Source organism: Aythya marila (assembly GCF_965140915.1).
Source record: "Aythya marila genome assembly, chromosome: 4".
NCBI lineage: Eukaryota > Metazoa > Chordata > Aves > Anseriformes > Anatidae > Aythya > Aythya marila.
Window position 1 is genome coordinate 63,242,974 of NC_139045.1, and position 269,573 is coordinate 63,512,546.

General features: G+C 37.8%; 3 protein-coding genes across 5 annotated transcripts; 2 read left to right on the forward strand and 1 right to left on the reverse strand.

Moving 5' to 3' along the window:
• Positions 1 to 48,568: 48,568 nt before the first annotated feature.
• On the forward strand, positions 48,569 to 67,921 carry WDR1 (WD repeat domain 1). The gene is made up of 15 exons (XM_082759277.1): positions 48,569 to 48,752; positions 48,905 to 49,026; positions 52,604 to 52,694; positions 55,621 to 55,768; positions 57,261 to 57,441; positions 59,298 to 59,375; positions 59,723 to 59,803; positions 59,922 to 60,155; positions 60,999 to 61,086; positions 62,360 to 62,516; positions 63,188 to 63,275; positions 64,730 to 64,840; positions 65,304 to 65,477; positions 66,604 to 66,748; positions 67,060 to 67,921. The coding sequence occupies exons 1-15, from the start codon at positions 48,737 to 48,739 to the stop codon at positions 67,167 to 67,169; spliced, it is 1,824 nt and encodes a 607-aa protein (XP_082615403.1). The 5' UTR covers positions 48,569 to 48,736; the 3' UTR covers positions 67,170 to 67,921.
• A 24,773-nt stretch (positions 67,922 to 92,694) lies between these two features.
• Positions 92,695 to 220,612, forward strand: SLC2A9 (solute carrier family 2 member 9). 3 transcript variants are annotated; one of them, XM_082759073.1, is made up of 15 exons: positions 92,695 to 92,761; positions 94,651 to 94,687; positions 110,492 to 110,581; positions 115,321 to 115,403; positions 120,581 to 120,679; positions 127,452 to 127,612; positions 134,474 to 134,598; positions 135,854 to 135,999; positions 154,364 to 154,496; positions 162,702 to 162,889; positions 168,581 to 168,691; positions 178,856 to 178,957; positions 180,575 to 180,650; positions 200,263 to 200,390; positions 217,183 to 220,612. In XM_082759073.1, exons 4-15 carry the CDS (start codon positions 115,344 to 115,346, stop codon positions 217,438 to 217,440), a joined length of 1,587 nt encoding a protein of 528 aa, XP_082615199.1. In that variant the 5' UTR covers positions 92,695 to 92,761; positions 94,651 to 94,687; positions 110,492 to 110,581; positions 115,321 to 115,343; the 3' UTR covers positions 217,441 to 220,612. The 3 variants fall into 3 exon arrangements, 2 of the variants coding, with proteins under 2 accessions (XP_082615199.1, XP_082615198.1); XR_014317385.1 differs by lacking the exons at positions 92,695 to 92,761; positions 94,651 to 94,687; positions 110,492 to 110,581; positions 115,321 to 115,403 and adding an exon at positions 117,025 to 117,236 and having other exon boundaries at positions 217,183 to 218,053; positions 218,694 to 220,612; XM_082759072.1 differs by lacking the exons at positions 92,695 to 92,761; positions 94,651 to 94,687; positions 110,492 to 110,581; positions 115,321 to 115,403 and adding an exon at positions 117,025 to 117,236.
• A 33,992-nt stretch (positions 220,613 to 254,604) lies between these two features.
• On the reverse strand, positions 254,605 to 256,068 carry DRD5 (dopamine receptor D5; the record flags this gene model as incomplete). Its single annotated transcript, XM_082760069.1, has 1 exon — positions 254,605 to 256,068. One exon carries the CDS (start codon positions 256,066 to 256,068, stop codon positions 254,605 to 254,607), a length of 1,464 nt encoding a protein of 487 aa, XP_082616195.1.
• Between the last annotated feature and the right edge of the window lie 13,505 nt (positions 256,069 to 269,573).

Here is a 269,573-nt window from a genome sequence, read left to right on the forward strand (position 1 = left end):
CAATCCCATCAGACTTAATCGTCTATTTCAAGTTCTGTTGGGGAGTGAGCATAGAAAGTAAAATATACCCGTGTGGGAGAAACAGGAAAGGCTTACCACATAGTAGTGAGCAAACAGGTGGTAAAATCAGTGTGGGTATTATCTTACCTGTGTTAGAGATAGCTGTTCTGTGATAACAGAATTAAATATGTATATATATATTTTCCCCTTAGGAATAGAGTTTTCTATACCTTTGCTACAGCAAAAATACTTTCACCCCATTGAGCTAGGGACCTCATTCCCCTGACTCAACAAATGCACTTTAGACCTCTCCTTAAGTACCATAACTGCTCTAAGAGCTTTTTCAGGTAATTAGCTATTCTGTGAAGCTTCTGTTTTCTCATTATTGTCTTGCTGTCTATGAGAAAATTAAAGACAAGTAGAAGATCATCCCTGTTAAATCTACATGTAAAAATTATACAGACCTTAGATGGGATTCCTTTATTTAAAATTATTTTTCTTCATTACTTTTTATAAAGGATCCTAGTTTCACATTAAAGAAAATATTCAAGGGTATATATAAGACTGTTCAGCGTGTGCTTTTTTCACTAGAACAAATGAAAACTGACAAAAGAGTCTGGGGTCTTTCCCACCCTCCCCCCTTAATAGCTGTGATCACCTATGTCCAATTGTGATCATCCATACTGCTTCTGTTTTACTTCTGTATTGATGTGTGTTTAATTTCTAAAGTGGAAAAGGTGATGAATTAATAGAAGGAAATATTTTATGGTATTCCCAAGGCTCTAGAATGAGTAAATACTTGGTTCAGTATTTACTGAACCAAGCCTGAGAACTTCCACCTGCTCAACACCCTAAACCCCTAGAGCTGCTCTGTCTGCACAGAGCTCTGAGCATGGCAGGAGACTGGGCTGTGCTTCATTATGTACAAGCCTTTGAATACAGCCCTGAGATGTAATGTGATATCAGAACTGACTTATCCTGGTTATCCTCTCAAAAACACATTTACGGGGCATCTTTTAATTTCTTATCTCAGAAAGGGCTGAGGAGATTAAAATTTTATGCAGCTTCTGGCTTAACAGTGTTATGAACCTGTAGATTTCTGGAAAGCCTCTCAGATTTCTGACAGCTGAGGTGCACCCCTGTGACATAAGACCAGAAAAGAGTGTATTTTTTTTGGACAGTTTTCCAGCAAGTCTACTATTGTAGAATTTATTTCACATATATTGTTTGATTCAAAAGAGCTTGAATTTTAAAAAACACTACACAATCACAGATTTTCCATACTCGAGGTCCATTGGGGTTTAAAAGTTTTCTGCTGCTATGGCAACTTTAGCAATAAATGCTTCTTAAATGCCCCCTCAATGAGTCACAAGTATCTATTAAACTTTCTTTGTGGTGAGTTACTATTTCCATTCAAAGAATCTCATTGATTTTTTATAGTAATCATTCACTCTCTACAATCTAATATGAAGGAGGAAAAAATAACATTTCAGATTTATACAGTCAGAAAATAAATTCTATGAAATTCCTGGATCTTCAGACATAGTCCCAAACATAATGTGAGGAAACATTGAATCATGTTACCAAACAGCTCCAAGACAGAGCCTTAAAAACTCTTAGACAATGACAAATATGAAAAACAATTTGTAAAGCACCAAATGCAACACACTAAATGCTATACAAATGGGGTTATCATCTCAACTGTTTATCAAAAGTTAGATCTGAGAAATCCTATCACACTTGCTCCCTACACACTGCAATTATTGATATTTTTATTTTAAATTCACCCAGCAGAGAAAAGTAATAAATAATAAATTACTTTATACAAGGCTAAAAAATAAACTTTTTTTTTTTTAGTACAACCACTTTTCAGCCCCTTATATTTACACTCACTCTCCTTCCACACCTCCCCCTGCCTCTTTGGAGCTTTAAACCCCCTACATGACAAAGACAAGCTCATAAGGCCATATATAACTAGTCCTGTGCAAAAGTTGAGGTCAATAATTTGGAAGAATCCTGGGCTTCAAAATTTAGCTGCCTAAGTCTAGTTTGATGGCATCAGTCTGGACAGTTCAGATAGCAACTCAAAGTGGGTGGAAAACTGTATTAGCAGAATATTAGATACCCAGAGACTTCTGCAGCTTGAGGACCAATATAACTCCTTGTTTTTGCATCCTTTACCATTTGTAGTGGAAGAAAATAGATCTGAGCAGGTTTTGATGGGGAGAGACCTGGATATAAATGTATTCTAAAGTAAAATTACTTTTTTTTACATGTGTTTAATCTTGTAATCATCACTGGAAAAAAAAAAAAAAGTGCAATGTTGTAGAAAGGATTTTTGTTTTAAATAAAAGTCAGTTAATTGACTTTGAACAGATAATGGATGCAGCTAGTCTTTTGCATACACCTAATGAGTTTATTTAGCTTTTTGAAGTCAACTTGATGTCTCAACAGGCATCCTTAGTGATATTTTTAGCTGCAGTAAACAATTTCACAAAATAATGAGGTTTGCAACAGGGAAATCTTTAGTCAAATTAGAATTCCAAGATTAGACTGCATTTCCTAGCAGCTACAAATTGGTATTTTTTTCAAGAAAATAATATAGTCTTCCACCTCCATTCCAGGAAACCATTCCACATAAAGGGAACCAACAACAATCAGATTTCAATAGACATTCTTTGTGTTGTTTTTTTACTGTATTTCATTTTATTCTGCACTGTTGTTGCTAACACATGGCCCTGAGTTCAAAACAATTTATTTCACTAAGTCCTTAAAGTGAACAATTCTGCAAGATCTTGAACAAGATCTTGAGTTAGACATAGAACATTAAACAGCAGTTTTAATCTAGAAGCAAAGCACTGGTCTAGTTTTGTGCTATTACTGACAGTTTCTGGGATTCTTGCGTTCCCCCAGAAAAATAAAAAAACAAAGCCATAGAGCCATATTCGTCAACCATTGATTCATATAAATTATAACCACATTTTAAGAGGAAAAAAAAAAAAAGTTTATTTAACGTCTGTCAGTGCTTATATATCTGCTTGGCTCCAAGAACGTATCTACCTCTTTAAGCACCAACAGAAATTTAAAGCCTTACTCAGCACAAACCACTGATTTATTTAATAACACAAAATGTTATATAGTTTGCTATTACTTTTAACTATATTTCTTCAGATTTATCTTTAAGAAGTGAAGAATACCAATATTAAATTTAAGTTTACATGCCTAATTTCTTTATAGAAGATGTCTATCAAGACACTTCTTGACAATTAGAAACATCATGAGATCCCTATACAATACTCTATTTAAAATTCAGAGATTAACTGATGAAAACAAAATATGGAAGTATGACTCTTTTTATGCTCCAAAGTGGATTCATTCCTCTCTATCATCTTTATTCCAAGCTCTAAAGGCACAATTCAAAACCCTCTGAAGCTGACGGAAGTCTTTTCATTGATTTTCACAGGCCTTTGGTCAAACTCCAGATGACCTAGATAACTGTGCCAATGAACAAGCTGTAACTCCCTGTATGCGCTTGTTTACAAAAGAGATGGAGCAGGTCAAAATTCTCATTTAGTCTCACTGTACTGGATAGATCAGTTACAAAACAGCACAATAGTAAAGGAGACTTTAAAGAGACAGACCTGAAACAACCTGCTGTGCAAGTGTCATTTTATTACTTTAGTTCTCTGAGCTTTATTTTTCTTGATACAACCTGCCAGAAACTGAACATTTCAAAATTAACTTAAGAATGTTATTTCTGTTATCCTTGCTTGTTTTCAGCTATTATTGGTTTTTGTATAGTGAATGTATCAATACAATAAGCTTGAAGGGAGTTTTACCCTATTGGTAAGTCACAATGAAATCCCATCCAGCTCAGCATATCTCAGATCATCTAGGGAAATCCTTGTCTCTGACTGACTTCTCTCTGTGCTACAGCCCAATGTTTTTGCACCACACTTTTGTCCCATGTCTAGGTCTGAAGTTGACAGGAACCGAACTATTTCAGACTTTTCTTACTGCTCCATCAAAAAAAAAAATCTTTCTAAATGGTGAACTAATTGAATTATATGCATACTAATTCAACAGAATTATTGCATTAATATGTAAAACAAAGTTTTTATGAAGACATCACCAGGGTTCCTTATGCTACCAGCTGCATCAGCTTTAATGAATCTTTTTACAAGACAAGCCTAAGCCTTCCTATGCAGAGGAAGAGACACTAAATTGTAGGATAAGTACAGTGAACAGCCAGCATGTGAGCAAAACAAAGCTGAATATAAAGCAGTCATTACATGTGAGCACTGGTTCTGAAACATAAAATAATGAAGTATAAAAAGAAAAGACAGGTTATTATAGTCGTACATTTCTAAAAGAATGCATTCTCATGCATTTATAAACCTAGGTGAGACTTCAGGTGAGAGCCCCATGATAAAGAATCACAGTTTCACTGTCTCAAGAGGAGTGGTCAGTTAGATCAACTGTTATTCCAGAAAGGTAATGGAAAAGTCATGATGGTATATTCCTCTGAGGGTTAATACAGAAGCCTCATGTGATTCCATGTTTTTCTCTATGAAGGTCATTTTCAACATTTGCAACTAATAGGTATGGTTGGTGTTCTATTTGTCATCGATATCATCAGCATCATCTTCAGTTCACAGTATACCTCATGAAAATAACCAAAAATTATTAAGGACTCCAGTCACTCCTAGTAGCACACATACAAAAGATCTTCTAATGCAGGTGTCATATCAGTCAACACAGAAGGAGATATTAATTATTTTGGTAATCAAATATTAAATATGTTTGTGTGTTTAGAATTCATGATATTTTATTCTAATAATTTTTATAAGAATCTATATGAATCACTTGAAATTTCTGTTACCTCTTGTATCAGCTATTATATGGATAATAAGACATGCAAGAGAGAATCTAGACATTCTGCTGATTTTAGCAACCAAGTGCTTGGATGCAAAATGAACAGATTCACTGAACAGGAGAATAAACCAAAACACCCACACATTACAATATTTTTCTCCATACTACTGCAAAAACAGGAAAACCAAAACCAAAGTCAATGAAATGAATAAATAAATAAAATAATTAATTAAATGGATAAATCTCCTGGGATTGTTTGAATCAATAATCATGGTGGCCTTAAAGCCTGAAAGCTGTTATATGGAAAAATATACTGGATTGATACTAATATACACCTCCACTGGAGTACTGCAAGTGGAGAAATTATATTCATAAAGAAATTTACTTCTATTCAAAAGTCTTTTTCTTTAGAGAACAATTGCACATACAAACTGAATCAGCTATAATGTTCTTCCAGTGCACTGACTGTTATCTGCTGCCACCAGGACAAGAAATATTCCCTTTTTTCCTCTCTTCTCCCTATCCAAACATCACATGATGTGGCTTCAAAATTGCTGATAACCTCTTTCTTCGAAGAAATTTTTGTAATAAATGTTTAGTATGATCAGAAAAGAGCTAATGAAGAGTTTTGGTCAGAACAGAATGTGTTTGTCCTGACAGAAGATGTGAGAAACAGGAGAAATAAAAAAAAAAAAAAAAAAAAACTTTTTCTACAGTTTCCAGCTCCATGGTACTGACACAATAGAGTCTTTTGCACAACAAAAGAAAAAGAGTGTCCCTGCTTTAAGGGACACTCTTTTAAAGTGTCTTTTAACACTGTTTTAAAGGGTTAAAGTGTAAATGTACAAGATAGGTAATGACAGAATTTGTGACAGCATATAATATTGTAGAATGTCTGAGAAGTCTTAATGGCTTTGTAGGAAGTCACTTGAATCTCAAAAAATAACATAACAAGACCAAGTATAGTTTGTCAGATGACAACGTAAGTTTTATACAAAACAAGAATCCAGAAATTCAAGGCATTTCATGTAATGCATTCTACATTAGAATTTGCTATGCTACATTAGAATGTTATGCTACGTTCTACATGTAGCATAGCATTCTACATGCATGCTACAGGAAAAAAAAAAAAAAAAAAAAAAAAAGATAGTTATTGAAGTAATTTCCAGGAATGAGAAAAAGCAAAGTGGGAACAAAGTAAATGATTATAGATCTGATTAGGACTAATTTAAAGATATATATATATGTATGTATATATATATATGTTTCTTTGTAAGAACAAGTACAATGACACTTTTTTTTTTTCATATACATATCATCTAAGGTAGAAAACTTAGGACTGTGTTCTATGATAAAAACTATGTTGAATTAAAATATATTTCTGAATACAAAGAGGGGATATTAACCTTTTCTTTTCAAATTAGGCATGGCTTTGAAGCAGAATTTAAATTGAGTAGTAGCCTGGAAGCTTTGATTTACATCAAATAATTGGATATGAGCTTCCAACACGCAAAGCAGGCAGCTGCTGAAAATGATCTGAAGAAAAACAAGATTTTCAAAATCATCACTGAATTACCAGTAACAAAGGCCAGGAGTATTGGGAACAAAACCAAGACTGAGGAAAATATTATAGATCAGATGATTCACCCAGGAAAGCTTCGCATATAAAATAATGGTCTCTATGAATGCCGCTACTATTCAGGGAAAAGATCTATTTGTTATAAATGAGAATTTTAGGAAAATGTTAACTTAGTGTTCAGATGCTCGGGTCAGAAAAACAAATCAAATGCTAGAAATGACAAAGAAAGGAATACAGAACAGACCAGTTACTTTTTCTCTATATGGAAGCAGCATACATACACGCTGGGTATTCTGAGATGTTATGATTTTCCCATCCCAGCCAGTAGAATGGATTCACAGAAGGGCAGTGGAGGTTATCAGGGGCTGGACTAGCTCTGTGAGAAACAAGCGCCAGCATGAGAAAGAAACCACTGAGGAGGGAATACAATAGGGGCCTCTGCAGCCATTGGCAACACAGAAAATAAATAGAGGACAATTGTTTTTTATAGTCCAAGAGATAAGGGCATTACTCTCAAATAAAAGAAACATGCAGCAGATGCAGAACAAAGGAAAGGAGGTGATCTTCCCAATAAGCAGATATACTGCAAAAATTGCAGTGATAGAGTGTAGTTCACAGTAGAAGTGCACATGGATTTAGTGAGAGTTTGAACAAATTCAAGCAGAAGTGTCTGCTGGGGGCTAAGCAGAGGGACATCACTCTCAGAGAACACTGCACGGTTGCTGGTTTTGTACAGTTCACTAGGCCTCTGCTGCTGGTTACTGCTTGGTGCTAGGTTGGAAGGACCTTCGGCCTAACATGTCTCTTGTGCACTCTCAGGCAGCTGCAGGTGTGCCCTTGTATCTTAAACATGTCAGCTTCATTCACAGTACAAATGATCTTCCACATTGTCAAAAAGAAAGGACAGAAGCAATGGAGACCTGTCAGGGATCAGTAAATTAAAATTACATAACAAGCTACTGATGGTGATTTTCCCATCAAAGGCAGCACCAGGCATTTGTTACAGAAAAGCAGGTTTATTATGACACAAGCATAAAGAATAAGTTAAAATGTGATGTAACAAGATTGTAACGTAAAACTCCAAAAGGCATCCGGGGATCTTCAGCATGCAGGAATATGTTTCCCATTGACATTTGGCTCAAATGTTCATCAAATAGCATAAACACTGTACATTTTATATAATATGAATATCTGCCATATTTTTTTCACAGTATTACTCCATTTATATATAAACATATACATATGCATATATATATATAAACACACACACACACATATATATATATAATCACAAGAACTCATCCAAAGCTTGATAAATATTAGTAGTAGTTTTAAGATGTTAAAAAATAAAAAATAAAAATTAAACTAAAAAAGAAAGGAAGCCTAGAGTCAGAAACAATAAGTTCCTTAATTAAACACAGGAATAAACACCAGTGGTATAAATACCCTTTAAGAAAGTAAGGTATGGGTGAAGTGAGAAGAGCTCAATAAGAAGGTCTGTCCAAAAAAAATCTTTTCACATGCAGGAGCAAAAGATTGAACAATGAAGACAAACCTCTTTCCTTTACAGGTTCCTATAAATACTGCAGTGATACAGAATCTTTAGTAGATAAGAAAAAAACACTCCTTTGATTTTACTGGGATTCAAGTGTATTCTTCAAATGTTATTGTTCCTCTCCTTATTTTCAATAACTCAATTCAATTCCTTTGTTGAGTGAGCTTATGGAAGGATTTATTTTTAGTATTTTTTGTCACTGCATCACAGCATTCCCACACTGATTACTCCTCAAGACAATTGTGCTTCCATAACAAGGCTGTGGAGGCAATGGGTGGGGGATGATGGATAGCAGGCAATATATTCAAAGGCTGCTGTAACCTAGTGAGACTGAACATCTTGGGCTCCTTCTAGTGTCGAAAGTTGGAGGTGGGGTTCTCCAGAAAGCAGTTCAGAAGGAAGTGAAATTCTAACTTTCCCACCTTTAATTTCTCTCTGGAGAGCTTATCTCTCTACACTGATTGTGAAGGGAGCTTGGGAGATCAGGCTTATTATGTTAATATTGAGCTTTGGGATGCTACTCCCCTTTGAAGATCTGGCACAGAGTGCCACAAGCCTATTGGATTTCACAGTAGCATAGCAAAGGCCCCCCGAGACCACAAGTGCAAGATTTAAGGCTTTAAGAATACACACAGGCTTTAAGAATAGAGGCTCAAGCCCCAGGGGCATAAACACAAATCACAGAAGGTCAGTGACTCGCCAGTGCGGGAATGCAACCTTGGGAGCCAAGCTGATCTGATTTTAAGGAATCACAAAGACAACAGAGAAAATGTATCTAACATATGTAAAACATCCTATAGACAGTGAAAATACAAAGATGACAGGAAAGTGCAAATAACTGTCAGAATCCCTGCTAGGAAACAAAGGAAGAACAGAAATAAAGGAATTTCTTCAGCACCCTCTCTTCCAGTTGCAGAAGCTGTGTCTGAGTCACATTGGTACTTAGCCACAGCTCTTCCCTCCCTCACCTTTAGCAGAGAAAGAGCAATTTCTGTTTTGCCATCCCTCACATTTTGCTACTGTGACTCAGCAGTTATATGAAAAGAGTTGTCATAAGTTAAGTAAATAAGAATTTTGAAGAAAATTTGTATTTCCTGCTCCAGCTTTCCCACGGGATAGTGTGATTTATTACCACAGCATCAAACCAATGTAAACTAGAGTGCAACAATCACGACAGTGTGCATGCAGTGGAAATTTTTTAACAGCTTGATAGAAAACATCCCAGGAACAAGCCACTTCACACAGAAAGTGAAATGAAAATGAAAATGATGAGATGGTAAAATGAACTGTGCAAATACCTCTTAGAGGACAGAGGCAATGGTGAACAAATGATTTAATAAATCTCACACTTTTTTTTTTTTTTTTTTTTTTTTTTTTTTGAAAGCATTTAAAACATTGACACTTGGACTGAAAAAAAAATCCATGGAATATAACTGGATTTTACCAATCTAATGTACAATACTCACCAGCGAATTACTGTGCTGAACTACGAAATTATCACTGTATTCCTTTACAGATGTAATATACCATAGCCCCAAAAGCATGTTTTGTGGCCTGCCTAAAAGTCTTCATATATACCATAGAAAAGTCTTTAAATGAAATAAATTGAACCTTATTTCTTGCTCTATGATTATTTTGACATTAGAACAAAATATTCAGCTACTTGTTTGAACCATGACTCTCTCCAAGAGCTTTAGTAGCTAAACTCCCTGTAATTTCTTGCACATCCTCCTCTGCAGCACTCAGCATTATTTTCCTAATTATTTTCTTAATGTTAAGAAAACAGTTCCTCCAAGTTAAGGAATGCTTACTCCTTCTTTACCAAATAACATCATAGGTCAGTCAAGGATATGGTGATGTCTGCCAAAATGACCTGTTTGTTGAAAGAGATCCTATAGTCCTTAGTTTAGGGGCAGAGTGTCAGAGCAGTCTCCAAGTATGTTAGAGAGGACCAAGAACTTCAAGAAAGGAAACTATACAAAAAATTTGTTCTGATAAATGTAACCCATGGAATGAATTAAGAGAGAATTTCCTGACTGTGTGGGCCAGAAAAGAGTCTACAATATGCTGGCTTAATGCAGGTTGACTTTAGATTTTATATATATATTTTTATATATATACTATAATATATAATATATATATACTATAATATATATAATATATATAAAATATATTATGTATATATAATATATATACTATATTTTTATATAATATATATATAAAAAAAGATAAAAGCATAGTTTGTTTTCTTTTTTCTTTTTTTTTTTTTTTTCCACTGGTGCCTCTTATAAACTCTTATTATTGTGCAGCTGTCCTGTCTGTTTCTGATGCTGTAAATAAGTACTTTCCATTCCACTTAATCTAAATCAAGTGAAATGTAGTGCCAGCCTTTGGATAATATTACAAAACTTTAATTTACAAAACTGCAGTGGTTATATTCCTCACAAGTAGGGAACTGGAATTTTGAATGAGAGCTTTGTTTCCTTACAGACTGCTTCAGGATATTCAAGTGATAATAGGATGTAGGGTTTTTTGTTTGTTTGTTTGTTTTTAATGTTTGTTGTTGTTTTGTTTTGTTTTGTTTTCACATAAACAGCTAAGGCCAGTTTGAGATCTAGGATCACATGGGTCAAGAAATACATTCCTTCTAATGATTAGCTGCAATTTTCTGGCCTAATGCAAGATCATAGAATCATAGATTTATTAAGTTTGGAAAAGACTTCCAAGGTACCAAGAACTGTGTCTGACACCCAGTAGTCCTGGGGGTATATTTAGCAATTGTTGGTTCTTCATACATCTTAGCACACTTTATTAACTAATTGTGAGAAAGCACTAAGAATTCTTTTTTTCAGCCTGCTTTCTATATAATAATAATTAACTCATTACTGAGTTAATTGCAGTGAGCATGATTTTAACTTACCATGCCACCTCTTTAAAAGAAGTTCATATAAACATAATGTAGCTACTTAGTAACAGCATTTTAAATGGAATTCAGATATTTAATGAAATTATGTTATTCTCTAAGCTCACAATGTTAAAATGCATTACAAAGCAGAATATGTAATTGTAATGTAGGCAAAAACTTGATACATTTGAAATTAAGGGACAGCTCTTATAGCTCAAGTTAGGCTAAACCTATACCAAAAACAACCAACCAACCAAACAAAAACACCTAACTAAAACTTCCCTTTTCTTCTTATCTTGGGAGGAACTACAACCTGAACTTATAATATAAACAAAAGAATAGAGCACATGACTCAGCCAGGGTACATAACAGAGAGTGTCTACAGAGACAAAAAGAGACAGCTATTTAAATGACAGTAGTCACATATTTCTAGTGGTGAATGAACCAACTCAGAATGAAACAGCTTCCAAGAAACATCACTGATCAGTTACCTCATGTTTAGCCCCCCCCCCTTTTTTTTTTTTTTTAATCTGGACAAAAGAAAAGTTTTTTTTTAGAAAAGAGCTAGTAAACTAAGATAAGAACCCTTCATGTATTTCATAGTTAAGAAGGGAGATCCAATAGCTTACAGGAAGAATAAGCTTCCTCAGCATCATGAAAGAGTTTCCAGCAAGTTTCCAGCAGCATAGGACCTAGTAGACCCATGATTTGAGTTACAGTGTGCTAAGTATTAACAGAATCACTAAACTGTTTTGTGATGACTCCAACCAGAATATTTGCTAAAAGCTTCCTGCCAGTGAAAGAGTACAATAGAGAAGGCTTCAAATGTATTACAACTGTTAGCCATCTGTAAATAACAAGCATTCAGTGAGTCAGACCAGTGCTAAAATAGAACTTGAGGAACCTAGTTTTGTTTGGAATAGAACCAAACCTTAACCATATTTCTGTTCAAATTATTAAACTGAAACTGCAGTGGATTTGAAAAAGAAAATAGGATTGCTGCTAAATAAAGATTGATTATTTAAAATCTTGATGAAAACAAAATGTCAAATTGAAGTAGATCTGCAATCAGGAAGTAGCTGAGGAAATTTTCCATGATGTTAGTCACTGATAGAGGTCTGGGAAGTGAATGGGAGAATTCAATTACTTCCCCAAAGAGACCTCCAGATGTCCCTTCCAACCTTAACCATTCCATGATTCTGAGATTTTGTCATTAAAATGCCAACTGGAAACGTTAACTATCTCCTCTATTGCCAAATCCTTACCAGTTTCAGTGAAAAGAGCAAGTAAAAAAATTATCTTGAATAGGCTTTTTTGAGTCATGTGTATACCCAAAGCAGAATTCCCCTGTGAATGTGTCTACATTTAAGATTTTTTTTTTTATTGAATAAATGTTGAAATCCTTACTAATATAAGCAGGACTGAACTTTGGTGGCATGGAGTTTTTGTCTAGAAGAAAGACAATCCCTTAGCATATGTACAGTTTAAACTTTAGTGGAAAACAAAAAGTTAAAAGCAACCTTTTTTTTTTCTTTTTTTTCCTGAATTTTGACAACAGAGTTAAAAAATATTGCTTTCCTTTCTTTAAAAGCTTGTTTGGACAAATGCCATCAGAACAAATCAGTCTATATTATTATTTACTGATAAATAAACATTTTGAACATTTAATGAAATTAAAAAACAGTAACTTGTGGTGACAGTACTAGTTCCTCCATAATTCAAGATGTTTTTTCTCAGACTTCCTACCCTCAGCCCATCTGGAACACATTCTGGCCCCATGTTCTGGAACATATAATAGAACCATTGATAAGCCATTTCTTAAAACAACACCGTTTGCAAGACAGTAAGTGTCTCTTTGATATAAGGTTAGATACTTGCATGAGCTGATTTTTCACAATTATGCAGGATGGATTTGTCATTATTGTCTCAGTCTTGGCTGTCAGATTTTTTTTTTTTTCTCTAACACCCCAATTCTTTTGTAATCAGCAACACTCAGAGGGTTCGGTACACTACAACACTCAGCTGAAATGTAACACTATCCAAGATTTCAAATGACTTAAGGACAGTATTTTAGTTCATAATTTTATCTTTGAATATGACATTGGCAATACAACAACTGGTGAGATTTACACCAGTTGTTAATACAGAAAGATAATGTGTGCCTTACTTAAACCATTTCAGAGTAGTAGAAGCCATTATTATGATTTGTCTTTCATTTTACATGACTTACAACCTGTTTTCAAGCCCAGACTAGACAGAGTTTCTCCATAGCCTTTGATATGTACTCCCTTCCTTCTCATGGGACTGTGGGTGGATTTGGCCAGAAAACGCCCTGATGATAGATATTGTAGTGTAATCTCATTCTGAAAACACACCATAATTTTCTGCCTAGTACTCTTCCTATTGTGGATCCTAGTTTGACAGCCAGGACTTCCAAACTAATATTAGAATTGCCAATAATGCATTTTATTGAAATATTTCATCAGATAAAGGAATTTTATTCAGATAATGTGAGCTATGTGAAAGCTATATCCCTTTTAAGAGTCCTTTTTAAGCAACTTCCTTGCAAATCCCAAGGCAATGAATCAATGTCTCCTGGATGTCACTTCTCTCTTTATTTCCATCACAGCTATTAAACACAGAATTGCACTTATTGCTACCAGTAAGAATCACAAATCCTGAAGTTGTGAGAAACTAAAATATCAAATTTGAGATCCAACAGCTGTTTTCTCCTCTGAAGAAAATGCAATCTAATTCAGAGCTATTTTCTAAAAGCTCATCATGCCATTCCTACAAATGAAAATAACTTACATGCTTCACTTGTAACAGATTTCTTGTAAATGGCCTTAATAATAATCACTCTTGGGACAATATCTCTGGTTCAATTATCCTCATGTACCATGAGATGATTTCTCAGCATCACAGTTCTCATATTTGTGTGGTTGTTTACTTGTTTTCCCTTTAGCAGAAAGGGAATGAACATAAGCCATGGCCTCAATATGACACTTGCACAGCATGTTTCTAAAACCACATGCATCATCTTTGTGAAGAACTCATATGTCCTGCTATGAGGCACAGAAAGATGTTTCTTGCTAAATGTCTTATACTGTCCTACAGAGCAAAAATAGGGAGGCATGAGAAGGGAAGAGAACTGGGAGCAGCTGAAGCCTTCTCCGGCACCCTTCTTTGTTATTTTGCAATGCCAGAAGCAGGCAGATGACCCGCCTTGGGCAGGTGACACAAGCAATTAGCAATACGATTTTCAGAGACCTTGACTATGCAGATGGTATTTTAAGCTTGAATAACATCTGAAATACCTGTTTGCAGACTGTCCTGGTGAGACCATATCTCCTGAGATTAAACAAATTCAAACATGCATACTAGATTCAACATTGTTCCTCCAAGGCCTGTGATCCTGTCCTCCCACTTGGTATTAACACTCCTCAGCTACAACTACCTCTGCATAAAGACTGAGCTTCAATACATGTCTCATGGCCTTGTCATATATAGGTGTGGCTTGGGTGATAAACTCATCAAGGGATATTTATGCTTTCTGAGGGCAATTAGCCATGGCTGAAGAACCATCTTACTATATCTTGCGCCTATACCCAAAATGATAATTGTTTTAGGGTCAGCACTGCGTGAAGGATGTGGTTCAGAACAGAATTCAAAGCTTCCCTAAAGCGTGCAGTGAAAAAGCACGAGAAAGAGCAATGCACTGTTAAGTTACTCAAGATTTATGACAGAATAATTACAATTTTCATTGAACCTCTGTCCTTGTGAGACTCCTGAATGTTAACTACAATTTCTTAAACTTATATGCCTGTCTTATCACACGCAGCATTTTGAAATTTCACAAGTGTCTGTGAGTCCTCCTCAGAACATCAAGAATCACCATTTAAGAAGCACTGCCAAGCAAATTCCCCTTTCAGTTATGAGCCAGAAAAATGCAGAGGAATTTTTCTCCCAGATATACATACTGTAACACCAGCAATAAGCAGCTCAGAGTAGTGCTGTGGTACAACTAAGAATGACAATCCAGACAGCAAATAGGTAGCTTACACATATTGATGGCAACACTGTGCAAGTAATATCTGAAAAATGGTCTGAGCTCCCCTCCCTGTAACAGGGCTCTTCTAGCTCAGCCAAGCCTAGCTGGGGTTGAGCACAGTAGTTGCTGTTGGTTATAGTCATGACAAGTCATGAAACAGGGATCATGTATGTATGGGGTTCTTATTCACTTTCTCTCCTGGGAAACGTAGGGCTAATACAGTGCCTGAAATAAGATAAATTTTAATATGCACAGCTGTGAGGCTGCATTTTAGTGTGTTTTTCAAAACTATAACATTCAAGAGTTATCCATTACCAGTACACTGGCAACCCTTCGATTACATGGGGTGAACTACCTCAGCATCTTGAATGTGGGAGTTGTTAATTTTACAGAAGAATCCTTAACTTGCAGGAACTCAAGTATAATGATATTGGATCTACAAAAGCCACCTCAAAATCTATGTTAACATCCATGGAATTATTCTTGAAAATAAAATTGGCTTGACTGAGCCTTTAAAATAGTACTAGCAAGGCATAGAAATTTAAAAGCAGGTTGTGCAGCCTAGTCATTGGGATTCTATATACAGGAATCCTTGGGACTATTTTCCTCTATCTTATGGGCTTGTTAGTTAACTTGAGCAAATCACCTCATTTCTGGTCCTATATGACCTGTAAGAATGTCTGAAATGTTAAGTCAGATGTCGAGAGAACAAGGAATGTTGTTGAGAGAACAATGTATGACAAATTTACAGGTATCTTAGTGAAGAAGACATTTCAATGGGAATGCATACATGCACCTAGAAATTACAAATTTATCTGGTTAGAGCTCCTTAGCACTTCAAAGAGACAGCTAAATCTGTATGTTAATGAATCTCGAGATGAATGTTTCAAAAATAACTATTGCAGGTAATAATTATTCTGCATATGATGGAGATTTGATGAACAAAAACAATACCATGGACAAAATCCCATTAAAACAAAGAAAAAGCTCTGTACTAAAGCTTCCCTTGTAGTGTTTCTATTCTCTGTGTGACAGAAACACATTTTGCTACCAAATGAAGATAGAAAGTCTGAAGTCTCCCAAATTTCTTTAGGGTATCTTTTGAAAATTAAACAGGCATGGAGTTTTGCAGTTTCTGACCACCAATACAGAGGCAAGTATAGACATGAATGAAGAACTTCCCAATCTACCCATGAAATTCAATAACATCTTTACATGATAAAATGTAAAAAAATATGAGTAATATGAGTAATAAAATGTGAGTAATGGAAAGATCACCTAATTCCAATCCCCCTCCTGTGGGCAGGGACACCTCCCACTGTGTCAGGTTGCTCAAAGCCCCACAGCCTGACCTTGAACACCTCCAGGGATGGGGCAGCCAGAGCTTCACTGGGTAACCTGTTCCTGTGCTTCATTGCCCTCATAATAGAGAATTTCTTCCTTATATCTCATCTAAACCTATCCTTTTTTAGTTTAAAGTGAATAAGGAGTCTTGGACTGCACCAAGGTTCTACATCTCCAAGGCAGACAGCAGAGTATTCAGGTATGCCATCTGTAATTTTCCTGAATGCAACCAATGACTAAAGTCTTCTACTAGCAATTATGACTGGGAATAATGACTGTGGTGATTATGACAACATTCCTCTTGTAGCTAATGGTGTACATGACAGGAAATATGGGCTATTTGCATATTATAATGGTTTATGTGAAGGATGCTTTGGAGTCCATATATACATATACAGGCATCTTTGAAGCAGAGGCAATTAGTTAAAATATATCCTGCTCCACACTGTTCCTGGATAATAGGATGAGTTAGGATTCCTGACTACTCATTAGGACAAAGACAGACTAAATCTAAACAAAAACAGACTCAAAGACTACAAGCTACAGACACACTGCAATATTTATGAGATGTCTTGTTCCAACAAAATGTGCATGTACAGGGTGTGACTAGACTGGTCTTCAATATTTCTCATTATGTGTTGTGAAAGTTTATTAGCTTCTATTGGGAAGGAAAAGTCCTGTAGGCAACCCCAGTGAATATGCTGACTGGATGAGTTCCCTTCTACTTTTTGCATGGGAGATAGCTGGCAACTGAGACACTGAGGTCTGCATCTCATACACGAATAGTTTTCTGCTGGGACAATCTAGTGCAGCACATTGAAACCTGTGTTGCTGAATCGCAGGTCATACAGACTTTTATGTGATAGCGACATAGTACTGTGTTCTAAAACCTCTTGATGTTAAGTTTGAAAATCTAGAAATACCTAATTTAAATGTTCAAATCAAGCACAACTAAGAAATTGTGAATCTAAACATTTTTATCTATTTATCATCTACACAAAACATTTATGTTCAACAAAAAATCTATTTTTAGTAGTGTAGTGATTTTTTTCTGAGCCCCAAAGCGGAAAAGGATGCAGCTCTGGACCTTTTTAAAGAACAGATTAGTCTTCACTATTAATGCCTTGCCTTTCCAAAGTTTCATTTGAAGAATGGAACATGACTTATGTTGTCATGAACCATGACAATAGATCTCCCAGGAACAATTATACATCTTCATCATACGTACCTCACTTATTTTCACAACTAGACTTGTGTAAAAGCAAGGGGTGACTGAAATAAAAGGTTTTGGCTTGTCAGAAGGGTGCTGCTGCTTTGCATAGGGCATAAGCACCCTCAGGAGCTATGGTTGACTTTATGAGTTACCTAGAAATTTTTCCTGTAATCCATTGGCTTTTGGCTGCAAGACTGCTTGCAGGATTTCAGGCTTTCCTGGCTAGTTTGCTACAGCAATGGTTTCTGTGTAACAGCTTGTATGATTAATGGCACTCAATCAACCCCAGCTGGGGAGTAGCAAGCAGACTGGTATTTTGTGAAACTTGGAAGCAAACTAATAGACACTGCTGAATGATAGCAAAGTGAACTCTCTGCTGGTCCACAGAAGGTCAATGCATTGCTGTTGGGAGGAAGCATCTCCAGGAACATGGAGGGTTCGACGTTGTAGAATCAGCGGAAAACCTTTTTCAACAAAGAACTTGAAAGCATCTATAAGCTTGTAGAGATCTACAAGAAGAATGGAATGGTGGGAATGTGAGGTATATTATTATTATTATTGTTATTATTAATAATAATAATAATTGTTTTTTCTAGGTGTATTTCTTGCAAACTATTTTGTTTCCTTTGTTAATTTCAAGAAATTTGTGTAACAAAGAAAGAATCTAATGAAGCTTGTGAACATTACTGGGCCTATCATTCTTTATTTTATTTTAATATTTTAGAATTTTCTAAATCCCAAAAGGGTGGGAACGCACATAGAATTGATGCTAGAGGTTAACAGTCAGCAGAAAAGTGTATAAAAATTTCCAGCGACTTGCATTCAAAATGTTTTTTTTTCGTTTGTTTGGTTTTATTTTACTTTTTTTTTTTCCCAAATAATAAGGGGCTTCAGAAACTAATTATTGTGTAACAAAAGACAGGTTTCAATTGTCTACAAAGTATAGACATCTGCCAGAAACATTATACCAAGTGAAGTCAGTATGCTATTGTTTTGCTATAAACCCATCTGAAAACACTATGACTAATGAACTAGGGCAATTGCAATTATGTTTGAGGAAAGCTCTATTATCTGACAATGTTGGGGACCATTTTTTCCATCCTTCCACTATTTATCCCCACCCATAAGTAAAACACAAATTATACTTTTAAAACCACAAAGATAGACTAGTTTTAATTTCACAAAATGTACCAATTTGTATAGTCTGGCAAATCTTCAATGTCAATAAAGCTAAATGCTCAGAAATGATAGGAAAAGACTAAGACTTTTTTGCCTTGCTCAGTTCTGGGAGTGTTTGGCACTGACAGCGTATTTGTTTGTCCTTTTTGCAAAACATATCATTTTTCTTCTTCCAAGTAGTCAATGACAGTTTACATGGTTTGGAGAACTTGTAATTTAACTGAAAAAGACAATAATCTTCTGTGAGTACAAGAGTGTGACTGAGGGCTGTATTAACTTAAGATTCAGGCATTTCATTCAGCTCATTTTTTGTAACAAGCCAAACAACTATTCTTTTAATGCTATTATATTGTTTTAAGGAGAAAAATGCAGCTTTACGTCCAGTGATCAAAATCAGCAGTCATATCTCTTTAAATGTATATTTATGTTTTTGTGACTGGAAAACTACATTCAATACATGTAACTTATTTTCCTTTTTATCCAGCCATGTCTCCACTGTTAGTAGTACTAAAAAATAATAATAATAATAAAATCAAGCAATATTAAGATATTGCAAAATCCTAATGGATTCTTATCCCCCCTAACCAATTAATGCCAGTTAAAGAGGCTGAGGTGATAAAAATGTTCCTCCAAAATCCATTGTTTGCTTTGAGCAGATTTCCCTGACCCAAGCAGCCTAGCAGATATCTGAGAACTTGCTTTCTTGCAATCTCCTTCCCTACAGTGCAGAGAGGGACCCAGCAATAAAGCAAGAGATAAGCTTGCTTAAGCTTCTTCAAGACAAAGGTATATATCTTCACTTTTGTGCCAACTTTCTTCAGACCTTAAATACCTCCTTTCCTCACCATATTTTCCTGTGAAGTTACTAAAATATGCACTTACAGACAGAAAATATATTTTTTTAAGCCTTCCCTTCCCCAGCTATCTTAACAGTCTCTCTTTTTTCTAGCCATTTTGAAACACCAGGTACCCTGCCTGTACAGCTTTCCAAGAGTCTCAGTGCTATTCACACCAGCACTACTGGAAATGTTTTTCCTCATGCATTCTGGGATCACATTGGCCCACATAAAATGAATGACTGATATTTATCCCATGATCAGCTCAGGTTTCCAACTCTTTCTTCTCAGGTCCTTTTTGTCTTTTCTCTATAATGGAGTACTGAGCTTCTAGGAGCTTTATCTGTCAGATCCTGAATACAAGACCTTGCAATTTCATTTTTTGATTTCAATTTCATGCCAATTTTAACTGTACAGTTACAAAGGTTGCTTGGTTCTCCCTCTATGAAATTCTGACCCTATTTTCTCTCAACAATGCATCCAAGCCTGGTATAATCAGAAATGTTCATTTTTAACCATCTATTGAGTCATAGTCATCAAAGATGATTTCAAACAAGACCCATACTAGGACTGATAGTTATCTTGGAGACTGCTCTGTGACCCTATACATTACTTTGCAACACAGCATACTGTTGCCTCCTTTTTCACCAGCTCCTCATTCATCCTTGTACTAATTCCCATCTTCTATACTGCAGCTGGTAATTTCCCACATAATGCCTTTGGGCTACGGGAAGGCCACTAGGAGAGCTCTTGATTAATAATCCCTGACAGTATCCTTCCATCTTAAACTTAACAACTTGAATGGAAACATCAAGCACACTTCACAAAAGGAATGAATTGACAATACAGTGTTTACAGAAAGCCTTAAGAGATCCATATGATTTCCCTTCTTTAGAAAACTAGAAAGAGCTATCATGACAATCTAACTGCTGTAATTCCTGTGTTCTGTCAGGCTTCAAATTCAGGATAGTTTTCTGAATTTGGAGACTTGTGTTCCAAGAAAAAGCCCTTTAACTCTAACAGAGCAAGCAAAAAAAAAAAAAAACCTTAGCAGCTATGTTTTGTTTTATTTGTGTTTTACCATACTTTGGGTGAATTAAACACAAAAACTGATTTGGCTTGAAAGAATTTCCCTTGATTCACATAAAACACAGCTAGCATTAAACTATTGTAAACAAACTGTTAAGGTATTGTCTGATTGAGATAGAGTTAATTTTCTTCAAAGCAGCCTGTATGGTACTGTGTTTTGGATTTGTGACCAAACCAGTGTTGGTAACACCCCAGTGTTTTAGCTATTGCTGAATACTCTCTGTTTCTCACCTCCACACCCCACACCCATCTTCTTCAGTGAGTAGGCATCCAGGGTGAGCCCCCACAGGTACCAGTTTTCCTGCTTCTGGGACAAGGTTGGAGGTAACGAAAGCAAGGGCTCTGATGGAGGGGATCCAGGGACATAGCTCCATCCTGGAGGAGAAGTCAACTTGTGGAGACCCTGAGCTTTCAGAGAGCTTCTGCTGCCTCCTCCAGGCATTGACACCTGTGGTAAAGAAAGCAAGAGAAGGCACCAGGTAACTGCTTGCTTTCAGGTGCTTTGAAAGCTTTATGGTAATACGAGGAAATAGATCTACTAGTCTGGCACTCAGTTCTTCCCCAAAATCTCATTGCCTTCCCACATTACAGCTCTACCACTAAGCAGTACTCATACTCACACTCCTCCATATGCACACTTCTGTAAGAACAGAAATCCAAAAGCAGACAAAAGAAGAAAGGTTATTACATATACTATAAACCTACTTTTCATATTTTCTAAAATAGGATCAACCTGATCACTCCATCTGCCTAAAATGAAGGCCACAGCACAACCTCTCCATCAGGAAAATCCATCTGGACCAGAGATGCTTGTTTGTATAATAAATTAGTTCACATTGATTATATGATTCTGTCCTTCTTTCCCTCACAAGCCAGCACTATAATCCCACATGTAACACAGCCTGTGATCAGGTGAGCATAAAGGGTGTAAAGACAAGCAGACCTGGTATGATGAGCACAATGCAGATATTCTCTCTCACACATGAAGTTTAACTTTGACTTTTCAGACTGATTTTTCACAGAAGTAACAGCATACACCTAGTATTTTATCCTTCCTGCATTTTTATATTGGGAAATACAAGGGTTAAAGAACAACTCCATAACTGAAGAAAAGTGCAGATAGGAAATACATCCAGATTCTTAAGATTGTTTATAACTGAAACTGTGCACTTAAATGAAAGTGAGCTCCAGATTTTATGCACAGCAAAGTAAGGAGCTATTGTTCACAGTTAATGACTAGCCTCTAACAGCACATACTGCTCTGGAAGTGCAAATCACCAGGAAGAGAAAGCCAGGATTTCATAATTATATTACAACAGCTAGTACAGGATATATTTCATTGATTACTTACATCTTTAAAAGGCATGATACACATAAGATTAGAAATCTGTATATTATCAGTATGTTAAATATATATAACACACACATATATATAAAACATACACATGTATATATACTGGATTTGAATTATTGTCCATAGCTGCATATAATGTTGTCTTTTGTGGCCATTGCTAAAATTCTTGTTTCTCAATATATACATATATATAAATAAAATAATTTTCATACAGTTTAATTTTCATCAAATCAAATGCTAGTTTGTTAGGCACATTGCAGGTACAAGCATAGTGACAGGGGAATGCTGCAGCCAAGTCAGTGTGTATTATTTCAATTTGTGATGGTGAAATAAGAACCACATGCAAGTCTGTTTGAGCATGATAAGAACAGGAACAAACATTTAGTCCATGTTTTGCTTGAGATTGTCAGCATTTTAATATTATGTGGCAGGCAAAATGCTACAATCAGAGTGAGAACAGATGGTAAAAATACTAATGCTTTCCTAGATTGCAGAATACAACTGGATATTGTACTTCAGTTGTCACCAGGATCTACATATCATCCCACATCCAGCTGATAGGGAAAGAGATGAAGGGTAATATTTTAATAAGTTAAAATTACACCATTCATGATATTAGCTGCAAATGAGACCAGTATATCTTCCTTAATGAATGGATGTTGTCAGCTGTGAGATAAATGTATAACAGAATCAATGGGGAAGAACTATCAGAGGACTTCACCCAAATGTAAAGGTATTTTAAATACAGAGGAGAGAGAGATCTCTCAGCTCCTTTTCTAGAACATTTAGAGAGAGAAAAAAAAAAAAAAAAAAAAAAAAAAAAAAAAAAAAAGCCCTGTGATTAAATGATATTGCCAAAGCAACAGCTGGGCAGTAAGACATTGATTCTGAAATGTTCACAATGTCCATATTTGCACTCCAAATTGCTATCACAGCACAGCAAGATAAGCCACCTAATATTACGGAAAAGGTTGCTGAGATATTTGACATAATCAAAAATATAACTTGTATCTTAAAGTTTATAGCAATATGTTACCAGATTTCTCACACTTACTTGTGAGGTGTGGCAGTTAGGCACCTAAAAGACAACACTCAAAGCCAGTCCTCGTCTGAAAAGCTTGCAGTCCACAAACAGACATATGTTAAGACAGGGAGAGACCAGTTGCAGAATCTAGCCTCTTTTCTAGCACCTTCTTCAGAACTGGTACAATGTGGAAGAAGTCCTGAAAAAAAAGGAGAAGATTGGAGCCATTACTGGAGCATGGGGAGTGAGGGCAGACAAAGTAAGAGATAAGACTGGACTGCTGAATGAGATGGAGTTACAATGGTCTTCAAGATAAAGATGACACATTAAGCCATCTGGTGGAGAAGAGCAAGACAGGAAACAGCAGCAGGTGTGGCGAGGTGTTGTATTTCAGAGATAGGGAGTGGAGTGAGACAGTTCCCAGTGAATCTGCAAGGAGAGAAGTTATAGCAAGGGAGGAAAGATATTTGAATGTATGCTAACTTTTCAATAAAGGAATTGTATTTAATTGTACGGAGGAAAGGAGCAGAGATATTCACAGCCAAGTCAGAATGTGGAGGAGTCCTTACTTCACAATATCAGCCTCACTGGCAGAATGGAGCTGCTGTCAGCAGCAACAGAGAAAGGTAGGAACAAAAGGATTAAGGATGAGAAATAAGAAGCTCAGTTTTACAGTGCTAAGCTTGAGCTGCCAGGACATCATGCACTGACATGCCAGGGACAATCTGGAGCACGCAGCTGGATACACCATGCAAGTACAGAGGTGCATTCACGATTCACCAGTGGAAAACTAACCACCAAAAAAGTACAGGAAGTTGTTCAGGAGCACAGTACTATGAATTACTGTCTTCTCCACAGAGCATTGTCAGCAGCCTGGAAGGTACTTCAAAGGGAAAACAGCAGTGGAGAGGAAATGTATAAAAATGCAATTAAATATGTCAGTCTTTTGAATGGTATAAAATGTAGAAAAATAGTTGATTGTGTTTTGGTTCCTCTTCTTGGGTACTTTCTCTGCTGCCTCTTGCAAGCATCTCTTTCTACAGAGTAAAATGGCTTCTGCAGTTTGGATTTAAAGCATGCACGTCTGTAAGTTCTTCACTAAAGAACAGGGAGATGGTGCTTAGTTCATGGTGACTCTGGTACATCAGCTTTTTGAGTCTTGTGACTTCATAGAGCTTTGGTATCTTTGATATACGATTTTCTTCTCTTACATTTGTGTATTTTGCAAAAATTACTGGTAATGTTTTCACCCCATGCTTTTACTTTTCTGACTTGAGTTTCTGTATTCCTAGAATTTCAGTCTAAAAGATGTTAAAACTTTTCTTCAAAAATACACCTAGGATAATTCTGCTGTGATCCAGCTACATTTTTTTCTGGTTTATTTTCATTTTGGTTGTGTGATATAAACAAGATTGATTTTCTTTCCTAAGAGGATTATTTTATTTTGGCTTAAAAATAAAAATGAGTAAGACTCTCAACAGACACATAGGAAAACAAATTACCTGTACCAAGTCTTAAATAAGAAATAATAAGAAAGTGTCAGTTACAAGAAAAATCATGAGCACATTAAAAAAATTAGAATGTATATATGTTTAGAAGGAAAGTGTAATTATGCTATTCCACTAAGGCGGGGTTTATTAATTAATAATTACTGCCTTACTTTTTAAGATAAAAATAATTTATAAAAAAAAATAATAAAAAACAGAAGCAAATATTCAGAAAGAGAATAAAGCAAACATGTCTCATTCAGTGAAATACAATTAGTTGCATTTCTATGTCTTAATCTGCCTTTGGAGGGGTGCTTCATATGCAGCATATAAATAGACATTAGTGAATGTAATCCTGACAGTTGCCTCTACAATAAAATTTAAAAGATATGACTGTCCCATTCTTTCCAGAGTAACTTGGAAGACTGAATTAATTTAGAATTAACAACTAATATTACTTAGGAGAATACATTTGACAAAGCTGTTGTTAATCTCTTCCCTATGGACAAAGGCTAAACAGACACTTCTCCCCTTCAGCTATCCAAATGTCAACGACCCAGAAGTTCATGGTTGGCAGCAATAGTTGTAGCACAGTTTAAGGGAGAAAACTCATGCTTAGCTGTAAATATTAGCCAACACAGGAGTTCTCATCACAGTGGGAACCAACAAGTTTATGTTAGAAGATTATATCAAGATACAGAAGATTTGAATTCCTGTACCAGGAAGAGAGACAGGATGAAAATGAGGATAATGCCAGGCAAGGAGAATAGGGTCAGAAGAATACCTGTATCTTTTCTGTCCCATTAGAAAGAGTGGAATACAAACTACGGGGCAGTGTCCCCTACTCAACATGGAGCAGGAAGTCTCATGCTTTGCATTTAGATTGGCAGCTGCAACAAAAAGCCCTCCAAGCAAACCTGAATCTGCCTTTTGCAAAGTGTGTGGGACACTGCAGGAAGTCCACTAACCAGTAACAGTATAATGTCATTCTAATAATAGAACTTCAAAGGTACAGTCAACTTCAAGGCTAATTACTTACTGACACAGAAAAAATATCTGTATTTTTTGTACAGTCTCCTGGGAATAAGTTAACAGGAGTGATTGAGCAATTGTTTTAGAGAGGCAATCTCTGCTACCTCTTACCTTCAGGAAGCTCATATTGGTTGTACTTGGAATACCTCTGGAAAAAGCATCACAGAACATACAAACTCATCAGTTTGGTCCAGTAAGAAGAGCAAAAATTCCTGAAATTCAGCCTAAGATCCCAGGAAACAAACAAACAAACAAACAGCAACAACAAAAATAGCAAGGATTAAAAATAGCAAGTGAAGGTGGACCAGTTCAAAATTATCAAGTTTATTGGAATATCTATATGTCTCAGTAAAAAGAGATTCAGATAGAGGTTATAAATATTTTATACATTTAAAAGTGATTGCAGCTAGGAAGAGTAAATTCTGTCTCTTCTCATACTGTACAAATAATCTCTCTGCAGACACCCACAGATTAATGATAACATTCTCTGAAATCCGAGCCACATAGTCCTTCAGACTTTGAGAACATTTTAAACAGAATTTGTGTGTCCTTACAAGCTCATTGAACTTACTGTTTTGTTGTGTCACGTTTACTTGGAGAAGACTAGTCTGTTACTGTGTGTTACTATAACTGTCTGTTATTTTTTATGTTTGCTCATTGAACATTGACTTACATTTTGAAAAGTGAAAATTCCAAGCAGGAAATTTTATAAAGAGGCAGTGGCCACTCTGACCATAAATAAAGAAAAATCTATGCACAGTGTAGAACTACATGTCTTCGTTATTGCTGTTTACACATATAAGCTATTCGCAGTTCACATTTTTTACTTGATCTTATGATCTATGTGTCACAGTGGTACTCTACTCTTGAGACTAAAATGTATTCTCCTCAAAAGGATAAACCAGCATCTGATTTCATTTAGAGAGAGAATTTCACTGCTGGAACATCTTTGTTGTCCAGGAACATTTATAAGTGGCTGAATAATTTCTTCCACATCCTCCTTTATTTAACCAGCTCACATGACAGCAGTCCTAGAATTCTGATCACTGTAAAAAGCCTTTGAGGTCACTTCAGGGAACTGGAAATGCTGGTGCACTGAAAATTCAGGTCTCCCACAAAAAGGACCAGATAATGTTTGAGCTGCTATCCAAGCAGGAGAATAATAACCCCAACTGTCTAACTGCTGACTTTACTCTTAAAATTAAGGTTTTCTTTTTAACTTCTTTTAGGTATAATCCTTAAAAAGCAAAACTCATAGGAAATGATACTTCTATATCAACAGATCAGGTCAATATCTCTTGATTGTCTGTCCAGCTCCATGACAGGAGGAGGAAGTGGTGTGATACTGGAAGCGGAAAACCTTGTGTCCACCAGGAGACATTACGTTGCTGGACATGCCAGGGATATAGTTGGAGAGACCCCAAAGAAAATACTAAGTTTCTGTTGAGCACACAGAATAAGAAAGAGAGTGAGAGACAGAGAGAGGGAAGGAAGGAAGGAAGGAAGGAAGGAAGGAAGGAAGGAAGGAAGGAAGGAAGGAAGGAAGGAAGGAAGGAAGGAAGGAAGGAAGGAAGGAAGGAAGGAAGGAAGGAAGGAAGGAAGGAAGGAAGGAAGGAAGATTTTTAGTCATTATAAGGTAGATATATCATGGAATCATAGAATGATTTGGGTTGGAGGGGACCTTAAAGATCACCCAGTTCCAACCTCCCTGCCTGGGCACAGGCACCTTCCATGAGATCAAGTTACCCAAAGCCCCATCCAACCTGGCCTTAAACAATTCCAGGGATGGGGCATCCACAAATTCTATGGGCAACCTGTTCCAGTGCCTCAACACCCTCACAGAAAAAAAAATAAAAAAAATCCAAATATCTAATCTAAACCTATCCTCTTTTAGTTTAAAGCCATTACACCTTGTGCTATCACTACACTCATTGACAGAGTCCCTCCTCAGCTTTCCTGTAGGCATTCTTTAGGTACTGGAAAGTGACTATAAGGTCTCTTTTCCAGGCTGAACAACCTCAACTTCCTCATCCTGTCTTTGTAGGAGAAGTGCTCCACACCCTTGATCATCTTCGTGGCCCTCCTCTGGACTTCTTCTAATGCATCCATGTCCATGGACATGATTTCATTTGGTTCTAGTTTGAAACCTCCTATTTGAGTTCTTAACACTAGATGTCGTTGCCACCACGTCTCCAGGAGGACAGCTGACTCCTGCTGCAGGGCTTTTAGTGCCTTTCTGGCAGAGGCCTGTCCTTTGCAGTATTTACCAACATAAACCTTTTGCTCTTGATGCTGTAAAAACATTTGCCATTTTCTTCAGCCTGTTTTTTGTACTATCATTTCAGCCAAGGACTGATGCCTCAGCAGAGAGGATCAGGCAGGGAAGAAAACTTCCTCAGCTAGGAGGAAACATCAGTTCCTTAGGAAAATCCCCAACACCCACAATGAATGTCATATCCCTACACCCTGTCCCTGTGTTATGTTATATTTAACAATATACATTAGTGGATATCCTCATCTATGCACGTTGCTGACAGGAAGGCTGGAAGGGCCTCCCGTTGTTAGTTTCACATGCACTGTTTGTGGGGAACCACAGGGCACCATCCTCTTTACCCTTGGCATGCCTAGCATTTTTCCATTAGAGTGATGAAGGGCCTTATTCAGTCATGTCAGAATTGGTGCCTGTCTTCTTCATGTACAGGGTGAAGGATTTTTCAGCCTTCAAAGGAAACTCCCTTGTTCTATCTCATACTGATCCAGGGAAAAAAAAAAAAAAAAGAATAAAAGTAAATAATAATAAAAAATAATAAAAATAAAAAAGGTTTCTCTGTAAAATACACTAATGAAAGATAAGTAGGAAGCAGTCTTCTGCAGTTGGAAGATGGAGCATCATGATGAGGAGAGGTAAAAATGACGTATTGAATCAGTGGAGCATACAGTTAGCCCAGCATCTGGTCACTCATCACTAACAAAGTTTTGCTAAAAATGTGGAAAAAATTGTGATATTTATGGTTAGGGAATTCCTCATCTCTAGGAAATATTTCCCTCAATACAGTGAATTTATATCTTTAGAAACTCTGATCGTATGAACAATAAAACTTTCTCATGGTCATAGAATCATGGAATATCTGGTGTTGGAAGGAATCTGGAAGGATAGAATTGTAAAATGATTTGGGTTGGAAGGGTCATCCAGTTTCAACCCCTGACTCCACACAGAGCCACCCCAAAATCAGACCATGCGTCTGAGTGTGTTGTCCAAAGGCTTCCTGAATGCTTCTTGTGGCTGTCTCAGTGCCTTGATCACTGACCTGGGAAGCCTGTCCCAGTGCCCGATCACCCTCTGGGTGCAGAACCTTTCCCTAACCCCCAGCCTCACCCTCCCCTGTCCCAGCTCTATGCCTTTCCCTCAGGTCCTGTCGCTGTCCCCAGAGAGCATAGCTCAGCGCCTGCCCCTCTGCTCCCCTCATGCAGGCCGCCACGAGGCCTCCCCTCAGCCTGCTCTGCTCAAAGGCTGAAATACCCCTAACCTGTAGTATTTAATAGTTCTTTAAAATAAGTAACTCCAGAATCTGACTAGTCAGATTTTCATAACCTGTAAAACACTGAAGCTCAGAGTTTCCTACTTAGTTATCAACCACATTTTGCAGAACACATCAGTAGAAGGATTATTATTTTTTTTTTTAATGAAAATGGTGCATTTCTGAATCCATTTTATTGTGTCCACTTTTGGTCCACATACTACAAGAAAAGTAGACGAAGCAGCCCAGAGGAGGGACACCAAGATGGTCTGTGGCTGGAGCACCTCCCTAAGAAGAGGTGCTGGGGAAGCTGGGCTTGTTCAGCCTAGAGAAGAGATGGCTTCAGGGGAGACTAGTATCAAGTTTCCTGTTCATAAGAGACAACTGAGAAGACAGAACAAGGCATTTTATTACAGTACACATTAGGAGAACAAAAGATGACAGTCACAGATTAATGCATGGGCAGTTCAGACTTGATCTAAAGAAAAAGAAATGTCTGTGAGGAAAATTAAATACTGGAACAGGCTGCCTAGAGTGACTGTAGAGGGAATCTCCATCCCTTTAGAGCTGACTGGATAGAGCTGTGAACAGCCTGGCCTAAATTCATCTTTGACACTTTGAGCAGGATATTGCACTACAGACTTTCTGAGGTCCCTTCCAGCCTGAATCCCAGAGGCTGTCTCCAAACTAGAAGTCATGCTGTAACCACAAGCAGCACAGTATTGAACTAAATTAGCAAACTCTGATGAGATTAAGCAGATGCTTAGCTTCTGGATAACTTGGCACACAAGGAGCAAGGTCGCTTCATTTGGCACAGAAGCAGAGTGCTATGACTCCTACTTTCCCTGTGCTTTTATCCCTCTCTCTGTAAAAAGGAATGCTACAGCTCCTGTGTTCACCTTTGCCTCTGTCTATCTAGGCTGCAAATTCTTTGCTTCTGACTAAGAATGTGTGCAGTATCTAAAACAGCTGATCTCAGTAAGGGCTTGTTGTCACAATGCTACCACAGACAGATAGCCAAAACCATTGGAGTGCTCAGTTAAAACTCCAGAAGTGTTTTCAGAAACTTCAGGCTGCCATCCACAGATTTTAACAATGTTTTCAAGGATTAGGATTTTCATAAATCAGATGCCATTGTTCTATCAGATGCCATTGTTCTAAAGAAGCTATTGTTCTCAGATGCTGCACCGCTTGTAAGAAAAATTCCAAAGTATTTATTATCAGACCTCCATTTTAAACAAAGAGTACTGAAATATAAAGCTGGCACTCTTCAGTTGTAACAGTGGATCTCTTAATTTCCCCTTTTGATACTTTTTTCTTTAAACTGTGACAATCCCATTATGTACTTTTTAATTTTTCAGAAGGACTTCTTTCATCAGTTTATTAACACTCCTTGATCTGAAGACAGCACTAGCAAAACAGTATTTTGGCAGCACCTCAAACTGTATCTTTACTTTCATTATGTTTACTTTTATTCTCAAAATGATCTGTATGCCACAGTGTACAATCCTGTGTAACATTAAATGGCTCCTTGGAAGGAATTTTCTCCTTTTGGTTCTATGATCCCACTGGATTTGGTGTTACCCGTAATAGGGTAACATTAACTTTGCCAGATCCAAAGCACTGGCAGTATCCTTCCCTTATTATTTCAGCTAAGGGAAGGGATTTAGTAAAACACCCCACTCCACACATGCACCCCCAGAACTCTTAACTGTTCCCAGAATTATACAAGAGAAATAATCACAGGAACTTTGATGGAATGAATCAGTTTAACCAACAGGATGTGTTTTGGTAAACTCCACATAATTTGCTTTGGAGATTCTGGTTTGCCAAAACAAATATCATGTTAACAGAGTTAAACAAAGACTTGTATTTCCCCTACCTCTAAACAAGAACTGGGGTCTGCTATGACAAAGTTTTATTTTGCTTTATTCAGAGAGGCCAAGGAATGCATCTTTGGTAACCCCAAAGGGTGTATTTTCATGTGTGGTGCCTGACAGTGCAACACATCAGCTGATGTGATGCTGCAGTATGACTGCAGGGAACATGTCTGACCATGCTTTACCACAGGGAAGAAGTTCTGTGTTTTGGGCCTCCTATACCTTGCTGCCAAAGTACGTCAGCAGAATAGTTAAACACATAGTCAGGGGTGCCTACACAAGCCATGGTTCCTGCGGAAAAGTCCTAGTCCAGTACCCAGAGGGGAAAGCAATTCCCTCAGATTTACTCTGACCTTCTGGCAAAGACATGGCTTCCCAAGCACACTCACTTGATTTTGCATTCTTGGCATCTACCTAGGCTCAATAATGCTTCAAATTATTGCATTATCTGCATTTCTCAGTCTCCTTACTCACACACAGACAGTTCTGCTGGGCTGAAGTTAATATTGCATGACTGCTTACTGAAAAGAGACCAAAAAAAAAGGGGGTGGGAGGGGGACAGAAAGAAAGAAACTCCTTTTATTTTTAGACTATGGCACAGTTTCAGATGATCTTGGACTCATTTATTTGTCTACTGACACTTTCCATTAATTTCACAAATATGTAAAGAATCAGTTCTTAAAAATTCAAGAAATCCTGTATCTCTGGTAGAAAGGCCCTTGGCACAAGCTGAAGCCCAAGTCAGAAGCAAGAGCTGTATCTCCCTGCTATATGCTTGCCTGTCAGCATCTTCTCTGCCCACTCCCCCAGACAAGCTAGGCTTTCTGGAATGTGGGAGGCATATCAGATGTTGTCTGTCTATATCAAAGACCAAATAATGCTGCTACATTGCATGTAGAGGTGTTGTATTTTGATTTTTTTCCAATAATTCTTCCTACAAGATGTGTAGTCACAGTCAGAATATACCTTTTATAAATGTTCCTCTGTGGCTAGCCTTTCTTTGGGAAGCCAGCCATAAGCACCCTGCAGTTTTCCTTCACTTTTATTAATGATGCATTGGAGCAGCCTTCAATAGGTGTTAAGTTTTCTATTCCTTAAATGTAAACCAACAATAAGTAAAACATTTCTCTATTCTTAGGTATCTGAAGAGACAAGCCATTCTGCATTTTGAGATTTTGAACATTTGTCTGAAGCAAGCCATCACTGCATGCCAGCTTCCTCAAAAATTGGGCTTTTGTGACTGTAGCATGCATTCATCAGTCCTTCTCATACTTTGTAAGCAGTTATCTAATTTCAACAAGGTTTGAAAAGAGAAGTGTAGTCTCAAAGATAATTACATTCCCAATAAGTTTCACCAGTTGTTACAAAAACTGCAGGAACATAGTCTTTGAGGGAGAGGAAATTAGTGTCCCTCAGGGAAAGGCTCCAGTACAATCTCAACAGTCATTTCTTCTGTTTGCCTTGTCAAAAACCACAGATCCGCACTGGAAACAGCTGTACTTTGATAATATTTAAGAAAGACTTTGTGTAGAAATGATGATTAGCTGATAAGTGAGGTTTATTGGAGATATTACAGGTGCAAAGAATGTCACACGGAACGTGGAAGGAGAATCACAATGTAATGTAGTGAGACAAGTGTAAAAAGAGTACACAAAGCCAAGAAAAACAGCATTATTAGTTCTATTATTAGGCATTAGTTCTATTATTAATGTAATCGGCTGTTCTTCTCAGACTTTATTGTAGGAAGTTTCTTCTTTTCCTTAGAGACCAGGACCGCAATCTTGCTATTTGAGAAAACATCTAATGTCAGAATTCCCACTTAAATATGCAAAAAGTTTTATACTTGTGCTGTCCTAGTGGGGATGCATCATGTATAAGCAGGAAAATAAAGAGCACTTTGGATGAACAGGCTTGCCTAAAGTGTGCCTTTCTTCTTTGCTTGTAGTCTTCAAATACTGAATTCATCCTGAGTTACTAACACACACAGGCATGCTGATGTGGAACTTGAGACAAAAAAATGTTAACACAAATTTAAAATTGGTACACATCAGAAACTGCATGGTTTACTGTGAGTTTATCTACAGTGTATATGTTATATATGCAGAGAAAGCATCCTTAACTAAAAGCATTGTGTGCTGTTTCATTAGTGCTTACAATTTACTGCTTCTGCAACAGCTGTGTATAAACAGAGGCAATCCTTTGCACAGAGATTTGCTAGAAACCATTAGGAACTCTTTAAACTTACAGAGATGTCACTTATGAAATGACATTTATGCAGAAAAAAAAGAAAAAAAAAAAAAAAAGAAAGAAAACAAGGAGACTTGCAAAGCTCAGGAAGATGGGCTTATTAGTCAGTGCTTATTCATGCACTGACTAATGTGAGATGTCACTTGTACAGAACTGAATGTCTCTCCACAGCCTGCAGCACAGGAAGCCCACAGGTGGTTTCTTGGCAGTTACAGTCCTCTCCTTAGATCAGAAAATATTCTCCCTAAATTATGTTGATATTTTTTTTTTTTGCAAACACTTCAAAACATTTCATAGCTTAGCATTCCCTAGGGTGTTGTGTCGTTTTCCTGAACTCATCACTCTTTGAGAATTTGCTGTCTACTCTTCACTTTCTTTGTTCTCCCATTTTTTGTTGGTGTAAAAGAAAAAAATGAGTACACAACAGGTACACAGTGGACGATTGTGTCCTGGAGCCTTACAACACAAACTGCTGTTATAAGCTAGAATCTCATGTTTTTGAGGTAAGTGGACCTAAATATACTAAGTAATGAGATACTTCAGACTGCCTGTGAAGGGCAACTCTGAAAAAGGCAAAGTCAATTTTTGGATGTGTTAATTGCTGTATTTCAAACAGATATAGGAAAATATTGATGTTGTGTGAAGTGTGTCTGCTGTGTTCTCAGGGGTAATGTGTATGATTCTAGTCATTCATGCCCTAGAGAGGGAGAGGGACACAAACTAAAAGATGGTCAGGATGACCCTGAATTTGGAGATGCTGTCACATAAGGGTGGTTTGGCTGACTTAATGCTGCAAATCAGCACTGAGAATTGATTTGATCATTGAAACATCACTGCATTGTTACAAAAGAAAAATTCTACCTAAATGAGAGAAAAAATTGTTAATAATAATTATAGGTTGATAATAAATAGGTTTATGATAGAAAATTTGAAGAAAGTTCTGCATAAAAAGTAAACTGAACTTGTGAAACAGACTTCCAGCTGCAATAGAAGATACAAAAAAAGATGGCCAGGCCAAGCCAGGATGTCAATCCAAGGGCAGACTTGGCTCGGTGGATTCTGTGGCCAGGACACCTGTGGGGAGACAGATCAGGATCCTACAGCATTGCAGGGTAATGTGAAGGTCCTCACCTGGCATGATTATTTCAGTCCATATTGTTTAGGTAAATGACATCTATGAAAAAGGGGACAAAAAAACCACACTACTTCTGGCTAGTGAAATCCCACAAAAATGCTCATGAGCAATGAATGAGATGAATGTTCCTAAGGGGACACATGGTGGCTCATACTGCTGTTTTCTCAAAAGCCACATGTACAGCTCTGCTCTTAGCAAATTATAACAAGGGATTCAAAAATCTTGACCACCGTAACTCTAGAGGTTCACAAAATATATGTAAAAAATATGACTAGCAAAAAGCTTTCTGGTTAGCCCACTTCTACTCTCTTATGAAGGTACCTGATTCTCTATATACTCAATACTGCAGTGTACTTTTCCTAGTGCTGAGTCCTGCAAAGCCTGATGTCCTAAATAATAAGTTTTAGGCAATGAAGTTCATGGCTGAGAATGTCTCATACCTATTAACTCACGGTTCTTTACAGAGGAAGGAGATCAGCAACTGAAAGATTTAACAATTCCATCTGCCAGAAATCTTTGTAGACCATAAAAGAATGGTGTTCCTGGAATAGCAACAGACGGGGAAAAAAAAAAAAAGTCACTAAAAAAGAATAAAAGCAAAGCTTTTAGCACATAATTTACTGATGTATATTAGGACTTATAAACTGGGTGATTTAGAAAGTTGTTTAAAATCAATACTGAGTGCCCTAGATTATGTCTATTCTATTAAATTTGAATGTGGTGCCTGTGTAATTTGGAAGGAAGGGGTGTGGTGGCAGCAGGGGAGAGCATATGGTCATAATTGCTTTCCTACAGCATAATGATGCAAGAAAGAACGTTTCCAGGCAAAACATGAGTGAATTTACCCTAAGTTCCTTAAATTCTTGTGGTATTACTGTCCTCAGAACCCTGTCGCTAGGCTCTAAGGTAGGTACCCTCTGGGCTTCCTCTTTTTAGATGAGTTCACACACACACACACACAAAATAAAATAAAGGCTTTGGCTGTTTGTAGTATGAAAATGTAGGCTAGAACTATAAACTTCTTAAAAGAGATTTAATCTGGTGAAGCAGAATAAAGCGTCTGTAAACATTTTTCTCTCTGAGGCCTTTCAGGCTGGAAGGAAGGTTTCTTCCAGCGCAACAGCTTCTGGTGACTTGCTGAGCTACCATCATCTCCCCAACATCCCTCTGGATGGTTTGGGACAGATTTTTATCTTCTTGTCCCCTCCTAAGACTTGACTGTTGCTATTCTCAACTCTCCTGGTCTCCAAATGTGCTGCCAGTGCCTGTTCCACATGCATCCCCCTCTGCTAGCTCCACCACAGGCCCACAGGGAGCTGTATTATTCCCCTGCCCATGTTTCATTCAGTCTGGCCCAGGATGCAATTACCAGAACAAAGTGAATAAGCAGACTTTTACAGAAGTATGACAACCCAAAATCAGGCATTCGGGACTCTTGCAAACTTCCTTAAATACTGGAATCCTTTCAGGCTGATACATACAGATGTCTGGAAACTCAGTATGGGAACAAAAACTTTTCAATAAAGAACAGTAGGCCATTATTTAGGTAGTCGCTAACACTTATAAGGACTAGCAGCAATCATATCACTGCATGACATAGATTTCTCTCTATATATATGTTTGCAACAATGATGGAATATAGAATGTAATTTTCTTTGTATTAGCAGTATTAAAAAAAACAGTCTTTCTTTTGAGGAGTCTATGAAGATTTAAAATATATATTGGCAACTTTCTTCCTTTCATACAGGTTAATTTGAAATCGGTCTTTCTCCCTGGTCTATAAATACAATGAAACACTTCCTATTACTACTACAAATCTTATCAAAACACACAAAATTTACATGTAGTGTGTGATACACAGTCCAAGACACAGCAAATTAAAGCCAAAATAATAAAAAAAAAATCCCATCAACCTTCCCTCAGTAACTGTTCACCAAGCCACTTATGTAATTCCAAAATTCATTGTAGTCAATGAGTTTTGACTCTCAAGTCAAATGCTCTCAAAGGAGTGCATTTCTTCTCCTTTCCTATCATGTCTATGTGGGAAAGCTGGCTGATGTGTTTTTCAGTCTACCCCACTGGTATATTCTTATTGTTTGTTCTGTGATACCTAAAATTTTCAACATAGATACCATCTTTTTAAGGTGTATTGTTAAGTAGGCATTAACAAACCCTTCTTTATAACTCAGATAGGGTCATCAACTTCATAATATGATTTAATTTATAATACTTTTATGAATCAAATAGCCAGGTGTACGTAAATGCACCATCATTGTTTCTCCACATGCAGTTAATATATGGCTTGCTAGAGGATAAATATTATTTTCCTAGAATTTGATACTTATCATGCATTAACCAGAGTTATGCATGCTTACCCCACACTGACCAGGGAGGATTGGACTAGATGCTTTCCAGAGGTCCTTTCCACCTTTCCAGAGTTAACTGTTCTGTGATTCTGTGATATATTTTTTTTTTCTGTGATATATTTTATTAAAGTGTTGTGTCCAGGGTGAAACACGCTTGCTATCAGACATTTGATATTTTAAATATCATTAATCCCATCTTGAAATTGGGATACAATGTGAATATACATGAATAAAGTGGCTATAGATATATTTCAAAGTACACTGTATGTTTGTTCATCTTCTTCCACTTGCATCTCATCTCTTCATCTGTGTATCCTCAGTAGCACCATCCTTTGTCTTTTTAAATCTCTGTGCACATCCACAACTACATGCTGCTCTTTACATTCTGGTTCATGAGCAATTCACAATGGGGAATATGATAATACTGTTGCCTTGTAATGAATGTGGCCCCATGTTGAGATGTAGGATTTTTCTTGTTTGTGGAGAGAGCTTCTCCCACTGTACTTCAGTAACCTGAGACAGTTGTGTAAGCAGGTATCCAAAACAAGGGCAGATGAGGGAGCATAGCCAGTCATATCATTGACTTCCTGACTAATGAACAACACTCACAGTCTCATTAAATCCATTTAAGTGAGAACCAGTGAGAACCAAGAGCTATTTCTATGCTGCCTGGAGGTTTCTAGCCTGAAACACTATCCCTGGATGTAAAGCCATATAGCTTTGTCTCCACTGTGCTCAACCCTAGAGTGGACTTTCAGCAACAACTCGAATCAGCTAGAGAATCAACCTGAAAATTTGCCAGATACCAGAAGACAGTTGGGCCAGATCCAAGATTTGAAAGGTTTATTGTCAGAAAACTTGACTGCAGGTAGACCAATCCCAGAGCCTATAAGAATGCCAGCATATTGATTTAGCTTTTCTCAGCACCATGGGCTTTTAAATTATTCTCTCATATCCTGTGCTAAAAATACTGTTCAACTTCCACACTCCTTTTTTTTTTTTTTTTTCTATAAATATATGAACACAGGAACGCAGTGTAACCTTGCCATTCTGATATCCTTCCAGGCAACAGAGCATATAGTTCAAAAGGATTTTTCCTTTATCATATAGCTTCTTTCTAATATTTTCTCATTTCCACAATAGCATATCCTCTGTCTAATAGCACAGACTCTAGTTGTTTTAGTTTTTTTTGTTTGTTTGTTTGGTTGGTTTGTTTTGTTTTTCCAAAGGGATCATTAATGCCAGTCATTAGCAGCATGCCCCAGGGGTCATAACTGAGATGGATACTACATACATCTTCATTAGTGACCTGGATGATGAGGAAAATATTTGCTGCAAGTTTGCTGATGATGCCAAAATGATGTGGACTGGCTGATGCACGTGTGAGTTGTCCTGCCATCCAGAGGGACATGGACAGGCTGGAGAAATGGGCAGAGAGGAACCTCATGACTTTCCATAAGTGGAAGTGCAAAGTCCTGCACCAGTGGAGGAGCAATCCCAGGCAACAGGACAAGCTGGGGGCCACCCAGCTGGAGAGCAGTTCGGATGAAAAAGAGCTGGGGATCCTGGTAGTCAACAAGTCAAACATGAGCCAGCAACGTGACATTGCTGCTAAGAAGGACAACAGCATCCTGGACTACATTAGGCACAGCTTTCTCAGCAGGTCAAGGGAAATGATTCTCCTTCTACTCAGCATTGGAAAGGAAACACCTGGAATGCTGTGTCCAGTTCTGGGCTCAGTTCTGGGCAGTACAAGAGAGACATAGAGGTACTGGAGAGAGTCCAGCAAAGGGCCACTAAAGTGACTGATGGCTTGGAGCATTTCTCTTATAAAAAAAAGGCTGAGAGAGCTGAGTCTGCTCAGCCTACAAAAGAGAAGGCTCTGGGGACTCTCATCAGTGTGTATAAATACCTAGTGGGTGGAGTAAAGAAGAGGGAGCCAGGCTCTTCTGCATGGTATCCAGTGACAGGACAAGATGAAATAGAGGAAATTACATTTAAACATTTTTATTTTATTTATTTTATTTTATTTTATTTTATTTTATTTTATTTTATTTTATTTTATTTTATTTTATTTATTTGATTGTATTTTATTTTTACTCTGGTTGTGCTTGAACAAAGATACAGGTTACTCAAAGAGGTTGAAAAGTCTCCATCCTTGGAGATACTCAAAACCTGGTCTGAGCAACTTGCTCTAGCTAAGCCTGGTAGATCATCTCCAGAGGTCCCTTCTAACTTTAACCATGCTGGGATTCTGTGAGACACTACATACAAAAGAGAAAGATGATCATATACACAATTCTAGCCCAAAAATCTAGATTCTTAGTCAGTTCTCAGCACTGCCACAGATTCCTGTATAAACTGGTGAAACTAATTTTTAACTATGTGCTACAGCTACCCTGTCCTTAAAGAAAAATAATAATTTATTATTATTTATCCTGCTGTTGTATCATCCCATCGAAACTCAATGTTTTACTAATGTTACTGAACAATTAACAGGACAGCTTGTTTTCAGGGCTTCTATTACTTAGAACGTAGTCAGCCATAAACAACTTTTATAGTTTTCAAACTATAAAATCTTTTTAATGTCTGAAGAGCCAGTCTTTCTAGCCAAGCAATCTTTCATGTCAGATAAGCATATTCTTTGGCACTACCTTTTATACTGTTGGCATGTTCTAGTCTAGAACATTATCTGTATTTCTCTTCACTTCCTTCATAAACCCACATTATGGTTTTAATAAGGACGATATTTCTGAACTGCAACTTAACTTTAGTTATTAGGGGTGAATGCAACCCAGGAATATATATATATATATTTTGTATATTTTATTCCATTTTCTAGGAGATGGTAAGGACATTCAAAATATATATATATATATATTTTTTTTTTTTTTTTCCAAACATCCTACAGCTGTTAAAAAGTCTGCAATAAGCAACAAGAAAAAAAATCTGAAATGTCAGCCCTAACACATTAACATTCTTAAAAATGGAAGATGCCCATGTTTCCTTTTGCTGTTTTAGCACATTAACAGGTTTTGTGAAGTCATTCATTTTAGCTGTGTGGATCTACAACATATTTTTCATAGCTAAAAATACAAAGAAACAACTGATTGAAACAAAGATGATTTTCAAGCTGGTTGTTAACATTGAGAAACTTCTACAAAAAATCTAAGTAATGAAGCCTATAGAGATTTTTGGCATTTAGGTGTGTAAATATAAGGTCAATGAGGAAAAAAATTAACTGTGTTAAATTGGTATGGAAAGATAATTGCTGTAGTATAGCCTTGTTCTGGTGTGTCTAACAGGGGAAGCCATGTCAATCCAAATGACAGTTCTCCAGCAGAAATAGTCATGAAATCATCTTCCTAATATTATCATGGCAGACAGGGATAAAAATAACCAGCTTCAATAGCAACAGCAATTATGTGTTATTTTCCAATAACACCTACTTTTTCATTATCAAATAACCAACATGTTAGAGAAACATTCATGTCAGGCCCTCACTCAATAGCATGGAGAACATGGATGCAGTTGTGCCTTATGGACCATCACAAAATCCCACTCCCTTGTAGGCTCTGCCCTTCTAGCAAGAGCCACATCAGTATTCTGAAGGTTTCTAAGTGACTTGACATACTTTTTTTCTGTCATGGGATGCCTGTGATCTCTACAGCATGACAATTTTTCTTGACAGTTTACTTCATGTTATAATTTTCCACATTTATGAAATGTCTTTCATCAGAGGATCTCACGGAGCCTTACAAGAGCTGGATTATTTTTTACAGTGAGTTTGTATAAAACCAGATTTCGTGTCCTGACTCCTCTGCTCTATTCACTAGTCAAAGATATTTTCCTTGAATATTTAACTGACTCTCATAACCAGGGTTGCCTGAATTTCCATCCACTCTTTCTCTGTTCTTTAAAGGAAGTTGTCAGGAGCACAGAATATAGTGAATCAAGTTCATATTTGTTGAATAAGAGCACAGGACTGTTCACCACCTAAACTTGCTAAAGCAGGGATCAAGTGAGACCAATTTTTAAGAGTCAAAAGTAAACTGTTCTGAAAGCTGTTTTCCTGCATTTCCAATTATTATGTAGCCCAAAGTAATTTGAAGGAGTTAATCCATTTCTTAAGATGTCTATGGATTGCAGAACAATCAGTAGATGCTTTGATAAAACAAATTGCTTATTAGCTCCTTATGGTGTTTCCTCTGTAATATTCAGATATTGCATGTGATCACTTTAATGCAACACCATAGAGATATATAGGTTTTAACTTCTATTTAAAGACCTAATTCTCAGTGGTTTCAGTGGAAAGAAGGTAATTTAAACAGGATTTAGATGTTTAATTCCCTTAAGGATGTAAGCCTTTGTCTTTCCATGGTAGATAGTTCATCACTGCTTTCCAGACAGTTAAGTGTTGACTGTTTTAGCTTTTGGCTCTTTATGCTCTGTGAAAGTTAGTCACTAATTATAATCCAAAAGTTCTAAGAGAAATTTGGATCATTATCAACTATATTTAGTGATCTGCTTTTACAGTGATAATAATGCCACCATTAAAAAGAAAAAAAAAAAAAGCAAAACAAAAATATCATAATGTCTGAACGCTGGTGAATAGAGCTAAGAAACCCATATGAAACTTCATTGTGTTTCATTTGTATGCTGCCACTTAGCACATCTTTTGAACATTCATGAAAGCTATCTGAAATATATATATATATAGAGAGAGAGAGCTTTGGACTTTATAGACGTAAAATAATTAAGAAGACTCTTACTGAACATATTGGGTTTTGAATTAGGACCATGCTAGAACTACTTCCTATGCAACAGGAAAAGTTTCCTGATATTTAACATGGTTGAATCCCCTGAGTGTAGTCATTTAAGAAATTGGTTACCAGTGGAGTTACTCTAATCCCACTTAAGGAGCTTCTCACTTAAGCAGCTCTGATTCTTCTTTACAGTGGGGTCATCTTGGTAGATTCTACTTAAAAACAAGCTTAGAGAAACAGGGAAGACAAAGGTCTCTGAAGGCTACTTAAATAGTTCAGAATCAGATTTTCACCTCAAGGAAAATGATACCAGCCTGGCTGCAGTTCATTTCAAGTACGTCCTCATAAATGCTGTACAATTAACAGTTCCCTTTGCTAGACTGAGCAATCTCCCACGTGAACAAACATTTTGCTGTTTACATACTGGAGCTGAGACAGCCTCTGTTTCAGGGCTCTCAGTAAGGTTTTCTGTATTGCACCTTTTCTGGTTTCACCACCACATCTTCTGATGTGAATCCTTCCTCACCAAATGCAGTCAGATTAATTATTCTGTGATACTACTGCATTTTTGAAGTGGTTTTCCCCTTTTTATTCCTTTTAACTACCAGGTTTCTTTCTCATTTGCATATGTCAGTCTTTGCCTCATTTGCTTAATTAAGAGTAAAGTTCTGCTCTACTAATGAGAACAAAGCCTAATTCCTACATAGCCTGTTAATGTAGAATGGAGAAACTGTGTTATGCTTCTAATTCTTGGAAAATAATCTAACTTCCAGTACAGGATTAATATTAATGTTAGAACGAAAAACCTTTTCATGCCTCAAGATACAAGTATTTCTTACATTATTAACTATGCTATAGGAACCTTAATTACATACAAGCTACCACCAGAAAGCCGAAGATCAACACTTTCAATCTTGGGTGCCTCAAGGCAATTACTTTAAGCTGTTCCTATTATAGGTCTGATTTTTATGGTGCTACACACATACCCCCCCCCCCCCCCCCCATGAATGGAGGTGAAGGAACATGAATGCATTCAGTACACTTGAAAATGAGGTCACCTTATTTAGAAGCCTAACTGCATTCACATTCAGCTTTGACAATTTTAGTTTGGATTCATGTTGCTAAAAATGAGAGCACACCAAATCTAGACAAGTACACTGAATGGCATGGGAGAGCTACTACATCTTGGAGAGCTATATCTTACAGTGTGCAGTGTCACACTGCAGAATTATTTTGGCTTTTACCAGTGGTATTAGTGGTATGCTACAGGGAGCAGAGACTAGGCCACCAGCAAAATGTGACAACTATAAATGGAGTGGGTGGCCAGTAATCAGAGCCAACATGTAGGAAGAGTACCATGAATCAAAATAAAATACTGATGTCAAATTTGAATGCCACATATGGCATCAAGAGCATCAGCAAATGAAGCACTATAAAGGACACCGTCTAACTATTAAGGGTGTCCCGGGTACATGAGTGTCATCTGGATGCCAATGCAGTTCAAAAAAAAAAAAAAATCCTTATTTGGCCATAATACACATTTCTTTTTGGAAATAGCTACTCTTCCTATGATCAGAAATTTCAAGGATTTACGTCTCCAATGTCCTTCCACATTTCTAGCCATGTTGATAACAGCACTGCAACTAAATATTTCAACTTTTCTTGTCACACCAGATCAACGATGAACACTCAGGAAGGAATAGCTTTTGTTTGCAGCTGTGTATAACTACAGACAGCATGTAATACATATCTGGGAGAAACAAAAGCTTGCCTCTTTCAGAAGCTATGTGTTTCTTTTGTTGTTAGGAGTAATACAGGTACAGCTTCTCTTATGTGGCAGTAGGCATGGAAACATTGCTGACACTGGAATACCTACATCATAGCAGTCATCGTAACAAATGTACAATGTGCTCCATTGCACGGTAACTCTGTCCCATGATCCCAGATGTAGTAAAGATCCTTTTTTAAACCACTTAAGCTGGTTAGGAAGAGAGGAGCTTTAACTGCTCGACAATTTTGGCCGTTGTAAATTGCCTCATTTCATTTGGTTTAAGGCAGTTGTGAAATACAGAGATATAAATACATATGGTTTCCCAAGTCTTCATTACAAAAGATTGTTATCTCATCTGTTTCAGTCTGTATAAATGTAAATAGACTAAAATAAAGTAGCCCATAACCTATATCATGTTCCAGGAAGTAGTCAAATCTATATGCTCAAAGACATAAAACTTCTGCAATACAGTCAACTGATGTTTTTTATGTTAGAATTTACACCTGCTTCCAGCTGGTGTATACTTTAGGCCCCAAATCAGGAAAGCAATTGGTTTTCTTCTTCTTTGAGGCAATTACAATACTATTTTGATGTATATATAATCTGTTATATATACCTGTTATCTTTTTAAATCACTGCATTCAGCTAAGCCCTTTGACTCAGCCTGTGGCTGAGAATTCCATGGGTTAATTCTACAATACTCCTTCTATCATTTCTAAATCAATTGCCTTTTAATTTCAATGACTGCCCTCTTAAGAGGGTGAAAAGGATCTAATTGCCTCCCTATGGACCACTTGTAACTGCACAGCCCTCTGAAATTCACTTTTTCACTCCTGTGCTGGATTTCTGTGTAATTTAACTTGATCACGTATCAAAATGCCTTCCTTCTCCCCAGCTGAAAATTATTTTGTCATCTCTTCAGGTTCTCTCTGATAAATTTTCTGACAGGATGTCCAAAACAGAATGCTGTGTTACTGGTGAAAACACAGACTATATCGATAAAACTTTTTTTTTTTTTTTTCCTAAGAATTTTAATTTTCCATACCCTTTTCTCATTCCTTTATGCAGCTGGGGGTATTAGAAACACATCTTTATACATTATTGTCAACGTTACTGAGATCTTCCTCAAAATAAATAAATAAATAAATAAATAAATTCTGTTATTGAGCATATTCACCAGAACTTTGTGTAACAAGATAGTGTCTTTGTATTACTAACAGCTCCAGCTAAATCTGTATTGATTCAAACACAAAGAGGGTTGTGTCTTCAGAAGGGGGACCAACAGCAATATTTTAACAGACAAACCTGCATTTTGGAGCATCTGAGATGCTCTGAACACTAAACTCTGAACACGTTGGAGAAGACTGCAGCACTTTGGCCATTCCAGAAAGGTCCACATATGACCATTTTACTTTTCATCACCTTTGTAGAGCTCCTGCAGTTCTTTTCAACTCACAGATCCCAGGGAGACAGATTTTGCAAGCCCTTCGCTAATTGCTACAAATGCCAGCTGGAGCACATGAGGTGCTCAAGTCGTTACTTTCCAAATTGTTTCATTAGAGTTAAACTTTCAGGTTTGCTCGGCTCCGGACAATTTTAAGAACCAGTAAAATAGAGAAATAACCAAGGTTTAGTTCAGTAGCAGTCAAAGCTAACCTAAGTCTGTATTGCTCGTTTCACAACCTTCCCGTCATACATTCCAAATCCCTTGCAGCAGCCCCTGAGCTCATTTAACAGGACTATGAAACAGGCCAGCATTCATTTAACTGAAAACTAACCTGCCAAAAATTTGATATGGTTTAGCTCAGTTCAGGTCTCCAATCTAGGAATGGAAACACACAAGTATCAGAACAATGGACTGGGGAATAAGCTGAGGCCCAACAGGGAAACAACAGTTTAAATTTTTATATATTGCATGATCAAGTGGCTACATACATATATATATAAATAACAACTGAAACTATTGTAGTTTTTAGCTTTCAGTGTATTTCAGGGTATCACGGTCAGATAATACTCATCGCAGTCTGTCTTTTTTCATTGACTCTACAACCAGAGTTCTGATATTGATCCCAGAGGAGTCTGTCTGGAATAAAAAATCAGTATTTCTTAGGGAAAAAAAACAGACTATTAGACTATTTTTCTGATATTTGCAACAAATATTGTATTAACTAATACATAAAGCACTGACATCTGGCATTTTAAATTTTTGTTATAATAGCAGCAGGTATGATGCGTAATGCTAATTCTCATTTCAACCTCTGGGTTTCTTTTCTGTGACGGGGAGCAGTGTTTCCACCATTTATACCTCAGGAAATGGCGATAAACCAGCTGCAGCCTGGGGAAAAAAAAAAAAAAAAAACACAGCACAAAGAACTATTTCATTTAACATTCTTTTTCGAAAAGCTGATGGCCACTCAGCATCACACAAAACTTGTGTATAAATGCAATGCTATGCTAAGTGATGTGGAAATACCAAAGGACTGTGAAATACTTTCTAAAGAGCTATTAACATGTGCCTGAGGCTATACTGCTGAGCTGCAAATTTAAGGGGCGTGTTTGCATCAGTATTCAAGTCATATTTGTTAGTGAGTAAACGAGAAAGGTAAATAGTGCCAAAAACATCTGAAAAGTTCCTTTGCATTTTAGAAATTCCCTGCATTGAGCCATACAGCAGCACTATCACTGACTTTTTATTACTTTCTTAGCTAACAGCCTGAAGTCCAGCCTTAGATCCACATATCTTCCTCACACAATGTTGTCATTTATGCATATTGTTACCCTAATGCTGGCCCACAGCCTCCAGCATAACATTAGTATTCAACCATAAATACGTGAATAACATCTCTGATATCACATGCCTAATGGCAAACACCTACATGCCTGGAGAAGTGAGGCAGTAGGTTACAAGCCTTCCGGAACATAAATTTATCATTACATATTTTACAACCCACTGTATGTATCTGTGACCAACTAAATAATAATATTCAACTATTCTCTAAAGCAACCTAATATGATGTCCCCATCATCACTATGTGATGAATGCTATGTGGATGAAGCACAGTATAGTAGGTGACACATTTACGCTCTTGAAAAAGACATAGCAAAACCTTGCTTTCCAAAACACTCAGAGAGATACTAACACGTGCCAAGCTTAAGCCCAGGGGCGGCAGACTTTTCTGGCACATTTAGTTTGGTTGACTGAAGCACTAGCTGCCCACCCTTCTGCCAAAGACCACCATCTCCACAGCTATACTGATGTAAACTGACAGTGGCAGATTCCCACATTTAATGGAAGAGCCAAAGGACAGCTGGAACAGTAACATCTTCAACTATTCCAAATAAACCTGTAACCAAACTTGTATCAACCGTAGTTCTCCAAGAGGCTGAGGCACTTGCATCTCCAGATAAATAGAAATCTCCTTTATAAAAATCCCGAGACTCTGCCAAAGTATAAGGATGGCTGTGAAAATGCAAAAAAAAAAATTTGCTAAGGCCAGGTAAAAGTTATTAATGTGTCAACCAAGTTACCAAAAATAAGTCTTTACAGTGAAAAAAGTAACCTCTTCTCCAATGCCATCCCATACGACAAGCTGAAAAAATGGAAGCTCCAGACTTGCCGTGCTGAGCCTCACTAGTCTACTTCAGATTTTAATTTCTAGCCCCTTAAATAATATACTAATCTTAAAAAAAAAAATAAAAATAAATCAGTTCTGAAAATCTGACCCTACACTTTTCACAAGTCCCCACAGGCATACTTGCTGCTTTCAGACCTAGACCATTATTTATGAGGTCATTGATTTAAGAAATTACAAATGCAATTCCTGCAGGGAGAGGTAATTTTTTTTTTTTTTTTTTTTTTTTTTTTGTGAATGAATGTAGTTTAAAAAAATGTAAACATAGAAATATTAGGGTTGGAAAAGACCTCCAGGATCATCCCGTCCAACCATCCCCCTACCACCAATGTCACCACTAAACCCAAGCACCACGTCATCGTTTTGGGCATGTAAGGTTTTACTCATGTACACAAGATATAACACAGCTTTGATGCACAAAAACACTTTATTGCAAATGCAGAATTTTTATCTTGTATTCATTGTCTAATATTGGCATAATAAAAAAGGTATAGATTCATTTACTTATTTATTAACAACAACAAAAATGAACACATCAAAAAAAAAATGTCGTCATATGGATAATTTGATTTTTACTAGGCATTCATTTAAAGGAAAAGTAATGTAAGGAAACGAGACACAACAAGGGAAAAACCCTGTGCTAGGTCACTTTATGAATGACGCAAGTTAGTGACAAAAGCACAAAACAGCACCCATTTCAGGAGCTTCTGCCAATTAGCTATAAATTCTTCACCTCGCTGTATAACGAAGAACTGATGGTATGCTCAGGATGTATACTTATAATATTGGAAGGAGAGAAAAATATTTTTTTCCTAATTTATAAAGGAGCGGTGAAGGTGGCACATGTTTCTCCTTACTACTTGTTTTTAAGCGGATACCTGGTACTACCTCATGGTAAGATGTGAGATAAACTATCAGTTTACTAAGCACCTGAGCAATATCTGGACTTGAATGTCATAAAATAGCATGAAACTACAAGAAAATACCCTGGCTATTAACAATTACAGCGTAACTATAAGCTTCAGAGGGATGAGACAGGACTGATCTTTGACAAAATACTGACTGCAGGCAGGACGCGGCTTCTTAACGCCACCGCAAAAGGAAACCAAGGGCCAGACACCTTCACAGCCCGTGTGGCAGGAGGTAACCGCAGCCGGCTTCATCCCTACGCACCACCATGGCTGTTTGCAAACCCAAAGGAAGGCTCTGTGCTCTGCATAACTTCTGACCAACACCCGGTGTGCCCTCAGTCGCTGTTACTGGGACAAATACTCCCTAGGTGCCATGTTTAACCACACATCACGAAGCAGAGGCCCATGTGGCATGGCGAGGGGAGCCGCTGACAAGAAGATGGGAGAGGGGTAAAAGCCCTGGTGACAGGAGCTCCTCCACCTCCCTCTCCTCACAGCTCCACTTCCCGCCACCCACCCGCCGTCCCCATGGCAACGCCAGCAACCGCCCTTCACAGGTCCCCCTGCATGGCTTCACCACCGCTTCTGCGCATGCGCCATCCAGAAACATTGGGTGGTGCGGCGCGGCTCGCGCATGCGCAGCGCGCCGGGTGACGCCCAAACCCGAAAGCGGGCACCGCCGCCGCGTGGCGCCCTGCAGCTCCCAAGCGCCGGGGCGGGCCCGTGCCCGGGCGAGCCGACGGCATTTCCGGGGGAGGGCGGGAGGGAGCGGCGCGAGCAGAGTTGACTATATATGGTCATAGGCAGCGGCGGGCGGCGCGCGGCGCGGCCGCTTCCTGGTTCGGGCCGCGGCGCTGAGGCGGCGGCGGGCGGGTGAGAAGCAGAGCGGGAGCCGAGCGACCGCCGGTCTGCCCGCCTGCGCTTCCCTCCCTTCAGTGCCCTCCCGCTCCCTTCCTTCACAGCGCCACCGGCCGCGAGCGGGCGAAGATGCCGTACGAGATCAGTAAGCCCCCGGCGAGGCGGAGGAGGGAGGGTGGGGGGCTCCGGGGGACCGCCGGCAGCAACAAGTGACCGCGCCTTCTCTCTCTCCCCCACCCGCCTTCTCTCTCTGTCTCCCTTCCCCCTTTTTTTTTTTTTTTTTTTTTTTCTCCTCAGAAAAAGTGTTCGCCAGCCTCCCGCAGGTCGAACGAGGCGTTTCCAAAATCCTCGGAGGTGATCCTAAGGGCAATAATTTTCTCTATACCAACGGAAAATGTGTCGTCATCAGGAACGCCGATGTAACGTATCCCGCTTTATTTCGCTCCCTGCTCCGGCCCCGCTCGCTAACTTTGCTTTGCCTTCCCAGCCCCTCTCCCGCAGCAGCCCGGGCTTTCTTCACGCTTAATTATCGCAATTTGAGGTCGCGGCTCCGTGATCGGCAGCAGGGGGATAGGAAGGGTGCATGACTCATGCGTGCAGCCATGGGCAGCGGCTACAAAAATCTGTAAAAAAAAAAAAAAAAAAAAAAAATCTGCAAAAAAATCATTTTTTCCTTCCTTTCTCTGCATAGGATTTACACAGCAGAGACCGGTATATTCTGGTTGGCCCTGTTTATCTCCTCCTATGCCACTGTTAGGAAGTTGAGAGTTCTGTTTGCCTAATATATGAAGTCTTCCTTATTTCCTCTATTGGGCCTTTTGCTAGTAAAAGAAGCATGCAAATACTTGCAAACAACTGTCTTAAAGTCCATTATTCTGTAGCTTCCCCCCCACCCTGTGAGCACTCCAGGAATCAAACCAGTTGTCAGGTACTTGACTGTGGCAGGCTGTACCTTGAGCCTTCACCCTGCTCATAGGGAATTTTTCTCGTCATTTGAATATTAAAATGCCCCCAGTTAACATTTTCACTGGTGTTGTGTTTTTTTGCTTTGGTGATAACTAGGGAAATGTTAGATGAGTTATTTAAATGATTTCAAAGATGGCATCCCTTAGAGAAGCGTGGAGGAAGTGTTACATGTCTTGGCTATTGTCTTGCTATTGGTTTTCAAAAATCATTCTTTACATCAAAGTAAATGCTTGCTCTTCAGAAAAATCAAATTCTCCCCTAGATTTAATTATCTCTCTTACTCCAAGCTTGGCTTGCAGCGGGGAGAGCTGCAACGGGACAGATCCTACCTCTGGAATTTCTGGGTCTCCACGACAATGTATTTGTTGATGTCTGCTTCTGCTTTTTGTAAGCTGGATGTAAACCCTGATATCTCATCACTCCCACTGTATTCAAATGTTTCTTCACAATCATGTCATAACACAGAAATGCTAGTAAACATTTAATTCTTTGTAAGCTTCTTGTGTGATAACCGTTTAAGTTCAGTCACTGAAAAACAAAACCATGCTTGTAATCTGGTTTTAATGCCTCAGTACTTATCCTATAGTAATAGTCTTTCACTCTTGGTGTCAAGAAAAGTTCAGTTTTCTGAAACCATAACCCCCAGTTAAACACTGTAATGGCATACAGTGCAATGAGAGAAGAGAGAAAAGCCACTCTGCTTACATTACAGTTCTTGCCCAAGATACGGATTGTGACCTCCTCCCTTGCACTGTCACTAGTGCTTCTCTGACCCTATTTTGGGGAGTTGAATTGGAAGAAAACAACTTGCTTTTAGCTTTTTGAATCAGCTCACTGAAGGTTTGACTGGTGCCAGTGTTAGTCCCAGCATGAGACAGAATGTAGAGCACATTGCAAAGTCTGAGTGCAAAAGCAAGGTGGGACTCTGGGAGTTCCAATTTAGACTGTTTAAACTCTCAAGGGATGTTGAGAATGGAAGTTATAAACCCTTCAGTTTTATGTTATTTAAGCTGGCATGCAAATTTACCTGAACTGGCAAGCAGGGGAAGAACACCCACCTCTAAGAGCTAATCAGTGGTGATGAATATAGCCTTCAGGGTTAATATGTGAGCATGAGCTAGAGACATTCTTTAACAAGGAAATGTCCTGGAGTGGTGATGAAGAAGCTCTCAGAGACAGAAGGACTAGTGATATTTGTAAGGTTTCATACTTCATAAATAATTTATACTGTCTTCATGGGTCCAAGTCTACTTTGAAGCTTGGAACTTTAACTGCTTGTTTTCATACGTGGCTCTGGTTTCAGTGTTCAAAATAAGCCACATAAGCTCTCTCTTCTAGTTGAATCCGGTATTAGGTTCTGTATTTGTCCTAGCTAACAAACTTATCCTAAAACCTCTTTAGAATTGATTTTTTTCTTCCTGGTATGAAAAACACATGAAATTTAAAAATAAATCAAAAAAAAATCAAATAAACAGGATTTAAAATGGTAATTCTGACTTTCTACCTCATATCCTGAATTTTACTGTATTTTAAATTTGGGAATTTGATCTTAATGGTACATTTCACCCTCTTAAGTCAGTCTGTACGTTCAGTCTCATCCCCTTAGGTCTGTGAACTCTCAGAGTGTTGCTATAAAACAGCAGCCACTTATGTATGCCATTACTAACCAAATGTGGGGTTGGTTTGAGCTCCTTAAACTTGGAGATGGTGCAGCTATTGCTCAGGGAAAACATTATCGTGTATTGCTTAGCTAAAATCCTAGTTGCACACAAAATGGAGAATGACATGAGGATGCTGCAAATGCAGACAATTGTGACTTAAGTAAGGCTATAATGCACTCAAGCAATGTAAAAGCAGGAATGAAAAAGCTGCTGCTTGCATGAGTAAGCTATATTTTGTCTCCTGAGATGTAGCAGTACTGCAACAGCAAGAACTCGTGCAAGCAAGAGACTCTCTTTCTAGCATAGAGCAGGTGCTTTAGTTTTTCCTGATTGGACAGCTGAATCATGCCACAACATCAGGTGGTTCTCTGGTTTGGTTGGATAATTCAGTACTTATTGCAGCAGCTAAAATGGACTTTTGTTTTGACCATAGGATAATGTTTCTGGAGCTGGAAGATGCCTGTTAACTGCCAGTAAAAGTCTGCTCTAAGGAGTAGTGCATTACATTGTAGCTTAAGCAGTGTGTTCGGGAGATACACAGAATGGCTTTTTTTTGTTTATGCAGTTAATTTGAGAGCAGGCATTGGGAGAATTTTTTCTAGATGTTATCCTTTGGTGTGGCACCTCAGTATTGTAACACCATTGGTCTTCTGAGGCACAGTCAGTTTTATTATCCAGCCTGAAGCCTCTGAAAGCACGTAAAACCGAAGAGATAAAACTACGATGGCATGGCAGCAAATTTCTTTAAGAACTCCTGTACAGCTGTTGCTACTAGGGAAGACTTCCTGTGCTAGTCTAGCAGCTTTTTAACCAGATTTCAGTTGGCAAGAATGAGTAAGCCTTGCACAGCTCATTGGTTACTGAGTAATCCGGAGTGTGTGTACTGATGAGTAACGGCCATGCAGTATGGTTAACCATCTGCTGAACCTTCATACTCCACTATAGTACAACTTCTGGGTGTGTGTTCTGAAGCACAGCTCGTGTTTAGTGGTCTACATAGAGAGCTGTCTTACCTGGCTAGCCTCATAAAAAGGACATCTGATGCTTGGCATGCTACTTCTGGAGAGGGTTTTTCTACTTTTCAGCAGATACTGAAAGGAGGAGAGGGTCACAGCTAGTTTGTAAGAGGAAATACTTTAACTGTGCCAGTTATTAGAAATTAGCATATGATGTTTCAATCATAACTGGACAGCAATTTTCTGCGATGTGCCCTGCAGTTTTCTTCTCAGTTGTAGACTATATCTTGATTTAAAGGAAAGAGTGAGAGAAATGCAGGAAGAAATTATGAATTTTATCATGGAATGTCTGATTTTACTCCTATGAAAACCAGAAAATATTACCTAGTAACATTTTTTTTCCTTTAAATTAGAATCCTGCAATTGCTGACATCTATACCGAGCATGCCCACCAGGTTGTAGTTGCCAAGTACGCTCCTAGTGGATTCTACATAGCGTCTGGAGGTAAGGTATTGATGCGCATGCTGGATGGGCTATGGGGGCAGAGCTGTTAAAAGTGCTTGGCACAAAACTTATTGGCACAACAGAGGAGAGTTAACCTTTAAATGTATGTCCAAACTATATGCATCCAATGTGACGTGCTGCAATGGCAGTTTGTGAGGGAGGAAGGAAGGACTCGTGCAGTTGTTCCTCTAACCTCTTTCTAAAGCATTGAGTTCTGTTTCCTGCTTGGTCTTTTTAAAATTGATGCTTAAATCAGAAGGAACCTGGAAATCAGCTTTACAAAGTAGAAAGTTAAAGAGAAGAAAGCTTGGTGTAATAAATGACGTCTGTACATGCAGCAGAATAAGCTGTTTCTGAAATATGGGGCTACTGTTTCTTCCCATTAATATACTTAGATACTTCAGGGGTGAGGGAAGAGTATACTCATTTTGTTTCTATAGCCCCTTTTTTCCTGACAGAACTTGGCAAGATTTAGCATCATTTTTCTTACAGCTGTAACACAAACTAAAAAAGGCTTTCCCTGGTAAGTTAACAGGGAGAGTGGCAGATTCTAAACTTCTGTGAAATGTATATATGTGAATGAATATCTGAGAATGGACAACGTGAATTTCCTTCTGCATGAATTTTCTGGATTATTAGCAAAAATGGCTGCAGTTTTTGATGACTTACAAAGAACTAAAACCCATGTTAACAGCAGCTTGGTTCAAATAATTCATTCTTTTCAGGAGGACTTGGTGTACAGTTGAAGAATATTAACGTGCAACCTCCATTTCTTAGAATTGCAATCAATTTGTATATTAAAAAAAATATAAAAATGCCATTGTCAATTAGAAACACTTGAGAAGCAACTAGTGGGCCCAAATAGAGCAAAACTTCCTGGTTTGAAGTAACAGATCAGTTACTATTGCTGAAAATAAATGTTCTGAATATGTACCCCTTAGTGAGTCTAGACTCCTTCACACAGGCCTTAGTAGTTCATGAATTTCTCACCAATTTTATGGGTACAACACTTCTGAATTTGTAAAATACCTATCCTTTCCTGCATATCCAAAAGCTGTATTAGAATATGTATCTTCTGAATACTGGAGAGCTTTAAGAACACTGATAACACAGCCTTAGGTTTTTATATTTTTTGTTGTTCCTTTTTTCCCCTCCTTGTCTGAAGGGAACGAAAGCCAGGATTTTCTTGGCTCAGTCTTGTGTGTGGACCATATGTCAAACCGAGTACCTTCTTAAAATCGAGCTTGTATTCTTTATTCTACCAACTTTGTGCTGTAGGTTTTTGCTGTACTTAACCCTCAGGATAACCATCTATTTTGTTCTTGTGACAATGTAGATTCAGTCTTCTGTAAAATAGGTTATATATGCCTAGCTTGATCCGAAAAGATGTCTTTCATTCGTGATCAGTGTAAGGAAGCGCCTTGCTTCTAGGGGAATTACTCATTTGTGTTTTTTTGTTTTTTTTTTTTTACTTTAGAAGTTGTTTGTCCTACACCGGTAAACAACCTTAGGCTGTAATATTTCCTTTAAAAACTGTCTTCTGTATGTCACTTATAGTTTCATGATACTGCTGAGCATTGGGTCTGAAGACAGTATCAAGACTCTTTAAGCTTGTTGAAGTATAACATGTAAGACTCACTTCTCTATAAGTTTGCATTACGTATGCAGCCTGCATTAATGCTTCATGAGACAGATCTTTGGCAATATGTTTTGTGGGTTTTAAGGTAACTTCTTCCCTATTGGTGTCATAAGAGACATAGTAATGTGAGATAAGACAAAGCTGCGTGTCCTATCTGTTAATAGACGAAACAAACAGATTTTGAAGTCTGAACTTAAATTCAACTACAAAAGCATTCTCTGTAAAATGAAGGGTTCTAAATCTCTCCTTTTAGCAGAAGTAAAGGAGGTGAGTCAATGGGCAGGTCCCAAAGATAAAGGGATGCTGTATGTCCATGCTATAAAGATGCACTGATACTCAAAAGAGCTCTGCTGTGCTGGAAGATAGGCCTTTAACATATAGTTTATTCTAAAAAGTGTTTTTTATGAAGGGTTCAATACACACGATCCACTGTGTGGGCTTTGTTACAGATATGTAAACCTGTCTGTGCATAGAACAATTCTGCTGGTTGCAGTGTTGCACCACGGTAATTGCTTCTAAATGGAAGAAAGCTCTAGTTTTGTGTAATACTTAAAGGAAATAATGACCAAGGCAGCTGGGATTATGTTGCCCTAGATTGTTAGGATTTGTTGCATCTGCTGCTTGTGTCATTAGCATTTCTGATACTGTTAGATTTCTTTGTAATAATCTAGAAGCTGCATGTGGATACCTGCACAAATAAGCACGTACATGCTTTTGTATAGAAAAAGCACGCTGATGTGTGCATGAGTAGAGCTTTATGGGTAGAGGTCTCTTCATACCTCTCTCTATATATCTTTATATTTACATGCAAAATGGGTTTGCTACAAAGGTGCAAAAAAGTTGAAATGTGAATTTTAGTACAACAGCCACTGTCCACCAGTTTCCTTTCTTATTGTAGGGTAGGGTGGCTTACTTTCCAAAGTAGCATGTGTGAGCCATCTTGTAGTTGGTGGGGGATTTTCATTTTTTTGGTAACACAGACATGTAATATGCAAATGCCTACCTGCTCTTTACTATGTGATTTTAATCATGTTCTCAAAAGTTCTTTACATGTATTATATTTATTGCAGCATGTCTTGAGCCTTAAATAATCTGGTTAAAAACATACATCAGTGAAACAGATGTAGTCTTCAGCATTCTTAAATCAAGTGATTTGTGGTTGTTGAGATAAGATTGGTCCCTAGTACCAATGTTCAGTGTAGCTGAAAATTTGTATCCTGGCAGATTGTTGAGTCATGTGACCGAGTCATGCTGGAACAATAGTTATATTCTGCTTTATTATGGCAGATGTCTCTGGAAAGCTAAGAATCTGGGATACTACACAGAAGGAACACTTACTGAAGTATGAGTATCAGCCATTTGCTGGAAAAATCAAGGATCTTGCCTGGACTGAAGACAGCAAGAGAATTGCTGTGGTTGGAGAAGGAAGGGAAAAGTAAGTAATTCTTTTGTATTTTGTATAAGTTGTACATATGTCTGTGTATTTATGCATATGTATTTGTGTGTGTATAAATATTCACACTGTAAACCTCTGTAATCTAGCAAAGCAGGTTCTTTGCAGAAAGCTTTTCCTTCTTCAGAGGCAGGAAATCGTGGTTTGTTCCCTCTTTAGACTTCAAAATGTCCTGTTCTGCAGCAGAATACTTTATGAAGTATTTGACAGCTGTAGAGGTACTCAGAAAATACAGTAGCTTAGTTTAAAGCAGTTACAATAGCTTAGTTTAAATTGTGTGGGTTTGCTTATTTTTTAGGGGTGATATTGTATTAAATATCTGTTCAGTGTGACTCTTTGGGGATTTCTTTGTCTGATTCTGACAGAGTAGGAAAGAAAAGCCACAAGTAGATTCTCTTCCTCTTCTTTAACCCCTCTCAAATTGAGGATACAATTGAATAAGACTACAAATAAAGAAAACCTTGTATCTGAATTCTCTCACCCAGCAACACTCCCATACTTTTAGGTATTACTGTGTTGATTAAAATTGCAACCAGTTGTCCTTGTCTGACTAAATAAGGTGTCTGTTTCACTTAGGTTTGTCCTTCATGTTTAAAGACTGGCAGATCTCTAAAGCAGAGTCCATACCAAGTAGTCTCATATCCAAATGTCTGAAAAACATAGCATGGTCCTGTTCCCCACCTCCTGTACCATTTCTTAAAAACCTTGTCCTGATATTGCAGAGATGTTCTTTGTCCCTGTCTGTCCCTTCACCCCTACCTGCCCCTTGATAGGTACTGTAGAAATTTTGTTCTTCTGCATTAAGAAACTGGACTCTTTCATATTTGGTGTGTGTACTTCAAAACTGGAATTGAATGCAGAAGTCATTCTGTTGAATGCAGAAGTCATCCTACAGAGCCTATTTTAAATAGTGATTTTCTGATAGTTTAATGCCATGTACTGACTATACTGATTTAAATGCCATTGTACTGACTATACTGATTTAAGGTGTTTTTTTTTTTTTTTTAAAAAAGGCAAAAATGATTCCTTATATCTTTAAGTAATTGTTGTAAAAGTGATGGCACCCAACCTGGACTAAATTGTCAGATAATTGATCTGATGCTATTGTTATCCTAGCTCTCTGAGTTCTGTGTAGTGACTAGGTAGTTGGCATAACTTAGTGCTTTCTCTTATAAACCAGTAGACTTGCTGAAGAATATCTTCGGGATCTCTGATTTGTAAAAGCTCCGTACATTTAAAAAAAAAAAAAAAAAAGTTAGTCTGACCTTTTCAGCAAATGTCTGCTATTAAAGTCTAGGTTCTATCTCCAGCAAGATCTTAAATATCCTTCAGGGAACTGTGATGTGGTTGCATGAGATTAATGAGATGACCTAATTTCTTTGAGTGCACTCGAATCTGCTGTTTGCAGATGATCAAGGAATTGATCTAAATGTAACTTTTATGAATTATACTTAATGTGTACTTCTCTAACTAGATTTGGAGCAGTGTTCCTGTGGGATAGTGGTTCGTCTGTTGGTGAGATCACTGGACACAACAAAGTGATCAACAGTGTGGACATAAAACAAACAAGACCTTATCGTCTAGCAACTGGCAGTGATGACAACTGTGCTGCTTTCTTTGAGGGACCTCCATTCAAATTCAAGTTTACACTAAGTGTGAGTTTTAAGCTTAGTTACGGTTATATTAAACTGTGTACCAAATTAACTAAAAGCTTTACAAAAAGCTTGTGGTTTTTGTCACAACTAGTTTTAATAAGTTCTTAATTCCCTCTTTTGAGCCATAGTTGGTGTCACGTGTCTGTCTTAAACCCATGTTTGTATATAACTGAAGGCTTGGCTCAAGCCTACAAAACCAAAAAAGATAATTTCTTAAGAAGAAAACCTGAAGCATTTTAAATTTTGGCCTTACATCCTCTTTCATAGCATAAGCAGTAGGAATTCTCATCTGCCCTTGTGGTGCTCCATGAGCTCTTCTTCCTGACAGAGAAATGCGTAGTGTTTCTTAAGACTTCAAGGTGCTTGATTCAAGAAAAGTGGTTGTGTGAGTGGAATTTCCCAATCTGCTTAAGAATGCTTAAATCTTAAATCCCAAGGCAGCTTTGAAAGGGTGAGAGGAGGTGTTTTGAAATGTAACTAGCCACAGAAAATATATACGCAATACTCGTAGAACTCAATTTTCTGTTTTTACATTTTCTTACTTTTTTATTGTACTAATTGAAATCTCATAACTGAAATGAAGCCTGGAAATACCACATTTAAGACAGTCATTGTTACTTGAGGCAAAAAAAAAAAAAAAGCCAAGAACTTGTGTAGCTTTTTCTGATGCCATAAAACGTGTCTTAAAAAAAAAAAAAAAAAAAAAAAAACAGTATTGCAGAGATACTGGATTTTATTGGAATAGTAAATTCCAAATACTTATTGGCTCTTTTTTAAAAACGACAGTAGTAGGACTTATTTTCATAAGTATGTGCTTTGAGTAAGCTTCATACATTGACTTTAGTAAGGATTCCATTCCAGTTCTAGAAAAGGAATTGTTTTGAGCTCTGCAATCCAATGAAATGATGTAGTTGCCTAATATATTTCTGAACTTAAGTTGATACTTACATTTTGCTAAGCTGGTTCTTCTGGAGCTGTGAGGTCTGAATTGCTTACCAGTGCTGCTCAGACTGGTATGCGCTGGAGCCTTCCTTTTAAAGTGATATTTGAGTTGCTGTATGGGATTCAAGTACAGGCTGTTAAATGGCTTAGATTGAAGCTTGAGGTATTGTGGGGGTGAAAAATGTATTTAATCAAAGAAAGTAGGTTAGAACCTGCCTTTTATAATACTAAAAATAGTCTTCCAAATCTCTTTGCATGGGAGCTTTGGCCTCATTGCGGTGCTTTCCTATTTAATGTGTGCTTTCTAGTTAACATCGTTCGAATAGTCTCCTATTTGTAAATGGCCTATTTGCGGAGCATACATCAGTCTTACCTGGTTATTTCAGAGCTAGTATGACTGCAGTCTCCCAGAATTGGAATTCCAGTGAACAATTTATTCTTCACTGCTCTGTTTTTTTTTTTTTTGTTTTGTTTTTTTTTACAATAATAAGCATAAAATACTTTTCTGTGTGCAAGATTCCATTGGACAATGAAGTAAGTCAAACTTTAGAGAATGCTGCAGAAGAATTGACTTGAGGACAGGAATCCTATGATTGCATATAGGCTGCACCTGAGTTTTTCCCCCCCCCCCACATATCCCTGATACAGAGGTTACTCATTCACCTGGTATTGTGCAAGCGGTGTGAACTACATCAATATCCAATGGTTTCTTCCCTGGGCTGTTGTTGATTCGCATGGTCTTCAGATAGAGGCTTGGTTTGTTCTTGAGAAACTGAATAGCAGTATTCTCTACAGCAGGCATCTCCTACATAACTAATTTATGGCTTGAATATAAAAGAACTTCATTGTTACTGGATTATCTCCTATGTAAACTAGTCTCTTATCTTGTATACTGGTTGTTCTCTTTTCTACAGGACCATACGCGGTTTGTGAACTGTGTGAGATTTTCTCCTGATGGGAACAGATTTGCTACAGCTAGTGCAGATGGCCAGGTAAAACACAAGTAACTTTCTGTAGTGATTTTTACCCCTGACAACAGTGCTAAGCAGCTGCCATCACAGAGGGAGTTAAAAATGTTACATGTCCCACAATTTCAAATGTCAGGATCCAACGTACAGGGTGGCTTACTGTGCTTATTTAGAATTGTCATCTTATTGATTCAGGCTTAAATATCCAATGCAGGAATACTTGAGCCTCTTCAAAAATCTGCTACTTAATAAGCCAGGAAGTGTGCTTTGTAACAAAAGAACATGAGCAATGCAAGTACCAATGTTCTAGTTCTTCGGTGTTTTTTCTCCTGTTACTGATTTTCTATTTGTGATATGTGTGCTCTTTTAAGATTTTCATCTATGATGGGAAGACAGGAGAGAAAGTGTGTGCTCTTGGTGGAGGCAAAGCTCATGATGGAGGTATTTATGCTGTAAGTATCACTTCATTTGTGCAAATGATCCGTGCTGTTTCATTCCAAAGTTCATGGACTGTGAAGTCTTGCAATAATAAATGCATTTACTATCTTATGGTGGCATTTGCTTTTACAGATTAGTTGGAGCCCTGACAGTAGCCAGTTGCTTTCTGCTTCTGGAGATAAAACTGCTAAAATCTGGGATGTTGGTGCTAATTCTGTTGTCAATACTTTCAACATGGGATCAAACGTGCTGGATCAGCAGCTGGGTTGCTTGTGGCAGAAAGACCACTTACTGACTATCTCCCTCTCTGGCTATATTAATTATCTGGACAAGAACAATCCAAATAAACCTTTACGTGTCATAAAGGTAGGTGAAACTTACATTGTCACACCAGAGTCTCTCTGATAAGTGGTTTGGTGATTGAAGTTGTCTAGATGGAATAGTTGAGCGCTGACAGATGGCTTTGTTAAATGAGCATTGCCAAACAAGCTATATGTGACTGACTATCCCAAGTCATGTAAATCAAAAAGCTACAATGTTATGTGCAGTGATATTGTGCAAATATATACAGACTGATTTGATTTCGATTAAGGTTATCAAATTTTTCTTTTGTAGTAGCTTTAAGCATTCTTCAGATGAGAGAAGAATACAGCATAGATAGAAAACTGCCAGTGATGTCTCAGTCAACCAGAGCCACTGTGTTGTGAACAAGGTGACTAGGGTTACTATACAAGTGAGCTTTAATTTTAGGAATTATAGAGTTCGCTGACACAGCACTCTCACGGGAACTTACATTTTTACATGAACTAGAAACAGATGTCCCAGATTCTTGCTACTGCTACTATAATTCTGGCAGCTGGTGTGGGTGCACAACCACATTTAATCTTCATCTGAATTGTAAAGTGCTTGAAAAGTAAACTTTGCCTATGAAAAGGCTGTGAAAGTATTTTGGCCTAGCTAGCAGTCTTTAAGTAATAGGGGTATTCACAGTGCTTATTTTTTTCTCCTTAATGAGTAGTACATGTAAATAGCGATACTGCAGTAGTAAAGTGGCTTCACTAATTAGTGGTTTGTATTCTGGGCGACCTTTAATGCTTATAAATGTTACTTTCTGAATAACCTCTAATTCTTCTCAAATAGATTTGAACTTATATATGGATGTTAAAATGAAAAATTGCCCATCAATAATTATTTGTCTCCTATTCACAGGGTCATAGTAAATCAATTCAGTGTCTTACAGTGCATAAAAATGGTGGAAAGTCCTATATTTACTCTGGCAGTAATGATGGTCATATTAATATCCTTTGAATAATAACGTGATACTTGTTTTAACCTAATAGTCCAAGAAAGCTTGTTAGGAAAAAAATGCTTCACCAAAGACAAAAATTATCTTTATTGAACACAATTTATATCTGCTGAAGAAACTTACTTTGTCTACTTTGTCTTCCCCATCTTATTTTACTGTTTGCCTTTAAATTTGCCTGCTAAATACATGCCAATTCCTAATTGCCAATTCTCACTACTTTGTGGTAGGTAGATTGTTAGAATGGAGAAGTAAATAAATATACAAATTAGCCTCTTGTAACTTTCTGTATATACTTGATTACACATGCTAAATATGTATTGCTGCTGCTTGCTGTTACATGCAGTAAATAAGTTCCAGCGTGAGCTGGAAGTCATCTGTTTTGTTTTTTTAGGTGTTCAGGCCAAGGAAGATGATAAACTCTTGTTCGATCTCCCTCTGACCTAGTAATAAGCACTTCTTACAGTAGTTCTTCCCACCTGTATTCAGGTGACATATTCTGTGACATACCAATCCTGTTCTTTGATATCCCAAATGTCACTAGGCTTTCTCAGTACTTGAGAACTTGTACTTCTCTTAAGATTCGATTCCAGTCCTGCTTTTTTTCTGAAGCAAAATGTTGGGAATGCAGAGTGATCCCTAAAGGGTAAAGGGTGAGGCTGTGGTGTATTTAGCTAAGACTGTTGGCTTTTCTTCAACATTCTGAAGATTATAAATAAAACTGCAGTCCAGCTTGCCATGATGCATTAAAATGGCATTACACTGGCAGAAACCATCACAAAATAAAGGACTTAGCTCTCAGCAAATCTCTAGTACAAAATAATAGTTCAAACTGATGTTAATACTTCTTATGAGGAAAAGCCAATGTTGCAGGACTTCTAACTGTAATTCTTTTCAAAAGTACTTTGAGTTCTCAGACCTAATGCTAATTGTTCCAGTATTTACTATCAATTGTAAGAACTTGTTTAGCTTATTATAGAACATCAGAATTTCATTTAATAAATAGTGTGAGGGATATTGAACACTGACATCGGTTTCCTGGAGAAAGTGTAGAGACTCCATTATTGGAGATGCTCAAAACCCAATTGAATGTACAATCTGCTTTAGCTGAACCTGACTTGAGCAAAAGTTTGGACTAAACAGTCTCTAGGGGCTACTTCTGACCTCAGTTTTTCTTATTATATAAGCTATTTAACTTTTTAATTGGGATGTTGTTCTATATCTGACTGCATTGGCATCTTCAAATATTCCTTAATTCTGTGTGTACATTATTGGGATTCAGACACTGGAGAGAATGATGGCTTTTCTGGGAAGGGCCATACAAACCAGGTTTCTAGAATGGCAGTGGATGAAATGGATCAGCTGGTCACCTGCAGTATGGATGATACTGTGCGCTATACTAACCTTAGCAAGAGGGACTACAGGTTAGTTAAACTTATCTTTTATTGTAATATTGAAGTCTTTTTTATTTTACAGCAACCGTTTTATTGACTTATGGGGTATATAATTTTATGCTGCAATTTATTCAGGTTTAAAGTTACCATGGAAACTGTAGAAATGATTGCTGCACCAACCTTGCTTTTTTCTGTGACAAAGGGAAATGCATCCCAGACTTTTTGCTTAGTCTTATCCCTTCCTCAGGTTAGATAGGTATCTGCCTGTATCAGGTGGCTTAGGGGATGGTGGGAAGGGTGTCAGTTACTCTGATTCATTAATACACAGGAATACTGTTAATAAGCAGCTTTTTAGGAGGGCTGGGATACAGCTGTTTCTTCATCAAAACTGCAACTGAAGGAAAAAAAAAACCTTTACAGAATTGTATTAAGATCACCTAGTTACATCCAAAATTCATACTCTAGTGTAGTAATGTAGTAACACTGACTTTCACTTAGAAAGTATACTACATGATTAAGATATGTTTACTCTTTAGAATGTCAGTAAGGCAACTTTGCAGATTTTAAAACTTTTCATGCATATCAGTGAAGATCATTATTAGGTGATTATTTTAAAACTGATTATTCAATAATATTAAGTTTGGAATATTTTTTTCTGTTTTGCCCTTCCTGCTTCTCTACCCTACTACACCTTCCTCCAGTGGCCAGGATGCTGTGAAAATGGATGTTCAGCCAAAATGTTTAGCTGTGGGTCCTGGTGGTTATACTGTAGTTTTATGCATTGGACAAGTAAGTATTCACTTCTGGACTTGCAACACAACTGCTCTGTTAATAATGCAGTGTATGGTAACAAGATGGCTTCTAACTTGTTTAGTGTGGGATTGTTAGCAAGAACTTCAGAGAACATAATTAAATGAGCCCTTATGATAGCCTTGCCTTTTCTTCTTCTACTAATTCAATGGTCTTATGTATGGATTTAAACTTAATGTAGTCTCTTGTGTGCATACATCTGAATTCATTATCAGTACAGTTTTGTGCTGGAAGGCTGCACCAAGTCTAAATTGAAACAGGGAGAAAAGAGCCCTGTTTACCTGCTGAATTGGAAGCTAAATAGGCACGTCTTGACTGTTGGATATAAGTCTGTCTGAAATAAATCCTCTCAGGTACTGATTAAAGAGAGATTCTGATTTGCTGTCTCATTCAAGTTCATTATTCTCGATTCCATTCTCCATACTCATTATCTTTTTGGAGAGAGAAGGGGAGTTCTGGGGAAGAGGATAAAGAAGAGAGGGAGGGCAGAAAAGGGCAAGGCAATAAAATTAACTTGATCATGTAACTGCTGGAGTAAGCACACTTACCTCTATGTACTATGCTGGCCTTAAGAACATCTTTGGTAGTATTTAAGACTTCTCTGGTGTATGTTTTTTTTTTTTTTTTTGAGTGATTTTCTTAGTTGATTCTTTTCTAAAGATTATATGGATTAAGCACTATGTTTATGCAAGAATATTAACTTCCAAGTAATGCTCTTGTGTGTGCTGTTCAGTGAGGCAGTTCTGGAGGAAAAATTGCATCTTGCTGCTGCATTTTTTTTGGCAACTAATCAATTGAAAAAATGCTGTTCAGCGTGGATAGCTCTAATTTGCTTGTCAGCAGTATTCAGATCACAATACTCCAGAAGGATTTGTATCATCAAGGCAATCTTGTATCAAAGCCTGCTGAAGTTCTGATATTTTTTTTCCTTATTTGGATACTTGTTCTATGCTTAGGCTTTTCATTAATATTGTCCAAACCTGTTTCCAATGTGAGTTATAATTCTAGTTGTCTGTTACATAAATCTAGATAGGAGATAGCCCTCAAAATGTAATACTGCAGTATTAATGTGCAGCTAATTTGGTCTTGCATCCCTTCCTTTAATAGTGAACTGGGCAGGGAGTGAGCACTGCTAAAAATACTACTTTATCCATGTTTCTTTTCTGTTCTGACCAAGTGAGGTAAAGCTGAATGCAGTAGAGCATGCACTGTGCTACCTAATGTAGAATGCTTAATCTGCTGTACTAGAGTACTTAGTCACCACACAGGCCTTCTTTAATTTTTAAAGGAGTGAATCAGTTCCCTTAGGATCAGAATATAGTAAACTTCTGAGTGGTCAGAGTGGATTTGTGACTAAGCAGTGTGGGTTAGTCATAGTTGTGTATTGGGCGCTTGGAAGAATGATCTTAATAGTAACTGATTTTTATTTACAGATTGTCTTGATGAAAGATAAGAAAAAATGTTTTGCAATTGATGACCTTGGCTATGAGCCTGAAGCTGTAGCTGTTCACCCTGGAGGAGGTACAGTAGCAGTGGGAGGAACGGTAAGGTTGCACTTCTTAAAATTGTACTTCTGTGAATACTTGCACCAGTAACAGAAGCCTTTAACAATAGTAGGTCTGTTGTGTTGAGTAGTAGATAGCAGGTTGTAACAACAGCAGTATTGTAATAAGTAACCTATGTATAATTGGTATTCCTGGGGAATGAAAGCCTAGGTTCTTCTACCACTGTGACCAACATTTTATTTCATTTCTCCCATCTCGTCTTCAGTGTCTATAAAATGTTTTTACTCAGTTGCAAGCTTAAAGTAGGCAAATTCTTCAGTACTGTATTCTAGACTTGTTGGACTGCAGCCAGTATAAATGACAGTTCTTTAAACTGTTTCTCAATATAAGCAGTACCAGATGGAATTGATGAAAACAGCCCAGAAGCTCGGTGAGCCTTCCTGTTTCTACTGTACAGTGATTATTTCTGTACCTTCCACTCTTCTCCACTTTTAACTTGCAGGATGGGAATGTCCGTTTGTATTCAATCCAAGGAACCTCTTTAAAAAGTGATGATAAGTCTTTGGAAGCTAAAGGTCCTGTTACTGACCTGGCATATTCTCACGATGGTGCCTTTCTTGCAGTCTGTGATGCAAACAAAGTTGTCACTGTCTTTAGTGTCACTGATGGCTATGCGGTAAGAAATGCTGCATTTTTTTTTGTTTAAAAACAAACGCTGGCATCTTGTAGCTAAATCTGTTGTGGAATGTGTAGCTAGTGGACATAATTGTTAAATTGCAAATGTGTATTTGGTGTTCCTGTGACTTTAGTTGATGTCTTGGGATAGTGTTTCTTTTCACAGCAGCTTATGTGAAGCCATCAGATTGTTAGAGTAGGTGAGGAAATGTACAGCATAAGTTGGTTACTATGAAAATGCTCAAGTTCAGTCTAATAACAAATAGGGTGGAGTAGGGAAAAGGGTGAGGTTTCCACAGCCTAGGGGTAATTAAATACAAAAGATTACAAAGTATGCAGGTTCCATATTTGGGTCAGCTGAATCAGTAGCATGGAGTTCTCTTGCCTTTTTTCAAAAGTCAATGGATTGCATGCATATCAAGTAGAGAAATTGTGTGCATTTCTGTACAATAGATAAGAATGCAGGCCCAATTTGATGAGAATTCTGCAGTGCAATAAATTTTAATGAAGTGAATAAAGCAGACTTAGCGATGTAACTTTGCTGGCCGTGGCATACAACTTTGTGGTAAGAACTAAACACCAAAAGGGATATATAGTAGGGCAGGGAATCTTGTTCTGTCCTTAAATCTGTCCTTTCACCAAGAGCCAAGTAACAGGCAATTGCTGCTTCTCAGCTGAGTAGCCAATATGTGAATCGGCATTCTAAAGTCGTTTTTACTGAAACCACACTGAAATAGAAAATTCAGTATGACATTCCAAAAAAAACCACTTTAGTTTCTAAGTAAAAAATTAAAAGCGTTTTTCTTTCTGGAAACATCTGAAGGGTTATTTTAAAGGCCTCTAAATAAAAAGTAACTTGCTGTATGTGCCCTTTACAGATCCATGTTTCGTAGAAAGTCTTCAAATTGTTTACAGAAGGTCTGGATTTTTATATACATTTTATGCCATTTATTTAAAGTTTGATCAAAAGAAGTCAGCACTTGGCTTAGGGCATCCATCTGCACCTTTAGATACACATTAAAATTATAATTGTTTATTTCTGTGATGCTATACATTGAAAGCCAGTGATTTCTTGCAGTAGCTGGAACTAATGAAATGATGCTGTATCCCTGTTATCTTTCAAATAGGAACATAATGTCTTCTATGGACACCATGCAAAAATTGTTTGTATTGCCTGGTCACCAGATAATGAACACTTTGCTTCTGGAGGCATGGATATGATGGTATATGTTTGGACTGTAGGTGATCCAGAGACCAGAGTCAAAATACCAGGTATGTTTGCTTCAAAATCTTACTTCTAAAAGTTGCTAGTCTTAAAATCCTGCATGGTGCTTGTTTTCTAAAACTGTACAGTAAGCAGATAAATTGCTGTGTATGTTCCCAAGCTAATTTAGCCTTCATGTTAATCTCCTCCATATAGCTTAGCTGGCTGTTTTAGATATGTTCTGTTATGTTCTTTTATTATGTAGTAACAAAATACAGTACTAGTATTTAATGCAGCTGAAAATCACTTTTGGAATATGTGCTGAAGTTTTGTCAGCCTGGCCTTCCTAATTATTTTCTTATTTCTCGCTGCCATACAGATGCTCACAGACTACATCATGTAAGTGGCTTGGCATGGTTGGATGAACATACTCTGGTAACAACATCCCATGATGCTTCTGTCAAAGCGTGGTCTATCTCCTACAATTGAAATAAGCCGTCTCTTTGGAAGGACCTAATCAGGGACTAGAACTACTGCAGCGGAACATAGCATTTCTCTTAAAGAATCTGTATTGGCCTCTGGGTCTGCTATCATATCCTCATATCTTTACAGGGTGTTCATATCTGTAATTAAATGTACTTTGAAAGCTTTAGCCAGTAACAGTTTGCACATGAAAAGCACTTAAATTATGTCTGGAGCTTAACCTTTGTGCTGAACATTCCAGAGGCAACAGCCTAGCAAGTTGGCGTGAAAGATTCAGGCGTGAAAGATTCAAACTCAATCACTCGTTCTTTTCTAACCAAGAAACATGAGACTGTACAGCATGAGAGTAATACTTCTCATTTTTTCTAATTACAGAACATTTCTGTACTAACGGTCATAGTAAGAATATTTAGTTGTGATCTGAAACCAATCAAGCTGTGTGCAGCTACTGTATATTGCTTTGCTTCTCTGTACTGCACCAAACTGTTGCCTCAGATTTTCTCCTCCAGATAACAAAATGGGGTACATACATAATAAACTTTTTATGTATTTCATGTCAAAGCTTTGTGGTTTATTTTAGGATGGAAGTGTGGGGTTTTGATGTACTTACTGTTGTGGGTATAATGTTTACAAATAATTGTTGTGGCAACTTCTTGCTTCGAAAACACATTTGTTACTTTCATGGAATAAGAATGTCTAGTCATTTCAGTGTCAGAAAAATCTGTTTCAAAGATTAAAGATATTTTCTGTTTGAAGGAGGAGAAGCATGTTATTGTTCACAAAAAATGCAGTACTTCTACCACCCTTTTTTGAAAGTACAGGAATTAAACTAAGTGAAGCATTGTTACGACTCGAAGTGCTTTTTGAGGAGATAATGTTTGCTAAGTAACTTCTATGGATCCGCATGTACAGAACAGTTGCATGTAAGCTGTTATCTAATGCAAACAGATCATGCTCTTGTGTGTAGTTCCCTTCTCGCACTCTACAGCACATGTAAGTGATTTGATGCTAACAGTCCAGCCAGGCTGGAGGAGGGCACTGGTGCAATGTAGTAGGATTTGTTACCATCTCTATTGGCCAAAAGTTGTTGGTGGTGTCCACAACCTTGGAATACTTTTTTTTTTTTTCCAAACTTTCCTCTAAGTCTTTATCACTGTCACCCCTCCACTATTGGTTTGGTTTTTACTAAGCTTTCCTTTCTGTGTGGATTTGTATGTTGTTTTTCTTATTAGTTATATTTCTATTGATTAATTGTACAGCAAATAAAAATTCTTCCACTGGGCCTTTCACTGATAACTTACAATGTCAGATGTATCATGTTATGTGTTTTTTTTTTAAAGGGGGAACAAATAGTGGATGTGTATTTGGCTACATAAGCAAAGCACCTTTTCCAAAGAAACTGCTGACCTTTCTAGAGCTATCTATGTGGAAATAGGGTTCTAGGTGAAAACAGAGCCTTTGCTGTTAGGTTGACTATAAAACGTATGTGTGGTAACAGAAGCCACTGGCTTGGCTGGACAAATAGCGATTATTTCAGCTATCATACATCCATTTTTTTTGTTCCCTTTCTCCTACACCCCTGTTCTGTCTGTGACAGCTCATGACAAAATGCTCTACAGGCAAGTTCTCAACCCCTTGACCTCTTCTAAAAAAAAAAAAAAAAAACAAAAAAAAAACCAAACAATAGACTGGGTGTGGACTGATTTCCATGAACTGACAATTAGTTTCTTCAGTAGTAGTGTATGGGTGGTAGTGACTGTGAAAGGAAATAGGTGAGATACTTTATGAAGGAATGCGATGACAAGAAAAAAAAAAAAAAACACTTGCTCTATTAGAAGGCTAATTGTTTGTTTTTTTTTTTATGCTAGTTGAAGCCCTGACCAAACCTGGCTTCTCAAGCCCATTGAAGAGTAAAGGTTTCTGTTTCAAGCATGCATGTGCTTTAATTTCTAGCTGACAGTTACTTGAAAGCAGGTTTCACTTCACCACGACTGGCAGCTTGCCTGCTTTACAGTGAAAACGTGGCTTAATTAGGCCAGGGTTAGATTTAGAAAACTAACGTGACCAGCAGTTCCTCATGAGGCTGTAGTGCATGGATTCTCCCCTCCCCCTTCAACATTGCCATTTAATCCTGTTTGCTTCTTCCATTTCTGCTGTGTTTGTACAGAACATTGGCCTTCCAAGAAGTTGGTCTATGCTCTCAGCCAGAAACTAGCAGCAGCTGTTCTGTGGAATCCAAATGACATCTTTAATTGGCAATGGGTAAACAGAAAGGTAAAGGACATCATAAATCATTTGGGCTTGGAAGTGTTTATAGAAAGTTAGACACATGATGGTGAAAATTATGCATAGACTTGCAATGTGTTGTGGCACGGCTGATCTACTAAATGTGTTTTTTTGTTTGCTTTTAAGCATTAGGGCATCTTTTTGGAGTGAGGATAACTGCCTGAAAATCTTGTTCATGCTATTATTCTTAAGCAAAGAGCCAAAGCCATGGGATCCTGGAACTGAATATTTGAAGCTACGTTTCTAAGCAGAGAATCCAAGAATTTCTCCTGCTGCCCATGTTAATACGCACTGCAGATACTGTTTCAGGGTTGTGGCACAAGAAAGGATTTGCTGCTCAAATCATTTCCCAGTGATAAATTTAGCTATGGCTATCTCTTTGAATGTGTACTGAGGAGAAAAAGGTCCCTTCCCTGTGTCCCCAGGAGTGGGATGACAGTTCAACTGGCTGAACTGAGAACAAGTGGCAGGTTCTCAGGCATACAGGCATTGTGTGGGCTAAGAGAGCAAAGTTCCTTGGAGGGACTTGGGCATGAAGCTAATTAGTGAAATGCATGTCTTCTGCATACTACAAAAAGTTCATTTGAATTTTTTACTGAGATGAATTAAATCAGTTACACCTATTCATAGCACAGAGGTATTGGTGACAGGGACACTGAAGATCCCCTTCATCTGGTCTAATTTCCTAGAGGAAGTGAGGCTATGAGCAATAATACCTTAGGTCAGTTGTGTGTTTTGTTTTGTTCTCCTAGCCAAGGCATAGAAAACATGACTTGATCACACAACCTCTTTGAGTTATCTGTTCCAGTGAAGTTTTTCCCAATGCGCAACCTGAAATTCCCAAATTACAACATGGTCACTGTCCCTTGTTACATGTTCTGTAATCAGGCATAGGCTGAACAATATGGCCTTATTGCCCCCCAGACTAATTTATTGTTCCTTCCTGGCCACCAGATGGATGTTCAGTTGTTAACTGCTGGTCAGAGCCCAGAGTCCATTCTCCCAGCCCACATACCTCAGTTTTTAAGTAAAACTGCTGGGGGAGGAGGTATATGAATAAAGAAGTACTGTATTTGCGTCCTGATGGTGAAACACCTAGTTGTCAAGTGTTATTTCCCTATGGCAAGTCAGGGTAGACTAATTCTTTGTCCTGTAAGTATTTAAGATTGAACTTCAAGGGGATGTGCTCCTTCAGCTGCCCAGGGACTGTAGTGAAAGCTAAGGAGCCACTAGTGCTCTGGCTCTTTCTTTTATTCAAGGTTGCAGCTGGGTACATCATCCAGTCATCAGGTCCCTCCCATAGTAAACATGATTTTTTCAGTGATGATAGATAGCTAGCTGGTGTGATTATAAGATAGTTATCTCAACAGCTTTGGGTGAGTCCCATCACAATGCTATGGACTTGAATGCATCCAATTTGTAGGTGTTCCCTAACGTTGCTTTCTCCAAATGTTTGTCCCTCTCCTCTTCAAATCACATTGGTATGAGAGCAGGGCTGTCTGAATAACAAAGGCAAAAAAGCTCATGAATACCTGAACCTTTCATACATCATCTAGTGCTGGGTTACGTTACCCATTTAAAAACAGCCTCCTAGATTTCCTTGAAATACTTAAACCATAAAATTGGCATGTGTGTTTATATACATATCTGAAGCATTCCCATATTTCTCTTAAAACAAAGACAGAAGAAGCTTTGTTAGTTTTTGTGGCGTAGTTTTCTGAGGCTTGCAGGAAATGCATCAAGTTTGAGGAGTATGCCTCATTTTCAAACTCACTGTGAACTTACAGTCTTTACTTCTGAAATATTTAATTGTGTAGCTGCTGTAATAATTACAGCTTGATGATGGGAGGTTTGCAGGTGGCTGTAGGATCTTGCATCAAGCTGTCTAGGTCACAGTTCACACTAGCTCTATATAAACTAGGCTGAGAGATAGTTACAAAAGAAAAGCCAAGAATAGCTGTTCTCTTCTGTAGGTTAACTGGCTACTAAGTGTATGTCCTATGTAATCATGAACATCTACAGTAGGGTTATTTGCTGTGGGTTCAAACCAGCCAGCATGCACTGTGGGCAGTTAGTCCTGAAATGTCCGTGAGTCAGACTGGTTAGTTCCAATTTCCCCTAGAGAAAGATAAAAGTTGTGAAGTGCGGCTTATCTCTGATGCCAAGAGGAATTTCTTCTTGGATACCCAGAAATGCTTGTTAGTCCAGATTGCCTGGTCTGCATGATTTACGGTGAGTCTGTTCCACATGAACAAATGAGTCATCCATATTTAGCAACCCCTGAAAACATGGCTTATCAACCTCAGTCAGGCTGAGATGTCAGGGGCTCAGACTACCTGAGAGCTCCTCAATGTGCCAGCCAGGTCCCAGTGCTTGACAGTGGATTTGCTTTGCTCCATAACACTTGCATAACATTAAAATGGGAAGGGAGGGGTTTCCTGGGAGTAACAGTACCCTGAAGCACTCATAGCCAGGGGTGAATAACAGACATTTGTGCTGTGATTCACAGGCTCTGATCATAGGCCAGAAGTGATTTTTGGGTTGGCATATACAACCTGTGTTTTCTGTAGCTTTTTGTTTTTATGCAGTCTGCAGCCTGTGCATGGCCCATGCAGCAACTTGCTACCTGCTGTACCATGCTTCCTCTGGAGGTCTAGCACACAGCACGCTGACCTGCCAGGGCAATGCTGGGTTGCTGCTGCTCTGTAAAGTTCTCAGCATCACTATCAGTGCAGAAACTGTGGTTGTGGTAACTGTACCTGGCCACAACCCCACGAGGCAGGAGTAGTGGTGTGGGATGGGGAGGTAGCGTGGAGAAGTTGCTACAGCCAAATAAGGTGGTGAGAGGTACTTAGAGACATTCCTGCAGATTTCTTGACAGCATCTATACGGAAATGGAAAGAGACCCTTCCTGCTGAGTTTTGCTAATAACCTTAATGGAGAATCCCATCCCAAGCTGTTTAAAAATAAATAAAAAAAAAGGAAAAAAATATATATTTGATGTGCACAGCAGATTATGTGATACCTCAGTTTACAGCAACACCTGCATCATAGAAAAATGTAAAATGGAAACATCAGGGTAAGGAAAGGGTTAAGGCCCCTCATCAGATCATTCATGTATTTGATGGTTTTTAGATTTAGACATTAAGAATGACAATGATCTTAAGTGCCAAATAAAAAGGACTAGTTAGTAGTTACATCTTTGCAAGTAATAATTCCTATGTTATAGGGTGTTATTTAGTCCCCAGAGCTGCTCTACACAAAGGAGAATGATAATTGCTTGTATTAGAAGTCATAAAAGGTCAAATAACTTCTTGACAGTTATCTTTGGTAATGGGGTGCATACATTTCCTAAATTACTAGATTTAATCCTGGCAGCACTGCGAGGAGAGGCACTTGCTCTGTGCCAGCCCTAGCCCAGGAAGGAGCGAACTGCCAGGAGGGCAGATGCTGTGACCTGCCAGGACACGGCTCTAGCACCAGGTGGCAGAGTAGCACTGGCAATTGCATCTCCCACTTCTGCTTTTCCACCTATTTCCAGCAGATTGCCATATCCCCACTGACACTTCGAAATTATTTCTGTTTCAGAAATTACTTACCTACCTGTTCCCGTGTGTGATTTCAATCTGCAGCATGCACAGTAACAGGGATAGTTCACAGCTCTGGCCAAACAGCCTACATCTCAGTTATGTTTGTGTGCCTTCTACCCAGCTTTCTGCTGCTGCAGCACATTCACATTTGCACAGCACTATCAATGAGCAAAGTACCATATAGCAGGGCAGTGATCTAATGGGGAAGAAGTCTATTTGATAAGGAGCTGAGAGTCAGTGCTTTGTATCAGATCAGCAAATTACCATCTCAGGAAAGAAGTCTCTTTCAGTCACATACTACATAGAAAAGTACAAGGATTACTAAAGAGGCTGTAACTTAGGCAAAAAAAAAAAAAAAAAAAAAAAAAGAGCTAAAAAGGTAAATAATATCAGAAATATGTACTTATAATTTTGACTATATGTAGTATTTATTTGTTTAATGATAAGTCTGTAACAGTCATTTCTTATGAGGGCAGAGAAAGTGATGCCTGACCAAATTTGAATCCAAGAGAAGATGAGTTTTCCTTTTGTAATGCAGGCGAGAGGGAGCAGCAAACAGGGAAGATGGTGGGAGAAGGTGGATGCACTGGAGCTTTGGCACTGGTTACTGGAAGGGCTGAGCAGTGCTAAGAGAGTCAGTGAGGTGGCTGATCAGTTAGGAGAAACTCAAAGCTGAAAACAGTGGTGCTTTGTATAGTCACTTTGATGCTGAAACAAAATATGAACCAATAAGTCTATTTATTAGGGGACCATATCATTTATGACTTACCAAAACAATGAGTTAAATCAATTCCTTAAGTATTGTGGTCAGCATAACTTGATTTATTAATATCTAGGTTAAAAGAGAATCAGTGAGAGTAGAGGTAAAATCTGAAGTATATAACAAGGTAGCAAAATCAATTGTACAAACAGCTGGAGCCAGAGAGAGTTGCTGACCCTGCCCTGATAACCGTGAATGCCCAGAGAACATCACAGCTGGACTGCGCAAGAGTTGGCCAGCTGAGCCAACAAAGGACTGATATGAAGGAAAGGTCTTTCAAGGTGGCCGTATTACACTCCATGGTGCTGCCAGACAGGTGCCATTCACATCTGTGGGAGTCTACTGCAGCTGACTGGCTCAGTTGTGCTGCAGAAGTGAACCTTTCTTTATCTGAAATTCCATAGTCCTAATTTGTATTGTAGCCATGTCAAAGCCCATTCCACATACCAGTGGTGTACACTTGAAGGGAGAATCCCGTTTACAGTTTTGAGTCACGTTCCTGTCACTGCAACTGGGACAGGAGTACAGATTTTATATGATCTGAGTTTTGCACTTCTTACCTAACATTTCTGCTTTTCCAGAAAAAAAAAAGTCATTGGGAACTTGTGAGGCCTGTATCACCAACAAGCATCAGTTCCCACTACCTCAGCTCTTGGCATCTTCAAGGTTTTTTCACCAAATTCTTCCCAGCAGTGGTCCTGCAGAGAACAGACATGTCAAACTCATGTTGGATTAGTGGATGAAAGGTAGCAATCATTAATAGCAAGTAACAGTAAACCCACAGCTCAGCTGGACTTGGGAAATGAGCCTAGTCCTGTCCCAGATTCTGAAATTCACAATGGCATTTTCAGTTCCTTCTAGGCTATGTTCTGGCTTCTCCAAGATGTTCTTGGATTCTGTTTTGATTGTGTTTCTGATGCCAGCAATGATTAGAATCTACTACCTTCTGCTAGGCCCCAACCTCATCGTGACTTTTGATTGTAGTATTTTTCTTCAAAGATAGATGGCCTCCTTGAGATCAGTTTTCCAGACTGAGAAATCAGGCCCCTATTTCTGAAGTATTCATACTATATGCCTGTTTTATCCCTTATTTCTATCAGGGTATGTCTGGGTGTATGTGTGGTTGTTTTCCCATTCTGTGTACTCCACCAGGAGGACAAGACCTCATCAGCCAGTTCTCATTTGCTTTAGTGTGTTTATTTTGGTTTCCTGAGGGCTTTAGCCTGTTATCACAAGGTTCTGCTAGAGCTTTGGAAATGCTATCCTGAGGAAGAAGTTACTTAACTTAAACTGTTCAATCCATGATATCTCTTCTTGATCCCTTGGAATAGTGCCTGAATGGCCTCACCAAAATATTCTCTTCCATAAGGTATCAGATGGACAGATCGGATGATTTCTGTTCCAAAGCTAAAGAACTACTGCTGTGTTCATGAATGAGCAGCTTGAGATAAAGCATGCTGTGTGCTCACCCAGCTGTGTGCGCCTGAGATCCATGGAGAGTCCAGTGGAACACAGCACCCAGATGACATTGCTGTACCATTTTTACAGATATATTTATGTTAACCCTTTTTTCAACCTCTTTTCCTTATGCCCCACAATGTTCAGAATGATAAGACTGGTTTTTGATTGATTATTTACAGAATGGCAAGTTTGCTTTCCCAGGAAACATTCTGTTCAAGCCACTGTATTGCCTTAACATTAAACTAATATAAATATTAACCTCTGGGACACCTGCATTATACATTAAGCAATAATGCTGCAATACTGGGTTTTAGGCTATAACATTCCAATCATTTACCAAAATGAATTAAATTTTCCCAGGTATTTTTAACTTTCAATATTTTTAAGGAAAATAAAAGCAAATTTGGACAATGGGATCCTGAGTGTCAAAAATAACATTTCCTAGGAGTGTTTTTTTAAATGGTGCCAGATTCTGATAAATATAAGTGACATTCTTCTTGAATATGAGTATGCCTGTTTGCTTTGGCAGCGGGTTGTAAAGTTCTCATTAAATCATTATACTTTAGATTATTAGATTATGATGGCAGCACAAAAAATGGCATGTGAATACTTCTATGAGAAATTAATATATAAATCACAATTGTCCTAATTCAACTCACAGTGATTTGATTTCTCCATAGAAACTAGGCTCTTAAAGGGATAAACTAAGTTGTATTTTGACTACTCTTTTAGGGGGAAGTCAATAGGATGAAATTATTTGATTGTAAAATCTTTCTTCTTTACCATGACCTAGGCAAGCCCTGTATTAACAACAGTGCACTTACTGGTATGCCTACTGTAACAGAACTTGATGTTAATTCTAAATTCCATACCAAAAAATCCCCTTCCTCTATTTCTATATGGGTTTGCCCATTATTGGCTGACACATGACTTAAAAAATACCCAGGTGACGTCTTTCCATCACCAGCAGGATGCTGGTACAACATATATTTCTGAAAGAAAGTAGAACTGGTTTGCACTATTTATTCATCTGTTTAACTCCTTGTTTTGCTCTACTGTCTATCTCATTCATTGTGAATACTTGTCATTTTGTTAAGGAAAAAGGTACACTAGCAATCATGTTATGAGTATTTCTGGAGGTTGCCTTCCAGAGATGCACTGATGGTGTGCCCACCTCCCCTCCACAGTGCAAGAGGTCTGATTTCAAAAGCTTGCAGTACAAGAAAAGCCTAGAGTTATTCTACACCAATGTACTTTGCTGTTGAATCACATAAGCCTGTCTCATGAGCATGCAGGACTGGTACTCTGCCAGTACTATGCTTTGCCAAAACTGTGTTCTGTGTAGTACAAGTAGCTATTCATCAAGTACAACTGATGATATCCTGGTGATTTAGTCAGGTTTATCATATTATGAAAGAGAGGTTTTTTCTTAGAGTGCTGTAAGTGGAACAATTTCCTGTTTGCTACTCAACATGATCACTCCATTCCCATGTCTCTTCTTCAATCTGTAGCACCACCATGATACACCTAACACCTACATTAAAAGCCTTGCTCCATGGCAGTAGATGTTATGGGAGAATCATACTTGATTTTATACTAATGTTACCATATTTGTCACAGCAATGTCTTTGTACTTCTTTTATCATTAATTATATGATTTCTTCTCTTAGGAAAGAAAAGGCTCTCTCTGTCATTTATTACTTGAGAAGACGGTAATGTGTCATGCTAAAAAAATTGTTACAGGAAACAATTCAGACCACAATTCTGTGGGCTGTCGTTTGCTTCCCAGTAACCCCTGATGAGACAGCTCTCTGGGTGGCATATCTCACTGAAATTAGGGTCAGAAGGAACAACTAGATCATTAAATTTAGCCTGATGTATATCAAAGGCATTTAAATGTCACCCGGCAAAGTCTTGCTTGTTACATATTAAGTTTTCAGGTGATGAATCTACACTATTGTCTGGTGCTTAAAAAAGACTGACCCCTCCCTTTACCCCCAGCAGAAACACTACTTCTTGCTCTCACCAAGCCCAGCAAGCCTAGAGGGAAAATATCCTATGGCTGTATACATACAGCAAAGTAAAGGAGGCCCAATTCCATACTGCAAGACAAAACAGGGCCACATGGAACAGGTTGGTCAGGGGCAATGTGGTGCTTGGATTTGCACCTCTCCTGAGCATTAGTTTCAGGGCTCCTAAAACAAGAGTTTGAGTTCACAGTGTCTGAAATAATACGAGTGCTGTGTTGCAACCCATCAGGGGCATAGTTTGATTGCGTGACATGACCTGGGTGTGTTGTGTGCCTTCAGGAGTCACCCGAGGGTGCAAAGTCTGCTTGGATAATGTTGAAGGACTGTGCAGAGTGGAGAAGACAGACCTGGCACTTTTTTGTACGTAATGCCTATTGGGAATGCTCCTTCCAGTCTGCTGTCTGCCTGACAGAGAGGCCCTGCGGCCATGCCACGTACTGACAATGACTGCAGTGCCTTAGGTTGCAGCCTACCCCTGTGATATTTAGCAGCATTCCCACAGCTTGTAACTGTGCCAAGCAGAAGTTCTGATTTACGGAGAATGTTATTCCAACTCAGATTAAGGACCAACATGTAAATGGGACCAAGAGTCCCAAACCCAGTAAGATCAGCATGTTGTTTTTTTTTTTTAACTCTGGACTCACAAAACCATGAAGAGATAAAAGAACTGGACTGGCTGTAATCCCAGGAGAATCCCCAGTTCCTTGAAACACAGAGAACTGTCTTTTGGGACTGTTAGCAATACAGTCTACCATACTGCTTGGTCTTTCTTTTTTGATAATTTTTAAAGACCTGCTGAGCCAATATTCCCCAATTCATACTTAGCTCTATTTTGATTCAAGTCAACCACTCAACAAAAAACGTGTGACCAAATCAAAGCTACGAACATGCAGCAAGTCAATAGAATGTAATCTTTACATAACTAACTGCAGTGCTGCCTCTGGCCATAGTTATTCATTAAAAGGTGAGGGATATTTCCCTTTGAAAAACATGCTGCTACGTATTTCCACCTTCCTAGCTTTTTTATGTTCTCAAGGGTTTTCCAGCAGCTTTGCATCCAGTTTGCCATGTATTAGGTTATGAAATATTTCTCAGCATGAACCTTGAATTCTGAACAGAAGAAGAGTTAATATAGGAATTCTTTTTCATCATTATCGTAGAGTCATCTCCCCTTTGTAGCTTGGTAACCAGCCAGGGCAGTTCACTGGTACCTGGTTCTCTATTCATTACAGAAGCAATGAGCCTGTCCTCATGGTGAGTCCAGGTATCTTGTAGATTAACACATTTCTAAATAGCTGTTCAAGGTCCCACTGTTGGTATTAAGACCACAGCTTGTACAGCACTTGATATAAATAATTACCTAGATATAGCAAGAAACAATACCTCTGTAGGGAAAACTAGGTTACTTGTCTGTGCGTTTTTTTCCCACCTGTGTCAAATATATACAGTTGGAAAACAACTGTGAGGTCTTCCTTATCAATAAGGAGCAACAGAAATTCAAAGCAAGGGAAAGCTATGGCATCTTTGAGCGACCACAGTGTATCAAGATTAAGACAAGTATTAAGATGAAAGGTTTGGTGGCAATGCTAAACCAGGTTACAGGTTGAAAAGGCTCATTAATTTCGCAATAAAATATGCCCTTTGCATGTAGGTCAGGAGAGTACTTCCTACCCTTAACCAATCCCAATTCCAGTATCATGACCCTCAACTGCAAGGTTTTTATAACAATAACGAAAGTTATATGAAAAGACATGAGGGTGAGTGCTACAATTTTAAAAACTTGGACTTCTTTATCAGTAGACAAGAATTATGACTCTTGTCTCATGACTTTTTTAGTACATCAAAATGTTATAGCATTTGTCCTTGTTGCCATGATCAGCCCAAGACTGTCCCAAGTAAGTTATATGACAAGATGAAAACAGACTACTTTATTACTTGTGCGATTAAATCACACCTGTTATTGCATTATTGCATTTTGGTTCAACAATTAAGCTTTTTCTAAATACTGCTGAGGCCTTATTCTAGATACGAGTGAGGAACACCTCTTCCACTTTCTGTTTTCCCTTTTAAAGAAAAATCAGCACAAATCAGAACAAATTTTAAGTTTTTTTGAGACAAAAGTGAAAACCCTGTCAGGGATTTTGAAGTTACGTGCCAAATCTTAAACAAGGAATCCTACTGATATTAGATATTGCATATATGCAGCTGCAGCTGGCCTTTGTAAATACTTTTACAATGTGCTATTATTCCTAAAATCCTAGAGGAGAGAGTGAGACCACATAATATTATACTTTGTTATCATATAAACTTTATACTATGTAATGGATTGGATGCATCTCTGTATGTCACTCATTGCTAATGTATGGGATAATATTGGAAAATTAGTGAGTTGCAGGTTCTCTCCTACTTGTCAACATAGGCGCTGAGCTTCCCCAGCAACACATCTGGAATCAGATGGCATCCTTCCTTTGACATTGAAATGGCCAGAAGCTCTTCAAAGGGGCTCTGAACCCAAAGAAATATCTGGAGAAGAGGCCAAAATATATTTGGAGGGATCTTTTGTGAAAGCACTACACCTGACACATTCTTTCCTCCAAGCAAACAACCATTCCTATAAGAGTGAACAAGGAACATTCTGAAACCAATCCTCTTTCTCTGCATCTGAGATGGTGAGGGAGACAAGATACTTCTGACAGCCTGTGAAGAGAGCCAGGTGTATGCACAAATATACTTTGTAATATTTTAAAATGTATATCTGCTTCTATGATAGCTAGACAGCTGTAAATCTCAATGAAAATTTGATTCATATCAGATTAAATGTCCAGCAGGTTCATAACTTTATTATGTTTTCATCCTTGTTAACAGCAATCTGAATTTTAAGCTGTCTAATGAACTAAGTATAACAAAGACAAAGAAGCAGGTAAAGAAAGCTCCAAACTTGCCATTTATTAAGGGAGCTCCTATCTCACTGCTTTTCAAATTGAGCTGAAAGACTGCTTTTTAACTGAAATGTAAGAAAAGACACAGAAGTCATTGTGTAATTTATGCCAGTAACAAAATCTCCATTTATTCAATGGACCAAGGATTCATATAAAGTAGTCTCATTTTCATTAACTTGTATTTCATCATCCATTGCAAATAATGGAATCATAAACCTCAGGTCCTGTTGCTTTAGATGCTGTATTACTGTGAAAGATCTAATCTCTGTCTTTCTCTCTCCAGAAACACACTTAATAATTACATGTGAAACACAAATCTACTTAAAAGAACTCAATGTAGAATGACTCACAGGCATGACAGTTGGGCCCACATAAATTCTTTACTGTTAGGAATCTCTGATTATATTTAACAAGTTCCACAAGTGCATTCGAGGTAAAACCTAGGGTTATGAAAGTCGCAGTTATTTTGGAATCTGTGTGTAACAGGAGAAGAATGCTGCACTCCTCGCATCTTACATCAGTTCTGCACAGAGTGCTGTGGTGCCAAACACAGATGACTGACCTTGTGAAAATGAGGTTCAGTGCTCCCCTAAGGTGCAGGAAGCTGGCAAATATGCTACCTGGTGTGCTTTGGGGTATAGTGAAGAACCCAGAGGGACATCAGTATGATACAGAGCAGGAAAACTTTTGGTCCAGCCATCTTCTCTCATATATGGCTCCATCAAGATACTCCACAGGAAGACGGTTCTGAAGGGTAAATTTGAAACATAAGAATGGAAAAGGCCTTAATTTTCTGGAAAAATTGTTCATATTAAATAAAAATAGAAAGCCAAGCTTGACTTTTGAACTTGCAAAAGATGTGAAGACATTATTTCCTTGAGAAGCTCAGTTTTAGGGTATTTCACAAAGAAAACAGTAAGGATGCCCTGTCACATAGTATTTGATGTGAGGGTAGATTTAATCTTTACTAATGAATCAACAGGGGTTTCACTAGAAGACTGTACATATATGATACATTGAATTAATTTTTTCCAGGCTTCACTATCCATGCTTCCTAGCTCTCAATTTTGAGGTCTTATGACTGAATCTAGCCTGCCAATAGTGTGGAAATTGCCAATTTGTATTATTGCACATCTGCTTGAGTGGGCAATGATCACCATTGACAGAAAGTGATGCTCTTCATTTGGTGCAATTGGGAAGAAAATATTGCACATCTCCTTGATGTAGGATAAGGACAGCTCCATACTGACATGTCAATATGCTAGTTTTTGTCTTCTTTTACCATTTCTTTTAATATTTAAAGTGCAATTTTCATTTAATATGAATTAGAACCCAGTGAACTTCAACTGTAAGTGAACTCATGAAAATTTCTCCTTGTTGAGCAGCAAGACTGGAACTTTACAGAAGGTTTGTATTTCATGTTCACACACACAACATAATCTAATTTTATGCTTTATCCTAGTCTTTTTATTTGAAGTCTGTTTTTTTCTCTTTTAACAAAAATATTTTTCTTTAAAGGATGTAGATGTTGACACATCCCAATTAGGTGGCAGGAAAAGTCTGAATCAGACCAGGTTAAAAGAACATCTCTATCTTATTTTATTTCTAAATGTTTTCTGACATTTTCTAGATTATTTTTTTTTAGATATTCTGAAGTTAGAAAAAAGAAGGGAGTCCATACTGAAAGTTCAGGACATTGCAAATTTCATCAGGTTGATAAGAGATGTATCAGATCCCTAAGGAACATGAGTATATCACATATATCTGAGCCAGTAAGCAGACAAAAAATTAATTTAGGCAGGAAGCCACCTGCCACTTCTGCCTCTGGAAAGCCTGTGAAATGTACGTTTGGCTGTCATAGCCAGTTCGGCATCAGCAAATTTCTCCTACTCAGTGCTGCCCTTTTATATATTAGAGAGATCAATCACTACAGAGATGAATCAATATAGTGGTGATGCTGATCTTCTTGCTTTACAGATTCTGTGTTTGTTCATTGCCTCTGGCTTTTACAGAAAACTTTTGAGCATATTCTTTATTTTCTCTGCTTTGGGAAAAGAAAAAAAAAAAGTAAAAAAGTTCATTACAGTCTGTCCTGATTCTTCTGGGCCGTTTACAAAGGAGTTCTTTGAGCATGGTTGTTCCTTCACAGTTGGGTGTGTCCCACAAGGGGAAGATGACATTACAGAGTGCTGAGACCTTCAAGTTAAAAAATTTAATAATTAACAAAAAAAATATATATATATGTATATATATAATCACAAGTAACAAAATACATTTAAACATTCCTGATTTTATCAGATAATTTTCATATCTGCTATTGCATTCAGGAGCTAATGACAAAGATAACATGTTAGATTACCTTTTATAGAATGCAAAAGACCTTATTTACACTGAAGTATCACTTTAAGTGCTGTAGAAACCCATCTCATTTGCAAAAACTTAGGTCAATACATGGAAAGACGTTACTGCTTTCTGCCTGTCAAAGATCACGATGGAATTGTCCAAGAAAGAAGGTCAGTATATGTTTGACCTTCTTCAGCCCTCAACACATAGCATTGAAGCTCCTTTGCTTCCCTGAAGACTCATTTCAAAAGCATTTAGAACATTTTTTGTCAAAGGAACATTCAAACTTCAAAAGACATGAAACAAAGAGAAAAGAGGAAAGAGAAAGGAAAAAGAGAAAAAAAAAGAAAAAAAAAAGAAAAAGAAAAAGAAAAAGAAAAAGAAAAAGAAAAAGAAAAAGAAAAAGAAAAAGAAAAAGAAAAAAGAAAACCTAAACTAAACTAAGTTAACATTAACTAAAACAATAACTATTTTGGTGTTTTAAAAAGGACAATTAATGAACCAGGAAAGAAGGCAGTTAAAAACAGTTCCAGTCACTAATGAACATTGTATAAACTGGGCTGTATCTTCTTGTTCTTTTTATTTCTTATTGTTTTCCACACTTCCTTTATCAGAAGGACTTTGCATTTCCTGCTCACAGTTTATCTTTTGAAATATGTGTATAAAGAGAGATAAATACATATTGCTAACAATTCTGAAAGCATTTACTAATTAACAATATCCTGGAAGAAAAGGAAAAGAAATGAAACAGAACAGACCTGCAGACTGGTAGGATTAGGATTTCTAGGTCAAAGCCAGTCACAGGTCAAGGCCAGTCATAAGGTTTTGCCGTCATCAGGATATGCAACTGCAGGAGACTCAGGGATGTTCAAGGTAGAAAAAAAAGATTTTCCCCAGGCAGTTGTTTCCTGAAACTAATATGTAGTCTGTATATTAATCCTGTAAAAAAAAAAAAAAAGGGTGGTTATTTATTTCTTTGACGTTTGTATTTGCTCTTTATGTCATTTACTCTGTGTAAGAGGAAAGAAATTCAAGATGTGGTGGTGGAAATGCCCTTGGGAAAATAGCATAGATGGGGATAGAGTTGAGTCATGCTCTACCTGTTCACCTTAGGTCTGTTACTCTTTTATTTAGATTCAAAAACCAATGTCATAGTCATCTTAAAATATGACATACTTTAACTTTATGAATTATTTTATCTGCTAGTAGGATTCATCAGAATACTCTCATAGTTTACCTTTAAAGTAAAAATGAGACCATTTCTGAAAGTAAGTTGCTTTGGACTAAATTTTCATTGAGAATCTGTAGAGAAGGATGATGACAACACTCTCCACTGGAAGACAGACTACAGCACTGTGACTGGAGCATGCTTTAGGATGGAGGAAGGCTCTAGAGTGGTTTCTTGGTAGTATAAGAAAGGCAGGAGACAAGAAGGTATATTAACATAGTTTTCAAGGAGAAGTACTATGGTTAAGGCTTGTATAATGCTTTAATCTCTTAACCGGGGATTTCTTCCAGCAGTTTTGCAGTAAAACATTTCTGATGTTATTATTTTGAGTAATAGACTCAGCAGCTGAAATGGAGGATGAAAAATTTTGTTATTTCTGCAGATAGACATTTTCACATCTTGATCCTACTCTGGCCTGCCAAGTATGCACCTATGGGCCTTTTGTTGGCTGCAGTGTTTCTGAAAGTGCTTTTTAAATGCAGATGGAGACAAAGCGCAAGGAAGCATTCTTCTTCCTAAATCATTCATTAGGTAGCTTATTGTCACCTGTGTTCAGGAGTACACTCTTCTCATTTGAACATTGAAACCTATTTAAAGCTCACCAAGCAGCAATGTGAATAGTTCTCTCACTATTTACAGTGTAGCTTCTGCCCTAGAAACAGTGGCCAAGTCCTGTCATTTACAAGGAGTTATTCTACAACTAAGAAGCACCTGATTTTACACATGATTTTTTAAGGTGGAGTGGGAGAGCCTAGACCTAACTATATTCTCTGCACAGTGCTGAAGTATCACATTTCTGAATCTGATTTTAAAAGACTGTGATCTGAGATGATGACAGATCTTATCTAAGAATTCATGGGGCTGAATCTGGTAAAAGGTGAGTGAAACGGCTGCTGCAGTTTATGCTAGCTCTTGACAACTCTCACAATCCCACTCTGCAGCTGAAAACTGACTGATCCAAGTATTTTTCCATTCCCATGCCCAAAAGCCAGAGTATGGCGAAAAGAACAGGGGCTCTTGGGAAAGAAGATTCCTAAAATCTTCCTAAAACCAAGAATACGAAGCGAGGCAAAGACTGCCACAGATTACCTCCAAGTTGTTCCTTAAGCAGCCTGAGGATGCCACTTGATTTATAGCAATGCCTGTTTACTTTTCTCCATTTGTATTCCCCCACCCTGTGAGGTCTCCATCGGACACAACTCCTGTACCAGCCACATTCAGGGGTGCTTCCTCAGCCACCGTGGGACAGTGCTCCTGTTACAAAAAATAAAGATTTATTAACAATTACTGTGACTAGTGAAGCACTTGAATTGTCAGGAGTTGGCATAAATCAGAAAATACATTATTTTAACCCTCAGAAGATGTCTTCGAACATTTCGAGGATCTGAACAAAGAGACTAGGTGTTAGAAGAGAGAAGAGTACAACGTGCACAGAAAGATCTTGGCAGAAGAGATTAAAAATATAAATAAATAACAAAGAGGGTTTGGTCCTGAGCCAGACAAAAGTTTAGCAAAGGAACCATCTACACTTACAGCAGCCAGATAAAAGAGAGGGTACCTGGCTTTGCTGGGCCTCAAGAAAGGAATCAGAAGTGAAAATGGGATGGTTTCTACATGACCTTTAGTGTCTAGTTCCTGTCTTGACAACAAAAAAAAAAGAATATTAAAATTAAAAAATAAATAAACAAAAATATGAAGATTGTCTCTGTGCATCCATTTCTTTGCATCTGTCATCTATAAACCATCAATCATTGGTAAATCAGAAGGTTCAGACTTCAAAGGGGTCTGTGACAGGTTGAGGGATTAATATTAGAGTCAGTGCTAGGTAACTGGATTAAGAAGTCTTGTCTCTCAGGTAGCAGCTGGAGTCAAGAGAGCTGTTCAATAAGACAGGCATTCATGGCTTCACGGGCTTGAAACTCTCTGAGGAGTTCATGGTGGTGGTTTATAACCTGTCAGGCAGTGTTCAGAAGGAGATCTCACTGAGATTATGGAGATCTGACCTAACAGTATGTCCTTGGATTATTTTCAATGACTTGGACAAATGCTTCTCTGTACCATAATACTGCAAAGTTAGTTAACTTTGCTCCTAAATCCTTTTAATTTTTGTCTTGATCTTCTTGAAAGAGAATGAACATGAGGTAACAGGCAGGAAATCATAAACCTTAGTAAACAGCTTGAGCCTGCAGATGAAAACTTGAATAATGTCGTATATAAAAATGCATTATGTATTGTAATATACTGAATTATGTATTTTAATATTGAATTTACTTGTAATACACAATTGCAACTATATATTAAAATGCCTAATACATATTAATTATCGTTATATACAAAATGTGCTGATGTAGAAAGCCATAGATTATCCAGCTAAAGACCCTGACATGTGAAATCCCATAACACATACCCATAAACTGCAAACTACTCCACAAAGTGATCTTTTGATCTTTTCAGAACTTGATAAAAGCTCAGTGATAACTGACAACTCCTCAGTGATAACTGTGGCCTAAAACCAGCACGAGTAGGGCTTGAAACTGCTCATATTTCATCACTGTAGTTTGAAAATAGCAGCACTGAAATGTTCCCACACAAGAAGCCAAGGTGTGAGTCCTTGGAGCTTCTGTCCTTACAGGCAGATCCTCTCTGCATCATTGATGAGCCCTAGGCCCAAAAAACTCTCAGCAATAGTCCCCATGTCTTCCACTGAAGCTGAAAGAAAGTATTTGTTTTTAGCCTATAAGTAAAAGATGTAGGTGAGATGCAATCTACATCTGTCATTCTCATAAGATAAGTATAAATGAGAAATCACTTTTTATAAAGTAAAAGCTCAAGTGTAATTCACGTGTGTGGTTATTGATGTCAAAGGGAAGAACTGCATATAAAAGAAAGTCATGGCACTGAGTGCAAAGCTTATCATTTTATTGCCTATAAACTGTGGCCTAGCTATTTAAAAAAAACCTTTTTGTTTGTGTTTCATTGTATAAATGTTGTCCCTTTTTGTTTTTCTCTCTGTGAGATCTGTTACATGAATTTTTTATTGGAAAATATCTAATATAAAGTATTTTTGATATTTGTTATTATTTTTTATTATTATTATTTTTGGCAAAATCTGTTGATCTCCCATCAAGAAAAAAATTAACCATATACCTACTATTCGAGCCTGCAATCTGGAATTTTCCATGTGTTTGGAAAGCCATTACCAGCATGCCAGAAAAACAATGGGTAGAATAAAAGTCAATCTTTATACAAAATGGGCATGTCTTTTGCTTATTATAAGAAAACAGCAAGCAAGACTTGGCTCCAAGTAGTTAGTGTTTCACTTGTATGATTACTTTAATTCCAAAGTCATACATTCCCAACAATGACCTTTTAAAAAAAAAAAAGATCAAGAAAAAACTGATGTTCATTTTGAAATCTGTTTGAAAGTTCCTGACCAATATGATTGGTATATTGTATTGGTACTTCTATTATTTTTATTTTTATTTATTATTTTTTTATTTACAAGTACTTTTATTGTTCAAATTTGTCATTCACCAAATGTGGTATGCTATAAAGAATAGGGATTTATAAGGCATTATGATCCAGTATATGTTAGGACAACTAGGACAAGGACAAGGCTAGTGGGAGACTGAGCCTCTGTGTTGTAGAATTATAAAAAGGTGTATGATTTTATAGTTGAAGACTATACCATAAAATATATATATATATAAAATGATGACTGCAAGTGGTACATTCAACATTAACTTCTGTCTTTAAGTAGTCAAGTATTTCACTGTGCAAGCCTGTTACAAGTGAGTCGAGGGAGAGGGTGGTCATTCTTTAATCCCACATTAGTGGGTGTTCAGTGTGGGCAATTTCTTTCAAATCCTCACATTTATCTTCCAATGAAGGAAAAAGAGGCAGAGTGGGTTTCCTTGGGTCCTTGTACTTCCACATATTTTGGCCATTTGGGCAAGTGAGTACACCATTAATACTGCCGGCTTCAAGTTCAGTAAAGCAAATAGTCTAAGCAAAGCCCATTGCAATAACATATGGGCTTTAGAAAGCTGTAGGTATTCCCAGCCTACTAACCACATTAACTTGTGTTTATATTTTCTCAGCCAAATCTGAGAATGATATGCAATTGCGTAATAAAATCACCAGCAATTAAGAACAGTTGCATTTCCAGTAAACATGTTTCCTTATGTCTTTACAAATGCCAAGTCTGACTAACTAGTCCAAGTTCCAGTCGGAAGTGAATACCAAGATGGATGTGCTTACAGAGTGCCCTAATTTTCAATGAATCATGTATACAGATAAAGTAAAAACAGACATCACCTCTCCACTGTGGCTAATAAGTAAGTGCAAAAAATAGGCTACCCTAATGAGAAGTGCATTTAAACAATTAAGAAAATCCACCTATAAACAGAAAGATGAAGTTAAAAAAAAAAAAAAAAAAAAAAAGGACAGCCACAATTTACTCAGATATGTAGCCTGCATCACCTCAAAACAGAACTGAAGGTGTTGGAGTCTAGCAGATGTGTTCTGGCACCATCTTCTTCAGATTTCATACTCCTCTTCTTAAGGGAAAAACAAACATCTTGAATTGTTCTGCATGCTCTGTGAGAAGGGACAGTATACTGGGAGATCTCTCCCTGGAGCAGAAAACAGACCTGTTGTCTGGACATGGTGCTGGTCAAGCTGCTCTGGGTGGCTCTGCCTGAGCATGGGTTGGACCAGGTGACCTCCAGAGGTCCCTGCCAGCCTCAGCCATTCTGTGACTGGGATGAACAGCTGAAGGACAGCAAGCTGGCTGGGGGTCGAACAACTACCAAAGGCAGAAGTAAAGCAGTAAAGAAGTAAAGGCAGGTAATTAAGAACCAAGAAAGAATGAGTAAAGAGCCAGGACTCTTCTCGTCAGAAGAGGGCATTGGGTGGCCAGGAGGGCTGTCATCCCAGCTTCTTGCCTGTTGTGCCAGGATAAAGGACAGCTGGGTGACACTGTGTAAGAAAGGTGAGGACTTCAGTGGACTAGGGCTCTTCCTGAGCATGTGTGATATGTGGGTGCCTAACTATAGGGAATGAAGAAGAGGATATGACACCAATGCTGAATGTAGTTGGACTAAAAAGAGAGAAAACTAAAAACACAAATAGAAGGAAAAAAGAGATAAAGATAAATAACAATCTAATTGAGTAACCTATATAATTGCAATGGAGTAAACCAGAATTAGGTTAATGCTAGGGTGGGAACAGGTCTTGACTTTCTTTCTGTGAACTGCTCTAGTTTATCAGCTGCATAGTCAAAATAATCTCTAATAGGAAAACAATTCTTAATTATTATTCAACTCTAAATTTCAGACCATCATCTAAACAGTTATCACAAGCCGTGTTTAGACTGTAGCAATAACTGGCTTTATCTGCAGTGCAGCCAGGGTACAAAATGAAGCAGAAGTAAAATACTACTTAAGGTCATGGAGTCCACACTACATTTATTATTTCACACAGAGTTCTCAAATATGTCCTGATCTTTCAACATCCTACACTTTAATGGGCTTGCTAATTTAGATCTATCAATAAATCAATTGATTACAGAATGATTTTGTTAGTTTCCTGGAATAAACTTATAAACTTCCCAAACTACTATCTTTCCTATGGCTCTGGAATTGCTAAAATAAAATAAAATTAAATTAAAAATATATATATATGACTTCCAGATCACTTGTAGGCATATCAGATATCACAGAAATAAAAAAATACTACTAATAAAATGTGTTGGGGAAATATTTTGGTGAAGAATGAAATACAGGGAGGGACAGATGACAAATTAGCTGTTCCTTGTAAATGTAGGAAGGGTCTGTTACAATGAGGCCTTCCTTTAGATTAGTTAAAAGCCCAACAATTCAAAGTCCAGTGGAAAATTATGAACAGCCTGCCATATTTTGTGGGTATTAATGTGTTTTTCTCAAGACTTGATTTCATTCCTAGAACTAATCAGAAATATTTATGCCTATTATATAATAGGCATAATATTATATATATATATATATATAATTATGCCTATTAAAAAATGCTTACCATACAATCACAAAATAATTTTGTTTGGAACGGACCTCTGGAGCCCACATAGGCCAGACTCCTGGACTAGCGATGTGAAGCAAAAGTCATACTTAAATTAGGTTGTTCAGAGGCCAGCACTTCTCCAGATACCTCTTCTAAAGCTTCACCAATCATTGTAAACCATTTTTTTTTTTTTTAATGTATATACAACTAAGACTTTCCCTTCTGCACTTGGTCATTGATCATTGCCTCCAAGAAGAATTTAGCTATGTCATCTCTAGGTCTGTCCCCTGCTAGGAAGTGGAAGACAGAAATTAAATTCACCCCTAAGCTTCCTCTTTTCCAGACTGAGCAAGCCTGGAACTCCCTCAGCTTCTGTTTTCATGCCAGATGTTCCAACCTTTGGAGCACCTTTGCAATCCTCAGATGAGCTCCCATCCATTTGCACATCACTCTGATGTGCCAGGGAACCCAGAGCTTAATATGGCACTACAGAGGCATAATCACAAAAAATATCATCATCCGTTATCACTTCTCTTAACCTTACAGCCCAGTTTACCACTAGTCTTTCTTCTGTAATCACATTTTAAGACATATGGAGATCACTGAGAATACTAAAGAATTAACTAACCAATTAATGACAAGATATTCAAGCCATAAGTTTTCTTTTTGAATCTATTTTGGGAATTGTGTGTTTACAGATCTGTTTCCTTACCTCAGAGTAGCTAAATCCCTTCCATGGACCAGAGCTTAAATGTAAAAGATAGGTACTTCTGAAAGAATTTAGGGTTAGCTCATCTACTGAAATCACTTTTGTTGTTGTTGTTGTTTTTTTGTTTTGTTTTTGTTTTTTTTTTTTTTAATGTTTATTTTGGCCTAATTTTACTGCATTTGAAATCAAGAGGTTTTAAAAATACTAAATAAACAACAATTATTTTCTTTGGTTAGCTTTGATATAAATTGAATGTGTTTTGTATTCTATTTTAAATTATTTTCAACAGCTGTGTCGACAGAAAAATGCTTGAGGAAACAGGTCCATTTGCCCCAAGAGCCACCAAGAGTGAAACTTCCTCTCAGACTGAGGTCAAGTCCCTCCCCCTCCAGGAACACTTCAGCAGAGGGAATGCAGTTAAACTGCTTTGCTTAATTAGTCAGTTTATCTGAATTTAGGATGGAGTAGTACTATAAAAGAGAGTTAGCATTGCTTAAGAGGAAGGGCTGATTATTTAGTGGAAGAGTGTGTAAGAGAAAGGATGGCAGCCTGAATTAAAACTATAGTAAGTAGAAGACTGTATCTAATATAGTTGGTAGTTCTCTCCTGCCTTATTATATATTTACTTATAAGCTGAGATATTGAATTGGGGCATACTGAGCTAGTATGTTAAGCATGTATGTATGGACAGGGGAGATGGATGGTTATTTTGTGCTGTTTTTAACTTTATTTACATTTAGCATGATGGCACAGGCTGCAATCTACATGTATGTAAAAGTCATGACCATGCTCCTTACATGCTGACTGATACTATCAAAACATTTGTCTTTTATTTTAGATAAGGGTTTAACTTACAGGAATTTTTAAAACATTGCTAATGCATTGATTTGCATCAGATTCCAGGTTGTTCTTCTGCTTATATGTTCATCTGCACACATCCTATCATCCTTTATTCTGTGAAAATTACTCAGAATATATTTTCTAGATTGAATAAGAAATATAGCTAAGAAATGATAAATGCTTTTAAATATATATATATAATATACCTTGAAACTCTAAAATATATATGTTCCTTGACCAGCCAACAGTACTTGCATAGATTCCAGGATGGGTCTTTTTTTTTGGATAACATTCTCAGTGCTACTGTTGATTAATAGCTGATATTGTGGTTGTTTGCATTAGCAATAAGAACCCCAGAAGCCCCATCCTTTGAGACAGATAATTAACCACAATTTATTCTTCAATAAAATTTATCGTTTACCATAAAATCCCAAAGGCGTATTTTTATTCAACAAAATCTTAATTCATCACATTATGCATAATGGAGCATATTTATTAGTATAATCTGGTCTAGTTTAAAAAATCCTCACATTAGCATGTATTTATTAGGGTCAGAAAGGGGTGTTAGAGCAAGAAATTCTTATGTAAGCCTAAACTGTGTTTTACATGCAGATAATTTTCTTAAGAAGTAGAATAAAGAAACAAACAATGCAAACAGTAATAGAAAAGAGCAGAAGTATCTGTTACATATGTCACATTATGAAATACTAAATATGGCTCATGCTTTTTACAATTTAAATTAAGTCTTTGTGCATAGTTCACATAGTTCTTAAGAAAGAAACTGAGCTGATTTTAATAGCCAGGTTTTTAACTGTTCAACATATAAATATTACACACTAGAGCTAGGTTTGGATTTTTACTTCTCTTCTAGGGTTTCACTTATCTGAATGTAGAGTGGCTTTATATATATGTACAAGGCTGCTGTTGTTTTGGGCAAGGGGATATGGCGTAGAGTTGGTACTGTGCTCTTATAAAGCCTTGTTAACTCTCCAACAATTCCACAGAGAAGGCAATCTGATACAGGAGACATCAGTGAACACCAGCATGCTCTCTCTTGTGGTCAGAGGTAAATCACTGGGCCAAATATTTATATGCTGTCTTCAGCTGTGTCTTGCCAGTCTTTATTTCAGCTCAATTTGATCCATTCAAAGCGGGTTTTACAGCCCTTTATTCTTACCCTGCTATCTCAACATTTTCAGTGTGTTATCTTGTTAATGTTCATAGGAAAAATCTCCCTAAGTCTTATTGTTGTGCAGTCTATGCATGGCCTATATTTTCCTATCTACACCTTCCTCTACAGGGTCCATAGGAGCACAGTGCTGAGACTCCCACACCAGTGCTGTGAGTTGGCACAACCCCCAGCCGAGTGGAAGGTAAGGTCTCAAGCTCTGGCTCTGTGCTGTGCCAGCTCTGTCCACACCTGCAGCTCTGTGGCCACTGGACTGATGTGGACTGGTGTGCCTAACACTGTCTCTTGTCTCTGAGCCAGTTTGGAGAGCTCTCTGTCCTGATCTCCTGTAAATCCGGCTCCGGGCTGGCAAAATGGTCAGTTGGTGACTGTGAATTAACAGGATTATATGGGGTTTTAATTGGCATATTAGGTTTAATTCACTGCAGGATTTAGATGGAATTTGAACATTCAAAATTGATCTTATGAAAGCTCAGCCAATTTTGATTTTTAAACTCTCTTGTGTGAACCTGATAGCCCTAAGCACAATAGTTAATTTTCTCTAGATGGCTGCTGGTTCTGCAATAGCCACAGTGCTCTCAGTCTCAACCAGCAATCACCTCTGAACACGCTGGGAGGCTCTAAGGCAGGTATACTTATCATATGCCTTAATACAGCAGATAAGTCCTGAAGTGACAAAAAGAGGCAGCTGTAGACATGTAACTGGAGGAACAACTGCCCATACCATGTAAATAGGCCAAAAGAGGACTCAAAGTGGAGGAACAGTTTCAATGCCCTCTTTACTCCCGTGATTTTCAAAGGCTTGCTCACCCCAACTACCTCTCATTGAAAGTCACAGGCTACAGGTGTCTCTTGGAGGGCTGAAGACTGTGTTGCTCTGCAAAAGATTACATCAACAACAGCATTTCTTGTGATCATTTGAAAAGGGGGTATCCTAGGCTCTGTACCAGAATGCTGTAACTACTTCTGCCACAGCCCCAAGCTTTCCCTTAGCTATGATTAGTAAACCTCCTCTTCCTTGTTGCACACTAGGTAGCATCATCAGGACAGGATGGAGCAGTATCTTCTCTGGCCTCCTATCTACATGTATCTCACCTAGTTTGAGCCTGATCTATGCAAGAACTGGAGGAAAGGGAATGATTTTCCAGTAGTGCTATACTGTTGAAGAAAGACATGAAGAATGGCTGTTGCCACTGTGCTCAGAGAAAGTTTTTGAGCTTCAAAAGCTCAAAAGCCATACAAATTACTTGATTACAAGAGGCAAATTGAGTGCCATGCTCTGTGACTCACTGTCCATGTTATACACTTTTCTCTAAAAAAACTGCAGTAACTTGAGACAAAATCTCTGGCAAATTGCTCATGGCTCAGACACGGTCCTGAAAACTTATCATAATAGTTCAGTGCTTACTGAAAAAATTGTCTATATTTTAGAATAATCCTTCAGCATGCCGATCAGGAACTTCCAGCAGGATGAGCTCTAAATGTATCTCCTGAATATCTGTGACTTGTCCTTTCTCTTGTTTGTTGTTCTCACCTTATGTTCTTCACTCAAAGTACCTTAAACTCCCTGCTAAGGAACTATTTATCTCCTGGATAGTGAAATAGAATGCTAATCCTGGGGCTTGTAGTCACTACTATGTAAATATTTAATGTCAGTGATAATGGCTCTTTGGGAAAAAGGTTGTATCGCCCATAAGTGTTACTGGCACTGCTATTACAGTTCCCTGGACTGAAGCCAGAAGGTCTGGCAGATGTTAGAGGAAGCACACTTAAACTCTTAAGTGAGGCACTTAAGGTAAATACAACAGTGTTCTCTATCAGCACCTCTTCAAGCAGTGTGTGGTCATTTTGGCTGGATATCACCGAGCCAGTGGAAATTGTTAATCTCTGACAGTTGTGAGTCCAAGGCTGAGTTCCAGTAAAGTTCAGGCAGGGAATGACAAAGTGATTTGAAAAGAACTCTGAAAGAAAAAACTGGATTCTGAAGTACATTCCAAATGTAAATAACTTATTAGCATACATGTGACTGAAGGTATAAAATGCAGGATTTCTTAGGTGTGTTTATTTTTTTAGGTACTCAGCTTGTTTCTTCGTCAGAACTGTCTGTAAGGTAAGACCTAATTAAAAAATAATAATAATAAAATAAAATAAAGCAAGTACAGAACTGGATGTTTCAATGAGTTTCAATGAATACCAATTCTGTATCAAAGTTTTAACGTCTAATATAAGAAACTGTTTTCTTTTTATTAGCCCTAAGATCTTCAGAGTGCTCTTGTCTTTACAAGGCTTTCAATGCAGTAAAACTGACCTATTGACAGGAAAACTAATGAAACAACAACAAAAAAAGTATGCTTTCTTTGAGGTCTTACTACGCTGATCTTTGTTCTCTCATATTTGTTCTAGTACACTTAATTGCTTAATATTAAGCCAACAGATCAGCTTAGATGCTATAAGTTTCTCTTCATCTGCTGGCTAACTTTATTTCTTAGTTACCATTCAGCTCCTACCTCCTTTTCAGAAACTTATAGCTACGTACCTATCAGCCCCATGGGGGAGTGAATGCGTTGGACAGAGGAAGACTTGGTGAACTGAGAGGTGTGATTTATGTATTTGGCTGCTATACTTGTAAGGCCTTAGCAACTTCTAGACAGTGGAGATGGCAGGCACGCCTACCCCACCTCCATCAGCAGTGCAGTGATTGAAATCCAACTTGCAAACACAGGGGTTGGCTGTCTTCCTAATACTGTTTGTATCCTGTCTGCTGACTGGGAGGAGAAGAAGCTCTTCACTTTCTCATTGCTTCTCTTGCATGCCAGCACAGCAGAGGATGCCCACCGCTCACTCGTCTGTTTAGATTCACCAAAGGTTTGTTTTTAAGGGAAATCTTCTGATTCTGAGAGAAGGCTATGCATGTAATACCACAATTTTATCTTCTGAAGGCATTGCTCTGTAACCACTGAGCTCCTCAGAGGTACTCTAATGCTTTTTTAATTGATGAAAGCGTAGATTAATCATATGCTAACTTGGCAAGTAGCTTTATTGCAAATTGCTTCTGTCTTCAAGTAGAGTAAAATACTCATTATATTTAAAAAAAAAATAAATCATAGGTAATTTCAGGTCCTTGGCACAAATTCTGAGTTATAAACTTGGGGTTTGGCATAAACATTCTAACCATTACACAAGAAATAATTTTTACAATAGTAAGATCTAAAGAAAAAAAGGGGCTGATATGGTGGTTCTTAGCGTATGTAGTAACGTATGTAGAAATGTGCAATAGATAGTTGCAGCTCTTGAATCCTTCTTTGTAAGAAAAATGATCAAATATTTGTGCAAGTTAATGGGAATCTCTACACTGGGTCTTATGGGGTATAGTTTATATCTACATACATTTTAAAAACTGAATTTTTTTTTTCCTTAACTGGAAGGCAGGACAGCAGGGTTGAGAAATCTCTGCAGCATATATCCTTCTAAAAACAATAAAGACATTCCTTTCTCAGTCAAGGGGCTTAATTCTGTATTATATATACTACACGTGTTGAGGCAATTCGTGGAGAAAAGATTTTCTTATGAAGATTTATGCTGTTCTCCTAAAAAACACAGAATACTACTGAAGGCTTAAGTTGAGGCTCTGATTTCTGTATCTCTTCTCTTCTTATTCATTATCTTTTGAGTCATAAGACAGAAGAAAGAGCTGCTTTCTGCAATTTGCTTTGTCTTTGCCTAGGCACGTAGTGTGAAAAGCAAGCAATGATCAAACTGTATGAAGTACGTCAAGGAAATCAGAAAAATAAACCCATTATAACTTTTTTGTCAAGTAATTTGGAGTAAATTTTCGATTCATGATGTTTCATTGAGATGAACAATACCCCAAGGCCTATACAATCCCTTTCTCAAATGCCCTTTTGGCACTTCAGACCAATCTTTAGGAGGCAGTAACTGGTGATACAAGAAGTGCAGGTGGTAGGCTTGCTTACTGACTGACTTCAAACTTTTTGTATATTTGTTTCTGTATGTTTGTTCAAAAATACTCATCTGCTGTCTCCAGTGTTTTCAAGTGCTGGACAACATCTCAGTAACCAAAATGTTTGACTTGGAATATCTAGAAAAGTCCAGTTGCGCTGTGTACAAAAAAGTACAAAACTTGTTAAGACTGCAAAACTAGAAGCTAGGCTGGCAGAGACCCTTAATTTGGCAGTAAGTAATTCACTCATGTTTTTAGACTGCTCACAGTGAATGTATTTAATAGTAATACAAGAGGATGAGTAGAAATGTGCATAAAATCCAAATGTTTCCATTAGTATCAGATGTGAGATGATAAGCCTGCCTCTGCACCACTAGTAGGGACCAGGAGGTAGGGACCTGGGGAGCCAGATGTTGTGAGCTTATACATGCAGCCCTGCTTGCTCCTCAAGCAACTTCCCAGGGGTCTTGTCCAGCCAGTATTAGCTCTCTTTGTAAGCACCGTCTCTGGTATTGCCTATTTGTCCCCTCCATTTTCTCCCTATACTGAGGAATAATTTTGGTCCTCATCCTATGGATGAAATTTGCTCCATGTTGCTTGGGAGTATAGTAGCAAGGGGAAAAGAGGAGGAAAAGGTGGCTCTAAGGAGAAAACTGAAGAACAAAAAAATCTACTGCTTAGTTCTGTTTTTTGTTGTTTTTCTTTTTTTTTGTTTGTTTGTTTTGTTTGTTTGTTTTGTTTTGTTTTGTTTTTTTCAAAAACAAAATCTCACAAGTAGTACCGTGCAAAGGCATGGGGTGGTCAGCCCCTTCCTATGTCAGATCTTAGCCACCTGGTTATCTCACTGTACCTCAGGGGTATATGTTTCCCAGTAATAAAACATTACCTTATCAGTTTTTTAAAGTGTAAATCTAATTGCTGAAGATAAATATTCCATCCTTCTCTGTAATAAAGACAATGAAAGATGAAAAGTAGAAATTAACTCCTTATTCCTAGTGCTAGTCTGCTTGAAAGGAGTACATCTTTACTGTTGGCTTTCAACTCAAACTAAACTAGTCCATGAACAAGAGAGGGGAAAGTGGACAAGTAATGGATCAAGGGGGGGTATGTTTCTTCCTTATTGCACTGAGGTAGACAAATCCTACTAAGGAATGCGGGGTCTTTCTCATGGCTTTGTGTTAGCAGCCAGAAGGTTGTTCCTCATTCCTAGCCCTGATTTTAAAGGGGATGTGGCCATGAAGGTTTTGACTAATCCTAGACTTTTACTGAGAAGAAACTTTATGAACAAACATCACAGACAATGGGAAGAAGGCAAAGCAGTAAAGATTTGTTTAACTAGGGAGTTGTCAAATTACCTAGCTATAATTGCAGAAGGATTTTTTGTTGCGCCATGGAGTGTGAGGAAAAAACATTTATTACTTTATTACTGCTTCTTAGCTTACAACTTGTCAAGTGTTTTTTTTTTTTTTTTTTTTTTTTTTTTTTTTTTTTTGTGTGTGTGTTAGCAGTTTACTCCTAAAGGAAGAAAGGAAGAATAAATAGGTAATATTAGAAGATATCTGTATTTTCAGATGAAAAAGAACTTGAGGTTCGATAATAGGAAGCTGTTCCACTACAAATATCTTTGGAGAGCAAGCTGGTTTTCAAAAGGATTAAGAAATAACTTACTGGAGCTCTTGAGCAAGTGAAGCAGATAGAATAAGATCATAACACAACTAGAGCGTGTATCACCAGAATGCTTTGAAAAGACTGGTATCAACTATTGCAGTCAGACAAAGTGTTTGGAGTCTTCCTGTACTTTTACAGAAACTGAGTGGTTAAATTTCATGCAAAAACACCTAAGGATAACCTTGAGGAGGCTCAACTGCAGTTAAAAATGTTTTGTCTGCTGATTTGTCAGTGTTTCAAGGTAATTCTTACAAACATGAGAGCATGCAGAGAAGAGGCCAGCTTAAAAGGAAGCCACAGCCAGATTCCTCCCTCCCTGGGTTTTGGAAAAAAATTAAGCAGCATGTGATTAAAAGCTGTGAGGTCTTTTCTCAGATTCTGTAGTTATTTGAAGCTGTCACATCATCCCTTTTCCTACCCAGATCTGCAAAGTCCCTCACTCTAATCTCCAAGCATTTTCTTAGCAACCTAGATAGGAAAAACAACTTGTATCGGTAGTTAAGAAAATATCAGCTTAGATGTGAGGGTGAATTAGGATAAGTTGGGATGTTTAGTGTCTAAATGCAGTTGGAGTTGTCCAAAATTTTACATACACACTGCAACAGAGGTTTAGATCAGAGGAATAATATATATGATCTGCTGTTTCTAAAACACATGATCAGAGACTTGCGTAACACAGACAAGTCTTGCATTGGGCTGTGGCTCATGCGGAACCGTGTGCACAAGTGAGTCACAGCAAAGATGTTCATGTAAATTTGCAGCAATCTAACCTCAGGTTCGAGAGATTATCTTGTCCTTGGTATCTCCTACCTGACAAAGGATGCTAGGCTTTAATCAATCAATGTAGGTCAGGACAGAGGTCACTTAATGAGTTTTGAATGCCATAGGGTTTGGTGTGGTAAACAGTCTTTAGCATTAGTATTTCCTGTTCCGCATTTTGGGGTGAAGTGTGAGGACAAAGTAATGTCCCTAGAAAGAGATGAACAACAGTACACGGTGTTCTTTACTACATTTAGGTCTAAATTACTTATGCACAGAGAAAGAAGTTGAAGAGGTAAAGCTAGGGTTTCAAGCAAAACTGAGTCTGGGGCAGTTGCAGACAGCAGGATGATGTAGTGTAGTACTTTGCATGTGAAGGGAAACAAGCATTAATCAAAATGATTAAATGACAAACCAAGTCAGAAGGATGTGGAAGCCAATAGGGTAAAACTGAGCCTCAGATAGCATCATGCCCCAGTCCTGCACAGATGTGAGGAAAGATGAGACAGGGTCAGCAGCCTGTGGAACTCCAGAAATGAGTTCTGTGGCTTGAGATCAAGTGCTCTGGGTAGGGAAGGGTAGTAGCAGAAGAACAGTGGCAGGAGACTGAATGGAGGAAATCAACACTTTCCAAATTGCTGTTTTGAGAGAAGTGAGAAGTCTTTTGAATCTGCAGGATTTAACATTTATGTTACCTTGCTGTTTTGAGGATTGTTGAGAGTGTATCCAACTAAAGTGGACACCAGCAATGAACTATTTCAGGGAGTTACACATATATGCCATTTGTATGGAATACTCTACATATGTGGCTTTAGCACAACATATGTACCAACCTAATGCATCAACATTTATGATGGCAGGTGTTGTAATAAGAGAGGTTATGACAGTAAGGTATGGAAGGTTTGTTTTGAGACAGTAAAAAGCAAACAACAACAATAACAACAACAAAAACACAGGTGTAACAATGGCCACACTAAAGGTTTGCCCACCTTATTCTGTCACATTAGATAGCTGTTTCTTACAGGCTGACTAGAAGCTGCATACGTCTTTTGCAACAGTAATTATTGCACAACTTAGTTTTTGTTGTTACTGTTCAGGCTTCCCTGGGTTATGCTTTTGCAGTCTAATGAAACAACCAGGCAAGTTTCCAGCTGTTATTAACTGTCTGAGAATTGATACAGGTTAGAGTAAAATGGAGGGATAGCAAGTAGAGTCCATATTAGCTGAAACTCACAATGTTTCACTAGTTTAAACAAATTTGCAGTGTTTCACTTCTCCGTGGTGGCTATTCACTCTACATCCATTAAGATCTTGAGTACAAAGGTGTAACACCTCAAATGGAGTGGCATTAACATGTTTGCTTGTAGATTATCATCTTGTTCTGGTGAACCTGATAAAACAGTCTTTGGTTCTGTTTAAATATCATACCATTTTTTGGTAATCAGTAATTAAACTATGGGGAGGATATTTGCTCTTGGTGTTTCTTTGAAACACTGTTATGCCTTACACTGTTTGGTCTGAAGTCTAAGTGCCATGCAGATGACTCTTTTGGTAACAGGATATTAATATGATACTTTGTCTTCATCTCACCAGTTGACACATGACATGTTATGGAAGATCAAAGAGCAGTTTTACACTAAACCATCTATTGAGGCGACCTCTTAATGCTGCATATCAAATTTGCTGGTTTTGTGTTCAGAATTTAACTGGCGGTGGGGTGGGAGAGGAGAAGGAGAAAATGTGCATTAGACCAGAGAAGTGTTTTACTGTTACTAGAAGATCTTATATGATGTCTATTTCTGCTGCTTACAGTTATATGCCTGGATGAGCCCTTCTTTTTAGACCAGACCTGTTCTCATAAACTGAGAATCTACTCTATTTTATAATATATGTATGATAACTTTATGAAAATAAGTGAAAGGAAAAAGGTTGAGTTTGCCAGTAAGCCTCTGTTCCTTGTGCCCCTCTATTCTTTGTAGTGAGACTTTAGAGTAAAGGGATGGCAGCAGTTTGTGGGGCTCAGGAGCATACACTAGACACCTTATGTGCCCAAACCTTTGTTGACCAACATCAGTGAACAACAACAACAACAATAAAAAAATGCTCTAAAAACCTACTGTGTATGCATTTCTTGCAAAGAGGGTTTGAGCAGCCAAGACAGACACATGATATTTAACACTCTGATGTGTGGTATTCCTCTACCACAAAAAGAAAAGAATATGTAGAGACTTTTGCATGTTTACAATAGTACTTGTTCCTGGTCTTTAGATATAAATAGCCAGGACCTGCCAAACCCCACCTATAGCCAGTAATGATCTGCTGTATCCCATCTGAAGTAGGAACAGTATGAGCAATTATCAAATACAATGGGAGTGAGAAGGTGAGAACTTTAATTAAATCCCTTCTGAAAAGGAAATAACTAAATAAGGATCTTGATTCTGGTAATTTTTTGAGGATGGAGAAAAAGTGAGGAGAAATAAATGCCGTAAATATTGCATTTAAGGCAAACTAAGAACTTGGAACAGTCTCATAGAAGTCCAGTTCTTCTCACAATGAGTTTGACTTACTCTGCTCTTTGCATCCCACTCTCAGCTTCTTGCTTTAACAGAGGGTATTTAACTTGTAGGGCTGTATTTCCAATAAGCTGCTTCTGCAGGCTGCAGTGCACCATTGTGTTGATTGTTGCCTTTTACTGGCTTCCCTAGCAAGCAGTGAGGGCTGTGGTGTTCTACTTCTCTGTGACCTGAGGGGTCTGGCTCCAGACTAGTTTTACCACTGTGCTAAGTTCTCTCTTGCAACAGTTCCTGGCAGCGCTGCTGCACCTCAGGAAAACTGGAGAATCTTTACCAAAACAGATACTTCCTGTGTCTGAAGTGATTCTTTAAAATAAAGGCCCCAAACCTGTGTTGGGAGGGGAGAAGCCTAAGGGTGAGGCTGTTACACTTCTAGATGAGGGGCAATTATTTGGGCATATGGGGAAGATTATGGTGCAACCAAAGTACTATTATTGTTTGGATTTTGGTTAGCCGAGACATGCTCTAGCTTGTGAGGCAGAGATGTCTTGAAACATGTGAACTTGTTTCCTTTCAGATGAAGTTAAACCAAAAGATATATTCCAGGAGGTCATCAAATTGCTGATAATAATTCAGCCCATAGGATCAGCTACCACTAATCCAAAATAAATATTTATTCTTTCCCTATTCTCCTCTATCCCCCAGCCACCACCAAGCTCTGCATTGTGCAGATGCCAGGTCTTCAGTGTCAACTCTGTTTCCTGGTCACACTCCTGTTACACCATATAAAGTAGTTTGGCTTCATAAGCTACATATAAATGACATAAAATTGGTTTTCACTTTTCTAACTTCACAAGACATCCTATTTGTGCACAAATGTGCTTGTAATCCAGCTCTGTTTACCAGCCCTTTCTCTTGAGTTCTTTTGCTTGGAGAACCTTTGCAAGGGACAGTTAACTAAGCAGACAGTCTCAGTGTAATGAAACTAACCATTGTTTTGTTTGGTTCAGCCTTGTAGTAGCATCTCACAATGGCTAGTAAAACACGTCTAAGGAAACAATAAGAAACCAAACAAATAAAGGAAAAGCCTTCCCCAACTCAGCTGTCTTGTTTCTGGTTATAGGTTTCTTAGGAATATCCTAATTTACAGTATGCATTTGGACCTACTTTCCAATTTACTTCTTCCAATTACTTATATTTGTCATTCCAACATGCTATGGAATTGAGTTACACAGTACCATGTGTAACCACAATTATACATGAGGTTGTTAATTTTAACTTATTTTTTAATGACATCTGTGGAAGCTCCCTAACTCTTATGTTGTAAGACATATCAGCCAAGATATGTAAGACATATCTTCCTAAGCTAAAGAGTTCTTAGTATACATAGTCTCACATAGTAGTATTCATCATTTCTGCACTTTTCTGCATCTTGTCTAGCTCCTTAGTACTTCTGTAAGAGCAAATATCCATAGCAGAATACTATTAGTAACAATTTGGACCTGTAGCAACACAAGGACTGTCCTGAGTACTGTTTTGCAAAAGCTCTTCTAACATCTGCCCTGCTTTTCAAAATAACTCAATGATTGAGTAATACAAGTCCCAGATATTGGTGGTATTGTGCATTGCTTTACTATTTGATGGAAATAACTTTATGCAGAAGTAGCTAAAGTCAGCAGTGACCAATATCCAATTTAGCATGGAGTTTTAGCACTTGTATAACTTGAATGCATGCATGTTCTTGCATTCTGTTATTGGTCTGGAACATCAAATTACCCTTCACAGATCTGGTCACGCAAAGTACTCAGAACCTTGATTTTCATTACAGTCATAAACAGGAGGTGTGGAGATCTATACCTCAAATTATGCTATACAATTAAGTTATTTCAATACTTACTTGGGAAATAAGCCCATGTCTGCATACATTCTTCTCTATTGACTATTGTCTATTATCTGTAAATTCCTGCTTCTGTTTGCAGGTTTGTTTTATCAATTAACAATGTAAGTCTTATCATGAAAGTAATGCCCCTTGAACCAACAGCAAAGCAAAATGCAGTATGTTAGTATTCTTCTGGGATTTTCAAAATATATTGCATTAGTCATGCATTCAGTTATAATTTAGTCATGATCACATTGTGTTGGTGTACTTGGCAATAAAACTTGAGTCTTGTGAAATGACCTAGGTTCTTCCAACAATCTAGTGACAATCTTACAGTTAATGACTTGCCATATTTCAATGTTCTTCCTTTCATATTAGATTGCATCATAAAATTATTGTAGCTTGTTCAAATTACAAATCTTCAGTAGCAAGAGTGGGCAGAGATCAACTCTAACTGAATTTAAGAGCCAGTCCTCAACATCAACAGACCAAAAGGTTGCTATGAGAGAAAACGGTTGAGCATGGGTGAAGCAGAACAGATAAGAGAAAGTTTATATAGTAGCTGTCAGCATCAAGCCAAAAGGAAGATATGAAGCTATCACAGGGTGTTCTGCAAATGTATAACTTGATGCTTTTATGTTACCTGAAAGTTGTACATACATGTGTCTGGAGGTTTGTGTGGTTAAAGGGCAGGCAATCCTTTTTCTGGAAAAGATCTCTTGCTAAGAGCTATTCACCAAATGCATGATTACTTCCTGTGCGTTTTTGATATATTTTTTGAAGGCTTGGGGTACTTTTTTTCAGCATCAATAATTAGTGCTTGCAACAGTGCAGTGTGGAACACTGCAATGGTGCTTGGGTAGGTCTTTTTTCTTTCTCCCCATAACAACAAATTTGTGATCTATCCACTACAGTACAATCAGAACCACAGAAAACAAAAGAAATAATATTTATGGGACTATTTCACAGTATAATGTTGAGAATTAGAACTGATGAGCAGTTTTTCATGAAAAGTCATCCTCAGACTTCAGTCCCATGCTAGAGATATGCTCAGCTCCTTGTAGAAATGGGTTTTAAGTATACTAAACCTTGTGCAAAGACCTATTCACAAATTATACGTCCTCTATGAAAGAAAAGTTTGGATTCAAAATAATGGTCTTTTGTTAATGAATAAAAATATGTCTTATTTACTTGAAAACACAGTGAAATTAATTTCATTTCAAATGTCTTCCTGGAATATGGTGTCCTGTTCAAATATTTATTTGTATAAAATAAATTGTTGAGAAGTATTACCATTTTGATTAAAGACTGACATTTCAGTTTAATGTAGAAGAAATGTTTTACAACTTGCTTGCAATTGGAACAGTCTTTTTATGGAGCATGCCTTCTGCTGATATTAAAGTTAACCAGTCAATAGAGTCCCGCTACTGACAAATAAATATACTATATTAAACTTCCACAGTGTCATCCACTTCCTTTTCTAGTTTTCTAGAGATTTCAGTTAAAAAGATCACAGTTAAAGTGACTCTGGTTTCCAGAACAGAAAAAACATGCACTGGAAACACTGTTATGCTCAAGATACTGCTTATGGGCAAAGAAAAGGCACACCTTAGATATAACAGGAATTTATTACTGAAAGATTTATGATTAATTGTGGGCTTACTGTAAGTATAATTGGAGTTTTAAGAGTCTCATCATTATCAGTCTGTATCTATTCCAGAAACAGAGAGACTAACAATACAGTGAAAAGTATTATAGGCACCCTCCCCAGCTTCTGCCCCAACCCCTGGCATTATGTCCACCTTTTCCCTTCTCTAAGTCCCAAGGTTGGTCGTTCCCCCCTAGAGGGTGGTAGTGGTGGTGACAAGTCATCTGCACATCCAGTCCATTGTTCTTTCTTCATTAGTCTGCAGCTGCACATGACATCTGAATTTACTATATATGGTGTCTTTGATGTACGTTGCATACTATATCTCTGTTCTCATTTTTATCCCTAAAACCAATTTTGTGTTCTTGCAGCTTATGTTCACAGTTAGCAGATGCTAACTGAGACAGGGAGATGTTATAGCAGCCTCCCAGTACCTGAAGAGGGCTTGCAAGAAAGCTGGAGAGGAACTCTATCAGTAAGTGTAGTGATAGGACAAGGGGGAATGGTTTTAAACAAAGATTGTAGACTTAGATTAGATATTAGGAAGAAATTCTTTAATATGAGGACAATGAGGCACTGGAATAGGTTGCTCAGAGAAGCTGTGGATACCCCATTCCTGGAGGTGCTCAAGGCCAGGTTGGATGGGGCTTTGAGCAACCTGATTTAGTGGGAGGTGTTCCTGCCTATGTCAGGGGGGTTGGAACCAGGTGATCTTTAAGGTCCCTTCCAACCCAAACTCTTCTATGATCTATGACAGATCTGTTGTCAGTTGGGTCTGCTGGAAATGAGGAAGGAACTATGGAGGCAGGCATCAGTCAGGGTGGTAGAGAGGGGCAGAAGGGAAGTCAGGAGGTCCCATATATCAGGGCACAGCAACCACAACTTGCAGCTGGAAGGGGAGCCAGGAGCACAGAGAGCAGAAGTCATCTGGTGGCAGTGGCCAGGTTCAGCCAACAGCCCTGAGCCACAGATGCCCCTGAGTGATGAGGCAGGTCTGAGGTTAAGATGGGAACTGATGTCAGCAACAAGCCCCTGACCCCAGCACTGAGGGTCAAGCACAGCCCAGTGGCCTACAGATGAGTCCATGGTGAGGAGGCAGGCCTGAATTTCATCTGCAAAGTCAGGCCTGCTGGTGAGGGTAAAGGTCTGGGTCAGCTCATGCTGGACTAAGGACAACATCTGAGAATATCACCATGCCATCCAGAATGAAGGTGGAGGGAGAGTCCCCGCTGTGGCTTCACCACAAATCATCTCAAAGCAGCTCCTCATGGCCAGGTGCCTGCACCTATCAACTATGTTGGCCCTGAGCCCAGGGTCATGACATCAAGAATGGCTGGAAATGGTAATAACTAAGAGACTTTGACCTCAATAGCTTTTGAAATGCAAAGCAGGCACTTCTCCCCTCAGTCTTTCTAGTATTTCATAACCTATGGAAATATAAGGGAGTTTCACATTCTTACGTTCATGTAATTGAAACCTACTAAGTATGACAAAAGATTTTTTTGTAATATTATTTAAAGTTACATCAAAAGACATTTAAATGTCCCTGGAAATCATAGTCAAAGGTGTGTGTGGGTCCACCTCACTAGTTCTTCCACTCTCGCATTGCTCACAATGGGATGAAAACACATATGTTTATAACATACTGAAGTATATCATATTTACATATGAAGCTTTGCTTACACAGAAGAAGGTAATGACTCTTTGAAGCCAATTCCTATAACACATTATCTTACCCTACTTTTAGAAGGCAATATTTTGGTAATTTCACATGAGAATAAATGTTGAGCTGCTGCTTGCCAGGCTTCATGAATCTGCAGAGACACTAATATGTTACACAAATATCCCTGTGTTATTTTTAGTCTTTAGATTAGGAAAAACTAGATATCAGACCTAAACTACAGCTAGACAAGCTAAAAGGGTCTGGCAACTTGAAGTGAAGCTGGGATTTGTGACTTTAAAATAACTGGGTGGGTTGGACAGGGTGAAGTCTGGCAAAGCTTACTTTCGTAGCCTGATTTCCAGGACTGACTTTCACACAAAGGCAACATGAGTAGATATTTCTACTCTGAGCTTGCTCTGCCTCCTTTTTAGGCACATTCAACAGTGCAAGGAATGCTTGGACTCTGGGCTTCAACAACTGCCTGTGGCTCCCAGAGGGCTGAAGTTCAAGCACTGCAACTCAAGTTTTGAGAAAGCTGGAGACTGGCGGAGGATGCAATGCATGCAAAGATTTTGTTTTATTTACCCCCCCACAGAAGTCAAGAGTGATGTCTAAGGCTGAGAGGAGTAATTATACCAACAACGATGATCCCTTTTGTACATCAGAACATGGAGCTTCATCTGCAAGGGCCTTGTATTTGAGCATGATATGGTATCAGTTTGAGTGATCTTTCAAAACAGATCAGTGGTTCTCTGAAGGCTTTGAGAGGAGTAAGAAACAGTTCCTAAATGTAACCAGAATTGTTACACTCCTTGTTGAAAAAACTGTTTCTCTAGAAGTCATCTGCCTGTCCTTGGTGCCTATAATGAGACCATAATCAAAGATTTATAGAGACTTCATCTGTCAGGGCATACCAATCTGTTGGAAGCAGGTGCTACTACTACACAGGGACAGGAGGGAGGCTCACGCTTGTAGCGCAGTGAGCAGAAGTTTCCTTGCTTACAACATCAATAAAGACAATATAATCTGCTCAAGTATTTCAGTCTTGGAAATCCTGAAATTATTTTCTAAACATCAGAAAATAAATTCTTTAATCCTGAGCTTATCCAAATTTCCACCCTAGAAAGGCATTATTTTGGGGCATAATCCTGCTTTCTAACAAAAGTTACTTTGAGGGTATTTCTTTTCCACCTGGAAAGAATGTACACCCAGGAGTAGCTCTGATCTTAACTCAGGGCATGACCTTACAATATAAAAGCTTCTGCTTGTCAATATTTAATTCAACATTTACTAAATGGCAGATGGATGCCAGGCTGACCTCACTGGAAATAACCTGGCAAAGATTAAACTAGCTTTAATTTACATGGAAGGTAATACTGGAAGTAACCCTAATGTAACAATAACATTAAACTCATGCTTCATGGGATTTTTCCTAACTGATGACATACCAAACTTGCATGTGTAAATGAGAGAAAATGGTTAAAACAACACTAATGACCAACACAGTGAAAGGTGATTATTAACCACTTTTTCCTACAAAGAACTGGAAAATATTCTGCTATAGCTGATCCAAGGCAGTGTTATCTAATAACTAGTAAAAACCTCTTTTAAAATATATAATATTCCTATTCTGTTTTTCCCCTTGATCTGTTAGATCTTTTATAATGAATGCAGGAACATACTGTGTATGTTATAAATGACTGAAAAGGAAAGCTCTTGCTTGTACTGAAGCCTATATACTGGGGACGTTGACACTTTTAAGCTGAAAAAGCTATTAAATAAAAAAGATCAGTGTACTGGCTATTTTTGCAGACTTGTGGTTTTAGCAGCACAGGAAGATGTTATGTTTCTATGAAGGACATGCAGCCATGAAAGATATGAAATCACAGTTTTGGGGTTTTGACTCAGTGAGAAGTGAGTAATTCTCTTTTGCTAGTGAAGTATGTACATGCCTAATTGTCCTATAGAACTGGGTTTAAAACTAACCTATATTCTACTGCTTTGCCAGAGTAGGAAGTTTTTGCAGAACTGAAATCTGAGCATAAATTTGGTTTACCAATTTGAGACTGAATTTGTGCATGGGGCTTGCTTGCATAGAAACCAACCACATTGTTCACAAGTGTAAACAAGCATTCACATATAGCTGCAAACACTGGCTATCAAGTTTATTTATGGTTGTTACAACTCTGGTTATCATATTTATTCTGGCATTTCTGTTTCTAACTTCATAACAATGAAAAAATTCTTCTTGAACATGAAATTAAAATTTCACTGACTTTTCTCTGAATAGTCACTTGGTGACCTTTCAACTTAGGCTTGCTTGTAAATATCGTCTCTCTTTTTTCTCTTCAATTTATAACTTCAATTAAAAAAAAATCTTTGATTCTTTTTTGTGTGTTATCTAACACAGTAATTCTTGATTTGTTTGTCCTATTTCTTGATCATGACTATGTAAATTGCCCTTGAGATGGTTTCTTTGTATTCTTGCTCAAACTGATACAAACTTCATAAACCAATCTAAAACTAGGGAAAGCTTAGATCAAAGAAGTAGTTTTGTTTAGTCTGAAAGGATTAGTTCTAGCACAGAGCAGGCTGCTCTTAATTATAAGATATCGGGTGCCAAGTTTAAGGATATTTTTAGATAAACACGCTAGAGAATGTTATACAGAACTTCTTTCCTGTCCCTCAAAAGCGATACTTTCATAATAGTCTCCTTGTAACTGAAGAAGGATGCCCATGTTAAGCTGAAGCAAATTTGATGGTAATATCTTTTGAGGACTCAATCCCTTTTTTACCTTCATTGACATTTATGCAACAGTGTCAAAAATGATCCATAGGAGCTGCCAGGTCATAACCTGAAAGACAAACCAAGCACCACATGATCAATAATGTCAACTTGAACAAAGTTACTTCAAATCTCATCTAGAATTTGGAATTTCAGCCAACTGATATCTGTACAGCTGCCTCTCTACCTAGTGCATCTTGGATAGCTAAGAACTTGCAAGAATATAGATAATACAATTACATTAGCTATCAGTGTCCTTGAAGAAATGCTGATGAGCCTAACTTAACATGCAATGGCTTTTCAGAGTAAGCAATATGCAGGGAGAAGGCAACATGGAGCACACTTTCTCATACCTAAGATTGTTCTTATCTCCACTTAGCTTTATGATATGCGGAACTGACAACACAAGTAGTCAGAACTGTTACAGCCTTGTCCTGACCCGTGTTTTGTTTAGTATTTAAACCAACACTGATATGAAGTTCCTTTCTATGGCACAAAGTCATAACAAGAGACAGGCTAAATCTTTTTATAAGCTACCGTGCTTTTTGTTACTGTACAGTATGTCTTGTCTCAATGTTTCAAAGCCTTGTAAAGGGGTGACTCCTGACCATTAAGTACTATGCATTCTTACACACAAGTACTGCCCCAACACATCACTATTAAATGTCATTTATGCACATGGAATGCTGTGGGTGTTCCTGAATCAGGTCATTTGTAAACAAGTAAGAGTACATGAATGCAGGTTCTAGCCTTAGGCATTTACATTTCAAATGCCTATTGGTTCAAATGTAGGAAGTAAAGCTTTTTCACACCATGTGGCAATGGAAACAAAGACCTCTTGTATAGTATTGCAGCCATACAAGGCAGTTCATTTTCTATTGGATAAAAAAAAGATTTATTGCATGAATTCCAGCCAGTGTCTTACTTTTTTAAATTATTATTATTATTATTGTTAATTATTTATTAGTTCTGAAAAGCTATAAAAAAGTTAAAGCTGGCACTATGCTTAGTTCAGTAATTCAGCTGTTCCTATTTCAGAGAAGAGAACTGCTCTAGCAATCCAAAAGTTGCTTCTGAACTGACTGAATTTCAGAAAGCATTGAGAGTGAAGAATACTTTGGAGAAGTGGTAAGTAATGCCTGGAGTTGATAGTTTGGAGCAAATTCTCAAATTTAGACACATTAGGGTTTGACTCAGGGAAGGAGGGATAGTTTAAACCTGATAAAAAACAATTTTTTGAAATTTGTCAACAAATATTTTCCTGTGTTTGTCAAATACTCAGTAGAGGAAATAAGATTGTAAATTCTGTGAAATACTGAAATCCAGATAGAGAAATACATCACCTTGTAAACACTCTAGTACTAGCACTGCAGGTATTGTTAAAAAAAAAAAAAAAAAAAAAAAGAAAGACAAATTATAAATTTTGTAACACTGTACCAATTCATTACTTAAGAGAACAGGTATTTCTGGAAGCTGAGGTGTCTACAGTATCTGTGCTGGAGGAGAGCTCTAACTAAATAGTTTGGTACCATAGGAATGCTCTGTGATGTATTGAAGTCATACCGTACCTGACTCCAGCAATGGCACATTAATATTGGAACTATTTGATATTTTACACAAATAATATGAGAAGCATTGACTTGCATGGTCTCATTTGCACAGGAATAGATCTATTTTAACAACACTATTTGCAGGGTAAATAATACCTTCTGTTATTAATGAAATTCCTTAACACCTTTTTTAATCAGATAGTTGTCACTTACAAAAATCTAATACATAAATTATTCCTGATTTGGGTAACACAAAAACTAAGCTTTATATTTGATCTTTACATTGGATGTTGTAATTAATCAATCTTTTCAATAATCAGTTGTGGGTTTATTTTGTATGAGTATGTATGCACAATTTATAGTATCAGAGGAACACACTTCATTGAAGTACATGCTCTAGACTAGTGACGGAAGCACCCAACTGGAAGAACAGGGAATTCCTCAGCTTAAGTCCTTTCCCTTGCAAGGATGACTCCTTTTTTCTGCAAGGTGCAAGTGTTCAGCTGTAGAAAATTTTGGCTGTAAGTTGCATGGAAAAAGGTAGCTGCAGTAATTCTAAAGCACACAAGCTAGAGGAAGGAGTGATATTCAAACTTTGCTCCTCAATTTTCTTTTACTAGCATTTTAGGGTTGAATTAAAATAGTCTTCTGAATCACCCACCTATTTCCAATAAAATCGATAGGGAACCAAAGTACTCAAGTTGGACAGGTGAGCAACTATGAAGAAAATTAACTCTATCCCAGCTGAAACTAGGACAACAATTTTGCCTTCCCAAATAAGAGATGAGGAAAGGAGGAAAAAGGACACTCTCTAAAAATGGATGTTTGCAAACTGATATCTAATAATTAGACATCATTCTACCATGATACAATGGGACTTACTGAACATATTTGGGTTATTTTTACACCAACATGCTTTCCAAAGCTTTGCAATCCACACTCTATTTCAGTGTTGTCTCTCTGAGTGCTTCTTTTTCCCATTTGTAAAAGAAATTAAACTATCTGTGCTACACCTGAAAGAGACTTACTCTGAGTGCAAATCTGTCCCCTTTGGTCCCTGAGAGGCTGTTATGGTTTATAATTACAGTAAATTTTTTCTTCTCTAAGCTGCTTTTCTGATTTCCATATTTTCTCTGTGAATGTTACTACAGTGTTGACACGGACATAATCTTTTAATAGAGGTAATATATTTTGTGCTTGTGAGACAGATGTGGAAGTGGCGTATGCCCATCAAGAGGAATCTGTGTCACCAGAACCTTGTAAATTGCAGATGTTTGAATTGCTTGAAGCTTTGAAGCTTTCTTGTGTTGTGCCTGGTGTTCTTGAACAGGGTGCTTGGTGTCTTGCTGTTAGTCCAGAGCCATCTGAACAAGATGGTAAACAGGCCCCAACTGGCCACCAGCCCAAACATACTCAAAAACTCTGAAAACTGAACAACAGCTGCTCTATTCATGGTCCTTTACCCTTCTTAGTTGGGGGGCAGGTGGGGATGTCTTAATATTTTTGGATTAAACTCAGCTTTTCTGAGGTCTTCATCTCCTTAGCAATTCTGTCATGTAACATATCAAACACAGACCCTTCAATCAGAGTTTATCTGTGCTACTCCCTTTGCATATTTGCTCTTTTTGAACAGGACAGCTTTCTGATAGCTTTTGTTTTTCCTGACTTGCAGTTAGTCAACAAATGTCAAATGTTCAATTCAAACTCAAAATGAAACCTAGATTAGAGGGAGTTTATTCACACCTCTGAGTTCAGTTTGCCATGCCAGCCATAATTGCTCCTTTTTTGTGAACTGTTAAGCCATCTTTGCCAAGGCTAACAAATTATAGGAGTTGGTTGGATTAAATATCCTGCTAATGAACTCAACCTATACTTTGCTAAATAAACTGCTGGACACTTAGGTAAGCAAACTGTAGTTCTGTAATGCTGAAACAGAAGATGTTTCAAGGCCTGACATAAATGAACTTTTCCTGATTTTTCAGTCACCTCCTGACTAACTGTACAAGTTGGGGAGCAGACAGATCTAATTTTCCATGACAGAGAATTAAAAATGAGTGAATATTTCTGGATCCAAATCTTAAGTAACTTCTCTGTCACAAGCAATATGAATAGAATGACAGAATACACCTTTCCCCCCTCTGTTAAAACATTTCACTGAATGGCCACTGACAGCAGCAGGTCAAACCCCAGACTTTCATTTTCTCAAGCAAAATGTTGCTTAATTTCTTGCTTAATGTTCAATAGATTTTGTAAGACACTAAAGTCAGATCTTGTTTCTACTTGCTTGGATCCCATGTCTCTTCCCTGCACGCAAGTCAATGAGAATCCAGAAGCAATACTGGCAAACCCATGAAGGATTTCCATGATTTATACTCTCCTTCCAGTCTAGATTTCTTACTTTCTGTGCCACATTGAATGTCTGTCACAGATAGGGTAACATTCCTTTTTATACAGTCAATTGGATCTGTTTAAAAAGTAGTGAAACTAGAGTTACCTAAAATACAGGAAGGATTGTTTGATCTGAACTCTTCCACAGATGGTGCACCATTGGTACTGTTGGCTTTCCAGACAAGCCAGAAGTATTATTAAAGTGTTTCAGAGACTGCCCAAAGAACAAGAAGATTCAGCCATATAAAAAAAATGTGGTGATGAAAAGGAGACATAAGTTATCTGTCCTTGCTAGTGGCGTAGCTGTGAGGTTGAGTGATTTCTCTTTAGACACTTGTGAAACTGATAGTTTGTGTCTGAGTTTGTGCTGTTTCTGTTTCAGTGCTATGCCCCATATACTCTTCATCCTGTAAGCTCTTAAATTCCAGTTTGATGATGCTCTGTTGGTGCTGTCAGAAGTGCATCACCTATATTTCATTAATTTAATTATCTGCCTTAAGTATGAAAAAATGCATGGTGTATGGGTGCTGTAGTAAGGAATTCTGACAGATTATTTTTGGTATGCTTGTTAAATGTGGCATGGGACAGGTGAAATGTCTGATAGTGAGACTAAGTGTATCTCTTATAAAGTGAAAAGCATTTGCCTTGAAATCGCTTTTTTTTTTTTTTTTTTTTTTTTTTTAAGAGTAATTTACCAGGGATTGATGAAGACCTTTTGCAGTGAAAGGAAAAATGTTGTGTTCAAGTTTTCAGTGCTGTCTGCTCTAGGAGATGGAGAGGGAAGATGGTAATTTTTGTGGGTTTAATGATTATAAGATCCCATCACTTTTCTAGGTCCTCTTCCTTTAGGGCTCAGCCTGATTTCTTGTAACCATCTGAAATAATGGCCTCAGTACTGTCAATGGTATTTCTTCTATCAGACATGATTTCTTCTTAGAAAATATCTTGTACGTGTGAAGGCTTGAGCACAATTCTGCTCCAACCTGCTGTTTCACTAAATTGACTGTTAGTCCCTGTGTATCATAGCTCACTTTAGACAGGAATCTAAAAGACGCCTTGCATTCAAGACTAGATCTATCATTACCATTTATATTATCATTTTACCTTAAGCAAAGCAAGCAAATATCTTGAAATGTGCTGTCCTCAAGATGTTGACACAGAAGAACCCAGTAATCCATATTCCAGATGAACTGAACAGCTTGAAAAACTGCCCAAGATCATACAATGAAGCACAGTATAAATAACAGTTAATCCACCCTCCCTGAAACTCCAGAAACCAGTTTAGTTTCTTAAGAAGTGATAATTAAAAAGTCTTTTAACACTATTAAAGTACGCATCTTGACAATCAGGCAGGAATTTTCTTGCAAGAGCAGTAAATAAGTGAACCCTTTCTTTGCAAATGTGTTCATGCAATGGCCCAGCTAATGTAAGGGGGCAACATAATCATTAAAATCACATAAATTAAACCAAATGTCCTGGCTGCAACCCAGACACAGTAATGTAGTTCCAGCTGACTATCTAAATTCTAAATTGCAGTTCCAGTGGGTCTGTTGCTCACATGCTAACAGAGAGAGGACATTCTCTCTGAAAATGAGAAGAGAAGAGCCTTCTTCTCTGAGAAGAGCCTGATACCATTTTTTTTTCCTTTTATGCTTTAGTTGTGGAAGGAACTGCTGCAAAGTTCATGTAGCCCTCTGAGTAGATGGCTTATGCATAGTTAACATGTATTTTTAGTTGCTTTTTATTGCATTCAATTTGGTGCAGCTGTGCCTTCATGAACAAAGGTTAGATTTTTGAATTGAGTAGCTAGACTTACAGGCTTTTAAAGTCCTTCATGGGTCAGATTTCTGATTATATTAAAAATAAACAAATAAATAAATAATAGTCTCAGCTGAATGCTGCCACAACTTTCCCTCTTTTCCTCCTCAGCTATTAACTAAAAAGGTGACAGGATGGAGAACAAGCAACAAAGCAACGGTGAGATGAAAGAAAAAGTGCTGAAGAAAAAATTGGTAAGTGAATTCCTCAAATCTTCTGCCAATGTGTTTGTCATTTGGGGAGTGCAGACAGAAAATAAACATGTGAAACCTATGTGAATACTTGCAGGCACAGGCTCAGTTTCATATACACAGGAACGTTGCTCTTTCCCTTCTCCCTTTGGTACTGGAACGGCTAATAGTCTCACTGTGCATCTGCACCGCAGGCCTCCAATTTTTTCCCATGCTTCTCCTTATATGAATGTCTAGTTTTGAATGAGCCAATAAACTGTTTAGGCGAACCATTCCAGAATTAAGTGACTTTTGAATAGGTTGAAAACTTTCTTTTCTGGGAGGGACTTGGTCATTGAGGGCAATGGTAACACTCTAGAAGTGTTTGTGTGCCTTCGCACAAAAAGTCTGGAAGGATGTATTCTGCAGAAAAAGAGCTTTGTTTTTTTCTCTGACACAAGAACCCTTGCATCTGTGTGTTCTTCCCCCTTTTCCCTCTCCGCTCTAACTTGTAAGAGGTGAGCAAACTGACACTTGTCTCCATGGGAATATGGAAATTTGAAGGAAAGCTGCCAGGACTAAAATTTAAGGGGTGCAGAGAGTAGCATCTTTAGTTTCTGTAACTCTTATTAATGGTGATTGTAAAATGTCAAAAAACATAAGCATGTTAAAGTGAGAAACTATGTCTGTATTAAGCACATGCAGCCATATTATTTGTATTTGAGTGTCAACTGCTGTGAACTACTTGCATTGTATTATTTTAAATGAAATTAAATAAAACACAGGTGTCCGATTCTTCTCAAATGCACTCCACATATTTTAGAGGCTTGATTCTCCTAACCTGTCTCTTTAAGTGCTTGTGACCATTCAAGGAGATTATAAATGATGTCTGGATCATCTATCTATGCTGATGTTTCTCAATCTGAACAGTAATTTTACATGTTAACGAGTAGCATCTGGATTTCTATTCAAAGGTTGCTTAGCTTGATGTGTGCCAAGGACACTTCAAAGTTTCTGCATCATGAACTGCTTTCAAACCTGCAGTGCTTTATGGCATTACTTATGTGTCTTTGAGGACTCTAAGGTAGTGGTGAGGTATGTAGCATGTCAGAAGTGGAAGCAGCAGAGATTTACACCAATATGAACTGCAGACGTCTGGGAATAGTTCCCAGATGCACTTAGTACTCATCTGAGACACATCCATTGCCAACTGGAAGGTGCAGTTTAACTCTTAGCAGTTCAAAATCCTCAGGCTTTACAAATAGGCACCTTCAAAACTAATAGCTGGAAGCTTTTATCTTCCTCGGGCAACACGTCTAATCACCACCTGCTGCACAGCAGCAGTGCCGTGTGTCAGATCTGAACCTCCTAAAGCTGTGTGAACGTCCCTGTGCCGTGTGGTTTTACATCTTAATTAGTTACAAGGCTTGCGGTAGCTTCACTTTCCAGCTTCGGTGACGAAGGGAAGCTCTTCCCCTCCTTTCTCCAGCGCCGTGTATACAGCAGGGCAGCCCAGATGGCACCGGGCAGACCCCACGCCGGGTTTAATTTGCTTAAGTTATGGACGTTCCTGCTTATAAACGGGCTCGGGCAGCTCCAGCCCCTCAGCCGCGCACTGCGGGCAGAGCAGCTCTGACCCCCGGCGGTCCCCGGAGCTCCAGGCTCGGCCCCCCGGGTTCTCCCCCCTAGGGTCCCTCCTCCGGCTCTGCGCGGCTGCGGCCGCGCCCCCGCTGCGCGCTGCCCGGCGGAGATGCGCGGCCGTTGCGCGCCTACGGCATGGACCCAGCGGCGGCGCCCGAGGAGGACACGCTGGTGGCCCCGGCAGCGGGGAAGGGTCCCCGCCGGGCAGGGAAGGGCGTAAGTAGCGCGGAGAGGCGCGGAGGGCTCGCGGGTGTCCCGCAGCTTTGCAGGTGGAGCGAAGGAGAAAGCGGAGCCGGTGCGCGGCCGCTGGGGATCCGGCGTCACTCCGCGTTGCTTCCCCCAGAAGGGAGGAAGGGCTCAGGTTGCAGAGCCCGAGGCTTTTTCCCCGCTCGGAAAGTTGCTGCTGGTGTAGAGGAGAGGCCGGCGGGGTTAGGCTGAGCTAAAAATATAATGCGGCTGCCCCGGCCGGGACGCGGAGGACGGGAGGAGGGCAGCGGCTGGGGCCGCAGGGGACACACCACGGGCAGGGGACACACCACGGGTGGGCGAGCGGCAGGTGCCGGGGGCTGTTTTCCCACCAGCAAGGCGAGTTCACGGGCTAACCCCCCCCCTCCCCCTCCCCGAATCAGCAAGTCCTAAGGGCAAGGAGAAAGGCGAGGAGGGAAGCCCGGGGGTTCCCCCTCCTGCCCGGCGGCGCAGGAAGGTATCGCAAGCCGTGGAGCGCGGTGCGGTGCCAGCACGCACCTGCCAGCAGCCACCCGGCTGGGCACGGCTGCTCTCAGCCTCCAGGACCGCTCCGGTGCTCGGCGCTTCCCTAAAACTGCCTCTCGGGAAGCCTACGCGAAAGGTGCGCAGAAGTCCTGGTTTCTAAATTCAGCAGACAGTCGGAGCAGTACCTGTTGCAGAATCCTAAAACTTTCTTCTGGACGTTTGTAGTTTCCAGTTTACAACCATGATTAATCTATAGCCAACTAACCAGAATACAATAGCCCGAATTGTGCTTTGAAAACTGAAATGCAAACCAATGTGCGTTTAAAACAAAGGCAACCTAAGGTGCACAGAATGCAAATATTACCCTGCATGCTGGACAAAAGAGGTGTGTTGGTAAAAGCATTTTGGAACCTCTCAGAACACTGTGCCCTGGTAAGAGCAACAAAAGGACTTTCACAAACAAGCAGCTAACAAGAGGCTGGATGTCTTTGCTGGGATCTGACAGACAGCTTTCCGCACTGCACGTTTATTGCTCTGGTGACAGCAGCAACAGATGAGTGCACTCACGGTGTTAAAGGACTACCTCTGAGGAGGTGTGGTCGCAGTCTTGTTTCACAGTCATTGTAAAACAGGTTGCTGAGTTTGTTGCTTTTTTTTTTTTTTTTTTTTTTTTTTTTAATGTTTCCACAGGGTTAATATTTTTCTGAGCAACCATTTATTTTTTTTCTCCTCCCCTTCTTGCTTCATTACGCTTTCATCTCTTATCTGGTGTTGCTGAAACTTGAGCAAATATTTAAAATAGCGTGTGAGAAGACAGGTCATGGAGAAGTTGAAGTGCACGTTCCAAGAACGGTAAAACTTCACAGGAAATCTGAGGCTTTGTGTGCTTTCTGCAGTAGACTACATACTTGAAAAATTCTTGGTACAGAAGTAGGCTCTAAACGCTGCTATTCACAACACTTGAAAATAAAGTGGATGTGAGGTTTTCTAATTTGGCAGCACTTTTGTGATTTGTACTCTATTATTTTCCACTTAACCCTATGTACATATAATTTGCCTGTGCTGAAAGTTTCAAACATTCACTGGACTTTTTAATAAACACTAGGATATAAGGTCCAAATCATCTTGTCTGCAGGGCTTTTCCCAGGGTTTTAATGCTACTGAAGCAGATGCCCTTAGCAATATTACATCAAGATTACCATACAGCACACATGAATGTGCACTTATCATTTGTGACCCCTTTGGGAGCAATCTGGTAGCTCTTCAGGAATATTCTATTCAGTGCCATTAGTTCAGGGTAGTAGTGATTCCTATAAGCACAGGAATGGTTGTTCATAGTAGAGAAATAACAGGCACCTAAGATGAGGTGTTATGAACACCTAAATAAAGCTTTATGCCAATGTTTCTACTTTTTTCTTATCAAAGTGATAGTACAAAGCTTTGTGTGTGTGTGGCAGGTTCATTTTAAGCAGCTGGCTAATAATAAGAAATTGTATTTGGCTTATTTAACAATCTCAACAGGATATATTCCTTACACAAGGCTTTCTTCCCCCCATATACTTTCTCCTGACCTGACTGAAAATAGGGCAGTCAATGAACTGTGTAATCTCTTAAAAACTTACCACATCATGTGGAAGAAGTTAAAACATCTAAGCTGTCCCACAGGGCACATTTTAAGCCCTTGGGAAGTGCAGCTGTGTAGCATGACAGACCCCATGCACGCCAAGCTGCCAAGCTGGACACTCAGTCTCTGCTCCTGATGTGTGGATATCTCATCATTTCTCCATGAACCAAAGTGAGAATGCAGTGACATGGTGACATTGCAAGCTCTGGCACGTGCCAGCTGCCAAGCTGCATTCACTTTCCTTACCATGTTTGTCCTGGGGCTGGTAGAGCTCATTCCTGTGTATCATCACCACTGTTATGCTATGTGCTACCTACACAAAAGTAGCTCGTGCTTCAGATCTTCATTTTCCAAAGCAAACACGAGTCTTTGTCCAGTTGACAAAAATTTATAGATTCATTAAGCTGTTGTGTCCACTTGAAGGAATGTAGGGGAAGCTGTGTTTATTAGGCCTGCTTAATCAGGTGTTTCTCCTTTTGAAAAGATTCAGACTTCAGCAAGCAATCAGACTGGACATAAAACAATAGTCAATGATACCTGAAAATATGGATTCTTAGTGGAGTTCTTAAAACAAAACAAAACAAACAACCAAAAAAACCAACAGTTGGGATGGCAGGGGTGGAAGGAGGAAAGTCAGAAAGGGAAGTCAGAAAGGGAGAGTTTCTGGAGGAAGACAGCAGATGGCATCTCTGCCAGCATTTTTGTGTAGCAGCAAGTTGCTGCTGGAAACTTACATTTGGGTTATAAAATTTAGTTTGTAGGCATCATTTCAATTTTTTGGTCAAATTTTCACCAATCCTTCTGTTCACAGGAGCGGGTGGACATTGCTCCTAAGTTGGCTCTACCTAAAGCCCTGTTGCATCAAATGTATGCTACCACGTTTCATTGTTTTAATTGTATGTTGCCAAAGAGTTTCCTTTGCTGAGCATATGCCTCTGTAACATTTAGCTTTTTTGGTGTTGGGGACGGATGGGATGCTTGAAGCAAAATCCATGGGGTTGAAAGAAGTTTAAATGTTCACTTATGCCTTGGTAAATGTTAACTGAGATGCTGTCACTTCACATTTACTGCTTCTAGGATTGCAGAAATAGAAAGTGTTTCAGATCATTATTCTGTAGCAAGGAGATGTGCCTGCAGGAGCTATGCAAGGCAGAGTGGGGAATGTTTAAAACCTGAGCTATTTCATGTATACTAACAATGGCTACGTTTTTTCATTGTTTTTCAGAATTGGTCTGGAAGTCTGATTGTAGCCTCTTTAACTGGTGCTTTTGGATCATCTTTTCTTTACGGTTACAATCTCTCTGTCGTGAATGCTCCTGCAGTGGTAAGTGACTGACAAAACCGGCATTTACTATCAGTAGAGGGCAGCCTTGTCCATCTAGTGTGTGCTCTTTAACATCTTGCTTTTGTAATCCAACCAGTGTGTTAGAAGAGAGAGAACTTTGCTTGAAAAGTTTTCTGCTATGTGTGAAGTTTCCAACTAGGTTCAGTAGCTGTCAGGAAACTAAGTGCTCCTGTTGAGATGAGTGGGTGCACAACATTTCTTTTTCATTCTCCCAAAGCCAGAATAATGCTAAATCTTTTTCCACACTTTTGTGTTATAAGGTATTTTTAACAGCCTGTCTTTCTGGCTAGTGACTATTTGGTAGTTACAGGTGCACATTCAACAAATCCTGTTCACATTATTCAGTTCTGGAGGTTGACATGGCATTTCATTACCACAGTACAGATAATGTAAATAATGTCTCTGGATGCCTCTTAAATAATGGGCCTCTTCTGCATTTTGTGGTAATGCCTTGTTTGTTTCTGATTTTGGATCTGCTGTGTTGACCATCTGTTGACTGCAACATGTGGAATGTGTCTGATGAAAAGAGCATTGTAAAATCAGTGTACAGTATCTGAGGGATTTCATTAAAATATCAGCAATCACAAATGGAAATATGAATGTTTTGGTTTTATATTGGTGTATTGGTGGTCTACAGCGCCTTTTAATTCAATCAAACATGGAAATAACCAATTCAGTGCAGTTGTAAGCAACACGCACACAAAAAAAATACATAGTAAAATTTTTCAGCTGTCAGAAGTCCTTTTTTTTTTTTTTTTTTTTTTAGTTTGCAGTTCGTATTTGCATTGTCTTTGATAAACTGATAACCCAAAGGATTAGAAACAGACTCACCTTGTTTTAATTGTCCCTGGTAGCTTCTGGGAATTTTCTAGAAGTTCCTGGTACCTTCTGTACTGATAACACAGGTTTAGACAGATTGGATGTTTATTCTAGCATGGCACGTCTGTGCATCCCTTCAGCTTGCAATCTTCAGAAAATAAACATGACTTAACAGAATCGGTGGGGAGCTGAAATGCTGTGAACAATGGTATTGATTGTACTGACGATAGACATCTCTCCTGCACTGAGTCAGTACTGTCAAAGGAGCAGTGTGAATTATCTGACTTCAGAACTTTTAAGTGCCCTTTACAAAATGGACCATCTTGGTAATCAGAGCTCTTCTATCACTTTCTGCAGAAGTAAAAGAAAGAAAGGGCAATCATAAGTGCTGTCTGGCAACACTCAGAGGGTTAGATTAGAACCATGTAATAGATTGTAGTGGTCACCAGACAAGAGTAGAGGTGGGAAGGTTGAAGTTGCAATCATACCATGAAGAATGCTAAATTCCAGGCATCGTGGTTAGTAGCACCGTCAGGTTTGTCTATTTTTGCTTGAAATCTTTACTGTGGCTTTTGGACAGAAAGTTGGCACCATGTTGATGGCTCTTGTTGACAGGTATGATGTAGTGTTGACAGTTATGTATGAAGTCGGCCCTTTTCCAGTGTCGTATTGCTGTGTTCGGTTGAGAACATAGTGTCCTCCTTACTCATGCTAAGCCATATATCATGTAGGTCTAAAGAGTAGTCCTAGTTATACACCCTACTGAAAATACATACGTGGCTGTGTGGTTCAAGAGCAAAATACCAGTGTGGCAAAATACCAGAGAACTAGATGATCCTCTCTCTAGCCCCAGAATCAGGCTCTGTCATCTATTTTCCTAGGACAGGACACCTCCCCATCTTTGTCACACATTGTCCAGGGTGAAGAGGAGAGTCTGTGCTCTGTTTTTAGCCATGGTGAGGAGGAATGAGCTGTACTAGTGCTGTGCTTCCTGCAGCACAAGAAAAGGAACCTTTGCCCTATCTGTTTTCCCCTTGTGTGGCCATGCATCACCAAATCAGTCTGCTATGAGGTGATCCTTTAGGAACACTGATGTGTGCTAATTGAGGAAAATATAAGGGAAACAGCTTTTACCTGTAGATAAGCAGTACTCTTAAAAGAGGCTATATTTGGGTCCAGTATCTCCTAAAAGTTGTAAGCTTTGATTTTTAAACTTGGTAGGTCAAATAACTTGTTCTGGTCATATGCAGCTTATAGCTTGCATTGTAGTGAACATCTCTGTGTAGGATGTTGGATATCTTTTGCCTCTATTTGCTTCAGTACAATTCCTTTCAATGGCTAAAGTCCCTCAGTCTTAGAGAAGGCACCGTATGATGCTTCTGGAGGTTTTTAGAAAGTGCTTGATCACGACTGTTGACTAAAATATGGGATGTTTCCAGGAAACCGGATCTGAACATGTCAGCATGATTGCTGAACTGTGTAGGGGAAGTTCATTTAAGGCTGAAGATATGAACTGTATTTGTAAATCCTTGTGTACATTACCTTTCTGTGCTGAAGTTGTGCCAGCTCATCAAACCACAGGGGAATACCCCTGCAGTTCTCAGATGGAAACTTTTCCACAAATCATCTTGTAAGGTATGCTTGGTCCAACTTCCTTTTTGTTGCAAGGCGGAGATGTAATGCACCAGATCTGCTCAGAGCAGAGTTGTCTGTACTGACTAGTGCAGAGATGGGAAAAGATCAGTTTCCACTCAGTCCCCCACATTTCTATGGGAAAGTGCAATGGCCAGTCACAGGTGCATTTTTCCCTGCACGTGGTGTTTGACCATGTGAGAAACCCAGCATTAGAAGTCTGCACTGACTTCTATGAAGAGCTATCAGAATTTATTAAAACGTGGAAACATTCAGCAGTAGGAAAACTAAGATTTTAATTGTCTAAATGTTGAAGCTGCTTTTTTCCAAGTGGCATTTTTAAAATGCATTCCACAGACCACTTGTGAGCAAGGTCTTCAGAACAATGATGTGCTTTGTGCTCTGAGCAGGACGTGAAATCTCATGCTGGCAGCAACACCCTTCTTGCCTTCTTCCTGCTGGAAGCTGTGTTTCTGCATTCCTTTTAGAGCTGATACTGAGAAAGTGAGACTATTACAAAAATATATAGCTGACTGTGACAGCCATTGGATAACTGTCACTAACTGTGAGTAGCCCTTGTAACTATTGGCAAATCATTTTTAATTCTCTTAAGGCTGTCTTTTCACTTCCCTTGCTCTAAGTATTTACAGTTAAAGAGTTAAAGAGATAAGAAAAATCACTCTATATATACTGCCTGTCTTTCTCTTTCTCTTTCTCTCCCCTCAGCACCGGTGATGCCTCACCTTGAGTACTGAGTGAAATTTTGGGCTGGTGAAGCCCCGTGGCTTGTTCAGTCCAGAGCAGAGCAAACTGAGGGGAGGCATCATAGTGGCCTGCAGCTCCCTCACAAGTGGAGTGAAGGGGCAGGCGCTGAGCTCGTAGAATCATAGAATATCCTGAGTTGGAAGGGACCCATAAGGGTCACTGAGTGTAACTCCTGGCCCCACAGAGGACCATCCAAAATCAGACCATGTGTCTGAGAGAGTTGTCCAAACACTTCTTGAACTATGGAAGGCTTGGTGTCACAACCTCTTCCCTTTTCTTCTCTCTGGTGACTAGCAACAGGACCCAAGGGAATGGCACGGAGCTGTGACAGGGGAGGGTCAGGCTGGGTGTTAGGAAAAGTGTCTTTACCCACTGAGAGGGTAGATGGGTATGGAACAGGCTTCCCAGGGCAGTGGTCATGGCATTGATCCTTCCAGAGTAGCTGATAACAATCACTTGTTGGAATGTTGTTGGAATGCTACCATTCCTTGCAGGCTTTGGTTAGGACCTAGAAAATTTATATACAGAGTTAGCATTATTCAGAAAACTGATTGAAATCAAAAGGAGCCTTTCCACAGAACTCAGAAGATTTGTTGGATCTGATTTGTTTTGTGCTTTAGGTTTTCATTTTCATGTGCAATACCTCAAACTTCTATGTGTTAATAGTTTCCCATTTGTTGGCAGGGGAAATCTAGACAAAGGCGATGTACATGTTGGCACCTTTGTCTGTTATACTTGAATGTTGTAGCTTGTGCTTTCTTTTCATGAATATTTTCAGTTATTTCATGTGTCGTTATAAATAACAAAGCTGTGCTTAGAAAATTAGTTATAACACAAGAGGAAAATAATTTGCATACTATTTTTAGTCATTAGCATTAGCAAGAAATGTTAATAGTGTTCTAAAAATGTTTTGTGTTAGTATTCATTACTATCAAGTACAAATTTCAAATAAACAAGAAGATATCAGAATCTAAATATAATCTGAGTACAGGTATTAGAGAGAGGATTTATTACTTGATTTAGGGGCAGATTTATTTGGTATTTCACTGTGAAATTCTGTTCATTGTGAAATGGATCAAGAACCAGTTTGACTTTTTTTTTTCTCTCAAGTTTTTTTTTTTTTTTTTTTTTTGATGTCTGTTTGTATAGAAGCATATAAAATAAGATGGAAGAAATAAAATATCCCTTTCCTCCTTTTAAAATTAAGTTACCATGGGAGAAAACTGTTTGTCTTCTCTATTCCTACTTAGCTGAAGATAGGAGAACCCAGATATCAGGTTTTCATTTTTTTTTATGAGAAACCACTTGTCTGGCACATAGATTTATATCTGGATCATAGGTGTCTGATTTCATGTTTGATACATCTTTCATTACTGAAAAGAAATTGCTTATTTTGTTTAGCAGCCTGTACTTCATTCAAAAAGCAGTTTATGTAAATGTGAAGGGGAGAAGCTATAACTTATTTATAGAAGTGATTTGTGATTCTTAACAGTTCAAACAAAACTATCTCTTTTTGATACTATAGGCTTTTTTTTTTTTTTCCCATTAGTATGAAACCAACAGCTGTCAGCTCTTGCCTCTCTCTTCTAACAGTTATTTGTCTTGGCTGTGATTTTTTGGGGGGAGAAGAGTGTTATTTTTTTATTGCTTGACTTAATAGGTCCCTGATTTTTTATGGCTTCCAGGTGCTACACTATCACAATTAAGACATAAAAGTGGATGCAGCTTCCCTTCTTATCACAATCCATAAAACCCCATTTTTTTAGTTCACTCTATTTTTTTTTCCTAAACCTATGCTAAAAATTTTGCTATAGCATCACTCATTTTTACAATACTGCCCCTATGGAAAAAAAAAAAAAAAAAAAAAAAAAAAAAAAGTAAAATGCACTTCATTTTGAGCAGATCCAAGCTCTGTAATTTAGGACTGAGATACAAAACAGAGATGACAAATGTTGTTTCATGGTGAGCACAGTGCAGACCAAAAGGATTCCTACTTATATAGCTTCTAAAGTATCATTAAAAATTTTCCAGGGAGTTTCATAAGCTAAATATGAATCAGAACAGGCCACCGAAGTAGTACAAATTCCAGGAGATAAATTGCTTCATAACTGGTCTCCATTCCTGGTTTTATTTTATAACTTAATTTTAATGTGACTTTCATGCAATATAACAGACAAATTTCTTTTTGGTGTGAAGACAGAAAGCAGATTTCATGTGTTATACTCACTGGGGATTTAGAATTTGTTGCTAAAGTCAGAAAGTTTAAGTTGTTTTCCCAGGTGCTCATAAATACCGTATAGCTGCCTACTCAGCTGAGCCAAACGTCTGTCTTATTATCTATATTCCTCTCCCTGTCACTGTAGTTCTGCGTTTGAAGTATGGTCTGGGACAAGGTCCTAATGCCAGAGGTGGAGATCTGCTGACTTTTGGCCATTTGGCAGCCCCAAGAGGATGGCTTTTGGTCAGACCATTCATCATGGGTAGTGATGACATGGGCACACTGGACCCACTACTTCACTACCCAAAACTGTCTGATACCCTTAGAGTATCACCATTTTGAACCTGTGAATAACTTATCTTCTGTATCTTTGAACAAGTATACAACAGATTTTGAAATCCTCCATGAAAGACTGTGATTCTCTGTGGTAGCTTAACACCTGGAGTATTTTCCATGTATGTGTGTTTGCACAGATTTCTGAAAGAAGCACAATGGCAGCAAGGCAAAAAAAGGGTCAATAAATGGGAAAACTACTGTAAGATACTACCTCCATTGTGTTACGTGTGTAGAAATGAGTGGATAGTCTTAATTCCTCCCACTCCACACACAAATGTGGCTCTTTTCCTTCCTCCCTTCCTCCCTTCTGTCCTTCCTTCCATTTCCCCCCTCCCCAAAGTTATTATCATTACAGATCCATGAAAAAGCAGTACAATTCTTGTTGATTCACCAGCAGTACTTAGCATTTAAGCATTTATATATATATATATATATATATATATATATATATATATATATATGTCATGATGTGTGCTAGAGTGCAGTTTTGTTTAGCTTGTCCAAAAAAATGTTATGCTAGGTTGCGATGTAATACCTTGTTTACCTGGGGTTAAGGGTATGTATATGAGCAGCCAGCGGAGCTCAGGTGATGTGCAGCACCATGCTATGTGTGGGTGGTATGATTATGTGCCTGAGCCCTTATCCCAGTAAGGCTAACACAAACTGTTGCTCATGTTGTACTGGCAACCTAAATTGTAACATCCTTTCTTTAAAGAAGTTTCTCTTTTATAAGCTTCTTCTATGTTCATGTCTACTGGTGTTTCCACCTTGTTTTAACTGGCATGTCATTGTATGCTGTGACTGGTTCAGTTAGTCTGTAGTACAGTTACATCTAGAGTTGAGTATCCTTTTTTTAGAGGAGGGCGATAGAAATGCAAAGGTGGTCCTTGCAAACAAACTACTGTTGTTAATTCAATTTCTGTAAGTAGTGTTCTTAAAGGGTGGTTTTTACATGTATTACTGTTATGTATTTTCTTTCAGTACATCAAGAAGTTTTACAATGAAACTTGGGAAAGAAGATATGGCTTCTCAGTGGATGAAAGCACCCTGACTCTCCTCTGGTCTATAACTGTATCTATTTTTGCCATTGGTGGCCTTGTAGGTGCTATTATTGTTACCCCAATCGTGAAGTTCTTTGGACGGTAAGTGTATTGGAAACCTTCTGGTTTCTAAAGCAGTTGCCAACCTAACTTCTCTAGAAAGCTTTACTTGTATTTTATTTTTTTTTTTAACTCTTTTTACCTTTAGCAGAATGCAAATTAAAACATCTTCAAATTATAAAAGCTTATAAAAGCTTTTCTCTGGCCTTACTGTGCATTATTTGAATCACAGAAACCATCTACTCTGAACTGACAGTGGGTTCAGATGTCAAGGAAGTTGAATAGACAAGAGTGCAAAAGGAAAATACCATATAAAAGGAAGGATTTCAGAAAGGGTTGGCACCTTCTTGTTCTGCAAGTTTGCTGGGTATCTTACCCTACACAAATAAAACTATTAATTTGTCTCATTTGCTTCTCAACCAGATTTGTTGTCTTGCAGTAATACAAATCTTTTTTTTTTTTTTTTTTTTTTTTTTTTTTTATCCTTATTGTCAACTTAAAATGTAGTTTGAAGAAATAGACTAGGGTGAAGTTCATGTTTATTTTTCCACATGCTTGTTGTCACCTTCCTTATTCTATGCAATGCAGCATTTGACCAAATCTTGACTATAACAAATACCAGTATTTTAGAAATGTTTTTACTGGTTTGTCTGCATTTTTGCAGTAGGTAGCAACTAGATACTTCTGTCAAATTTCAGTTTCATACCTTCTTCCAAAGACTTTTAAAAGTGATTTTTAATTTCCCTGTTTGGAAGGGGCTAGATAAAAAGCCACTATAATATGCATATTAACTGTTCATATGGCTTTTTCTTAATTATAAATTCTATATCATTTGATAATTTCTGCTTGATTAAATCACCAAAGAAAGTCATCATAGAGTCTCAAACATAAGCAGTCCTCTCCATTATATTCATTTTTTTGTATTCTACGTTTGACTATTTCAATCATGCACTTTACATTGTGCTCTCCCAAGTCTGTTTGTCATCTCTCTCAACCCCTCTCCTTAGATTTTTTTTTCTTAATTGTCACTATATTTTATCCCAACTCTTCCACATCCCATTTTACACCTCAAACAATAGTTACACATTCTTCCATTTTGCACTTACTGCAAGTCACTGCTCTCTACTTTGTAAATCTATTATCCAATTTTATTAATGTATTCTATTCCATCAATTCACCATTCATCAAATCACCATTTTAATTTTAATTCATAAATGTTTTTCGTAGTCACTTTTTTTGTTTGTTTGTTTGCAATTTCTTTTTTCTATTCATCAATTTGGCTTTTACATACTTATTAAATATATGAAACTCCCTTAGTCAGACTGTTTAATTCCTGGAATTGTCACTAAGTCTGCTCTTTTTTAAATTAATGTAGTAAAAAAAAAGTTCAAAGAAGACTGATTTTTGGTGAAGAGTAGAATGGTTTTGTGTGAAAGTTTGTTAAAGTGGTGATTGATGTCAGTTGAATACTATATTAAGAATACTGCTTTGATGGGAGTAGATTGTATTTCCAGGGCAGAGCTTTACAGCTTGGAGGCTCTGTCCCTGTTTATTATGTTTATCCCTGTCAAACCATGAAAACAGCTTTCTCATAGATATGGTATAAGAGTACTTGATTAGAGATAGGAAGGAATGACATCTCTCAGAGACACTGGATAAAGGCTGCTCATCAAATGTGGCTCTTGGTTTTGCTGTTCACGTTGCAGTGTGTTTGTCTGGTCTGGGAAACCAGACTGACATATCACTACAGTAACTGTAGATCACATTATGAAATGTTGACAGAACAATGAAATATGCTGTTAAATTGTTTAAGTGTAAGTTAGAGAGCTGTGTGTATGATGAAGATGTGCTCCATTTATACTGACACAGAATAGTGTACTAATGGGGATCAAAAATATTAGTTGGAAATAATGTATGACTTTAAAAAGAGCACTCTTGATTCGTATTGCTGTAAGATTAATAACACAATTTTCAGATTACCAGATTGTTAGGCACTACTTATTTCAAGAGAGGTTCGGGGCAAAATTTTCAAAGAGGGCCTTCATCCACATAAGCAGAAGTCCCATGTTCAGATGTGGTTTTGACACTTTATAATTTAAATTCTCGTCTTCTACTGAAGAGTAGCTGCTGTTGCACATCCTAAACATCCTGAGAGATACATTCAGTGAATTGCTTGAGCCACTGCTGGGGAGGAATTGCAAAAGAGGTGTAAGGCCTCTTCACTTCTAGCCCAGTGAATTGTTTTGAGTCTGACGCAATTAAAGAAATTTATCTGGATTATTTTAGTAATGCTACCATTTCTTTTATTCTCAAGTTATCTGCCGTAGTTAAAATAGTGATTAGTATTTTTCTGTTACTGGACTTGACAGTTCATTATTTAAAAACCTAGCTTCCTTACTATACTTTTTGTATAAGGTATCATATTTGCTTCCTAAGGTGAGCTTCTAGAGTCTTTATTATACTGAGTCTTTATTATATTTTGAGGAAATAATATTTTTTTGATGAAACTTAAAAATTCTATCATTTTCCTGGTTTTGAGTTTTATGCAAACAGATCATTAATTCAAATCCCTAATTAAAACTGAAATTATTGCAGCTGTGGAGGTCATAGAGTCAGTAGGATTCTGTTCTGGCCTTTGTGGAACTATACAGTATCATAAGAGCAAATGACAACGTTGAAATCACAAGATAGACGTGATTTTGGAAAAAAAAAAAAAAAAAAAAAAGAAGAACAGTTCTAAGGAGGAGATGCTCAAGATACTCAAAAATATCTGTAAAAAAAATCTTTTTTTTTTTTTTTTGTAAAAAATATCTATAAAAAAGAAAAGGGAAAATTATTTAAAGCTTAGCTCTGTTTGTGTCAAGTTGATGCGTAAATTGTCCAGCTCAACTGGGATGCTTATAGAAACTGTGATTTCTACTGAGCAAATTGCTCATCTCTTACAACTATTTCCAATTGAGCACAGAAGTGGAAATTACAGTCCTGCAGCAGAACAAATAGCCAACCTTAAGAGACAACCAATTTTTGGTAATAAGTTGCCATGCTTATTGTTTGGCTTAGGATATAGCTGCTTGTGAAAAACTGCTCTGTGCTCAAACAATCAAAAGTTTTTTGATTGCATCTTCCTTTTGGAATGCATAAATGCTTTATTTCTCTGGGCTAGAGAAAATCCTGAATTTGAGCAGAAGAAGGAACAGAGATCTTTGAATTTAAATGAACTCTAGTCTAGGATTTTTAGTGTGATAGACGCAGCAGAGGCAGTTTGCCATGAACTATATGATTAATAGAAATATAATTCCCCGTCCCCTCCTCCCCCTTCCCCAAACATATTTCCTTTTGCTCTCAGCTGAAACAACCCAGGGCTCTTCACACAAAACAGTGACTGTCTGCATGCCTGTAAGTGCAGTATGTGGGGGGGGGGGTGTCCTCATACTTGAATTCAGGTTCCCTTTCCTAGCTCTGACACTGTTTTGAAATTTAGCTTTAGGTTAAGTCGACTTCACTCCCTATTCACCTGTTTACAAAAATAGGGTTACTGATGTGCTCTATAACCTTCAGCAAGACTGAAATGAAATGTGCTATGTGAGAGCTAGGTGTGATATTTATGTTTCAGTGGGTTTCTTGTGCCATTTGACAATTGCTTGGTCAATCAATTTGTGAAAATGATTAGGCTGACCAATGCACCAGTATGTGACTTTTCTTCTGGTAGGTTAGTTTTGAAGTTTGTATGCTTACACTCTGTAAGCGTGGTAAGCAGTTATATGATGATATTGGTTGGAGTTTCCCAAGGGAAAGTGTCTGCTACAGTACTCTATGAAGTGTGGTATCATTACATCATTTGTATTGGAGTTATGCAAGCAGGATATACAAGGTTTTTTTTTGTTTATTTTTTTGTTTCATTTTTCTTTTTCCTATGCCCTGTGTCTAGTTTAATACATTCCTGGCCTATGTGACCAGGAAAGCATGGTTAATTTATGATTGTAGCAATTCTGAATACAACATGACCTGATTGGAAGTAAAGCAAGGTAGCATGTGGAATCTGAAGGGTTTTCTTGTTTGTTTGTTTTTTGAGAAGTGGTGATTTATGAGAAGTGGTTATTTCTGTTCATAGATGTGCTGGGCTGGTCCCAGCTGACAGCTGAGCACCCCACCCAGCTGTTCTTCACTCCCCACTCTGCAAGCTAGACAGGTTGTCAGAGAGAAACAGGAGGAACAGCAGGAGCAAGAAAACTCATGAGTCAAAAAAAAAAAAAGAAAGAGAAATCGCTTACAAATTACTGTCATGGTTGAAACAGACTCAGCTTGGGGAATTTAACTTAAATTATTGCCAGTTAGTATAAACATTTAATTACTGATCAGGTATTAGGAAAGAAAGAAGGTGAATATTGAAACACCTTTCCTCCTACTCCAGACTCCTCTACTGACTCCTTAATAACCATAGGTTATACTGAGTTGCTTTGGTGAGGGGCCAGGTGGTAAAAGGGGTCAGGGTCAGTGCATAGCAGCTTCCCTCTGCCCATCATTGCTTTTTTCCTATTCTCCAGCATGCTTCATAGAATAAGTGGTTGCTGCCAACCTTTTCTAAAAGGATGTTATATTTTTCCGATATTTTTTTTAAGTTGTAAAAGAAGAAAGTAACAACTCCAGATGAATGTATAGCACTTGTTTGACCTGACTTGTTTCCATTTTTTGACATTATTTATTATCTTTAGCCCTCTATCCATTTAGCCCTATATCCATTTGAAAAGCCTATTTCAAATAGCAAAATCAGCACTTTTCTCTTGACAGCTATGTTATACAAACATGTACTTTAAATGTGCTGTATCTCTTTCTTTGTCTGGTCTCAAGCAATCTCATTCAAACAGTGTTCAAGCAGTTTTTTAATTAAAAAAAAAAAAAAAAGGAAAGTTAAAACATAAATATTCAATATACTTACTATTAAAAATATATTAATTGTTGTAACTAGTTGGATCATTTGTTCAATGGCTGGAATATTTCCATTTGGTGGCTATGTGTTGAACTGAAGAAGAATGTGCAACATGGACCACTGTGTTGGTTTGTTACTCATTCTGGAAAAAAAAAGGGGGGGCGGTGGTAGACAGCCCTTCTGATCATTCCTGTTATTTTACATGGAAGTGGCAACATAGAGAAGGTGAAAATCCATTGAAAATACTTAAAAATTTAATACCACTTTAGTTCTTTAATAAAATTGGTGTGTTGTCAGCCTACATAATTTACTGTCAAAGTTAATGGATTCCTCATAATTAACATAATCAGTGATGTTTGTCTGCCGGTACATTTTGTTATCAAATCAGTTGTTTCCTTCATATGTTGTTTGAATGGCGCTTGATGCTTCAGCATTGAGTTGTAATTCAAGAGCAAAATCAAAACTGTTCTTAATTAAGTGACTGAAAACCTGGTAAATACAAAGCTCTGTTGCTTTACCACATATAGCTGAGTGAGGTGACTAATAGATGGAAAATATAAGGATAGATCATTTTCTTGCCACGTTATTGTGAAAACAATTATGTTTTGTCCTGTGTTATATCATAAGCAATGCTAATGTGATGTAGTGTAGAGAGGCCACCACATCTTCATTAGACATTGCAAGCGATGGCTGTGATTCTGCCTGGGAATTTCAAGAAGTTTTTTCAGTCACTTGTAGGGCTGAACCTGAAGTTAATGGTTCTCCAGCCATTCACTTACAGGCGGTAATTTAGCAAAAAGCCACTTGTGGGGAGAGAACAAGATGTGTATAAGGTAGCAGTGATTTTCTGAGTTTTAGGTGGGTTTTCTATTTAATCTTTCAATGGAAGATAGTTGCATCAGAGCTATTGATCTTATATCTTTACCCAGGCTTCTTGCATAAGTTCAGAGAAATAGTATGTCTGTGTTTGAATTTGACAGTCAAAGGACCATGAAATCATACATATTATTTCTTTTATAAAGTATTTCCTTCTGGAGAAGTTATGAGACTTATGAGTCACTGTTGAATTAATGAGTACTCAAATTTGAGCAGAAGGTTCTGTAAGATGAAAACTGTAAGATATACTGCTGTTGGCATAATATGAATGGGAAATGGAGATGTTCTGAAATTTAAAAAATATATTTTCTTCTCTTTCTGTGTATGTGTTTTTTTTTTTCTTTAACAAAGTAATATTTTTTTCATAAAAAAAGAGCTTTGAAAAAAAAATCAAATTGACTCATACAATGAAACAATTCAAAAATTGGAAAAAGTTGAAATTATAAATCAATATTTTGGTTAATTTCAACATTTTTGGAAAGAGGTTGATTTTTATTGCCATGTGTCCCCTTCCCCCACCCCCACTTCAAGTGTGTTTTCTTAAAATTACAAGTAGTAATTTTCTTCCATGTATCTATTTAATGTCATGGGTTTTGGGCTTATGGATGTTATGGCTGGATTATAATGACATAAATAATGTCAGTGCTTGGAAGTTCTCAAAATGGTAAAAACAATATGTGGAATAAAAATGGCTATAGTTATGTTAGCTTATTACTATTTGAAGTGCATTTGCTGGTTCCTACATACATTCATTTACTCAGAATATGTTTGTTTCTAATCATATAGAGAGTCTCAGGCATGGCTCTCAGGTTCTTAGGATGTGTAGGATTGCTAGTTGCCATGCCTTCAAAGTACAGCTCTTTTGTTGACTATGATATTTTTTATTTTAAAGCCGTGGTATAGGTTTGGAACTGTATCCATTTAGGTATAGCATTGTGCTATGCTTTGGAACGCTATACAACATTTACAAGGCACAGTTTGTTAAGCACTTTTGGAGTTTATTTATGAATACGTAAGAATAATAGCCTAATGTGCTTGGAATATGATGAGATTTATCTGTTATGGTGCTGGTACCTACATAAAGTATCTTCTCCTTTTAGGAAGTGTACACTGCTGCTCAATAATGTATTTGCAGTGACAGCTGCATTGCTGATGTCACTCTCTTTGTTGGCGGGATCGTTTGAAATGCTCATACTGGGCCGCATTATAATGGGTGTTGATGCAGGTAAGCTATTATCATGCTGTACATATCTGTAATACTTGCATTACACATAACCCTTCTCTCCCCCAGCCTCTGGTGTCCACCCTAATTCTTTCCCCTTTACTTTATCAGCTCCTATAGAATATGCAATGAAAATCATTTCATTGATTAGGAGGATGTAGCCTATTTATTAAAGCTTCTTGCTCTTGTGCGTTTGGAAGTTGTTTAATCCAATGCTAATAGTGGTAGGATTAAATAGGACATTTGGAACATCATCATTCACTCCTAGCAACATTGTCTTCCCAATTTAAAAGTAAATCATGGAAGCACCTCTGTACCAGAGTAGTCTTGCACCTGGTAGTAAAGTTCTCTGCAGCTTTACAGATTTCTAAATGGTTAGAAGTACTAACCTAATATGGAGACAGACTTGATGGAATAAGATGGTTTTATCCTCTCTGTATAGTTACATGAAGTTAAGCAATGGAAAGTGTTTTGGCTTTTGCAACACTGAGCATTTCTGGCAAACTTTGTCTATCTTGTCTATAAGTACAAACTACAGTTCTTTGAAAGTAGATGCGTATTTCACTTGCAATATGCAGTTTATGGGGAATTTTGGTGCTAGCTGCCAATTTTTGTCTCAGACCATCAGCAGATGATCAAATGTTTGGAGCTTTATCAGTATGGTCAGTGAGCTAACCATGGTCATGAATTTGTTTATTCCTGATTTTGAGCAGCATTCTTGCCCCTATTTTATGCCTGCTGTCAAAAGTTTGCTGCACTTATAAGCCTGTATTTGGAGGAAAATCTGCTAATACTTTTCACAGTGAAAATGTTTCATTTGGCACTGTCTGCTCTCTGTGTCTGATATGTTGTTTTTTCTTCCTTACCTGCACCAGTGCAAACTTCATTTTGCTTCCTTTGGGGTGAACAAATTAAAAACAACAACAAAAACTCTATTCTCTTGGTGATTCTCATCTCTCAGTAACCTTTGCTGCTTCTCTTCAGATAGCAGCCAACACACATCACTGTAGATGTGTAACAGAGATAATCAATCCCATGGGAGTTAAATAGTGCAAAAGTAATTAGGGATGCAGACAAGGTAATTCATATTATCTGTGGAGGTAATTCTGTTATTTGAAAATTTTTATGCCACTTGTGTGAGCAGATTAATACTCAGACTCCTTTCAATAGTTGTTCATTTTGTACTTGGTGTAAGCAGAAGGTATTATGCCTTAGTTTATGGGTTTTTTTGTTTGTTTTTTCCACCTTTCTTTTGTAGGCATATCTCTGAGTGCCCTTCCCATGTATTTGAGTGAAATATCTCCTAAGGAAATCCGTGGTTCATTGGGTCAGGTCACAGCAATTTTCATCTGTGTTGGTGTTTTCACTGGGCAAGTTTTGGGGCTGCCAGAGATATTTGGGAAAGTAAGTACGCAACAGACATTTTCCGTGAAAGAACACAAGCATGTTTAAAGAGCAGTATTTTGGTATTTTGACAGAATTCCTTATGAAAATGGGGAACAGAACCATTGCTTTTTTGTTTTGAAGCACTTAAAAATGTTTTCTTCCATATCATTTAAAAGAGTGTGTGTGAGTTTGGTAGATGTTGCAACCAGTTTTAACATCTTGAGCGGATTGTGTGTGCATATGCATGTTTTCCCATCCCATCCCCTTTCTTAATATACATTTATTCATGCTGTTTTCCTGTTTCTTTGATTGCCATGGAAATGCTTAGGAGTTTTTGTGTATTTTATTTATAAGTTTTCAAAGTGAGATAGAATAGAAAAAGTCTTGTTTTGAGTTTGTACAAGAAGCTGACTCTTGCCCAATAATTATAGCGCTTTTTGTCATGCACTCGCAGGTGCAAGAGCAGAGTTAGTGTATACCTTTATGTAAAGAGAATATCTGTTTAAGGATATCTGTAGGAGGTTATCTTGCTCCCATAGGCTGAGATTAACTTGGTGGCCACTGGATGTCATCATTACTCTGAACAAATGAAGTCAAGGTTTATTCAGGCTAGCACTTGGAAATACTTTTCAACCAGAGATGAGTCTTCAAGGCAGTGCGGAGGAAGTGTCTGCAGCAATCCTCTTGCAGTGAAACTTGTACTAGGAATCCCTTCTGACAGCCAGCAAAAGTAGTAAACAGCTGAAAAGTGAGGAGAGCTTGTCTTCCCATGTCCATCTAAATTCAACTCCTTGTAAATACATGATAGCATCTTCCCTGACACCTTTATTTTTGTATGACCAGCTCTCTTTTTCTATCTTTTTATCCTTGGACTTACTTACCTAACGTTCTATGATTCTATGATCTTGTTAAACTCTCCTGAAGGCAAATGTTTTGGTTCAACTTACCCTTTAATTGAAGAACAGATTACTTCCCTCTCTCCCCTTTTAAGGCAGCCGATCTTAGGTAAAAACTTAAAATGGCTTTCTGTAATGGCTTCTGTAATGTCCCTTCTCTTGCTCTGAAAGCTAGTGCATTACAAAAGAGTGCTTAGAATATATGTCATCTCTTAAACAGTAGATATTTTTTTTTCTAAGCATGCACATGCTTTTAAAGTTGAGGTGTCATGTGAAAATTCTTATTTTCCTGCCAGGTCTCTGGGTTATTTTGAAAAGGATATACTTATTCCTTAATTTCATATTACTCTTGCTCTTTTTGTTTCTGTTCTCCCCTTCCCTCTGTCTTAATTTTTGTCACTCCCAAATCACGCAGATTACAATTCTGCTTCTACAAACTGCTTTAGTATTCTGTTAGTAAATACTACACCATTAAAGTTAGACATTATATAAGAAGAAATATACTTTATCTGTGGAATTCATCATTTTCAAGATGAGTAATATCAGTATGTAAAAGGAGCACAATTTTGGCTGGCGTGAATTAGCATAGTTCCAATGAAATTATTGGAGTTGGCCTGATTTTTCCAGTTGGGTATGTGGGTGTATTTTCCTTCTAATGCATTAATAAAATTTAGCACCAAGGGAAAACCTCAGGCTGTTTGAAATGTTATTCCCTAGTGCAGTCTTAGCCCTCTTTGAAAGCTTTATCAAGATTTCTTTTGGTTTCAGTCAAGCCAGGATTTTTTTCCATAGCTTTGTGTGGTGTTCCCCATGATATCAGTGGGAGTTTTGCACAAGGAACAAACCGTTGCCAGAGGAAATTGCTGCAGAGGGTACATCTGAGGAGTTCACTTCTGTTGAAATTGGAAAGAACCAAAGATGGTGTCTTCTTTGAGTTCTTTGGTTCTTGCAAGACTCTCCTCCTCCCCTTCTCAGCAAACATCTTGCCGTGATTCTGTGAAATTTCAGTTACTGTGTTTGATCATGTTTGAAAGTACATTCAAGACATTTGCTGACTACCTTCTAGATGTCAGCTTCTCACTGATTAATGTTGTGGCTTCTATAATGATGTGAAAGCTTATCAAATTGCTCCCAGAATACCTATTTTGTTCTCCTTTTTCTTCTGTTGGAGAAACCTTTGATGCACTTGAAGTGAGGATAGTATTCCAGATCCACAGCCACCATATTTCAGAGATGGTTTCACATTCATGGTATCTTCTTAATGATTTCACTTGTAACTGTAAAGCAAGCACTTCCTTTCCTCAGAATTCTGAGGCAGTTTCCATTACAACTTAAGCCAAGGCTGTAATATGATGTTCTGTGATATAATTCTACATTTGAATGGTAAGCTCCAATCTGTGGGAGCTTGTCACCAGTGATCAGCATTCTGTGCCACTGATTGCACTAGTATTTGGAAAAAAACACTTTTGATAAGTCCATCTAGCAATGACCAAATTTTAATTATCATGGCTTAAAGCCTCACATGGAATAGTTTTCATTGTTCTGTGGTTGGTCGCTTTTTTCTTTCAGAGTTGGTTGTAAATAATGGTAATGTGAATAATGTAAATAAGTTGCAAATATTCGTCTTCCATCATGATTTCATGAAAATTTTCTCCTGAGGTCTGTCATGTATTACTTGTAACTTAAGCTAATTGAAAGGTTATTAATCATAGTATTTAAGCTGTGATACTTTTGAAGAAAGGAGGAACAAAGACCAAGTTGGGCATCTTGCTGGAAGAGACTGTTTGGAACAGGAAGGGACATGGGGAGAGCTGCAAGCATGGCTTTTTATAAGAGGAGATGACAAGAACATTGCTTGCTTGGCTGAGGAAATAGAGGGAAGGGAGAAGATTTGACTGCACCTTGTTAATGCAGAAGGAAGAACTAACGAGGGAAGAGCTGCTTAATCTGAAGGACAGTATTGCTACAAGAAGAACTGTTTATAAATGCTCTGTGAATAATTGCATGCTGAAATTCAGCAGTGATGTTTGGAACAGACTTCTGGCTGAAGTAGCTTGAGCAGAAAATTTAACTTTTAAATTGGAACTTGATGCATTTATCTGGATTATATGAGGTTGTTGCCTTCAGTGGTTCTGTAGAAGTCTTTCTACAGAAAAGGAAAGCATTTACATAGACTTTGGGGCATAGCCTTACAAGCCTTTATTAACAACCTGTTTGGTAACTTCCTCATTTGTCAAATGCAACAGTGTTCCTTTAAATGTGGAAATGTGATTAAAACTAGCTCTGAAGCTCTGAGTATTACTTGAGGCAATTCAGAACATGCTTACTTCTTTTTGTGTCAAGTAGGTTAAGCAGCCCCAAAGTGATTTTTAGTAGTCTTTTATTTATAAAGCCTCACACAGGTGAAGCAGGAGGCATGTGCACAGACCAAGATTTGAGGCTGGGGGGCAATGGTCAGGTTTCAGTTCTTTGGCTATGTTACTGCACTGCATGAATGCAAACCTGACAGTTTCAGAGCTCATGCAGAAAATATGTGAAGCACTGAAGTGAAAGAGTAGGAGAGCAAGCGCTCCTCCTCCCCCCCAACCCCGAATCCAGTTCCCTACTTCCTAGACTAATTATGTCATAATTTCTCCTTCAGAAAAATTACCAATGTTTGTCTTAAAGGTGGTTGCTTGTTTTCTATCATTACAGCCTTCCCAAGCTTTCTACTGGAAGTGTTGATGGTTGAGAATCTAATTTAATTCTTTTATCTTTTTGTGGCTAATTCTGTCAATTTATCCTCATTTTCTTTTGGTCTTTTGGTCACTCTGACTTTTTCCCCACCTACTGAAGTGTGCTCACTTTATCCTCATCACATTACTTGTGATTTTTGTGTTCATAGAATATCCTGAGTTGGAAGTGACCCACAAGGATCAACAAGCCCAGCTCCTGGCTCTGTGCAGGACCACCCCAGAATCATACCCTGTGTCTGACAGCATTGTCCAAACACTTCTTGAGCTGTGGCAGGCTCTGTGCCATGACCACTGCCCTGGGGAGCCTGTTCCAGTGTCCAACCACCCTCTGGCTGCAGAACCTTTCCCTAACCCCCAGCCTGACCCTCCCCTGTCCCAGCTCCATGCTGTGCCCTCAGGTCCTGTTGCTGTCCCCAGAGAGCAGAGCTCAGTACCTGTTCCTCTGCTCCCCGCTCCCCTCGTGAGGGAACTGCAGACCGCCATGAGGCCTCCCCTCAGCCTGCTCTGTTCTGGGCTGAACAAACCAAGGGATATCAGCCACTCCTCATAGATCTTCCCCTTTGTACCCTTCACCATCTTTGTAGCCCTCCTTTGCACACTCTCTAATAGTTTTATGTCCTTAAGGTTAGTTTCAGGTTAGATCATATCTTCTAGTAAAACAGTCTCTGTAATCTCCTTCTTATCCTAGGTGTCTTCCTCTATATTGATTCTGGTTTTAAATTTAAACGCAAGCAAACAGTTACAGAGATAACTCAGATGAGATGAAATTACACTTTTTTTTTTTTTTTTTATTAATCTAAATATTCCTTATTTCCTGATTCTTCTGGAAATGTTTTGGTTGAAATATTCTAGATATACATATTTTTCCACATCATACCATATGGACAAGAACTTGGTAAACACTACTACATCCAATTTTTAAATTATAGTATAAAAGAACAGATGCAAGAAATATAATAATGATTCTAAAACTTGAATACAGACATTCTTTTGGTTTCTGAATATATAGGCTTTTATTCTATTTGTCTCCAAAGGTACTAATTTTAGAGTACTGAGTCTGAAGAATGTGTTCCTAGTGTGCAATGTTTACTAAGAGTGATTATTCCAAAGCAGAAAAGCTGCAATCATGACACTGGTCCTCTGCTGCTGTGCTTTGATATTATTTCCCCTATCTTAATTCCCTCACATTCACCCAAATCCCAACAACTCTTTTCATTAAAGGTTCTGATTCTGACACATCCTAACCTACGGGAATCCATATCTACTATGTTTCTGTTGAGGGTCGAGGAATTATGTTATGTTAAATCTGGCTGGTGATCAGAACACAGAGCACAGCTACTTTATATGCTGGTGACCTGCTTCTCTCCACAATCCTGACTGCTGTGAATAGCAGTTTGTTTTCATTTGCTAGTATCTTGTTCTAGCCTTCTCTAGTCCACAGCCATTTATTCTTCAGGAAGCCCTGGCAACTGTAGATGACAACTTGATTCTGTCCCTCAGGAATTGAATCATGTTATCTGCCATAAGGTGGGCACTGAATTACTGCTGCTGGCTACAAGATTATTTCATTTGGGGCATTTTTGGTTGTATAGCATGTGCAGCTTTCTACATATTTAACTGAAGGAGAAAACAGATATTTATGATAAAGAAAAAGTATTTCAGACCTGTCACTTTATAAAAACACTGCCCTTCAGGTGTTTTCGCTTTCTCTTTCTTTATGTGATTCTGCAACTAAATAAGCCAGAGCATTTTTTCTGACGGATTGTTCCCTACAGATCCTTTGCCAGTGCATTGTCAACTTTAGTTCTGAAAGTTCAAATTTACTTTTACGGTCTCAGGGGAATATTCCATGGCCTTAATTCTGGCGTATTCTGGGTATTCTCAAATGGTATCTCTCTGTAAGCAACTCATCTGTTTCTTCTTGCATGTAAGCTTGTGTCCCACTCCAAAGGTTTTTCTTAGGTTGGTAACATTTTTAAAATGTTTTAGACTACCAAGCTGATTTTTGTCTATTGCTTCAGCTTCTTTAATGAAGGTGGGCTTTAATCTTTCCTTTAATGATGGAAGATATAGTTTATGAATATATTTGCTGTAGTAACTCATTTCATATTTGTTATGCATTGACCCTCAGTATCTTTTCCATTTTTGTACAGAAATGAGAAAGGGTAAAAATATTTCAGTGTGTGTGTATTCAGGACAGGTAAAACTGAAACTGCTGCATGTTGTCATTTTTTCCTCAGACTTTGCCTTTCAGAGCCCTATTTCCTGTGGTGTGTAATGTTTTGCTAAGGTATAGTTGTTTCTCCAGCAATTTCCTCTAGTGGCTGCCTGGCTCTGGCTGCTGTTTAGACCAGAATGTCTGTCTGCCATGGGTAGGCCAATGGAAAAATAGATCTTGTTTACTTCAGGAGTCTTATTTTCTATACTTCAAGTCTTTTTATGTCATACTTGTCTAGCTAGATTGCACTGTGTCATGGTGAGTAGCATGTCATCCTAGAAGCCTTGCTGTGCTTATCTCCAAAGGCCTATTAGGGCAACACTTTCTGAACAATACCTATTGCTGCTGTAGGTGTATCCGGGGGGGGAGGGGGAAACCAAAAAAAAAAAAACACCACGAAAATAAAGCAAATGGAAAAACTGCTGAAAGTGTGGTAAAATTCATGATGTGTCCATCTCTTGAATGATACAGGTAGTTTTAGTCACTCTATTTTAACAAGAACAATACAAGGTACAGGACAGAGCAGCAGTGATCAGAGGCAGGAAGGGCTTCCTGAAGAGAAAAGACTTGTTTAAGGTTTGATGGCTTTTATGTGTAACCCCATGTGGAGTAAACAGATTTAAAAGGAAGAAAAAAAAGTATCTGAGAGAAGACCCAAAACTTTTCTTCTGAATACATCTTGAAGTGATACACTGCATTTTTTTTTTTTAGATTTTTCTCTGCCTCTTCTAAATACATTCAGAATTTGCTATTGCTACAATTTACTAACTCTTTATTAGTTAGATGTTGTCTTTTGTCATTGAAACAACATGAATTGTAGTTTATATTCTACTTTTTGAGGAATTTGAACAGCTTTAATGCTGTCTAGCAATTACCTGTTTATACAAAAGGAATTGGAAATAAGTCTGTAACATATGATGATACTAGGCAAAATCCTCCCACAGATCTTTTTTTTTTTGTAATAGCAGAAAAAAAATAAATGTTGTTGATGTAAATATCAATTTTTATGGCAAAAAGAACTAAATTTGGTAAAGGACTAATGAACTTAATCTATACTGTAGCTGTACTTTATGCTAGTAAGGCTAGTAAGAAAATATAACTGTGATGAACCCCTTTCAAGTTAGTTCTTCTTTCAAATAGAATAGTGATTTATTTATTTATTTTTAAATCGAACTGTAAGAACTTCTGCAGATTGTCAAACTTGTCAAACTATAATTTTCTTTACAAAGACTCTTGAAAATGGCATATTTGAAGTGATAGATTGTTGTGTACTTAGGAAAGTTTATATAGAAATCTTTCATAATGCTTTACTAAGTTCTTTCAAAAATATTTCTTCACTTGCACTAAAATAGACAGTGATGAAATAGGCAGTTTTATAGACTGTTTAGTTGAAGTCTGTTCCAAAAACTAAGCTTTGACTTTACTTGTCAAAGCTTCATTTTTAGTGTTTTTTTTTTTTTCCTTGTTTTTCTTTTTCTTTTTAACTGATCCTTCTTCTTGACTCTTGACTGACATCCAAGGACTCCTTAAAAACTGTCTGCATATTACAACTGAGAAAAAGCAATTCAGAATTGCTCTGGGGACCCACAGATGTTGTCGACGGGAGGAAGACACAGACGCTCAATATGAGTGAACAGTGAACTTCAACTTTCATGGATAACTCAGTCGCCTTTTATCTAGTTCGAACATAATCAACTCATACATATTGCAAAAACTAAGCTCAGCATTGGCTAACATTTCCCGCTCTTTTCAGTTTGTTCCTCCTTCTTTTAGCCACCGTCCCGCCTTAGGGACTTTCCCAATCGCTCAAGGGCATCGTGTCCTTGATCCTGATTGGCTCTCAGCCAGCTGCGTACGTGCCAGACTCATGTGAGTTGAGTACGGTACTTCACTAGCCCATTGCCTCCTAACTGCCCAACATCCACGTGTCCTATTTCACTTAACCATTCCTCCACACACAGACTGTAGAGGGACACCAATGACCAAATGTCTGCCTGAGATGCTCTTTAAATGAATCTTACTCACTAGCATTATAATACAAAATAAGAATCAATCAGTCCTCCTCATATTTTTCTGTGACCTCTTTTGTTCTATACATCTATTTTCCCCTTGAACCACGAGAGCGACTATGGCTAAAGGTATTTATCTTTCAATGTATAACTGAGAATTTATATCAGAATATAGACCCAAGAGCTCTTGTGGAAGAAAGAGATAGAGGAGAACTTACACAGGTGAACACTAGCCACTGTGTGAAGCATCTTGGAAATGAAAGCTAAATGCTGTTTACATAACACGAGAACAAGATTTTGTTGCTTCCATTAGAGTAGGACATACACTAGTTTCCCAGAATCACTCTATTTCCCAGAATGTCATATTTGTAATGAATACAAATATCTCTCTGTTTAGAACAGAGAAGTATAACACCTTCATTATGTCTAGTCATATTCCAGAAATACAACAGAATCACAGAATTGTCTAGATTGGAAGAGACCTCAAGATCATCGAGTCCAACCTCTGACCTAACACTAACAAGTCCTCCACTAAACCATATCCCTAAGCTCTACATCTAAACATCTTTTAAAGACCTCCAGGGATGGTGACTCCACCACTTCCCTGGGCAGCCCATTCCAATGCCTCACAACCCTCTTGGTAGAGAAGTTCTTCCTAATATCCAACTTAAAACACCTCTGACACAACTTTAGCCCATTCCCCCCTGTCCTGTCACCAGGCACATGGGAGAATAGACCAACCCTCACCTCACTACAGCCTCCTTTAATGTACTTATAGAGAGCGATAAGGTTGCCCCTGAGCCTCCTTTTCCCCAGGCTGAACAAACCCAGCTCCCTCAGCCACTCCTTGTAGGACTTGTTCTCCAGACCCCTCACCAGCTTCATCGCCCTTCTTTGGACTCACTTGAGCACCTCAATGTCCTTCTTGTAGCAAGGGGTTCCAACAAAGTGGAACACAGGCTAGTTGGAGGCCATTAAGTGTACCCCAGGGATCAACCTGACTAACATGTTCATTATTGATCTGGATGATGAGGAAGAATGCACCCTTAGCAGGGTTGTTGATGACACAAAACTGGGAGTAATAGATGTTATTGCCCATTGGTTTTCCTTCTATCCAGAGAGACATGAACAGGCTGGAGAAATGGACAGAGAGGAACTTCATTGAAGTTCAACAAGGGGAAGTGCAAAGTCTTGCACCTGGGAAGGAACAACCAGTACATGCTGGGGGTCACCCAGCTGGAGAGCAGCTTGGCAGAGAAGGACCTGGTGGGCACCAAGTTGAACATGAGCCAGCAATGTGACATTGTCAAAAAGAAGGCTAATGGCAGATTGACCTGCATTAAGAGGAATGTTGGCAGCAGGTCAAGAGAGGTGATCCTTTCCTTCTTCTCAGCACAGGTGAGGCATAACCTGGAGCACTGTGTCCAGTTCTGGGCTCCCCAGTACAAGAGAGACATAAATGTACTGTAGAGATACCAGTGAGCCAGTGAGGGGAGATGAAGATGAGGAAGGAACTCGAGTGCTGCATCCAGGTTGGGGCTCCCAGCAAAAGAAGGATGTTGACCTGTTAGAGCAAGTCCAGAGGGGGGCCACCAAGATGATCAGAGGGCTGGAGCACCTCTCCTATGAAGAGAGTCTGAGAGAGCTGGGGTGGTTCAGCCTGGAGAAGGGAAGGCTCTGGGGACACCTCATTGTGGTCTTTCTGTACTTGAAGTGGCTTATAAAAAGGTTGGAAACCAACTTTTTGGTCAGGAAGATAATGACAGTACAAAGGGTAATGGTTTTAAACTAAAAGAAGGTAGAATTAGGTTAGATATTAGGAAGAAATTCTTTAATATGAGGGCAATGAGGCACTGGAATAGGTTGCTCAGAGAAGCTGTGGATACCCCATTCCTGGAGGTGCTCAAGGCCAGGTTGGATGGGGCTTTGAGCAACCTGGTCTAGTGGAAGGTGTCCATCATGCAGGAGGGTTGGAACTATATGATCTTTAAAGGTCCCTTCCAACCCAAACCATTCTGTGATTCTATGGGAAAAATAAACTAGGAACTAGGTTCATCAGTGCTGGTCCCCCAATTTTTTTTTTTTTTTTTTTGTTTAGGAGTTGCCTAAGTTTGGAGTAAGCTTCATTAAATATTGAGGAGGAGTTTTCAAATTCCTGTGTAAATGCAATGCCATTGAGACAGACTTACAAAAGGTCAGTCCAGTCTACCCTGGTCCTTATCATTCCTCTGAACAGCTGAGCTTGCACAAAGTTTCTTAGAAGCAGACAAGCAAAGCCTCTTCATATTCTTCTAGTAAAATGCAAAACTCTGACCTAAAGACTAGAGCATTCCCCAGAAGAATGTTTTAAAATGTATCTTAAGGATACAGCAGACATATTGGTACTTGTAAATGGCTGCTCAAATCCATAAGGGGATGGTATCTCCTAATTGTAGCTCACAAAAGCAGCTGTACAAAGATACAAATTTCTAAATACAATCTTAAGGAAAAAAACAAACAAACAAAAAGAACTTTCAGTGCTTATTTAGATAATCACAGATTTCAGCAGGTGCTTTTCTGAGCCTGCACTTCTGTAAACTGGTACCAGACATGTCAATTAAGAATTACTTGAGATAGAGATTTTTAAGATGACAATCCTTTTTAAAGTATTCTCTTAGTCCCTTCTTTTAAGAAATGGGAAATTTCTTTCATCTTTTCAGAGTAACACATAAGACACAGAGTTACCTATTGCTGAAGCAATTTCCATGTCCTGTATCAAAATATTTGCTCTTAACTGCAAGCTATGAGTTGCTGAACAAGGGCTTGGAGGTCACCTTACCCAAAAGTTGAAGGGAATTTGCTGTGTAGTCACCAGGATAGAAAAGCATGGCCTTGGTCACACTGACAAGGATACAGATATGCTGCCAGGGCCCTTTGGGCTATTGCATATTCACAGGACAATTTTCAATACTAGATCAATAATAACCATGGGATGAGAAGGTCTGTTCTGTTACACCAGCCCTGTTGGTAGGATGTGGTGGGTATTGTTGGTATATTTATAATGGAGACATTAAGTGAGGTATTTTGCTTATATCTACTGTGGACCAGCTGAGGTTATGTATTTACTAGGGATCATAAATCAACATTTTATTGGTTCCCCCAGACAGACACAAAGGTATTTATTTGTTCTTTTTCTGTACAGAACTCATTAAGTAATGCATGGGAAAACAGCTGTGAGTCTTTGTAAATGCAAATGAGTTTCATTCCATTAAAGTTGTGCTGTGAGGCTTAAATTCCTGCAGTTTTAGGAATAACACGTGGCTGATTGGCATTGTGTAATATCCAAATGTTCCAATTTTGCATTGGGTAGGGGAACGTCCTGTAGGAGAGGATTTGTCTGAGTGTGGTTATAGAAGAAAAAAAATAATATATGTATTTATTTATTTTTAGACTTATTGCTGAACAGCAGACAATGCCAGCGCATCTAACATTTGGATGATAGTTTCTCATCTTTGAGGATTTTCTCATAGACAGTTGAAACAGTGCCCACCTAACACTTGAGATGATGAGGTTTATATGTAGGTGTACTTTATTTAACTAGATCAGATGAAAAAACAGTGGATAAGCCTTATTGGAAAGAAGGCCTTCAACAGGTTTGAAGTAAAGAAAGATTTCAAAATACCATGAAAGTTGAGGGTAGTTATTCATAGTTTGTCAGACAGCTTTCTCTTGATCCACCAAAATAATAGTTAGCACGTTGAACTAAACACAGAGTAATTGTTTTCCACTTATATTTAAGGTTTGACTTTTTGCTTTTGTCAGATTTAGAACCAAAAAACTATCAAACAAAAACAAACAAACAAACAAAAAACACTAAACAAACAAAAACCTTTTTCCACCTATTGTGGTTGACTTACTAAAAAGCGTGTTTACGAACCTCATCTTATCTGGTAGTAGTTGGACTCCACTTCATTAGTTTATGAGTAGGTATAGACAAATATTTAGATGATGTCTCCTTAGTGTCTGAATATCTGATAATATCTGGTATCTGATAATATTTACAAATCTGTTATTAAGGAATAAATCTGAAATGACTTGACCTGTGGCTTCCTTCCCAGTGTGCTTCACAGTCTGGGAAGATAATGACCACTTAAACCTTTTTGAAGGTTCTGGATGATTAAAATTTCAGTTATAATTCCCATTGTCCTTTATAAAATCACCCATTACTGCAAATTCATGTCCTAATATGTAAATTTGTCCTTTACAAATTGGATATTAATACTGTGGTTAAATTGGTCAAGCATCATAGGGTAGCATGCAGTCATTAGAGTTGAGTAGTATTTTGTAGACTTGCATTTCTTAGTTTGCTTTTGGAACCATTGACAACAAATAAAATCAGGAGATATATACTGGATTGGTATTGCACCTTTGAGGTTTTTTTTATTATTATTTAAAATAAATGTCAAATTAAAATGATTTTTTTTTTAATCTAAACAAGATTATTGCTTTTAAAAATGTGTCAAGATAAAATGTTCAGCTATTTCAGTTGATCTTAAAACAGCAATTGCTGCCTGTTTGTTTTAAATTATTTATATATTTTTCTTAACTTTTATATACCTTATTCTAACATTTATAACTTTAGTTTGGCAAAATACAACCACACATGCACACAAAAAATGACATACACTGTAATTTCTAGATGTCCTGAAGCATCCTGCCTCACCTCCTGCTGCAGCCCCAGAATGATACAGGTCTCTTGAGTTTTGTGTGTCACATCTGCCAGTCCTATGCAGATATATAAGGTATACTACAGCATCAAAACGATACATACACTATGCTCAAACAACTGGATGTTATCCTCTTCAATTACTTTAATTTACTATTTTATACTGTATTATTATGTATTATTATTATACTGTATTATGGAAGTTAACCTGATCCCACATGCTTTTCTGCAATGAAGTCTGTCAGAAATTCTGTGTAGCTGCAATATACTTTTTATGTTTATTTCTAAATATACTCAAGTTATGCTCACTGCTGAAAATAATCCCATCTGAAAGCTTGCTATTTCCTATTGCTATTTTTCAGAAATGAATAAACAAAGTAGGCAGCAATTATGCCATTTAAGTGTTAGGTAAAAAATAAATAAATAAATAAATAAAATTAGCAATTGTTGACTCCATTAAAAAGTTGAACAAATAGGCATTATGGTAACTCTTAATTTTCTGTCTCAATATGGACAACATGATCTAACAAGCAATTTAATGAACATGAGGTCACAGAATTTGGACACCAACCATTTTCAAGACTGTTCTAAGTCCTGATCCAAAGGTGATTCAATCTGTAACAAAAACCTCCCACTGACTGCTTTGAATTTTAGATTAGGATTGTACAGCCATAAGTCTGGTAACTTTATATAGTGTATAATACCTGGAAAGATGCTGAGACTTGAGTAGTAGTGTTGTCAAGCTATATCTATAGTAGTGACATAGAAATAAACATCCACATGGGTGCAGAATTGAGGGGAAAGATGTGTACTATTTGGGTTACCTATGTTTTAAACAAGAAAGTAAGCAATTCATAACTCTGTCATTAAAACTTATTATGACAAATGGGGGTTACAAGTTGTATGCAGCAGGGATGCAAGTGTTGATTGATGAAGTTAGCTACCTCTGCAGGCAGAGGAGGCTGTAGAGACAAGACTTGGAATGGCACCAGGAAAATAAGAGGAAGGCAGTTAGTTGTCTTGCACATTACACAAGTAGCTGGTCTTAACTGCCTCATGTTCATCATACCCTTGACTTGCAGAAAAGACAATTTTAATGCTAAGAAATTAGTTCCACCTTGATGCTTTTTCAGTCCTTGGCCCCAAGCCAGTAAGGTTGTCCTTTACCATCAGGAGTATGTTCTGTGGAACAGTAATGGATGAACAAAGAAATGCAAGACTTGTGCAAGATTTTCAGTTTTGCACATGCAAGTAAGTCTACTCAGCCCGTTTGGAGCAGGGATGTGATTTTTCTGTGTGACAAACAGAATATTTGTGGTATAATATGAAGTTTTCATACTGAGTCTCTATTAAAGAGGATAAGATTCAATTACTTGAACACATCGCTATACGGTATTATTTTGATGCCCTAGCACACCTTAGAAGTCCGCATGGGACTGGCAGATGTAACACACAAAACCCAAGAGACCTGCATTATTCTAGGGCTACAGAAGGAGGTGAGGCAAGATGCTTCAGGGCATCTAGAAATTACAGTAGATGTAATTCTTTGTATGTGTGTGTGTATGTGTGTGATTATATTATGCCAAAATAAAGTTGTGAACATGTTCCCAATTCTTTTAGGAATATGAAAAAGCAGATAAATCCATCTTGTATTAGGTGCTGTTCTCCACATACAAAATGGGGAAAATGTGTCATTTTTCATAAGAAAAGAATTATGCAAAAAATCATTATTGCTGCTAGTGTTAACTGTTTTTGTAAACCCGTCATAACCCATTCCCCACTCCCAAAGGAGTTAATTCTAGAATAAATATTCAGAGGAGTTGTGAATAGTGACTGGTAAATGGACATTGAATACCTTCTCATGGACAAATCATATTTCATGCTGTGCATTGAATGAGAAAAAGGGGTAGTGACTATTTATGCTTCTATATTAAACATATTGTTTTAATTTAATCCAAAAGTTTCAAGCAGTAAGCTAAATGAGCCCCTGATATTTCCATGAGGTGGCATGGCTGTTATTCTTTTAAAGGTATGCTTTCAAGAAATTATGTGTATATATATACACACATAATACACACACATATATATATGTGTGTGTATATATATATACATATACATATGTATATATACACAAAGAGTAGAGTCTGTGGCAGTCATGTGTTTCCTAACTCAGTCTTTTTGCTCTTATTACACATCTTGTCTAGTAGACTTATTTGGCCTAATCATTTTTTTCTAAAAATGAGTATCCATGTGTGGGCCAGTACAGCACTTCTTCTCACCTCTGTTTTATGACCCTGACAACATCTTTTTTAATTTTATATGTATATGTATATTCTTAGCCTTTCCTGTGTGGAAAGTGTCTTCAAATTTTATCAATAAAATCTTCCTAATCAACAAAAAATTTAAATGTAGCCAGAGCTTAAATAGGTCATTGAAGTCCATATAGTTCACTAGTCCATCTGTCAGCAGTAACCATCGTTATTTTCCCCATGCCAGTTTATTTTCCACGTTTTAATTGTTACAATATGTTTAATTTTCTACTTTTTAATTAGTAATTTTCTGACAATAACATTTGCTTTACTGTATTCTGATAAAAGTTAATCTTGTCTAATTGATAAACCTGTGTCATGTTTTTATCTATTTTTTTTCCCACCATGTGTTTCTACAGCTTTGCACTTTATTATATCAAACTGTGAATGAGTCTGTGGATGTCAAACTTGCTCTATTATTTAGCTGTCTTTTGTAAATAGATCAAAGCTCGGTTTTTTGTGCTCCAGCCTAAGCAAATATTCACAATGTGACAGTTTAAAATCTTACAATCTTGACAAGTTATTTGTACAAGTTCTAAGCAGGTGATGAGTCAAGTCCTCTGTAATTAAAATATTTATTGCTTTTCTCAGTTTTTCCTGAGATAAAATGTGTTGTTTTCATTTCTCTCAGTAATTTCTGTGTTATTGTCCTTACTGACAGCTGAGGCAAAATGTTACAGTGTTTTCTAAGTGACGCCTAAAATGTCTTTTCACCTTATTACTTTTTCTGAACATTGTCCCTGTTTGTTCAGATTCTATTAATCCTTAAAAAGGTTAGGGTACCCTACTTTTCTCTGCTTCCTTTAATTCTTTTTATAGGGTCTAATTCTGCTTGATCTTCAGCAATGTGTACTTTATACTTTCAGACCAACAAGTGTAGCTCTTTTATGTATCTTTTTAAACTCAGTTTAGTCCTGATATTTCTTTTCTGTATAGGGATGAAGAATCTGAATATGGATAATGTTAATTAAGAGAAAAGCAAGTAGAACCCATTCCAAATGGATGGAAACATTTCCACTAAACTCAGTGATTTACCAATGTTTGTTGTTGTTGTTTCTGTAATATGCACACCGTTAAAAATGAAATAAATTTCTTAACCTTCCTATCAAAATGAAATGTTTGCCCCTTATCTAAAGGGCAAAACAGCAGTTTTATCACAAATGTATGAATTTGATTCAATTACAAGTTCAGAAATGCTCGAATTTCCTTGTAGAATGTTTAGAAGTGTAGAAGTATATTTCTGATTGCTTTACCTTAATTTTTTTTATGAGTTAGCATAATAAAAAGTAAATATAAAATCTTTCATAGAGGAAATAAAGGAAGCTCAGTGTTTTATGTAGTGAAAATAAATGCCTTATTATTCTGTCAAGTTCTTAGTTATTGTGAATGATAAGTTCAGAAGTTTAGTTTCATTCATAACTTTTTCAAAATAACATTTTCCGAAGTGTTACTTGAGAGAAAACTGAACTGAAAAAGCATGCACTATGTGAGACTGTAAAAAGTTTGAAAGATAAATCCAAATTAAGTCCCAAAAGGATGACAGAATTTTAATCATAGCAATATACAGTAGAGGGTTTGTTTGTTTGTTTGTTTGTTTTAACTTAAAGAATCCTTGGCATTGTGGACAAAAACTACTCAATCAGCACATCATATTTCCTGTATTTTTTTTTTTCTAGAAGTACTGTAAAAGCCTTCTAAACTTTATTACGCCTTGTAAACTTTTTGTATGATATGTAGAAAGAGTATTTCTATTATAGGAAGTAATCATGAGAGATTACATAAAGTTATAAAAGAAAATCCATTGTTTTGTATAAAATAAATGCTTCCAGGCAGATACAGAATACAACTGATCAGACTGCCTGTTTTCTTAAGTTTCTTTACAATCAGGTTCCTGTTTTGTATATGCAATTTATTAGTTATTCTTAAAGTCTTAACCTAAGTTTATATTTCAATTTTTTAAAATAAGACTGGTGATTGTTCATTCATAAACAGACTATTAACCAGTCTTAATGCTCCTATACTAGGTAAATTTCTTCAATTACCTGAATAAAAAAAAAATAAAAAAAAATGAAGGAAGTTAAGGAAGAGGTTCTTGAAGTCCTCATGGTAACAGAGGCTCTGAGGAAGACTGATAACATTGAGATTTGAATTTTTTGAAAAATCCCATTCTCAAACTGTTTTGCTATCTCTGGATTTTTTTTTGTTTTGTTTTGTTTTTCTTAAAAACAACAACAACAACAACAACAACAACAAAAACACAAAAAACTCCCCTCTTACTCTGCCTGGGAGTTATTAAATGAGCTCATGTCCCAGTTCAGAATCTGAGCACAGTTTACATCCTCTAGCATGCAGTGCAGTTGGATCACTGAAGTGAGAGAACATAAAACAAAAGCTGTCAACAGTTTAGGGGCCTTTTGAACTTTGATATGACTGTGGAAAATTATGTTGAAATAAAATTTATTGAGTTCTCTATAGGGGAATGTGGGCTCTGGATGGATAGATTCATTCTGAGGGAGAAACTGGATCCAAAGCTCTAGTGCCTTTCAAAGTTCAATCAGACAGGATGCACTGCAAGCTGCTTTTGATCTAGCCAAGTTTTTGAAAATGTGCTAGACATTATGGCTGAGCAGTGGGCCCACTGAAGTCTCACCAGGCTTTTCAATTAAAAACCAAGTCTCAAATTAGAAAAAAATTGAATTAAATAAATGAATGATGACCTTTAATGAGAAAACTACTATAGAAAATGAGTCTTGGCATTAGACAATTGAAACAGAAGGTATCTTAAGAACATGGACAGATAAAGGACCATATTGTTGAGAAAATAATACTACAGGCACCTTTCTTTTCCAGCTACTTGTTAGTATTTTCTTTTTGGAGTAAACCCAGAGAGCTAGATATGCTCTCTTTAAAGCATTTCCCAGCCTTTTACTGAAATGGTTTTCCACAGATGGCCCTCTAAAGCTAGTTTTAAATAATTAGTACATTTGAGGTTGCTAACAACTTTATTTCATTTGATTTCAAATAGAATAATGCCCCTTTTTTTCTTTTTAATTTTTTTCCTTTTTATTTTTTTTAACAAACAGATTAGAGTAAGAGACAGCTATTTGTAACTATATGAAGATACTTCTGTACCATTCATTTAAGAAAATTCGGGATATTATTGTGAATGAGGATGACTTGTAGAATATATATTTGAGTATATATCAAGATTTTTGTGTGTATGGTTTTTGATGCTGAAGGAAAGGAAAAGTATGTTTTCCAGGTCCCCTTTCTCTTTTTCTGTTTCTATAAGTTGAGGAATTAAATTCTGACTTCCTCGGCCCTTGAGTAAGGGGATCTGAGGGAAAAGTGTTCAGACTGCTTACTGATCTCAGGAAGAAGACATTACTCTGCTCATTGGCACGCTATGTCAAATGATGAAAAGTTACGGCATTTCCATTGTAGCTATTTGTGTTCCTAGTGTCAATACAGGAGAATATTAATGACTACCATCTTTGTTCCTGTTTACAGGAATCTCGGTGGCCTTACTTATTTGGAGTGATCATTGTTCCTTCATTGGTACAAGTTGTGATTCTGCCTTTTCTTCCTGAAAGTCCTCGTTACCTCCTACTTGAAAAACATAATACCAGCAAGGCAGAAAAAGGTATGAATTAATACTTGGTTTCTTGTAAGAAAGCACTTTTATTGTAGGGATGCAGGCTGGAAAGAAATTTCAATATCACAGTGTAAGCAGAATATTTTAACAAATATTCTCTTGACAATTATTTTTCCCTTGCTTTCTCTATTTGTCTTTATATGTCTGTAAAAATAACTGTTTGCTTTTTTTTTTTTTTTTTTTTTTTTTAACGAATTTCTCCGGCAACCTGACTGTAGTATTATGCATGATGATACAAACTTACCCAACTCATCCTGCTGCTGTGTATCAGCCACTACATGCAGTGTTCACTAGGGAGGGTAGAGGTGATTCTGGTCTTCATGAGTGTCTATTTATATAGAGTCTTTGCTGTTCGGCTAACAAAAACACTGATTCTCTTTCTGGGTTTTGTTCCATAGTCACTGTGTTAACCATGTGTTCTGCAACTCCATAACCGTTGTAGATCTAATAAAGACCTCATACACCTATTTAACTGAAAATATGCAGTACTCCTATATTGCTTACTTCAGTTTCACAGACACAGACCAGAATATTTTGCTCTTACTTAGCAATGCATAAAACAAAATAAAAAATTACTTTTGTGATCACAGCTGTTGTATACTCTGCCCCAGTAAAATTACTATGGTCAGTTATAGCTTCCAATGTATCATGATGCTATTGTTGAGAGAATGTTGTAAGTCTGTTTTTACTTTTTATAGCAATACTTTTAAAAGAGGAGTAAACAAAGAAGAAGGGAAGCTGTTTGTAATACCAAAATATTTGTGGAACATTACTGTGTATTAAAAATTATTCCTGAAAACTTAAATATAACCTTTAGCATTTTCATTCCCTAACTATCTGTTTAGGAAATTACTTGCAAAGTGTGAATTAGCCTCTGAAACTTTAATTTCATGCTACAAGATTATTACATTTATGTAACTCACTCTGTCCTCTTTCTTCTACTGTAAAATGAAAAAACGACCATTTTGTTTTGACCAGCACTCTGAAATGAAAATGACACACTAATGAAAGTCTCCCATGTTGTCTCAGTTTGGTGTTGAAGAACTTTGTAATAGAGCCTCAGACATTTAAAGATATCACTCCATGTTTTTTTTTTGTTTGTTTGTTTTGTTTAAAAAAAAAAAAAAAAAAGCAAAAACAACAAGGATTTGCAGGGACAACAGAGTTTTGATGAGGCAGAAAAGAAGTTTTCCAGGGGCCATGAAGGAAAGGGTTTGCTTGCCAGCCATGGCAGACCATCCTGCAGGGAAACCATGGCAGAGAGCTTGGGGCAGACTGTTGAGTAGCTTCGCCTGGGCTTAGAAGAAATGCCTTTGGGCGCCAGATTTAAACTGGCTCAGTTCTACCTGATAAAACTGTAGATGTATTTCTTAAGCTATGTCTGGCAATAAGCCTGCATATGTGAAGATATTGCATAATGTCAGACTTGCTTTAGGGATCTATTCAGAGTACTGTCGCAGTGCTTGGAAACCTCACCACTGAAGGTGAATCTGGGCCTCTTGTAGGTAGAGATTAAAAAGTGTAAAAAAATGTCATGAAAATAACTCCACCTGCTTGGAAATTCACACCACTTACTGTCACTTGTAATGGGCCAACTGCAGTCTGCTATGTTTTCAGCATACACATTCTGAGAATGATTTAAAAACTACTCTAGAAGCAATGGAAATAGATTCTTGGAGTAGAAAACATCAGGACAGCTGTTACCCATACCTTATTGCCAGTGATTGGTTGTTGAAATGAAATCGTTTCCCCACCCCAGTACATGCAGAGAACTTCAGATTAGGCATAAACTGAGCCTGAGCTGAGTATCTGGAGTAATGCAGTAGAATAATGAAAGCAAGGGGGGGGCAGGACGGGGGGACTTTGTGATGAATAACTGTGAATAGACAGTCAAGAAAAATCATCTGCATGTTAGCATTATCTCTGGAAATGGGGGAGGAAAAGCCTGAGTATTAAGGAGACCAGAGGAGTTTGTGGATTATTAAAAAACCTACTGCTTGTAAACCATTAATGACCATGCAGTATTGTCCATTATAATGATGACTACAGTAATGCTCTTGAATTATTTGCCTCTTAGGTTAGATCTGCATATTAATATGAGAAATGTGCAGGTCTTTCTTCTGACTAAATCCTTTTTATTTTCCACAATGGATCAAGGCTACTCATGCAAATATCATACATTGCACTCTGGATTATATCTTGTTGGATAAATATAAAACTATTATTTGTAAAAGGTCTACCGTATTTAAGGCAGATGACTATATTAGTCTTTTTATAAAATACTCTATTAAAAGTTAAAAAAAAAAAAAAAAGTAAATGCTTCTAAAATAGAGATGACAACATTAATCTTCCTAATTATTTTAGAGTAATAAAAATCCAATGGGATAATATAGGTCATTGAGTTTCCACTGAGTTCTGCGCCTGTTTTTGTCCCTTCCTTTTTTTCTGCCCTCAGGAGATAACCAGACTATAGCTACCAAAACACAAGTGACCTCATTCTCTATTTTGGCAGCAATGTAAAAGAGCACAGTGCTTTTAAGTGGCAAATAAGAGCCTGAAATAGGGAGAAGGACCAAAGTGATGAAAAAGAGGAGATGGGTTTAGAACAGGCTGGTGCTGTGTGTGAACATAGACCACACCACCATGAGACAAGCTATTCCACAAGCTCAGGAGTAAGGAGTCTCCAGATGAGTGATATCTCCTGAGCAATACCAGCTAGGTACCCAGTTCCCTACTTTCTCCTTTCTAACCATGTAAACTATGTGGGTAGCTGAACTGAAGTCTTGCCTGACTGATTAGCCATATGGACACTGGCTGACTTGCAGTTGTTTGCTGCTGAAAGCACTGCTAACAGCCAAGCACTGCTTGTCTTTCTGGAGTCACCATCCTATGATGGCTTCCTGAGACCAACACGAACTGAACTATATCCCATGTTTGTGATTGACTGCTGAACGTGGGAGAACTGATTTATCTATGTGAGACAGAATGACTGAATAGACCCACAGCAAAATTTATACACCTTCTTTGTTCAATAAGTCTGGTAATGGAGAGAGGGAAGAGCCATTCCATCTACCCTCCCAGCTCCCCTCTCTTGAGAAGAAAAGAAGGGAGAAAAAAATGCCTGACGTTTAACTTATGTGGTCCTTCTTCATAATGCTCACCAGGCAGTGGAGGAGAAACAGATACTCAAATGAGGAAGACAAATCTGGAAGGAAATTGTTATTAGATTGCTAGGGAGCAGTAGGAATAAAAGGCAACAGGACAGAAACAGGAAGAAAAAGAAATCCGTGGCTGTGATTACATCAGGCAGTTTACCATCCAAACTCTAGGAGAGCGAGACAGGAATTTGATATTAGTTGATTATTTGTTGCACGCCAAATGGATACCTGGTCTGTGTCTGTGGCTACCAGGTAAGATGCAATACAAATAAAACCACTAGTAGTATTGCAATAAAAGGGAACAGCTTTCTGACTAACAGCATTGTTTATAGGTAGCTTCATTTGGACACCTGATGTATTTCCTTTGAAGACTACTACTGCAAAGAGGAAATCTGTATTTTCAATACAGCTAGAGTAACGTGTCATGTAAACCAATAACAGAAATCAGTTGGCATCCTAGCTTGCCAGAGCACCATAACAATGTTATATCTTAACAGTCAAATAACTTGGATATACTATCACAGCAACATCTGTTGATGACGTACAAAATCTGTTCATTTGGTATGTTCAGCCATACATTTAAACTCCCATAGTTATGAAAAAAACATTGCACCAGGTATAACACAAAGTGTGATTTAAATATTCATAGAGACGTATTAGCGTTGATATCTTTTGATGCAACAGAAGAACAAAGCTGTTTCTGATTTATAAAAGAAAATAGTTAATTTTTTTACAAAGACCTTCACAGGGCCCACATGTATAGGAGCCATACTGAAACCAAAGTTACTACAGGAAAATGTTGTTGTAAATGCAGTGCTTTAAGTGAAGTTGTTAATACTGACAGAAAGTTCATGTATGATTCATTTCTGTTTATGTGTGCTTTTTATATGACTCTAAGCATTATAAGCTATGCTTATTGGAAAGAAAGAGACAATCATGACTTCTAAACTTGCTGGCTCCATGTCAGATGGTTGGTGACTGCCAAAAGCTGGAGTGATCACAGTGTGTCTGCCTTGTTTGTAAGCTGTTCCTAAATCTCCTGTCTTTCATAAACATTTCTTGGTTTACTGGACCTATGGTACAACCCAGTTTACCAGTTCCTGTGTTATTTGTGGGTAGCATATTGTTATTTGGTTTTATCTGTATACCTTGGCTAGTTTCAAGTGGACCTGAATAGGCCTATGATAGTCTGTGCAACCAGGTGTAAGAACAGGTAAAGATGTAATCCCAAACAAGATGCTAACATACAGATCTCTGACTTTTTTTACTTACAAGAATGAAGTGGCACATGGGAAAAGCCTAAAACCTTTTGCTTACAGTTATATTTACTTAATTGGAATAGCAAAATAGAGATTTATTCTTAAACTTGTCTATGTTACATGTTAGTAGTAGTTAGTTAGTAGTTAGTTAATATTTTGCTACATTTAAATAGCTGTTTAAATCTCTTCTAGCAAGGTACATCCAAATTATTCTTCTGGCTATACAGTACTGTAATAAAATCAGTGGTATGTGAAAACAGTCCTTTTTCATTTTGCCAAATATTTTTATGATGTAAAGTTACTACCAGCAAATTGCTACTTATCTGATTCAGAAGTACTGAAGTTATCTTTCTGCAAATGCTGAGGCAGACAGTGAGACTCCCTGTATGTCCTCCACCACTCAGAGAAGAATTTTAAAGACACTGGGTTTTAAGGTACTTCATAGTCAGTGAAGTGAACATGCATGGGAAACAGATGACAATAATATTCATACAATATTTATGTTTTGTTTTTTTTTTTAAAAAAAACTTTTTTTTTTTAACAGCATGAGTTATTACCCTACCTAGTACCTGTGACCACTTATCTTTGCTTCTGCTTTATTATACATGAGGTTGGCTCTATTCTGTAAACCACAAAATAGAATTTTGATTCTTTTAAATGTCTTCTTAAAGTCTGCATACTAATTCTAACAACTGCTTCCTTTGCACACTCATGGAAGTACTACAGTAGGAAAAAAAAAATAAATTAGTAATTCCATGTGTGGCAGAGTTCTTCAATACCCAGCTTCAGTTAATTTAAAGGCCTGGTTGGTTTTAAAGATGGTACAGATTTATTTTGTCCAGACTTTTGAACCACCTCCAAATGTTTCATCTTAGCTGAGATGAATAAAAACTAGGGATGTAAATGGAAAGCTTTCCTATCTCCTTTCTCCTTGACTGGAACCATCCACTTCTTTTTCTATTTATAAAGACAGTGTACCAGCCTTTGACAGCTGAGTATCTAGGACCTTCTGGTCCGAGAGAATTAAAAAGAAATCTGGAAAACTTGTTAAAGTTGTTAGAACTATAACTCCTTAGATGGTTGTATGCATGAGGAGGATACAGACATGATAACAAGACATCCTTAAAGAAGGAAGCAGACAATAATGGAGGGAAATGAGTTACTGCAGTGGGGATAGTAACAGCAACTGTGATTCTCAGTGCCAATAATGCATTGGTTTAAAATGTGAAATAAATAGAATTGAACTTCACAAATTAAAAGACCTTTGAGTTTTCCCATCTCCCTGCTAGTGCAGAATTCATTTCCATATTAATTATGTATAAAAGTGTGATTCTTACTATAATGAAAAAGCATTAATGAAATAAACTTGAATGTAGTGCTTAGCTGGAAAACAGGTTTCCAAGTTTTAGTGTTGTCTACTGAAAACTATGCATGAGTAGCATAACATTTTCTTAGCATTTCTTGACTTGTTAATTTTAAGTATCTGTCAAAGTTTCCAGTTGGCATTTACATTTCTGGTGCTAACACCATGAAGTAGGAAAAGAAAGCAGGTCTTAACACCGGAAGAGAGGAAAAAAAGCAGGTGTCTATATATTTCTTGCCTTTCACTCGGTAATTTTTCGTAATTGTTTTTGTTTGTTTGTTTTTTAACTTCCTGGTCCCTCTAGAAATACAGCAGGCTCCCTTGTGCAGAAAAGACAGATTGCTTCCTTTTTACTTGACTGCACCTACATTTTTGACTTGTGTGCCCTACAGGAATGCAGAGGATTCTAAGGACAGGAAAAATAAAGAAAATTGTGCACTGACCTAATTTACACCGATAAAACAGATGCTTAAAAATCTATGAGAATAATTTCAAAGAAGATAACTGTGGTATATGCCTTGTTATTTTCATCTTTATCTGATTATTTTTTTATTTATTAGTGCTCTAATAATACTGAAAAATGTGTAATTTAAACATAAAACATTAACTGTAACATACTGGAGGCATACATTGTTCTAATTTTACATTTCCTGTCATAGCCTTTAAATACATAACACTCATTTTAACAAGTGCTTTGAAATGTCATTTAATAAGTGGGCAGTGACACAAGTACAAAACTCAGCAGCTTAAATTCTTGGTTTTGAGGCCTGAATTTGTTATCTCATTTCTGATTATAAGGCCTAGGTGAAAAGATGGCTCTCATGCTGTCTCAGGGATTTTAAAAATTCTGACCTCTACTTTCCCAGGAGAGAAACGAATATCAGAATAAATGAATGTTATGAAATGACTCAGCACCTGGAGGTGGTGAATATTCGTCCCTTAAAAAACGATGCCTCTTGTTAACCAGAGTCACATAATGCCTATTAAAATGCAGTAGAAAAGTTAACCACATATGAAAGTCTTGGCCCAGAGTTTGAGTTCCCCTTACAGCCCAAGTGGGAGCCAGGCAGTGTTCAGCATGGTGCATTCACCAAAGGGATGGAGCAAGCTGCTCTGGGTTGAGCATCAGCTCGTTATGTGGCCTATACTTCACAACATCAAAACAACACTGCTTGGCCTTTTGCCATGCTGGGCAAAAAAAAACAAAACCAAAAAACCTTCAAAGCCTGAATCCAGGTGTTTTAGTCTTGACTAGTAAGTGTATTTGGCTTCCTTGACTATCCACATCCTTTTTGTGATCCAAAAGAACGGAAACTTAATGAAAAATATGAAGATTATTTATTTATGTGCAAAGCAGTGGATAAGACAGAAATGGATTTGGGTGTTATGATAAATAAGTCAATTTATTCACTTAATAAAAATAGCTCATTATTTCCTTTAGAAGAAACATCTCTAAGTGACCTGCTGTGTAAAGGATTGTTTTTTGACTTAGCGTCCTACTGGGTCACAAAGGCTTGTTGCAAGTGTTTATTTAATGTAATTGTTTCTCTGCAGTCAGTTTAAGATGATGAGCATTTTAAATATCACTTAAAAAGCCAGCCCCTGAGGTACGTTCATAAAACTGTGATGAAAATATCATTGATTTATACTTTGTCAGTAAAACAGGATTGATGGAGAAACACCACCTCCATTAGGAGGTATTCACTTGCAGCACCTTTTGGAGAAGGTGTGAGATGGAAAGACAGGGTTGTTTGGTTATGTTTACCAGGTAAATTCACTCCCATGTCTCTATTGTTGTCAAATAGAAAGTCTTGAGCTGCTTTGGATAAATCTTTCTAATACTAAATACATTGAAGAAGTTAATTCTTGTCTATGTACTTTTAAAAATGAGATAATATGAAGGTTTGTAGCTATTCTTTTCAAATGCCTACTTTTTTTTTTTTTTTCTGTTTGTTATTTTTTGTTTTAACAGACATGCCAGATTCTTACATATTATTACTACTCTATCCAGTCTATCTTCAGCAATAAAATCTGCTCTATAGTTTGGTTTGCAAAAGTAGCCATGTCAAATAATGTTAAGAATTGTTTTGCTATTAAATGCTTTTTTTTTTCCTGTTTACACAAGGCTTTGACTCTGTGCTGGACCTTACACTGTAATATATATATATGTGTGTGTATATATATATATAAAAAATAATATAAGGAGAGGTCTAGTAGGGTGCCAAAAAAATGTATATTCTTGCAGCTTCAGATGAACCAAATCATACCCAAAATGGAGTCATATTTTTGGCAGAAGAATAATTAAGTTGGATCCCATGTATGTCTCCTGTTTGTCTCATGCACTTCAGTTTTTTTGAAACTATTCTGTTATAAGCACTGAATGTCTGGCCTAAAGTACATTCTCTGTTTGTAGCATTTCAGACCTTTCTTGGGAAAGATGACGTGTCTCATGAAGTAGAAGAAGTTTTGGCAGAGAGTCGAGTCCAAAGAAACACCAAATTGGTGTCGGTACTACAGCTCCTGAAAACCCGTTCTGTGCGATGGCAGGTCATTACTGTGGTTGTCACCATGGGCTGCTACCAGCTCTGTGGGCTAAATGCTGTAAGTGTCCTTCTTCAGGCCACATGGCATCTTCTGGGGTGTTTCTTTCTTTCTTTTTAATACAATGATTATACTATACCATAAAGCAACCTCTATATCTTTCCATTTTTGGTCATTCCTTATTAGTATGGTTTTGTTACAGCAGCATGTGGGAAGGCCTGCAGAATGAAGTATCGAGTTTGTTTGTTTCTTTAATTAAGAAAAAAAAGGCATTGTTGCATCAAAGTTGATGAAAAAGATAGTGTGGATTAGAAAAAAAAAAAAAAGGTATGCAGCTGCAGCTTCTGTTTCCGATATTTTTTTGTTCATGGTAGGGAAAGTTTGTCCTTTTGGTAGATATTTCTACTTGGAATAATTCAGTTCTGAACTTACAAACTCAGAAAAAATGTCCGTTAACAGTTTCAAGAAGTTGCACTGGCTGGTTGATTTTGTCGTTGAATAAGCTGCATTACAATCTCCTTTCTTAGAAAGGAAAAAAAGAGAACAGACATATAATAGTCAATAGAGATAAATCCAACTGACTGTTAATGTGGCTGAGGCTAATGGATATCAATGTCTTATTTTCAGATGTTTGAGCCTATAGCATCCTCTAGGACAGGGCCATGGGCTAGTTTAGATTGGATGGGACCTTTGGTGCCCATCTGGTCCAACCCCCCAACCAAAGCAGGACTAACTGCAGATGTAGCTCGGGCTACCGAGGGCTTTGTACAGTTGAGGTTTTATGGATCTCCAAAGATGGAGAGTACAACCTCCCTGGACAACCTGTTCTAGGTGTTTTCACCACTTCCATTGTGAAAAGTGTTTTCTTTATATCGAGGCAGAATTTTCCTTGCTGCAGCTTGTGACATCAGAGTTAAATACTTTACATTTTATGATGTGAATGTTCTCATGAAGCATCTCAAAGTGAAAAGGTTTTTCATCATAGTTGAAGGGTATTAATTGCTTATTGGGCAATATTAGGCAATATTATCACTGCTGAAAGGAGCTCTGTAAATGTAACTTCGCACTGTGGTTTTGTGCATTACAGCATGCTTCAGCTAGCATATATTCAGCTAGCATATTTGTATATATATATATATATATATATATATATGTATATTTTTCCCCACAGGGATAATCATTGATAATAAGTGTAAATGCCTCTGATCTCTAAGCTAACTAGTTCAGAATTATCTCAGGTGTCTGTATAGCTTTAAAACTCTTAATACAAAATATTTTCTTCAAGACCATTAGAAGGACTAGAATGATTAGAACTCCAGTATCAAAAAGATATTTTAAAAAGTACTAGGAGGAAGAAGATTTTCCACTCTGTGAGATGAACTGTAAAAACATGTATATAGATTTTTTTTAACCATGAATTTCAGTGCTAATGACAAGCTATTTTATTGCTCATTGTGGATACTTTTGGAGAAGAGAACTGTAATTATCTGTCATCTACTCTTTCTAAGGTTTATCAGTGTATAAGTGAAATGAAATGACACTTACAGTAAGAAACAAACTGTTCAAACAATGAAGCACATTTCCTAAAGGAAAAAAAAAAATAAAAAAGGCAACAGCTAAATCTTAAGGGGAGAGAGGAGTTTTGTGGCTTTGATAATATTTAATAAATGACAGAAATTGTCTGGTATTCTTTGGCAGAGCAGAACCACACACCACACTCTCATAGATTGAGTGAGTGTGTATGTGAGGGGGTAAGACATGTACAGACCGAAATGAATGCGGAAGTTGTTTTAAAGCATCATTAGGGGGTTGTTTTCTGAGATCAACCCTCAGAAAAACTGTCAGGAAACCTGGATGTCAAGTTGGTTATTTCAAGCCTTATCTTTTTATTGTTATTATTTTTACTTTGTTTGTCCAACTGTATAATGCCACTAAACTTAAAAAATATATATATCCACACAAAATTCACATTCTGAAATGGATTGTTTAACTTGTTTATCCAGAGGAAAAAAAAAAAAGCAAATAATGCAATCAAAGAGAAGTAGTTGTGCTACTCAGTTAAGAGTTCAAGTTCAGGTTTCAGTTCCTTGACTCTTCTGCTTGGCTGTTGAGGCTGACCTTGATAAGTCACCTCAGGCTCAGAAATTAAAGGACAGGTACAGATGTGACAGTTAACTGCTGAACCCAGTTCTCAGTTTGTCTGGCTGTGTCTAAGTCTTCTGCTGGGTGTGAGTCACTGTCAGCAAGGTTTAACTGGCTGTAGAAGCATCTCTTAAATCATAGCTCTCATCCTTCTCTTTGTCTATAGTGCCCGGTTAGTCAGTCTGGTCTTTTCAACAACTGCCATCTGGGTAGGGCATATGGGAAAGTTGGACCTCTTTCAGGGGAGAGTCTCAGGTCACTCTCAAGGGAAATTACCAAATGGCAGACTTCTGTAATCATCCTGCTGATATCTGAGAACACTTGCTTTCATTTTAAGGTTTTAGTTTGTAATGAAAAAAATTGTTTTGTTTAAAAAGAGTACATTCATCAGTTTCTACATGGAACAGAAATAAAGGTGAAGCCCTGATCATATTAATCTATTCAATTATAATGGAATACCAGACAGTCTGACCTAAATTGAAAAAAGTAAATGAATCCGTATCAGTCTATTTTCATCTGATAAAGTTTATTTGTGGTACGTAGCTTCTTTAGCCAAGGTTCTGTATTTCCAGTGGCAAGAAATCATGCTGGGGATGGGGGTTCATTAAGAAATGTGTATTTTTGTATGCAAAAAAAAAACACCATAGTGTGTTATTCAAGCTTGCTTTAGAGAAGACCTGGCATCAAGTAGTTGTAGAATGGGATCAGTATGCAGTATGCATACAGCATGCAACATCATATGCATGTTTTGTTGCCCATCTTTTTTTCAGTGCTTTCTTTTCCCTTTTTGAAGGGAAGAGCTGAAGTCCTCAGGAAGGAATGTATGTAGGGAGCTGGATGAGAAATAAAGACTGGAAAATGGAGTGAGTGCTAGAGAGGTCTCTGGTGTGAAGAAGTTTGGGACCACCACTGATGGTGGTATAACACATGCCACTTTAAGCTAAGAGGTTATAGGAGTAAAAGCTTATGGTAAGCAAAGACAACTTTCATACAGCTACAGGAATGCTGAAATGTCTCCAAACTCATAGAATTCAGACTGCAGAGATGTAGCTGTTTCCTCATGGCATTTAGCTGGCTGCTATGGTGAAGTGTTGCTTCAGCCTGTGAAGCAACAGAAACCCATCATAAGAAGTCAGATGTTCCTGTATTGATTTGGACTAGACAGCAGTCGTTTCTGGGGTTTGGTACCTTCTGCCCCATTTTCAACAGCTCTTTCATTCCAAAATATTTAGCCCAAACAATTCATTAACAAAAGCCATGTTAAAAAACAACTAAGTGAAAGTAAAGTAGTCATCGTTAGTCTAGTAAATTTGTCTCAGTAATGTCCTAGAGCAATGTATTTCCCTGTTTAATGATACACAGGCTGAAAAACATTCACTTTTATTGTTTTTAAACACATACATCTTGTTAAATTTTACTCTGATTTGTTTTTGTGCTGTTACAGATGCTAATAAATGCAACTCAGAACCTCATCCTGTCTTCACTGTGACAGTTTTTTTAATCTACCTGTTTTACTACTACTCTTAAGATCAATGATCAGTCATTTTCCTCTATAAAGCCACTTGTGAAACTTTTTGAGTTCTAGTTGTTATCTTTTGGCAAATTAATTCTGTAGTTGCGTGATTAAGTAACTCTTTATCATCTTTTTTTTTTTCCTTGTTCTTTTTCAAGATCTGTATACCTGCAATATTGCCATTTTCTAGAAGTTCTACCTACTATGCAAAACTGATAACGAGAACCAAATGTCTTACATAATTTCTATTATTTTTTTTTATTTTTAATTTAACAATATTGCTAACTTGTACTCTTGTAGTATGTGGAAAAAATGTCATTTTTGTGCTACCTTGTTTTCCTTGTAATCACTGGATAGGCAGATGAGGAGAGGTGAAAAGGATGTCAGAGTAAGGGGTCCCAAATTTTTTGTTAGAGGTCACAAACACTTCAGAGGGAATTGGAGCTGATACTTTGTTTTGTTTCAGTCTGCACTCTGTTTCAGCAAGCCAAAGAAATGTGCAATTAACACCAGCACAGGTGACATGGAAGGCAGACTACTTCATATAGCAAAACTTGCTGCTATCACTGGTGAAGCATCTGTTTTGGTGCCAGCTGATGTAGCAGCAGTGGGCATAACATTCTTAAGTCAGCTTCCCTTTATCTGAAAGGTGGTATAAGTGAGTTTTCAGTCCTTGGTATTTTATTTTGCTTTTGTTTAATGTAAGATAAAATGGATTTTTTCCTTTGGCCCAGGAAAAACAGCTTCGCTGTAGGATTAGTTGGGAATTTAGAATTACTGATTTTTTAACAAAGCTACCAAGTTCGCACTTTGATGAACAGATGTAGCATGTGCATAATATGCTGGCAGACAGCAGGGTTTTCCTCTTGTGATAAAAACACTTTCATTCATCAGAAAAGCCTTTTCTTTAGCAGTGCTTGCCCTGTTAAGTCTTGTCACGTGGACAGCATATGGAAAAAATATCACTGCTGTTTTTATGCTTAGTGTCATTACTATATCTGCCACACATTAGCTCTGGCTTTCAATTTTGTTATCACAGATAATCAGCTATGTGTTACAATTTCAGGTTTTTTTTTTTTTTTTTCCTGACAATCAATTGCTTCAATTGTTCTTCATCCCCTCCAGTGAATCTGTTATCTTTTCTCTCTCCAAGTCAGTCTCTCCTTGCTTGCATGGATTTGGCAGCCACATTTTTTGGCTAGTTCTTTGTTGTAACATCAAACCCAGCATAAATATTATATGGTTTGAACATTTTTTGATGTGAATGGGTCTGTGATACTTACCAGACTTTTTATTTTGAAGTATTACCACTAGATATATATTCTCTCTGGATATTGTCACTGGATATGGTTTTATTGACCAAACATGAAAGTCCTCCTTTAAGTTGGCATGCTTGTGTTTCTGTCTATTAATGACGAGTCCTTCTAGCCTGTGGTTCATTTCATCCTAAAAGCTGTTGTTTACTGTTCACCAAATGACTCTCAGTCTAAAGGTATCTTTCCTCTCTGTTGATAATAAAGAAAGATTATGGTGATTACTTAACTGCAGATGTCCATGTTGCAGTGAAATTAAAGATAAATTTCACACCTTCTGTCCAGAAAGCAGGTTTATGTGGTGCCCCTCACTCTCTCTCTCTCTCTCTCTCTCTTTTTTCTTTTTTTTTTTTGTTTTGTTTTGTTTTGTTTTCTGTTCTGGCCTCCATTGTTGCATGCCAATAAAGAGTTCTGTAATGCCACCCAAATTTATTTTTTAGGTGGTGTGGCTCAGCCACATGAAACCTTTTTGTATCCTATTGTTCAAAGTGAGTTAAACTGAGTTTCTTTGATTTACTCCTGAAGTGAATTAAGGCAAATTGAGTTAAATCTACTTGTAATTCTGTCTGAGTCTCCAAGCAGAAGTGTAACAGTGTTGTGACTAATCCACCTGAAATTTGCACTTTCCTTTCATTTGTCATCCTGGCCAGCCCTCAATCATTCAGTAGTGCTCTGTATTTTAACAAGTCTGGTCTCCGGCAGAAGAGATGCTTGAACTGAATGCTAATAGCTTGTAGTTCAAGCCACAGTGATTAATATCTCTTTCTCTTCTCTCTGATATAGATCTGGTACTACACAAACAACATCTTCAGTGAAGCTGGGATCAATCCTGAAACAATTCCATATGTTACTCTAAGCACTGGTGCTGTTGAGACTTTGGCTGCTGTTTTTTCTGTAAGTGCAGTTATAGAAGTCAATTAATGTGCTTAATATTTAAATGACTGATTTTATTTCCTTATACAGGTTGAAAATAAACAAAGTGGTATTTTGAAGTTTTAGTGTAGTAACTGAAAATATATATTATTTCTTGGGTTAACCCTAAACCCAGTTGTGCTTTGTAAGAGTAAAGAGGAGGAAGGCTGTAAAAGCAAGGCCCAAAGAACCATAGGTGATAACTCATAAATTACCTGCTAGAGTGGCTATTGTAGCAGTTTATCTTAGAGTCTTCCCATGTACTTTCTGGGAAGGAGGCAGTGTTGCTGGTGAAGGTTTGGGCATAGTACAAGAGGGGGCATTGAGTGTGGACTGCAAAAACAGATGTCTGTTCAACATGTTCTAATGATGCTTATTCTATAACAATTTATGAACAGTGTGGGAAATTCTTCAGCCATTTAAAACATGGGAGTAAATGTTTGTCACCTGGCTCATTGGAAAAGCCATCACACTACAACAAAATTGTCCCTTGTGTTACATTCTGCTGTCTCATTCACTGAGGGCAAGCAGGCATCCTTTCATAATACATGAACTCTGTAGGTAATGTACATTTACTATGTGCTGAACATAGAAGAGGATGTTACAAAAGGTACAAAAAAGTATTCATTCACATTCTTTTTTTTTTTTTTTTTTCTTTCTCATGTAGAAGTTGATTAGGATAAAGTATAGGTTAAACAAACAATTTAAAACTGGAAGTTTTAGTTGGTGACTACACCACTGATTGCTAAAGAAAATTCATTTCTCTTTGCACTGCAATATATAAGAAACAATGAACAGGTCTTTGTAATAGAAAGTTTCAAATAAGCAAATACTTTTTTAATTCCTTGCTAGAACTTTTTTCGTATCTTCATATATTCTACACCAAGTGTATTTGCAAAATACTGGACACAGCAAACAAGCATTTTTAAATGTCAGAAGAATGGCTTCAGCAAAAATACTTTTCAGTGGTAGAGCAGCTGCTTATGACCTGTAAAATGTTAAACTAAGTCCAACTATCAAATTCATTTTCTTATAGTCTGGGACATAAGAAACCTAAAAGGTCACAAATATCTTTTTATTCTGATCTTTGTAAATTTCCAGCAATCTGTTTTTGGATAAACCATCTACTTTTTACTTTTTTATTTTCTTTTTAATTTGGGGAAATAGTTAAATATGGAAAGCCCTACCTCTTACAATGTCTTCTTTGCATAATCCAGAAACACTTCTTACAGCAATTTAAGTGAAGAATACACCTCTTTTGTGGAAACAGATGAAAATTACACAGACGTGATTCCATGATATTAAAGCCATGATAATTCCATGATATATAAATAGGGTCTGTTGTCTTCAGTTCCTTCTGTGCTATCACTTCGTGGAGCTTATTCAGAGCACTCTGTTCATACATAATGAGGTGGCTATATGGTTGTGTGGTTCCTTGGTATGTGTGGTAACCTTTTTATGCATGAGAATATTTATTTTTTTCTGTTCAGCCTGCTTTCTGTGCCACTGGAAATGCTGATGTACTAATACCCCACCCCTTCAAATTTGCTCTTTCAGTTCAAGAGAAAAGCCTTAATTTTATTTCAGTAATCTTCATAGATGTTTCATTGCTGCTGGTTAAAGGAACAATATTATGAATTCATTTTTTCAACTGAAAGTTTTACAGCTTCATATTTCTATAAGTTCCTCTAAACTTCTTCCATGCCTAGAACTAAGGATGGGAAATTTCTTTCCACTTCCAATTTCTCAGCTGCAATTTTTGCTGTTTAAATATATATATATATTTATATATATATATATGTTATATATATATATAAATATATATATATATTTATATATATATATATAACAGTGTTAAATATAGAGTCAGATGTGTATGTCTGATCGACATTGCTCAGAGGGAAAAATGAAAGAAGTAGAAGAAAGTGAGGAGACGTTAATATTACTTGTATATTTTTATTGTGCTTGCCAGGGTTTCAGTAAATACTCCTTCTATCAGTAATGGTAATATTTAATTATTTTTTTTGGTACGTTAGATGGTCATGTGTAAAAACTCTAAACTTTAGTGGAATAATTGGGGTTCATCCATTGATGAGCCCTGAGTAAATGCTAAAGAAATAGATGGAGTGAAATATTGAATAGACTTCCAACTGGGACACATGTCACAGAGGGAAGACATCTAGCTTGACATCATGCTTTGAAGCAGGATACAATACAACTAAAACATTCCCTGGTAAATACTTGCTTATTAGAAGTCTGTTTTTTAAATTCTACAAACTTAGCTAAACTTTGGTAAGAGTGGTTACTGTGCCTCTTTTTGTATTTGTCAGTAACTGAGGTTAGTTTAACTTTGTTGTCCTATTCCTAATGGACAGAAATAACAATTTGCCAGTCTTTCTTCCATGTGGTAATAGGCTGATAGAGATAGAACAAAATTTGTGAGAAGATTCCCTAAACCACCATAAAATAAAAGGAATCTTACTCAGATTAAGCATCCTGTTCCCATTTTTGCCATCTGTGGTACCACATTTGGTCTTTATGTAATGGTCATAGAAAGAGACTAGCTATGACTACGTAGAGAAGATTATGCCTTAAGCATTTCCCATAAGGTGTTGCATAAGTTTTTACTAATGTGCCTTCCAAAGCCTCTGATGGAGACAAGCCGCGCAAAGCCTGGAATGAGTTAAAACATAATTCAGTAGTAGAACACAGAAGAACATAGGAAATTCTTTGCCATATCACAGAGAGGTCAAGACAACTCCCTGAATTGAGGGAGATAATGTTATTCTACTCTGCGATGTCAAGAGAAAGGGGCATTCAACCTTTTCTCAGTTTCCTTTAATGTTAATAGATCTTAACATACAAGAAGGAATTTCTTGCTCAGAAAATAACACATCTTAAGACAAGGGTATCCCAGACACATCAGTAAGTGTCCTCATCCCCAACAGATTTCCTCCATGCAAAAGGTAATGCAATTTGTCTCCACTGAAACTGTTGCTACACTGGTGTCAGTATAGGAAGAAATACCTTCCAGTAACAGTCAGTTTGTGGTAAGTGAAAAAAAAAAAAAAAAAAAAAAAAAAAAAAAAAAAAAGAAGTTGTGAATAGTTTCATCTTGAGGGTTCTTAGGAAGCCTTGTCATAATGTGATTTTTAGTGAGAATTGTTATGCAGTCCTGTGTGACTTTATTGCACTAGATCAGAATCAGCCTTCATCTACCCATAATCCCCAATAGTGGGTAAGTAGAGGACAATGCAGGAATGGGGCAAACTTGGCATTTCCCCCTTTGCTCCCCTGGCCTCTCCTGACCCTGACAATCTGCTGCACAAGGAGTACCAGAATTAGAATTAGGAGATAATATCTCAGTCTTTAATAATCTTGATGGATTTTTTTCTTTGTATGTGTCTAGTTACTTTTCAACTTTTAGAACCCATGGCATCCTAAGGCAGTGAATTTCCCAGTGTAACTACATATTTTATGAAAAAGTCCCTCATGTTGAGATCAGAGAATATCAGGTACAGTAGGTGTGGACTGTATGAAATCATAGTAGTTTGGATACTTGGTTAACTGCAAAACTATCTTTAGAGAGGTAGCTATCAACACTTCACTGTCATACAAAGAAATATCTAGTGAGAGCTGTCCTGGGTCAATTAGTCCTAAACCTCATTAGTAAGATGGGTGAGGTAATAGACAGCCTTTTATAATCACCTGCTTCATCCAAGCTCACCAAAGTTGAAAAACTCAAAAATGTTTGCAATAACTATAGAAGGTCTAAAAAACAGGGTTTGTGGCCTGAAATTGGTGAGATGAAATTCAGCAATGAAAGGTACACAGTGCTGTACTTTGAGAAAGAAAAAAATCATATGCACAAAAACAAAATGTCATGTGGAGCTGTGTCAAAAGGCTTGCTGAAGTCAAAATCTATCATGTTTTTCATTTTCTTTTCATCCACTCAGCTTTCTCCCTGACAGTGAAAGAAGTCACACTGATCTGCACTGAACAAATCTGTTTTGATTGTTCTGATCACCTTAGTATCTTCTAGCTGCTGTCAGACTGTTTGATTGGTTAATAATTTATCCTAGTACTTGGGAGAGGGCAAGAGTCAGACTCTGACTTCCTTCTCCCCATGTAATAGAAGGTAGGTTCTCTGTTTGCCCAAACCCAGTGCTCTCAAACATTGCCACTGACTCACAAGATTTCTGGGATTTTCACTGATTATGAAAACCTCATTTTTACTAATAAATTTTGAGGTAGTAAAGGCTGATTTGGTGGGAAAAGTGACCTGGCACTGAAGACTGTTAATGTTATCCAAGAGAAATATTTATGCAGCTTATCATCTATAATTTTAAGATACCATAAATAGTTGCCTCCATGAACAAATAGTTGGCTTCCAAAATTGCCTATCACACTAATCTGTGTTGCCTATGTCATATTTAAATTTTGTGAAAATTTAAATGATTTACTTTATTCAGAACCACAAAAGCATTAGTGAGTACGTCTAATAAATAACATGGGAAAAAAAAAAAAAAAAAAAAAAAACCAACTCAACAATTCATTTAGAATATAAAATACTGAATTATTTTATATGCAGGGAGTCATTAATTACTCCCTAGTTGCAAATTCATCCTCATTTCACAGCTTCAAATGTAAACGTGTGGAATCTTTATGGAGCAAATTTGTGAGTGGAAAAATGCTTGGATTTATGCCATTATATTGGATAAAAGTAACCATAAAGAATTAGTAGAAAAGAGATACTGACCAAGAAACTTCCCAGACCATGGTATTTGCAGACAGCAGGAGTGCAGGTAGCCGCATATTTACTGCAGGGTGAATCACAGATTGTGATCCTATTAATGCATACAACTTCAATCCAGAAATGGTCAACATAATCATTTTTAGATAAGGAAATTAGTGTTCTAAATGATTTTATTACAGCTGTGTACTTCTGGATAGGCAAAATTGCAAAATTGCAGGTAAGGAAGGGATGGTGTAATGGCTTCCAGGAAAAAAAAAAAGGTTCCTTATGGAAATCTACCTACAATACCACTCCTAAGACCTGAGGGATGGTGAGTTAGAGACTGCATTTCTTTGGTACAAATATTTCTTCTTTTATTCAGAAATTGAAAATTATAGAGACATCTTATTTTAAGCATTGATTTTTTTTTTGTTTAGTTGGTTTTCTTTTTTTTTTTTTTTTTCTTTTTTTTTTTCAGTCTGTTCAAACTGATCTATGTCAGGGCATTCAAATACCATCATTAGAAAATAAAGCACCAGCTATGGTAATCTATCATGGACCTAGTCTATCTTTTAGAAATGTGTACCCAGCACAAGACAAAACCTGGCATTTTTAACAAATAAATCATAAACAGAAGGAACTTTACTTCAGGAATACCTTCATTTTGTTGAAGGGACACAATAGGAATTAGTGTTTGTTTGTTGTTTTTTTTTTTTTGTGTGTGTGTGTGTGTGCTGCCTAAGAGCTGTTCCCAGGCACTACTAAGGCAAAGGCAGCAGGCTAGAGCAAATCCCTACACGGGCTGCATCTTGGTGTCATAATGGTTCAACAGCAGTTGCATATGGAGACCCTGTGCTCTGTGAATGGAAAAATCCACCATCACGTCAAGTAGATTAAGGATACTTTACTGCAAAATAGAAACTTACAAAGTTCTAAAAAAAAAATTAGAAAATCCTTTGCTTAATAGTGATCCCTACAATGGTACCTACAGAAGGTGTGAGGTATCATCCCGTTGTGGCATTAACATAGATACAGGTAGTGATATGAGTGGCAAGGAAGGCACAGACTGATTTAAGGTTTGTACTTATTTGGTGAAATGCAGAGCTAGGCCACTACAGAGCAATTTAGGGGCTTAAATAAAACACCCTGTTTCCTTGTTTTGCAATTGAATTTGCAAGTCATACAGCAAAAACATATACAGAGAAATAGGAATCAAACCCCATTTGTAACCCGTGGTCTTTTGTTACTCTTCTTCTCCTGGATGCAAGAAACTATGCACCGTGTCATAAATAGACATGACAGCAATGTAAATGTGACTATTCGTTTCAGCACAGCTATTTAAAAATGGAAATAACACAGAGTTGGCTCGTTGCATTGTCTGAATTTAGACATACAGTCTTGCTTGGATCTATATCCAAAATACATGAGAAAAAGTATGGCTACTCTTTATGTTAACGTATAGATCCAATTTCTGTATAGAGCTGAGAAATGAAGAAAATCTAATAGGGTTTTGTTAGTATGATTTGGGGCCAGGAAATAAGTAAGGAATAGATCTCCCATTTGGGCTGTAGAACTCGCTTACATATTCATTTTTTCCCCAGCTCGTCTGATCTTTTTTAATGCACTCTGTTTTCATTATGTCAGCCCCAGTATCAGCAGCTGACTCAAGTGAAAAGATTGACATTTGCTTTTTAAACTTTATTCACAAGTGGTTCCTGCCAGACAAAAGAAAGTTATGTTAACTGTTAACTTAGTTTGCATATTGGTTGCCTTATCAGCAAACGTTTGTGTTGAGACATTTTGATTGCAATATTTTTTTACACATTTTCAATAAATTCTGCTGTGTTAATTACCATGACTCTGGGTATAGGTTTCTACAAATGCATGTTTGTGATCACACATAAGTATCAGCATCCACAATTTGGCAAATAATTCAGTGCACTATCACAGAAAACAGTTGTAAGATTCTTTTTATGGCTATACTTGAGCATATGCTGAATTTCTTTTTGTTTCATTTACTCTAACACATAGTATATTTTGACTTGTTGCAGGTCTTTAATAAGTAAGTGTTGCCAGTGCTAACCAGTGGAGCATTCAGAACTATAAATACTTGAAAACCGGTGAATCATTTTCTACTTCCTATGAGTCATAGGCATCTTAGTGGGTTTTGCAAGATAACAAGATTTGGATTTGTATAATTAAAACCAAAACTGAACTTGTCATCTGTTTACAACCTTATATACTTTTTAAAACAAACAAACAAACAAACAAACAAAAAACAACAGGGAATCTTCAGGGTTTATCTGAGCATTTGTTTCCATCAAGAAAAGGGGAACAGAAATTTGAAATATTGATGCATTGTCATAGGTTTTCTTAAGAAATCCTCAAAAATAAATTAATTTGGGAACTAAATTTTAGTTAGAAATACTGTTAACCTGCACAACTTCATGGAACGGCTGCTGAAGCATCTGTGTACTTAAATCAAAAAATCCTTTTAGCCCTGATGAAAGATGGGGCCTTCTGAGAGGCTTTTCTGGTGTGGACTGGCTCCCATTTGAACAGCTTTGACCTATTCATACTCCCTGGATGCTTCTGCTTTGCCTCCTCACTGCCTGCATCCCTGCACAGGCCAGTAGCAAAGGCACGGAGCCATGGCTTTCCAAATGCAAGCGTAGCTTTTCACTGTAGCACAACCTTGTAATTCATGGCCAGGCAGGGAGCATGGGTTTGGTTGTTGCACTTGGCTTATCCTGAGCTTGACTCAATGTAGAATCCCATTTCAGCAGAGACTCATTTGAATCTGTGCCATAGGCAGATGTCTGGGTGTTTTGTTTGGTTTGAATTGGTGATGCAAGAGGTGGGCCATGCATTTGAACAAATTAGAGGTGTCCTTAGCTTTAAACTGGAAATAGGTTGTTTCTCCCTATAACTGGGAAAGTTAATCATGTCTAATGGAGAAGCCTTCACCTTCTTAGTATTCTGTAGATTTTGTTGAGTTGTTTGTGTGATTTACTTAGGATTAACTTTGAAAATGATTATAAAATTTCCAGCAATTTGGGTACATCACAGTATCTGTGTGAATAAGTACAAAATTGCTGTTTACTTTCTCCAGTGAACAAAGTTGGTCCGTTCTATAAATAACAGGAACTGCCACCAGGAATTATAGTTGCAAATTTTTTGGGGCAGAAACTGCAGGAAGCACCCATAAGTTGAAGCATTCAAGTTCCTCAGTGCTGCTGTATTAAATAAATAACAATGACTCTGTAAGATGATGAAAGATTGGGAAACCTGGCATCAGCTCACAGAAAAGAACTGTTTCACGTGGAATTGTTCTGTTGTCTTCCCCATTCATCTCTGGATAAGATAAAATTTATATATATTAGAAACTATTATTCTCTTCTTTAAAAAACATATGGAGCTTGCAGATCTGCTGTATCTGTGCCTGTGCTTTGCTGCTCTCAATTAAAACTGGGAGTTCCTCACCAACCCACCTAGATTTCCAAATATGTCCGGACTACTTATTCTCAATGTATGTGGGTACAGGTGTATGTACATATCTCCTTGGAGTCCTCTCTTACTGGCATTTGCTTTACCTAGAGGTTGAGAGCCAGAAACTGTATAGCACTTTTTTCCACATTTTGCTCTGTATGTGAACCATTTTTCCTCAGAGGGAAACATTCATCCTTCATGCCTTTTTAATACAAAACCCATCAGCAGGTGTAACACTAAGATTGTTTAATCACAACCACCAATCTGTAATTGAAAAACTAAGGGAAAGTCACTGGTATGTCAAATTATGGTTGTAGCATCCATTGCTGAACACACTGCAGAAGTCTCCATCTTCTAATGGACCCACTGGATAAATTTACATCCTTCATAGTTATAAAAAATGTCTCTTGGTTAAGTTTATGTGTGGCCACATGTATTTGCAAGATGGATTCATTAATCAACGTTCAAAATATTTGGCATCTTGTAGGGTTTTGACAGCATAACAGCTGCAGTTTTAGAACATTTGGACTCCACGAGTGCAATGTGAAACCTTAATAACATCAGGTCTATTTTAAACACTGCTCTGAAATAAATTATATTATGGAATCTGTGGTAACTGTCAAAATGAGTATACTTCCTCATTTAAAGAAATAAGGAATGATAAATCTATCTGCAGAGCTGCTAGCTGTGTTCTGCCATGTCATGGTACTCTCTGGTGTGGAAGTCCACCTCTTCAGGGTGATGGGGATGGCACGTTTTGAAACCTCTTCTAAAAACTGCTGGTAAAACTGACATTGTGGGAGAAGTGCTTACACACGAGGCATTTCCTCCTTGAACAACTGTGTGCTTTCCTGTAACACATTTCTTTTAGATGCTCATAGTGGAAGTCTATGTTGTCTCCAAAAATTAAGGGTATTGCTCCAGATTTCATTTTATTTGCTCATTTAATCTTTTGCTCAATGGATGTCTGAAAGACGGATTTCAGTCTCTACCAAATAACTGTGTGACAAACAGTCACGTGATTCTGACTTTAAGATATTCAAAATGATACATTTTGGGCTTCATAAAATTGTTTTATCCTTCTCATAACAACACCAATTGTAATAGATAATTATGGTAGTTGTCAATGAGAATAGTGTATTAGAAAATATTGTGATCTAAAATAGGTATTAGCCTATTTTAATTAATCTGACTCGCAAAGAAAATTCAGTTTCATATTGCAGCTTTTCAGAAATCTTTTCACTGTGTTCTTTTCTAACAGAAAAGTATTCAAATTTTCTGACTGTTAACAATGTTGTGTTATCTTAAGGTGTTAAATATAAATTCAAATTGTTCATGAATGCACAGGTATCTGTTCAATAATCCCTTGTCCTAGTGAGGTTTTCTGATGGATGGATTTCTTTTATATGGCTACTCAAATTAAATCTAGATGATTATTAAATCTGTTTTTTTGTTTTGTTTTTGTTTTCTGAATTCAGGTGAACTAGAAATTAAAAACAAATTGTAGATTAATAAAAATTACTTAACCTAAGCTTTTTTTTTTTTTTTTGCTTAAATCTTAAACCTTTCAAGTTTATGTTGAAAGAGATGTTGAATGAGCTGTTGAAATTAAGAAATAGTTGAAATGCAAAAGCAAGGAAGTAATTTCTTTCAAAATACTGACATTTAAAAATTGTATATTTCTATATTATTTAATTGTATATTATAAGAATTTAGTGAAAATTTGTAAGCAGTTAAATCAACGTAGAATTGTGTAAACATAATTGTGAGGACAATTATAAACATAGCATACCTGATATGTAGTACAAAATCAATTCAATTATATTTATTTTGGTCTTCATACCAAAAGAGCGTATTACATGGCATTACATTCAGACCAAAAGAGCGTATTACATTGTCTGATGCCAATTTTTGTTTTCCAGGGCTTAGTTATTGAGCGGCTCGGACGCAGGCCTCTTCTCATTGGAGGTTTTGGGTTGATGATTGTCTTCTTTGCAATTCTTACCGTGTCTCTGACTTTACAGGTAACAATACAGTCATTAGATATTTTTGTTCTCTCTTTTGTCTATTCTAAACACCAGTTACTTGATACCTGTTTGCCTTAGTGTTCCTCTATAAGCCAATCCTTTTAATTGGTTTGATGTAAGGATTCAAAGGTCTGTCTTTTGCTTTTTTATAAATCTGGTGTTTTGCTTTTTTATAAATCTGGTGTTTTCAAAGCACTGTAGTTAGCTGTAGTAGGTTTTGCATTAAGAAACCATAGGGGCCTTGAACATTCATCTCTCATCAAATGAAAGACTCAGGCATATCATGAACTATCATGAAGACAGGTTTACCCATAGGTGGGAAATGTTATATTCTATGTTTTTATCCTTGCTTGTAAAGCAGTCTTCTTTCATACTATTTCATCATTATACTTAGGCTTGGATAAGTATCCATGTTTACTCTTCTATCAAGTCACATATTTTTATTAAAATTATAAAGACGGCCTTTGCAGAACATCTGCTCTTAAGTTTTCAGATGTTATTAGCAGTTGGTTCTCCAACTCTTTCAAATGGTCAAAGGATAATCATTAAAACAATCTAAATACTGAGCCTAATAGACACACTGCATAATAGACAGACTATAAGAGAAAGCCATCAGAAAATGGGGGTCATTATTTAGCACTGAAATAAATATTTACATGTTTTAGCAAGTGCATTTTACAGTGCCACTTAGGGCACATATATGTATCTTGTATGATAGATATGTATCTTGATCAAATTTGCAAAAACAGTAAAATTCTAATAAAAACTTTGCTGATGGAAAAATAAATAAATGGAGAGACAGAAAGAAAAGGGAATCCCTGAGTTTTTCCTTATCTAATAGTGTTCTTATCAAGAATTAATGTAGATAGTTAAGAAAGAGTGTCCTGAAAACTCAGTAGAAATCATGCAGAGTATTTCATGTTCCTATCATTTAGAGGTATGAATTGAGAGAAATCTACTTTGGAGTAAAATAAAAAGATTGCCTTGTGAGGAAAACAGGTGATTCCTTTAGTGAACATTTACAAGTCCACTAAAGAACCACTTACATTGTGTTCGCTTTTCCCAGTAGTTGTTGCGTGCACGCATAACCTTTCTTGTCTGCAAAATAAAGTTATGGCTAAAATGCCTCGAATGTGGCTTTCATGTGCTATGTGAAGTTTCAGATACAGCTGTCCGATCCAAAGGCAGCCTTCCATATCTGGACTTCTGCCCAGCCTTTAACTGGAGAAATTAGAAGCTCTTTGGATCATCATAGCTGCTCTTTAAACGTGCTTGAAATATCTGAGGAGGACAGAGGTGCAGAATCTGTACAATAGAAAGAAAAACTCTTTTCCAGATTGGCTTGAACTTTAGCACAAGAAGTAGTAGACCTTTAGAGTTGTGACTTCTGTGGTGCAGGAGACTGGCTAGTATTTCTCTACATGGATACCACAGAGAGCAAGACCTTCTATGCAAATAATCTAATAAAATTCTACAGAAATGTGGTTTTCTAAATTAGTCCTAGACTAAATTCTGAAATAGAGAATGAATTGTGGAAAAAAACTATTATTTCTGATTTTTTAATACTGGAGATAAGTACAATACAATTAATGTGAATGTCTTTTTTCTACCCAGAATAATGTGCATTGGCTTCCTTACCTCAGTATATTTTGCATTCTTGCAATCATTGCATCATTCTGCATTGGACCAGGTATGTCTATTTTTCATGTTTCTTTGTACATTAAATCCCAGCTATTCTTGCACTGGCAGCAATGTTTACAAATTGCTTGTTAGTAATATCACTTAATCCTTGTCTAAGACCTCAAGGGGTGTAAGACAAGGAAAGGTAATAGCAGCACACAGTGATAGCCACATACATAATAAAAACTCAAGTACACACACATTCCAGAACTAGTGCCTAAACTGCAATGAGTACCAAATTATAATGTTGGCAACTATTGTAGGATTGCTTCTGTTTTTTTAAATATATATAGAGAGAGTCTAGTATCTAGATATTCATTTATCAATGCTTATGTTAACAGATTAATGCCAGTAGTACACTGGGAGACCAGTGGAGGGAGAGGAGTGGGGCAACTGAATCTTGCAATCCCCTTGTCCATCTGTAAGGACAAATCTCAGGTTCAACTAAGTCTCTAGTATTACTGGTAAATCTTTTTTTTAGACTGAAGATTTTTAAAAGGGTTTGTAGAATAGAGATGTTCTTGCTGTTTCAATACCTAATGACAGTTAAATGTTGACTTGAAAGTTCTCAAGAATTTTCCTTCAATTGTTTTAAGTAGCTTAAATAATTTAAGTGCAGCTACTTATAGCATCTTTCTTTGTTTCTTCCATAAAAATCTGTTGAAGAGAGTTCTAATTTGTTCTATATTGCAAATACTTTCCACCAATTTTTCGAACCTGCAGATAAATATGTTCTCTTGCATTGTATTTTCAGCATCTTAAAATTAATTCTTTACATTTCTCTGTAACCTCAATATTCATCCGAATATATTCCATTTTCCTTCACTTAGCTTTACATAGACCCTTGCTGAGACTATTCAGAATTTCCTGGTTTACTTTCCATTGTCTTTGGAACAAAGTGTCTGTAGGTGTATGCAAAACCGACAGCTTTTTTTTTTTTTTTAAATATATTAATTGTTTTCTCCAAAATTTTTTAGAAATTATATCTTCTCATGTGTTTTTCACTGTACTTATTGTTTTCAAAGCCAAAGAACATTGTAATGTACCAGTAGCTACCTAGTTGGCTTCTCTACCTCTTCTTTATACCTGACAGTAGTAGGAATATTTTTATAGTATTGAACATTGCTTTGCTTTGCTTTTTATGAAAAATTTGGTAATTGACACTTCAGTGGTGAAGAAGAAATTACGAAGAATCGTATCTTGTCTCCTCTGCAATTCAACAACAGATTTTTAGTTGACTTTTAATGGGGCCAGATTTATCTTCAGTGAAACTTCTCTGAGGTGGATTATCTCTGTTTTGTTTAGTGGGACTTAAGAGCTCTGAACTACTTTCCTACCTCTCATTTCTCTTTCAGAATATGAAAGCAATTTCAATTATTGGCCATGTGTTAAAATGGATGAATGAGTCTCTTGATGCTGTTTAATCATACAAGAGTCTATCAGTGCAGAAGAAAAGAAGGCCAAGTAGGGCAGCTGCACTTCTTTTTGTGCAAGCAGTGATACTTGGGTTCCAAAATCGGAACCAAGCTATTGTACTAATGGGCCAACCCCAGCTGCCAGAATTTCTGGAGCAAAGAACACTTGAGAGAAACTGTGCCAATTTAGTAGTAGTGGCTACAAGAGGACTTTGACCTTAGAATATCTTAATGGAAGATTTATGTTACTTGGCAAATCTCAGGATTTGCTGGGTTTCTTAGTGTGAAATATTACTTTGTATTTCTATTCTATGAACTAAAATTTAGTTGAATAACTAATCAAACAATTATAAAACTTAGTAATTAAAAAAAAAAAAAGACAAAAAAAATAAAAATGCTGCAGATGTAAGATTGCAACTGTGTGTGAGGAATAAGAGATGAATTCTGTGGAATTACTTATCCTTATGTTTCCTTAAATAAGTAAAATACAACACACTGAACATTTCAAGATAGATCAGACTTATTCCATAACTGAGATAATGTTCAGTGTTTTCCTCAAGCAAGTCAAGTACGGCAATACAGTCAAAACAGTAATTTTTTGAGTAAAATAAATACAAAAATGAAAAGATTTTTCTGAGATTCCAACATAAGAAAGTTTCAATTCCAATAGATTTCCACTTTTTTTTTTTTTTCCAGTTTCAAGGATGTCACTTTGCAGCTGGTCCTGCAGCTGCGTTATCATCATTATCATTATACCTTCTACCATTGTAGTCTGCACAGATAGTACTTTCTCATCAGTGACCTGCTGCATGTATTTATGTATGTCCCAGTGTGCAAGACATTGTAATATTTTTCAGTTATTTAGTTAACTAAATATTCAGTATATTAGTTAACTCACATACAGTTACATACCATGTTTCATTTGTTCATTTTGCATAAAAGGAGAGGATGTAATTAATTCATGGTAGAACAAAGAAAACAATGAATTGCCTGGGTTAAATCTTCTCTTTCTGAAAGATCTCTGCTAGATGAGTAGAGGTGAGCTTATAGAAAGAAGAAGATCATTACCCACAAGCCATATACTAATTAATTCATTTGGAAAGACAGAGGAATGAACCTCATCATTTTGTGTAACAAAGATAAGATCATTTCAGCCAGGTTTCAGAAACTTGAGCATTAGTGACAATCTGTAATGCTGTTTTGAAACATTTTGACAGCATGCCTAATGAGTTCACTGGAACTCTTTCTGTGATCTTAGTTTCAAACTTTGTAAAATTTAAGTAAGGGTTGAATCATGCATCTCTTATTTATGGAATAAAACTATTAGTGTTGGCTTCTGTGGAACAAATTCTGTCTGAACAAAAATGACTCATGAGTAATGATTCTGAGTCCTAAATTACTACACAAAGATCAATACTGAATAGTGTGTACTTCTGTTCTTTTATTCCAGAACTCTGCAGTCCAATGGGAAATCTGTATTTCTGGATATTCCTAGATAGGGCAAATAAGACTCACTAGCCATTATCAGATAACTTAAAATCTTGACTTTGTTTTGTTCAAAAATATACTGTGACAGTTATTATACTAATATATATATATATACACACCCTATATATGGCAGAAATGATGTTCATACACGTACTAAGGAAAAAAGTACATGTTCATACATGTACTAGGGAAAAAAGATACAAAAACTAGATACATGTACTAAGGAAAAAAGTTACAGGGAAGTGTGCAATACCATTGGAGTGTCATGGTAAATAAAAATACCATTTATTATAATGGGAAAGTCACTAATGAAAATTAACCTTAACTTTCAGTTCCTTCTACTGTTGGGGTTTTAGTAAGAGCAAGTAAGTAAACAAGAACCTATTTCTGAACAGATCTCCAATGCAGTGGCTGTTAGAGAATGTCCAAAGAAAAGTACGAACAAGGCAAGCATGTAAGACACTTTTCCAGAAGGAAATTTTTTCAGCTTAGTGTATTCCTGAGAATAGTTTCTAAAATTGTCATAGTCTTGCATGAATTAGTTCGTTTTCTGTCTGAAACTGCAAAATTTTAGCATCTGCAACATCCTTTGGCAAAAAAAATTTGCATGTCTACCACCTGCCATGTGTATAACTGCATCCTTTGTCTTTGTGATGCCTTCTGTCTTCCATTGGAAGAAATGTAATAGTTGATTCCCTTCCTCCCTCTGCAGGTTTCTTGTGATCCTGTAGACTCATCACCTTTTCCAGACTGAATGGCTATTTCTTATTCCTTCTCTCTCAGAGATATTTTATGACACCCCTTTAGCAGGAAAGTTTCACACTTAAATATCTGGTATTCTTTTTTAACACTCTGCTGTTTTAATGAGATAAGACTGAGGCTTAGAAATAAATGTCCCATCTTTCCAGTCAGTAAAAGTCTTTTTACACCAGAAAATTAATGTATTTTTTCATTATTGTCAAGTTGCAACTTTTTAATATTTTTGCCTTTCTATAGAAGGCTGAGCATCATTTGCTTATATTGTTTAACCAGGTGCTATTGTCATAGTACTGCTCATGCTTACTATCTTATGAAATTCTTCTGTAGAAGAAGCATGCTCTTTATGCTCTTATTTAGAGCTTTTCAGCATTCTTTGGAGTAAATCCTACATGGTTTGTCATGATTTCGCAGATACAGATCTTCATCTAGGATGAATTCACTTTGCATTCATTGAGCTATTGGTACTTGGAAGAATTATCCTATCTGAGAATAGTAAATAATGTGGACAATTGAGCTCATAAAATACTCCTAGAACTTTCTAGATAATAAATACAGTATTTGCTCTCTTGCTAGACCGTCTGATACTTGCTTGATAGCTTATATATTGTGTGGCCTCCCACTTTCAGAATAGCGTATGGATGAGTACCATCTGCTTTTTACAGCTAGAATCAGCTGTTACTATATATATATTTTTTCTATTTGTTTCATTTTTCTGAACTCAGATTTTCAGCCTGCAGATGCTTTTCAGACACATTGCTAAACACTGAAACAATAATGTTAACAACAGGTATGTTCATGCATGCGAGTGATTTGGTACTTCATTGTTTTTATCAAAGGACAAAAGAGCAGAAAGAAATCTTTCATGTATTTACCAAAAAAATAAAGGGGACCTTATGTTCAGAATAGACAATGCTTTCCAGTGTTATTTTGGTGATGTGAACAAGTTAGCAAGTTACTAAATATTTTTACAGTTTTCACCTCAAAATGTGAAAGCTGCATGGAAATGTATTTCATGGTCACACATTTGACCTGAAAAAAAATATATAGTATGTTTCTACTGAGGAAGTGTCATCCAATATAGAGTAAACAGAAAGGACTGATGAGTTTCTTTCTCAAAAAAAAAAAAAAAAAAAAAAAAAAAAAAGAGAGAGAGAAAGAGAAAAAAAAATGTAATAAGAGAACAGTTTCAATACCTCCACAAAGCATTTGTGCTGTTTTTCAGAGCGAATGTATTGATTTGGAATGCTTTGACTGAGTGAGCAAACACTGTGCAACTCATTGGAAATTTAGTTAGTGATAGATGGGCTTAGGTACATGCAAAACATCTTCCTTCTTTGACCTTGTCTTAGAGTAATATTTTTTAAAGATGAAAAAATGCTAAATCCAGCTATAGTTATTCCCACTTTCTCAATTAAATCCATATAGTTGCTTCATCATGGACACAGAATACTACCATGTTGAGCTATGGCTACAGAATCTATGCCTGTTTCAGGAAAACCACAATAAAATCAGACTTAAACAGGAAAAGTGAAGCTTATTTCTATTTGTTTACTTGAATTCCCTGTCTACTCATTGTGCCTTTGCAGCAGTTGCTGTGCAAGCAATTGATTTTTTATTTTGCTGGGTAAATTGAAAAATATCTATATGTATGTGTGTGTATTGGGGAATTTGAGGTAGTTTTACAAAGCTTATGGAAATTGAGTCCTTTTATCTACTAGACAGTTAAAAAACAAACAAACACACACACACACACAAAAAAAAAAAAAAAAAAAAGAAAGAAAGAAAAAAGAAAAAAACGACAAATAAACAACAATAAACCAGATGACCCAAGATGTGTCCAATCCATCCAGAGACAGTTTTCTGCAGAGGTATAACACCAACAGTCAGGGAGGCTGTATTATATGTTGGATAAGGGATTTTCACTGTTTTTGAAGCTGTTCCAATTTCTTTAAAACACACAAATATTCATTCTCTGAACTAGAAAATGACTCTTCTGCCATGTGTCAAGAGATTCACCCGAGATGGTAGGACGTGGGGAAAAAGAAAACCAACTGTAAGTGGTTACAGCAGTTTTGGCATGGACTTACAGATAACTTTCCCAATGGAAATAAGCATGACAAAAAATACAGCAAGACCTTGAATCTTTGGGAACTTGGCCTAAAGCAATTCGATGTGTTGTCTTTGTACGAAGAGCTTTATTAATATTTCTTCTTCAGAAGACCATTATGTTTACATGTTTACATCCTTCTATCCAGTTTTGATAAATGGAGGAAGCAGTGTTGCAGCTGGGGAGGTTATTTATGAGTTCTGTCTTTGAAACAATTTAATGAAGGGTAGGATGTGGACTGTTCTAAGAATATTCCTAACTTTAATGTAGGCCTTCCTTTACCACCTTCTTTCAGAAACTGAAGAAGTATTATGTCTTTCAAATCAAGCCTTTGCAAATTCAGTGACACTGAAAACAGTAAACTTGAGTACTGGACATATTTTACCATTGGCAATAAGTACAAATTACCCAAGACCTTATTGTTGTAGCGAGACTTGTAGAAGGTGTCTGCGTTGCCCTTCCTTTGACCAGTGGGGAAAGTTTTAGAAATCTGAAAAGTTGCTTTTATATCTATTGCCTGATAAGTCAAGCCATCTTTGTGGGGGAAACTTGTGTTATTTTGGTAGCACTTCAAGTCTGAGATTAGTGATCCAAATTTACTGATCTAAACTAGTCTAAAGTGACTAAAGAGTCACTTTATCATTCTCATTTCTTGTAATAGGTGATGTATATGTTCAGGCAGCTGGAATGTAAAAGAGACTTAGAAAAAAAGGAGCAGAGTGAGGATTTAAGAATATTTGAAAATGTTAGTTAAGTGAGAATATAAGAATGATATCTATAAGTATCACATGGAAAGCTTACCTATAACTATTTCCATTTTATCTATAAGTCATTTCAAAGCCAGTTTTATGTTACCACACTATATACACATTATTTTACATCTTATCTTAGAGTCCTAACACATCATATTGCCATGTATCATCTCTCTGTATTCTAATGTGAAAAATATGCATTATATTGTCATGTGCCACATCATCATTTCTGTGATGAAGACTTAGAGTTGATTGTTAGAGCAAAGAAGTGCTCATGGAGCAGTTTGCACAGGAAGGCTGCAAAGAAAGGCTTCTGTGAAGGTGAAGTAAGTTCTATATGAAAAGATACAGAATAACTTCATAGTGTTCAACAAAACAGAAGATTGAGAGTACGTTTTCTGTTTCTAAATACATGAGCAAAAGAGAGAACAACACTGAGTAGGGAGAATAAGCTGAAGGCAAATGTTACTGCAGAAAATAACAACAAATCCCAAATCTAGGTGCTAAGCTAGCCATGAAAAAAATGCAGGGAGAAATTGGAAGAAAACTCCTAACCACTGAAAGAGCTGAGTTCTGTTTCAGCAGCACAGTGGAAACAGAAAAAGGGTAAACTAAATAGCGAAAGGAGAAACTAAACAAACAAGCTTTATAAATTTATAAAGCAACTATATGAAATACTGCCTGAAACCACTGAGGATGGGATTTGACACAGATTTAATCTGATTGTGTGTTCCTTTATCTCCAAGTCCTACATTCTTACTCTACCTCCAAGTAGATCCTCTGTATAAAATCTGTCTTCGCTTCCATTTGTCAAAAAGCCATTGTGCCTACAAAGATGTTCTTAGAGAGGATTTTCTACCTGGTCATTATGTAGAGCACGTAGCCAATGACTTACATCAGTGTCTGTTTATTTTTTGTTTGTTTGTTTGTTTGTTTTTAATTCAGTGGAGCTTCAGTGAGAAGAGAGCAAGAGTATGTATTTAGTCCTTACACAGTATTTTCAGAGCATCTGACTTTACTGTCTTATGTTGTGTAACATTTTCAAAGTGGTTATTCTAGCCCAAAATCCCATGGGCATTTCTGTGGGTGAGTAACACTCCCCTTCAGAAGAAATACTGGCTTCAGTGGTGTTTGTGTGAAGTTGAATTCAGTGTGAATAGTATCAGAAGTGAATCATTGTGATTTTCTTTCAGCTCCTTCTTATAAAATAAGTTCCTGTTCAGTATGCATCAGGATGGCAAAATCAGATGAGTAGTAGGTTTCCAGAGAAACATGATGAGAGACATGATCTCATCACAGAAAAGTGAAATCACTAAAATTCATTCTTTGATGGAATTTGAAAAAAAAAAAATAATAGTAATTTTATGCTTGCAGGATCTTTGTTTTCCAACCTCTTGCTTTTAATACTGATTGCACTTTCATGCACAGCTAAGAAACATTAACAGACCAGACCATTTCAGAAAAATATTTCACTTGGTTTTTGTCACTGTTTTGTCTTGTAACTGAGTTTTATAATACATACTTGTCATAGTTTATTGAACGTGAGTGAAGTTTTTCCTAGTACAGCTCAATATAGACACAGTGGAAACGTGATAATGGTATATTCAGCATGTGTTAAATTGACATTATAAAATAAACAAAAGAAAACTCAGAAGAAATCATTTCTGTGCCCTGAGGTGTATCAAACATATTTTGGTATTTAAAGTTTAAATCAGTCAGTGCTCTTATTCTGAATGCCAGTGTATAGCTGTATTGACAGCAGAGCGGCTGTGATAAAAGGGTCACCTTGAAAGCCATGAGGTTTGTTCAATCTGAAATGTCATCAGAGAAGAAAAAAAAATCTTATCTTGGATGTGAAACACAAACAAAGGTGTGATAGCACACATGTAGACATAAAAGTACTGAAATGAAAGGCAGTGTCAGTATTATCAAATGAAATATGCATTTATAGAAGCTTTGTGTGATGCTTTAACTTCTCCACTTAGAGGGGGGATGTAAGAATTTCTAATGCTCATGGCTTGCCACAGAGACATTCTTTTAGTACAGTTTGAGAAAGTGTTTGGAGCTTGCTTGTGTGGAAAAAAAAATCTCTTTATACTAGAAAAATTTATCATGTTAAAAAGAAACCAATAAACCCATGTTGCTGAATATGTAATTTAATAAGTAGTAGATTTCAAAGTTTAATTTTCAAAGGATCTTTTATTCTATAAACTAGAAGCCTTTACAGTCATTCCAGCAGGTAAGCATCTTTTGATATTGCCAAATAGTTCCTGCATTAGAAACAAAGGGTACTTGCACAGAAATAACCTTTAGTTTTCCTCAGTATGTAATAAAAGGCTTGGTTTAAAAGCTGTAAGGCTTTGGGGGAACAACAGTAGATTTAAATCTGCTGCCCTAAGAGTGGCTAAATATTCCAAACATGAGTTACAATTCTGATCAGGGATAACTCATACTAACCTGGAGATATATTTATTATGTAATAAGTAGCATAAATTTGTCTCAGCTGAAGATTTTCTGAGGCATCTCTGGCCCCATCCTTTGCCCTGTTGTGCCGCTCCATTTCTGTGGAAAACCATCCATCCAACACAAGTAGCCCTATGGGTAGCATCTCAGCCTCCCAGCTGCCAGCAATCAGAGCTTGCCATATTAATGAGGAGTGCCATTTCTTTAATTTATGTGGGCTGTGAACCAAGCAGCAGGAGTTCTGATTTACCATTCCTTTTCTATTTAGTGATGGAAAAAGCTACTCCCTACACTTGAGAAAGGAGTAATTTCAACTACTGCTACTAAATCAAGGAGGTTAAAGAATGGGAAGTTTAAGGGTTTCACGTGAGAATTTCTCTTTTGGTTGCCTTTCAGTGAACAAACTGAATTTTGGAGTTAAGGAAAAAAAATTATCTGGGTGCACTTTCACTAAATTTTTTGCAGGGTAATAAACATGTCCCTTGATTATAGTAATGAAAGTATAATTCAACGCATTTGGGATTAATACCTGTTTTATGTTTTGTTCAAATGCTCCTCTCTTTAAAGTGCAGCATAGAATAAATGTAGCTTTTAACAGTTCTGTTACAGAAGTGATTTTCATTCTTTATAATTAATGGAAGCTGTAAAGAAAAATGATCCTCTCGTATTCTTAAGGTAACTGTTGGATAAAGGAACTGCTGGAGATGACATTTGGAGTTCTTAGCAGCAGGAAAACTTAACAAACTTCCTCCCTTTAACAATAGATTTTACAAATTTTCTTAATTGAAGCTTTCAAAAAGTGAACATTTTGACACTTGAGAGCACTCCTCTTACCTGAACTAGTGTGTTTTCCTGAGTGATAGTTAATTACTTGCTGATGGCTCACAACTCAAAGACTTAAGAAATTTGCTGCTGAAAAAATTGCATCCATGTGGTTTAGAGCTCAATTAAAAGACTGATTTATTCAAATGTTGTGTAAATGATGTAGGCACATTATTCAGAGTAATGTGGAGTAGATACAGAAAGCCTAGTAAAAAATACTGAAGGTAGAAGGCTAAATAAACAGCACTAGGTAACTTTCAGGGGAAAGTAAAAATAGGTCAGAAGTACAAATCCATATACAAGAATTATATCAAAAGTAGTTTGATGGTTTGTGTTTGCCAGTTAGCAGCTGATTCCTTTGGATCTCCAGATGTTATTTGTCCTACTCTAGAAAATTCACTTTTTTGAGAAACATTCAATTTTTCTGAAAACAGCTGGCTTTTTTGACTGGGAGGTGTTTCCTGTCCAGTCATCAAAGTAGCTGCTAAGTATTTTTCAAAATTACTATTAAATTATACTGTATTACTCATCTTCTTGTATCCTCTGTAATGTCTACCTAGAGGAAGGCTTTAATGAGAGGAAGCTTTTAGTTCTCCTGTGCCATTGATGTTCTTCCACTCAGTTGAAAAAATAAATCATAACTCTAACGCAGTTAAACTTTTGAGGTCACAAAAACACATAAACCGCTATAAAGTGTTAGACTACAACTTTGTTTGGATTGCTGTCATGCGGTGCTAGTAGCGGATGTTTCGAGGGAAACCTGTGAACAGGGTATGTCTTCCTCCAGAGTACATCCAATGCAGCTTCTGTCATGTCATTCTGCTGGTTATGGAGTTCTTGGGGCAGAGGTTGAATGTGGACCACCATATTTGGGTGCCAGCAATTGACTGTCTTCTGTCAAGTTGTTACTCATAGTGAAAGGTCATCTTCAGGCTATTTGTTTTCTTTTTCTGTTTGGTAACAATCAGGTACTGTGATTTGCTATATCTGTTTTGGCTATTCAGCCAAAATATCTGTGTTTGTAATACTCTGCATTCTGGAGCTGCAGCCAAATTCTTTAATCACTGTCATTTGAGACCCAGTGTCCTAAAAACTTCAATAGTTTCCAGAAATCATAAACAGTGAAGACTTAGTCTGTTTCCCATCTTAAACAAGGGGGGGAAAAGAAAGAGACACTCTTCTGTCCAAGTTTCTCCGAAAATTTGGTCCAATATTCTTACTCTTGGGAACCTTCAAGATGAATGCAGCTATACAATGACATAATTGTGCATGGCTACTATGATTAATTTGTTTGTTAAAAGATTTCATGAGGAAAGCCTGACATGCCACACTGAGTTTTCAAGACTGTTTTAGCTTGCATAGTTTCACAACCAGCAGCATTTTGTGCTAATGTGTTGTCATCTTGAATTCATGACAGGGAAATCATGCCTGGTGTCTCTGTATTTTTTTTAAGTAGATTACTATAGAAGTAATCAGCCTCAACTAGATAGGGATTTTTTTTTTCTTTTTTTTTTCTGTTTTTAGTCCTTTCATAGTGTTATGAATGCCTGAACATTTCACTTACCTAAGACTGATCACTTGTGAGTCTTTATTTCAGGTATTTCCATGATATTGCCATCTGTATAGTGGATGAAAATGTAAGGGGCATTTCTCTGCTTCTATTAAAGTAGGAACTCCCTTTTTAAAGATCATTGTTTTTAATAAGTTGATATTAACAGAAGTAATTTTTAATCACCATCTGATTATTATAATGATACTGAGAATAATTATAAAATGAATTATTTCATAAAGTCTCTTAGTCATAGCTAAATAAAGAAATTTTTTCTTCACTTTCAAACAGAATAGAAAGCCAGGCTATAATTAAGGTTCTGATATGATAAAGTGAGTCTGGAAATATAGCAGATGTTTAAAAGACTATTCACATGTAGTTAAAGGTTGAGTGTATTTTTGAATTGTATTTTGTTCTTTAGTAGCTACACAGAATAATAATGGTGAAGTGAAAAAAAAATATTGCTAGTGCTACAGTAGAAATGTAATATTGATGTTCAGTTTTCAGATGTTTCATGATAACTACTGCACCTAGCTCTGGTCTGGGCTATCCACCACAAAAAGAAGAAAAAAAAAAAAGGAAAAGAAAAAGGAAAAAAAAAAAAAAAAAAAAAAGGAAAGAAAAACACATGCACAGATCAAAAAAATAACTCCACCAAACCGAAAGTGTTTCCAAAACACCAAAAAGATTATGTACTAATTGAATTTGTAAATCAATTAGCAGAATGGCCTGTTTCTGGGCTGCTGATTCTATTAGAATTAAAAATCAAATACTGGTTCTACAAAAAAACCTACTGCTTAATAGAAATTGAGACTAAGACAATTTGATCATCTAGCCTGCTTTCATGTGTATTAACAGCCACTGCATTTCATTCAGTCTCTAAAAACTCTAGAAATGTGTGCTGTAGAACAGGAAAATCAATTTGATAAAAATGTTCAAGATCCAATTAGCAGCAACTAATTGATAAGAAAGAGATGTCTTCAGTTAATACTAAAACATAAACCCACAGAAGAGAGAGAGAAGGAAACAGTAAAAATAAAAAAGGTAAAGATACTCTACTCAAATGCTGAAAATGAGGTTGACTTGGGCCTATACAAACTAGTTAGGATCTCCTTACTGATGAAGAAATATTGATATATTTTAAAGTCCTTGTCACCATGGTGCAATAATATTCATATTTGGGGACGGTGCAGTGAAGTGTACCTCGTATTGAGCATATTTAGGTAGCTTTGTATTGGGAATATATGAATCTAATAAACTGTAACACCAAGTAGTCCAGTTGATTCATTTTGGTAACTGCCCCTATGTCCTGGTTTCAGTTAGAACAGAGTTAATTCTCATCCTAATCCAAAACATAGCACCCTACCAGCTACTAGGAGGGAAATTAACTCCGTCCTAGATGAAACCAGGACAATCTAGCATGAAAAAACCATTTTTTTTTAGTACTTGATTGGTCTTGTACAGTTCCAGACTACATTACTTACAGATTGCTTTCCTTTAATTTTCAACAGATCCTTGTACTGAATGGTATTTCAAGAAGTGCATCACTTTTACATACAGTTTTTTTCTACCTATTTCTACTACCTTTCTACTACCTATTTTCTACTACCTTTGCAGACTTGAGACTTCATTTAAGACTGAACAATTTTCAGAAACAATGTGGATAAGAGATGAGTATAAAATGGTATAGATGAGGATGAGCAGGACTGCAAAAGAATTTTAATGCAAGATGGAAAAAATTTTAGATGCTGTTAGATTTTACTTTGATGTTATGGAGTTGGTGGAATGAAGTAAAAAGAGATGATAAAATTGAGTAACTGACAAGGAAGATGATCAAAGAACTGGTATTTGAACTCATGAAGTAGAATGTAGTGGTAAAGCACACCAGATAGAAGGAAATAAGGATAATTTAAGCAGGGTGAGATAATAATTTGCATATAGTTAAAACATTTATGGATGAACTAACAGATAGTGGACATTTTGCACTGGAAGACCAAGCACAATTCAGAGGTGAATGCAGAGCATAAATGATGCAGAGATTAGAGTGAAAACTGTATTCTGCTCTTGGCTTTCAGTTCTAGGTTGCAGTGAAAAAGATTATGCTGTCAAAGCTGACTGAGTTCAGGGGATGTGTGGGGATTTGTGGTAAGGGGAAAAGGAAAAATTATGAAAAACTGAAAATATTACTCAGGCTTCCAAGAAAACAGCTGTATTTAAAAGGAAGTATCATACCTCCTGTAAAGGATGATATCTTGACAGTACTGAACTTACTGGGGTACTCAATTATGTAATAAGTATTTTGCCTTCATTAAACAATTTTGCAGAGAAAAATGGTTCAGTCAGTAAATGAGTGCTCATAAAATTGTCCTTGAGAATACTGCTTTATGGAACCAAAAATTATAAGAAAATGCATTAATTATTGTTCAAGAGAAGGAGAATTTCACTGAACAAGAAGTGATCAGATGGTTCAGATACGGGTATTCTTATGTCTTTTACATTACAAAATTATGTGGAATATCTACTTTTAATGTAATTACCTAGGCAACTGTAGAAAGAATATTCTGTAGTTTCTTTATTAGCTGATAGCCTTGCTATGTGAACCACTTTAATGTGAATTACTGAGAATTGAGAATTAACATATTAACTAATGACGTTACTGCAGAGGATATGAGGTACTTCTGTTGTACACCATTGTTTGGTTAATTTATTTACTCTAAAGTGATGTTGGCTAAACCAAAGGCCACTTATTAAATGCAAAAGCCTTTTCCACACAATATTGTATTAAAACTATAATGTTAATACCTATAATGTATTAGTTACTATATTATCAGGTTTTGCCAGGTTCTGTATTTTTTGTTTTCTAATTTGGTTCTATAATGTACGCTTCTGGTTTGCCATAGGCTGACTTAGCTTTAAATGTCCTATGTTCAAGTGGTCCTTAATCTAAGGCAGAAGAGACCAAGCTCTTCAGATGGTACAAATTAATGTGGTTAACTAACTATATTGTTTTATACAAGCCAAGTGCCTGCTTTGCTTAATTCAGTAGTACATGAGATCAACAGTTCTGCGGAGAGCTGCAGACAGACAAGAGAGTCTGCAGCATGAAGCTATGACTCAGTACACACATATCACACATTCTGCTCCCAATTCTCTTAACGGGATTAGCTAGGCAATACAGTTGTCCCATCTGAATACATAACACTGTTATTTTGTGGGGTATTATTCCACCACATAGAATGTACAAGATTACACAGCATCTCTTTAAAGATCAATATATTTTAGAAAATTCTTGTTCTATCTGTTGACCTATAGACATGGAAAACATTCACAGTTCATATTGGGTGCCTCACTAGCAGTTCTACAGTACGTACTTTCCAGCATTTTCATTTGTTTGTTTGCATTTTTGTGTTTTGGTAGCTAAGGTCTGAACACAAACAGACTTTTGAGGTCTCAGTGAAGAATACTAGGTTGCTCTGCCAGCTTGCTTTCTTGCAGGAACTTTGTCTGACTTTCATTCCTCCCCACCATAGCTGTCCTCTAGAGTTGTCTTCTTGCACTTGAATTGCACATACTGAAATCTTTCACTGAGATGGTACTCTATTTCCCAACCCTATTAGGATGTATCAGTCTTCTCCACCTACATACCTTGCCTTGCAGTCAACTTGATCTTGTGTAGAGCTGGCAGACATTTTTTAGCAAAACAGAACATTGTTGAAAAGTACTTGCCTGATTTGTCAAAGCATTTCATTTTGAAGATTTTTTTCTTTCAGAGAACGGGGCAGAAAAGTCTGGGAGCTCACAGTTTTTAGGATTTCCAGGCCCTCCTGTTAGAAAGGTACTTGGCTGCATTTCGAGCTGCAGGGCTACAAAGCCTAGGGCTCACAAGATGCCAAATACTGCCTGAATACATGGAGCTGTGTCCTGAGCCTGTGTTGAAAGATGAGCAGGGGGCTCAGGGTGTTCCTTTCTCATCATTAGTTCTTAGGATGCAAAGACTCTATTGACTTTAGAGGCAGTTGATTAATATAATAAATCTCCCTCATTTATATGAGGCATTTATTCTCTTAAGTTTCATTGCATAAATCATCTATGACGTTAACTCCTGGATAGGTAATGGATAGAAACAGAATGAGGATCTCAGCATTTTCCTTCATTTTTCATGTTTTTTGTATTCATATTTTTGTAATGAACCAAGTAACTTCTGCTAAGCAGTATTTGTAACTGCTCACTGATCAAAACAGTAACTATATGCACTTATTTTTTCAAAGGAAAATATGCTACTTGTTCAAATCTAAATATATATTTGAAAAAAAAAAAAAAGAAAGAATAGAATAGAATAGAATAGCATAGCATGTATAGCAAGAATAGTATTTCAGTTATATCATTCCAATTTCATGTATAAAAGACTGTTGGGTTCAGATTCTGGATGTTTACCAGCAAGTGACATTGATTCTAAGTGTAACTGGACAAATTATGGAAGGAAATGACTAAAATACAGAGATATAGAGGTTTTGTTGCATGTCAAATTGTGTTGTGTAGGCATAGTCTAGTTTAATTAAGCAGGCCATTGATATACAAGGCCTATAATAAGAGATTTGCAATTTTCAGTGGAGGTAGCATTATAACAGATATAACAGTCTTTCTTTAGTGCCACTGCAGTCTGTTAAGAGCTTCTTCCATTATATTCACTGCAATGCTGAAAATAACAAAGAATTATATAATATAATAAAAAAGAAATGAATCACTATAAGCATTGCAGTCAATGCATTGCCTGTTTAAATTAATGTTCAGAAGCTACCTTGCTGAAAAACTCCTACAGGAAATCGTATTATACATTTTAATTTATGATTAGAGCTAAAATAAAGCTGTTTCACTGAAAAATGCATGGAAAGTATTTCAGTGGAAGTATTAATGCCAGGTTCATTCCCCATGAGAAAGGATATCAGTTGGCTTTTTGATGAAACCATTTCAACCATGTTCAAACACGTATTATGGTTGCAAAATTCATGACAAAATTTTTAAAGACTGTTTCAAAAAAGCACAGTAGATTTATTGGATTGTTTTTAGCTGTAGTTCCCAAGCATCTATTGAACAGAAATATATAGATAATTAATTCATAGGAGAGCTTGCAATGAGACTGGCTATAAGGAATGTTTGGTGAGATGCCATATCATTGTGATGACCCTACTACTCAAAAAGCAAGGTGGAAAATCTTGAGATTTTGTAGGGTCAGTGAGGGAGGATCAAGCCTGTAGCTGCAGACTGTAATAGCATACTCTACAACCTGGGCTGACCTACTCAAAGCATATTGCAGCTTCCTCCAATCCCATGCACCCAGATTTCTTTCTCAAAGAAACCAAGTTAAGAAGGGATCCTTGAGTACACCTCTGCACCTTGAAATGACTGGGGATGGGAGGATCCCTGGGGCTATGAGCTTAGCTGATTTCATGTACCTTTGCTGTTTGTCTAAAGGATTTACATTTTTCTTTCTACTTGCCCTAAGTTCTATTTCATTTCATTCAGCTGAGGAGTGTGTTCTTCTCAATGATGTGGCTCTTGGCAGGTATATGCAACCCCTGCTCTGACTCTTACTAAGATCTCTGCTCTTCCAGGCATATAGCACTATACAGCAATGACCTGGCTTCATTCAGTCATTTGTTTCTAGGCCTGGTCTGTGTTTCAGCTAAACTGCCAATTATTTTTCAGGCTCCTTGATTCTTCCATACAATTCCTCTTAAGTCATTCCTCTACAGAGATTGACTTTCTCTGTTGTGCAATGTTATAGAAATTCATTTCTATGCCATGAGAAAATCTGGAGGTCTGTCTGTGCCACCTTTCCCAATTCCTGATTTACAAAACATTTAAAGCTCAGAGGAGCTGCTAATTTCTTTTTTCTTTTTAGATTTTGCAAAATACTATTTTATTTTACTATTTTTAATTGATTATTTTTGCAATTAGATTGAAGAGCTTTTGTGATAATCATCACTAAAACTTTTTATTAGTCATGCCTAATATGTATCTAGAATTTACATCTGAATTTCAATTTTTTTTTTCTTTTTTTTCTTGGTTTTTACAAATAGTGCCCATGCATTTTTGTTTTCATAACATTTATGCTTTCTGATGTTTCTGTCCTTCTTTTTTTTTTTTTTTTTTTTTTTTTATTGTTATTTCTCTTGCTTGCCTCTGGCTTTTTTCCTCTCTTGTACAATGTGTATTGTTCTAAATGGATCCAGAACAGCATTTTTTATTATATTGACAAGAACAGCAACACCTCTGTAGATTGTCCTACAGCAAAGGCATGACAGAATAAATTACCATAAATAAATCATCTTACATGGTTTCTATGTTTCCAGTCCTTCACTTCTCTCTAAGGAGCAAGTGCTCTGGCAAACCACTGCCTTGTATGGCACTTGTGACCTAAAACAGATACTGACAGAACAGATGTGATCGTTGTTTTGCCTGCCATAGCTTAGGATTCGAACCCAAATACCAAATGTATGACAAAATGGGTACTGGAAGCCACCAAAGATTGATAGAACATATGTTGCTAGAATTTCAATAGTTATACCTCTTCTGCTATTCATTCTGCATTGTCAAAGCGCTGTTGGCAGAGGTCACATTTGTTGGTTAAGAATTAGGTTCTACATGTGGCTTGCAGAAACACATTAAACAGAGGCATGGATGGCCTCATCTCCCCATGTTTCTGTTTTCTATGTATGAAATAGGAGGAAATATTTATTTGCTGTATACTTTTTAAAGTGTAATTTATACTGACTGTCTTTAGGACAGAAAGCTGGGTTTGTTACAGTTGTAGATATATTCTCAGAAGAAGTCACATTAGTTGATAAAGGAGAGTGATGCCTATTAATGTATAATCTAGCCTTTGGCTGCATCACATTGCCTTTCTTTTACACTCGTATTCACAGTCCCTGCATTTGAAAGATATGAAATAGAGGAATATCTGACACTGTGTGTCATTTGCATGTCCTGTTAGATGTTTGCAAATTACTATCTCATACTGCTGATAGAACAGCTTCTGATGCATGTGTTTAAGTGCAATGCCACTGAGCACAAGGGGCTACATGAAGACCCAATGGATGGGCGAGTCTTCAGTGTTGTTTTTATCTTAATTTATGTGTATTTTGGAAGCAGGATTGTTACAGAGACTTTTGAGAGAAGGTGTATCTATTTACATGTTTTTGATTACTAAAGCGCCTAAACCAGAGAAAGGATTGAGATAATAGATGTGTACATCAATCTTGCCTACAGAGCTAAGTGGTAATGCAGAAAATAAGGCATAATAATAAAGGCAGATATGAAGTTCTTGAGGTAGAAATTGGTAGCACCAGAATACTGAAAACCTGACTGAGGTCATGAGGTTTATATTTTTCCAAACTGCTGTGAAAAAATTCTGCAATCATATGTGTGTCTGATGTGCAATATTAACTAAAATAAGTATACAATCAGCAAATGCTTTATTCTATGGAAACAGAAATATTTCTATAGAAATATCCTATTAAAAGGAAGGAAGCCAAAGATAAATTGAGACTTTCAGATACTAGACAGCTACACCCTGGGGGTTACTGTGAGGCCAGCAATATGCCAGTGCTGTACAAAATAGTCCACTGTTTAAGTGGAAGGAAACATGAGTGACAAATGTAGTATTCTGTTGAGCTTGTTATTATGAAGGTCAGAGTCCTTGGCTGATGGGAGAAATAGACCTTGCCAAAAGTGTCAACTAGTAAGGGAATTTGTTAAATAAACACCAATGAAAAGTATGCCTATAGAGAGGCAAATGTTTTGCCTTCTTATTGCTAAAATAAAGTGGGCAACAGCTATTAAAAAATTTGCTTAATCTCTTTGGTCCTGTCTTTCCAATTGTTAATGTCTAAAAGTATTTTGGAATATTTCTTAGTTTTCAGAATTTTGAACTTTTATTAGAAAATGTAATTTTTATTTTTAATAAACAGCTTCTCATGTGGTATTCTCGAAGTTGTATGAATTCTCCATACTCTTACCTGGTTGCTGTCACTGAAAGGATGTAAAACAGTGGTGTGAAAGAGCAAAATGTCACATTCCTCTAAAGCACAGTTTTGACTAATCACATTTTAGTGGCTCAGAAGCCTCTGTGTACACTTGAAAAGAGAACTGTAGAGCAGTGCTAGTCACTGAGTTTTGTAACACGGAGCGTGTTTGTCTCTATTATTGAAGCAGCTATAGGCAGAGGAAGTTTACTAAAATCACCACCTTCTTGAACCCTGTTTCAGGTGGGATTCCATTTGTCCTCACGGGAGAGTTTTTCCAGCAGTCTCAGAGGCCAGCCGCTTTCATGATAGCTGGGACAGTCAACTGGCTCTCCAACTTCGCAGTCGGACTGCTCTTCCCTTTCATTCAGGTACTCAGCATTTTTGATCTCTGATATGCTGTGATACGGTTGATATACTGTGGCATATGATGTTTGAATAGTAATTTTTAGGTAATAATAAAAGTCTTTTCATTGAAGTGAATGAAATTCCCACCATCTTTGTGATGCATTTCAATTGTACTACCCATGTATCTCATTGTTTGAACGTCTTAGAGAAAACTGTCCTGAAAAAAAAACAGTAAATCTCTATATTGTATCAGTGGACAACCCTGTATGGCAAATTCCTCGTGGGAATGCTATAGCAATGTAGTTTGATGGCTATGTCCGGAAGTCACGGTCAATGATGATGATTATCCCTGCCTTCTTCTTCAGCCTTTAGACCACCCATCTTCTGGCTTATCCTATGCTTTGAGAATTCTCGTTAGTTCATTGGGGTATAAATGTTCTCTGCTCCTCCCACTTTTCTTCATGGCTCTCTTCTTTTCAGTCTCTGCTGACAGGCTTCTTTAGCTGGTTCCTTCTAGCTGCAGCCTAGTTTCTGCATGGATGAATTTTCTCCTGTCCCGCCTTCCCCAGGCTCCCATAAGCTTCACTTCTAGTGGATTGCTTCTTTATTTCCTTGGCTGAACAAGCGGAGGATTGAGGACAGTTTCCTTGAGACCTGTCTGACAACTAGTGTTTGTATTTTAACAGCATAAGTTTATTGTCTAAAAAATAAAAATGAATAAAATAAAATTCAAACCTTTACACAGAGCAGCATTTTCCCCCTCTGATTCCTATAAATACCTCATCTTGGTTGATGTGCAATTGGCAAAGGAGGCATCTAGCAGCTTCTCATTCAAAACCACACTGAGGGCCTTTTCCTGATCATGCACTTCTCCCAGGCTCAGGTGGGAGCAGCTTTTCTGTCTCAGGAGCTGAAAGGCAGGTGATCAGTCCCATGAAAAACTTTTTAACGTTTTAAAAAGAGCCATCCAGCTTCACTGTTAACATTTTGTGTGAAACTCAAAACTACGAGAGAAAGTACAGAATTCCTAACTGGTTGCTTAAAATGCATGGAGGAAAATACAAGAGGCAGAAGAAGACCGTAGAAAGGAATGAGTCCTCCAGACTGTCTCCAGAGAGATTTTGGAACATTACACTTCAGATCATTGATGAGTAATGAGATTTGAAAAACAGGCAGGGAGGTGATCCTGCTGTTTGTGCCTTCTTAAAACTGAAAATTGTATGATATATTATCATATGCAATACCATACAACATGTCTTACTCTAAGCCTTTATATATTAATTTTCACTTGAGAGTGGAACTGCTTTTTCTAAGTAGCAGTGTTTGAAAGTAGTATCTGTTAGAGATAATATATGGGAGAACTTGAAGGCATTATAAAGTCTGACCCTTGATCTAAGTTTGACACCATTTCATATTTCTTTAAAAGGAAAATGTCTCCAGTTATTGTGATTACTTGGATCACCTTCAAAAGTTAACATGATTATAAAGGCTGTCATCCTTCCAAACTCTGTACTACTACTAACATTAGCTTCAATTAGACTGCTCAGAGCTATAAGAGTTAAGGGTTTATTTTAATGCTTAGTGAAATCAGCTGCTTTTTCACCAGTTTTATAGCTCAGAGTAAGGACTTGCAAGCTTAGACTTAAAAGTCTGACTTTCAAAAGGTGAGATTTCCAAAATCAAGTAGAGCTGACATAATTCTTTTCCCACTGAGGTCATTAGATCCAAATTCAGCAGATAAACAATTAGACAAATCCTCTGTGTTTTTGAAAACCTGACCTTAGTCATCAGCATCAGCCTGCTTATCCAGCATGTGGATGCTTCTGTGTAGTTTATTAGCTTTTACTCCAAAAAGACAGGGACTGACCTTTGAAGCAGCACAGGAGAATGCCTCCTGCTCCAGATGGCTGGGTACCAATGGTCCCTATGCTTGCCTCCATGGTGGCTGGGATGTCAGCAGGGAACAAAGTCACAAATCTGGGGCAGTATAATCAAAATAATTTTATTTGTGTATTTTTAAATAATATAGAAACACTTAATGAATAATTATTTTTCTCCAAAATTGCAGTTTCTACCTCCTGCTCAAAACCAAGGAGTTACCTGAGCTCCAGCTGTCAGTTGGATCTGAATTTACCCAATTCAGGACTCTTTCATTAGTGTAACCTTCTCTCTTGTTCTCCTAATCCCCCCTAGTAGGTCACCTGTTGGGAATTGTTTAAAAAAGGCTCTCAGTAAATTCAAGTAAAAAGGCAAACTACATTTTCTGTTTCTTTCACATGCATATTAAAGCTTTTTGAGTGTTTTAATATTCATGAATATGAAGTTTGCTGTTGCCTTGGGAAATTTATCATTTAGTGTCATAAAAATTTCTCTTTGAGTGGTTACAAGATTACCAGTTTAGTTTTAATGAAGGAAATTATATTTCCATATTACAAGGGTTTGGGTTTTCTCTTCTTTAAAAAAATAATAGAGAAAGAAAGCTTACAGTTTGCACCTGAAGATGAAAGCAGTGTTACTCGGACTGATTTTTTAAAGCTTTTTCACAAGATCAATCTATAAGATCTCCTCATTCCCTAACTTTCCATTTTTTCCTATTTCATTCAACCTTATTCTCAAAATTCAGCTTGTGTTTCTTTACAGATTGGCAGTTGCCTCTCCTTAGCTCATTTTTGTAATTCTAAAACAGAAAAAAAAAAAAAAAAAAAAAAAAAAGCTTTACAATGTCTCCACAGAATGAGTGAATAATCCCTTCTGTGTATTTAAATGCTAATCTGATTGTTTGAGAGACAGCAACCACTTTTTTGATCATTGCTATGCTTCTATAAAATTATCCCAAACTTCTTGGAAAAAATATATTAACATTAGAGTTATTCAAAAAAATCAAGCAGTAGTTAGTTTTCCAAATGTCACCAATTAATTAGTGTGAATGTCTAGATTTTCTCCCCTCAACCATCTGTAGTAATATGTAATAGAATAAAACACTGGCTTGTGTAATTTAAATCCTCCATTAAAATCTATGGATGAGATTGAAAATGTAGCATACAAATCAATTTTGACAAATTACAACTAATTTAAATTGTTGTTATGTTCCCGATCTCATCACTGCCAGTTTGAGACATTAGTTTGTGCAAGGAATCATAACTGAGGTTAAAATGACAACAGATACTGTAATGAATTTACAACTACATTTGATATTGTGTGATTACTAGAAGGTTTTTGATAATGGGTCTCAAAATCATGCACTTTCTTACATATTTTTTTTAGTATAAAGTAAAATAATTTCAGAACCACTATTGCATAGGATATTATAACATAAAGAGAAATTGTAAAAGGTCTGGTTTTAAGTCCAGAGGCATTTTAGACTTGTGTTCAACATAAATCTTGATCTTGAGAAATGTCAAACATCACCTTGAGTGGTACTCAACACTGTATCTCCTCCATTGCCTTCACTTGAGAATGGATCATAGAATCATTTAGTTTGGAAAGATTTAAGATCATTAAGGGATCTTAGGTCCAACCATCAACCTAACACTACAACTCCATTGTTAAACCATGTCCACCATCTCTTAAATACCTCCAGGGATGGTGAATCCACCACTTCTCTTGGCAGACTGTTCTAAACAACTGCTGGTGCAACTTGAGGCCGTATCCTCATGTGCTGTGTATTGTCCCTATGTATAATATTCACTTCAGCATTTTGAAATACTGTTGATGAAAATGGGTTTCTAGCTTCTTTATGATGTTGACATGACCCAGGGTAACTCAGTATAACAAATGTTTGAATGCAACATATTAAACTCAGAGCATTAATTTTCTTCTCCTGGTGTTCCTAGTATAATTTCTGTTTCCAAATGTTTTAGCTTCTGGGAATATAAAACAGATTCTCATTGTGGTTTCTTTCTAAGTAAATGCTAAGCTAACTGTAACACCTGGAGCAAATGGAATATTGTAACACAGACTTCAAGTATTTGCTCATATTTGAAGAGAGTTTATGCTCAGTATGCAAACATGTGAGTAATCAGCTTAGCTTTATTTTTTCATATGCAGAAAGCATATTGAAAATGAGCACTTGTAGTCATCCGCAACATATCATTCCATCATTTATTCGTATCATCTGGGTATAATACTCTGTGCCTCAAGTGAGCATGCATAGCAAACTAACGAAGATGTGAGCAATTATGGATATAATTATAGAATTGTCCCAGCTAGAAGGGAGCCCAGGAAGTTTTGGTTGAACCTCTTGCTCAGAGATGGCCAGCTGTGAGATCAAATCAAATTTCTGAAGTCCTTGTCTAGTTGTGTCTTGAAAACCTCCAAGATTGGGTACATCTCTGTTAGTTTTAAAATTTTGAGGACTCGTTAATCACAACTGGCAATAGATAAAATGTAACCAGGGTTTGGTCATTTCTGAGAATAGAGTTTATCTCAGTTTTAAAAATTCAATATTATTCACTATCAATCCTGAGTTGGAATAAAACTCACTAAAAAATAAGTAAATGAAAAAGACGGTTATTGGGTTTATTATTTTATGAGAATCACTTTGTATTTGAATATTTGATGGGTGTCAAAAGGTGTGTGTGTTCTACTTTCCTTCTGTAAAACTAACTTTAGAAAATTAATCAGGAATAGTCCATGGGACAGAGGGTTTTTGTTTATCTTGAGAAAAAGGGATATTGTACTGTTAGATATATAGCATCAAAAAGAAATACTAATAGGACCATTTTATGTTCCTGTATAATGTGAATTTTGTGAACTTTGCACATGTGACATAGACTGAAAAATATTTGTAAAAGTGAAGTATAGAAGTTTGCCTTCAAGCTCCCCCATGTTCCAGGATAAGAAAGAAGCAGCCAAATGTTGCTTCCTGATGCACAGGTCTGTGGTTTCGGGGATATTTCTTGCTTTACACTTTGTGGATCAGTGATATTAATGGTCTGCAGAAGTCAATGTGAGGCAACCAATTTCTCCTTGAGAAAATGACAAAGGCTGCTTTGATGAGAACACATGAGTATCAATGATGCTACTATTATTTCTTGTAGGAGCAAGCCACTGTGAAAGTCTTTTCATGCTAAGGGTAAAACTTTCACTGTCCTATACTAAGAGAGCAGGAAGCCCACCATAGCTGAGATGTACTTGGGTGTAGAGGTCTCCCTCATCACAAGTGCCTCAGTTCCATCTCTGTTCTAATCTCATTAGTGTTGATATACAACTAAATCACAGCTCAAGATAATATACCTCCATCTGTCAGATTTTCAGTTTAAGTACACTGACTGAAATGAATAGCACTAGTAGAATAATTAGCACTTAGCTCTGTAATTTTTTTTTTTAGCTAATGGAACTGCTAAGGGGAAGAACAAATATATTCTTAATATATTGGTTTGGTTTTGGTGAGTGCATAAGTTTTAGTGAGTAATTCCAGGTATTTCCACATTTGTAATATGTTCATCTGGGTGGTTGGGCTGAAACATTCTTTTCAATAATGGCAGGGGGATTGGAACAAGGTGATACATCAAGATCCCTCCAACTCAAACATATCTATAGTTCTATGGTTGTAAGTGTTTTATAAATCCTCTATGTTGCTAAAAAGTTTAGTATATGGCTTCAATTAATCTTTGACTAGAATACACAAAGAGGATTAATGAAAAACAGTGAGGCTGACACAGAGGGAGCAAAAGCATACCTGTCTTTAGACAGCATAAAGAAGAATTTTGAAGGTCTGTTCTTTGTATTGTGTGTACTTTCTTTCTAGCAATGTGCTTTTTAAATATAGACTTGTAGTTGCAAGCCTTTTAGAAATAGAGTAATTACAGCAGTGGTTATGCAGCTTTTGTTTTTTCTTCCCAAGATAGTGCATTGTATGGCTTAAGTTTGCTGACTGTTGTTCAACATGTAGAGCCTGCTAGATATCAAATCTTATCTTTCATTCCTAGAGCCTGACTCCACACTGGGATTGTGTGGATGTTTGTGTAGTAGATATTGGAATAAATATTCTTTAAGCTCAAAGTCAGTTAAGAGCATCCTCATCACTTGTGGGAAGGGTGTTAACCTGGAAAATACACAAAGCTATTTCCTGCAGAGAGCTATTTGAATACTAAATATGGTTATATTAGGAACAATGTTAGTGCCTTCAGTTCTCTTTCTATACTAGCACTGTACACTCTCCAGTACAGATGCTGTATTTCTGCCCACTTCTCCCCACCCCAAATCAGCTTTGGGTTGCATTTGCACCTGAACTTCTCAATGCTTCTCAAAAGACAGTCCTGAAATGTGAGAAACTTTGGGATTTACATCCCTGCTTATTTAGAAGCAGCGTGTTTAACTTCGAGTGGGGCTCTTGGACCCAGCTGTACAGGTGGTAGTGTTTACTGCTGCAGGAAGATGCCCTTAGGAATTTTTTTAATGTCACTAAGGGCAGAGCTGCCAGATGCTGATATCATTTAATCTGCAAGACTGAGCATAAAGTACTCAATGGTAGAAAGAATAAAGAACTTGAAAGATTCTAGTATGTACTTTCAAAAGAGGATGCTATTTTCTTGCTGCCTACACCATATACCGCAGCCTGCCTGTTTGGTCAGAGCTGAATCCTAATAGCAGTGAGAAGACCCAACTCCTCAGCTGCATGTGGTTCCATCCCAGGAGGCTTCTGCTGCCTCTGTCAGATCTGAACTGAGCCTTGTTTTCCAGGTTTCTGAAACACTCATGAAGAATATTAAAGCCTTTTTATCAAACTCCATTGCAACAAAATGGATTATTTTATTGATTGCTACAGTGAATGTGAAGCTCACATTTAATGAGGTACAGCACGAAGTCCTCTTAATCAGCCAAGCATTACAAAGGGGTTAGTTCAGCCAACAGCTTGAGCAGGGAGGTGCTTTGATACCCAATTTAGGTTTCCAGACATACCTGACCCACTTCCAGTTGCTTATCCATCCTCTGTTTACCTGGGTCCAGATCTGTTCTGGTCATTATTGCCACTTGGAAGTAAGGTGATGAAGCAGAGCTAATTCATATTATATTTTAAGGTAGCTGCATCAAGAAGGAAGTCACACAAAGTTTTTAACCATGAGAATAGTGTAACTGTAATGCTGTGTGTAGCTTGCCCATCACTGTAGACCTATAAAAGACAGGCAGACAGATGTCCATCAGGAACTGAGACTACTTTACTAATGGGAATGGACTGGCTGGCATCTGCATTGGTGGTTTCCTTTAATTTTATTGACATTTTGAACCTTCAGAACAGGAAGTGTCTCATTAAGTGTACGCACTAACTGTACACACATGCGGCTCACTAGGCTCCTTTAAGCTTTTTTTGTGTGTGTGTGTGTGTGTGTGTCACTGTGGTACATCAGTAATCCCTGCAAGAAGGGCTGTTTCAGGTTGTGGTGGCAGAATGCCAAATCCAAAACAGTGAGATGACAACTGCACTCACTCCTTTCTTGGAATTCAGAAGGGCAAAGTGGGAATAATGTAAAATGCTGAGAAATTATAGGAGAAAGCAAAAATGGTGATGGAGTAAAAGAAAGCAAAGCTAAATATATTCCATCTGGAAAAAAAAAAAAAAATGTGAGATAGGGAAGGCTAACTGAACAACTGAGGACAGAGAAAAGTTCACTTATTTTCTCCAGTTCAAAAGGATTTGAATGTTAAGCTCCTCTGGCACATCAGAGAAAATGTCGTGAATTTCAGAACAACTTGAGCAAGAATCAAGAATCCAAGGAAATGTGAGGAATTTCTAACCTGAAGTCCTTCAAGGTTATATTAGTCATACTTTTGTGAGCTTATTACTGCTTAATATATTCTCTTTTTTATGGATAACAAGAGGAAACAGATCATTTTCCCTTTGGCAGTAGTGATTCATTGACCAAAAAGGAAGGAAAAAAAAAAAAAAAGAAACTGACCAAAGGAACCCTTGAATTCTTGTCAATTTTAAGGTAAAGGCAGCATCAAATATGACTGACTGACATCAGCATCTCTATTTGCTAATTGCACTAGAGTGTATTTCACTTTTACAACACTAAACTAGCACTGAAGGTTTGCAGTAGCTTTCATATTTCTCGATAAAGTATTCAGTGATGAATTAAAAATTGCATCTATTTCTGTATTAACTTTAATCGACTTCAGCCTTCACCCATCAGTTACTTTATTTGGTGCAAATTGTTGTTTGCTTAATATCCTGTTGAACAGAACAGAGTGGAGGTTTTGATGCATTTTTAATTATTGGCTGAAGAGCTCAGGTGAATATATTTCAAGCAGTGGCATTTATGTAAGTCACTCACAAACCATAAGGAGCTTATCATTCTACATGACATTTATTCCAGCTAAAGAACATATAAAGCATATGAATGGCTAAAGAACATATAAAACAAACTTGTCTGCTTGTCTATAAGCCTTCTGCTTTCTCTTTCTCACAGGCACATCTATAAAAAGAAACTATTTCCCAAACATTCAGATGAACAAATCTGGTAAATGAACACGTACACCAGGGAATTCAGGCATACCCTTATTAATTTAGCCAGACTCAATTTTATTATTTGTGGATCAATTTTATGTTGCTGGAAAGAAAATCTGGGGCCTTGCCTGACTTTTCTGGAGCTTGTGGTTCAAGAATCTGTTTTAAAGAGTGAGTGATAGGAATGGTTATGCTCAGTAGTGAGTGGTAGGAATGTTTATGCTCAGGAGGTGCTGGATTGTGGAGGGCAGGGACGTAGTAAATGAGAAATTCAAGTATTAATATATGTGTGAACAGGTGTAATGAGCTGAAGCAAAAAGATGGGACAACAAACTACAGCAGTAGAAAAATGCTTGAAAACCCCTGGTACAATAGTGTTCAGCAAGTGTTCAGCTGTTACTCTTCAATAAAGCTTGCAGGACAGACTTCTGTAACCAGATGGGGGTTACATGTTCCATGTTATCTGGGAACAGGTGCTGTTTATTTTTGTAATACATTGTGAAAATGCAAAGAATGTAATACATTGTGAAAATGCAAAGAAAATGCAAAGAATTACTAAGCATTAATAATTAGCAATTAATATCAGGACATGACAAGTGAATATGTTATTTTCGCTACATGCTGATGCATTCTTATTTCTTATTTCGGTTTGTTTTATTAGACTGTTCTGGGGTACTTAAAGACTACATGGTAAAGTAGTAGTGTGCTGCAGGACAACTTAGCAGATTCTTCCAGAAGTTTTCTGTCATAATAATTTCACTTTCCAAAAGACTGTGCAGAATCTGTTTTTAGGTGTTAAGGTTATGGTGTATATTCACTGCATATTCAAAAAGCACTCACCAAAAGATCACTATGTTTTTTATTGAAATTAGAATCTTTCCATGGATACATTAAGCTACGTAGTAGAATAACAGCTTTCCTAGTGACACACTGGAAACAGATGCAAGCCAGAGAGGATGGAGGGATATCACTCATTTTTGACCGCCTTGAATGTAATTGGGGGTTTGTATTGGTTCTTTAAATACCTCTCATTACCTGTTTCATAATAAGTATGTTTAAGGAATAAAGAGATGGAGGAAGAGAGGTTAAAGAGATAAAGGGGGGGATAAAGAGATGGAGGAAGAGGCACAACGATACATTTTGGTACTGACCACATCCCCATAACATGTGCTTTTCCCAGCCGTTGCCTGCTGTTCACCCCACTGCCCCATGTGTATCCCCCCTCTCCCTGGGTTATGGTGATAGCTGGCTGAGCTTTTTTTTGCCTCCCCTTTGTACCTTTCTTTACTAGCCCCATTGCCATCTTCATGTAAGCTTTCAGTCTTCTGAGCATGCTTAAGCTGGGGGAATACCTCTGTCCAGTGGCTGCCAGGAGCTCTCCTTTTCCCTCCCTGCCCTGCAGAAACCAGCTGCTGCTCTGGATTTCTCTCTATCCCAGCAGAAATTTTCCAGAACAACTCATCTTCAGGCTTTCCTTCTAATACAAATGTTTCCAGGGATGACAGAGCAGATCCAGCTATGATTACAGGCTTCCTAAGTGGAAAACTGATTCTACTAGGTGGAGTTTGACTTTTAAGTGAGGCACTGTGGGGCTGCATGCCAACAGCAAGGAAAGAAAGAGTCTGAATTCAATAGAAGTGTTGGCAAAGCGGTTGGTGGAGGTTTTCAAATCTCTCTGCATGGATGTACTAGAAAATGATGTAGATCCCTGTCTAAATGACAAAGAATAACTTAATTGTTGCTGCTATTTCATAAGAAAAAGAAAGAGGACTTGAATGGAGCACATTTAGAAATGGGAATTCTCCATCTTCCAGGCCTGCATATAGTCCTTGAGGAGTGCAGTGATTTTTCCTCTTCTCTTACATCTGCCACAGGAGAAGCCTGTGTTATCCCAAAACAGGAGACAGGCATCATTTTCTTGCAGCATTTTTGCAGCAAGGCTGAGGCAACAATCATAATAAACTGCATGATGGTTTGCAGCTCTGGCAGAGCAATAGCACAGAATATCTCATTTTTGCAGGGACTAATAAAAATCACTGTGTAGTTTGAATGGTTGTTCTGGTTATAAAAAAACATTGATTTTATGAAGTCGTAATAGTTACATGTATCTGCTGTCATCTTTTCTGTGCTGCTTCCCTGTAAATGGAAACAGGGTCCTGTTCAAAAAGTAGGTATATATTGTGCTATAGATCCCAGAGATGAACATTCTAACTTTATATTAAGGACCTGCATAAAATGCTTACGTTATAGATAGGTGCCTGGCTCTTCAGGCTGGGGAACCAAGCAACCGACATAAATGACCTCTGTAATTCCTTTCTGGTTCAGAAAGGCAATGGAAAACAATGTGCTTTTTACTATGGATAGATCTGATGCCGGCTTCAATAATACCTGACAAACTGATGGGATGTTTGGGGCTGTCCTATTCCACCCCATCAATGTCCCATAGAAAACATTAGAAAAAGCTTTCTAATAAGCAACAAACATTTTTAATGCCTTTGCTCTCAGAAAAGTAAAGCAATGAACAGAGAAGGTTATTAAGGAGATTGCATAATAAATAGAGAATGTATAACAAAAGGATCGTTTTAAATATTTATTATGAAGAGCTGCCTGTATCTTTTGTAGCTGTAGCTGGAAAACACCTTTTCAGTGAAGAAATCCTTGTCATTGAGTGCTTCTGTTTGCCTAACCTTTCTGCAAAAGGGCAATAAAATTAGGGCATGGCTGTAGATGTGCAGCGTACTGCAGCCTGTCACAGTCAGATGTGCCCAGTTGCTGAGCTGGTGGGTAGAGATCTAATTCTGGTGCCCTGGTGTAGGAGGTCAGGGTTGGCACTCTGGTTGCCAAATGCTGATGCTGAGAGGCAGAGGCAGCTACTGAGATGACAAGAGAGTAAAACAAATAGCTGGGTGGAAGGTCACGTCCCCCAGATAGTGGATGTTTTTACTAGCTGGCTTTTTCAGTGAAGGATTCAAAGACAATACTGTTTGAATCTTCTTAGAACCTTTCTATTTACATTAGAGTAGAAGGCATATGAAAGAAGTAGAATACAAATTATCACTAGTTGGAAATTGAGTAAGCATTGATTTTCTTTTATTTTTAAACTGAATTAGGTGTTTTGAAAAAATAACATGCTTGGATCTGTGATCCAGATGGAGCTCAGTATAACATGAGATACGGGTGCCACATGGCTTGTAGCCTTAGTTTAAATTGCTTACTAGTGTAATGGAAAGACCTGCATGTGTGTTTATTTTGCCCTTTTCAGAAACTAATTTATTTTGCCCTGTGAGGTAGTACTTCTGAGTTGCTATACATTTTACCAGAGGCTCTCTTGCACATTTGCTCTTTTTCTTCCTTATTTTTACACTTGAGATTTTTCCTCTTGTACATTGAAATTCATTTACCCAGCACGATTTTCTTTGGGTTTTCATTATTTCATTAATGCATAATACTACTTGATGACTTTTTCTATTATGCAAAAATTTCATTAGCAAAGGTATGCACAGAAGTTTATATGTGGATTCCCTCAATCAAGCTAATTTAAGTTTTCGTATATACATCTGATATTTAAAGTAACTGATATTTAAAGTGTATCTGTACTTAGGGAATTGGCTAAAGTTCCCTCAAAGATGAAATGAAATGAAATGAAATGAAATGTGGGCTATCAGAATGTTAAATTTTTTTAAAAAAAAAAAGCTCATAATTAGTAGCAATCACCTTCAAGTGTAAAATATAGAGAAGTTAACTTTTTGAGGAGGTAATAAAAATGTGAGGGTTGGGGTTGAAGTTGTAGTTCATGCCTTTGAGAATTGCTCTATTTTTTACTTAAGAAATACATTTAGTATACTATATTTTAGTGCTTTGTCCTTGTTCATTGTCCTGCACCTTCAGTAGAACCTTAAATTATGTCTGGATCTGAAGAAGGGCAAAGGGTAAAGGACATGTATTCTCTCATCCATTTGTTTCAGTGGGTTACACAAATTTGAAGCAAAGCAAATAAAGTCAAATGTCTACATGAATAACTGTTCTGCTGCTGATCTTTTTAGTAAGACATCTAACCCTCATTATTTGACATCATCACTTCAAAAATCCAATTTGGCCCTTATCTAATGACTCTAAACTTCATGGTAACCTCCAAATGCAGGCATCCATTGCCAGTGCCAAAGGGGCTGTGACATTGCAAGGGGAAAATTTAGAGGCGGAGAAGGTAAAGGGATTCATCTGTCATCTGCATAAAGCTGTATTGCAGGAATCTCCTGGTTTTTTTTTTGTTTGTTTGTTTGTTTTTTTGTTTGGTTGTTTTTTTTTTTTTTTTTGTGTGTGTTTTTTGTTTGTTTGTCTGTTTGGTTTTGTGTTTTGTTTTTTGTTTTTTTGTTTTCCCTTCCCATGGAACTTTTAGAGAAGAAATCCAAAATGATTATATCATTGACTTCCTTATTGTGAAATACAAAAGGAAATAAGAAAACAAAGGTAACAGCAGCAAGTCCTAGTGTAAGACTCTAGGGCAGCCTAGAATATCTATTTTCCCATTTTCATTATCTGATTTGGAAGAATTACCTAAGTGCTTTGACTTTGATTCCTTTTTGTGGTAATCAAATGCATGCATTAAGTGAATTGTTTCCTGGTTTTCCACTTTTCGGCAAATTCAGAGCCTTGACCAGCTGTGGAAATTCAGGGAGGATAAAAATGAGTAATTCAAGGCAGCACGTTTATAGAAACATTATGTTTTAAACACCTTCCTTAAAAAACTAATACAAAAATAGAAGGTGATGACTTTAAAAGTTTATGGTTAACTTTCAAATATCCTGCGTGCCAGTTACCCTTACTGTACTTTAAAAATGCAGTGTAAATCCTGCCTTGGAGAGGATTTAGTAGCCTGCTGACTAATCAGAAACAGGCTGTATGTAACAGGTGCTTTCCTGGAGAGACTGCAGCTATAAGCATGTTCACTCTCCTCGAACTCTACGCCAGGAACCTGGGAGGGCAGGTGACCTTCAGGAACCTGTGGACAGCCTGGTCCTTTAAGGACATTCCTGTGTGTATCTGGTATTGACTCTGAATGAATATCTGCAAGCCTATCACGAGGTGGAGCCCTGGTTATTCAGGAAACCACCTAAAACATTTGGCAGCTTTAAATTTCAGTTGTTCATGTAGGATGGCACACTGAAGAAATGATGGATACAGGTTTCATTGGAGTAATATGAATAGTACATACTTTACATAATGCAATTAAGAGAAAGTTCAGAATTTTCATGGAACAAAAACATAGATCCATTTTCCAGCCAGATCTATCTATCTGTACCTTTTTTGTAGTACCCATCATTCAGTAACTCACCCTTTTCCCAGCTCATTATGCTATCTTCAGCATCATTTGATGGACACATCAGATATCCTGTGGCCAATCCGTTTATTGATCCCCCCACTCTGGCACCAATCAATTCAGAATATGTCAGAAACTGATAAAAGTGAATTAAAAATCTAGTCTGAGCTGCATCCCACCCATGCCCCATTAAGGGTTTCTTTTGAGTTAGGATGCAGGATTTGACATTTTCCTTCTGCTTTTTCTTGTACTTCTGTTCTACATCCTTTATCAGTGTGCAGTATAGATGTAAGATTTCATGCTTATAATGAGTAATTTAATTCACATTCTTCTGTGCTGAATACAGGTTCAGGTGATATTAGCCGAATTCTGAGTTACAAAAGGCTTATGAATATAAGTGTTTCTCTTTTCCGGGTGTGTAAAATGATAACCAGCTTTAAAGAAATATTATGACTGAAGACTAGCTGGTGAGAAAAAGGCATTTTGTGATTGCTCTGCAGTCCAGGAATTAGGGCTCCATTGTGCGAATCCTGCTGAATACAAGGACTACAAAGTCTTGGTCTTTTACCGCAGAGCTCATTTGTAGAATTTATAAGAAAATATAATTTTTAGCTTATTCTCTGTGGAACTTCATCTGGAGGCCCTTGGAGGGCTATGTCTAAAGGGATCTGCAGAAATTAAAGATATCAAGTTTATTACCAATAAATGTAAATACACGATGTAAATGTAAATTACCGATCCATGTAAATACATGATGTAAAATAATTGAAAATAAGCTATAAACTCAGTTCAATTATGAAAGGTTTAAGGAAACAGATCAAAGAAGATAAACACTAATTCAGATAATGGACTGCAAAGAAATAAACATGAGTGAGAAAGGAGGGAAAAAGCTTGTGGCTGTACCACCAAGATACACAGATGTCAAAGCTTAGTCAAACAAGGCATTAATGGTTCATTTTCATCAAGGAGAAAGTTTTGTTCAATAAAGATTTTAGAAAAGGAAAAATGCGATTACATATTGGAGCCTTATCATTCCACTGAACAATTTCACATGCAGAAAACCCCAATGAAAAACTTGTATTCTTAACATGACAGAATGATTTATGAGGCACTGTGAAGTTGTTTTCTCCTGTCTACTAAATCCATTTGATTCTGCCTCTGTATAAACTTGAAAGTCATATCAGTTCCCTTCCCAGAATATTTTCCCCCTCATCACCCATGCTCATTGTTTTGTGATTGTCAGGTTGTTCAGGAATTCATGCTTCTAGGATTTAACAAAAAAAAAAAAAAAAAGTATTGATAATTTCAAGAGTCCATAGGCAGTATTTCAGAAGATGCACTTTCCAGCTTTTCCTATTACAGACAGGAATTGAAGGGCTGAACTAGGTGATGAATTATCCATGGAAAACTTTGTGGCCAGGCAGGCTGGATATCAGCCATAGTATAAAAAAGCTGTGGCAGAAATTTTTGTTGTTGTTGTTTTCTTTCATTTTCTTTTTCTATGCCAGATATGATGTATATATTTCTATGTTTCACTTGCATATATTGAGCAAGTGACACATAAAAGTAGTCATAAGAATTTTATAAACCCTTAGCCCCCAAGCAGGGACCTTACCCAGCCTACACTATAGAGCTGAGATAACTGACAGTGATTGGAGTATATTAGAAAAAATGTGAAAAATTGGTGTTATTTCATTTTCTAGCCCTGTCTGGATTGTTTCAGATGCACGCATTTAAAGGCATATGTAAATATGCCTTTATACTGTAAATATGTGTGTATAGGAAGCTGTGTCTCCAAGGAACTCACAGCCAAAGGAAGCTTTAAAAAATGTTGAATAGGAGCTGTGGTTTCTCATGGTGATTTTGGGTTTGCTTCAGCTCCACGTGGAGGATGGAGGAGCAAGGTGGGGCGGCGGCTGGTGCTTGTGGCAAGGGACAGCTCTCTGTGGAAGTGGCTGGAGAAGTAGTTCACTTATCTAGTTTCTAGTGCCCTGGCACTCCTTAGCAGTCTTCTGCTTCCTCCTTCATGGGTGATATTCCTAGGGTAGCCCCTGCCTTGGAAAATATAATTTTACATCTGAGACATCCATTTCTCCTTGTATTCATGACCTCACACATGGCACCACAGAAAGATTGTCTTATTTGTGGAGATAGAGGTGCTACTTTTCACTAACTTTAGTCTTGTTAGTAAAAGCAAGTCAAAAATGTTTACTGGTTTTAAGAACACATAGTGAGGTAAATCAATAGAGGAAGGTGGAAGGTCAAAAAATCTTATGGGTATCCTGGACACTTTGACTTTCCTCAAAAGCTGGGGTAAGTAATTCTTACACTAGTCTCTAGCAGGAAAGAAATACATTCTGTGGTGGGTTTTTTTGTTTGTTTGTTTTTTTTTTGTTTTTTTTTTTGGTTGGTTGGTTGTTTTTTTTCCTGCTATAAGTTCCTGTAACCTTCAAAAGTACACCAATGTCTGCCATTTGTTTGTTTTCCCTCATTTATTTTGCAAATCTCAAAGCTTGTAACAACTGTGATACGGATGCTCCTGGCTATGACAGGTTTCTCATGTGTCACGTACAGGCACATGATATTGCAAAAGCATGCCTCTTTTTTTGTACCTAGAAATGGAGAGGCAGTATTCAGAACAACCTGGTGAAAAACCTGCCTCATCTCCAGCAATACCACACGCGAGCAAGGCTCGGTTAGGCTGTGCAGGCAGAAAGAAGCAGCCTGCTTCCACCTGCACCCTTCACGCCTGGACCCAGTCTGGTGTCTCCCAGTGCTGCCCAGATTGCAGATCTGCACCCATCTGCCAGGAGCCTGCTTCTCTGTCTATGGGCCACTGGTAGTGTTGGAAGAACTGAAGATTCATGCATTTTTATGAACTTCTAAGGCACTGTGACTTGCAATGAATGCCAGCACTTACTGTACTTGCTTAAAAATTATGCCATGCCACTCACTTTTTCGTTCAAGTCATTCCTGATGTTGATTTTCTTCTGAGTTTTGTCCCCTTAGCATATGCAATGACCGTATCTCCTTTGTTTTCTGTTCACAGAGTGGTTTACAGACCTACTGCTTCCTAGTGTTTGCTGCCATCTGCTTCGCAGGAGCCACCTACCTGTTTTTTGTCCTGCCTGAAACAAAAAACAAGACACTCAATGAGATCAGCCAAGCATTTGCAAAAAGGAATAAGGTCTCTTTAGAAATGCAAGAAATGAACCACTACTCAGGAGAGAGGAAATCAAGTGCAGAGCAAGAATCAAACTTCACTTCTTCGGTGGACAATGGGGAAACCAAAAAAGGAATTGTGTAAAAACAAGGATGTTCTTTCGGGGGGACTGGGGGAAAACATGTTCTTTTCATTCAGTATGTTTATAGCGGTGTACAACTTGTATTTTTAATGTGACAGCATGAACTGCTTCCTCCTTGAATACATTTTTAAGTGAGTACTGGTGAATTCGTTAACAGCTAGGGTGAGTGTAGAGGAAGTGGGAGGCGGGAGGAGCAGCAGCTGTTTAAATAACTAAGAGCCAAAGTTTTCTTGGGCACCTGCAAAATAGGTGGTATGGCAACAGGGGTGGGCAATATAGACTTGAAGAAGAAAATTGGCCTTGGGGAGCAGAATTTGGCAGAACACAGCTGTGTGGTAATGGTGGGGTGTGTGTGCACTTGGCAGGAGATGAAAGGGAAAAGATCCCTGCTGGGATCAGGCTGCTGGGAATCAATGCAAGCAAACCTGAAATGGGACCAGCTTGCATTTCTCCACGTTTTCCAATGTGTCATTAAAGTTGCACGTGAGATTGAGTGCTTCAAAGAAGACTGGTGACGCTCCCCTGACCCTGACCTCTGAGTCCATCTCCAGTTATTTTGGCTTTCCATTGCTTCATCCAAAAGCCTCCCAGCTTCACATAAATGGAGAGCTGCAGGTACTGATCAGTTTTCTCATCTCTCTCACAAATCCTGATCAACTAGTAATAGAATTGCCTGTAGTTTTGGAATTTGCTGGCACTGCATTTCTGTGGAAATTATTTATATATATAAAAGAATAGCTGTAGAATCTTTAATATGAAAGAAAAGCTAAACCTCACGGTCAAGTGAAAGAACACTGATGTATAGGGTGTATCAGTAAAAAAAAATCAAACACCATGTTTCCCAAGGGTTTTTGTTTGTTTCTTTTCTATTTTATTTTATTTTTTTTTAGTTTGGCTTTTCTTTTTGAGCTCCTTTTAAAACAACCCCTAGGAGCCAAAATTTCCCTGAGGCCCCATAAATGTAGTTTCTTAAAAATCAGATTTCCAAAGGAACTTGGATACCTATTTCTTATTTTAACATTAATTTTCATTTGGGCATTAGATTCTGAAGCTTTGGACCTTGTTCATGTTTATAAGTTTCTAAGCTATTTAATGCATTGTAAAACTGTCCCCAAGGTCTGCTTAATTTCATGATAGCAAGACTCAGCGGGCTGCCTGGTGTTAGGTGATCCGTTCCCTTACATTTGTGATATTTTTAATGAATATCATCTTTCCAGTTTGCAATTATGATAATGTTTTTTCTTGACTCTTCTAGGTACCTGGATGCTGAGGGGGGTAATAAGCACTTTTAAATTCAATAGATAACTTGTTTTGTATGAAAAGTCAGTAAGTCTTACAGCTGCTGTCAGTAAGGAGTAAGGCAAAGAAGCAAGTGCTGCATTTAGGTGGAATCAGCTGCTTCCAGAAGTAATATTTAGTAATGCAGAAATTTGTGATTTTTTAAATATATATATATATTCATATATATACTCATATATATTCAAAATATAAATGTATATATGACTATACATATATTCACATATATAAATGTGGAACAATATTTTCCAGTACTTGTTTTGCTCAGATTTCCCCGACTGACAAGCTGCTTAATGTTTTGTTTTATACTGTAAATTAAAATCAGAGGTCCTGATGTTCGGCTATCACTAGTAAATGTTGTATAGGTTATACTGTGATTTATTTATTTGTGGCTTATTTACTACACACATTGTAAGCTGACAACACAGATTACATGATAGGGCAATTTCACTACCAGGTAATAGAAGAAAAATTGATCTGAGACTTTATGCGTGGATTTCTGCTATTTTACTGTGACAGAAGTACATAAACAAGTAAGATGAAATGAAAGATACATACAAGGAAAAGAATTACGAATGAAGATTCAGATTTATGATACTGGTGCTATTCTTAAGAAACAGTAAATCAAGATGATACCAACTGATAATCAGATATAGAAACTAATCAAATACTATGGAAGAAAACTGAAGATAATTGTCTTCAATAACCACTTCCAAAATTGTATATGTAGCAAATGGACATGTCATCTTTCAGTGGCTTTAGTTGCTTAGTCCATGTGTTACATGAGCTTGTTAAGTGGGTGGCTGTGTAAAAAAAGAGCTTGAATACCACCCCTCCAGACCATTTCAAGAATAAATTCTTCCTCTTCTGCCTGTAGGGCAAGACTGGCAAGTTCAGACTCTCTCATTCAGACTCTCATTCATTTAGATTCTCTCATGAAAATTACTTTGCAACTAGGGCTACCAACATAATATATTGTGATCTGATTGAGTCAAGGTGGCAGGATTGGAATCCGTTATAATTAGGAAAATTTAGCATTAGTGATGTTCATTGATGTACATTACAGGCATTACTTGTTGATAATGTTGATACCAAGTAACTTTGATAAAATATCATACAGTATTTCAATTGGACTTCCGGAAGATAAAATTATCTTACAATTGCTTCCAGTTGCGTTTGGAGCCCAGCTCTAAATGTGTTGGTAAAGGGATGGTTCTGTAGAATTTCCTATTGCTGCTCAGGGGCTTGTACAGTATTAACAGCAGGGGGCTGTGCCCCATTTGTGCATCTCTTGCCATACCAGAGACAGGCACACTCCAGATAAGCACTTTCTGTGCAGCTGCAGACCGAGAGCACCATGGACTGTGGCTGCACATCTCTTCTGCCATTTGCTCCAGCCCATAGTTCAGGTTAAAAACAATTCCAGTCTCCAAATGTGTCTTTGTGCAGATGCTTTGTTCGCTGCTTAGGGAAGGTAGCTTCAGTCTCCTTTGCCTTGGGTTGGGGAAGTTTCTGAGGAAGCTGCAGATGTGCAGGTACTGCATAGCTTCTCATCTGTGACCCTAATGAGAGTTTTGTATTGTTCTTGAAATTGTTCAGTAATTTTTTTTTTTCTTTTTTTCTCTCCATTGTTATGCTGCTATGGCTTCTCCAGCAATGAGAGGGCAAAATGGACAATATCATTAACGTATTGTTGGGTTTTCTTGTTGAATGTGTCAAATTGTCTGCAGCCCATGTATTTGTCAGTGAGTGCTGTGTGGTGTCATGTTCACTTTTGAATGAGATACTGCTAGATGGTGTTTCTTTGTATGAGTACCGTGAGTGACTTGTGTGTGTTTGATCAATTGTGTTCACACACAATGACTGCAAAATAAACCTTTGGAATTAAACAAGTGATGGAGGTTTTCTTCTGGGTAAACCTGAATCCCTATAGCTGTCCATGTTTCACTGTACAGCTCCCTGGGCTTTCCATATGTCCCAATACAAGGCTGTACATTCATTTGGATGACCCAACTCATTTTGGACTCTTCCATTGGCTAGTTGGGAGTTATGGGGAAGAAAAACAGCTCTGAAACTGTATGTTTGGTGGAGTATTATTTATATTTTGCTTCTCAAATTAGATTCCATGATTCATTCTTTCATATATTTTTAATAGTCTGTGGAAATAAAAATTAAGTCATGAGTGAGAATTAAATTATTAAAACTGGCTAGGGGTAGTAATAACTGTGTATAAGAATTTTTGGATCCAGTGGGCCTTTTTTACAGAAAGTTGCCATTTGCTATGGGTGACTTTGAGTTGCTAAAGCTCTACTTTCTGATGTGAAATTCAGTCAAATGTGAATTTCTGCTACAAAGATATGCAAAACTCAAGATCTGAAATATGTATAAAAATTGAATTTCATACTTCAGATTCTGAAGCCAATTTGGATTCCACAAGGATCTGCTTTCTAGTGGAGGAAGATGTGAGTATCTCAGCCATATGGGACAATTTTCATATCCAAAGTAAAAAAAAAAAAAAAAAACAACTTTGAAATTTTATTTCTTTTGACTGTTTTTATGTGCTTTGCCTTACAGAGATCACCATATAATAGTAATGTGTAATAATAGTTGTATTACAGTTCCCATCACCTCTTGTGGCCAGAAGAACAAAACAGAGTAAAGCATGTTTAGGAGATGCCTGCCATGTTTTTCTTTCAGTCTGACTCCAGAAAATGCAGTTTAGATGCAATGTAAAAACCTTAAATATATAAACCTAAATGGTGATGCAGGTTTGCAAATGAAAATATTCCAGTTGTTAACGAGTCAATTTCTGTGCTCTCTATGAGTGATATTTCAGAGTGAACCCTTTGAAGAGGTGATTTTCATGGCAAAGGCTTATGCTTGTGCTTGTAATCGAGTTATCACAGTTCACTAAGCAATCATGCATAACCCAAGTCACTACAACTCTCTTCCTTATAAGCTAAACTACATTAACCTCACATTTGCTGTAGCCTAAGAGAAATACAGGGACTCAATGATCAAGCTCCTTGTTGAGATGTTTCTACTAAAACAGTAGAAACAGCTTCACTTTAAAATGCTTTTAAACCATGGATTTTTTAAAACCATGGATTTTTTAAACTGGATTTTTTTTTTAAAACCATCCATTTTTTAAACTGTTTTTTTTTTTTTTTTTTTAAAGCATACAAGAAAAGCTTCCAAGAGGCTTTTATCCAGTGATTAATGAAGTCCACAGAAGTCTCCTTGAGTGGCTTCATCTGTACAAATGCACCAAAGCAAGCCATGATGTACAAAAAAAAAAAAGCTTAGGAAACCTTACAGATTTTTGTTTTCTTTAGATGGTAAACTGATGGCTTGTTTTTTCAATCTAGGAAAAAATACCATAATTATTCAAACACTGTAAAAACATCAATCTGATGTTTTTCTGAGTTTGTGTAGTGTTGTTGTTGTTTTTCATGTGTGTTTTTTCTTTTAAGTGGGAGCTTGAGTAATCTAGTTAGTATAGTAAGGAACAGTGGAAAGCATGAGGTTGCTGGAGTTTGTGGTTGTCTTAAGGTTATTTTCAAAATTTTATATATATGCATATATGTAAACATAAATATATATAAAACATAGTTTTATATATATATATATAAATATATATATCAGGCCCCCTGAAACACAGTACATTATAAGAGCATGACCTTGTAAGAGTAAGAGAGAATTTGTCTGCTGTTCTGTAACCTGCCATACAAAGGCATTGATTTTTGTTTTATATTCTCCTGGTTTTCTCAGTTAAAGAATCAGCCAAGCTAGATGCAATGCTCACCTCTTTAAATTTGTTCCACCTTTTGTTTCTGATTTTTTCCACTCAATTATATAAATATTTTTACAGTTCATATTTGAAAACAAGAAAGAAATATTTTCTTAGGAAAAACAAGCATGACAAAGATTATAAAAATTATAAATACAACTTTCCTTAGAGGCTGACACTTGCAAAGATGAGTTCAAAGAGTTTGACGCTCAAATAATTTCTAACATGTAGTAAGAGAACCAATTTTCTTTTGTCAAATATGCTTCAAGATTAATTTATTAACAGAAAAGTTATCCTTAATAGTATGTAGTGAGTTTTCTTTTAAGGTATCAAAGGAAAACATTTAAACTCTCTTTATGCAACTGCAGAATGGATTTGTATCCAAATTTCTCAAGCACTAAGATGTATTCACATGTTCACAGTCTGGGCTAAGCCAAATATATTCTTCCAGTATCTAGTGAATTTATATAAAAGATATAGAAAGGAGTCTCAGGTATCACTCTGAGCTGATGGTGAAACTGCTGCTCAGTTTGCACCAGTAATCAAAGAAAACAAAGGGGCAAAGAAATAGCAACAAGAAATCACACACACAAAAAAGTAATATTACAGGTCTGGTCCCTTTCTTCTAAAAGGGGCATTGGAGGAGGCAGGTGATAATTACTGCATGTTTTCTAATGGAAAATGAAAGTTAAAAAGGTTAAGAAGATGAAACATCTGAGGGAAACAATGCAAGACAGATTGCTTGTTTTTACAGTACATGGTTCAGGACCTATTCAGTGAGCAATGAAAAATAAATTGGAAAATAATGGAAAGTTTTTAAAAAGCATAACTAAAACTGTAGAATTCATTTGCAGAAATTAGAATTAATTAATGTTTTAGGATTAGATATTTAAATGTATGGTAACATTCCAATTTAAATTAAGCAAGAGAAATAAAAAAGCAAAAGGCTACAGCTAATAGGAGATATAAAATTACTCTAAGAAGCTAGGTAGTCTATAATTGGCCATTACATCATTATTTCACCTTCTTTTGTGATATACAGATAATTTACATAGTCAATACAATGCTCTGTTGGGATCATTGTTCAGTCATGCTATCATAATTTTAGAGGTTGCAGTGAGAACTATCAACTGACCTAAAATACAGTAGAATTGGGGAAATCCCACCACTACTAGGAGAAAAAAAATAAAAATAAAGAAAAATCAGACTCACAGACTTCCAGAAAAAGTACCAAAAGCCCTAAGTTTTCTCCATACAAGGGAGCTTTTCAGACATAAATTGGAACGTTATGCCTAGTGATGATCATTGGGAAACTGTGCTGAACTTCCTTTGCTCTTTTTAGAAGCTTTACTGAATTTTATTAACTCAGTTTTGCAAAGTTGTTATATAGTACAAGTTTCAGCCTCTTTTGATCATTCACATTGGCTAATAAGGTTTAGAAATGGGTGTTAGTAAGACAGAATAAAAATGGAACAATAGAGCAATAGGAGGAAGAGAATCAACATGTCTGGCAAGTTTGTGTATTTTCTGTGACAGCTGGGTTGGATTATTTAAAATTTTAAAAAGTTAATAAGTCATCTTTTAGATGTTTTCAAACTATATTGCTAAAAGGGGTGAGCCTTGTGGTACAAACTAATGGGCTGAGGAAATGAAGTCCAAATGAAGTGGGTGATGTTGACACGTGGGATGTAGAAGGTGATGAAGAGATGATCACTCTGGAAAGCAAAATTGTTCACAGTTCTAAGACAATTTTTTTTCAAATTTAGAAGTGACAGAAAATTGTAACACATCATACAGCTTTCACTGTCATTAAGTTACTCGGAACTACTTTAAAAATATGATTTTGAAGGCAAAGATTTTTTTTTTTTTTTTTTTTTTTTTTTTATGAAAGATCACAGAATGCTAGAATTGTAAAATTTCCTGAGTTGGAAAGACCCATTAGGATCATCAAGTTCAACTCCTGGCTCCACACAGTACCACCCAAAAATCTGACCCTTATGTTTGAGAGCATTGTCCAAATTCTTCTTGAACTGCAGCAGGCTCAGTGCCATGACCACTGCCCTGGGGAGCCTGTCCCAGTGCCTGACCACCCAGAGTGAAGAACCTTTTCCTGACACCCAGCCAAACCCTCCCCTGTCCCAGCTCCATGCCATTCCCTCGGGTCCTGTCGCTGTTCCCAGAGAGCAGAGCTCAGCGCCTGCCCCTCTGCACCCCACATGAGGGAGCTGCAGGCCACCATGAGGCCTGCCCTCAGCCTGCTCTGCTCTGGGCTGAACAAACCAAAGGACCTCAGCTGCTCCTCATAGGTCATCCAGAGAAGGGCGACGAAGCCGGTGAGGGGTCTGGAGAACAAGTCTTACGAGGAGTGGCTGAGGGAGCTGGACTTGTTCAGCCTGGAGAAGAGCAGGCTCAGAGGCGACCTTATTGCTCTCTATAGTTACCTTAAAGGAGGCTGTAGCGAGGTGGGGGTTGGTCTATTCTCCCATGTGCCTGGTGACAGGATGAGGGGGAATGGACTAAAGTTGTGCCAGGGGTGTTTTAGGTTGGATATTAGGAAGAACTTCTTTACAGAGAGGGTTGATAGGCGTTGGAATGGGCTGCCCAGGGAAGTGGTGGAGTCACCATCCCTGGAGGTCTTTAAAAGACGTTTAGATGTAGAGCTTAGTGATATGGTTTAGTGGAGGACTTGTTAGTGTTAGGTCAGAGGTTGGACTCGATGATTCTGAGGTCTCCTCCAACCTAGACAATTCTGTGATTCCCCTCTCAACCCTTCACCATGTTTTTAGCCTTCCATTGGATGATCTCCAATCACAGAATCATTAAGGTTGGAAAAGACCTCCAAGATCATCTGGTCCAACCATCCACCTACCATCAATGTCACCAGTAAACCATGTCCCTAAGCACGACATCCAACCTGTCCTTAAACACCCCCAGGGACGGTGACTCCACCACCTCCCTGGGCAACCCGTTCCATTGCCTGACTACTCTTTCTGAAAAGAAATGTCTCCTAATTTCCAACCTGGAACAAGGTTCCTCTCCTGGAACAACTTCACTCCATTCCCTCTAGTCCTATCATTAGTTATCTGTGAAGAGGACAACCCCCAGCTCCCCACAACCTCCTTGGTAGCTGTAGAGAGCAATAAGGTTTTATGTCTTTTTTATGTTGTGGTGCCCAAAACTGTACACAGGAGATGTTGACAATGCTTTCTTCTGTACTGATCCAATACTAGATCACGGACTCCTATTTTACAGCCACTTCTGCTCAATTTTACCATGAACAGCACCATCAGACCTACACTTTTTTTTTTTTTTTTCCAGCCCCACATTTAAAATGACGTGACTTTTAGCTTCCTCCTCCTTCATGATCAAAACAAATAAATGACAAAATAGACAAATAAAACCAATACAACTCTGGAGCTGTGGACTATAGGTCTTGGAGAGGTTTTACCTTTAAATATTTTAGATGGGTTCTGAAATACATACTGGGGAAAACTGGACATTTTCCTAAACAATGTCAATTGACATTTTACCCTTTGTTTCCATTGCATGTCAGGATTTCACTCAAAACCTTTATGCAGAACTGAATAAATGCTCACAGAGGTGCACAAGTGATTGATTGCCAACGTAGATGAGGGCTAGTTAGAAGGTAAAAAATTTGCAGGACCGGCTTCTTGTCCAGCCAACAGCAGATACTGCAGATGTTGCCACTCTCTCCGTCCTGTGGCCCTGTGGTTTATTTGCAGCTAATCATTCCTTAAGAAGAGTGAAATTAAAACCAGCTCTGCAATTTGCTTCATGATTTGCAAAACTGTTCTGTAGAAATTAGTGCAATGAGTGGATTTGCCCCAGGCATCTATCTGTAATATTTCTCTGACCTACATATCCAACTCAAACAGTGCGCCCTCCTTGCAACGGGTTGGGTCAGATTGAGTGACATATTGTCACTGCCAGCAGCAGAGTCACTCCTCTGTTTAGTATTTCCTTAAAGGCTAAAACTTTAAAACTTACTAAAATGATACATGATAAATGCTTAATCTGTACTATGGCCTGTACTGTTTTGTATTTAAGATCAGATTCTCTTGCATTACAAAACCAAGAAGTAGCCTTGTATTTTATTTATCTAATTCCTCCTCATATAACATCCTCACAACCCCTGTCACAGTCTATATTTTTGTCAGCTGAATTTACCTATAACAGAACAAGGATGAAGCAGCATAGGAGCAAAAGTTGTAAAGGGCCAAGAAAGAGATAAGGCTGGAAGAGTCCCTCTTCTCTGCACTGGAATGAGCCAGCCACACCTGTACCACAGCTTTGAGGCTGTGGAGATCCTATCAGGAGAAGAAGCAGCACCACTCCACATCACTGCATTTTTGCATATGTTTCCAACAGCTTCCCAGACAAAAGACAAGCTGTGAAGGGAATGTGAGAAACAGAAATAACAGGCAAATGCCAAGCAGTGACCAGGCAGGCTCTGCCAGCTGACCCTCTGACCTGAGGTGCATCCTCAGCACATTCAACTTAACACATAGCAAAAGCTCCCACAAACATTTCTACCTTGAGGAAAAATCACATCTTGAAAAAAGACTGATGTGTAATGGTCAAAAGTTTGCTGATCTTCAGGTGTGATAGTCCACTGACAATGACAGTGCTGTTATACACCAGTTTGTTTCAACATTACTTTTATTTGGTGGATCAAATACAGTTCTGTCACTGTGGTGACTAATGGCTCTGCATCAGATGATATATTCCACCAAAAACAAAAAAACAAAAAACAAAAAAAAAAAAAAAAAAAAAAAAAAGAGGGCAAAACATATGAGACAGCTAGTTATCAGGCAGTTTTTCCTTGTATGCATTCAGTATAGTATGCAGAATGCTCATCAATTTTAAAAGCCTTTTGTAGTTACAGTGATAATCAGGGACTAAGGTTTGGGATATTTTTTTAGTAGTTATTTTAGGATAATTGCTACTTTCAGATGTTTCTTCTACAATATATTCAAATAATATGCACAGAGAAATGTGCATCTCAGACTCAAGAAAAGTCTTGCTTTAGGGTTAATATTGCAGCTATGTGATTAATTTGCAAAATAGTTTACAAGTTCGGAGATATTTTTATTCGAAACAGAGAATATGTACAAAAATGGCCTGTCATGGTAATAAATTCATTCAGTTACCAGAGCCGTTCCTAGAAACATGGAAATCATATGCGCACCAGGAAAATAACTATATATATAACTTTCATATGCCAAGTTTTGTAATACATATATATTTATTATATATATTTATAGGAAAAAGAGAGAGAAAGAAAATGATCTTATGTGCCCTAAAAGACTTCAAACAGAAGAAATTCAATATTCTAATAGCAGTAACCCATAAAATCCAATAAACTCTATCATCTTATACATCTTGTATTAAGTATGACTTTATTAAATTGCACAAACTTAAGTACTTCTCTTGACCAGTTCACAGATATTTAAATGGAATTATTTATGTAACTGTGTAGAGTTCAATTATTTGCTTTCTTTAGTTAGAAAGGAGAAGTTATATAAATCATCACTGGGATAGCTCTGTCCTTTGAAATATAAATGCAGCTGTGCACAACTAGCAAAGAAGGATTGCAGTTCCCTGCCAATTTGGATTTTCTACATTCATTCCCAGTTACTGATGCAAAGGTTGTAAACACTATCAGCATACTTCCATGTAAGCTGTCTGTGTAAATCTAGGGCCAAACAGCAACAGGCTTCAAATCTTAGTTGCTGATCTTAGAGTTGCTTAAAATACCACTGAAAATAAGTTTTCATGAGTTATTTTTGGTTTGGTCCTATATAAAGCATATTCAGAAATTCTCACACAGCTTAACTAGCAACTTTGAATGTCTCATGACTTTTTATGATCTTGTTTATACTGAAATAGTGAAGTTATTTATGCATTGCTCAGTTTATATTGGCAGTAGTATGGAGAGATATTAATCTATTGATGCCTACATCCTTTTGTATACTCTATCACAATATGTATAAAAAATATGTGATTAAATAGGTTCAGACTCTTTGGGGTTTGACTGTTAAACCTAGGTTTACACATGACTCAATGGCTTAGGTACCATATAACAATTTGTAATTTAGTATTCCAAAGTAAAACCCATTTCTTTGCACACTGTAATTATTTTCCATGTTATACTGGCCCAATACCTTTACAGCTCAGTGGGTGCTCACGGCCTGCAAGGTCAACATCCCTGTTCCTGATGGATGTTCTAGGGGAATCGTTAAGGATATTGAGGGAAAAATCACATTATTCAGCCTACCTGTTGACTCCATTTCAAAACAATATCAAAATGTTGAAAACATCCCTTTCCTGGGTTTCAGCACCTTCTTTTAAAGACAATTCCTGTGGTGCTTTCACTGTTCATACAGTTTCAGCCCTCTCCTCGTCTATCTATTACATTATTTTCTGTTATCTGTCAGCTTATGCATCCTTGACACTGGCAGTATTTCTTTTCAGTACTGTTGTCCTGAAAAAGTATGAAGAAAGAAGGAAAAATACTGAGAACAATACACTGGGAAAACCCTTATATGTAAAAGGCTGTGGCACAAAGTAACAATCTTGCTGGGTAGAATAAAAGCTAGTGGGGTTCAACTGCAACTTGAATTTTTTTTTTAGAGCAATAAAGCAGTACAGGCTCTGGGAGATGGGAAGGTTTCTTCTTGGGTTATTTTCAGGAGTTGTACAAAGGTGGTTTGGATACAATTAATCTTTCTCCAATGAGGCACTAGGTGGCTGCTGTTGATCTCCCATGGCTTTGCACAATGCTCTTCTGGGGCTCGCATGTTTGAGCTTCTGGAGTAAATCATTGGGACAAGGCAGGATAAAGCCAACAGAATCACAATGCAACTATGAACAGCCAGAAGCTGCATGGCAGGTAGGAACATAATTTCTCCAACTCCTTTGAAGTGCCCCTGAATCCCTATGGCCCTGCCTGGGAGTGAGCTGCAAACTGGGAACTCCCAAGCCACAGATCAGACACAGCTGTTTCTTCCTCCGTGTGGAATAACCTGCATTTCAGTGCCTTTAATCTTTCATCCTTTTCTCTTTTTTCCACACTGTAATCAAAGCTTTTCAGTGCAATTTTCTTAACTGACAGGATACAAGAGATAATTGTTGAACTTTTGAGTGATTTCACCTAGAAAAACCTCTCTTCTGTGAATCTATGTATTTGTGGCTCTAACAGGAGGAAGCTGAAGCAGCTGACCATTTTTTACATGTTCAGAACTGATTTTACCCTGAAATTCTTTTACAGTGCATCAAAAGAGAGTCTTAGCTGTGGGGTTTTTTTGTTTTGTTTTGTTTTTGTTTTTGTTTTTTTTTTTTTGTATTTTTTCTAGCTACCACTCTTTCAAATGTGGCAAACTGCTCTCAACTATATTTTTCCCACAGACAGTATATGACAGTGTTCCTCTTGACTGTGATGGAAAAAGGAAAAAAAAAAAAAAAGGAAATCAATGGGAACAGAAAAAATGTTTTAATTAGTATCTAGAATTTACAGTGCTGAACATATTGATCTGGAAAGTCTCCTAGTAATTACACATGAAACCTACAACATATAAATGACACAGTACTGAGCTACACTGCCCTTTAATTTCATGTGGCCAAAAATAAATAAATAAATAAATAAAAATAATAAGTACTGCTGAATAATTTTATTCTCTTTGCTTGATTTTAGTGGCAGCAGCAATTTTGGTATATATTCTGGAGTGAGAGACTCCAGTTTGTATCATTGGGACTGGACCACGGGGTACTGTAAATGAGTGCCTTATTAGGGTATAAGGGAGGGAACTTGACCATTAACCATGGAGAACTTTCAAAGCACCTTGCTGTGTGCTAGAAATTTGGTATGCACATGTTTAGTCTTCCCAAATGGGTCACTATAGTATAGACTCAAGCAACAAATACCATGCTGAAAATAAACAGAAAACAGTGTCTCTGTTATGTATTCCAAATCCTAACATCTGCAATCCTAACACCACATGACAAGTGGTGGAGTTGTGCTGGTGTGAGAGATGTTGTGATGGGAAATAGTGCAATGTGCCTGTGGGGAGGCTGATAAAACTCCAGAACCCATCTACAGACCCTGCTCGTCCTCACCTGAGAACAGAGCAGCGGGACTCCTGAGGAGCTACTCTCATCTCTGCTTGTCATCTCAAAGTCTTTTTCTCCCCTTGGAGATGACATTTGGAATCAAAGGAGAGACCTGATGACTCTTTCCCTGACACAGATTGTCATACAAGGCTGCTTGGAATCAGGGAAGCTGGCCATCCTTATCAGAGCCAAAGCTAATCACTGTGCTTCTGAGCAGCAATATGCATATTTTTTAACCTCAGTCTAAGCTGGGAATGCAGCACCTCACAGGGCACATGAACAGGGAGGGGGTTAGACCTTTGACATTCCTAGCTTAATTTGCCAAGTAAATCCCACCACAATTTGTCCTTAGGACATGGAAAATGAGGAAGGTATATTACTATGTGCCTTACATACTTAACTGCTAATGCTGTTCGAAGCTGGAGCCCACTTCAGTATCAGTTACCCAGGTGGTAACTTCAGAACGCAGTTATCCTGATGGAAGGGGCCTTCTCTCTCTGTACTGTCATTTCGTTTCATTTTTACTGTTATAAAAGGCATTCTGTAGTATGAATGTGACCAATCCAGACTTTATTGGCCCCAAAAGCACAAAAGTCCTCACATTGATAAATGCGGTGAATAATTGGTAAATATTAAGAATTATCTTCACTCGCCAGTGGCATTTCGTCAGCTGCTGACAAATCTGAATGACCAAAGGACTTAGGAAAATAATAAAAAAATTAAAAAAAAAATAATAATAGTAATAAAAAAAGACAAAACCTTCATAGAATCATAAATAGTTTGGGTTGGAAGAGATCTTGTTCCAACCCCCCTGCCATGGGCAGGGACTCCTCCCACCAGACAAGGTTGCTCAAAGCCCCATCCTGGCTGACCTTAAACACCTCCAGGGATGGGGCCTCCACAGTTTCTCTGGGCAACCTGTGCCAGTGCCTCACCACCCTCTGAGTGAAGAATTTCCCCCTAACATCTAATGCAAATCTCTCCTCTATGAGTTTTAAACCATTCCCCCTTGTCCTATCATTATCTGCCCAAGTAAAAAGTAGTTCTCCATCTTTTTTATAAGCCCCCTTTATGTACTGAAAGGCCACAATGAGATCTCCTGTGAGCCTTCTCTTCTCCAGGCTGAACAACCCCAACTCTATCAGCCTTTCTTCATAGGAGAGGTACTGCAGCCCTCTGATCATCTTTGTGGCCCTCCTCTGGACCTGCTCTAAGAGCTCCACATCCTTCTTTTGTTGGGGACCTCTGACCTGGATTTAGGACTCTGTCCCAGAACTGGACTCAGGACTTTGAATACATTAAAAGAGCATAGGTTTATATTAGATATAAGGAGGAAATTCTTTTCTATGAGCGTGGTGAGGCACTGGAGCTGGTCTTTAAAGACCATAAATGAAGTGCCATTTTTTTGCAACAAGGTTCACACAGAGATGAAATCTGCCTCAGTCAAATTCATTTGCAACTGCTCAGTACTCTAATGATCACCTTCCTATTTTACATGTTACAGAAATTAATTTTAAATAGAAAAATATGACATACAGAGAGAGAAATGAACCTAAGAATTATCTAAATTATTCTTTCACTGTCTATCTTGACATTGCCTATTTGTCAGATATATCAGGGTTGCTGGAGCCACAGTTATAATCACTCTGCACTAGGAATATCAGGCTGCTCAGCTGAGAAATGTGGGCATTTTGCATGAAGACTGAGAGAAATAAGTAATATCTGGATACCATGGTGATAAGCGAATGATAGCATTACATTACTTCCCACCAAAGGTACTGCCCCAGCTAAAACAAGGCCTAGATTCAAGTCTTTGTTTCCAAGGTCGCATAATTAAATTTTAGATCAAGATGAAAAAAAAAATAGTATTTTCCTAAAGTAAAAATCATCCTCCAAATTCTGTTGAGATTCTGGCTGTTGTTGTGCCTGTGTAACTTTGCATACATTAGTCCTGGGTTTATGTCACTATAATGGTGATAAAACCCTAGTCCTTTACACTTCCAAGAAGAAATGTGAAGTTTATGCTAAGCTGAGATGTGAAATATTGAAACTCTCCTGGCAATAAAGAATGCTCATAGGAGGAAAAGTCTTATGGGCTTGCCAAGGCACTGAGAAACGTCTTGCATAAGTCGCAGACATTGCCATGCTTGAATGGGTGCTGTTGGAGCTCCTGCACCACCCCATCCCATGCCCTTCCAATTTCCCCTATGCCCTGCAGATCATGCCTGGCTGAGGTGAGAGCACAATGGCTCCAACTTCTCTGGAGCCCCAAGCAGGCACGAGCAGGGTGAAGGCAGAGAAGCAGAGAAGATGGGATGGAGAAAGTACAGCACACATTTTAGCTGTCACAAGTTTTCAGCACTGCAGGTTATCAGAAATGCTTTTTCTTAAATATTTCTGTAGTTTCATATTACATACACAAAGAATCAAGGTGTTGTATCTTCAGTGCATTGACAAAGCCTACTTTGTGGTCAGCTAACCAGTCTTATTTTCAAGCACAGATAATGGTGTGAAAGACTATGTTGAAGGAAAAAAGGCCTTTACTCTATTTTTCCCCTTCATAATTTACTTAAATTAGTATTAGTTTCATGGCTGGAGATGCTGCGTAAATGTTATTACTGCTATTCATAGCATACGATCAATCTGCTTATATGGTTTCTTCTGATGGTAATGTGCAAATAGCATGTCTCATGTTTTGAAAATCACTTGACTTACATGTAATTTGTACAATGCTTTCAGACCCTTCCAGTCAGAAAAGATGTTATAAATACAAGCTATTGTTTCCATGTGTTATTTTCTTCACGTGAGTATAGCCTATCTAGACTCCAACCTTCATGAATCTCTCTGTTGATTCTTAATACAAAGGCAGACACTAAAATATGATGTTAATTATTTCCATTACAAACAAAGATAAGACTATTCAGTACATGGGTTTTTCCTTAAAAAAAAAAAATAAAATAAAATAAAAAATCACTCTTTCTAGTTATGGATTTATCTAAATATGGTTTTAAAAATATTTAGCAATAGAATAATTAGTATTTTTCTCACAGAAAAACTCATTGGCTATTATTGCTAGATTTTTAGTGAGCACTTATTAGTAAGAATAAAATAAGTAAAAAATGTGAAAGTAGTAGGCTAGAACATGTGGACATGACTAGCAAAGAGTTGAAATTTATGGGATCAGTCCCTAAAACCCTGTGTTTGGACAAATGAGTATTTACAATCCATTTTCATTCACTTTTGTATCTCCACAGGAAATTGCTCTTTTTTTTTTTTTTTTTTTTAGTAGTATCCTTATCTTTATTTTAAGATAATGAGACCATAACAACAAATATCATTTTGTTGCAGAATATTAATTCAGCCATTGCAGAACTTTTGTATTTGCTAATGCTTTCAGCCACTGACCATGTTTTGGGTTCCATAGAGCAATGTATGCACAATTTTCAAATAGTTTATCTGGGAGGACAGGAATGACAGAACCTGTTTGTTTTACCAATATTCCTGAGAGTAAATCAACCTAAAATCTGACTCTTAATACATCCACAGAGTTCTATACCAAACTCCTGGACCCTGGTCCCACTTTCCTCTAAAAAAAGCCAGTGCTCAAGTGTATCAGAGCTAGAAACTTTTCAAGAGTTAAAGTATGCTTTGTACTCAAGACTCATTAAGTACACACAGGCTGTTGCATTTTGATACACCATCAGTCTCCCAAAAAGTTCCCAGGCAGAGTCCAGGAGTTGGGACAAACCAAGGACCATTCCTGATAAGCAATTTCTCATTTCTCTGTCATGGCTTACTGTTGAGCACTGTGATGAGTTAGGGCATCTTGGTAGTAGGACATCTTCCCCCACTTTTTGGAGACACTTATGCACAGCATCGCTGTGCCTCAGTAAATGTTATGCAAAACTTTCTGGTTATGTTATGGTTATGGAGCTGAAAAGGACATAAAAGCTTCCAGTTTCGCACTTGTCACAGTTCTCCAGTTTGCTAGCCTCTAAGAATTTTCTATTGGATACACAGACTCCTATGCAAGGCAGAACCTGATGACAAAAAAAAAAAACACAAAACTTTTCCTAGATACTTCCGTGTATCTTCTGAAGTAACATACAACGCCCCAGCAATCAGACACAAGCCAAAGCCCATTACACTAACCACAGTGCTGCACTTTCAGGCTGAGGAGAGCCATCCTTTGGTTTGCCATGTTTTTCATATTGAACTCACTAAAAGAGATGCCTAAAAGAAAAGGGTTTTCTTAATACTTTGTCATTGTCAAGTGTCAGGGTAGCAGGATGTGACTCATTTTGAACCAGAAGAAAAAATCGAGAGAGAAAGTAAATGCTAAAGTTCCCAAGTTCAGCACTCCAAAAATGACTTTCAATTTGACAAGCATGAGTGGAAAAAGCTCTTCACCAGACTCTGAACTGCAGCTCTGCTTAGCTCAGGAGCTGCAAAGCACAGGTCAGGTCAGTGAGATATGCAACAGAGAGAAAACAGAGAATACTGACGAGTCATTTACCTCAAAAGAATAAAAGAGAGGAATCATTCTGACATGAATCTTAAAAGCCTGATGAGCATTTTGTTCTTAACTGGACTAAAAGAGGAGAGGATATAATTATAAAAAATGGTGTAGAGCCCCAGGAGGAATCTGGAAGACTCTTAGAGAACCTGTACATGAAAAACATGAAACACTAAAACTACTACAGTATTATTGAAGAAGTTCCCTGGGGATCTCTCAAATACACAATTCAAGCCATTCCCTATGAATAAAGCTGTTGCTATTCTCCATGGAATCTCCAGTGGGGCATAAATCAAAAGCGTGAAAGCAAAAGAAGATTATTCATTTCTTAAATGGGCACCATCTTTGCCTAGAACAACACAGAATAACCTGTTAACCCCCTGAACAAGGTGATCAAAGGAAGCAGTGATTTCTAAGTAACCTATTGCTGGGTAAAGGAACTGTCTTGCGACACTGATAGTTTTTATGGGTTGCAAATTGCAATATATGTTCAAGCTCTTAATCTAATTAATATATAATTCTAACGTGAATTCACAAATGACATGAATTCTTGTCGCAGTTCTCCACACATTTGTCACTTTAATTTCAAAACCTTTGTAAAGAAAAATCAGCTTTTCTATAAGGGAGAGACAGTTTGCACTGTTGGGGGGGGGTGGGCAGGGGTCAGGAGTACTGCTGGGTTGTAGTCAAAGGAATACCTATATTTTGGGCAGAAGCAACTGCAGCTTTAGAACAGAAATGCAGCATGATAATACTCAGTTTAGCTGCATACAATAGTTAAGGAAAACAGCAAGGATTGGTCACTTTCTGAATTTAGGGTGGTATCCATAATATCTTAAATGAAGCTAACAGCATGCAGGTAAAATATTGTAACCAAACCTATATAAAAAATACATTTTACTTGTCCTCTGGGCATTTTCATCTTCACACACCAATCTATCTTCCAGTTAGATTACTAACATTTCAAATATGTCAGCAGTTTTCAAGGAATCATTGTGCCTTTTAAAGTAAGTAGCTTCAAAAAAATTATTCTCCGAAGGTCATTAGTAATATAGTAGTTCATTCTTCATGTTGGTGAGATGGAGACTTTTTGAGCTACCACATGTTTATTTTATTTTAAACTAGAGGAACCATCTAGGCTCACTGAAAATTAAGGATGGCTGTCCAGGCTATCAAAGTGGGGCTGGGGGGTTTCCCTTCCTACTACAACTGTAGCAATGAATAAGAGACCATGGCCAGAGGATTTACAAAGATCTTCATTAAAGCTACTGAGTTTTCCATGAATTAGAACAACTCTAGAGCAAATTATTTAATAGTATGATGAAAAGTAGGTAAGTAGATATATTTTTCCCAAGCACAATTAAACCACTGTGACATAAGGTAGACCAGCAAAACATGCACAAGCAGGAATCTTCATGACCTCTCCTTTTAGCTTCCACCATAGGCCTGAGCTATGAATTCTCACAATCATACCTAGCCAAGTGGTGTTATTGGCAAACAGAATGGAAAAGGAAGGTGTATTAACCTCTTAGAGTATATGGGGCATGTATTTACATCTGACTGTCTATTATGGAACTGGTAACATAATTTACAGGCCTGTGTTTTCCTCAACCTTGGTAGGCTCCCTAAATGAATTTGACCAAAGAGATTGTCCAAGTGGCCAGCAACTGAGTATAAAATACCCAGGCTAGGCTAGAAAGAAGTGAGCACCCAAGCAGGAGAGCTGTAGCTGAGCTGCCGTGGGCTAAGGCTGCCAAAAATCTGCATTGACCACAGGCAATGGGACACAGCCTGGCCTCCCGGCTGCAGTCCAAAGGCACAGGAAGGTGTAAAACTTCCACATTCTGTGAGGAATACTCAAAGGGCTTGCCTAAAAATCCCCCAGTACACTGGAAAGAGGTATCTAGAGCTGGTGTGAAACTACGCCTCTGAGTAGAGCTCAGGCCTCACAGAGTAACCTGGCAGTTAAAACACAACAAGCATCAGGCCTAGTTTTGTTAATTTTTTTTTTGGTCTGGGATGGGATGTTCAAATTCTACCTTCTCAAAACAAATTTGGACAAAGCAGCTACATCTTTCTACATCGCTTAGGCTTCTGGAGACATGTCCCAGATGCCTTTGTGACCTTCACCTCTTTAAATTAAAGAAAAAATTGTCTGTCTAGGCCTAACTAGGAGTTCCTGTGTTGCCAGCTCTACTGTTCAGATCATGACTCAAACCTGAAAATCATGAGACAGAGAAATTGTCTTCTATTCTAGGGGGAGGCAGGAGGGGAAAATAATCAAATTTCATTAATAGTCTTTGTAGCATTCTAACTCACCTCCCTTTCTGAAGGAGCTGCGGTCACTGTTGTTTAACATATTTTCTTGCTAATTTCTCAGAGGAAGAGTCTATGTTATTCTCTTCAGACAATGGAATACAATGCTCATTTTCAATTACTCAGTTGATTTCTTTCTTAGTTTCTTTTTTCCAGTGTGTAAAATTTCTTTCCAGATTTCCCCCTCACCTCCATACTTTCCCTTGTCTGCAAGTGAGCCACTCTCACAAGACAGTCCATCAGAGTGCTTCACTTTCTTCTTCTCTTACACTCTTCTCTCCTGCCTTGGATCCTCTTTCACCTACCCTCACTGACTATGAGTACATCTGTAATTTACACTGAAGATACATTAGTGAAAAAGAATCATACTGATCCTCCAACCAGCAGACAGTCCTCTGCAGTCCCAAACAGCCCCCGTGCCCACAACCCCAGGACATGAGGTCAATACAGTGGCATTTCTATAAACTGACTGATGTTTTAGAGAGTCTGCAAACCTCAAATTTAGGGCGACATCTTGCAATCACTTCCATTTCTTTAGAAGTTCCTGGCATGGAACATGACTGTTTTTTTCTGTAGAATCCTGCAAAAGTTGACATGAATGAAAAATGAATGAGTGTTTTGATCTTGGCTGCTGCTTTTTGCTGCTATATCTAGAAGTGGGGATGATGGTGTGTATAGAACACCCCCTGTTTGCTCTTTGCTGTGAAGCAGTGTGATTGCACAGGATGTCGATCCTACTCACACTGGCTTACCTCTGCCCCAGCACTATACTGAAATGCACGTGCTCTACATCATTTGGTGTTCTGTAAAAGCACCCACAGTGATGGCTGCAGAATGACCAACAGCCAGGGGAAAAAAAAAGGTATCATCAGGGATTAGTAGACGTGGAAAGACAAACAGTACCTGGAAATTTATCCACTTTTGTCAGCCTGTGTCATTTTTAGCTGAATTGGAAAGAAAATTGCTAAATGAACTTTTGGCTTGGATTGAAAAAGGATACCTGAAAAATAGCTTCTAAATAAGAACAAATGGAGCTTAATAGAGTTGTGAGTCAAGTTGTTGGAAGAGAAAGAGAAAAGATTTCTTTTTATAACAGTAATGATAATTCCACTAGCATAAGTATCTCTTGATGCTTGATTGAAGGTAGTACTCAAACAGACAAATGTCTGCATCATTAGAGACATAATAATCACCCATAAATTTGGGGTATATTCAAAAAATTGAATTTCATCAGATCAGCCATGCAAACAGAAAATTCTTCAAATCAGTCTGCCTTCATCTTGCTCTGTACCCACCTATGAAGGCAATAGGCAGCCATCAGCTCTTCAACTTGTCTTTTATTTTTCTCTTTTTAAGGCAATTTTGCAGATGTGTCAGGCCACTGCACTACCATTATGTATGCTGTGGTATAAGTGGGAAAGTGGTGGGAGACATTACTGCCCGCAAAGAACCAGAAGGAACAAGTCCCAGAAACTTATGGTAAGAGCCCCTATGCCCTGCCTGCCCCCTATCCAGTCGCCTGTGCCTGAGGTTCACAGTGCAGGGTCCAGCAAGCCCCACCGATATCACAGAGCTCCCAGCACACAGGACTATCCCACCCAGCTGCAATTACAGCTCCAACTGGCTTTCCTTTCATTTTTTTCCTTTGACCTACAACAGAGAGAAGAGAGCAGAAAAGACTGTGCCTGTGAGCAGAGGTATACTGTAATTTATTCTTTCTGTTATTGCTTTTCTTTTTTTTTTTAACTTTTTCTCAGTTTTGCAATCTTAATCTTTGCTTTGCTAGTATAATTCTTCCTTTTTATTTAAAAGTGTATACGTTATAAATTCTGCTCAGCACAGTGTAATAGCAAGGTTTATGAGCATGGTGGTGCTGACAGTCTTTGGGTCTCCAGGTGACCTTACGTTGAAGTGGACGAAGCACTGGGTTGAGTTTATACTGACAGGTCACACAGTGATCTAGAAACACACACAAAACAGATCTGAAATTATTGCTGAGGAGAAATTGAGAGAAGCAAGAGAAACAAGAAACAAGGATCAAAATGGCAATAATAGCCTGAAAAGAGTTTTTCTGAAGAAAAAATGTGCATCTATGAGAAAGGGATTTACAGCACAAATAATACAAGGGGCTTCCTTCCCTGTTAAAACATTTTACAACTGCCATCAAGAAAACAAAACCAAGAAAGCCAAGAAAAGGAAGGAGGAAATAAAATACTCAATTATTCTTTTCTTTTCAAAGTAGTAAGTAATTGACAAAGCAATGTGAGGATCAGATACCTTTGCAGTTATGGTTTTGTGCTAGCTGTTATGTCTCCTTCCTGAAATGCAACGAAATTGGCTCTAAAGCCCACCCAAATTTCTGGGGGAAATGAATAGTATGTCTGAGACCTTCCCTTCTCTAACCCACATGTTCCCTGAAATTTTAAGTCTTCAGGAAATGAGCAGGGAATTTAAAAAAAAAAAAAAAAAAAAAAAAAAGTTACATTTTTCAGTTAAAAGTTAACGCATTCAGTGAAGTTGCAGCTGTCTGTTAATTCAGAGTCCTCCTCTGCTCTTCTTTCTCATTTCTGGGGTGGGGGAAGTCCAGCTTAAATCCAGATACGGTATGATGCATCCTCATAGCCTTAGATGACCTGAGTGCTATGAAAACCTCATTTTGGTCCTCCCCACCTTCACCCCCATGGTGATATCCAAGCTCAAACCCTCTCCTTGGTCCTTGCCTGAGCTATACTTCATGTATGTCAGTACCCTCATGCACCCTACTGACCTTGACCTGCTGACTTGACTTCCCAGCTTTAACTTGGACATTCTCAACATAATGGACTAACTGGTGGCCACTGGAATCTCAGCTGAATCAGATTAAAATCACCAAACATGCTGCTCTCCTTGTTGAGGTGCAGTGGGACTGCACCCTTGTTGTTTCCTTTTCATCCCATGCAGAGTATCCCCCCTTTTGCAGCTCCCCAGTGCAGCATTTCCACCCCATATAATACTGTATCAGCCACAAAATGACTCACTTTGGGGTCAGTTTGCTGAATTTATTTATTTATTGACCTTTTGTTGTTCAGCCTCCCACTCAAAGCAGGGCTAACTTCAGTACTACATAAGGTTGTTCATGGCATCATTCAATTGAATTTTGAGTATCTCCAGAGAGGGAGGGAGATTCAACAACCTCTCAGGGCAACCCCACCCAGAGCTTAACGATCCTCATAATGATTTTTTTTCTTTATGTCTAGACAGAATTTCCCTGATTCTAGCTTCCGACTGTTGCTTTTTGTCCTTTCTCTGTGGACACTTCCAGAAGAGTCCGCTTCCATCTTCTTTATAACCCTTTTCCCAGCTAGTCCCACTTCATGGTATCATAAACTGACTCATCTTAATTTAAGTGTCAGCATGAGTTGGCTGCAGATGTGTTACTTTTCTGCTGATCTCAGAGCAGCACAACACTATAGCTTCTCTTCCACACAGGTCCCCTGCACATCACAAGCATTTCAGGAGGATCTCAGAATACATCAGACACTTCTTCGTTATAAAAGAGGTCCTATTATAAGAGATTTTTTTTGCCTTCTGCCACAAAATTTTGAACTTTATCTTCTGATAGTGTTAGGAGAGCTACTAAATAGGGCTGTTCATACTTTGGATATTCAGCAGAGAGATTAAACCAGCTGCAGTCTCTCTTTTCCTTTGACACAGAAAGCAGAAACAACAGCTTTGTACTCAAATATATAATCACAATCCATAAAGATCCTAATGGACACTGGCAAAGTGGAGACAAAAATTGTTTACCCTAGAAATTTCAGTAATTTGCACCACACTCCATGTTTTCATTATTTCTTTCTTTGGTTAAGAAAGTCAGTGTTACAGGACTGCATTCCACAGTTTTTATTATAAACAGCATTTTTTATGAACACTATATCCAGTTTGATGTCAGCATTGTTTATGTAGCATAAAGCATATGTCAGAGAGTTTTTATATGAATGTAAGTTTGTTTGCTTGTTTGCTTTTTACAGAAAAATACTTCCCTTAAATTGCACCTAGCAGCCATGTCTTTACTTTTTTTTTTTTTTTTTTTTTTTTTTTTTTTTTTGGTGAAGGAGGAAAAGATCTAGAGGAAATAAATACAATTTCCAAACAATTTAGCAATCCACTGAAGAAATACAAATGACTTTAAATGCATCTGATTGAAGTATTTTGACCTGAATCCATACGTTTCAATTTGTTATTTATAATTTGTTATATATATATAGTCTGAGTTATTATGTTTTAGGTTGGGAAGGGGGAGAATCAACCTTAGCAAACTTCTAGGCCATCAGACCTTGTACTGTCAGCTGCACCTTGACAGCATGTATCTGATGCATGACAAGTCTGCTTTCATTATATGTCATTAGATTTGGAATCAGATTTGGACTGAGGAAGATATAAAAATGACAAGCTCACTCAGCAACAAACCTACTCAGTTACTCCTACTAGTACAGAATGTTGTAGTTATCATTCCTTTGTAGTTCCCTCCAAATTTTAATACCAAAATAAATATGCTTCGTCATTTTAATTGCAGGAAGAAAAACAACAGTTGGTATCTGCATGCAGACCGACTCCTTCACTCATGCCATGCACATATGGCTCCTGCCATCACTGTCACCCACATACCCACAAATGCAGGACTGGGGCTCCTATGCAGCACCGTCTACAACATGTTCTGTCACTTAAAAGCATTCGATTTGTTTCCTCAGCCTAATAAGTATATATTTTTTTCCTACTAAACCCTGTGTATGAAAGTAGCTGTAATCTTTCAGGCAATGAAAAAACACTGACTGAAGAGGATTTTTGAATGTCATGTTATGTGCACAGCACTGACTCAAACAGTTAATGATGTATGGAAATGTTAAGTAAAACTTGACTCATTTGCTTTTATCCACCTGCTACTTCTTAGATGTATAACTCGAAAAATACCTTCCACGTTTTCACAGATTTGCATAGGGAAAGACAGTCTCAAATCTTTTCTGTAATAGACTGAACAGATCATTCTTTGTCCAATGTCTCTTTGAGTTACAGCAATGTAACTCTTTGAAATCATGCTCCTTGCTTGTATTGGTGTGGGTTTTTTTGTTTGTTTTTCTGTTTGGTTGGTTGGTTGATTTTTGGCTTTTCTTTCTGCTGCTTTGTTATCAAATAACAATTCCTACTGCTCTATTCCAGTTTTGCATCCCTGTGCAAGTTACTGAGACAATTATTAAGCAATGCATTATGGCAAGGTAAAACTGTCATAATTCAATTCTGGTTAAAGCAAACAGTGATTACAGGATACTTCAAATTAACTAGGCAGAACTGTAGTAGGCAGAGGCTTAGCACAAGAACTATAAAGGACATTACACAACTCCCCTGTAAAGTGTAAAGTGCAATTGAAAAGTTTGGACCCATTTACCATTAAGCATATAAACTCACAGATAAACTAGACTGGAAGTTATTGTTCTCTTTGCCATGAGACACAAGAAATAATGAGCCATCAGATGAAACAGAGAGAGGCAGCAAGTCAAAAGCTGATCACAGGAACCAATTTTTCAAACCTTGTTTGATACCCTCAGATTTGAAAGTAAAAGTGTAGTGAATTTATAAGAGAAAATTGAATATTTAAACCATCTTCAGAAATATCTAAAGTTAAAGTTAAAATTGTACAGAAATGCCAGCTTGTCAAGACTAGGACAGCACTGATTGTAGCAGAGAGTAATACCTTATTATCCTGGATGGTAAACAAGCAGACTTTCAGGCACACACACTTTGCTTCATAAGATATAGAGGCTAACTACTTCAGAACTAAGAGCTTTTTTCCCCAAACTTTGACCATTTCTTTATTAAATACAAGATGATCTAGTTTTTTAAAGATTTATAATCATCAATTACAACAACAACAAAAGGAAGGAATGTAAAACATCATGCCTCAGACACTGATATTTTAAGAATAATTTAACATGAAACAGCTACAGAAAAGGAAATGCCTTCATTTTGAGTTGCAATTTCAGAAAGACAAATTGTGCAAACATCTTATCATGCATGACAGTTCCTTTCTTCTGGGATGTCAGAGCAAGATCTTCCTGAAGACTTCAGCAACCTTTGTCCCAATTCCAGGAAAGAGTTATTGGTTCATTTTCAAATAACTTCAATACTAGAATGGTAAATAGGACATACGTTTTCTTAACAGTGGAAGAAGTTACATCTAACACTTTGTTATACCCACAGTAGAGCTTATTAAAGCTTTGACAAGAGCAATTTAAGACAGTTTTCAGTGCTTTTCCTCTATTTCCTCCCACAGGAGAGGCCCCGTTGCTTGGGCTGTGGGAATACAAAAGTTATCTTACATAGGTCAGTCAATGGACTTCATTGATCCTATACTTACTAACAAGGTCTGAGTTCCAACCAGAGGGCAAATACAGAGACATAACTTCATATAACTCACATTCTAAGTGTCTTCTTCTCCTATATCACATATTTGTTAGGAAGCAGAAGTGGGAGGAAGCCAGTGAGGCTGAAATTAAGTCAGAAAGCAACCCAATTACTGCTTCCTGACCATAGACAGTTTTCTGTTGGTTTTGTTAAAGGGAGAAAGTCTGGCTCCTACACTGGAGCAAAACTAAAGTCAGTCTACTGCCCTGATGGACCCTGAATGCACAGGAAGAATGCACAGAGTCACAGAGGTATTTTCACATGAGCTGAAAGCCACTGAGTTTAACACAGAACAAGTCATGCAGAAATGAGTTTCCTCTGAATCTGGAGATTAGAGGGAAAAGAAAAGGGAAGTTGTAGAGGACAATTTCTAGCACAGATTCTTTTCTAGCTTTGCTTTAGGTGAAAAAAAAAAAAAAAAAAAAAAAAAAAAAAAAAAGCAAGCAAGAAAGAAAGCTTAAATTGGGGATTTAACAGGCTGCAAATAACTAAAGGGAAGGAGCAAGGTCTGAAATCAAACTTTTGAACTCTGAAGCAGAAGTCTGCTACCTTCTAGCTGCAAACAGCACAGGTGTGTAAATTTTGCTAAAAGTAGACTGAACAAAAGCAGTGCATCCTGAATCCTCCAGTTAATAAAGAGATGTGAGCGTCACCACTTAAGAGGCTGATCACTCAATGAGCTTCTACACATAGCCTGTACAGTGCACTGCAGTAAAACAGGGCTTCCAAAAAGAAGTTGCCTTCTTGTAAAGAAGGGAGCCCTGAGAGAAGAAAGTTAAGATCTTGGTTAGACAAAAGATCTGGAAAGTACGTCTCCCTTGCTACTGGTTAGCAGCTCCTGAAAGAGACTATAAGAAACTTGCAGGAAAATTTATTGTATTTAATCGGTTTGAAAATAACTTCTTCCTGCACCAAATAATTTTCTCTGATGCTCCAACTAATATGCTCAGAAATGAAGAAGGAGAAGGGAGACAAGAAGAAAGGCAATTTTAGATTGGCAAAGTCATCTCTTTACATTGCCTTCACCACTGAATGAACTGTCCTAGTAGATTAAAATTATAGAGTTTGTACTGCTGCCATCACTGAATTCATCACATTTGCTTGTATATACAAAGCACTGAAGCATACCATCTTTTTAAACAGCAGTAGAAGGTGGGCTGTGCCTCTGTGAGCCACAAAATAAAGCTATCAACCCAGGGAGGTAAAGTTGGAGATAAATTTAGGCCTCCCTAAGGCTACCTGAACCTGCAAACTGGCACAGACGTAGCACAAGCCCTACTCCAGCCAGCCCAAGCTGTGCGTGGGGACACATCATATAGGATTGTCCTGATTTTACATCAGTTGGTCCTAGTGCTGCAAAACCTCGCTCCAGGGTATGGTAACATCCCCTGTGCATGAATGGACATGGCAGCATGTAGTGCCAGTGCTTTGCTTCAGCTCTCAGTGTGAGAAGGAATAACACAGCCATAGCACTGAAGGGTCATTCCCCTGCCAAGTGGCACACAGCAGGCACAGAACAAGTAGATGCTCACAAGTGAGGAGGGGCGCAAGTTTGCTCTCCTGGTTAATCTACACATGCAAAATCATCCAGTTTACACAGCTCTGTGTTTTATTTCAAAGCCTGTTCAGATGGGATCCAGTTTCATTTGCAACATGTACAGGGTGTACTCGAGTATCTACATCTCTACCTTGAATATCTGCATCATGTACGTCTATAACCTAGAAGGTATTGAAATGATTGAATGTCTTTTTACGTAGAACTTGGTGCCTAAGTCAGGACAGAAGTCTTGAAACAATCCCACTTGCACAGCCAGATGATTTTTAAGGCAATACTGTGTTCGCAAGCCTAAAGCTGTGCCATCACATACACCCAACAGGCCCTAATTTTTGCTAAGACACCTTCCCACCCAGTATGGAGGGATGGCACCTGAAGACTAGGTACTTCTGCATTGCTGGATTTCCTTGATTTACCAAGCACACTCAGAGCCTGCTATTTAGCTGGACCTTGAAATATAGTCCATATGGACAGTACGTGCAATGTGTATCATAGACTGGTAGTGAGAGGCCCTGCTGAAAACAGAGAGATTTGTGTTCTGCAACCTTCATGGATTTGAACCAACGTTTCTCTCCAAGGAGAGCTGTGGAGCTGCAGTGTGGGCAAGGGCACCACCTCCCCTTCTAAAACATGGGGCACTGGATCCAGAGGGAGTGCAGGTAAAAGACGTTCTGCTTTACCTGGCAAAGAACTTTGTGCAAATATGGTGAATATGGTCAAGCAGAGGTATTGTCACTTCTCATCCAAAGAGTACATTATCAAAACAATCAAATTTAACAGTTTAACAGTTTACTTTGCAGATCTCTACAGGATGTTACCGTCACCTGGGTATTCTGACAAAAGTGACCACAAGATTTAAAAAAAAAAAAAAAAAACATTCTGCAAAATTCTGCAAAGATGGAAATCAGCATGAGCCTTGTATTGTATAGAACAGAATATTTGTCTAGCAAATACTACACAACATACTTCTATTTATTTATGAAGTTAAACCTTCTGTTTCCTAAGGCCATCTCCAACAATCCCATCACTGACTGTACAAAACTATCACAGAATCACAGAACTGTAGGGGTTGGAAGGGACCTCAAAAGATCATCAGGTCCAACCCACCCTGCCAAAGCAGGTTCCTCAGAGCAGGCTGACTAGGTAGACATCCAGACAGGCCTTGAATATCTCCAGAGAAGGAGACTCTACAACCTCCCTAGGCAGCCTGTTCCAATGCTCCGTCACCCTCACCGTGAAGAAGTTCTTTCGCATGTCAGTGCGGAACTTCCTGTGCTCTAACTTGCAGCCATTGCCCCTTGTCTTATCCCCACAAACCACTGAGAAGAAGTTGGCTACATCCTTCTGTCCCCCACCCCTCAGATATTTATATACACTGAGGAGATCCCCTCTCAGTCTTCTCTTCTCCAGGTCTCTCAGCCTTTCCTCATAAGGAAGATGCTCCAGGCCCTGTATCATCTTTGTGGCCCTCCGCTGGACTCTTTTCAGGAGATCCCTGTCTTTCTTGTACCGAGGAGCCCAGAACTGGACACAGTACTCCAGGTGAGACCTGGCCAGGGCAGAGTAGAGGGAGAGGATCACCTCCCTTGACCTGCTGGCCACGCTCCTTTTAATGCACGCCAGGATCCCATTAGCCCTCTTGGCCACAAGGGCACACTGCTGGCTCATGGTCAGCCTGTCGTCCACCAGGACCTTCTCCTCAGAGCTCTTCTCCAGCAGGTCGTCCCCCAGCCTGTACTGATAAAGTATCAGGGTTGTTCCTTTCCAGGTGCAGGACTCTACACTTGCTCTTATTAAATCTCACTTGGTTTCTTCCTGCCCATCTCTCCAGCTGGTCCAGGTCTCACTGAATGGCAGCATAGCCTTCTGGTGTGTCAGCCACTCCTCCCAGCTTTGTGTCATCAGCGTACTTGCTGAGGGCAGACACTATTCCCTCATCAAGGTCGTCGATGAAGATGTTGAACAAGACCGGACCCAGCACCAACCCCTGGGGAACACCGCTAGTCAAAGGCCTCCAGCCAGACTCTGCTTCTCCGATCACCTACCTCTGAGCTCGACCAGTCAGCCAGTTCTTAACCCACCTTGCCCTCCACTCATCTATCCCACACTTTCTCAGCTTTGCTAGTAGGATGTCATGGGAGAAATCCATGCATAATGAGTATCCATACTCATTAGGCAAAATAATAGAAGTTGCAACTTCTATACTAGAGGAAAATAAATAAATAAATAAATAAATAAATAAAATATTCTGCCTTTATTTCTATGAAAAGACAAATTAAGCCTCTTGTTGTAAAAACACTATTTATTCAGTCTTATTCTCTATAATCAAGAAAAATCCCTACGAACATTTTAGAAAGTCTGTTTATGCTTGTCCTCTAAATTACGTTTTGTGTGAATAATCTTGTGTTGAAGAAGGAAATGTTGTTTGAGACAAACTATAAATCAATAAATAAATCTAAAATATATCCTTTGGTCTGGAGAGTTAATTTAAGTGTAGCTTGAGGTTGTTCCAGATGTGGTGACGATGAGGCAGGTACCCAAGCAGTTAACCATGCCAGCAGCTTCTGTTTACTGCAGGAGACTAATTATATGAATTTAACAGAGAAAGCAAAAGGTCAAGGCCAAAGGCTAAAACTGTAGATTTTTAATTTTTCTAAAACCTTTCCAACTGGAAAAATGAGGTTAAAGGGCAAGAGAGGGCACCTCCTGAACTTCCTTGTTAATGTTTTGCTTATGAGACACTTTCAAAGCCACAGCAGGTGAGCTGCAGCCAAGAAATCTCCGATATCTGTGGTAGGAACTGTGCTCTGGCTGTGGCTGAGTCTCATCTCAGCTCTAAAACTACCAGGCTTTGCTTTGCAGTGCTCCCCAGGGAAAAGTTGTATGAATTTAGGATTCTTTCTGTGCAATATTAGACCCCTAAACTAGGACATGTGCAGTTCATGATATCTACACCCCAAACAGCTGCTGTAGCCATGTCAGCTCAAGCAGTAGGCAGGCAGCTGGTAAACCTTGCAGGCTGCTCTCTCCCATGAATTTCACCATTGGGTGGCTGTTCTCCAAACAGATTTAAACCACACTATTTGCAACCGCTTCCTTCAGAGCATAACTTTGAATAAGAAAACAATAACATTAAGGTGAACAATAGTCGGAGCAGATGTAAAAAGTTCATACTTCCTGAGGGTTATACACAGATTTTGAGCATCCACCTCAGGATCCAGAGCCCTGCAGCACAGCCAGGGCCTAGGGAGTTTGCGTTTATGGTCAAGGACTTGTGTATCACAGGGAATGGCTCACTGAGGTGCCATCACCTGCTGGGCCTGGCTTACACTTCTCTGTTTTAACACACACTGAAAGTATCTGTACATGTTGTTGTCCATTTCTATATATTTCAGACCTTCCTCCTAATGTGAGTCAGCAGGTTACTAGTAGCACATCCAGAGCATTCCAGCCTGTTCTGGTAGTAATGACAGTGCAGTACAAGACACAAATATTTGTTGTTAATGGTGGGGAATAATTCATAAGAAGAAATTTCTTTCATGGACTGGAAAATTTTAATGATTTTTTTTTCTTCTGATTGCTGCATTGCATTTTGCTAGCCTCACACACCATGATGGTTATGATATAAATGATTAAGCCAATAAAAATGCTTATCTTCTTTAAACAGCTATCTTTCCACTATAAATCTTGTAGAACACCATCTCCAGTCACAACTGAGAAATGATTTAGACATACATGTATAATAAGATAAAATAATCTTGTAAATTTTCTCTTAAACTGAAGTATCCTTGGAGAGCCATCAGGCTTTCCAAAATCAGCAATCCATCACCTGCTTCAGATGATAATATTATTTGTATTTTCACTCTTCACTCCCCTAAAACTATTATTGCTCACTGCAATCTTTTCACTGGTATAATAAATAAATAAATAAAAGGGGAGAAAGAAAGAGTCACATTTTTGGTGTCCCATTTATAATGGAAAAGGTCCTCATTTATAGTTATTTTTGTGCACATCAGTGCTTTTAGACCAAAAGTATACCTTCATCTTTACAAACATTGATTTATGCCTTACAGAGGCATAATTCTGTTCAAAACAGGCATAATGCACTATGTAGTTACCAAGGCACTAAAAATGTACGCATTGTTGCTGATCTGAGACATGATCAAAGAGCAGAAGCTCCGTGTTGACTTTGTGCAGCATCTGGAAAGTTTGAAAAGTCTTCAAAAGTTTGAAAACAAATAAGCAAATCTGAATAAGAGAACTATTTCCACATACAATCTGGCAAAAATACTTTGTTGAGCATGCCAATTTTAACATGCCATCACCTGCTAGCAGGGAATACCAGTAGCACTATTTATAAGGAGCCAAGACAATTAATTTCATTGCTCTGTGACCCAAGCCCACATCCATCACTGAGGTCTTCTACTGATTTAAATAGGCACTGAATCACTCTAAAGATCTGGTGAATCTAATTAAACAGTAGCAAAGATGGCCTCAGAGGAAAAGAAAAATCTCTGCATTATTATTAACACCAACATAGGTACATACCCTGCCTACTGTGCGACAGTGTGACAGTGACTCAAATGCCCTTTGAGTGGCAATTTTGGCACATAAAAACAGCCAACGGACACATGACCTATCATACCTGCAGCCTGATGCATGTTCCAAATACTGCCTCCAGTCAGTCTCTTGAATACCAAGTTTATGATTGACTTCTGAATGGTATAAGATTGTGCTTAGTGTTTTTTCTATCAGAAGCCCTCCTAATTTTGAAGGCTTTTTTGTTATGTGTTACAAAAATGCAAGAGCTCTCAGTAGGGGGCCTCCCTGCAGAAACGTAGATTTAGCAAGCAAAAGTAAAAAACACAATGAAAGCAAAAAGATAAACTACCAAACATACAAAAAATATATATATTTTATTTTTTTTCTGCCTTTGAAAAGTGTTTTGTTTGTGTTCACCTTTGAGAAAGTCATCTACATTTCTTCAGCTTGCAGGAAACAAACCAACAAACACACCACAATGCACAAAAAAACCCCAAATGTAAAAGCCAGTGCTAGTAAAAGTTCTTTGGACATTTGAATAGTGAGTCTTTATAGTGTTTGCAGCATTTCAAATAAAACACTGTACTTCCATGTCTTTCATGTCTTGGCTTCTTAAAAATGAACTAAGATACCATCATACATAGATTTATTTTTTTTTTTCATTAAAATAAACTCTTCTGTCATTAGTTAACTTAATCAGAAAACATACAGACTACTGGTAGACTGATCTTCCTTTGGTATAGAGTTTTCCAAGGCTAACAGAATACACCATATCAGAAGACTGGGCTGACTCAGAGGTAATTTAATGTACATTGCAAGGTAAGATTTATAAACAACAACACAAAATAGAAACTGAAAATAATCAGGGATTTGAAGATCAGGCATCCCTCAGAGCTAGACTAAGTGATGATAACTCAAAGCCAAACTGCACTGTACTTTCAAAGCATTAAAGGCCAAAGGACAAAAAGGAAAAATCCCCCCAAACTGAGCTGCCAATACATGATCACGCTTAATTAGGGAGTAAAATGCATAACAGAAACAAGGTGACTTTCATGGGAAAAAAAACATGTTGATGGGAGGTACAAACAGATCAGTTCCAGAGTGACGCCACAAGGATATGATGATTATAAAAACATACTTACAATTCCAATGAACTCAGCTCTATGGATAGGCAACGCATTAGTCTTTAAGAGGGAAACCATTAAAAAAGTAGGACAGCAGTTTCATCTGAAAGAAACCAGTTTAAAAAAAAATCCTTCTGGGGGATGTCCTCATCAGAAAAGTCTGTTCTTTTTATACTTCAAGGCAAGATACATATTTCTTTAAAAATTTCATCTTTCTAATTCTGAGTATTCTAGCTTTGTCAGTGAAAAGAAATTATAAGAAATTAAGACATATTAAAAAACAACAAAAGCATCTCCATGTTACAAGTCAGGAACAAGGTTTTCTTTGAGATCCTTTAGGTCAATCTGTGCTCTTAGCAAAAAAAAAAAAAAAAAAAAAAAAAAAGCACCTTCTCTCTGCCTTGTGAAGCAAAAATATTCCCTTTATGATGCTCCTGGGCTCCTGGGCTCCCAGAGCTGAAGCCAGTGACATGCACATATTCCAAGGAGAGAGAACACCTTGTAGAGCGGCCATCAGAAATCATTTACCAGCTGAAGTCACAAACTAAAAATTAGTAATGAAAAGCAGCAATGAATGGTTTTCTTCTCTGTCCTAATTATGCTCCCAAAGTCTGGGGCCAGGCTAAAAATTGCCTGCCTTCAGACCTGAGTTAAGATAGGACTGAATGTTTCTAAAATACCATGAAAAGCTGTTATCATATGAGCCCACTGATGGACATATAATCTTCTTGCCCACCCACTGATTCTGGAAAACCAGGCAGGTAGAGACTTGGAGGAAGGCACCTGTCAGGTGGATGCTCTAGTTCTTGTACCTATCTACCCCTCCAACGCACATGCAGGGGACTAGATCCAAATGAATTGTCACACCTTCAGCACAAGAATTATTTAGTGAGGAAAGCTTACTGAAAAGGGGGACTCCTTCTTCACTGTTACTACCAACACTCTTCCATTGCTCAGAAAGGAACAAAACTGTTCCTGGACCATGGTGTAACACTCAAAGCAGCAGACTTCACAGCCAATTGGTACGCAGGTGCTCTGGAAGAGACAGTCTCTTTTCCCTTCCCTATTTCCCTTGACTGTTTCTGATTTAAAATTGCATAAAATATAGACACCGTCCTGGGAGATGGAATTAGCAACAGATGCTTACACCTCTTGCATCTGCTTATCATAGATTTTTTATGCAGATCCAGAAAGTTTAACATACTGTACTGGCCTCAAAACGTAAGTAATTAACTACAAAATGCAAAAATCTAAATTCTGATTGGGAAAATTCATCACCAGGAACCATTTTCTTCATTTTTATTTGCTAAACTGGTTTAATTCCAGGCAAAGACTATCTAACCAGAAAGGCTAGAACTATGGTCAACTCCTGGAAACATATGACTGTTTTAGTAGAGAAATGACAACCTGCTCACCCTAGATGTCAAGCCATTAGTGGGTTGAACCTGGTTATGGGCATGGGATTTCTATTTTTCAAGCCTTCCTAAGCCACAGGCACAATATACTTTTCTGAGGACAACTGTAAAAGGATATTACATTGAGATACCAACAGGAAAGAAAATACTCAGGGAAAATTCAACCTTCAGTGACAAAGGAGCAATTGAAAAGATAATCCAAAATAACCATATAACCAACTAATGTCAAAGACCACAGACACAAAATTGCAGCAGGTGCAATCACGAAGGGACCTCAGTCAGACATCTCCAAACTTCTTCCACCCCATATCCTGAGCAAAGATAAAGCAGCCCCTTTCTGCCCCTGATGAGGGGTTCAGCTTCCAAAGAGGCTCAACCCTAAGTGCATAACATTCTCAAATACTAGTATATGTTTACCAGACTTCCCCTGAAGCATGCTAACTGGTGTAAGTCATATTTTCCCCCCATACATCATACAGGGACCTTCAGTTGCCATTTAGGTGAGATGGTGAGATTTATGGGGCCATGGTGAGGCCAGTCAGGGCCATCCCTGCCATCAGGGCCCTGAAAGGAAGTGCTACTGAATCAGTGTATACAATTCAATTTAAATCTGCTCAGCTCATGGCATGGGGATTTTTAAAGAGTAAATTAATTCAAATCTTATGCACAAAGAACTTGCTTTTAATACCTTTGATCATTTTTCTTGTATCACTTGTATCATTTCTGAGCTGAAAACTTGCAAAATTTCTAAACAGTACATTCCACTTGATCTAAATGTTCAAATAGATACAGTTTGAAATACTTGTTTGCAATTTTTAAGACTGCTTTAAAATGTTTTGCACAGTCAAAGCACTAAAAGTATATTTCACACTTTAAAAAATGTAATTAACTTCCAGCGAAAAAGTAAAAAAAAAAAAAAAGTATTTTTTTTCTCTCAGTTTGAGTAAGTTCTCTAATATGCTGTGTCTACACCAGGAACTGCTAATTACTAACATCATTTTCAGCCATAATTAATGTTTTTAGACACATCCAGCTGCTAATTCTATCACCAAACTCTTCTCATTAATGGTATTTTTAAAAGGCAATTTCAAGTATAGAATTAAGTGGAAAGCCTTAATAGCTTGCAAGCAGGCATGCTTGATATTCTTAGCTGCAGAAAGGAAATCATAAATAGGGACAGTATCAGCTATACTAAGAAGAAAAATAGGCATAAATCTAGCCGTAAGTAAAGCCATATAAAAGAGCTCATTTAAGTCAATCATTTCTATGAGCCTTCCTTCTATTTAAAAATTGTATTTCAGTGCAGAATATTTTGCTTTTAAAATAATAGGGTTTGGTAGTTAGTCATTCTAACCATTCAAAGAGAAATAGTAAAGTTTGAATACTGGCTGTAAACCTTTCAGGGTGATAAATGAAAGATAATAACCCCTTGATCAATGTAACTTTTATTTATTCATCTGGGAACATGGCAAGGATATCATAGGCAACAACGCCGCCTAGGAGAACATGGATTTCACATAAACTGTTTTGGCAGAAACACGCATTTAAATAATCATCCAAATCACCACCTCACTATTTCTATCTTCAAAGAAAAATAAATGAACAAAGAAATAAACCCAAAGAGAAATGAAACATAAGACCTGAACAAATGAACAGTCTAGATTTTTTTTTTCTATTTAACGTCTATGCCAGCTCCAACATCTGTCCTTGTTTTTAAAAGTTGTAATACTTAGCACTGACGATGGCAACTTTCATTTGCAAACACATTATAAACACGAACTGACTGCAATTATACCACGATACCTCACCACAGCTAATCAACAAGCCCACCTAGTCCTCTCTCGAGCTGGGGAAGTGCTGCATGAAGTTTGTTCTGTCAGCTCCCTGTGTGACAGTGTCTACATCCTGCAAAGTGCTACACGTACGAGTGAGTTTAGCATGAAGTGACTGACCAAACTACAGCATAAAATCAAGCAGGTTTATCCATTCAGTGCTAATATTTTGTTGTATAATCCAAGCAGAACTGACCAGGACAGGACACAATTTAATGTAAACCATTTGGAGTGAAAGGTGTTATTTTGCCTAGTGAAATCTCCCCCTCGCAGTCCAGCTCACAGACAGAGTCGGTGGCAACCTCAGGGTCAGGGGAGATCTGGGACATCCTGTCAAAAGGGTCCTCACGATTCTCCTCACAGTCAACCACATTTGGGATCATGTTAACATAAGCAGTCACTATCTCCTTGTGGAAAAGGGTGTCCTGGTTGTAAGAGATAAGCTCGTTGCTTATATTAACGGTCTCCACTGGAGTACTAGAGCAAAACTGGCTGCATCCCAGGAGGCTGGAGAAGACCTTCCTAAAGTCAGCATTGAAGGCATAGATGATGGGGTTGAGAGAGGAGTTGGCCCAACCAAACCAGACAAATATATTAAAGGTGGTCTCGCTGACGCAGGGAAGACCTGCGTGGGGGTCGCTTGGTGGGCTCTCGCAGAAGGGAACCATGCAGTTCAAAATGAAGAACGGCAACCAGCAGCAGACAAAGACACCCATGATAACAGAGAGAGTCTTCAACACTTTGGTTTCTTTCCTGATGGAGGACTTGAGGCTTGTGTGATGGTGGCAGTCAACGTGGTTGCTCCGGCAGCTCTGCGCGTGCTCGGCTGCCCTCTCCAGGGAAGAGATCCGACGGATCTGCACCTGGGCAATGCGGTAGATCCGGGTGTAGGTAACTATCATGATAGCCACAGGGATGTAAAAACTGATCAAGGAGGAGGAAATAGCGTAAGTCCTATTGAGGCTGGAGTCACAGCTCTCTGATGGTCCAGAGAGGGTATCGTTGCTGCTGGAGGTCCCATCAGAGGGTGTCATTGCTGCTAATGCCACCCACGTGGTGCTCAAGTCTTCCGCCCAGGTGGTGACAGCACCCGCTGCTGCCCAGCCAGCGCCAAACCCATCTCTGAAATCCCCAACAGCCATGGCAGCAGCATCCCCACCTTTGTGCCAGTTGAGCTGAACGGGGATGAAGGAGATGAGCACGGACAGAGCCCACGCCACACCGATCATCAGCAGAGCCAGCCGCTGGGTCATCTTCCTCTCATAGCGGAACGGGCTCGAGATCGCCCAGTACCTGTCCACGCTAATCACACACAGGTTGAGGATGGAGGCCGTGGAGCACATAATATCGAAGGCCACCCAGACGTTGCAGAAAGCCCCGAAGGGCCAATACCCGGCCACCTCCGCCACCGCCTTCCAGGGCATGACGAGCAGAGCCACCAGCAGGTCCGACACGGCCAGGGACACGATGAAGATGTTGGTGACCTTGCTTCTCAGGTGCCTGTAGCGGACGATGGCCGCGCACACCAACACGTTCCCAAACAGCGTCCAGAGGATGAGCAGAGCGAGCAAACTGCCCGCCGCCACCTGCGCCGCCCCGGGGGCTCCCGACGACACCCGGACCCCTCCGGGGGACCCCGCCGCGGGCTGCAGCGGGCTCCGGCCGCCCCGCAGCATGGCTGGCGGCTCCCGGTTCCCGGCGGCGGGGCGGCGGAGACCGGGGAGCACCGAGCAGCCAGCGCCGCCCCAGCCCCATAGGGCCGCTGCCCCCCGCCCCGCCGCCCCCCGGCTGCCCTCCGCGGGCTCAGCGCCTCCCCATGCCCGGTCTTCGCGGCTCCGTTTTCTCTTCTCCTTCTCGGGAGCCCCCTGCCCGGCTGTCTCCTGCCCGGTTTCCCCCTGCCCGGTTCCCTGCTCCCCGCTCCCCGCCGGGTGGCTCCGCGCTCCGCCGCCCGAGGTGGCGCCCGCCCGGGCCGCCGGCTGCGATCCCCGAGCTCCGCCGAGCTGCGCCCCCCCCCCTCCTGCTCCCCGCCGCCCCCTCCCCGGGCCGGGCCGCCCGCCCCCGCCGCCCTCTGAGCATGCTCGATGCCGGGGACGCCCCGTCCCGGCCGGAGGGGAGCGGGGAGAACGGGATGAAGAGGACTGGGGGGATGCCCCGCACCGCTCCATCACCCCCCCTACACACATACATACCCGCATCCCTGCCCAAAAGAGGCGTCCTGGCCATCACTGCGCCGAGAGCAGCCCCGCCGGGGACACTTTGGACGGAAAGTCCCCCTCGTCCCATAGAGGGGAGCGGGGCAGTGCCCCCCTCGACCCCAGGGCTAATGGAAGCTGGGGGGCAGCGGGACGGCCGCGTTTGCCCCCTGCAAGGATCGGAGATGGAGCCCAGCTCGGTCACTGCCCCGAGAGGTTCTGACCGGGATCTATGGCAGGCAGGAAAGCCGGCAAACGACATCGGATTCTCCCTCGTCTCAGCCCTTCCATGGGATCAACCGTGTGTAAAAGCCAGAAAACGGAGTTAGGACCCCTGGCAGCCCAGGTGTGAGCGCTGTGCGGTGGGACTCACCATGCACTAATTTACACCTACGTTTCAGACGACATACTTCAGCGATTTTCGATTAAAATACTACAGACTTAGTTTCTCCCAAACCTATTTTATTTTTAAAATATCTTTCACAGAGATCAAATCTGTTCTTGATTCAACATGCTCTTTTGGCACTAAAAGGGCTGAGAAAGCCACTCTCAGGAGCTATCCAGCTCCAGGCAGGTGGGCAAGAGTCGCTGAGCCTTGCTGGATCCAAAGTGACATGAGGGAGGATACAGTGTTAGTGTTACTAAATACGGAGTCAACAGAATCAACTCTGCAACCTTTTAGGCAATTTTCTAAAATTGTCACAGCAAAAAAATGGAGCTGAGCTTCAGCTCTCGCTTAAGAAATTGGCACTACTTTTCCACATTTAAGCAGAGTTATATTTAATATTGGAGGGAGACTATAGCTTTTGTCACCACTGAATTCTAAACAGCATGACTAAAGCAGGGATGCTGAGGCAATGTGTTGCTCACACAAACTCTGCTTTCCTAAGCAGTGCCTCCTACAATTTATGTAAGCGAAGGACCAAATTCCACAGGCACTTGTGCACGTACACGCAGAAGCCGCTGGTCCAGAAATGTGGATATTTTATTAAAAAAAAAAATCTGATTTGCTTGTTTAGCATGTATGCATTGCTCCACCAATGCAGAGATGTGCATAGACATGTAAATGCACTGACACAGTTTATGTAATACATATCTGCATGCATTTACATGCATACAGTCAGTATGTGATATATGTTTAAATAAACATATAGGTAGCTATCATTATGCATAGTAATACCAGTACCCTAATAATAACATAAGGTGCCCAGAGCTCAGCAGCAGCAGGCACACACGCCGGCGGCTCAGTACAAATCAGCGCTGGCATCGGAGGCGGCTGGGAGCAGGCACACATCTCCTTCGTCCAGCTCTGCTGCCTGTGCTGGGGTCAGGCAGCAGGGAGGTGTAAGCATCTGGGAAAGGTGCCTTAACCCATCGAAGCAAAAATTGCCTGAGTGCATTTGTCAGGCATCTGAAGAACGAAATTTGATTCTGCTTTCCGCAGTACTGCCTGCAAGAGACTGACCTGAAGTAGGGAGGAGTTTTCAAAGTATCTCTTAGCAGCCAAGTATGGCATTTGGATGTGTCTGGCTCCTGTGTAACTGAGAATTCAGAGCATATAATGCTCTCTCACATATTTTATCTCTAGCAAATGTTCTTGAGTTTCAGCTGCTGTGAACTGAAGTTCACAGAGGTACCTATGGAAAGAGACCTAGCACTGAGCTGAGGCAAGTATCATCAGCCAGAGATGTGTCTGGATCTGTAGGTGCACTGGAGATACAGTTTTCAATGTTGATGCAGCATTTTGTGCACACTCAGAACTTATTTCAAGTCACAGGAATGCACAGGCATTCAAGAATATCTTCAGTGGTAGTAGAAAAACATACAGGTTTGTGGTGAGGCTTAAAGCCCCATGCTAGTGGACTCAGGGGGTTTGGCAGGGGGGCAGGAGAGAGAAATGAGTCCAGTGGCTTTCCTGCAGCACTAGAGGCAGATCACTCAAAGCGGCACCAGGCCACAGCAGCAGTTGTATAATGGGGATGTTTATGGTATGTTACGGTATTCCACTCATTCCATCAATATTTTGGGGGACTGGGATAAAAACCTTTAGCGTTTATAGGTTACTAGCATCTTTTATCTATTTTTTTATTATTATTATTATTATTTTAGTTTCTGTAGGTAGCTTGTATATGCATCTCATTTTAATAATAATCCATTAAAACCACAGCTGTTGCTTGCTGAGAGATTTGGAGTGTTTTTTGTTGTTTTTTTTTTTTTTCTTTTTTTTTTTTTTTCATCCTGAAATCATTTTTGTAATGGCATTTGTGCTTTTCCTTTGGAGCTTTGTCTTCTTTCTCTCTCTCTCTCTCTCTCTCTCTTTTTATTCACCTGTTAAAATTGCACTTGTCTCTCACAGCTGGCAGATTGGAAGTAACTGAATTTAACTGCTATTGCAAGGTTTCTGAGGGAAAAAAATAATCTTTGCAGTTCCTGATTTTGGAGATGTACGTTTTACTAGCTCTCTTTCCTTTTATCGCAACACAGTCTACTTCCATTTCAAAACACACAAACCCACTGTTCTCACAGAACAGTCACAGAATGGCCGAGGTAGTCAGGGACCTCTGGAGATCCTCTGGTCCACCCTCCTGCCAAGCAGGATCACGTCATACATGATGTGTCATACAGGATGGCATCCAGATGGGTTTTGAGTATCTTCAGAGAAGGAGACCCCACAGCCTTTCTGGGCAGCCTTGTGTCAGTGCTCTGTCACCTCACAGTAAGTAATTGCTTTCTCCTATTCATCTGGAACCTCCTGTGCTTCAGTTTGTGCTCACTGTCCCTTGTCCTATCACTGAGCACCACTGAAAGGAGTCTGGCCCCATCCTCTTGCCACCCTCCCCTCAGATATTTGTACCCATTGATAAGATCCCCTCTCAGTCTTCCCTTCTCCCAGATCAGCAGACCCAGCTCTCAGCCTCTCCTCATATGAAAGATGCTCGAGTCCCCAGATCATCTTCGTAGCCCTGCACTGGGCTTGCTCCAGCAGCTCCATGTCCTTCCGGTACTGGGGAGCCCAGAACTGGACACAGTGCTCCAGGTGGATTGCACCAGGAGCTGAGGAGAGGGGCAGGATCACCTCCCCTGGCTGCTGGCAATGCTGGCCCTAATGCACCCCAGGGCACCATTGGTCTTGATGGCCACAAGGCCCATGGCTGGCTCACGATTAAGCTGCTGTCCACCAGGATCCCCAGGTCCTTCTCCACAGAACTGCTTTCCGGGAGGCCAGCCCCCAGCCTGTACTGATGCCTGGGGTTAATCCTCCCCAGTTGCAGGACCCTGCACTTGCCTTTCGTGAACTTCATGAGGTTGCTCTCCCCTCATTTCTCCAGCCTGTCCAGGTCCCTCTGGATGGCAGCACAGCCCTCTGCTCTATCCTCCACTCCTCCTAGTTTTGTGTCATCCACAAACTTGCTGAGGGTGCACTGTACTCCGTCATCTTTCTATAGAAATACATTTATTTAACATTTTTTTTACACTCCCAAAGTTACCCATTCCAGCCAAAGAGGTACTCAATGTGAAGAGATAAAAAATAATTAATGCCCAAAGGATGTTAAAATCTATAGACACAGACATACTGCTGAGGGTTAGGCGATAAAAGCATCCCAACAAAGAGCTCCCATTACAGTTAGGTCCCAGAACAGGGAAGAAGAGGTAAAGGTGGAAGTGGCTGGAAGTCACTGCACATTAGGTCCTTTTAGCGAGGTAGCTGGACATGTTCTTAACTTTAAAAGCAAGCTGAAGTGGAGCTATATTTAGTAGTGTGTTTGAACATATGCTTAAGCTCCATCAGTTTCACTCACTGAAGCTGAAATGCTTTACTGCACAGGGATAGACAAAGGTGCGCGTGTATATATATAGGAACACGAAAATATTGAGGAAGGAAGAGGAGAGAAATGGTATCATCAATTTATTCATCACAAAAAAAAAAAAAAAAAAAAAAAAAAAAAAAAAAGTCCTTTCAGACTTGGTCTGGTTCTGCTGTTCTTGTTTCAAATAACATGTATAAAAATATGAGCAATTGGAAAATGATCGGACAGGAGTTATAGGAACTTTATCTAGGAAACTTTCTTAGGTGAACAGAGGACACCAGAAGGGTTAAAACCAGCTGGGAAGATCTGGCAGGGGAAGAAGTTTTCTGGTAAAAGACGACTTTTACTCTTTCAGGTAAAGTTATAAAAACTGCAGAGACTTGGAACTGAATCTATGAGAAATCAGGATATAGACAGTGTGCATTTTTAACAGTGAGGACAATTAATGGCTGATAAAATTGATTCAGGGTTGTAATGGATTTGCCATTGTTTGAGGTCTGAAACTCAAGGCTGAATGTATTTCTTAAAGACGGTGCCTCAGCTCCCCTCCCAGCTCCATCCTGCTTCAGTTGGCACCAGGCAGGATTGTGTAGTCTGTGTTGGGAGGAAAGCAATTTTGGATTATTGCAGTTCTACCTTCTGGCCTTAAAACCCATTTAAGTTTTTTGTTGTTGTTGTTGTTGACTTGAGACTGTGATGGATAGTATTAATTAACCATGTAAGAGAATAAACAGCCCTCCCAGTATCTCTGTTGATTCTTTTTTTCTGTAATGAGTGTGATATGGTTCCTACATAAGCTGTTGATCATTCTGTGGTTGAAATCATGAAGTAATTGATGTTACCAGAAGCAATTTCCACAGATTTTTTTTTTTTTTATTCATACTAAGCCTGACAATTTAAACCAATGGTGAAAGATGAAAGATAAATATTAGTCACAACCAAAAGCAAAGGAAATATGACTTCTGTAAATATGATTTTCTGGTGGACTGACTTAGTTCATTTTGTGGCTTCTGTCTCATAAAATATCTTGTATCTTTGAATATTTGTAATTATATACTAAAAGTTAGTATCTATATTTTTTCAGGGGTGCAGCTAATACAAGAGGGCCTCACATGATGAAAAACTACTAAAGATCAGTGGGATCTGAAGCAAGATCAAGAAAAAAGAAGGCAAACTGATTTATACAATCATATAATTTGGGTACATTATTTGTATTCTCTGTGCATACACAGACACATCCAAGGTGAGCATCTGTCCTGGGAAAATTATAAAGATGAAAAAGCTATCTAAATTTTCTAATACTGACCATTTATTTATTTATTTATTTTGTCAACTGTATTGTCAGACTGCAAATAAAAACTAGGTGGGCTTAATTCCCAAAGAAGTGAGTGTAATTTCTTCTCTAATGATTTGGCCTATGGGGTAATTTGAATAGATTTTTTTTCATTGTTCTGATTTCTCTGTTTCTCTAACCTGCTGTATATTAACAGGATCTATGAATATTGAATAGAATATGTAAATCACCGGCTTTTTTAATTAATTATTTTTATTGGAACATTTGCCATCAACATCTTCAGATGCTTCCCTGCCCATTAACTTACTGTGAGATGGTCTTGCACAAAATGTGTAGCATGGAAACAAACAAATAGCAATTTCTGTGGTAAAAACGGGCTCTGTCCTGAAGATGTCTGATAGAAAACAGGGGCTCAGAGGACAGAGTACAGGTCACTCTCTGTGCTCACTTTTATCCTTCTTTTAGGAGCAAAACCAAATGTGTCAGCACCTTAGGGCAGCCCCCACTGGGCTGTTAACAGGAAAATATGAGCCTTAGAGCCGGAGAAGACATTCTCTGAAGAAATGCAGCTGACATCTCCAAGGGCTGGATGAGTAACTTGTTGCTGGGTTTCCCTCCTCCTATAGATAGGCAGCTGCTGGACGGAAGGGACCAGCAGTGAGAAGCAGGACCCTCATGGTGGCACTGAGGGACAGGAGTGTTCTCGCAGTGCAGCCTGCTGCAAAAGCTAAACAGAAAACTGCAGTGCAAAGTGATTTTACAGGAGACTCACCAAACAGAGTCGATATGTTTGTAGATCTATACTTCTTAAGAGCCATATAGGACCAGGGTTAGATTTTGTAATTCAGGATTTATCTGGGGGAAGAATTCCAGTTTTTAAATGCAAGTGGTTGGAATGACCAATTTTGTCACGTTGGGATAAATAGGAGTAAATTACTGTTTTTATTTAGTCTTATTTATCTATTTATTTATTTATTCCACAAGTAAGACATAAAGTAAAATGCTCCTTTAAAATAAAGAGGTCTCATTCATTTCCATAGTGGAATATCAGCAACATGGATGAGAAAGTTCTTTATTAAATATCTATTGCAATAAGCCTAAGGACTACTAGTGTTGTTACAGAGCACAGAGCACCTGCTGATGAAGACATCATTCTGCCAACACAGAAGAGAGTTGTACTGAGATTGACAAAGACAAACTAAAGAGCATTCTTCTGTCAATCGATGACAGCAAAAGCTATTTATTCTGAATTGTGAATAGCCATCTGGATGATAAGCAGAGGCATTTTATCCTACAGCATGTCTAGAATTTCCATCCTATTGTCTTCTCCTTCTCTGACACACCTAACGAGAGGCAAAGCAGAAACATGCATTATTTCAAGGGCTGAGAGCACCCCCTATAACATTTTATGACCCCTGACACACTGCAAATCAGAGGAGGGAATATGCAGGTCAAAATCATATGCTCCAATATGATTTCCAAGGGAAATACCCCGAATTCTGCAAAAAGTCATAGCTACAGTGGATTGGCATAGCAGGCATCCTTGTAGCAAAAATCACCTGTGACATGTGTCCGTGGATGAAAAAAGAAGGCAAGTAAGAGACAGGATCTTGACAGTATTGTATGGAGCTGGCCATCATATGGATCACATCGTATATGATCAGTCATGACAGATTGGTCAGTCCAGGGTTCATTTAGAGAACAGCACCACTTTGCACCCCTCTCAGGGAAGGTTTCTGTGTAAAGGTCACAGTGAGACCTAAACTTACTGGAAGCTTGTCCCAGTGGTAAAATGTTGTGTTGGTAAAATAGTAACTGAACCCAGTGAGATTTTCTTTATGTTATTTTGGTAGGACTCATCATTTGGAAGACTCATATATGTATTGACTTGCAAGATATGCTAAAAGACTACTTTTGCCTTGGGCATTCAGCGGAGGTGACTGTACGCAGGCAAACATAAAATGTGCATTGATCTGAGAAATAAAAAAGAGTGGCTGTAGGCAACAGCAGGTTCCAGAATGTCAGAGCAGAGAATGAGACTAAGGACAGGAGCTATCAATTGAAATGTTGTCTAGCTGCTTTCATCAAAGAAAATATTGCGGATCAAATTAGCTGATATTTGTGAACTGTTTGTTGCTCATAGGCTATACTGATTGCAGTAATTACCTAAAATAATGATACCCAGCTCTGAATTTTTATTTTAGAATAATTTATTTTAGAATAATTTAGAATAACTACTTGCCTTTGCTGTCATGGCCTTTCTAGTTAAAAATAAGTAGCTACTGCAATTTCTTTTAGTACTATTGACAGACATCTGTGACCTAAAGAGGGCTGGGTTATTTTATTTTAGCTGTAGTTCTACTCAAACATAAAAGATAATCATGGAAATTATATTTGCACAAAAGTTTAACGTTTGTTTCTCTTTTGACAGAATAATGCAAAGTGATAAGAGGTAGTTTCCTTCCTGGAGTAATTTATCTAATAATGATACCCCACTATTTTACTTTGTCTCAGTATCTGATCCCCACCTAGTGGTATGTAGACCGTGCCAGAGTCTGTTCTTACCTGCACTCGATAACTGCTTGCCACAGATCCAGTTTCAGTGCCACACTGAAGCACATATCCGATGTCCAGTGGAGGCACAACCATGTTTTCCTGATATACTGAAGTTTTAGTTCTGGATTGTTAATGCACTGGAAAGGTTTTCCAAAATGATCAGCAAAGAAAAGAAAATAAAAGGTTTGGAGAGAAGAAAGACACTGTGGTGCTTGGAAACAAATGTTCTCAAAAAAGATTTGACTATTATCATGTCTTATTAAAATCTTTCTCGGTAATGAAGCTACTTGTTTCCAGCAGGCAGTGATGAAAAATCCCACCTGAGGAGCACTGCTGACTGCAGGAGTGCTCCACTAAATTTGGAGAGGAGCACCAGGAGGGATGAGGAAGGTATCTTGAAGATATTATGAAGCTGTTGCTTATCACCTCGTAGCTAATAATGGTTATTTTCCTACAAAGGCCTTTGTCTGTTAGAGTTAGAACTACTAAATTCAGAAGATGATTGACTCAAGTATGACCCAGAAACCAAGTGTGGATTTAGCCCTAAGTATCTTACAATTTTGTTCAGTGAATTTGAAAAAAAAAAAAAAAACAACAAAACAACAACAAAAAAAAAACTAACAAAAACAAACAAACCCAAAACCAACCAACCAAAATACAATAGTAGATGAAGGCAGAAAAGATGCTATATAGAACAGTAAAAGTTGCTTTAAATCTCAGACAAATTAATATGGGATACAACACACCTCCTAATAAATAAATAAATATAAATAAATATATTAAAATGACTCTTAACCATTGTCTATTGACATTGAAGTGAGATTTTCCAGAACCATCAACTTCTGGATGAAATTCATCCTATAGAGTTGATAAAGCCAATCCTCTTTTTCAAGATTACCATTAACAATTGCAGCTACTTCAATTCTGCTTCAATCCAGGTCTCTTTTGATTTATGTGTTCACGGAATGAGGCCAAATCCTTGAGGATGAGGGCTCACAGGGAATAAGCAATACAATGAGCCATCTGTATGAACACTGTCTCAAATGTGACAGAGCAGGATCGTAAAATTAAATGCACATTTAGATTTGCCAGTATCCTTGCTAACTGATTTGTTATATACTTACAGGTATAATTTTAGTGTTATCTCTTCTGGCATTTTTTAAATCCCTGGTTTCTTAACCATATGAACATAATAGATATCAGTATTGTTCAGTGAATGGGGAAAAATACAGAAAATAAAGTTAATAATTTCCTTAAAGGAAGTCAGAGAAGGCAATTTAAAAATGACTGCTTGTATTTAAACCTTGAAGTTTGGGGATCTTTCTAGCTTCATGGCTTTTAAGTGCAATTTAATGAAGTACATTGTTTTTGGTAATATGTTATATAAGATATGGTCAATGGCTCAACAGATTCATATTTTGGGATCCAGAAATGAGTCATTTAAAGGTGTTTATACATCATTACATGCAGATGCTCACATTATTCAGCCTGTCTTTTGAGTACTGTCAGGTCATACAGAGAGTACATAATGTTCAAGCAGCATGCACTGGTTTTGCTGTGCTGCTTTCTGACCTGCTCTAATGAAACTCCAACAAGGCCTCACAGGCCTAGTTAGACACAGTTAAAATGAAAGCACTGTTTGTAAAGCCATAGACTAGCAGTGTCCAGAAACCTCAACTTAGAGAAAGCTTTGAAGAACTGTCCTATTAAAGGTCCTTTTTCTCTATATCCTTGCAAATGTGATATCTAAACTTTTGTTAATCTTAGTAAGTAATAAATTAAATTAAACCTTGTATTGGCTACACAAAACTTTGTTATCAAATTTCCAAGCAAGTTACCTGGCTCACATTATTATGGTGATTTAATTTGCACTCCATTTTCAGCCAGAAACAACTCAATAAAGCTTAAAACTTAATAAAACTAATATATCTTTAATCTCTTTTAGAAATACAGGTATGCTCATTATCATCTTTCCAGGTAGTATGACAACTTCTGTTTGTCAACATGACTACAGGGCAGTTCACTTTTTAAATTAAATTCCTTAGGTCCAAATTTCAGCATCTCTTTGGAGTCAGTAATTCAGAGCTGGCTGGATGTAACCACACTTTGTTCAAAGCTTTTGAGGGAAAAGGCAGAATAACACAAGCAAGGCGTACTAAGTGCCCCTGCTTAGGAAAGTCTCAGCAGATTAGATCTTGTAGTATTTATTACATGTTGCTCAACTGAAGAGACAGTCAGGGTTTTTTGAATTAACTAATTATCCTCATAAGGACCTTTAATTCCCCAGTCAGTAGAAAGAAGCATGTACTTAAGTTACTTGGATAATTTCCCTCTCTGCTGTTTTTTGAAGCTGCCTCCTTCTCTTCAGTGACATAGTCCACTCAAACTCTATAGACTGCAAGCAGGCTGTACAACACAGGGATATATGCAAAATGATCGTGTTTAGCATTGGATTTTTTTTTTTTTTTTAGGTAATTAAAAGAGGAAATTCAAAGGATTGAGACATACTTGTAAATGGAATTCATTTATTATTTCAGCTCAACCATGACATCTACAACTTTGTGCTATTCCTTAGAATATTTTTAAAACTATTACATATTAGTATTGTGGGACATATTAGTATTAGTATGCCAGAGTGGAGCTGGGGGAGGTGGTGTAGAAGAAGATAAGTTTGAAAGTAGATGTTTGAGAAAGCCTGGATTTAATCAGAGAGCTAGAGATTATCATTCCTAGTTAAAAATCTGTTTCTTCAAAAGATATATTTCTAAAATGTTCAGAAATTCATGACTTGCCATTTCATCAAGAGTAGTCTTACTAAGATCTGGTTCCATAAGATATTCTGGTTTTGGATAAAACAATATTTTGGGGTTGAATCTTGTCATGAAAACCTCTTATGTCTATTCTCTGGTTCCCTGAAACAGAACCATTTAAGTCAGCAGGGTTTCATCAGTGAAGCTTGGAATAGAATTTGCTCATTAGAATGGTTTAAGCATTTGCTCACTGCCAGAGTGCTGCCCTAATTCACTTTTCTGAATAAACTTTAATCTTAGCACTCAAAATCAATTTAATACCATGAACAAATGAAATTATTTCAATAGTAATGTTGAGAAACAGAAAGGACTAAGTAATTGCAGATGAAATATAACTAAGTACTGATGTTATTTATTTTTGAAACTTCCAAATGTGCACTAAGTGTTTATAATAGGGCATATGGGCTCTTTTTGCCCCTGGGGATTGGCAAGCTCTGCTTTAGATGAACACCAGTGGTGGGAATCAGCTAAAGAGCACCACTTTGAGCTGAAGAATGGCATGCGACCCATTCCATAGAAAGAAGCAGTCTTTCTCAAGCCATTTTTATGACTGCCTAAAAGTAGAAATGGAATTTGTGGGCTTACCTAGTGAAGTGAGCTTTCTCTGACACCAGAAGTAGCTGAAAAGTTATTTCAACAGTTGATTTGGAAGGAAGATGAAAGCTTTATTTGATTATACAGATTGCCCTATTCATTCTACTTTAAATGAAACCAGTCTGGGAGAGAACCAAGTGAAGTGGTTAGAGCCGCATGAAAGAAGGTGCATGAAAGAAGGTGAGATAAGGTTACTGTGTTCAAGGGAAAAGACTACTCTTGAGAATGAAGGTAGGAACTAAAAAAGATGTGATAAAAGACATGACAAGCAGCACTGAAGAAAGGCAGAGGTTACAGTGATGTGACCGGGCAGTGACTTCTAAAACACACCCAAAGTCTAACAACTGAACTTGCTCTGCAGAAACAGAGGTGCTCTCACACTCAGCCTCGCCAGTGGTTAATCTAATTCATACTCAGATGGAACTTGCTTTACCTGATCTGGGTTTTGCAACAGATAGAGCAGGTGGCAAAAATTCCTTGGTGTATTATGGCTGTATGTACTACAGAATAGAACCAGAGATTAATCATGACGTTGAAGCAATGCCTAGAAGGCATCAGGTCATTTATCTGATGGTCCGTGCTTGCCATCTAGTGGTACAAAGCCAAAACTTGTGTTCTGCTCCGTGAGAGCTAGCTGAAAGCTGCCAGGGAAGCATGCCTGTCCCCTTCCAGCTGGCAGTGACAGCGGCGGCCCAAAGTGAAACAGGCCTCTGAGGGGCTGGAGGAGAAAGGCGGCAGCCCCTGATCACAGGATCAAAGAATAATCAAGGTTGGAAAAGACCTCCAAGATCATCTGGTCCAACTGTCCCCCTACCACCAGTATCACACACTAAACCATGTCCCTAAGCACCAGGTCCAACCCTTCCTTGAACTCCCCCAGGAACAGTGACACCACAACCTCCCTGGGCAACCCACTCCAATGCCTGGCTACTCTTTCTGAGAAGTAATGTCTCCTAATTTCCAACCTAAACCTCCCCTGGAGCAACTTGAGGCCATTCCCTTCAGTCCTAGCACTGGTTATCTGCAAGAAGAGGCCAACCCCCAGCTCGCCACAACTTCCTTTAGGCCTCCCCTGAGCCTCCTCAAGACTAAACAACCCCAATTCCCTCAGCTGCTCCTCACAGGACTTGTGCTCCAGGCCCTTCGCTAGAGCACCAGTAGCTGCCTATGGCAGAGCTGTTGCTTCCATTTTAGTGCTCTGGCCGTAGCTGCAGCCTGTCCATCTTAACAGACTGTTTTCTAAGAGTATTCAGACACCCACCTTTTTACTGCTTTCTGTGAGAATTCAGGCAACTAAGCATCCTAGGGATTTGAGCTTATGTTTTGACAGCTTGTAAACCAGGCTCGTAAAATCCTCAGCGTCACAATTTCTAGAGGCATCAGCTATGACTACAGCATCCCTGTGTGAGTACACACAATTACTTTCCATCCAGAAGATTGAAGCACAATGAAATTAGCAGCCCATTAAAACAGAAACATACAGGGGATAGATACCATTGTTGCAACAGAACACATGTACTTGAAACTAAGCTACAAGATGAGTTTTTCACTTTTAAAACATATCAAGGATGTGTGAATAAAGAGCTTTGTAAAAGAATTAACTTTATTTTGGAGTTATGTCATTTAGTAAATACAAGAGAGGTTCATTAATAGAAATATATTTTAAGAAGTTATGTACAGCATGATGTTTAACATACATGCTATTTACTTGGATTTCATGCCATATAGTTAAGAAAATAATAACTATATATATTGGTTTTCTATTGCTTTTCAGAAAGTTTAATGTAATTCCCACATCCCAACTAAATAGCACATGTTTTTGTGTTTTTACTATAAAAATGCAGCTAGGAATTAATAGTTTTCAGAGTCTGTGATTCAGAAGCATAACTCAGTTTAGCAGTCCTTGGGATTTTCCCTCTTAAGTCA

Bases quoted from the DNA above. Each gene is read 5' to 3' on its own strand.
- SLC2A9 (XM_082759072.1), top strand. From the start codon at position 117,156: ATGGACCCAGCGGCGGCGCCCGAGGAGGACACGCTGGTGGCCCCGGCA. The intron at 120,680-127,451 runs GTAAGTGACTGA...ATTTTCTTTCAG, and splicing joins TCGTGAATGCTCCTGCAGTG to TACATCAAGAAGTTTTACAA. The intron at 127,613-134,473 runs GTAAGTGTATTG...TTCTCCTTTTAG, and splicing joins ATCGTGAAGTTCTTTGGACG to GAAGTGTACACTGCTGCTCA.
- WDR1 (XM_082759277.1), top strand. The intron at 57,442-59,297 runs GTGAGTTTTAAG...TCTTTTCTACAG, and splicing joins AATTCAAGTTTACACTAAGT to GACCATACGCGGTTTGTGAA. The intron at 64,841-65,303 runs GTAAGGTTGCAC...TTTAACTTGCAG, and splicing joins CAGTAGCAGTGGGAGGAACG to GATGGGAATGTCCGTTTGTA.